This window comes from Poecilia reticulata, chromosome 22 (genome assembly GCF_904066995.2).
Source record: "Poecilia reticulata chromosome 22, P_reticulata-male-v2, whole genome shotgun sequence".
NCBI classification, from domain to species: domain Eukaryota; kingdom Metazoa; phylum Chordata; class Actinopteri; order Cyprinodontiformes; family Poeciliidae; genus Poecilia; species Poecilia reticulata.
In genome coordinates this window covers 4,266,870-4,510,662 of record NC_088851.1, presented here as the reverse complement: position 1 = coordinate 4,510,662, position 243,793 = coordinate 4,266,870, and the positions used below count along the sequence as shown (strand labels likewise).

At 38.4% G+C, this 243,793-nt stretch overlaps 6 protein-coding genes and 1 pseudogene across 14 annotated transcripts; 3 read left to right on the top strand and 4 right to left on the bottom strand.

Annotated features, from left to right (window-relative positions):
• Positions 1-203: 203 nt before the first annotated feature.
• slc4a11 (solute carrier family 4 member 11) lies at positions 204-150,203 on the bottom strand. 5 transcript variants are annotated; one of them, XM_008398802.3, is made up of 22 exons: positions 149,869-150,203; positions 100,799-100,849; positions 93,012-93,128; positions 82,861-82,904; positions 78,292-78,520; positions 63,398-63,430; positions 54,298-54,379; positions 50,372-50,495; positions 42,101-42,310; positions 33,313-33,397; positions 31,254-31,379; positions 29,445-29,558; positions 23,470-23,602; positions 21,176-21,249; positions 19,817-19,878; positions 19,650-19,735; positions 19,133-19,239; positions 14,436-14,601; positions 13,340-13,513; positions 10,868-11,063; positions 9,286-9,455; positions 204-3,741 (listed from the first exon to the last, which is right to left on the bottom strand). In XM_008398802.3, the coding sequence occupies exons 1-22, from the start codon at positions 149,927-149,929 to the stop codon at positions 3,675-3,677; spliced, it is 2,511 nt and encodes an 836-aa protein (XP_008397024.2). In that variant the 5' UTR covers positions 149,930-150,203; the 3' UTR covers positions 204-3,674. The 5 variants fall into 5 exon arrangements, with proteins under 5 accessions (XP_008397024.2, XP_008397020.2, XP_008397021.1 ...); XM_008398798.3 differs by having other exon boundaries at positions 19,650-19,878; positions 149,869-150,200; XM_008398799.3 differs by lacking the exon at positions 149,869-150,203 and adding an exon at positions 127,791-127,974 and having other exon boundaries at positions 19,650-19,878.
• A 16,945-nt stretch (positions 150,204-167,148) lies between these two features.
• On the top strand, positions 167,149-174,903 carry ky (kyphoscoliosis peptidase). Of its 3 annotated transcripts, none has more exons than XM_017302379.2 (8): positions 167,149-167,697; positions 168,771-168,820; positions 169,356-169,921; positions 170,260-170,374; positions 170,477-170,594; positions 171,869-172,060; positions 172,227-172,417; positions 172,538-174,903. In XM_017302379.2, exons 3-8 carry the CDS (start codon positions 169,376-169,378, stop codon positions 173,872-173,874), a joined length of 2,499 nt encoding a protein of 832 aa, XP_017157868.2. In that variant the 5' UTR covers positions 167,149-167,697; positions 168,771-168,820; positions 169,356-169,375; the 3' UTR covers positions 173,875-174,903. The 3 variants fall into 3 exon arrangements, 2 of the variants coding, with proteins under 2 accessions (XP_017157868.2, XP_017157867.2); XR_014085733.1 differs by lacking the exon at positions 168,771-168,820 and having other exon boundaries at positions 167,186-167,697; positions 172,538-174,406; positions 174,686-174,903; XM_017302378.2 differs by lacking the exon at positions 168,771-168,820 and having other exon boundaries at positions 167,186-167,697.
• A 2,850-nt stretch (positions 174,904-177,753) lies between these two features.
• dnaaf9 (dynein axonemal assembly factor 9) lies at positions 177,754-206,443 on the bottom strand. Of its 2 annotated transcripts, none has more exons than XM_081602887.1 (37): positions 206,259-206,443; positions 205,430-205,509; positions 205,196-205,321; positions 204,971-205,095; positions 203,145-203,241; positions 202,264-202,370; positions 202,087-202,164; positions 201,733-201,834; positions 200,951-201,006; positions 200,730-200,865; positions 200,042-200,123; positions 199,681-199,717; positions 199,478-199,562; positions 199,326-199,402; positions 199,201-199,245; positions 199,016-199,061; positions 198,370-198,481; positions 198,042-198,112; positions 197,852-197,899; positions 197,640-197,730; positions 197,436-197,539; positions 195,978-196,121; positions 194,802-194,887; positions 194,574-194,675; positions 192,918-193,035; positions 192,704-192,792; positions 192,472-192,588; positions 192,186-192,311; positions 189,249-189,286; positions 188,829-188,964; positions 187,649-187,735; positions 187,004-187,110; positions 186,638-186,712; positions 185,460-185,632; positions 185,303-185,368; positions 183,860-183,953; positions 177,754-183,600 (listed from the first exon to the last, which is right to left on the bottom strand). In XM_081602887.1, the coding sequence occupies exons 1-37, from the start codon at positions 206,312-206,314 to the stop codon at positions 183,494-183,496; spliced, it is 3,426 nt and encodes a 1,141-aa protein (XP_081459013.1). In that variant the 5' UTR covers positions 206,315-206,443; the 3' UTR covers positions 177,754-183,493. The 2 variants fall into 2 exon arrangements, with proteins under 2 accessions (XP_081459013.1, XP_081459014.1); XM_081602888.1 differs by lacking the exon at positions 177,754-183,600 and adding an exon at positions 183,728-183,753.
• Positions 206,444-206,533: 90 nt separating this feature from the next.
• Positions 206,534-213,623, top strand: LOC103458166 (GTPase IMAP family member 8-like). 2 transcript variants are annotated; one of them, XM_081602890.1, is made up of 3 exons: positions 206,534-207,860; positions 207,981-208,820; positions 211,466-213,623. In XM_081602890.1, exons 1-3 carry the CDS (start codon positions 207,851-207,853, stop codon positions 212,164-212,166), a joined length of 1,551 nt encoding a protein of 516 aa, XP_081459016.1. In that variant the 5' UTR covers positions 206,534-207,850; the 3' UTR covers positions 212,167-213,623. The 2 variants fall into 2 exon arrangements, with proteins under 2 accessions (XP_081459016.1, XP_081459015.1); XM_081602889.1 differs by having other exon boundaries at positions 206,534-208,820.
• Positions 213,624-213,745: 122 nt separating this feature from the next.
• Positions 213,746-216,128, bottom strand: cfd (complement factor D (adipsin)). The gene is made up of 5 exons (XM_008398794.3): positions 215,990-216,128; positions 215,738-215,894; positions 215,415-215,556; positions 214,234-214,524; positions 213,746-214,081 (listed from the first exon to the last, which is right to left on the bottom strand). Exons 1-5 carry the CDS (start codon positions 216,045-216,047, stop codon positions 213,902-213,904), a joined length of 828 nt encoding a protein of 275 aa, XP_008397016.2. The 5' UTR covers positions 216,048-216,128; the 3' UTR covers positions 213,746-213,901.
• A 1,706-nt stretch (positions 216,129-217,834) lies between these two features.
• On the bottom strand, positions 217,835-220,983 carry LOC145549930 (uncharacterized; annotated as a pseudogene).
• Positions 220,984-223,431: 2,448 nt separating this feature from the next.
• On the top strand, positions 223,432-228,471 carry LOC103458164 (uncharacterized). Its single transcript, XM_008398793.3, has 2 exons — positions 223,432-223,616; positions 225,797-228,471. Exons 1-2 carry the CDS (start codon positions 223,574-223,576, stop codon positions 227,035-227,037), a joined length of 1,284 nt encoding a protein of 427 aa, XP_008397015.1. The 5' UTR covers positions 223,432-223,573; the 3' UTR covers positions 227,038-228,471.
• The last annotated feature ends 15,322 nt before the right edge of the window (positions 228,472-243,793 follow it).

Here is a 243,793-nt window from a genome sequence, read left to right as displayed (position 1 = left end):
GAAGGAGAGTGAAAAGGGGGAAGAAATGAAAGAATAAAAGAAAGAGAAAAGGAAGTGAAACAGAAGGAAGGATGGAAAGATAAGGAAAGGAGGAGAAAGGAAGGAAAGAAAAAGAGAAAAAGGAAGAAACTGCTAATAACTTTATGTAGCAGTTTTAATGTTACCAAAAAGTTATGAGAAGAGTGACGACATCCATGGAAATATTAACATCACTACTACTTTTATTTGGCAAACAGCTTGAGTTTCTCTTTTTCGGTATACAGTTTATATATATTTATATATATATACTATAGTAAACCAACACATTCTGTTTGATAATCATTTTTTCTCAGTTTTATACATATTACAGCTTACAAATATAGCTGATCTTTTTGACAAAATTACAGATTCTGTTTCCAACACCTAAATTAGTATGCTATTATAAAAAAATCACACGTCACACATTCATGATTAGAAAAGGTAGGGCTATATGAAATCAGGAAAATGAACGAAAACGAAAAACAACCACAGTTTACGCCAAATTTTTTCCATCGAGACGACCGGGGCAGTCAAAGGTTTCCCACGAGTAGAATGTCTTTCGCTCCGAATTCGACCGGCCAGTCCTCTGAGAGGAGTCTGCTGCTACTCCGAAGAAAATCACCGGCACAGTGAGGATATCGAGGAACAACAACAATACCGCCACGTAGGGAGAAGAATAAGTAAATCTCTGCTCTCAGTCCGAACTTAGAAACTAACTAGGATGAACGTTTGATTAAAAACTAAACTTTGCATCGCAGTATTCCTTTCCAGCCCGGCATCTCCTTTTATTTCTCGCTCCGTCCATCGGCGCAGTCTTAAGGCTTAGTCTTATGCAAATGCATCCGAGACTTTCTTTCACGCCTCGCGATCTGCAGTGCGAGACGTCTGCTGAAGTTGGACATCTTTCTTACGTTTTGTAGGACAAAGTTGAACAGAACTGCATGAAGGGAGCTGCCGTTCAAAACCAATAAAACCAGAATAAAACCCAAAACTGTCGCCGCTGACGGGCAAAAAAATGTTTTTTTCTTTTTTGCTCCTCGATGTGTGAAATCACTGGACCAGCTGGGCGGGTCATACTGAAAAGGTGCTGCTTTTGTTAAAAAAAATTACAGCTGGCCTGTCATTGCTTCAATCCCAAAATTGCCCCCCCAACTTCAATGAATTTCCTGGTTTTTTTTATACAAAGTATTGCTGAATATCAAGCGTTGCATTTATATTCGTGTGTAGTTACCGTTTGTTCGACTTGCTACTTGTGTTTCTTACGCAGATTTTTAAAAACCCCGAAATGAGACATGCTTTAAGCAAACCAGTGCTCAGATTTTTTTGTATATATATATTTTTTATCATTTAATAACATATAGCTCTCCGTATTCCTGCATCACTATGTGAGAACATTTTCACGCACTGATCTACAAAAATAAAAATTAAAAATAAAAAACAAAAAAAAAAACAGGAGCAAGTTGTTCCAAATCTCGTATTTGAACACTTGCTAAAAAACAAAAGTAGAATAAAAAGATAGACTAGCTTAATCCGGATCTTTTATAGCTGTTTTGTCGCAAACTTTTTAACCGTAATCTCCTCCATAGCTTTGATGCTGATAACATGAAGCTGGACTGGACTTTGACATGTAAACACTGTAGCAGAGCTAAATGTACACTGTAAAAACACTAAATCTGAACTATTTCTGGTCTAGTTTCATGAGCCAATATCTCAGTGCACTTGAAATAATACAAAATATATAAATGGCTGTTTTAAGTCAATAATTCCTTAATATTGATGAGAAATCACTAGTTACAATTGACAGATTATTACATTTATCACATAGGGAAAATGTTTTAAGTGAAATAATCTGCCACATTTTCATCAATATTAAAGAATTATTGACTTAAAACAAGTTTCTACATCTTGCTGAAAAGTTAGTTGTAAGTCAGTTTTGTCTTATTTCAACTGTACTAAGATATTTGCAGTAGAAAAAGTACTTGGTGAGGTTTGGTGTTTTTGCAGTGTAAGACACACAGACAGTGGAATGGAAAGAAGCAAACAGGGTAACACACTGCTCTCAGTTCAGGGTAAACACACCTCATTTTCATTTTTAAAAGATAAACTATCATTATGATAAATAAATATTCTATTTAAAATTGACCGATAATATTTTAATATATTGCCGTCATATATTCGGATTTTTTCCCCCTTCTCATTAAGATAAAGATATCACTATATGTTTTTGGTTTGTGCTGTCATTCTAAATTATTACAAATAATTATATATACCCGTGGAATGTTTTTTTTTAAAATTATTATTATTTGTCTAAAGATGGATTCCACCTTTAAAAATACATTTTCTAAAGAGCTGGCAGATAACTAGATGGAGGATGGAGAGGTACTGTGTGTATGACCCAAACGCGCGCACACACACAAATATACCTTCTGATCTCCTCCTGGTACAAATGTGACACTTGTTGGAATGACTCCGAAAACTTAACATGTATGTGCGCAAGTGTCATCCATAGCAACCGCTAAAAGGTGCAGAAATGTAAAAGGCTGGAACGCTGCACAATGACGAGGAAAAGGCGGACTTTACAGTGGCCAAAATGCAGTGCTCTAAACTGACCCGTTCAAAGTATTTAGGTACTTTTAAACACAGTGTCTGTGGGTAAAACATTTACCCATACATAGGTGCATCTCGGTAAATCAGAACATTATCAGAAAATTGTATTATTTTGGTAATCCAATTCAATACCCACTCGAGAATTTTTTTTCCTTCCACTCAGCTTTCCATTGGCTGCAACACAGCAAGTTTCTGCTGGAAACCGTTAAATCAGCAAGATTCCTCATGCCTCAAAACATTTCTGTATTAAAAATATACCTCTTAATTGGTCTTATGTAAAAATTTTTACTTCTGAGAGGCTGAATTATAGGTTTCCATAACTAAAAGAAAAGAAAAATACGCACTTTTCGTATAGACTCGCATTTTAAACAGATTTACCAAAACAAAGGAACCTTTTCATGATCTCCGACGTATCGAGATGCACCTGTAACTGTGTAAAAACAACACAAGTGCAAAATGTCAAAAAGCGATCAGGTTCATTACTTACATTGTGCCATTAGCCCCTTTCTTGGTACAATTTAATGTACCCTTGCAGCATTTCTTTTATTTTCTTTTTTTTTTATTATTATTATTATTACTTCCACAGCATCAGAGAATACTTGAAGCACCTGCCCCCACACACTGCAAAAAGGATATTGTAAAGTGTAACCATAAAAAGGTTGAAGCTGTGAAACGAGAACATAGACTTGTTATGGCACCGCACGATCCGACGTGGTCAAACAGAGGCGAGACGGGAACAGTCACTTTTCTTGGAGAACGCTTGTTTCACAGAGAAATTTTCTGTTCGCTTTTTTGGAAAATGTCGGACCCAAACTCTCGGCTCTCTTCCTCTCTCGGCATCCCCGCGTTTCCAGTGCTTCAACGGACTTCTCGGATACAAAAAAATCTAAACAGTCCGTGTTTTTTTTTCTTCTTTTTTTCCCCCTGTTTGCGCCCATATAGTTTTGCATCAAAAAATATGTTTTTGTTAATCCTTTTTCCATTTTTTCTTTCTTTCTCGTTCGCTCCCATGGACTCTGTGAGGATCCAGAGCTTGAATCCTGGTGAAGCTACATGTGTTGGGCATCCATGATGTCCAGGTATTTGGCCTCAATGATATGAGGAAGCACGTTGTTCCTGGAAGCAGAACAGAGAATATTCGTGTCAGGTCTTATTTGTTACACTAGAACAAAGACTCAATGACGCTAAAAACAGAGTATGGCATAAAGATTGGTTAGATTGGGGCTAAATAAACAAAATAAACTGAGCAGATTCAATTACTGTCAATGAAAGGTAACCCAAACCACTGCTGCCTGAGCTGATCTTAAATCATTGTTTGTAAAGGAAGAGAGTCTAAAATTTCATTATTGGTCTTATGTACAAGGTTTCTATGTATACTGGGGGAAAAAAATAAGTAGATTTTTTTTATTTTCTTGATTTCTGGAAAAAAAAATCTAATAATACTTTAACAGTGCTGTATTGTTTACATTATTTATATTTGAATTACATGTTTAATCTTCAATTTGCCACATTACACTATTATTTTTTACATACCCAAAAGCTAATTGTTTTTGTACTGAATACACAAACATACAAATCAATAAAGGTGCAGTCCTTAAACTGGATCTGAATGCCAGGCGCCAAAATGGCTTCTTTTTTAATAAATGGAGAAAAATGTATCAAAATTCCCAACTTCTGCTTTAAAAACTCTTTATTGTAGAATACTCCCAATTCTTAGTTGGCAAAAATAATAGTTACAAATAGGTGAATATTTTTCAAAGTGAGGGCCTATAGGAAGAGTGAGGGGCGCTTCAGAAAGCTGAGAAAAAAATATCAATTGACATTTTTTAATCATAGATGTTTTAGTCATAATTGTTTTATCATAAAATGTAAGCTGTTTTTCAAAAGTTATAAACTATAGGTAAAAGTAGATTATTAAAATCAGATGTGGCATGCTCTTCTTTCTGATTGGCTGCCATTCAAATTCATCAAGCTGCTTTGTTCCTCAAGCTAGCATAGCTAACATAGCTAGCAAGCACAAAACGGACAAGAAAAAGACAGAAGCAACCCTGCTGCCACAAAAAACAAAGAACTCCTGGCTGACTAAACTCAGAAGCAGGAATGTGCAGAGGGGGGAGCTGGGGGTGCTTGAGCACCTGCCCTTTTTGCTCCTTGCCCCCAAGTGCCCTTTTGGTCAAATTTATTATTTTAAATCTTTTTGTATTATTTCCTAAGTCCTCTTCTGACACATAAAAACATATGCTAAAATTCTTTGCTTTTTTGTTTCTTTTTTGTACAACATAATAAGCCGGTCACCTTGTTACCTTTGACCTTTGCCCGTGACGCATGACGCAATTGCCTCTCGCGCAGTGAGATAAGGCGGCTAACTGCGGAGCTCAACGTAGTGAACGTTCCAGATTACAGAACAGTTTTTGGTGAAATATAAAAAAAAACGTTTTTGGTGAATAAAGTGGAGTAGACTTGCTACTTGTCAGATGACGGAAAACGTTGAAGTATCGTTTCTGCTTCAGCTCGGAGTCGCGGTTTAAGCAGAGAGGTAATGAAATACAACAGACACTAACAGGCCTCTGCGTCTGCGTTTCTCTGAAGAACTACTGAGCGGGAGGAGACAGACAGGTGAGGAAAAACTGTTCTTATCTATCGATTCACTATTTTTATCATACAGACATTAGGCTGTTGTTGTTGTGCTATTAGCTAGCTGATAGCTAACGACTTTGCTAGCAAAGCTAGATAACTAAAAAGCTTCTCCCCTGTATCTTTAATGATAGCAGTTATTCTTTAGTATTGCTTATGCAATAAGGGCACATCGCCCGTCCAAAACCGATCATCTCCATAATGGATATATGTCCGATCTTCAAATTTCCTTTGCTGAATAATGTACATTGCATTTATTCTGGCGTTAGGTAAATGTATCTTGAAGGAGAATAACACTTAAATAATAGCCCAAATAGGATATTCATTTAGAATTATAAATAACTCGCCCTGAACTACCATGATAAATATAATGAATGCAATAAAAGTGACATTAATGAAGGGGAAAAAAATTCAACCCAGACTTTTTAGGGTCTGGTTCACAAAGTACGAAGTTAGATTTGTTTCCCAATTATTCAATGGAAAAAAAAAAACCTAACCTCAGTTAAGTAAAATAAAATTGTAATGAAAACTTTTGGAATTGTAATGATTCTTTTTTTTAAAAAGTTTTGTTTAAAAGACTTTTTTAAATTAAATAACTCTTTACCAAACAAACATTTATTTTCACACATCAGAAATCTTTTGTTGTGATTTTAGGCCCTGCCCACGACGTCATGTGAGAATCACAAGAAAAACTTTGAGTCACAAACAAAAACTTAGAATAGCAAGAAAAGATTTCTGACAAGCGCAAATAACTTTGTTTTTAAATGTGTGATTTACATTTTTTTTTTTAAAGTTTTTTTTTAAGCCAAACTCAGTAGGCCTTTCTCATGGTGGCAAGCATCGACAATTCAATATTTGCTTTTGTTTTGTTTCTGCAGTTCCACGTTAAAGTTTGATGCAGCTCTGCTTTCCTGAATGGACCATCTTCATCTCCACTGCAAGTGTAGCAAACAGGCAGCTCTTTTTTAAAGATTACAGTACACTAAAAGGTTGCATTGTGCCCTTGTTTATATTTTTAATAGCGTAATTCTGTAAAGACAAAATATGTCTGGTCCAGCTCTGATATACATATCTTGCTAAATTGCGGGTTTGAATATTGCAATACTTTCCTATAACAAAGTACACCTGCAGAAAGAAATTACTAATAAAATATCTTACATAGGCATAGTGTTATGATCTATATGGAGATGTTCGTTAGCCTTGATTGTATATGTCACATTTTTGTAATTTATCATTGTTTATTAAACTCTGAAAGCTGTGTGGCTTTGTTAATATTCTGTCCTAGAATGAGGTTAGATGTGCCCTTTTTTTGTTGTTGAGCACCTGCCCCTTTAGTGGTCTCTGCACGGCCCTGCTCAGAAGGTATAATAAGGCAGCATTTATGCTAAATGAATATAATAATTTTTGAGTAGTGAATAAAAGTGAACAGAAACACTCTAAAAGTTGGAGTCTCTTTGCATATCTTGTAGCATTGTGTGTGGGTTTGTAAAGAGAATCCCCTGCAGAAGCTAATGCTGTTTGGGCAGCCATAGCATGGAAGAGTTTAGCAACCTCTGGTCTGAGTTATACCAAATCCCAAATCTGTAAAATTACACTGAAACACACTGAATATTGAAAGCTAGTTTCAGTGTTTTGTTAGTGATTTAGCTAAACTACACACAGGACTGCTATTCAAGCTGTGCAAGGTCAATGTTTGCACTCAAAATGTTCAAAATAAAAAAAAGAGAAATGTTAGCCTGCAATAAACAATTTTAAAATGAAAAAGCAATCATCAGGTGCTAAAAATTTAGACATAGCTTATGAATTAATGCTGATGACATTTCTATGCAACATAATTTGATCAACACATTAAATGTAGTGATTTAATTTGTAACGAAGCATTTAATCAGGAATGTGTGCTGCTTCGTATACAGGCAGTAACACTGTGACTAAACACATTTAGCAGATCACTCAGTAACATTTTATCATGTGCTAGCCAGAGGAATCAAAACCCCTTAGCAAACACAGATAACAGTTTCTGTCTCTGCACACTCTAAGATTGAGCTTCCATTTGAAGTGAGTGGAAAACATTTTTAATGATGAGAAAAATACAACTTTCAGAGCAAATGTTTTAAATAATGCACTGTTTACTTCTCTGCTAAAAACTCACCCAGCAAAGAATACTGAATCAATACTTTACAAGGGCTTTCACAGAGCTGTTTTTCTGTATTTCTCTTATCAGCTCCAGATCAGGTTTCTGATCTGCTTACAATTTGGCGACAGTAAAATAATGTGGAAAAGTTTGGGTACTTTCTTACGGAAGAGGATTAGGGCCAGTGGGAAAAAAATAAAACAGTTCTGACTTTTTTCTCAGAATCCTGAGATTAAAGTCAGAATTCTGACTTTTTTTTCCAGAACTGTTATTTCTTTTCCAGTGGCCCTAATCCTCTTCCGTACTTCCTTCATTTCATCAATCCAAATTATGTTAAGGGATTATGGAGTTGCTAGGGTGAAAATAGATCATCAAATGTTCCAGATAGTCTAATTAACTAATAGTAATCAAAATAAAAATATTTTTCACTAAACTGATACATTTCTTTCCTATAAGTTGATTCCTATCGACACTATTGCACATTTGCATTTTATCTCCATATTGAAAGATCTGCAGCTTTTACTAAATAACGCTCCAGCATCAACTTCCTTCACTTCTGATACTTTAAGCTACTTAAACTGATCACCAGCTATAACCCGTTACCGTGGATTTATGGACATGAAAAGAAATTCTGCCGCATAAACATCACTATTCTGAGACACGATGTAGATTGCTCCTATGCACCAGAGTAAACAAAGTAAGAGAACTTAGATGTTGCCACAGTGGCTCAACACTGACATTAATTAATCTCATGTTCTGATTCAACAGCAGAACCTGTTTTCATTTGATTTCATCAAATCATTTTCGGGCCACTCAGTTTAATCACAAAGTTTGATCTGTGCGAACGGTTGCCTGTTCAATAATGAATGCTACCGTCTACGGATCAATTTAAAGTTTCACAAATCTGGAACAATTGTAAAACAGCTGAAATACTGAGTTCCTTTAAATCTTGACTAAAAACCCACCTGTTTATTTGCTTTGGTACCATAATAAATGAAACTCTAAGCAACATTTTTGATGCAAAATGTAATGTTTCCATTGCTGAGTTTTGTGTTTTTATGATGCCAAACACTTTAAACTGCCTTGTTTCTGATAAGTGCTGTAAAGATAAACTTGATTGATTCACAAAATCATAAGATTAATAAAGAGAAAGCAAGACTAATAGAAAGGTTGTTTAGTGAATAATTGATTACAGCTTATGTAGAGAAGTCTGTTTGGATGGGTAGTCTGAGATAACAGTGCTGCGATTGTGACACAGACTTCTTAAGTTCTTAATTGTAATTTCCAGCCATTTTTACATCTGGATTTACTGCGTGTTGTGACACACGTCTCAGGTCCATATGATGTAAAATCTGGATAAAATGTGACATGAGGGTTCAGACTGCAGATCTTTGAAAACAGTCTGATACGTAACTGATTTAGCTTCACGTATGAAAATGGCTCAAATCGGATTTTTCTTGCTGGTGTGAAAAGATCAGATCAGACTGCGGTGAAAAGTTGTGTATGGACAGCATTCACCTGGTGTGTGAATGTAGCCTTAGAATCTCTGAACACACAATTTCAGATCTACCAAAGTATGGGGCAAGGTAAGCAGCGTGACTTCAGTTTGAGGAGTTCATGTCCTCAGAGGATCCAGAGATAACATTTCTTGGTTTAAAATTCAAACCTTAAAAAAAAAAAAAAAAAATCTAAAATGTTAGTTCTCAAAAAAATTATACAGTTAGATGAGAGATTTCGCTTTACACCAAAAAAATATTGTACAAGTTCGCCACACAGGTTACAATTCCACCAAGGTGCATAATTGCAGATGAACTGAAACGGTGTGAACGTCCTCACACACAAACACCTGAATGTCAAAATGGAGAAAATGGATTTCCAAGCTTCCCCATACGTACCTGATTGGGATTAGGAGGATCATGACCAGAGGGAAGATCATTTTCATGTACGGTATTGGGTACATGCCGAATGTGCACAGCACCAGCAGCTGCATCATCTGCAGGAAGGTGAAGTAGTGGATCTTCCTCTGGGGCACTTTGCGGATGTAGTGGGTAGGTGGGTAAGACGTCTGTGGGGGGTGAGAGGATAAAAGCTGATTAAAATACAATCTCCCCCTGTGGCTGTGTTTCTACTGCAGTCTTAAGGAAATGATTACAGGCAGTGGACAGCCTACGCACCTCTGAGATTTGCACTTTTAAGTTCCAGTTTCAGATGACAACTTCTGTTAGCTTTTGGTAGCGTGAACTTGCCTAAATTATGTTTGCAAACTTGTTTACTACTATGAAAAATGTAGGAAATTCTTATCACAAAACATAACCATGGATCATAAGTATTAAGAGCTTGTACTTAAAAATCTGTTTCAATGTCTGGATTTATTGGTTTTCAGGTGTTTGAGGTTGTTTTCATGCCCGACAGCCCTGTAAACTGTTTGGGGAGCAAAATCGCAACATTTGTTACATTTTCAGCTGCTGTTTATTTTTCTGCCATTGTCAGTATTACTGAGGTTTTTAAAATTAAGTCTGAAGAAAAAAGGACATGTAAGGTGCTGTTTTTTTTCTAGAAAACAGCATGAAATGTGTTTTTTCCAGCTGCAAGAAAGCGAAAGAGAGCAAGACGAGAGAGACTTGATATCAGAAAGACTGGGAGGAGTACAGCAAAGTTGCTCTGATGCATCTTTTTCAGTTTTCAACATTTGCTACATAGAAATGTCTTGAATATCTCACAGTTAAAGGAGAAGATCTTTTAAAGAAATACCCTCTCATCGCTCAGAAAGAGAAATCAGAAAAAGCAAAACTGGCATCAACTGGTCACAATTTGCGATGGCTGCATCTGGAATTAAAATATCCTGGTGTCTTAAACTGTAAAATAAGAATGAATAATATGGTAAATACACATCTAATGCACATATTTTTCATTACACACACCATCTTTACATCAGTAACTAAGTATTTTTAAAATGTAACTTTTACTGTCTGGGTGTTTTTAAGCTCCAGATTTTTCTACCAGGAGCATGCAGTTCCTGCTGCTACCATTTGGGGGCAGCAGCATGTAAAGCACGGATTGAAAGGGTAAGCCTTGCTTTATCTGTTGAAGAGGCAAGGTTAAACCGGACACTGGGGATAAGAGACACACGGAAAATAAAGGAGATTCCTGCAGGTTTCTTTAGACAGAACTATTTAGTGGATATAAAATTTAATATTTTCAACTGATTGTGCAGGATCTTTACTGCATTTTAATGAAGCCGAGATCAAACAAAAACATTAGTTTGGTTCCTTTTTAAATTTTATTTTGTAATTCCTTAAAAAAAACCCCTCAAAAACATCAAAAACAACAAATAAATAAAGATGTTACTGGATGAGAGGTGACTCTTGTGCTGGGCATCTAGTCAACTGTTTGATCTGCTGAGTCCCACAGCAAACATTTGGGTGCGCACACCAACACACACACGCATACACACTCTTGCCCAGCACCCTGGCTCACCTGCTCCTTCAGGAGGAGAGCCATGCGGTCGCACATCTGGTTTCCGTCGATGGAGGTGAGGGCGATGTAGAGGAAGAGGCCGTACAGGACGGGTTTGGGGATCCACTGCAGCGGAACGGGCAGCAGCAGCAGAGACACGCCGATGAAGATGTTGGCAGCCAGAGATGTCAGCCGGGTCTCCTTCACCTGGACGATGCTGAGGAGGAACAAGACGACACACTATGAAAGAACAAAGCGTTTCTGAAAAATCATCTCTAGCAAAACGACAGAATTTGTTTCTGGGGATTTTCCCAATCAGTTTTATTGCAGGTTTTGCAGCGGTACAATTCAGACTTTCCTAAACATCAGGATTTAATAAGCAGAGGATATGAATGATACTTTTTTGCTTTTGTTTGAAAAAGTAGATTTTGTTATGATGACAAAACAGGATCTTATAATTGATTAGAGATGCAAATCGTTCAGTAGCTGCGCTTCTGTTGACCACATAATTGTGCAATTTGACATGCTATAAATAAAATTTCTTAATAGAGCAGCAGAAAAAAAAAGATTTTTGACAAAAAGTTTTGACACTAGGATGAGGTGTTTCTTTTTTTTCATCTGAATCAAAATTGGTTTATTTAGCAAAACTGCAATGGAAACACTTTTTATTGCATAATGAGTCACATGATCAACAGCTGGATGCTGCCGCTGGCGCAAACCAAGAAGAAGAAAACGACAGGAAGTCGTTGGACGATAATCATGGGGTCACAAGTTTTTTAGTGACTTATTGCGTGAACAAACTTATTCACACGTGATTTTGTTTTGCACACATTTGTAATGGAAATGCAGCCAAGCGATTCGATTCAATTAAAATTTTTAGGGTCAAATTCGAAACCAATTTTTCTGTCTTGAGATTGGGTTTAAATAAAATGTATTTAAACAAAAAACTGGTTTATGCACAAAATTCTGTAATACCATTAATTGGTTAGCTTAGCTGCCTGGCTTATTCTTAAATATTAATAATAAAAAAAGCAATTATTTGAAATAATTAACAGTGGACGTGTAATGTGATATGTAGTTTGCTTGCAATTAGAAGCGGCAATAACGTACAACTACAATGCATTTTAAAATTGATTTTTGAGTATTTTGAATAAATTCCCTGTTCCCAGAAATTGGAAAGGTGATCAAATATTTTTCTGTTCAATACATAATGAACTAATGTGCTACTTTAAGTGATAGCAACTTTTCTAAATATATCATTACAAACAGGTATCATCTCTAATTTAAATGAATGCCAAAAATGACTGAAAACGCAAAAGCTATGTGAGGAAAAACTAATATTTTAAACGTACTTAGATTCTGTAAAATGTGAAACATTTGTTTTCATTGGATGACATTTTTATTCTTATCTCATATTCTTGAGGAGGAATTTTCTGTCTCTGGACCAATGTGATTACATTTTGAAAAGCTGCAACATGCTGCCATTTTCTCTTTTTGTTTTTGCTGAGAACAGGTTTCCTATTCAAAACGCATTTCTTTGCCATACCAATACCAATGAGAGCCCGGAGGAGGGGCTTAGTGCTGTCTATCATTCTCATGTACTTGCTGCTAAATGTACTAATGGGAAAAATCATTTACGTGCCTACATCAGCGGCCATGCCAACTAAAATGCTAACTAACATTAGCATAGTCTATCATTAGTATGACAGACTATGCTAGCTGCAGGGGAGAAGCAGCGCCACATGGAAGGTGATTGACAGTGCTAAGACCCGCCTCCTGGTTCTGATTGGTTGTTTCTAGACAGCAGAGGAGATAAATTTTTCACAGATTATTCGTTTCATCCCATACTTGACATGGTGACAGTTTCAGCAAATACGTAAAAAACATTTTTTTAAAAATAAAAGTTACACACTGCCACTTTAAATCATGCTAAAAACAACTGTCTTTAGCTTTTCCTAACATGTTTTCATTTGTTGTAAATTTGACAGATTGTTATTTTTCTTAGAACTGAAGATGATATAATTTCCATCCACCATGATAACTTAAATAAACTTTTCTAAACGGACTAGAAGCGACTTAACACATCCTCATAAATAGGGAGATTGGAGAATTTTACACACAGACATGCCATCAAAAATACCAAATTGCATACTCTGTCCACACAAAAAAAACTAAAACCCTTGATTACATCTTCTGTCCTCACACAAGAAGTCTTAATTTATCACACTCTGCTGCTTTATTAATCCTAATATGCAAAGTATAATCTCGCCTGGCTGTGGATGAAATGCTCAACTTAATCCTCTCATCTTTTAGAAACTCCCTCTCAGCTCATCCGTCCTCAAAGGAAAACTGTTAGTTCCATGCTAATCAAGCAATCAAGAGAGAGCCTGCCATAAAAAAAAAAAAAAAATCCCTGTCAGCACACGCTCTGAAGATGAACTTTCAATGCCTCCATTTGATCGCGGTTGGTGGCAAGAGGGCGGGCGAACTCACGTCTCGTAGAGGTGCCCCCCCTCCACACGCTGCTCCACGAAAGCCAGCTGGCGCACGTGGAGGGTGGAGTGGGGGAAGGCGGCATGCATCCAGGGCAACCCCAGCACCGACATCAGGATGTTAATGAGGCCAGAGAGCATCAGGTCCCAGTGATACGCCGTGCCCTTCAGCAACCTGGGGTTAAGGGGAGAGAGAGAGAGAGAGAGAGAGAGGCGACATGTCACGCTCAAACAGGAAACAAAGGAAACAGTGTGAACGCAGACAAAGAGGATATGTAATTAAAAGCAAAGAAAAATACACAAACGGAGCGAGCGTACTTCTCCATCTCATTCGTCATGCAAGCAAAAATACAAATCCATTATTTATATTCTTTCATACTGTCGCGGAAAGCAGCAAAGTAAATCAATAACGTTGACACGCTATAGGAAAGAGTGAGGCTGCGTGAAACATTGTGTACTCATGTCAGAGCTGCAACATTTAAGTAAGTGTGTGTTTTGGGGGGAACAGCAACAGGCTGAGCTGTATGAGGGAAGCCCTGTGAATGATGAACGCTGCAGACCATATCCATACGTCCTGTTGACGTGTCCTTCAGTAGGACCCAGTGGATGCATTGAATGAAGCAGGATGGGAACTTCAGAAGACAGCGATGAGCCTCACTTGGTGAATGAAAGCTTTATGACCAATAAGAAAATGAATATGTATAATTCTGGACCCAATCTTCCGATCCGAATTGGTGAAGTTAAGTTTACTGGCAGAGACTGGTCTTCTAGTTAAATTCCTTAAATTATCAATATGGTTGAGGTCACGACTGCTCCAAAAGCTGAGTGATTTCTCTAAATCAAATTAGAATAAAAACCTGACCTGGTTGAGGAAAATGGATGTCACTTTTGGATTCAGTGGCACAAAATAGTGCTAATTCATTTGAAAAAAAAAAAATAGACAACTTCCAAAACATATTTTTTTGAACCCAGGGTAATTATTATCGAAATTAATGTGCTACTTATCCACATGACAATATACACCCTTCGTTTGGATAAGAACTAGAGGTTCTTACGAAGAGATCTAGAGGTTCTTCCGTCAACGTGTTGGCACCCACCTGTTCTCTGGAGCATTGGTAAGCGAAACAACGATGTTCTGGTCGATGAAGATGAGGAGAGCCAGGAGGAAGCCGAGTCCCATGGCACTGACGACGTTCATGGCTGACAGCCGCTCGAACGGAGCCACGTTGAAAATCGGCCGATTGTGAACCTTAAACACTGGAACTGGACGAATCAGAAGGAGAAAAATGGCAGCAGATGATTGGAAATGATTCTCCATCCTCATATGAAGTGTTATACAAACATCATAAGTATCTCATAAAAAGCTTCCTTAATTTGCTAATATTGTGGTTTTGCTATGTTTTACTGATGTGATAATCCACATTTTCAATTGTTTTTAATTCTTTGAAAAGTTTCTGGATTTCATTTTTTAAATGCTTCGTATCCAATTTGGTGCGCCGCTCCGTCAAATACTGCTGGATTAAATGTAGCTGGTTAAATTTAGAAAATGACAAGACAATAATTGGTCTATTATGCTATGACTTATTGTCTCTGGAGGTACAGAACAGAAAATTGTCCGGGCACTTAAATTTAAATTCATTCGAGGTTTGGCAGTCATCTCTGTTCTGACCCCCAGAGAACAGCTGCTGCCTTGGCAACAATAGAGGCTAAAAATGATGCCAAACAACAGAGGATAAAAAAAACAAAAAAAAATGAAAATGGCCAATGTGTTTCGCACGGTGCCTTTATTAAAGAGCATAAAGCGATAATAAGGGCAGCAAATAAAAGGGTTCCGTCTCAAACAAGGCCGTTTCAGATAAAAAACAGGTTTTACCATTTAGCAGCTTTAGCTGAACTGGAATAAAAATGATCCCCGGTAACTGTATGCTGTATTTTAATAGTACAAGGTTTCAGAAACAATTGATGAATAAATTTGAAGAAATTAAAAAGAAAAATAAACATCTCCAAAGGATGTCAGATATATCTTAAGGGGGCAGTGTTATGTGTTTTCCAGGCACATAGGGCCATTTTACAACACAATCAGGTAACTATGTTGCCTGTTGTCGTTAGAAAATATATCAAATATGACCCAAAATAAATTTGTCCTCGATATTCAATGCCTTGAAATTGAACCTCTGTCTCTTTAAAAACTCCTGCTTTTTCCAAAACTCCGCCTTCAAGGTCATCACAATATGTCTCCTCTATGAACCCTTTAATGTGAACTTCTGAGAAGAAGCTCATATAATATGCTCAGCTGATGCTCAATCCCACCAGGTGGTTGCTAATTGCTGCTGGATAGTCTTAAGGAGCTGAGCGGAGGAACTGCTCTGTGATGCGGAAGCTTGGAAACCGCAGTTCCAAGGAGGAGCTTTGTCCTTGAAGGCGGGGCTATGTTCATCCAGGCGTTTTGCACAACTGAATGGTTGCCACAGAGATGAAAGGATTTCTCAAACATGCATCAGAAAATCAAAGCAACCCTCCATGATTGTTTTTAATGAAGGAATGTCATTATAACATGATTTACAGGTTGAAAAAGTCAATTTTACATAAAGCTGTTCCTTTAAAAGAAGGTTTAAATAATTTATTAATAAAATGTTAGAAATTAAAAATAAAATAAAATGGTAAAAATCAGCAAAAACTAACGTAGTTTATGAAATCCTTCATAAACTACAACAATTCCAGGTTTGTTAGTCAGTGGAAGGAATGAAAGTCTTCTTGTTGCGGCAGGTGAAGAACCGTATAGTCCGTTAGCCATAAATCGCAGGGATTACTGTTGACAGTGTTGATGGTAAAGTCCCTGACTACGCCTGTCGGAACATCCTTGACCAAGATGATGAACTCTGCTCAATGGAGGTCAACACCTTGGAAAGAGCCTTTCTAGTAACAATGTATTGATGTGTGTAACGGGGTGTGTGTGTCGCATATTAGTAACACACTTTAAATGACGAAAACTTTACACTGCAGCCGGCGTTCTGCCATCTACTGCAGATTCCACAGGATTTGGATTTGTCAGGGTAGGTAGCAGCCAGGTGTTGCCAATTAAAGCTCTTGATTAACTGAACTCAGCAGGTGGGAGCGCCGCTATACAAGCAGCAGATTTGGCAGTTTGCTGGCCTTGAGGAGAGGAACTTTTTTATGGCAAGAACCACTGTGGGTAAGCCATTAAAACAGAATCTTGATGTGTTGGTCGGATGACGATGATTGGCACAGGTGCATGTTTCTATTTACTTCCTGTTCTTTAGCTGGTAGTTTCCTGAGGGCCAATAGAAACAAATTACATGGGGGAAAAACAGTCATTGACGCTTTCTTCTTGCGTCGAGTATGTTCATGCCTTGCATTATGGCTTGTTTTGAACAACGAGCTCCAAAACACAGCAACTTTTTTTTTTTACATTCCAAACAGCTTTTCTGATTTCAAAATCCATACGTTCAGAGCTAAAGAGCTAACTCCTCAACTTTTATCCACTTGAATTACTTGAATGGCAAATGTACAATCAGAAAACTGATTACCTACAAGAAAGAAATCGTTTCCTTTTTGTACTTGAAAAGTTTAAGGTCCTCTGCAACACTTCTGATGGAAGGCCTGAGGAACCATGATAACGAATCTGCGGTTGATAAGGGAACGTTTAGGTACTTATTGGAGTTTTAAAAAAAATTGATTATTTTCTACCAGACCACAGAGATCAGAAATCTATAGACCTACCAACTAAGGTCAGTGGACACAGTGCATTGATTTTCTGTTGGCAGTGATGAAGTGACAGCTGGGATTAGGTTATCTAAAGTATAGGAATACCTTCCTCCACTGCAGGTGTGCTCACATGGAGTCACTCATCAATCAAACACTACGCTCTAACTGTGCATTGAAATCTGGGTTTCTGGAGGTTTAACCAATTCAGATTTATGACTTTTGGAGGTGAAATTTAAGACCCGTATGATGTCAGAATTGTAAAAAACAAACAGCCTTTACCACCGTAGTGCCAAGTTATTTCGCAGGTTTGAAACAGGAGTGATCCAATGGCGAAGATGAACGTTGTCCAGCTAACTGCTGATAAATTTGCACTTAAACCATAACAGACGAAAAAAATATAAAATCAAGCTTGCTAGATAGTTCGCATTTTTTTAAGCTAGTGTAACCCGCAATTAGTCAAAAGTCAAAAAGTTATTTTTGCGGGCTCACTTCCTGTTTTGCCCCAAACTTGCCAACTTATTTAAAGCCCCGCCTCCAGCGAAGTTTGAACTACATCACCTGTTCCACTGTGATTGTGGCTGGCTGTTTGGGATCTTCCTGGCAAATTCATCAAAATCTTTGCATCCACTGATTTGATCTATTGGTGAGTTTGTTTGTGTGATAGCACTATTGGTTTAGCATGACATTTCTGCTCGATTGCTCATTGGAGCGTTGTTTAATTAGAATTGTTGGCATTGTTACCTTGGCCGTCACGGGATTGCCACAGCTGATTGTGGTCTAGTACGCCCCACCTTCTTCACAAAGGTAACCTGATCGCGGATTTTGTGCAAGCTCTGGCACTTTTTGTTTTGAGTTTCAAATTAAATTGATTAAAATGGGATGTAGCAAATTAAATTGATTAAAATGGGATGTAGCTAATAATTTTTTTCTTTTCCCCACTCTGAGTATTTGAGTTAATTTATTTTCTTTTTCTTGATTGATATTTTGAAAGTGAACTTTGATTTCAACTTTAACTTTAAATTGATTAGTTTGAAATATGATTGATATTCTTTTTGTTTATTTAAATTATGGTTAATTTAACCTGATTGAAATGTTTAATTATTAGGCATTTAATAATTGCATTTGAATTTGATATTTATTGCATTTGTATGTTTGCACATAATTGTTTGTTAAAACACTTGATGGGTTTTCTGGCCTTTTAGGTCGGGTTTTTATTCCTGATGGATCAGATCCTCTTCTGAATCCAAGGATGGCAAGCTAGGAATAAGGACAAGAACTTTATGATCTTGGAATTGATTTATTTTGAGTTAATTTGTCTCTCATTGTACATTTGTAATTGTCTGTTGTTTTTTTCCCCAAATCACTAATATATACAGCAAAACTAAAACCATTGCTTCGTATCTTCATTCACACCTCAGGCTCCTTAAAGAACCATCTTCTGATGCTGCTCTTGTAGCCGCAGTTAGCTGCAAAGCCCATAACTGTTACACTAGCTTTCTTGTTTTTATTATTCCTCCATTTCCACTGCAGGAACCAGAACCAATGCTTCCTGCTAATTTATCTGCTAATATAGACCTTTGCCAGCTAGCAAGGGTACATTAGCAGCTAGTTACCAGTAGCATTACTTCCCTCATATTATGCAAGGATGAAGCGATTTAAAGGCAACTCAAATGTTTGCCTGACACAAAAATACCACAAGAAAAAAACTACAAAGGATATATAAGATTAAATAGTCCTGCCACGAAATGTATGACTTCTAAAGAACACATTTAAGGCCAACTTATATTTTTTAAATGGAATCAAGACATTCTAAATCCTTAATTTTACATACATGAATTTAAAACTTTTTAGGGATGCACAGATACTAGTAAATACTTTTTAATATAAACTTTGATCATTTATATTTCTGGGTGTCTTTCCAATTTTCTGGAACCTAGATCTATTTCTGCTTTACTGGAAACTACAAACAAACTTCCTGCGGCTGTTTTCTGTTCACATTGCACTGAACAGGCTATAGCTTCAGCCAGCCATTTGGAGCAAAACAAGAGGTAAGAAAAATGATACTAACGCTCGATGTCGCTAAAAATGTAGGAGCCGATGAAGGAGAACAGCAGCACTGAGATGGGCAGGGCGCAATCCGACAGCACTTCCCTCACTTTGGCATGCAGGAACGGACTGGGAGACGGAGACAGAGAGAGAAAGGACATTGGAGTGAGCAAGGAGAGACAAATAATGGAGGAATACAATTACTGTGGACAAGACAAGGACAATGGCTGCAATCCTGACACTGCTTAAGTACCTTACTCCGCCTCTTGCTTACACAATTGAATCCAGCTTTGAGGTTGATTTGATTACAGAGAGCAATCAGTAGTAGAATATTAATGCTTATTAAATCACAGGCTGGAACTGAAGTTCTGACAGAAAAGTGAGTTTAGCAAGTTCTGTCTGGAAAGTTACAATCCTTAGAGGCGAGGTCCTGCTCTGCAGCATCCATCCCAGCAAGGCAGCGGTCCCAGCCAAACGTGATTTAAAGTTCTCCAGTGATTAATCTTTCAGGTGCCTCGGAATATTAATGCAGAATGTACCTTCTTTTGAACTGGTAGAGGGTATAGCCCATCCATAATGTCCCGAGCATCAGCAGGAGGCAAAGGACGGGCCTCTCTCGAGTGCACTGGATGAAAGATTCAGGCAGAGCATTGAACACTGACCCGACCATCACCTCACTCCCGTTTCCTCCCTGCAGGTCTCCAACCTGAGGAAGGTCCGCTATGCTCCTGTTTTCCAGACCTGGAGCGTGGTAGTACCTCTGAAAGACTGAAACCAGAATCACAGTGGTCAAAACAAACCAACAAAAAATAAAACACACATTTTTGTACGTTTTTCTTTTTCTTAGGTAAATTGAAAAGCATTCAAACTCCGTTGAACCCTTTCCATTTTTATAATTGTACAACCAAAAGCTTTGGTTTATTTTATTGTGATTTTATGTGACAGACTGGATGGACAGCTTTGAGCATTTGAAATCCAAAATCCTTGTCGGCTCTGCCTAACTTTTTTATAACTCCACTGGGTTTTCCTGCCACCACAAGTTTCCCCAAAGTGATGGTGAGGTCAGGGTCTGTTTTCAGTGCCGAGAAGAATGTCGTCCAGCCACCTGCCGATAAACTTACACCGACTCATGATAAACGCAACAAGCTAGCAATTAAGGATATATTAGCAGCTTGTTACCGGTAGCCTCAACCACGTCACAGAAAGCAAGTATCCAATGTGTGAATCAAACTTTTGGCTGACAGAAAAGTCATGTGAAAAAAACAAAACAAAAAAAAAAACGTAAGTTTATTTAAGGCTAACATTATTACATATATATAATAAATACATTTAACACATTAATTTAACACATTAACAGCCTGACTTTAGATACATGAATTTGAGATTTTAAAGATGCAGAGACACCCTGCTCTGTGGTTTCAGTCTGAAAACCAGAAGGCAGCACAAAACTATAGTAATATCTAGAAGCAAGAGCATTAATGCAAAGTTAGAGAGCTGATTTTATTCATGCTCTTTTGTCTGTGAATTAGCCATAAATAGCGAGTGAATACAAATGTTTTTTGCATTAAATAGAAAACAAAATGCTAAGTAATACGCAGCAGATTTGTAAAGATCCATTTGCAGATGGCTGAAACAAAGAACAATGTCACTAGGAAAAAGGACTGGACAGGTTTTAATTAAAATGACTAATTGATTAGCTGAAGAGATCTTGGCACTCTCGGTCAACGAAGGATTCCTCAGGCATAATTAGAAAGTAGCTCCAGCAAATAACATTATTAAAAAGACACCAGTAACGTGTCACCAGTATGGAGAATATGTCGCAGTTATCTTTTAACGACTCCATTTGTGTTGGAAAACTTTTGCCTGCTTTAAATCGGAAATTTGCTTGTGATAACAGTAAAAGCTGAGATGGGTGCAGAGTCTTAATTATCACAAATAATAATAATAATAATAATAATAATAATAATAAAATACAAATAATATATCAAAATATGGAAGAAGTATAAGCAGTCACAGATTGAAGTGTTGCAGAAAAACAAAAAAAGTGACTGCTTCTGTTACTTACTTTTGACTGTTCCTTTGACAGCATCAACTACAAATGCAATGGAGATGAACAGGGCAATAACCTCTTCTGTTGACCTGGAAAACACATTGTACATTGTTGCTTAGCTACAAGCAGGGGTGAAAGTAGTTTTAAATTCTTGGGGGTACTATGACAAAAAAAACCCCATATATATAGCAATGTTGACACCTTGAGATGCCATGAGACCTAAATTCTGAACATCATGGCATGGAGTGCATCCCAGTTTTCCATGTCTGGCATATAGCCTCAGACCCTGAAGACGTATGGCATAGATCCACCTTATCTGGCAGTGCTACAGTGTCTTCCAGTGCTGGTCAAGACAAGACTATCAGGCTCCCACACACGACACAAAGTGTTTCCAGTGATGAAGAGGAAAATCCACCAGTTATAGTGGTGATGGATCTCGTGATCACTCATCACTGCCTAGTTCAGACTCCACAAGCCAGTCACCCTGCACATCCCTGAGGGTCTTTGGGCTTCATCACAACTCAAATCCAATTGACAAGTTCCAACCACCTCGATTACCAGACCAGCCTCTAAGCCTGAAAGACATCTTCCACCTAAAAAATGGGCACCCTGCCACCAGGAGCCAGCCTGTTAAAAACCAGACACTAGTCCTTCACACAGAACGTCTGGGCTCTTAACTAATGAAAAATGATTGTAAGCCAGCTACAGGCTAGCAATCATTTCTGGAGGCTAGCAATCGTTTCTCAATAGTCTTGCTAGCCTCCAACGGATTGGATAAAGTTTTAATCTTTACCCAATCACTAACGTTTCCCCATGATGTATACACTGTACCAGTTTGGTGCTATGAAGCTTACCAGAAATTGCCTGTGCTACAAACAACCATCCTCCACTGTGAAGAGGGAAGTGTTGATCTGAACAAGGCAGCGGTTAATATTTATTCAATATTTAGAAGCATGGCCAACACGGTCTGAATGGTTTTATTTACTTCCTCTTCTGCCATTTCTAGACAGACTACAATTCTAAAACAGCACAGAAAATTGACTTCATTTCTCACAACTTCTTCCTCTGTTCGCTGATTGAGCCGATAGAAATTCTACAGGAGGGAATCCAAGTGAAGAGGAGAAAACCCAACCTGTGCTGTAAGCGAGATTTTATTAGAGTAGAATAGCGCAGGAAGTCAAGAGCCAGATAAGCCAAAAGCCAAAACAAACCCCAAGCTGCCCAGAACCGTCCTACAGCAGGAGGATACAAGAACCAGAACTTCCCAGTCTCTTCCACTCCCACTGCCACTGACTGAGATCTGAAAACTTTGTGTTGTACTTTGTTCCCATTTATTTTGGTTGTGATCCCCATTTGAGCTTAAAAAACAGTAAAAGTAGAAAAAGTCATCCAGTAATAACCAAGTGACCTCCTGCTGATAGATATTGTTCAGTAGAGTCAGATAATTATATTTTCTAACAAGAATCTTCCTGCAGGGTGTGAATGGTGCAAAACAGCAGATGGTACTCTTTTATTGTAGAATCGCAGAGGCAGCAGCCAAAGCAGAGAGACCCAGACTTCCCTCTCCCCAGCCACTTGGACCAGCTCCAGTGGGGGAATCCCAAGGCATTCCCAGGCCAGCCGAGAAACACAGTCCCCCCAGCGTGTCCTGGGTTTTCCTCTGGATGTCCTCCGAGTAGGACGTGCCAAGAACACCTCACCCGGGAGAGCTCTACCCCTGAGTCCTTCCTGGATGACTGAACCTCTCACCCAGTCTCTAAGGGAGAGCCCTGACACCTTGCGGAGGAAACTCATTTCGGCTGCTTGTTTCTATGATCTAATTCTGTCTGTCGTTACCCAGAGCTCGAGATGAGAACAGAAACGTAGAACGACAGGCAAATCAAGAGCTATGGTTTTAGTAACCAAAATAAGACTCTAATAGGAAATAACCAAAACTGTAAAGGTAAAAATGGCAATGGAGCAACATAACCATCAAAGTTGGATGTTTTTAGCTGCAACTCAAGCATCTGAGAAATTCTAACAGAAACATTAGAATTTGCATTTCTTTTACTCACAAATAAAAACTTATGAGCCATTCCTGCTCACAGCATCCACATTTTTTTGCGAAATGATAATAGGTCTTTGAATTTGTAAAACCTAATGCTGACAAAAAAGAAAAAAAAAAACAATCCCAAAAACAAGAACAAGCTAGTTAGCAAGATCTGCCATGCTGTCGGCTTTTAATATTATAGATTTTGTCAGCAGCAGTTACAGGTCGGTGGAGTTGGAACCAATGTGACCCATTAGGAAAACGCAAATATAAGTGGTACCTTTTAAAGAGCTTCATCAGCAGACTGACATTGAAGATCCCTCCCAAGATTAGGAAGAGGCAGTTCCACAAACCGATGCAGGCATAGAAAGCTGGGAAATCCAAGTTGTAGTCATCACAGATTCCTCGGATCACTACAGTAAACAAGACAAAAAACATATATACTTGTATATAAATATAAAACATTTGAATGACACAATGGGAAATATTTAAGAGGGCAGTATTGTGTGTTGTCCAGCCACATAGAGCCATTTTATAGTGCAGTCAAATAACTATGTTAACTTCAATTGGTATAAAAATGCTGCATATGTCAAATATGACAAAATAAATTTTACTTTGTAATTGAAATTGGGCCTCTGTCTCTTTAAAAATTCCTGCTCTTTCTGAAACTCTGCCTTCAGGAAATTGTTACAACATGGCTCCTCCATTAACCCTTTAGGAACATTTTTACCAGTGTAACATGGAGAAGTAGTGGGGGAGAGCTGCTCTGTGAGGCAGAAGCTTGGAAACTGCAACTAAAAGGCGGAGCTTTGTCTCGAAGGCGGGGCTAGGTCCAGCCAGGCATTTTTCAATGGTTGAATGGTTGCCATGGAGATTCAAGGATTTCTCAAACATGCATGAAAGAATCCAAGCAACATTCTAGGTATGTTTTTTTAAGAGGGAATAACATTGTAACATAATACGAGACTCAAAAATATCAATTTTACACAATACTGACCCTTTAACGTGTGTGTATAAGGAATAAATGCTTACAGTGCCTTGCAAAAGTATTAATATCTCTTGAACCGTTTTACATGTTCTCATATTACAAACACACTTTTTGTTTTGTTGTACAAAGTAGTGTATAACTGTAAAGTGGAAGGAACAACATAAAGACGGTCTCGTATCCACACACGTCTAGTGAGAAACTTTATACAAGACTCCTAGAGCCTCTCTCTAAATGATGCCGTTTCTTCTCGATTTTCTTCTCCGAAACTCAGATTTGTAGAAGGCACACTTACAAGAAAATAAGCAATCAGATCAAACCTGTCGGTCTGACTAAAAAAAAACATGACATGCCGACGCCCCGATTGGAATATTTGGATCGGATTCGTCTCCATCGGAATGAATTTGTAATCGCGTCAGACCGTCATTTCCCAAAACCACTGCGGGAAGAAAAAAAAAAAAAGCCATAAAATCGCACATGGGGTCAGTCCAAGCCCTCAGAGACAGCAGGAGGCGTAATTAGGGAGTGCAGTAATTCCTGGAGCTTTATTAGAACCTGGTGCTGGTCCGTTCTGGAACCAACACACTACTGTTTGTTCGGTTTTACGTTTGGCAGAAACTGAGGAACAGCTTCTTCTTCTGTGTTTTTAGGGAAACTTTACAACTTTGTGCATGTCAGTACTTCTATTCTGAACTGGTGCACAATCATATTAAATAATTCAGTATCCATATAAACCATACATTCGGATTATTTAATCCCATCAGATCAAGGTATTTTGTATTTCCTACGTGGTTTTTCTTATTAATGTTCTGCTTGTTTGTTTTGGTGAACGGCTGTGTCTCTGCAGCGCTGCCGTAACGTTGCATCAAACGTTGCATCGAACAATGATCCCTAACATGTTTTAAGTTGGGTGACATCATAATTGCACCTTGCCTAAAACTTCTGCCCAGCTTTCTGCCTGAGCTGTCTGCGGTGTTCCTTGGTCTTCATTATGTTGTTTGTTTTCTAATGTTCTCTAACAAACCTCTGAGGCCTTCGCAGCGCAGCTGGCTCCATACCGAGAATAAATGAAAAACAAGTGAACTCAATTTACTAATTAGGCAACTTCTGAAGAGAAAATGAAAAAAAAGAAGAAAAAAAAAAGAGAGGGCTAAGTACAAATGCACAAAGTACTTTTCACTTTGTAGATATTTCTTCTACTTTGTTTGGTTGTTTGGTTGTTTGGTGTTCGACGTTGAATCTCAGTTAGAACCACTCAAATTTGTAGCATTACAAAATGTGGAAAATGCGGTGTGTTTATTTTTATTTTTGCAAGACACTGTATGGAGGGGTGTGCATAAATGTTTTTTGGGGATTTTTTTGTCTTCCTTAATAAATGAACTTCATTTAAAACCTGCAGTTTTAAATACCTGTGGTGTTTTTGACTAATATTTAAATTGGTTTAACATTCTCAAATGCTTTCGTGTGACAAACATGCAAAATAACAAAAAAGGACATCGGGAGAGGAGCAAACTCTTTTTTCAATTCAAAAACAATTTGAAAGAAAAATACCCAGATTCAATTGGTTAGAAGTGATTCCATCTCAGATATTTTCCAGACTCCAATAATGACAGCATTTATTACAGAAGCACTCGGTGGCTTCATTGATCTCAAACATGGACGCACAAAGAGTTAAAGAGAAACATGCATTTTAATTTATCTTGAAAAGGGAAAAAAAAAGAAAAAAAAAGAACTGTAATTAGTTTGTTAAAAACCATAATAATTTAGTTGTTATCTTGAGTCACAACTTTACAAACAAGCCTTTGTTCCGTTCAGAAAGCTGCTGGAAATATACTACAATTATCCCCATGAGAATGTTCCCTGCACAGTTCCAACCCATTTACTTCAAAGATCATCCCACCGCAAACCCGCCAAACAGCTTCGGTATTAAAACTAAATCTTGGCATCAAAGTCGCTGCTTTTCTTCATCTCTGCTCTCTTTCGGAGTTTCCACCATTCAAGTTCATTTACATTCCTACCAACAAAACAATCCTGTTGGGCAAAAAACCGTCCAGCGGTTTATGTGCTGCATTTTGTCTGAACTGAATAAAAGCTTTACTTGTTCCTTTTTTTTTCCTGAGAAAATCTGCGGACCTGCAGGCACCTGAAACCAGCTGTTACGTAACATGGGCAAAAAAAACCAACACATTTTGGTCTGTCCCTCTCTGTGGCGACTATTCAGCGTTTGGACTTTTTTTTTCTGGGGGAAATATATTCTAAATATTTCTTTTGACATCAAACTCAAACCAGATGTGAGCAACAACCACCAGTAATCCATACATACAAAACAAATGAGTCCAGAGATGGAATTAAACAACAAAACATTGGAATGACAAATGGAATAAGTTTCAAACACTTGAAAAAACGGGTGTGTGAAAAGACACAGAACACCAAGAAATCAGCTGAAACCGGTCAGTATTCAGAAAGCACTCTGTGCACAGAATGATTTGATTAGGAAACAAGAAATTCACAAAAAAAATGTTTTTAAGAGTTAAAAATACTGATAGTTGTTACAGCTGCATTTAAACTTTAAAATGTTCTAGCGAGTGAAACAGGCAATACAATCCAGATTAAGAAAGGATACCCGTCCATCATATGGTACAGAATGTCTTAAGATTTCTGACAGAGGAGTCAAGAGTGTATATCTGAAAAGACGCATAAGTGGCTTTTCTAACTTTCACTGCACAAGACTCCACTGCTAAAGGTATTGTGAAGCTTTATTAAAGTTTGCTGCAGAAGATTTAGACAAGTCAGTGAAATATTTGAGAGAGTACTCTGGTCAGATGCTGAACTCTTTGGATGTCATTACTCCCAGGGTTCTAAATGTTCTGGGTTTTTCTTTGTAGTTTAGTTTTATTTTGTTGTCATTTTTTGTTTGTCTTATTCAGTTAGTTTTACTTGGCTTGCAGAGTGTGTTTGCTAGTTTTTAGTAGTTATTACTGGTTAAATATTTAGATTAGCACAGTGTTTCTCAACCTTTTTTGGGCCAGCGCCCCCCTAGCCTTTATCCAGGTCCCTCACCGCCCCTCAACAAAGAATTTGCAGGCTACTTTGCACTGACCATTATTTTATCATTAATATTCCTATCGCTATTGTAGATGTTTTGATTTTTATGCTTGTTTCTGTATTTATCATCAAAAATAATTTCCCAGAAAACAAAAAAGCCATGGGAATAGAAATTATTTTCACAGGCGTCTATGAAAAATGCAATGAACATTCAACTTAAAATTGGTAGGCCTAACAGCAGCAAGTCAGAGTGGAAAAATTATTCTTATTTTGTGCCATTTTCTAGTTGTTAAATCTTGCACAAAATGACCAGATAAAAGATGTACAACAATGCCAGTTTAAACTTTGAACTATTTGCAAAACGACTGAGCTCTGCAACATTAAAACATGGATAGAACTGTAACTACATTAATCATAACTCTTCTTCTCTTTAGAGTTTTTGTCGGTTTCTGGTGGTGCAGCTCTGTGCTGCCTTCAGGAGAATGGGACATCAGAGTATCATCCATAAAACTTCACCCACATGGCATTTATTGTGCAAACCAGAGCTTTCAGTGGAAAAACTAAAGTTCCAGAACCTTTTAATACCAATCAAATATGAGACAGAAACATGGATTGTATCTTTATATAGACCTATCTATTGATTATAGATTAATAGTTTTACTGGACAGAAATTACATAGAACAAATCTGGTTCTTAATCAAATCCTAATGAGTCAAATTGAAAGTGTCATGGAGTCATCAGCCTCATGACATTAACACTGACATGAAAAATAATATTGAAGAAATAAATATATCAAATTTAATTAAAAACATAAATAAGTGATCAGTTATTTACTGTTATGGTCTGTAAGATATATTTATTCTCATTACTAGATATGGTCTCAACAAACACATGACATTTCAACATTATTTTACCTTTTATGTGGAAATAATGTCTGTTTATTCTTGCCATCCAGTCCTCTGTATTAATTATTGCTCAAAAGGTCTTGCCATACCAGTTTATTCCTTTGTATTTACTTTAGTTTCTTAGTTTATTCTTGCATTTTGTTCTTCATTCATTTCCATTTAGTTTCATTTGATTAGTATTATCCTCTCTTGGTTTATCACTATGTCCACTTTAGTTTCTTTCCTGTTGCTGGATTTATTTTATCGTTTATTGACGCTCACCATCAGTAATCTCATCGCCTGCTGCGCCGCCTAATCAACGCATGATGCGTTTCACATCATGTGTTGATTTTTTCACTGTTCAGTGTCAGATTTCTCCAAGGACATGTTTTTATGCCATAATTCACATATAGTTCGTCGCTCCGTTTTATGTCCCGCTTCTCCTGTTTCAGAGTTTTGCGCAATGTGAACATCTTTTTTTTAAGCCCCTAAGGTGCAGGGCGGTCGGGAAGAGTATTGATGGGGAAAAGGCAGACTGACATAAACCTTTTAAAACAACGGAAACAATTTCTGCATTCTGATTATTGAAATTTCAAAGCGCTGTGTTGTTCAATCACCCCTGTTTCATACCGGACCACTTACAGCACCGTGTTAACGCTATAAAATGAACGCTCTCTATCGTGGTATCACCCATGGAGGGATTTCTTGATTTCTTTATTTAAATGGGTTCATTTTTCAGAGGGACACACAGTGAGGGTGTTGTGATTTTAGCTACCAGTAGCAGGAGAACGGAGCTGCGCCAAGAAGCTAACAGAAGCTAACAAACACTGAATAGAAGAAGAGCTGCCATAGATACAGTTGCAGCCAAGCATGGTTTAATGCTACATAATACAGTTTTACCAAGTTGCTCAAAGTCTAAACTGGCATTGTTGTGCATTTAAGGTGTAAAGTTTACCTTCGTCCAAACGCCCCCCAAAGTCATCCCAGCGCCCCTTTTGTAAAAATGTCCGCCAGCGCCCCCTGCCGTCCTCTGAACGCCCCTGGGGGGGGGGGGGGGGGTACCGCACCCCCCCCCAGGGGAACCGCTAGCTTAGTAGTTAGTTTTGGAGCAGTTTTATTTTTTTAATACTTTTGTTAATTTTTAGGTGTAGCTTTCAGAAAGGACAAAGTATTGTATTGTGATTATCAATTGGGTAATGAATGCTCAACACTTTTACTCCACTTTTGATGCCATCTTTTTAGCGATTTGCCCAACGTCTAAGACTCATCTGCTGTGTAAAACTGTGAGAGACGACTGCCTTGTTTTTGAGACGAGCTGAAAGAAACTAAAGGAGAGCTTACCGCTGATGAAGATGGCGAGGGGAGCAGTGGTGAGAGGGATAACTAAAGGGGAACCAGCGAACAACGAGTAGATGACTCCGCCGATGCTCTGGCCAATGATAGTCTTCCGAACATCTGGGCAGAGAAGACACACACACGCACAAAGAAGACACAGGAAAAGGTTCTGATGAATAAACATGAATGGCCTTAAGGTTCTGCTGCACAGCTGAGCAGAAGCAGAAGGAAGCTCATAATTCACTTTCTGCACCAGGAATGTTATTAGGTGAATTATCTGTTATTTTTACCCACAAATTAACTTGAGATACTTGCTTCATGTTCTTCCCGCTACAATAATAATAAAAAAAGAAACTCTTTAAAAAACACACAATTCAATTTTAGGGGGATGATTAATGCAGGCTTTAGGTTTTTATAGTTAGAATACATCAAACAACAATACGTTCTCAACCAACAAAATCATGAAATGTGAGAAAGAAACAAAAAGCAAAAAAACCCAACACATTTTTCATTGACAGCACTAAAAAACATTACATATGATATTACTACGAGTTATTAGCAAGTTATGATACTTCATAAAACTCCTTGGCCTCTTTCACTTCTGATTCTGCTCCTGTATCAATCAATCAAATCAATTAATCAATCAATACAATTTTATTTGTATAGCACATTTCAACAGCAAGGCATTTCAAAGTGCTTTACATCTGCTTTACTGTAAAACATATTTCACTACTGAAGTTATGAACCATGTCTTAAAAAATGTTTTTAAGGTTGATGTTTTGGAAAGTTGGTTTAGAATCTAGAATAATAAACCAAAAATAAAATAAACAAGTAAAACCCTTTTTGTAAAATTCTCAAATTATTAAGTATGGCTCAAGAATAAAGCTTCCCATTTGAGATTTTTGATTTGGGAAAAATGACAAACCAAAAAAAAAAAAGAAAAGAAAAACCAAACAAAGCCAATCTGATCAACTATTGGTATGCGACCAGTTATTGGAGGTTGCTATGGGATCAGATATATGGCAGGGATGTGACTACTGATCCATGTATCAATCTGTGGTATGAACCAAAGTGTTTAATGTACATTGAAGGGGCAGAATTATGTAAAACTTTTTTGAGCTTTACATCATGTTGTAATAATATTCCCTAATCAAAAACATATTGCAAGTGTGCAAGTCTTCCCTTTATTATTATTATTATTATTATTATTATTAGTTTAACTTTAGCTTTCCATCTACCTCAGAGCCCATCGGATGTTGAAATGTCAGAATTTTGGGAAAAATATTTACAATGTTAAAATTTCACAGTAAGGTTTGTTAGCTAAAAACAGCTGAAAAATGTCACAGTCTCGTGTTTTTGGCCTCGTTTGACTAAAATGGGAAACTACTGTTATGTTCTGACGTCTGCTGTGCGCCTGTCCAGCACAGCTGCCAGTGTCTGTGTTATTTCATTATACTGCACAAACCTGCACAAAAGAAAAAGACTAGTTGTCATCTGTGTCAAGCAAATGAGCTAAAGTTGGTATTTGATTTATTTCATTTTTTTTTTTTTTATGGAATCAAGATTTTTTTATTGCAAAATTTTAAATTAAAAAAAAGGATGTCAAAGCTTTACTCTATTTGTGAGTCCAAAAATATTTTAAATATATTTTTTGTCATTAAAACTGTCTTAGATCAACACTGACCTGTTTGTACTATACATGAATGTTAGCCGTGTTATAGCCAGCTGGCCCTACTACTCCTCAGTGGGAACTTTACTTTGTGGACCCATGTTTGATAGAACATTAGAGTGTCTGCATGCTGGCTGCGCTCCTACCGATTTCGCCGCGGGTGCTCTCATCGTTGAGGGAGCCGAAAGCAATCGCAGGGAGGAGGATGGCGATGTAGAGGAAGATGGCTGTGGTCATGTACTTCAGCAGGGTTTTATTACTTCCAACTATACCTGAAGGGAGACAAACACAAACACATGAGTCATATGCATCTCATAATGAAGCGGAGGAGGCTCAGCACTTTAATTTAAAAACGACAGAAACGCTAGCAGAATCCATCGTTTAGATCCCCTGCAATAAGGAACCTCCAGAGAGTGTGTGTATGTGTGTGTGTGTGTGTGTCAGAATATTCTACTGTGGCTTACACAACCGACTGCCCCTTTGAAAACCGGAGTGATGCGTTTTGCGTTTGTGTAATCCATCTCGTTTTAGGAGCGGCCATATGAATGATGGATAACTCATGTTGGAATCAAACATTTTAATTGGCCTCTAATGTGATCGCTGCTTTCCGTGACCTTCGCAGGATGAACATTTGATCAAACTCACATTTCAGGAACGTGTTGCTTTCCGTTGCAGCTTAAATAAAACAGAAATGCGTTGAGAGAGTAAAGGGCTGAGCTGCTTGTTGTGACTAACGCATTATTTAACATGTGTGTGTGTGTGCGTGTGCGTGTGTGTGACCTGGACCGGAGCCGCTTTCTCACACGGTGGGTAAAGAGTCTGAGTTGATGACTCAGTGAAAGTACCTGCCTTCAGCGACTGCATCAGTAAGGTATAGGGAGATGCTGTGGTTGATGACCTGGGATATTATAATAATGTTGAACATAAAGAGGCATGTGGGAGACTTTAGAGTTATTTATACAAGATGCAAAACCCTGGATGAAACCCAAGGATAGCAAAGACATACCTAAAGAAAAAATAAAAAGCACACGTTGTACTAGAGCTAAGATTTTCAAATAGACACCACAGATTACTGTAGTGTTTAACTTACTCAAATATAATGCTGATAGTGTAGCAGATAATTGGATGTTTCAGCAAAAATCTTTCACATGTGGATCCTAATTTGGCATAGATGTTCCCAGGGCTTTCCTTTTTTGAAAATAAATAAATAAAATTAAATAAGATGAAAAAAATAAGACATTAGCCACTGAAAAATTCATGATGACCACCATGATCACACAGGATATTTATTGTGGCTCTAAAACTGAATACTGATCATTGATGAATACTTTTGGTATGAACTAATTAATAATTGGACCCAGAATAAACATTTTAATTATTAATCATTGTTTGGTGTTTAACTTATTTTTGTTGATGGACAATATGAGTGTGTTTGGTGTCAAATCATACATATTTATATTTTGAACCTTAGAAATAATATATATCACCTTCCTAAAAGAATGCTCTAGATTCCTTTTATGTCCTTTATTTTTCTCCCCAAAATCATGTTTTGGCATAAAATGACTTTGGCCATTATTTTGGGAACGAGGCGATATATTTTCTTGATCTTTTTTCCTTTATCTGGTGGTCATTTTTTAAATGGCTGCCATGGTTATAATGGAGCATATACATTTGCACTAATAATTAGCAGTTTATATTACTAGTGGTGGGCACGCTAAACTGTTAAACACATAAAAAAATGTGCAGAAACTAATGCTAACCATGAAGAGAACTGTAAAATGCTGCATATTATAACCTTAAGGTTGTTTGAATATGAAGACCAAAGGCGAAAACATATGATGTGACAGAGTTCCTGAAAGTTGTGAAAATAAAACATTTAGTTAGGTTTAAAAGGCTCACAGAGAGCAGCCATTTTGAAAAATAGGTGTCATCCTGAAATTTAAGTGGCTAATGTGAAAAACATACAGCCTGAAGGTTGAGCATGCAAATTTGTATGCTTGTTTCCACATTTGACAGATTTGTATAGTAATATGCTGCACTATGCATAAGAAACCTGAAACCCCAAGAAATGTACCAAATATGCAAAACATTTCAGTACTCAGTGAGGCATAGGGTGAAAGATAAATGAGGCGCTGCCAGCGGCACCCCGGTGGGGCAAAGCAACACAAATGACTCACTTTCACTACAAGTCCAGGTCCAGCTTACCATCTGTGAAGTCAGAAGGGTAGAAAGGCAGTCTGCGACGCAAGTCCTCATAAATCCCTCGGCCGGCTTTGAAGAAATCTTTACACTGTGGAGAGAAAGGAAAAGGTTAGGATTTCCTCAAGGAAACGTCACTCGCCGAGGAAAAGCCAGGACTGTGTCTTCAATTTTAAATTGAAAAACAGTAATGCAAGTTATAGTACCTCGCAAACATAATGCCCGTTAGTTTTTCATGTTTTATTATGCTATAACTACAAGCATGTTTGGGTTTTATTAGAATTGATGTTATAGGTCAGCACGGTAATTCATCATTGCCAAGAGGAAGTAAAGAAAATAAATAAATCAATACAAGTTTTCCAGCAGATTAAAATTTCAGCATTTCTGTTAAGCCCACTTTATACTAATACCCCCAAATAAATTCCAGCGCAAACAAAAGCCTTTGGAAGTTATCTAATTAATACATCAAGTCTCAGAGAGTGTTTATGCAGGGCCATTCTGTGAAGGCCTCAGAGGTTTGTTAGAGAACAAAGAGCAGGACAAAGACTGAATGTAGCATACAGGAATACAGGTGTGACGCTGTTAATGATGGACTACGTTGGAAAATAATATCCTGAACTTAGAACATCTCAGGGAACACTGTGAAATCTATCATACATATTCAAAGACTATGTCACTATGGAAACCTACAAATACTTTCTACTAGCCATTTGGCTAGTTCGGCAATAACAATAGCTATTGCTAACAACTTCTTATCAACAAAAATATGTCTGACAGAATGTTAATAATTTCACTGAACTCTGACCCAAAAAAACACGGCATTCTGGGGGTTGTAGGCAGAATAAAGGCTTTAGCCGCTCAACCATTCATAGCTCAACCTCCCAGCTATGAATGGTTGGTGGTGTGGTTAGCTAGCACGGTTGGTTGGTTAGCTAGCAACAACCTGTTGAGTAACATTCAGTAGCAGTCTCATGTTGCCCCTCAACGTACTCAGGTGTGCTTTACTCCTCGTAGGCCCACATGTACGTACATGACGAGTATTTCAGATGGACTCAATGCAGATGTTTGTTGTTTTTGGTGACACACAGATTCACGCGGTAAACTGCTAGACAGGAAACAGTGTTCACAATGAACTGTTGTGTTTGTGCGATAGAGATGATAATGTTGGGAGTCGGTGCAACCAGTCGCAAGAACGCCTAGCATGACTGCCTCTATGTGCAGCCCTGACAGTTGTATGGTGGAGAAAAAAAACACTAGGCTAGCCATCCAACTAGCTCATCAATTCATTCAGATTGTGAGAAATGAAGGAATATGCCACAAGGAATGTAGGCAATCTGTAGACTTGACTATGAAATCTCTATAGTCCACGGACAGAATACGTGCAGTGTATGTGACTATTTGGGAGAAGTTTCGTGTCAAACGAACAGGGAGGAGTGAAAGGAGGAAATGAGTTCAGCAGCTCCAGATGAAATTGCAGATAAAAGAGGAAAGATCAAGTCACCAGTTTGGCAGGATTTTAGATATTTAAAACAAAAAACAAATCAACAATTAGTTATTAGAGGCTGCAAAAAAAAGAGGTGAGTTTCATACAACTGGCTTCAAATTCTTGAAAGCATGAAGTATTTTCCTTCTACTTCACATTTATGGTGAATAACTGAAGTAAAAAAGTTGTAGATAAAATTTATCAAGTAAAATTCCAATAACATACACTGAGGTGATGTAAAAATCTAATTATGCTTCAATGTTGGCTTCCTTTAAGCATTTACTATTTGGTTTAGTGATGATGTTGCTCAGAGATCTACAAACAACTTTGTTCCACCATCGTCGTAATTCATTTAAAGGCATTTCTTAACTAAGTTATTTAAAATCTCAAGATATCTTTAAGACATTTAGCATCAGCTAAAATTACAGGAACTTTAAAATGTTTTCAAAGGGCAGTTATAAAATATAAAATAAAAAATCATCAAACACTGTGATAAAATGTGTCTCACGAGGAGCGCCCCAGGAGACAAAGTTTCTTCTACTGCAGAGGAGTAGTTCATTAGAGTTACAAGCCTCAGAAATGACCAATTAACAGCACCTCAGATTAGAGCCTTTAGGTACTTGATATGTCATAACATTAGCTCGAAGAAAACTCTTATTAAGTCTACATGGTGGGAAAAAAAGCAAAGAGGGAGACTTGGAAGAAAACTAGAAAGTTCTGGTGTGTTTGGACATCCACTCAACATCTTTTTATTTCTTTTTTGCTAAATGGAGGGTATCTAGATGTCGTTAACCAGGATAGAGCTTTAACAAGGCAGTGATGTAAACGTGCATTTGTTCACATGGGTTTCTGTGTGTGGTGGACTGTATGTGTGTATTCAACTTGGCTTCTCCAAGTATGTTGGCAACATTAAAAACAACCATGAAATTAAGTGCATTTTGGTGAACATTTCATCACGTCGTTTAAAAGTGCGTGCCACTTTGTATCCCCTCTTTTTCTAAGCAATTTAAGCGTTTTGGAATGATGGGAGTCAAATTCACATTGTTTTATTGCCTCAAGATGGGCTGTGTTAGGTTGACGTGTCTTGTTCATTTATTTTTTTCCCCCAAAATTCATGATTTGAACTTTAGGAAACTTCAGATCATCTATAGCTGATGGCCTTTAAATCATCTAAAGCTGCAAAATTTGACATTTCAAAAATTAATTTGCTTAACGTAAACACTCAAAAAAAAGTTTTGGCGCTAGGATGAGGTGGGTTTTTTGCCCTATCAAAATTGGTTTAGTTTGCAGAACTAAAATGGAAATACATTTTTGACCTCACACTAGTCGCAAGAGCAACAACTGGATCTTGCCACCGGTGAAAACCACAAAGAAGAAGACGACAGCTTATTAAGCAAATTATCCAATTAGCCAGTGTTTAATTTCCCTGTTAAGCATGACTTTACACAGTTAAGTGAAAGGAGGGGCAGAGAAGGGAATTTTTATTATTTTTTTAAATATATTTAATCAAATTATGTCATTTATATGACTTAGATGTGCATGAAACTGAAAGGGACTACTTTAGTATATCGGATGTACAGATTATTATCAAACTTAAAGATGAAAACTAACATAGTTGGACCAGGACTTTATGTTTGCTCCTTGTTTTGGGGGGTTTGTGTTTCAAAAGACAGAAAAGAAGATAAAAATTACATTTCCCCTAAATGTTTTGTTGAATGTTGTGGTTTAATTGCGTATTCAGTGGTTCAATAGACATTGAAAATCACAAATTCTAAGAAGGTGTCACAACAGGTAGTTTGTGACGCATGTCAAACTACATGTTAGCTTATGACACCTGTAGCCAATATGGCTGCTGTGTTTCAAAAGTTGTGAAAGCTCCAAAATATTTGACTTTTTAACTGACATCTCATTAAATCTTTTAGGCACCACATTGTACTAACTTTGTTTGCGAATATGTTCCTGGAGTATTTTAGAGGATGTTGTTTTCAGCCCATCCTGCGTTCACACCTCACAGTCAAATGGTAATGCAGCAGAAGCCCATCGTCTTCCAATCCACAGGATTCAGCCCAATCTCTTTGAAAATCAGTACAATGCGACTCTCCCATGTGACGCTGTGAGGAACCGTTTGTGATTTGCCACTAGATAGTATACCAATCCCCCGTTTGGGAAAAGGAGGGACACCTCTTTGTACTGCTATATGAGCTGTAATTCCTTAGAATAAATGAGAAATCTCTTGTGTGAGGTTTCTCCCTCTGCAGAGATGTTTTACAAATCAGTAAATCGGCTTGGGGCCAAAATTTTATGATCTTTGAGCAGGCCTTATTTTTGTTATTTTTAATATTGCAATTCCGTTTGGATTTGAAAACATAAAATGGAAATACACTAGCTTAGCTAAAGATAGTTAGCTAAAGTTAGTTAGCTTGTCATTATGAAGAGAGGTGACATGAGTGCTGCCAGCACTTTTGAAAACATGCTTCCACTTTCTTCACCTCTCAGTTGTCTCCAACAGGGACAATGTGTCAGAGAAGTCAGTATCAGAGGTCAGATAAGAACCCTTTCCTGGTTTTGTACTCGCCAAACAATGCATCAAAGAACGATGCTGGAAATGCTTCAGTTATGAGGTTTTTACAAGTTTTAGGGGATGGGGGAGAAGAAATTCACATATTTATTTCAACTAACTAAAATATTTGTCAGTTTCTTTGTGACTTACATGGGCAGAATTATGTATTCATAAAATGGATACCATTTTAAAGCACAATCAAGTACAACCTTCATTTGTTATAAAAATGCTTTATATGTCAAATATGACTTAAAACAAATTTGACTTTGTGATTTAATGCCTTGAAATTTTGTCTCTCTTTCTTTAAGAAACCTCTGCTCGTTTATTAACCCTTTAAACAAGGTTTTTACCAGTGTTTTACTGAGATGTAGCACTGAGCTCAGCAGATGGGTAGTTCCACCAGCTGTTGCCAATTGCTGTTGGCTAGTCTGAAGGAGCTGAGTGCAGGAGCTGCTCTGTGAGGCAGAAGCTTGGAAGCGTGGAGACCTTAGCTCTGGGGAGGAGCTTCATCCTCGAAGGCGGAGCTAGGTCCATCCAGGTGTTTTGTGCAGCTTAATGGTTGCCACGGGAGATTAAAGAATTACTCAATTATTTAATGGAGAAAGAATTGAGTACGAAAGAATCAAGGCAACACTCCAGGTTTGTTTGTGATGAAAGAATGACATAAGATTATGTAAAGTTCAAAAAAGTCGATTTTACATAACACTGCCCCCATAAAACAATTGTAAGAACACTGAAGGCCAGAGGCTGAATCTAACTCTGTATGTTTTTAGCATTCTGTGCCCTAAATGTGGACTGTGACGGATTTTGATTCAAACTACCCATTTTATGACTCAGAAAAGACACTGGTAACTCCAAATGAGGCTCTCTCAGAGATGATTTAAGCCCCCCAATCTGAGTCATCTGCTGTAATGAGGTAGCCCTCAAAAGTTCTGTAATCCACAACAAGGTGAAGTGGCATAGTCACATTAAGGCGCGCGTTCACCAGAAGATCTCTGTCCCCAGAACGATAAAGGATGACAGAGCGATGACGGCAGCAGTCCAGAATGGAGGACTTGGTGAATTTTTAGAGCGGTCAGAAAGGGAATTAGCTCGACGACAGCCACGTGATTTGACGGGGAGAGCGCTCCTTGAAAATATAAGCTTTCAGGTTGCACCAGCCATGGAGCAAATGTGAAGTCCTGATTGAGCTTATTAAGCAAATTATCCAATTAGCCAGTGTTTAATTTCCCTGTTAAGCATGACTTTACACAGTTAAGTGAAAGGAGGGGCGGAATTATGGGAGCAGGATAATCATTCCTGCCTCATTTGTCATCGTAAAAAGTTTTGATGGCATTTTGCAGAACGAAGCAATTTAGCTCGACGTGAAGAACATAAAAACAAACAGCATCAGCATTTTGCTCCCCTTTGTGTTTGCTGTTTTATAAGGCCACGCATACTTACATGTGTGAGTGTGTGTCTCCGTGTGGGGCGGGGGAGGGTGATGATCACCGGCTTTTGGCTCATGTGTGATAAACATAAAGTCTCAGAGAGGGAATTACTGTCCACCTGTTTACCATTCGCTCCGAACGGTCAAAAGTGTGAGGCAATGGAAAGGAAAAGCATCAACAATTTGGCATTTATTTATTTTTTAAGTATGAGGAAGTGGGGTTTGCTGTGGGTGGTCTGATGTGAAGGAATGAGAAGGCAGTTTTCTGCTGACTTATTTTTTAACTATCGCTTTGCTGTTGATTGTACCTGCTCCAACTGCTGCCCTGGCTCAAATTTCCTCCCCCCCAAACCTTTTTCTACCTTTATTTATTTAAAAAATCTCAGTGCCAATCTTTTTCTCTGAGTGGCACTGAGCCCTTTTAGACCTGGGATAAATACCTAGCAAAATCCTGAGTGACTAAAAAAGACAAGGAAGGACAAAAAACAAAAAAATGAGGGAAATGTCTAGGAGCCACTGCCTGTCAAGGTAACATTAGGAGGTGGTGTTGGTCCGTGGAATTGAATAAAGCCCCTCTGGCGTGCGTGAGTGCGTGAGTGCGTGCGTGCGGGCGTTTGTGTAGCTAAGGGGTGGAGTGGATTCTGACAGGACTGAGATGTAAGGTCATTTACCCAGTGAGGAGGCCTGACAGAAGTTGATGCTGATTGATTAGGAGGAGAGAAAAGACGAATGAGTAAAGCCAGTTGAGTGAGCAGGACAGGGTGACAGGTGGTATGAGAGGTTGAGGCGCCACTGGAAGAGCTTTAGGAAAAGTTGGAGCTGCTGTGGCTTGTAAAAGTGTTCACAGTGTTGCAGGCAGTGAACACTGGCTGCACTCATCTGTTCAGTCCGCAGACTCTGTCTAAAACATCCGGTTCATTTGAGGAACTTTGGTCCGCCTAAATATCTAGGTCTCAGTTCAATTGAAGTGAACTCTGGAACGGTTCGAATGATTTGTGAATGGTAAACACTCTAAAAGCAGGAAGAGGACTGTAGCGCAAAAAGAACGAGCAAGTCTAGGGCTAGCGGAAGAAATGACTCGAGAGAAATCCTTTTTCTGAAGATGTAAGTTGTGCTCAGTGTCTTCAGAGATTTCCCTGTTGTTTCCTTTAGTGGTTATGGTGCAGAAAGTGAGAGGGATAACAGCTTTGGCTTGTTTGACTCAGTGCAATGTGAAAGCAAACCACAGCAGCTGAAAATGTAATAAATGTTGCAACTTTGGTCCCAATCGAACAGATTCTACTGGACTATCAGGTGTGAAAACACCCTCAGAAGTCATCTCTACTTATTAATTAGGTGACTTCTGAAGTTAAAGAAAGGTTTGGGACCTCAGTGAGCACTGCTCAATCCATCATCTGAAAATGGAATGTGTGTGGCAAACCTACCAAGGCATGGCAGTCTACCTGAAACTGACAAGTAGGGCAAGGAAAACATTAATCAGGGAAGCAGCCAGGAGGCAGGTGGTAAGGCTGAGGGAACTGCAGAGATCCACAGTACAAGCGGGAGCATCCGCTGACAGGACGAGAATTACTAATGGACTCCACAAATCTGGCCTTTTTGTAAAAGTGTCAAATCACACAGAGGAGAAAGATACAAAGTACGCCGCACACAGTTTGGCACAAACGATGGAGGAAACAGCAAACATGGAAGAATGTGCTCTGATCAGATGAACTTAAACTTTTTGACCTGTGAGCAAAATCACAAAGTCATCAAAATCACCAAGTATTTTTTGTCTAGTTTCTATTGCAAATCTCTTTTGTGTAAATTTAAGTGTACTAACTTAAAATGAAATTTTCTGGAAGATATATGAGCTTGTTACAAGTCAATAATTCCTTAATATTAATAAAAAGTACAAGTTCCATTGGCAAATTCTTTCACTTAACACTGGAAAAATGTCTTGTTGTAAGTGAAATAATTTTCCAATGGAACTAGTACTTTATATTAATATTAAGGAATTCTTGACTTGAAACAAGCTCATATAATTCATGAATAACTTTTTAGTTATTTCGAGTCTAGAAACCAGACAAAAAAATTATTGGTAATATTTTGTGCTTTTGCAGTGTAAAAGCAAAAAATGAATGTCTGATGAAAAACGCCAACACTAATCCACACAAAACCGTCCCTGTGACAATGATAGTGGCTCTCAGGATGACCCGAAGCAGACATGGAGGACATATGTTAAATGCAAAAATAAGGTTAAATAAGTGAACACAAACTTGAAAAGAATGTGCCCACAGACGAAAGGCTAGAGAAAAATACACAAACAGAACACTACTGAACACAGTAATAACTCAAATACAAAGTCAGATGGGCAGAAAGAAATAAACAGATGAAAACAAGACATAAGAAGGACACAGAGCAGACAGAACCAAAATAAAACAGGATACTGAAAAATGAGAACAACTACTACTGAACTCACAAACTACTGAGTATTTTGAAGAATGCTTTATGCATTCAGATGCATAAAGCACTGAATGTTGTTTCTATAAAGTGTTCACTTTACTCTGGACTCACCTGAACATACTATTAATTGTCATTAATAATAGAAAATCAGAGGCGTCCATCACTTTGAGATGATGTATCATATAAAATCCCAACAAAATACAATGAAGACTGTGGCTGTTGTATGACAAAATGCTAAATAGTTTGTGGTGTCTAAACACTTTAGCTAAACATGCCTTAGGGATTCAAGTTGTTGAAGAGGAAGTTGAAAAATAATAAACTTAAAGCAAAGAAGCAAACTAAATGTAATGTTCATTTTGCTTGAAATAATTAATAATGATGGAAAACAATGCCACTACAAAATGTATAAATGCAACCCAAAATCCTATTTTCCCCCTATATGTTCTGCAAAAACAACCAGAACAAGATATAGCTGCCACAGCCACAGCTGTAAAATGTAACTATGATTAGTTACATTTTACATGTATTTCAGAATCTCTTCAAAATCTAAAGGAATCCAGCTTAATTTGTAAAAAACATGCTAATAGAAATGATATCTGTAGTTTCAAGAAATTCAGTGTCAAGTAACATTTTCTTTACTTGAGAATATTTTCCTTAAAATAAGATAATAGATCTTACTTGTACAAGTAAAATTGGATTGTTTTAAGTAAAAATACACTAATTTTAAGATATTTGCAGGTTCATTTTTTTTTCTCGTTTTGGAAATTCTTGACAAGATCAATTTTCTTTTTCTGTTGGCAAATAATTTTTCTTATTTTAAGAAAATTATATCCTATTTTTGTACTTTTTTCCCTTGTTTTTTAAAGGGGACTTTTTGCACCTTGAGAGGTTTGTGGCTGCGGGGGACCGTCTCCTTCTTCCCCAGAGCGATGGGCTGCTGGTTGGCCGCTGTGAGCTGGTGCCTCTGGAACACCAAAGCCTCCTTAAACTCCTCCTGCGTCTTTGTCTCTAACAGCTTCTGCCTGAAGGAGATGTCAGAGAAAAGGGTGCCAAACGTCCTGCCCAGCTCCATCGCAGTCTTGGTGCTTTTCTACAAGAGACAGAAAAATGACAAAAAAACTGATTGTGTCACACAGGTTATCATAGTGTTTTAAAGTCTGCTTCAATCATTATCAGAAAAAAAGGGATGTTTTTATGACAGTGATAGACTAAGAACATTTTTTTAAAATTATGTCATAATATTAGCACAAAGACAATATTGCCATTAGAAAATCATGGAATTAATAGAAAAAATTGTTTTAATTAGAGCAAAGTTTTCACAGTTATGACCAGTCTAGTCCGTGATTCTTTCTTCAAAATACTCAGTAGTTTGTGAAACTGTATCAAAATCCTACTACTGATGACAATTTGATGCTGATGTGTTAAAATATTATGTATACCGTATTTATGAAACTTTTAAGAAAATATAACTTTCACAATAGGCTCAACATTTTCCTTTTATTAAGTCAACTTTTTAAGCGCAGGAGTTATAAAATTACTACTTCATTCTCTTAGTGTTGCCACTTTATTCTGGTAGTATTTTTGAGTTTATTCCTGCATAATCAAGACTTTATTATCATATTATTACAACTTTAATCTCAAAGGTAATATTTTTTGTTAGTCTGGCACATAATTTTTGTCGTATATTTTGTCTTTGATCTCGGAAAGCTCCATTTAAACAACTTCACTGAAACATAAAACTACAAATGGTTTCATTAGAAATATATTTCATCTGATTCTTTTAAAGCTAAATAAGAAAATATATCTCCATCTTAAAAGCCACCTCATGCCTTTAGCTATGTTGCTCTAAGTACACGTTTCACACAGGAAGAAGACTGGTGGCCTCCATTTTCTGTGTCAGTAATGACCGACTTCTGTTCCAACGCAATGACATTTTAAGCATTACTCAAACATCATTCGAAATAAACTCAGATGTTTCTGGATTGGAATCACCTCCAATTAGTTAGCAAGTTTAGCCAAACGTAACTGAGTGCAGCGACTGCGGGAAACCAAAAAAGAAGCAACAACCTGAGCTGGCTTCGCAGCTCCAGCTTTTCCTTTATCCCTTCTGGAGGATAATGGGTCATGGGAGAATGAGGGAGGACTTGAGAGGCATCAACAGGAAACCAGAGACCATTTGTGCCCACATTTGTGCAGTGACCTGACTCCATCACAACTTGATGTGTGTGCCATGTTCCACACTGACAGGATACCAATGATGAATGGAGGACTCTGCATCGGTGATGCCTCATGCTCAGATGAGTCAAGGTGGACAGACGGCATTTGCCAGATGTCGACTTCTGTTTGATACTGGAGTTCTGAGATGTTATTTTTTGCCGTAGCATTTAGCAATGTCTTTCTTAAGACTATTTTTGATTCGTTTGGATGCAACGAATAGAACGGACCGTCTGAATGAGAGCCTTCAGCCGTCGCGTCTTACTTAATTTATGCTAAGGCAATTTAAGATCAGATGAGAAACAAAGTGACAGGAAAGGGTTAAAAGTCCTTTTGAATGTTTTGGCGCTTCATGTGAGATCAAATATCCAACAAAAGTGAAAATATGGAACCGTAGTGAGCCTCCCTGTGTGACCTTAAGTTCAGCCTTGGTTGGATTATGCAGCAGAGCAATGATAAAAACCAACTTGAAATGCTGTGGCGTAACCTTAAACAGACTGCTCTTGTTTCAAAACTCACAGTATGGCTGATATAAAATAATTCTGCAATTCCATCAACACAAATGTTTGATGGAAGGTTTTGCTCCCTGCAATAAAGGAAATCAACATTTATGTTATATTGTACTACATTTTGTATCTGAATGTGACAAAAACAAAAATCCAAAACAGAAGGAACCTGTATGGGGCAAACAGTTTCATTAAACTGTACCAGTAATTTTGATCTTTTGGGCTATTTGTTTTTGCATACAGTGAAAATCTCACATTTTGATAGAAAACTCTGCTACAGCCCAGAACCCGTTTCCAAATTTAAATCTAAATGTTGAATTTTGAAGTGAGCTAAAGGTAAGCTCAAATGAAACATTACTGGCATCCCTATTTGTGTACTTTTTGCTGAACAGCAGGAGAATAAACTGAGACTTCAAAGTCTGCAAAACCTTTCTGAAGGCTTTTGTGCATGTGTGTGCGTGCGTGTGTGTGTGTGTGGGGGGGGGTGCGCGGGTGTGTGTGTGCTTTCAGATGTTTTTTTTGGCTTCATGTTTTTTGCTTCCTTAATAATCCCTCAAAGTATTTTCAGAAGCTCTTGTTGTTTTGAAACCCAGCTTTACCAACACAAACTGTTTTAGATGCATTCTCTTAAAGAAATCTCCTTTATAGGCACAACTCCCTTTGAAAAACCTGAGCTGCATACTTGGGCCGGTAGTGTGGGGAAATTGGGAGATCCTATGAAAAAAGATTTTGGAGGAAAGGAGGCAACTCCTGCTGCACTGCATGTGTGTGGTTTTGTTCTGTAACAACCCCAGTCATTTTTATGTAAAGTTCAGCTCAAGACGAGAGTGTGTGGTCATTATTTTGAAACTACAGCTAACAGGGACAGATTGTTTATAAGTCATATAGAACAATTATACAAATCTAATCTGCCCTTTCACAGGGGCGTTAGTGTATCATGTCAGTGTAGGCCTGTGGCTTACACCCCAACTTGATATCATCTCTTGAGGCTAAAGATTGGATTGCTCTTTGCCAGCCATGTGGAGAAGTTATCAGTGCCATGACTGGGCGTGTGACCGAGTACATAAACCTCTGTGTGGACAACACCGTCCCAACCAGAACAGTGAAATTATTTCTTACTAACAACCTCTGTGTTACCAGTGAACTAAAGGAAGTGTCCAATGAGAAAAAAATTAGCCTTCAGGGATTGAGGAGAAAACAGAAGCAGCTCAAAGTCAAAATTAGGGACATTTAATTTCCCTTTGTGATCAATAATCAGAACATGAATAAAAATGAAATTTGGGACTTTTTTCAAGTTAGACTCGAGTTACCGTCTGTTACTTTTAGACCATGTGTAAAAAGAAAATTTGTGTGTGTTGTTTCAATCTGACCTATATGTTGCAGTTGAGTGATTTTGATGAGCACAAAAAACCAGTCATCGAGGAGACATTCTTAAAACATGGATTTCTACAACATATTTTGTTTCGTCTTGTTCTGCCTCTTGTGCTCTCTAGACAAAAGTAACCCTGCAAACCCTCTGTCACAGCTCTGACTGTGAGAGTGAATCCCCGGCACAGAGTCTTCCACTGTGAAGAAAAACAGAACAGCCTTATCGAAAAGCAACAGTGGAAAAGGTCCAGAAAAACTGTCACCATATTGCTGTGGGAATGTTCAGCAGTCGTGTGGTAAATGGCTTAAGACGACGCTGTATAAAAGAGGCTGGAATAAAAATTTTTGAGAGGTCGATTTTTAAGTTTCTCTGTGTATTTACCAATGTTTCACAGACATGTGACTGTCTACCATTTATTTTTATCCCCTCAAAACTGATTCTGACTAAATTGTAATTGAAGCTGCCTTCCTGAATCAAATGCTTACAAATCACCTTTGAGTTATTAAGCCAAACTATCTACAAATTTAGACACATTTTTTAAATATTAACACATGAAGATGAATGAAAATGTGGGGGAGTGGAGAATAAGCAACACTATTATCAACAGAACAAAAGCTTAAAAATATTTTATGAAAACAGTTCAAACCAGACATTTACGTACATTTAATAAAAAGACACAAGTGCCTTTTTTACTGCCGGCACCGTCGTTTCCGGTGAGAGTTGGACTCCGCCAAGGCTGCCCTTTGTCACCGATTCTGTTCATTACTTTCATGGACAGAATTTCTAGGCACAGCCGAGGTGTTGAGGGGATCCATTTTGATGGCCTTAGGATCGCATCCCTGCTTTTTGCGGATGATGTGGTCCTGTTGGCTAAATCAGATCGTGATCTGCAGCTCTCGCTGGAGCGGTTCGCGGCCGGGATGAGGCTCGGTGCCTCCAAATCCGAGGCCATGGTCTCGAGCCGGAAAAGGGTAGAGTGCCTTCTCCGGGTCAGGGGGGTCGTCCTGCCTCAAGTGGAGGAGTTTAAGTATCTGGGGATCTTGTTCACGAATGAGGGAAAAAGGGAGCGGGAGATTGACAGGCGGATTGGGGCAGCGTCTGCCATGAAGCGGGCGCTGTACCGGTCCGTCATGGTGAAGAGAGAGCTGAGTCAAAAAGCGAAGCTCTCGATTTACCGGTTGATCTACGTTCCCACCCTCATCTATGGTCATGAGCTTTGGATCATGACCGAAAGAACGAGATCACGGGTACAAGCGGCCGAAATGGGTTTCCTCCGCAGGGTGGCTGGGCTCTCCCTTAGAGATAGGGTGAGAAGCTCGGTCATCCAGGAGGGACTCAGAGTAGAGCCGCTGCTCCTCCATGTCGAGAGGAGCCAGTTGAGGTGGCTCGGGCATCTGGTAAGGATGCCTCCTGGACGCCTCCCTGGTGAGGTGTTTCGGGCACGTCCCACCGGGAGGAGGCCCAGGGGAAGACCCAGGACACGCTGGAGGGACTATGTCTCTCGGCTGGCCTGGGAACGCCTTGGGGTTCCCCCGAAGGAGCTGGAAGAAGTGGCTGGGGAGAGGGAAGTCTTGGCCTCCCTTCTGAAGCTGCTGCCCCGCGACCCGACCCCGGATATGCGGCAGAAAATGGATGGGTGGATGGATGGAAGTGCCCTTTTTCTCAATGTGAAGTTAAATTACACTAAACTTCTCTTGTTTAAGGTAATTTAAAAAGTCATTATTTTCTATTCACTAAATACATTAATAAGCGGATATAATTTTTTAAAATTGATATTCCTTTTATATCATTTTATTATCTTTTGACAGATGTCAATCTAATTTCCTCCGGTGTGGGTTTTGATGTTTTTATCTTTATTTTTTATTAACTTTTATTTTTTATTATTATTTTTTTTCATCTCTTTCTCTTTCTTAATGTTTATTCAATGTTACATGACTCTGTTTCTATTTTTAATTATGTAAAGCACTTTGAAATGCCTTGCTGCTGAAATGTTAAAATTTGATTTAATTTGATTCCTAACAAACTTCTGAGTTGAATTCTAAAAACTGAAAGTTGAATGTGAATACTTGGCCTTAACTTTTTATGCAAAGCTGTAATTGGGATGAAGGTGATTCTGCAGAGTATTGACTCAGGGGTGAAACAATATAAGTACTTGCCACACTTTTCAGTTTTTATTTGTACCATAATTAATTTTGAAAACCCTGCATCTTTTTCCTTGAGCTTCACTTTTATGATGGCCCCAAGATGCTATAAAATCATTAGATTTTACCCTAGAAAATATGTTGAAGGTTATGGTGGTAACACCTCAAAATGTTGATGTTTTTATAGGATATTTACACTGTTGTGAAACCATACACGAAACCAAGTAATGAAATTATAATAATTAAAAAAAAGTTCTTGCATGTTAAATATATTTACTGTGGGCAATTAAGCAAAAAAAAAAAAAGAAAAACAATTTTTCTAAGGTTTGTTGACTGACTCGTGATGGAAAATGCTCCACCAAGACGGATACAGATTAACATACTGTACATTCGCCAAGCAGAGGAATTCCCATTATTATCATCGTGCCCCTTCAAAGATGTTCTCTTGCAGAGGAAGTCACCATAAAGCATAATTGAGGCATAATAGGTCTTCGTGTTTACTTGGGGCTCAGAATAATGTCTCTCAGAATGCCATTAGTGGCTTTGATTGCTGCCTCTAAGACTGGCGAGGAGAGTGCTGCAGGAACTACAAAAAGGAACAAAAATAAATAAGGGTTGGTGTGGGAAAATGAGATAAAGACCAGAGACACAAACAAACTGAAAATATATTATAGTTAGCTGAGGCATCTCCGATTGCAGGCTAGCTCCTTCCCCCTCCCCCTCCATGCATGACCATACCGGTGAAACTGGTGTTCTTGTCGGTTTGGGCAAATAAAATACTCGAGGACAGAATGAGACAAAAAAATCCTGTTTTCTAGCAATAAAAGGCAGATATTGGGAGGTGGCTTTCTTGCTGGAATGGGGCAACACTCAGCCTTCTGACGACAGGAGAGTGATGTGTAACTGTGAATGCATTTATCCAGGTATGTATTTGTGCTAAAAGCTCGAGATGGAGCAGAAAGGAACAGAAAGGTTGAGCTGTTTTATGGCTGCCAGAAATACTTCACATTTTGATGGAACAAAAGGAGATTCTACAGTAAAAAAAATACTAAAATGTAAGAAACAATCGTTATCTAACCCCCCCAATAAATATTTAGATGAAAACTTTAATCATAATATCAAAATAAACTGTCACTTGTAATAAGCTGCAGATGGGACTTAGATTTTCTTTCACTAATGGCTTTCTTTCTACCACCCACATTTGTCGAGAGGTAGATGACCATGTCAGAACAGTGTTTGCGGTTTTGTCGTAGAATTTAAGCTTTTGAATGGCAGTGATTATGTTTAAAGGTTGGGATATCGTTTTAAATACTATCTCGGCTTTTAACTTCTCCAAAGCTTTCTCCCAGAACCTTCCGGCGTGTTCCTTGGTCTCCATGACGCTGTTTGAGCAAATATTGATAACAGCACTCACTTAAAGTGCATTCCTACCAGCACTGTTTAGTTTGCTTCGACTGAACTCTCGTTTGCTTGCCTAGAAAATCTGATTCGTTTGGTGAGGTGTGAAGTGAACTCCGCCTAAAACCTAGGTCTGGTTTGGTTGAACTATGGAGCATTTCGAAAGTATGATTGCATGCCAAACGGACCAGCGACCACTCCAAATAGGAAGTGGGCTAAAGCACAGGATATTCTGGGTAAATGCAACCAAACAAAACGTGTGAGTCTAGCACTAGCGGGAGAAACTGCTTGCGATCTTTTACCAAAGACAAAGCAGAAATCCTAAAACTGCTAAAATCTGACGCCACTCCATTTTTGTTTACATTTCATGAGGAATGAAGTTGCACTCGGTGTCTTCTTCAGAGGTTTTCATTTCATTTCCTTCAGTAGTTGTTGGTGCAGTGCCACCTCAGGCGAGGAGGGGAATAATTTAGCAATTTTGGTACCCAATCCATCATAGTCTGCCAATCTGTCGGGGGTGAAAACATCTCTAAACTTTAATGTGAGAAATTAAATGATCCAAAAATGTTGAGGATGGTTGAAATAGTCAGCACAACCAGGAAATATGACAAACTACTAACCTGCTTATTGGCAGAAATAGGAAGACTTCAAAAGCTGTGACCTGTGGTCTGGTCACTGGACAAAATTTGCCAATATTTGAGAACTTTTTTTTTTAGGTAATGGAGGGAAAGGAAAAGTAGTAGCCAATACAATGTTTGAGTTCTTGAAAGATAAACCAGGCTTGTTTAGGGGCTAACGTCTAACATATTAGGTAATCACTCTTAACTTCTATTTCGAAATGGATTATCCAAATCTTTAGCTTGTTTTAGATGTTTCCTTTTGGCTAATCTGCCACTGATAGGCTGAGCTGTTTTCTGGTATATACATTTAGTTCTCCAGTTGTAACACGTTCCTCTTTTCCACATTAAGAATAAACAAAGATACAAAGTGAGAGCTGTGTATTATACATTTTTGAATGTTCTCCTGAACCATCTTGTTGGTTGGTCTCTGGGGTTTTGCAGACTGACTTTCCTCTTTGAGATACATTCACATGTAGGTTGGATCTTTTTACTAATGAAATATTTTTGTGAAGCAATTGGTGCTGCTGTGTTAGGTTTGTCCAAATCAAGGCAGATGAATATGTTTACATGTAACAATTTTTTTCCTTTAGATTTTTTTGTTTTGCTTTTGTAGAAAAGCATTTTGCTTTCTCTTCACTATTATGTTTGAATATGTGTTGATCGATGATATAAAATCCCAGTGAACTTAAGTGGCATGAATATTTTTGCAAGTCACTGTAAATATCGACTACCTGATGTTGGCATTTTTAATTATTAATTTAAAAAAAATCACTGATAAAAATGGCTGGCATTACAAAACTGGGAAATCTTACACACAAATCACAATCATTAAATATAAATAACATGTAAAAAAAATAGACAATTGGGAATCAGGAACGATGTAAATCTTGCTGCAGATGTTACCATTTTGGATGGGGCGAGTATCAGGATGACATAGCGGACCTCGCAGCAGTTCTCCCCCCAGTTTTGCGGCCTTTCCAGACGAGAGATACACACATGACGCCTCTGGAGATGTTTGACGTTGCAGCTGCAGAGAGTGGAAGAAGGAGGTTTTTTTTTTTTTTTTTTTTTTTTTACAAATGTCAGTGCCTCAGCCCACCAGCAGTGCCCTTCATTTCCATAGATTAACCTCTTTCTGTGGAGCAACAGTTAGACAGCATTCAAATTTGCTGGCTAGACTTGTGTTCACTCACACACAACCTCACAAATGGAGGGAAGTAAAAAAAAGTATTCATCTGTCACTTTTCTCAGATCAGAAACCACAATAAAAACCAGCATAATAAACACAGAAGGTAGAATAATAAAAGGTAAAACAGCAAATATTTAACATCGTAGAGCACAGAACTGGTTACCAGCCTGTCGGGATGAATTTTCTTCAGCTTCTTTCTAAAAGAATCAACAGAATGAAGACATCAAAAAGATGAAGGCAGCCGGTAAAAAAGCAAGTTGTAACACATTGATGGACATTATTTCCCTGACGTTATTGACTTTCATAAAAAAGAAAGAAAGAGAGAAAGTCATCACTGTCCGTTTTAGAGGACACAGATAATGCAGGATCACTGGGGGAGCAAGAGAGCTTTTTGTTTCAAACAGCACCTTAGAAGTTTTCTTATGTAATTCCATTCATTAAATTTGTAGACATTTATAAGAGAATCAGAGTTTCTTAAGGTCGAGCCTATGCTGTTCCACCTTAACCCTTCCAGACTGAACGTAGCGGCGATGATCCAGCCAAATTTGCAGTGCCATTGTTCTGCTGAACTTTGCGCTATCTGGGAAATTCCACTGGTTTCTGAAAGGGGAAACGTTGCGCTTTCCAGACAATATCAGGTTATTACAGTACCGTATTTTCCGCACTATAAGGCGCACCTAAAAACCTTCAATTTCCTCAAAAGCCGACAGTGCGCTTTATAATCCAGTGCACCTTATATATGGACAAATATTGAGCCACAACAGGTCTAGCAACTACGGTAAGCAGCCGCCGACTTCATTTTCGCCCGTAGAAGAAGTACGCGGTGCATGCTGGGATAGTTGTCAGAACGCTGGTTTGTTAATAAAGTTTGACTGACCTATCTACCTACCGACCGTCTAGAATCAGGTCGTCTGCAGGTCATTTAGCGCCACGTTCTCCACTAACATGCTGTGCGCAAATGGAGAAGTGTAACCATCGTCCGGCCACGCCCTGGCCCAGTCGCGGAAGGTTTTCCTCACTGACCCGAGATGGACTGTTTTGTTGACATTCTTTATGTCAACAAAGTGGTTTTAGATATTCATCCAGGGTGCTTCGACTAGGGTTACCAAGGGACCAGCCCCTATACATTTAAAGCTGGGGGGGTGGCAGGGTGGGGAGAGACAGAGACTGCGGCAGCAGCGTGTCGGTTGGTCTGAGTAACCCAGAAAGCAGTTGGGCACAATATCACAACACCAACACCGTGAGTGAAACAATGACTGGGGCAGCCTACTTTATAAAGTACTCGGGGACCACTTCTTTATTATTACACACGGGATGGGTGGCAACCCTAACTGTAGCGTCTATTCTATGCGCCTTATATATGAAAAAAGTTTTAAAATAGGCCATTCATTGAAGGTGCATCTTATAATCCAGTGCGCCTTATAGTGCGGAAAATACGGTAATTTCATCCCCCACCGAAGCAGGGAGTGAAATTAATCTGAAGAGCTCTCTTTTAATAGATGATAAATTGCACAAATAACTTGCTAGATATTGAAAGTTCCAGTTGATATGGATAAATAGGCAAATATATATTTACTCACAGGACATTTAAAGAACTGCATATAATTAAAATAAGCAAGCATATCCAGGTGGACATTTGAAACTTATATCTTATTGGGTTAAGACAGTTCCTTTGGGATTTCCCAATTGATTCATTTATCCATGAAGAAACTTTTTTTAAAAGGCATTTCCAATGGTACCAGTATGCTAAGGATGTCCGAGTTATAATTACTAAAACGCCAAAGCAACATCAACATTAAAGCAATCCATCAGTAAAGACAAATCATCAAATCACAGAACATCTGAGCAAAATCCTGAATATTGAATACACAACACAGAACAAAAATGTAGGATTTAAAAAAATAAAAAATAAAAAAAAAATTATATATATATATATATCCCAGCTTTTCCATTTAACGAAATACATGAATTATTAGATTTGGGTTGAAAAAAAATCTTCCTGAATTCAACAAATCATTTGCGTTCCTGGTTTAAAAAAATAGAGACATGACCGTTAGTTGGAAACAGCCAACAAAAAGCGGCAGACATTAAAATCTGATGCTATGCTGATTCTCTCCCCCGTGTTGACCCTCTCCTGTGGTGGACTTTTAACACTATCAGCGTCGGCTAACTTCCTCCTTTGCTCTTATAATTACACAGGGAGAGAGAAAGCTCTGTGAGTTGAATATCAATGTGCTGTTTTGAGACACTTGTACAAATGACTGATGCTGTCCTACCAAGCATGAAACTCTTTATAGGGTATATTATCATTTGATAGATACTTTCCGGTCTTTAAAAAGCATAAAAAAAAAAAAGAAAAGAAGTGACACACACAAGGTAAATAAATAAAATCTGGTGCAACAGACTCCCTAAAGAAGTCGCCTAATTAGCAGATAGAATCCAACTACCAGGTTATTTAAAGCAACATAAGCACATTAAGCTAGTTTTCACTGAGCTCGGTTTAGTTCACCAGAACATTCCAATCCACCTGAAAAACCCAGAGAGCTAATCATAGGAGCAGCCAAGCTGACCGTCACCACTCTGAAGAACCTGCAAAGGTCCACCACCTGGAAGGGACAGTTTGTTAAGAAGTGAACTATTAGTTAAGCAAACATGTTCTTTATGCAAAAGCAACAGGACTGAGCTGGGCAGAAGTTTCAGGTCAGAAAAAGCTGATGGAGACACAAGTCTGAATTGTTGAAAAGTTGTTGCTCAACGACTCAGAGGAGCTAAACACAAATGCACACCACATATTTCAGATTTGAATCATTTCCCCCTAAAATAGTTATTATTGTAATGTTTCAGCATGTTTGAAAGGTCCAATAGCTTTGACACTTTTGCTCAGATATTCTCTCTTTGTGCAGTGGTTATTTAGTCAGAAATACAAAAAAAAAAAAAATCTGTTACAGATGCAAAATATTATTTTTCTTAATATGTTTCTTTTTTCTTTTTTTTACATATGAATTAAAGCTGAGACAAATAATGTGTGAAAAAAACCTCCAGTCTTTTCCCTATTGTCCTACTGCCTTCTGCAGAAATGCACTGCTGCCAGTCAGAAACAACCAATCAGAGCAAAAGGGGAGGGTCTTAGGGCTGTCAGTGAACCTCAACCTGCTGTGAATGCGCAAGCTAGTTAGCATGAACACTGATGGTGGCAGATAAAAAGTTTTCTGGTAACTGTAAGTTGTTTCTCCACCTTTAGCACAGCTGCTCCGCATACACAAGCCTGATTGACAGCGCCAAGACCCTACTTCTGGCTCTGATTGGTTGTTTTTTTGGTCGGGAACGGTGCATTATTCAGACAATAGTAGGTCAAGGAGGAAGATGAGGAGCTTGATTTTTTGATAGATTATCTGACTTTTGCTATACTGTCAGAAAATAGTGAAAGATTTTAAAAATATATAAAATGTACATACTGCAGCTTTAGATGTATGTAATTTCAGGTGCAATAAAAAGCAATAGCTTAAGAAACATGGTTTGTTTATCTTTTCATAAAATTGTGTCAAAATTAAAGTATTTCTTTCATGCTAATGTTTGAAAACAAACAAAAAAGTTTTGGCATCATGCATGAAAATACCCAGACAGAGGAACATATGCTTACAGGATGCAGAGCCAGGACTGCTGGTACTGGACCCCGGTGGCTGTTGCCGTCACGCCTTGGATTGTCTCAGACAGCAGATGAACTGTAGGTCAGATGTCAGACACAAGTTAGCTAAAGATAACATTCATTCTCATCGCCACACATTTTTTAGTTTGGACTCAAAATATCATTTTGAGTCCAATCAAAAATATCATTTTTCCAGTGCAACAAATACGGCTGCTTCATGGCAACTTAACCTCCTGAGACCCCGCATCCTCATATGAGGACATTACATTTTTGCTGTTCTGCCCCATGATACTTAATTTGTAAGAATTTTGACCAATTGTCCTCATCTGGGGACTTGCCTGCACCATCTAGTGGTCTCATAATGAAATTACACTCATTTGAAAAAAAACAGCATGGCGGGAATGACAGCGAACGTCTTCTACGGCAGCTCCCGACAGAAACATGGACAAGGTAAAAATCCTAATCTAATTTTATGATTGAAACTAGTTTTTTTATGCACAACAATGTCTCTAGCTTCACATAGCATGCTTATTTGATATATTTGAGTAATATTAGCAAGCTACAACGTCTGTAAACATGACGTACTTATTTGAGGACATCAGGTCTAGCTTCAGTGCAAAAACGTAAAATTTTTCCAAGAGCATTTGTGTTTACTTCTAGTCAAAATGTCTAATTTCTAGTCAAAATAAGTCTTATTACACTTAAAATAAGACTCATCCTCCAAAAAGTTACGTGTTTTTAGACAATCACCACTTGTTTCAAGCGAACTCTCACTAAAAAATAAGTAGAATAATTTGCCAGTGGAGCAAGTTTTTATTTCCTATTTCAAGGAAATAGATTGTGCATTTTTATCATTACAGGGAGAATGTCCTTTTCGACAACTGAACGATTGCTAAAAGCAATCGAAAATGACTCTGAGATTGAAGATTTGTCAGGTGGTGAAGAGGATGAAATCGCTCCATGTGAAGCAACTCTGGAGCAACCTGATAATTCTGATTCTGATTATCAACCTGATTCTGCTGACATAAGTGAAGATACTGACAGCGATGCGAGTGAGCCACAACATAAACAGCATCTTGAGAATGATGGTGAGACATAACCTAATTCCCATGTTTTTGCTCTGTAGCACTTTATTTCGTTCAAAATGTTGAGTATTTTGCAAATAAAATGTATTGTATTTTTATTATAAGAACCTGACCAGGATGTGCAAAGTAGCAGGCCAGGACCAAGAAATGGAAATAGAGAGTACTGGAAGTCTGCTCCATTCAACCCTGTCTTAGTCCCATTTCAAGGATCTGATGAACAACAAGACGAGAGAGCAGATATGTCGCCGGTGCAGTACATGGAACAGTACGTTGACATAGAACTGATGAAAGGCCTTGCCGACTGTACAAATTCTATGTCATTAGCTAAAAGTGGGAGATCTCTCTACACATCGGTTGAAGAGATGTACCACTTTTTTGGAGCATCCATCTTGATGTCTTGCATCCCTTACCCACAAATCCGCATGTTCTGGTCCACTAACCTAAAAATCCCTGCTATTAGTGACACAATGAGACGCGACCGATTCTTCAAGCTGAGGAGCCATCTGAAGGTGGTAATTGACAACGACATTCCTGAAGACAGGAAAAAAGACAAATTCTGGAAGGTGAGGCCTTTCATGAATCGCATACTCAAAGGCTGCCATGCTCAGGCCCGACCAGAATCCGTCTCAATAGATGAACAGATGATACCATTCACTGGAGCCTGTCCGTTCCGCCAGTATGTGCCGCTAAAGCCAAATCCAGTTGGCATGAAGAATTTTGTCCTGGCAACAGCAGATGGCGTCGTTCTCGACTTTGAAGTTTACCAAGGTTCAAAGGCACTGGCTGCACAGGTGCTGGACGCAGAAGGATTGGGTTTGGGAGCCCTGGTCCTCAAACGCCTGACAAAAACAGTACATCCTGGTACAAAGGTGTACTGCGATAGGTTCTTCACCACCACATCAGCTGCGGAATCCATGCTGGAGAAGCAGGTATATATTTTATATAGTTTCCCAAGCACTGTTCAGTTTGTTATTATTATTTTTTGCTTTTTCGGTTTCACAGCAGCAAATGATAACATTCATCAATCTGTGTCCATTTGTTGGTCAATTGTTGTGTCAGTCTGGTTCAGGGTGCAGGCTTACCCTGTTTTCTGTCAAGATGGCTGCCATAAAAAAAATTGTCCTTGCTACATCACTTTGAGATGATCTAATTGGTTTTGTTTTTAGGTGTACCTAACTGGTACAGTCATGAAGAACAGGATCCCAAAAGCAATGCAGAAGCTTCCTAGTGACAAGATCATGAAGCAGCAAGGCAGAGGTACCTCCGCATCAGTTGTCAGGGGAGATGGGAAACTGAATGTTGTGAAATGGTTTGACAACAAGCCGGTCCTGATGCTCTCTGCTGTCCACGCTAAGGAGCCAGAGGATACCTGCCAGCGGTGGTCCAAGAAGGACAAATGCTACTTAACCATCAGACGACCAAATATTGTACAGGAGTACAATGCAAAGATGGGTGGGGTCGACTTATCAGACAGAATGATGAGCTACTACAGGATGAGCGTGCGAACTAAGAAGTGGACAATTCGCATGCTTATGCACTTTATGGATCTTGCTCTGGCCAACAGCTGGCTGCTGTATCGCAGAGATCATCAAGAACATGGTACCCCAAGAAAGGCTATCTTGACGTTCCTCGCGTTCCGCATGGACGTGGCTCAGGTATTCCTCAACAAGTGTGATGTCACACATGCAGAGGAAGAGAGTGCATGCTGTCCACAACCTGGCCAAAGAGCCCTGGTCACGCCAATCCCCCACATCTCAGCGCGCACAACTTCTGCTGCTCATCTGCCGGAAGTTGCTGATCTCAAGAACCCGATGCGTTGCAGACAACAAGGCTGCGCTGGGAAATCCCGTGTACGCTGTCTGACATGCAATGTGTTCCTTTGCCTGCAAAGTCGGCGCAACTGCTATGAAGCCTTTCACGGAGGCCAGTAGGACTACTTGAATACTTGAATGTTTGTTTGAGTTTACTATGACACGTTCATAATGATGTTTATAAACGTTGCACTTTTCCATGCAAAGCCTTTCACAGAGGCAAGCAGAAATACTTGAATGTTTGTTTGAGTTTACTATGACATGTTCATAATGAAGTTCATAAACTTTGCACTTTTCCATGCAAAAGCTGCACTTTTATTTTCACTTTTGTGTTTGTTGGCAATATAAAATAAACTTTTGTACTTTATTAGCCAATGGTGTCTTCATTGTGAAAGTCTGGACAGAAAGCAGTGTAACTGTACATACTGTGAAACACAGATGTAAATAATAACATTGATTGAATGGTCTTATCATCACACAGATAGACCCAATGTCCTCATATGAGGACATTAGGTTTTGAGATAACCACTTATTGTAGAAAGCTAAAATTTCATTTTTAGGCTAATTGGGTCCTTATGATCCCAAATGCCAAGGAAAAAATGTATATGCAAAAACAGACCCACTGTCCTCATATGAGGGCATTGGTTTTGACATAGTTCAAGAACACATAGAAAGCTAAAATTTAATTTCAACTAAAATTAGGTCATACTAATCCCAAATAGTAAGGAGACATAAAAAATGCACATCAAACAAAAGCCCGGGTCTCAGGAGGTTAATGTTTACTTGGCAGAGCTGAGATATAAGTAGCTATATTTCTAGTTGACTTAGAGCATTGATTGACTTTGCAAAATGTCTAATTTCATCATACATTGGTTTAAAACAGAGTGTTGATAGGAAGGTATTGCCCAACATGCTGTGCTCAGACTCTCCATATAATGTCAACGTCAGACGTATCTAATGAGCTTCTGCTTTAGACAGTGACGCCTGACTGCACCGAGGAAACATCAGACCACGACAAGCTAATAAGGATGTCCATCCAACCTTAGGGAAACACCAGCACTCATTTTGAAAAACACATTTTAATAAGCTGACATATTTGTGCTGCAAAATGATTAAATGGGGAGCGCTGCTGAAGGCAGCACGTTGCTGCCGGATAACAGGAATCTCCAGGATGACTTCACATACGCTAAAAAATGATGAATTGCTGGGTTTTGAGGGATATTCTTTCGCGGGGACTGAATATACCGAGAACATTTGGCTTTTTCTTTTCTGTCTTGTGGCATCCTCTTTAGCTAATCAGCAATAGGAAAATGACAGGCTGGAAATGTTTTGTATCATAAGCAGCGGGGATGATCATTTCCATATCATTCTGATTTTCCCTGCCAGTGATTTCTTTCTTTCTGCGTGTCTTTGTCTTTCTCTCCATCACTCTTCTTTTCTCTCCCTCTGCCATGCCATCTCATCAATAAAGTATCCTCCATTCATGCCAGAAAATGATGGGCGTCACCATGACAACAGTATCACTGTGCTCAAGGAGCAAGAGCGCAGAGGATAATAAAGAGGTGTGTGTGTGCGCGCATGTGTGCGTGTAGCCAAAAATTAAGAAAGTAGAGTATAAAAGAGACGAGAAGGACAAGAGAAAAGAAGCGGTTGCATGGCGTGAAAGAGAGAGAGAGGAAATAGAGAAATAAATAGAAAAGGAAACAAGCAGGAAAGGAGAACAAGAGGTAGTGCACATGGGGAGAGGAAAAAATGGAAGCAGGGCCGATATGAGTAAAAGCATACAAAGAGGGGGGGAAGCATGAAAGTCAAAAAGAGAAAAAAAAAAAAACCAAAACAAAAAAACCCTCCCCACCAAAAAACAGACAAGATGAATAGCAAAAAAGGAAAAGGAAAGAGGGCAGAGAAATATAGGAGATGGACAGGGATTCAATTCAATTAATAGCAGTAAGCCTGACAGCCAAGTAGTAATCAAAAACCATCCAATTTCCCATTGACGTCAGGGACGAGATGAGGGGAGAGCGGGAAATGGAGACGGACAAAACGGCAGAGGAAGAAAAGATTAAAAGGAAAAGAGAAGGGGGATTAAGGATAAAAAAGAAAGTAGCAGAGGTTACAGGAGAGTGGAGGGAAATCACAGAGTGAGAGCAGCAAATGTGCTCACCAAGGTCACATGGTTCTCTAAGCCAACAAACTATCAGGCTAACGTCACACAAACAGAGAAGCTAACAGCTAATAATACAGTTAGCAGTGATAAACATGTCACTCGACATTTTTGCTATAATTGCTTTATATAATTCTCATGTCTACGTGTTGTACACACAAGTGACACAATCAGTTCACAACATGAACAAAGTACATCTACAAGGTTTACTCTCAACTCATAAAAAAAGAGAAACTATTTTTCAAGCTAGCATATTTTTAAATTCAAGCTAGCAGCACTTCCTGACTTACTAAAATACTTCTAATGCCTTTATCTGTGCGACTGTTGAGATTTATTTTAATGTAACACTAGTTTTAATAAAAAAAGAAATGACACTGAATAAATGTGAGGCTCTGACCAAGGGTTTTCACGCCTAGAGTTGGTTTCCTTTGGTTCGAATCAGCTGAAGAGTTTAACTTGGAACTTTTTTTCTCTGTGGTTTGGTTTCTTTTCAAAGAGAGTAAACTCCAAGCAATTAAAAACCTAAACAAACTAGGCCAGAACGTTTAGTTAGTTTATTAGTCAGATGGGTCCAGGGCATGCAGAAGAATCAAATGTTCCAACATCTGTTACATACAACAGCTAAAGCGCAGCAGACCTCTTGTGCAACAGTTAAGGATCTGTGTTTGTGATTCAACTATAGGAATGTTACAAAAAAATAAAAAATAAATAAAAAAATTGCATCTCCTGGAGAAAACCACTACTGACCAAAAACCCACTCCATTTTTTTACCCCCAAAAATCCTCTCAATGTCTATGATTTCTAACTCCTCCGCAAATAACGAAACAAATCTAGAACATTTTGGACAGTGTGCACCACATTAGATTTTTCGTAAAATTAACACATTTCAGAAAAACACACATTGCACCGACAATCACATGCGGTAGAGATACTGTGATGGGGCTGGTTAGAGGTTTTCAGACAGACAAGTCTTAAGCACAAGACGACACAAACCTGAGATGAAATGGGATTACACTGAGGTAGTTTTTCATGCTCAACAATTCCATCACAGTGATGCAAAAAGACTCAATAGAAGAGTACATTTTGTATTTTCTCAAGTAGTCTTTGATATTTAGAAATTTTGAATCGGAAATATCAAAGTGCGGAAAAAGTCACAGTCTGTTAGGAAACTGCACATAATGTGTATTTTACCACTACATATTTCATTAAAAGTGGAAAAAACCAACTTGATGTTTTCATGTAATATCTCATGTTACACCTGTGGCTTTTAGACGAGTGCAACAAAATTTGTAAGTTAGAGTGTTCGGCTTATGTCCAGGTATGGTTAGTAGTCTGGAAATTATGGTACTTATGCTCCATATGGCTGATTTAAAAAAAAAATCTAATTTAAAAGTAGGATTTGGCTAAAACTATCTCGAGGGTGTATGGATTGACTGCTGGTGTGATCGTGTAGGTGACTAATTGAGATTTCTTCAAATTTTGTCATTGAAGTGAAGATTTCCGCATGGTTTCGTCAGTATTTGCCATACAAACACTGCTGTTTCTACACACACACGCACACACGCACACACGCACACGCACGCACAAAAGATCACATATGCTTACACACAGCATATCAAACGTGACAAACTTCAATGGAAAATAATGAATAAATGTGAAGGAGGCAAGAATGGATGGCTGGATAGCCCACTTTGATCTCTGGGTTCTTGGTGGAATCATTTATTGTGTTATCCATGCAGTTTGGTTGTAGGGTAAAAAAAACCCAGATTGCCGTTCCCCCCCAAATCCCGTAAGGTAGTAAATAATTTGTGACTGACAGCGACAAATAAGAGCGAGATGAATTTATGAACACGCTAAACCAGGCCAATAATTCAAATGTTAATATTTCGTTTGGTCTGTGTGCCAGTTGAACATCAAAGAAAAGGAGAATGTCTACAGAGATGAGCTGCTACAAAAGAACACTGAGGTTATCAGTGTTTCTTTAAATGTATATAAAAAAAAAAAAGGAAAAGAAAATCCCCCTGGCCCTCCCATATAAAAACCTTTTCTATTATGCCCTGAGGTGTTCTTAATAAAGATCATGTGCTGCAAAAAAAGGGAAAGATCGACTGTGGTCTCGACCATTGTTCGACCTGTCAGTAAACACATGCGCACACTCATGAACACACACCACAGAGGAGGGAAAGAAAAAAAATGATTGGCTCCTTGTGAGTGTGGGGAGCTTTGAAGACGGTGATTAAACTAGGGGAGTGTTCCCTACTGAAGAAGCAGGTGAAACGTTTACAGTAATAATCCATCATAGCCAATCACCTTGCAGAGCACAAAGGCTATGATGTCAAATGGTGATGAGAGGGGCCACTGGGACTGGGTCAGAGGTCACACTTCATTGTCCCTGAGAGGCTTTGATGAAATTTAAATCATGCTTTATAAAACTCTGTTTCGTCATGTTACAACCACAAACATCAATCTGTTTTCATTAGAAGCTGAGACGACAGACCGATGCAATTTGTCTGTATTTGTGAAGTGGCAAGAGAAGGATATCGGGTTTGCAAAATAAATTAAAACTAGTTGTTTCTACTTTTTTAGGTAACAATATGACTGAGTGCATGTCACAGCGTCTCAAAAAACATTTGGAATGCCCTTCTTTGGGACAGTAGTCACATAAACAAGTGTGATTTGAACAACTAAACCACTCACAGTAACTGCATTTAATCCCATTTTTTTATTTGATGATATGTAATGATAATCTCATTGAATAAACAGTGGAGAAAACTAACAGTCCCCACAGCAGGGACAGTTTGGAGAGTTTTTAAACATCACCCATTGGAATTTATCACAGCGATAATTCAATAAGAAATGTATCATGATAAGTGATGAATGATGCGATAAATGCCCAACCCTACAGTCATCTCAGAAAGAGAATTTCGTATGTTATGTAGAATCATCACACAGAGCAGCATATTCCAAGCCTTTCTGTCTTGTAATTTTGATGTGAAAACCAAAAATTCAGCATCTCAGAAAACGAGAATGTTATGAAAAAGGTGTTAAATGGAAACTCTTTGCATCATCAGTTAATTAACTTAAAACACCTGCAAAGGTTTCCTGACCCTGTAAAGAGTCACTTGTCACAAAGTAGGGAAACCAGAAGGTCATTGCTTTAGAAGCTGGTTGTTCACAGAGTTCTGTATCCAACCATGTTCACAGAAAATTCAGTGGAAGGACAAATTGTGGCAGTAAAGCATGGAACAGCAACAGGGAGAATGACTTGGTACTTGCAATTTGACAAAATGCAATGTCATTTCTTGTTTCATAATTGGTGACTGTTGTATTTTAGTGCCTCATTGCTGAAATGTGCCCTGAAAATAAATCTGACTTTGACTGTAAAACGTGTCAGAGTGATCTAATGTGATTTCAGACTTTCTGAGACACTGAATTGTGGCTTTTCTTTACCTGTAAGCCATAATCATTAAAAATGTAAAAATAAAGTCATGAAATATTTTATTCTGTGTAATGAATTCCTATAAAATGACTGTTTCACTTTGAGGTAACTGGCAAAAATATGTAAATATATATGTGTACACCAAACAAGCCGTATTTCTTTCAGCAATGTTTTTTAAAAACCATGTATCCTGTTCCTTCCACTTCATAATTATGTGCTGGTTTGTAATGACTGCAGTTGTAACGTGATCAAAATTTAAAGCGTTTAATGAGTAGGAACCTGAGGGCTAAACAAGTAGCTGTCTCTTTCTTTTTTTTCCTTTTTCTTGTTGCACAAGAAAAGAACCAAAGTAACAGACTCTGCTGGATGGACCTGCGGCAGATTTAAGGGGCAGGTGAAGAGCCATATCTGTGACACTGAAATTTCCCTGGTGTCTGTAATCATTTGATGACTAGATAGATCAACCCAGTCCTGAGTGTGGAAGGAAAAAAAACCCACAAATGGCATACTGATGGTGATTGGTAGAGAAGTGAACGACTGATTGCAGCCTCACAGGGGCTGATGCTGACATTTTCATCCAATTAACACAGCTTACCGTCATCAAAGAAAACGAAACTTTGAGACTTCTCTGCATGTGCAGCAGGTGGGAGAAAAAAAACCAAGAGAAAAAAACAGTCAGTACAGTCACCAGTAAGCAGTTTCTTAGGTTTTATACATAAAAAAAAAAAAACAGACACACACATCGTTGAATCAATCCGGTCGCACACACACACATTTTCTGGTTAACAGACACGCACATAAATATCTCTGCTGAACAGAAGCTTCATTTCCTGCCCCCCTTTACCTCATGCATATTAAATATCCTTTTCTAAAGAAGATCCCTCAATGTCATATCGTTGTTGGCGGGACTGAGATCTCATCTTTATTACTATCTAAAGGCTATTACCAAAAATTGGATTTTATCACTGATAGCAGTTCTGCATTTGCTTGGTTCAAAGAAACCCCAAAGATGTCAAAGAAGAGATCAGGATGAAGAAGAAAATGACCAGCGTTTGAGCTGGTGCAGAGCTGGAATGAATGGTTTCAATTCAATGTTCTGATAACACCAGCAGAGGAAAAAAAAAAAAAATCTCACATCGCTGGACATAAGTTAGTGTTATTAATGTCTGACGGCAAGGAACTGCTGGTATTCAGAAAACATTTATTTCAATATGCAAACTAAAATTCATTTTTCTTTTGTCAATTTTTAAAAACAAATATGAGAAATAAAACAAGAAAATGCTGAAAGGTACTTTTAAAAGGTCCAACCATTCATTTGATTTGTATTATAACTCCCGTTGCAAAGCATCATTTGGAAAAGATAGACAAATACAAAAAGAATGAAAAACACAGGACAAGTTAAGTTTCTTAAAAAAATACGCGTGGGTCACTACAATAATATCACCTCGAGTTAAATTAAAGAATCTCAGACAAATTACAATTAATTTTAATCAAAGGAAAACAGAAAAAAAAACATTCTTACTGCTGCAAAAACAAACGTGCTGATATTGACAATAACTGTATCATAATCAATTATTGTTACTTTGATGTAAATACTAAGACAAAACTGAACCGTCAGAACTGATCTGTAATTTCTATCATATAATATTGCAGGGATATTTTCAAGCAGTTAAACTGAGGTGAAGTAACCATCATTCAGTCAGCTGACTGGCAGTGAGCAGCAACAGTGGGGGAGGGGCAACAACAGCATCCTTGTTTTGTGGTCAGTTCTGATTTTGATGCATCATACTTGGGTCTATTCAGTTAACTTTGAAAGCCTCTGGTTCAATCCTGACTATCATTTGAGACTTGTTGCCGTATCTGTTGGGTTCTGCAGGGGAGTGTTTTCTCTACATTTTCAGGGTGGCAAGCTGATGGGAACCAGCTGGTGCTCATCATCTCCAATCAGCAAGGGCATTAAATAAGAGCGGCTTCCCGGAAGAAGATGCCAGATGGTTCTGCTTCTACAGTGAACCAGCTCTGACCTCTCTCTGAGAGTCAGATCCACCTGGACTACCTGACCCTTGCTATTCTGCTAGGCCTAGCCTCTGGATTCCTCCACAACCACTGCCTGTCCACCCTCAGTTACCTGCTGGAACTCCTCCACCTGGAAACCCCTCACTGCCCCAACTGCTGTACCCTCCTCTGCTGATCTGAACCATCAAACCGTAAGCCTTCATCAGGTTACACCATCATTCCTGTCATTATTCCTCTATCTAACCGCTCACCCATTTCTCAGTTCTTCCTCTGGCCCGGTTCCTCCTTGCTGCCGCTGGTCTACACCTCTCCATCCTCCCCCCATTATTGTTCGATAAATCTGTTAAACGGAGTTTGGTGTCCGTAGTTGTTGCTTGCCTTAGAGTCCTGGTACCTCTCATTATGACAGTATCAGCTCATCCCGAACAGGAAATTATAGTTCATTGCTTCTGTTTCATCAAACAAAGCCCGGTTGCAAGTTGTTCAGAAGGTTGCTACCAGGCTTCTGAAATCAACATCCAGCCTCACATGTGCCTCCACTTCTGCAGCAGCTACATCTGGTTTGTTCCCGAGCGCATTTCAAAATTCCTGTTCCGACTTGGATAGATTTTCCTGTCCAGGCAGCGGGTTATATCAGAGGACTCCAGAGCATCCAGTAGTCCTCTGATACATCAGACTGGTGGAGGAAAGCCTCTGAGGTCATGTGATAAGGAGCTGCTGATAGTTCACCACACTAAGCTGGAAACAAAAGGAGACGGAGCTTTGCTTTAAGTGACTAAGACGACTCTGAAACTCTCCTCCTTGCTCCAAGTGAAAGGGCTTAAGGCTGCAGTATGTAACTTTTATATAAAAAATCTTTTTTACATATTTAATAAAACTGTCACTATGTTGTAATATGAGACAGATAAACTGTGAAAAGTCTCCTCCAAATCCTCCCGTTGCTGCCATTACAGTCTGAAGAAATGTACCAAAAACAACCAATCAGAGGCTGGAGGAGGAGCTTAGTGCTGTCAATCAACCTGTGAATGTGCTAAAGGTGGAGAAACAAGCTACCATTACATCAAAACTTGTTCATCTGCCATTATCGGTGGCGATGCAAACTTGCCTTAATATTCACGAAGCTGTATTGTAGCATAGACCAGTGTTTTTCAACCACTGTTCCGCGGCACACTAGTGTGCCGTGAGTGATCGTCAGGTGTGCCGTGGAAATTATTCAATTTCACTACGGTACCGTATTTTCCGGACTATAAGCTGCTACTTTTTTCCTAAACTTTGAACCATGCGGATTGTAGCCCGCTGTGGCTTTTCTGTGGATTTTTCTTCAACCACCAGGGGGCTCTCTAGCAGGAAGTGAATCATTAGAAGTCAAAATAGTAAATCAAAGAAGAACGGCTAATTTTCATTTAGAACAAGCACATGCTAGCAGCAGGCACGATGGAGAAATGTTTTCAAACTCATATCATGCAGCTTTTAAGTTGAGGGCTGTCAATCTGGCACTACAGGAGGGAAATAGAGCCGCTGCATTTAAGCTCGGTGTGAACGAAACCATGGTTCGGCTTTGGTGACGGAGTGCTGCGTCCAGCAGATTTATTAGAACGCCGCCCTCTGCTGGGTCCTAATGGAAAACCGAGAGCAGCTTCCAGTTTTTATTTTATTTTATTTAATTGAAGTTGCTAGTATGGTGCGCTCTATAGCCCGAAAAATACGGTAAGTGGTTTTAAAAGATTTTTTGAAACTGAATTGTCTGCAAATAATGCCATCTTCGAGTATCTGCTCTAGCAGTGACTAGCGGCGTAATCATGTAACGTTCTTACCACTAGATGGCAGCAGGTACAGAGCATTTTACATTAAAACGAGAATTAGTGATGTATGAATGTTACAGGTAGCGGTGAGAGCATTGAATCTAGAAAGACTGACGACAGTGATGGAAAAGACAGTGAAGCTCAGCAGTAGCTGGAAAGAGCATGAGTCCATTTCCCACAACATATCTGTGTGAAATTGAGCTTCTCTAGTCTGGTTACTATAAAAACTAAAACCAGAGAGACAGAGATGTTGAGGAAGAGCTTTGTCTTTCTTCAATTTCTGCCAGGAAATCAGATCTGTTTTCATCCAAACATGTACAGGTTTCATACTAGGTGGGTAAAATATACAGATATTGACGTTTTGTACATGCAACTCTTCATATTGTAACAGTGAATATGAAGTGAAATGTTTCCCAAATATTATTGCTTCTTTCAGAATAATAATTATTTTCTGTATTCTGGCTATAAGATGCTTGTGGATTAGTTTGTAAAACACTTTGAAGTTACAACTTCTTTAAATTTAACACCACAGTGTTGTGGCTGTACAGGTGTATTTTTAAAGTGGATGTGTTAAGTGCAATTTGAAATAAGAAATGTAAAATGTGATAAAAATGCATTTTTGTGTTTGATTCCTATTCAAGAGACTTTGATAAGAATGGCTATATATAGGCGGCTACAGAGTATCTTTATTTCCATTTTTAGTTGGTGGCGTGCCTCGGGATTTTTTCAATTAAATCAGTGTACCTTGACTCAAAAATGGTTGAAAAACACTGGCATAGACCAATAGGGTGTGCATGATGGACAGCGCTAAGACCCGCCTCCTGTCTCTGATTGGTTGTTTTTTGATAGCACAGAAAAGGCAAAGCAGCTTTCAACAGATTAACTGTCTTACACCATGCTGTCAGGACATGGTGTGTTTCAACAAATATCTAAAAAATATATATATATTTTTTTATAAAAGTCACATCCTGTAGCTTCAAATATGTAGGGATGTTGGAAGAGAAAATCTGATCAGTTTTAAACAAAACGTTTTGAAAACTTCGATATCAATAATTGGCCTGAGGTGAGAACCCATAAACTCCCCCTGCTGCTTTTTTCCCCCCCATTTCTTCATAAAAGCTCCACTTATGAAACCTCATTTCAACTTTTATGGTCTCTTTTTGATTTGGCACAACAGACCTGAGGAGCTGCATGTCACTGTGGCAGATGGTAAAGCTGTGCTGACACCGAGACGCAATGCATATGTTCACTCTGTGTGCAGCCAGCTCTAATGCAATTATGTTATCTTCTGTTTATGTAGAGAACTGTTCTAAATCCTTGCACAGTAAACTATGCGGAACACCAAGAGTTCAAGTTTTTTTTTCTGTAAACGTAGATTTATCATTTCTCTACACAGATATACAATCTGTGCCCACAGATGGGCCGTCAGATTTGCATGTTCTGATCACCGCACCAACAACTTGTGTGTAGAGCAGTTTATCCAAATATAAACAAATCGTCTCCCCAGAGAAACGCGAGTGCAAAACTTCTGCAATGCAGCAGACAGGTGAGAATTACCTGGGTCCAATCAGCCGTTGTTTTAGTTTATCCTCAGCTCAGTCTGCTGGAACTGCTGATGGATTCTGTTTTATTGAATAAATTGAAAAATCTGACAAAAAAACTCCATAAAAATATGCTGTGTAACTGTGTAAGAAAATAACAAATTGAAGAGTTCCTACCTATTTTCATGTCAAACTTACTCCCTTTTCTAGACTGACATTTTCAAGAATCCCCAATACTGTTTAGTTCATTTTTAAAAAACTATAAATCTAAAACTTTAATATGAATACAAGGTATGCATTTTACAGCAAAACTGAAAGGATTTCTATGTTCTCAAAACCTTGAATGGGTGAGCCAACCTTGTTAAGATATTACAACTGGATTATTGTCGGTGTTAGTCAGGTCAGCCTCTGTAGCCCATCCAGAATGCTGCAGTTTATTTTCTGACATGAACCAAAAGGCTTGAACATATTTCCCCAGTAGCCTACTTGCTTCTCCTCACTGACTTGCTGTTCATTTTGAAATTGATTTGAAATCTTTATTGTTGACTGTTGATTATAAGGTACTGAACAAACGGCCTCCTGAGAGTCTGCCTGGCTTCCTGCAGCCCTCCAGATCCCTCAGATCTAATGATCACAAGGTTCAGGCTTGTTCACCGAGCTGATCGAGCAGTTGTGGCTGAGGCCCCTATACTTTAGAATAAACTCACTCCACACATCGCACAAACTCCAGCTGTTGATAACTTTAAATCTCATTTGAAAACACCTCTGGACTCAGTTTTTTAGTACAGCATGAGAGATATGGGGAGCATTGGGAGGTGCGTCTTTATGTTCTCCTTTTGCACTTCCATACAACACTTTGGTCAACTTTGCAGTTGTGCTATATGAACGAGCTAGGACTGGAACAGTGGCCAAAAACAGAAATGAAGAAAGGATTCTGGAAATAACTATACACTTGGTTGTACTGGATCCCTTTCCTGCACACACACGAAACGAAATGGCCTCCCATTCCTATTACAGAGGGTTTGATATGGAATTGATTCTTCCTTTTTCAGCTAGAACATCTTTACTTCTCATGGGAAGGCTGTGTAAAAGTGTATTTAAAGGAAGATGGGATCTTTTCTGGAGAAGTCAGACAGTGATGTTGGACAATGTGCCCTGGATCAGAATCTCTGCTCCAATTCATCTCAGAAGTGGTCAACCAGGTTTAGTTCAAGACTCTGCAGACCAGTCAAGTTCCTCTACACCAAACTGGCACAAAGCCAGAGCAAAGTGGTCCATTCCCATTCCCACCAAATAAAACAAAATACCATAATCCTCCTTGCAGCAAACTTTATACTTGGCAGAAATGAGGCTTGAAAAGTACTGTTCTCTTGGCATTTACCAACTTCAGTCTGAAGGACTCTCCATGGTTGAGCCAAACTGCGGAAATCAGTTCTCATTGTCGCAGTTAAGTGACAAAAATCAGCCTCATGTCATCCGCCTCTTCTTGTCAACACCCTCCTGTCGAACCTTTTGCAATGGTCAGACATTTTTCGGATCACACAAGTCTTGTGATCAACAAACGGTGACAAGACAAAGAAGAAGACAGGAAGTGGTAGGGGGATGATGGCGCGGCATGTTTTTTAGCGTCTTCTCGCGTGAACAAACTTGTTCACATGGGATTTTAAATGCGTTTCTTATGTTAGGTAATTGTAAAATTGTGTTTTTTCGACATTGACTGAATTAATAAAGTTTTGCGCACATTTGACATGGAGACGCAGCTTCTGACCCAAGCTGGAATTCACTGAGCTCCTGAGTGTGACTCATTCTTTCACAGATGTTTATGGCAAATGTCAGTCGGCCGACTTTAGCTAACACACCTCCAGCCATTGAAGCTGACGAGGTCATATTAGTGAAATAATTTTTAAATGATTTCTAAAACATTTGAACCGCCACCTCCTGTGCTTTGTTCTGTTCACTTTTCCATGCAGCATAAACCAAAACAGTCCAGAAACGTGGAGCTCTTGCCATTTCCTTCCTGCAAGTAGTCTGGGATTTTTGGCGACCCGATGGGTACAAAATCCCACAGTAAACTTTAAAAGTCACTGAGCTTGAGCGCTCACATGCCTGACGGAGCTTTAGTCATAGTCTGAATGCACAGATCGACAAAAGGAATTTTTCAGAGGACAAAACAAAAGCTTACGGATACAAAGTAGATTGCAGATGTTTACACAAGTTTAGAAAGCTATGGTCTCCAATGTAAATCCATGCAGCTGTCAACACAGGAAAAAAAAAACCTTCTACCAAATGATTCGTTTTTACCTTTTCTTTGGAATCCAGCTTTTATTTTACTTGCTCAAATGCTCACAGTGCACCTTTACCCTCCAGTGTGAAACCTTCCTGTTGACTCACTAATTTATGCACAGAATATTTATAGCAGGGATGGAGGATGATGGGTTAGATCTGTCAAATCTGAGGATTTAAATCTGCTGTTTAGCTGTGTTTTTTTCTGTTCACACCTTCTCTTCTCAACACAGGTCTAACAAAGCCACGGTATAAGGTTACAATGTGATCCTCATTTGATCGCAGGAGTAATTAGGGACCAGAAATAGCTACAGAATTTTGTGGGTTAGTTTATAAATGTTGTGACAGGAGATTTATTAGTGTGTATGCAAAAGTATTCATGCTGATCACATTTTTCACCAATTACAACCACAAACATTGCTTTGTAAATTTTGGTGGTGGTGGAGATTTAGCTTTCCAGAACAGTGGCTACTTTAACGTGTTATTTTGGTTTATTTTTATACAATTTAGTTTAAGCCTTTTTTTTAAACCACATTTTTATTTTGTTCCAGGTGGAACTTTTACATTTGCGCGTTTCTGGTACACCCGTAAATCTGATTTACGCACAAGTGACAAATAACTGCGTGAGACATCAGTTTGGCCCATTGGTGGCTGATACGTCTATTTATTCAATAATTCATCAGTAAAAAGGGGTTTTGAAGTGAAAATGTTGCCTGTTATATCCACGTATAGTTTTCAAATAAAATGTTATTGATTACAGACCCTACCATTAACTTCACTAAAAGTTTTAATCGAGACCCACCACTACATTAAATACAGAGGAACACTTTAATGGTTCATTTCAAAGCATGTTGCTATGTTAGATGGGCCTAGTTAAAGTCCACAGCTTTAATTAAACCCTTGTCTTAGTAGAAATTAACAACTCAAGCAGTTTTACAAATCACATGATGGTTAAACTAAAAATAATAGTAATATATTTTGGCAACAGACTTGTTTTGAAAGAAGAAATTAGTTTTTTAAAATTTTACTACTAACAATTTTTTTTGTATCATAATTTGAAAAAGCAAAACCAAAAGAAGAAAAAACGGAAGATTATGTAAATACAGGTAAATTGAAGAGTCAGAAATAATATCTCCAGCATTTTCTGTTGAAATGATTGTACAGTAACCAGAACCAGAGCAATGTCACTGGTGCACCTAACAGAGAAAACTCCAGCTCCTTACAAAACCAAAGAGGAAGAGAGGAAAATGTAATTACACAATACACCATTAATCACAACAATACCTATTAGTCATTCAGCAGCCACTGTACCAGTACGTGCTCAGGCATATTTAGTCCCCAAATCATTCACTGCTTTAAATATTACATGTCAGAAGGTGATGCTAATTTCACTTAGAGGGTTTTCAAATGTCTAAAGTGAAAATCCTTATCCAAGCATTGCATCATTATAAGGATAGCTGGCATTATTCCTCAACACAATGCACACGCTCTTCCTTCCTTAATGCCGAATCCCAAGACAAAAGTGGAGCCAAAAACAGCATGCTGGCCTCCAAAACCAAACTCCTCTCTACATGTCGGAGCAGGACTAATTATCTCTCTGGGCTTTCATCTTTTTCATTTTATGTAATTCTCCCCTTTTTTCAGGGAACGCTATAATCTTCCCCTGTTCGCTTTATCTCACAGCTGTACAGTATTACAGCCGCAAATGAGCTGGCCCGCTCGCCAGCTGTAATACCCCACTGTGGCAGAGGGAGCCCAGATACGGCAGAAATTAATACCTCCAGAGATATGGCTTGTTGATAGCGTACTCGGGGTGTGATATAAACTTATTCCCACAGCAAGGGTCTTTGTTCCTCTCCAAGAATGTTCCCCCGACCCAAAAAAAAAAAAAAAGACGGCAACAGTCGGATTCAGGAATCTTTCCAGATATCTGGGAATTCAAACTGAAGGGAACAGACTCCAGAACAGGATATTAATGAGTGGGATCTTTATTAAATAATTAGTATGCTGAACTTAAAGATATCTGAAATCAGCAGACGTGTTGGAAGTTTTCAGTAACTGTGTCGTTTTGATGTCTTAACGGCATTTTAAAATGTAATTAAATGCATTTTGTAGCTTTTTCGCAGCTTAAATGTGATATTTTCTTGCTCCTTTTGCTAATGCATCCACCCAGCACGACAACTCACTCTGCAGCTGATTTAAACAGTGCATTATCATTTCCATTAGAGTGAAAATTTATGATGATCTCTTGTAAGGAGGTTTGACCAACACTAACTTATGAATTTTTGAAACACTTAAAAGTTTCAGATCATAAAATAATATTAATACAAATACAAAAAGCAGTTTAAATATAAAAAGGGGGGTAAATACTTTTTCGTAGCTGTGTATATACCTTTATTTGGGATAATGTTGAAAACAAGGTGCCACTCTGTTCCTCTTATTTTTTTCCCAATTGATTTAAGTTTGTAAAAAAATTAATATAGTATTTTATTATAAATGTTATTTTGGAAGACTTTAATCAATATTTGAGTAGGGATGTCAGTGGAACAGTTCAATACATTAATGAAATTCTCTAATTAAAAGTTTAGACAAATTATGACTTTTTTAATACAAACTGTTAACATAAAAACAGTTTTTTAGAATTACTTTAATCAAAGTATGAAGATGACTAAATATGCAATAGTTCACCGTTTTTATTTTCTTAAGTCATGAAACTTTCCATTCAGTGCATCCAGGGCAGAGGCCTTGAGGTTCTCTAAGCTCCAGGCACATAAAGCGGGTTTCTTTATGTAAACACTATGAATCACTTTAGGATTATTTAGTAGCTTTAATTATTCATTATGACTCATATTGACTTTGCTACGCTTTTGAAATGAAAATCTTTTTTTTGTTATGATTAGTAATGTCATGCCCAGAATGTTAACAGCATTGCATGTTTATGTTTTATGTGTGAGTGTAGTCTTGAGGTGTTATTGTTGAAATATTTCACGGACCTTTGAGAAATGTTCTGATGCCTGGTGTGGAACGTCTTCAATGTTACTGCTATTACAGGGGCAATATTATGTTTTCCAGGCATATGATACCATTTTATAGCACAATAAAAGTAACTATGTTAACTTAAGTCATTACAGAAATGCTGTATATATCAAATATGACTTATAAGAAATGTTACTTTGCAATTTAAAATTGAAATCGGGTCTCTGTCTCTTTAAGAAACTGCTACTCTTTCTGAAACTTCGCCTTCTGGAAGTCATCTCAACATGGCTCCTCCATTATCTCCTTAACATTTTTACCAGTGTTGCACTGAGAAGTAGCTCCTATAATGAGCTCAGCAGATGTGCAGTTCCATCACGTGTTTGCTAATTGCTGCTGGTTAGTCTGAAGGAGCTGAGTGGAGGAGGGCTGCTCTGTGGAAGCTCTGAAGCGTGGGAACTGTACTTAAGAGGAGGGGGAGCTTCATCCTCGAAGGCGGAACTAGATCTACCGAGGCATTTTGCACAGCTGAATGGTTGCCATAGAGATTAAAGGTTTCTCAAACATATGTGAAAGAATCAAAGCAAGCAGGTATGGTTTTGTTGAGGGAATATTATAACATGATGTAAAGCTCTAGAATGCTGATTTTACTTAATCCTGTCCCTTTAATGCTGTGATCAGGAATGTTTTTAATGTCCTCCTATAATACTTTCTAGAGTGGCGATAGCTCTAAGCATCCGACCAACAGATGTAGCAACCCCTTTTTCACTGACCCAAAAACAGGCTCCTTGTGGGGTATTCTGGGACAGAACAGGCCAGCAGCAGCTGCCGCCACAGCCTCAGAAAGCCATTTGAAAAGCTACGTGAGTGATCGATGACAGAAGTCAATTATCACCTTGTGAATGTGTGGCGGCCTGCGGTGCAGGGCGAGCATCGCACACAAACCACCTCAGACTAACGAACACATCTGTGGACACCAGAGCAGCCAGACCGGAAAAACTCTGGTCAAAGAGCAGGTTGCAGACTAATGTTACCGCCTGATGCTCATCAAGTACAGAATCACTGGACTGTAGCCGAAATTCTATGGACAAAAAAAAAAAAAAAAAAAAATATATATATATATATATATATATATATATATATATATATATATATATATTTATTTTATTTTATTTTTTTACTTCTTCCTCACATTAATTTCTTTTTTTTAAAGCAAACGTTTCCTTGACTTCTTTTATGATGGAAATGTATCAAAAATGGATCCATACCGTTATGCAGCAGGTTGTTTTTCGCTTGCTCTAATAGGCTGAGGAGATTTGTCCAAACGTGATGGTACCTTGCTTGCCTCCGAGTCGAAACCCCCCCCCAAAAAACAAAACAAAATAAACAGTGTTGAAGGAAATACACTAATGGTAAAGGGATTTAGAAGGGAAAGAGGGCAGCAAAGCAGGAGAAACTGTCGTGTCAATTTATTTTTCTAGCCAGAACTGTCAGCCTGCAGTAAAAGGCTTTGGCCTGGAATAGTTAAGTTGTACCACTGCAGACCCTGGAGGGTTAGGCACTGCTTCTTGGTTCAGTTGTTTGGAGACAATTTGTTTTATGACCAAAATTTTGTTTGGATGCAGTGGAACTAGTAAATAAAGAAAATGTTTCAAATCAATGCCAACGATATGATCCATACGTCTATTCCAGTTACAGTTTCAGGTTTGTTTCATACTGACGTGATCAAATATTTCAGTGCAGGTAACTCTTTTGTCCACATGTTGATGTTGTTTATGAGGTTGTTGTTCCTCCTTAAAACACTTCGACTGACACCACAATAAAGAAGGAAACAGTGATCGAGTTATTTAGTTTTTCTGCAAGTACATTTTCTAGGTTATGTTTTGTATTTTACATTTCCCTAGACATTATCAATTGAATAGAAATTCAACAGCGAGATAGAAAAACACAACAGGACCTTGAAAGTGCTTTATGCTTCTTTGTGCTTCAAGAGAGGCAGCGAAAATCAGCTGGCGACAGGAAATACTCCAACTGACAACTCAAAGTTAGACATTTTAAGTAACAGGGAAATGTTAAAGAAAAAGGAGGCAGGAGAAGCACAGAGATGGAAAGCAGTTTAAAGAAAACTAGTTTTTAATAACATGTCGAGCTCTATATGGAGTTTATTCAGGCTGTGAGAAAAAAACAAGACTTTCAGTAGGTAACAGGAAGGCTGAATGGAGAACAACAAAGTTGTCCCGATTCATTTGTTTCAGATTCTACTTTGAACTGAGGTTGCCTTGTATGAACTTGTATCGTGTACTTTTCAGTGATAGATTTGTTATTGTTATATATGCATTTTTTCCTCTCTCTCTTTCTGTAGGGGTAGAAGCAGACTTCAAGGGTGTTGACTTGTTTTATCTCCTCTACTCCTGTCTCTTTCTTTCCCTTTGAACATTTTCCCCCACCCGTCTCCCTTTATTTTCCATCTCTGTAGCCATAACATTTTATATAAGCAAAGCATTTTCCAAAAAAGTTTCATATATAATGATATATGTATCATTTTATACAATTATCAATTATTATACAATTATTTATACAATATATCATGGCGAAAGCTGTGATGCTCCAATTGTGAAAGTAAATCTGTTGAGCCTCACTTTGACATTTAGGTTACAGTTGTGTTAGCTGCCATACAGTAAAGTAAAAAATTTGCTCTGTTTTACCAGAGTTTTAAACATCTGTGTTGCCGTTTCTTTAATGCTAGCCATGCTAACAGTCATTTGTATGAGATGCTAACGTCAGTTTAAAATGTCAGCTATGAATGGCAATGTTGTCCTGTTCTCAAAATATTACTAGAATTCAGAGCAACTCCTCTCTCACACAGAACGACATGACCTTAATATTATGCAACTAGTCATGGAAATCAGGCTTAAAACACGTCTTAAACATTTTTCTTATTTCTGTTTGTATCACATGTACAGCTCAAAAATGATAATGTGAAAATATTTTGAGCATACTAATGATTTTTTCCAAAATGTAAGAAAAAAAATACTTCCATTTGTCTGAGCTCAAACATTTCCCTTGTCATTAGGCTTCTTTTTCTGCAATATTACAACACAACAAAATAGGTTTCACACAATATTATATTACATCAGACCGATAAAGAACTATTTTTTAACACACTGCTCAAAAAAATAAAGGGAACACTCAAATAACACATTCTAGATCTGAATGAATGAAATATTCTCATTGAATACTTTGTTCTGTACAAAGTTGAATGTGCTGACAACAAAATCACACAAAAATCATCAATGGAAATCAAATTTATTAACCAATGGAGGCCTGGATTTGGAGCCACACACAAAATTAAAGTGAAAAAACACTACAGGCTGATCCAACTTTAATGTAATGTCCTTAAAACAAGTCAAAATGAGGTTCAGTATTGTGTGTGGCCTCCATGCGCCTGTATGACCTCCCTACAATGCCTGGGCATGCTCCTGATAAGGTGGCGGATGGTCTCCTGAGGGATCTCCTCCCAGACCTGGACTAAAGCATCCGCCAACTCCTGGACAGTCTGTGGTGCAACGTGACGGTGGATGGAGCGAGACATGATGTCCCAGATGTGCTCAATCGGATTCAGATCTGGGGAACGGGCGGGCCAGTCCATAGCTTCAATGCCTTCATCTGCAGGAACTGCTGACACACTCCAGCCACATGAGGTCTAGAATTGTCCTGCATTAGGAGGAACCCAGGGCCAACCGCACCAGCATATGGTCTCACAAGGGGTCTGAAGATCTCATCTCGGTACCTAATGGCAGTCAGGCTACCTTTGGTGAGCACATGGAGGGCTGTGCGGCCCTCCAAAGAAACGCCACCCCACACCATTACTGACCCACTGCCAAACCGGTCATGCTGAAGGATGTTGCAGGCAGCAGACCGCTCTCCACGGCGTCTCCAGACTCCGTCATGTCTGTCACATGTGCTCAGTGTGAACCTGCTTTCATCTGTGAAGAGCACAAGGCTCCAGTGGCGAATTTGCCAATCCTGGTGTTCTCTGGCAAATGCCAAGTGTCCTGCACGGTGTTGGGCTGTGAGCACAACCCCCATCTGTGGACGTTGGGGCCTCATACTATCCTCATGGTGTCAGTTTCTAACCGTTTGTGCAGACACATGCACATTTGTGGCCTGCTGGAGGTCATTTTGCAGGGCTCTGGCAGTGCTCCTCCTGTTCCTTCTTGCACAAAGGCGGAGGTAGCGGTCCTGCTGCTGGGTTGTTGCCCTCCTATGGCCTCCTCCACGTCTCCTGGTGTACTGGCCTGTCTCCTGGTAGCGCCTCCAGCCTCTGGACACTACGCTGACAGACACAGCAAACCTTCTTGCCACAGCTCGCATTGATGTGCCATCCTGGATGAGCTGCACTACCTGAGCCACTTGTGTGGGTTGTAGAGTCCGTCTCATGCTACCACGAGTGTGAAAGCACCACCAACATTCAAAACTGACCAAAACATCAGCCAGACAGCATAGGTACTGAGAAGTGGTCTGTGGTCCCCACCTGCAGAACCACTCCTTTATTGAGTGTGTCTTGCTAATTGCCAATAATTTCCATCTGTTGTCTATTCCATTTGCACAACAGCAGGGGAAATTGATTGTCAATCAGTGTTGCTTCCTAAGTGGACAGTTTGATTTCACAGAAGTTTGATTTACTTGGAGTTATATTGTGTTGTTTAAGTGTTCCCTTTATTTTTTTGAGCAGTGTACAAAAAAGTATGGTCAAAAGCTTTTAATCTGACAAATGAGTCTCATCAGGACTTATATTCAAGTTCACTGACTTCTCCTTGCAGTTTGTGTTTTGTCTCGCATGGTTAACGCTCAAGTGTGGGGTTCTTGCTTACCATTGACCTCTTGAGCTCCTGCATCTGTGAAAAGCATGCTCATCACCTCTTCAAAGTTGCACCCGGGCTCGGACACGTGGCTGTCCTCGCCTACGTGGTGCAACATTCTCTTGAGGACGTCGTCCAGGGAGGCGGCTGTCTCATCCAACAATATGCTAGCCCTCGCCAAGAAGCCATCCAAGTCCCGGTGTGCCCGAACCTCCTCCTCGAAGTTCATGAGCTTCACATACTGTGGATGAGATTGTACTGTTTAAATGCTTTCTTAAAACCATGGTCAACGATTATGTGTTGAGTAAAACTCAACAGCAAAAAACAAAAGCAAAAAAAAAATAAAAATGACCTCATGAAAAATAAACTGATACTTTATTAAAATTTGGAATGATGTCAGAGCATCATAAATAAGATGTGAACATATTCTAGGAGTAGAAATACTACTGAGTACATATTATAAATGACAAACTATCTGTTAATGTAACTTCAGTATTCGACTCTCTAATATTGAAAAATGGAACATAAATGAATTTTATTTTCAATACACTGACTGTTGCATGACCCTCTTAACTGGATATTTGTCCTAACCGTTCTGCTGATGCAGTCTTTACAAAAATTTAAGGGCAAATTCAAAATTACATGAAACATTTCAGCTAACCTAGAAACAGAGGCAAGGAAGTGGTAAATTCATAAATTGTTCCCATCAAACATGGGATGCTCTTGATTAAGTCAGTTTATTCCACCTTTTGTTAAGAAAATTTTAATTTAAACAGGTAGAATTTGATCTCTTCATGGGTTACCTCAAAGTCACTCCCTCATTTACCTAAATCAGAAAATTGTTTGCTTAAATTAAATAATAGTTTAAGTCGAGTTAAAGTAATTCAATAGCAATTTTAAGTTGTTATTTTAACAGAATGACATTTTTTAGTCAAAATGTTAAACCTCCACAAAAAATGAAAAAAACAACAAAGCAAAAAAACTGTAAATGTCAGTTTATAGTAATAATCCACATCTTCCCACAAACCAGAAGAACATTGATAAGAATCACTTCATTCTTCTGGTGGATCCGGATTGTAGGAGTGCAGAATAACATGCAGATGGGTGAATGAACAGAAGGACGAGAGCAGCTCGATTAAAAGCCCAGACACTCTCAATTCTGTCTACCCCACAATCCATTGATTGTGGGGTAGACAGAAATTCTAAAGATAAGTGGAGCTCCTGCTGTTCTTTTTAAAATAAGACAAGCATGAAAAAGGAAAGTCTATAGTTTGTTTAGTTATTTCCGTAAAGAACTTTAAGAACAGAAATATGTTTTTTTACAGTGGCTGGGGCTTTGGTTATTTTTCAGGTCACTGAAGTGATTTAAGGCTTTAGGAATGAATTCACCTGAGTTTACCATTAGATCCTGTTTATGTCTGTTCGTCAATAGAATTATGTTAAAGCAGCAGTATGTAACTTTTATAAAAAATTTTTAAAAACATATTTGTTGAAACTGCTATGTCATGACAGTATGGTATCGGTAAAAAAATAAAATTAATAAATCGAGTTCCACTGCCTTCTCCCAGTCCTAACTAGAAACAACCAATCAGAGCCAGGAGATGGGTCTTAGCGCTGCCAATCAGCGCTGCCCATCAGCAGAGTTTGTTGTGAATGATAAGACTAGGTGGCATGGTCAGCGATGATGGCGAATAAACAGTTTTCCTGTAATGTCAAGTTATTTTTAGCAGCGCGTTCATGAGATTGATTGACAGAGTTAAGACTCTCCTCCTTGCTCTGATGGGTTGTTTTTGGACGGGAGCTGTGCAGATTGCAATAGCAGCACAGGGTAGAGGTGGAGAAAAACATTTTTTTCCCCCACTTCTGTCTCCTACCGTCTCAACATGGTGACAGTTTTAACAAATTTGTAAAAAACATTTTTTTTAAATATATCTCTAATTTTTTAAGACTGCTTACTGCAACTTTAAGCAAGATAGGAGCCATATTTTTGTACAAATCTACCCTTCCAGAAGATTTAAAGGTACAGTCCTATGTGTTCTCCAGGCACAACTTAACTATTTTACCTTCAATTGTTAAAAAAAAAGTCATACATTTCAAATGACTTAAAATGTGAAATTTTAATGAAGGACTAATATAACATAACATACAGCTAAAAAAAATTGCTTTAACATAACACTGCCACTTTAAGAAGTTCAATTTAATTTGATTTAATTTAAATCTTTGGTCCAACTGAACAAAGTCACACATTTCAAATCTGTTCGAATTCAAATTAGTCTTTGGACGTGAACATCCAAGTACATAAACGTGCAATTACCGAATTTATTCTGCTTTAAACTACTTTAAATGGGCCAATGTGTATCACAGTTCTAGAGGTAACGCGTGGTTGTTGCCATGTGAGGCTGATTAAAGGGGGGAAAACAGAAGGAGAGAGCAAACACACAGAACTGTGGCACAGAATGGAGGGATTAGTAAAAAGGACCAGGCAAGCTGTTGGCGCCACAAACTGAAATCACTGACAGCCTTGTAATGGAGAAGTATCATGACATGCTTGTTCGCCACTTTAAGCTGTATTTTGTCTGAAGTGTGACAATCAAACGTAGGTTTGCTACACTGCAAAGAAGTCTGCGATGTACTTGGGCGTGGCAACAAAACTAATCTGAAATTCATCCGTCTCAGGGGAAGAAAAGCAATGCATATTTTCATTCGTAGAATCAGAAGTGCATCTCGCGGCATGAATAAAACGCTGAAAAAAATCATAATGTGTCTACAGTTTTGGCACATCACACAGTGTAGGCCCACTGGAATGATTTGTTTTAGCAACCTTGAGGGATGAGAGCGGAGTAAAACACGAGACGAAGCGAGTCACGGAAGAGATCGAGAGAATACATTTTCCTCATCTTCCCAAAAAGTGAGGCAGCATATAGTTGTGGTAAAGGTCACGCCATGCCAGCGATAGAAAAGTGGCTTGAATTCAGCTGAAATGATGAGGAATCCATGTTTCAGTGCCCAGAGTAAATTCTTGGATAGACTGTGCATATATATTTAGCAATCCACTCACATATTCATCGAGCAATTATTTGAATTTTAAACAGCAATGCCTCCGAATGTTATGGAGCGTTATCGAGTGCAGCGAGGCAGCTTCTTGTTCCCACTGGACATTGAAAGTGATAATGCATAAACATACTCACTGTAGGTTTCCCAAATGATTCCATTTATTTATTTATTTTTTTTTAGCACTGACCATCACTGTGCCAATTTTGGTGAGTTCCAGTTCCTCTCTTTGGGCTTGATAGTTTAAAAAAGAGCTAACGTACAATAAAAAATACAAATATAGTCAGAAATGGGACATTTTGTTTTGCAGAGACTTAAAAAAATTATTTATGGCCTTGACCTTTTCAATTTTTTGACAGGATACCTAAGATGCATTTTATTTTGATTTTATGTGACAAAGTAATACAGCATGAAAGAGGGATGAAAATAACTTTTTGATTTCAACAAATTTTAAATAAACAGAGATCTGAACAGTATTGACCTGTATTCAGATCCAACCATTTGATGTCTACAAACATTGAAATGTTCTCTCATCTGACGGGAGCATCAATCGAAATTAATCAATTTCGATTAATTTAATGATCGTTTTATTGCAATTGATCACATTTTGCTCTTTCTTTTTACTTTTTATTTTTTTACATAGAAGATAACCAAGTCAGAGTCGTGTGTTTGTGGTACAGCCATAAATCTGGCACACAAGCTACATCCACAAACAGAGCTGCTTCTCTTGGCCCATTAATTTTTGCTTTAAAAATGATCTGATTGGATGCTGAAAAAGACCATTGTTGCGTTTATGTTGTGCTAAAAGGACATAGCCTATTAGTGAAGCTATTTAAGCCTATAGTAGTATCTCAAAGCTAAACATGCAGCAGCGCGACAGTCATCCAAAGCTAATATCAGCATTCAAAGCTGAATGGTAAAATAACTTTGCACCAAATATTGGTAAATAATAAATATCTTTGTTCAGCTCATATTTCTATTTATTCAATAATTAAGCCACAAAAAGGGTTTCTGAATTGAAAATGTTGCTCATTTTATCAATATATGTTTTTGATTAAATTGCATTTAATTGAGATTAATTATACATATCTCGCAATTATTTGATTAAGGATTTTAATCAAGTCCCACCACTTCTACAAATGCAAAAAGGAACTTTGCTCGACTTTCTTTCAACAAGAGCTTTAACAGCTTTTGGTAGATTCTCCAATCTAAGTTCTGGATATTATTTGAACATCATATATGATTTTTATTCCACAAAATTCCAATAAAACATATTAAATCTGTGACTGTAATGAGACAAAATGTGGAAAACTTTCTGAGATGTGAATACTTCACAAGGCACTGGATAGCGAGGATTTAAAATGCTTCAGTGTTTTGAAGTTTCATTGTTGAGCATGTAAATGGTTGTTCCTATTTCTTGTTCATCTCTGGTTTAAATAAAGTTGCTAAACATTTGTGGCTGCACTCCTCATCTGAATATTGTCAAAAAATTTTGATCCCCATATCAACTGCATAAATATGTTTGCTTACCCGTCTTGATGTGTTCAGTAACACACAGCCAGAATCGTCGGCATCTAAAGACAAAATGAAAAAAAAAACATTAAAAAAAAAGTATTTATTTCAAATTTTCTCAATTTCTCGACAATCAACAGGTGGTACTGGTTTAGTATAAATGACATTACCATAAAACCTCATTTAATCAGGATAAAAGTACTTGTTAAGCATTTAGCAGATTGGTTCATTTCTTGTTGACGTAGGGTTCGTTTTTTTTTTATCTCCAGGGGGAAAAAAAAACAAATAAAATAAAAAATAAATAAAATAACTGAAGTAATAGTAAGTCATAATAACATTTTGAGTTCTGTCAGAAACCCAAAAAATTCAGACAGGGTCTATTTTATTGCTTTACAAATCAAACTATATTTGACTTTTATATGAGGTGCTTTTAGTTTTATGTCACACAGCTGTGGTCATCCAACTCCTGGGTCTGTAGAAGAGTGGTAGCCAACTATTTATCACTGAAAATAAAACAGCTTTGTCTCCCCAGACACATGCCAGAGCTGCAAGACCAAAAAATTTTTTTAAAGCAATAAAAAACTTTTCCTATGACAGAGGAGCAAAGCAAATTTCGCAACTGCTTATAGCTCCTTTGCTTCCCTGGAGAGCCCTAGAGAAAGGTTAAGAAACATAAAATATGTGAATAGCTGCCACTGGAAAGGGGTCTGCATGTCTGAATGTAGAATGAAAAACTGTTTTCAATTAAAGAAACACCTTCAAAGATCAATAGACCACTTCACGCAATTGTTTAAACTGAAAATATTAAATATTAATGCAATTTTTCCTCTGAGCTCCTTGTGAATTTTTGTGACTGTTATTTAGCAGTAGCATTATAAAGAACATCCAACTCAGAGCTTTCCAACATCCATCTAAAGCTACACCTCTGCTGCCTGTTAGTCCCAATATGGAGCTAAATTGGGGCCATAAAGTTTGTTAAATAGAAAAATATTTGTAACTGAAGCATTCTTTTGAAACTGAAAAGAAAAAGACTTGAAACTAAATAAAAAGATCTGACTGAAATTATTTTGAAAGGGTAAAAAAAAAAAAAAAAAAAAAATGTAACTGGCCCCAATTTAGCTCCATGCATGTCCCACCTTGTCATTACCAGGCTCTAGATCAGAGGTGCCCAAAGTCAGTCCTGGAGGGCCGGCATCCGGCACGTTTTAGTTTTCTTCCTGGTGGTGGCAACAACCTTTTCAGCAAGTTAATGTTCCTCTTAGGCCTTTTAACGAGCCATCATATGATCCAGGTGCGTTAAACCAGGGAGAGAACTAAAACATGCAGGATGCCGGCCCTCGATAACCGACTTTGGGCACCCCTGGTCTAGATTATAAACATTTCCCCTCAAGTGGACAAAAGAACACAATAAAATCCACATTGTCATTATTTATTAAGCAAAGGTGACGCAGAAGTGGAAAGGCCATCTGTGAAAAATCAAGAGCAACCTATGATTCAGTAGTTTGTGGCAACATTTCCTTAAAGTAGTCATTATCTGCACAGCTTTAGTCTCTTATTTAATTGTGGAAGAATTTTGACCACCATTATTTATACATGGCTTCATCCAGTACCTGACCTAGTTTCAGCCAAAGTTTGCTCCCATTTGACAAGTGAAAATATTTGTGTACAGAGGAGTTCCTAGACTCCTGTCTCATCAACCACCAAGTCTTTTTTCTAAAAGTCTTGTGGTTGTTGGAATAACCACTAATAACGGTCTTTCACGGTTTCCACATGTGAATGCTCTTTCTCCCAGTAGAAGAAAGTGCTTCAGATTGTTTGGGAATGAATATTTTACAGAAGCAGGGGCAGCAGCATTTATGTCCTTAAAGTCATTGCTTGTGTCTTTGCTGCCTGGCTTTGCATCAACACGCTCCAGTTCAGGTGGGTCCAGTTAGTAGAATTGTTGCATTGCAGTCCTGAGTTTGAATCTGAGTCAGGGCTAATCAGCATGGAGTTCCCCCAATGAGTACCCAGTTTCCCCTCGGGGACTCTGGCCTCCTCCTGCAGGTCAAATCTTTGAGTGTTGATCTCTCCATATTTTCCAGAAGCAACATAGTGGATTTACATTTTTTTGCGTGACTAAGGCTAAGTTCACACAACACACAAAAGCAACCCCAAAACAATTTTTTGTGCAACGAATATCTGACATTTTCATGGCAGCCTGAACAGCCCAATTCCGATTTTTTCATCCCAAAAAAATCGGATCTGTGCCACTTCCATATGTTGGTTCAATAGTTCTCAAAGTGCCTACAGTCTGAATGGTCATGTCTACACCACATGGGTCATAATTCTGCACCAGAAGAAGCCAGACGCAGTAAATCCGGATGTAAACAATGGCTGAAAATGACAAAAATGAAATTATGAAAGATGTTGTGTCACTCAAGAGCATCACATCACAATCCCACCACTCTTAGCTCTGACTACACAGACTTCTCTACAGAAGTTGCTCCACAAAAAGTTGTTGCCATTAGTTGTGCTTTCTTTTTGTTAGCTTCCTTTTTCTTCTCATAATTTTGTGACAATACTGTTGGCTCTGAATAACTTTAAAATCGATCCATAGATGGTGGTTACTATAATTAGTAAAAGTGCAGTGTTGTATTAATCATCTTCTACACAATATGGCCGCTTTGGCATCTTAAATCTTTCACACAGAGTTCTGATTGCCGTAGAATTTAATTAGTCATTTCAGCAAAACAACTGTAATTGAGCATCTAGTTGTGCCATGTGAACGTAGCCTTAGTGTTGCTCTTTGATAGACTGGTAATCTGTCCAGGGCATGCCATCCCTGTAGAACGTAGACGGTGGATTAGATCCTTTCGTAAGCTTCCAGTCATTGAAAAAGTTAAAAGAAGTTATACTTTCATTTTATCCCCTAACTAAGAAATGAAATGGATATACAAATAGAACTTTTCCAGTCATTCCTACCCACTCAAAGAACTTCACATTTGAGTCAAGTTCCCCAAATTGCACTCTCAAACACACACACACAGACACACACACAATCATTCACAAATATGCAGAAAATGCACAGAGGTAGGCAACCTGGATTTAAGTGTCTTGCCATGCGGCACTTTGGCATGTAACAAGGGGAAGCAGGAATCGATTCCACAAACCCCTGGTTTTGTGGGATGGTTGAAGGACACCTACTCTACCCGCTGAGCCACAGTCATACCTAAAATCCAGAGATTTGTGTCGGAGAAAACAATGAAGACGACTTAAAAGATGACCTGAGTCACAGGGTTCCTAAAACTGCTCAACATAAGCTGAGTTTTTCTAAGCTGTTTTTTTTTTTTTTTTGGCTCAAGTTAACGTTTTATGCAAATCTACTAAAAAACCCCTTCTGCATTCGCATTAAAGAGCATTTCTCCTAAAATCAATGTTTAGTCATTCCAGTAATAAATCAAAAAGTACAAGAACCAACGAGTGAGCCAGCAAAGGAGAGGGAGAGACCCCTTTTCCTAATGGGGATGAAAATGTCAAGAGGCACGTTTCTAAACGCTCTCACTGAACAGAGATTGGACTTTCTCCGCTGATAAGGCTCTAATGCACATCTCTGTAGAGTCGAGGCAAGTCCAAAGATAAAGTACAAATGGCTTGATTTTTCCCAGTGTTAAAAAAAAAGAAAAAAAAACCTTTTATGTTGGAAAACAATACGGAGACAAAGCAAGGGAACGAGGTTTTTGGCATAATTCAAGTCACCTTAACTAGGCCACTGACTCTCATAAAGCAATCCTCCGTCACCATTACATAACGCAGTTACTGACATTTGTTGAGGGGAGGAAGTTATTGGATTACCATGGGTTTTCCTCCTTTACGCCATGTGATGCGGGCTCGACGTGGAAATCAATCGGAGAGAAACTCCTCCCGATTACCCCCCCGGCCCCCATCCAGATTAAACAGGGAAATAAACCTCAGCAAAGCCCGAGGATATATTATCAATAACCCAGGTGACAAGTGAACATGTTTGAGCTCAGGTTTAACAGAAAATGATAGCAGGCTGCGATAGTCACACCGAACACCTTGCCGAGATAAGACTGCAGGCAGTGGAGTGGGGGTGAAAAAGACAAACCCCAACCGTTGCCTTTCAGTGATGAAACAGTGGCAGGGGCCACGTGCTGTGTGCAGTGGATTTTGTTCATCAAAGCCTTACAATCAAAAAGAAAAAAAGAAAAAGAAAGCACACGGCAGGGCTGATCCTCTTCCAGTTGGGGGGAGTGCGGACGGGGGGGAAGTGAAGCTCTAATTGCCGTCAGGCGGCAGCCGCGGGGAGATATTCATATATTCATATAAGATTACCTCATCCAAATGATCACCTCCGTCTAATGGTTTCTGTAGGACTCCATGTACCGAGTGGCTTAAAGTAATCCAGGAGAGGTTTTCTGGGGGAGATGAGGGGTCCTGAGATCAGTGAGGGCAAAGTGCTAACATGCGGCACAGGTCGGTTTATTACTTGATCAAGGTGGCACTGAAACTGTTCGGTCACGGGTGCTGTGTAATCTTAGTGTGGAGTGTCGTGTAATTATCTTCACAGAGGCGCAGGGAGGTGACTAAGAAGTGCTGATAGGACGCTCCTAACAGAGAAGTGTTGTGTAAGATGTGTTGGGCAGCTGGCTGGAACAGAAAGATTGGAATATTTCAGATATTATAGTCCCTTTGATTATACATTATATATAGAGGTGTGTAAATAATGATGTTCTAATGGTTACATAATGAGGACTTTGGAAAGACATTAAAGGGGCAGTATCATGTGTTTTTCAGGAACATTGTGCCAAATTGTAGCGCAATCAAGTAACTATGTTACCTCCAGTCGTTACCTACATATCAATGGGGCTTATATACGAGCTTGATTGACAGCGCGCTAAGACCCTTCTCCTGGCTCTGATTGTTTCATACCGTAAATGGTGCATTTCTGCAGATGGCAGTCAGACCACAGGGAGGAGGCGGAATAGCTTGATTTTTTTTACAGACTCCATTTCATTTTATACTATCACAACATAGTGACAGTTTTAACAAATAAAAAAAAAGTTTATAAAAGCTAAATACTGCAGCTTTAATGTGCTTCTACACAAGAACTAAATAAAACTCGCTAAAAAACATTTTTAAAACTTTAGACTTTGCTTCTACTTACTCTTTTGCTCTCGACTAAAGAGTAACATTTGGATTCTTAGAGCTGTGAAAGCAAACATTAAACGTAACACGTTTGACAGCTAAACTAATAAAGGGATGTAAAAATAAGAAAAATAATCTCTAGAACACCTAACCAGAAAAACTTGTAAAAACAATATTTAAAAAAGACTATTAACTTCAACTTTTCCTAGATATTTCACTCATGTCCCGTCGACTCACTTTTAAATCATTCCCAGCCTACAAACAGAAATCATGTTTCATTGTTTGCAACTCAATATGGGATCATTGTTGTTAACCTTTTCCTTTCAAACTCAGCCTTCACATTCTCCGCTGGGTGCAGGTCAAGAGCCCCTGCAGGCCAGTCCAGTTCACAGCAGCAAATGCTGCATCAAACAGGGTGACAATAAGCAGGAACGTTCCTACTGCTTTATGCTTCGTCATTTTCAAAACCCTGTCGGCTCTCACAAACAATCCATTTACATTAAACATAATTTTCTCTGAAACTGTCTGTTGTGTTGCAGGGCGTTTAGTGGAAGCCAGTATTCTTCAGTGGTTATTAATCCTCACATAAACACAAACTGATATTATGCTTAGCAACTTTTATTGTCAGCGCAGGGCAGAATTATGTTATTTTGCGACGTCTTGCAGCCTGATCTACTCAACGTGCACAAACATAGGCTTGTCACAATAACAAATATTGTTGGACAATAAATTGTCCCAGAAGTTATTGTGATGAACAATAAAATTATTTCAAGATCAATTTCATTTAATCAGTAATATAGTTTTGATTGAAAAATGTTAATTAACTTTATTAATGTTAATAACTTTAAATTTTCTGGAAACAAAAAATGTTTTATTATAATTGGATTTTGTTTCATCAAACAGAAAGTAAACAATGACTGAAATAAAATACACATCTAACGTGAATGGTGTGCATTTGTGTTCAGTCACAACAAATCTGTCTTTATATTTACACTTTACACAAATTAATAGAAAAGAATTGATTATTGAAATTATTGTCAAGTAATTTAGAAATCGATCAATAGTTAACTTAAAGAATAAAAGTAAGAGCCGTAATTAAGCCTGGACATTTCAGACACATTATAGACAAAAAAAACTTTGTTTTACCTTTTCTCAGTTCAAATTTTGTTTTTTAAAAAAGAAGTATCTTAAGAACCTTTAGCTATCCAGTTATTAATCTGTTAATTCAAAAAAGGAGATCAGTTCTACGCCATATTGATATCCAGCAGAAAGGGATATTTTTTTTCATATGTTGAAGTTATAATTATTTCTTTCGCTGTTGTTTTTTCAAACTTACTCTGAAAATATACCATGCTACCTAGTATTTTAAGCAATGTAATGTTTATTTTCTTATTTAAAAAAGGAACTCAATTATATGTTTATTTGCATCTTTTGGTGTATTTACAATGTATAATAAAAACTTAAATGAAAAATATGCAGAATTCGCCAATTTCTTTATTTGATTAATTGGCAAATCGTCACAATATTTGATAGATTAATAACTAAAATAAGCAGTTGTGTGTGATTAGTTAATAATATTTGTGGTTGATTATTAATATAAAATAATATAATTTATTGTACAGTTTGAATAAAATAATATACTGGAAACCAGATTTGCAAAAATTTTATTTGAATAAAATTCAACACCAGCAGAAGGAAGAGTGGTAGAAAACAGAAAGATGTGCCTGAAGTTAGACTGAAGGATGAAATGGCATATTTTGTTCTCACTTAACTAAAGTATTTGATTTTCAACAATATTGCTTTTCTAACTAATCAGGACGTGAGAAAAAAGTTTTGCTCAAACACGCACGCACGCACGCATAGGAAACACATTCCAGGACTCGTTTGTTAATGCCGAATAATGAAATAGATTGGTACAAAAAAAAACCCCATAAAGGTATGCAAACAGCAGGGGGAAATCCAGAAACTCAAAACAAAGCCCACTAATCAGCATTCAGCCGCGCTGTCAGTGAATAACACTGTGAAAATCTACCAGCAGGCTGTGATGGGCATGACAAACATCCTGCACCTGCACTGGGGATGTTTTCCTCACAACTAACAACTCATTACAGTTACAAAGCCGACAAAGGGACGTGGTTTCAACCACTGGATTCAGTTTGCTTTTATTAGATGTGCTTAATGCACAGATTTAGTCTCATGCTGCCACTGATGCTAACTCTTAACAAGCATAACGAATACATCTAAATGCTCCACATGAGGTAAGTGCGATAACCACTGCACAAAAGATGCATGTTGCACAAATCTGTCTGTAGGGACAGCTGTCATAATTACTGTATTATATTAAAATGAGTTAAATTCAACCTGACATAAACAAACTGAGCTAATATGAAGGCAGAAGAACTATCCTGTCAAACTACATCGCTGTAGTTTCACTTCTTTTTTTGTTGTCACAAATGATTCAGATCAAACAAATTTCAAAATAAATGTAAAATTCAATACTGAAAGTAATTATTTCATTTATGAAGATAAAAAGCTTATGAGCGAAATTATTGTGCACTGTTAGGTCATGAATGAAGCATGATCTGCAACATGTTTTTGGAAATCGAATTACTGCAACACTAAAACATACTGAAATTATAGATGTGATATCCTTTGTTTTCGTGTTTGTGAATCTGTTTATTAGCTGTTCAAACTGATGTGAAATTGATTTTTATTTTCACACAAGCAGTTTACGTCAAACTATGATACTCCATGCTCCCTCAGTCTGCAAAATGGTGAGAAATGGGAGAAAACACCAGAGTCAGTGCAATAATAATTGAATCCATTTTTTAAAAATGTTATCCTCTGTTGAGCAATTGTTATCTAATGATCAGTATATATTTTGACCTTTTTGAATTCTTCACCTAAAAATTAACCAAAGCATGAAAAAAACTAAAACTGCTACTCATAAAAACTAAACTGAAACCAAACAATATTTAACTAATAATTACTATTAAAAACCAGCAAACACACTAAAAACAAACTAAAACTTACTGAATTAGACAAACAAAAAGTCCCAACAAAACAAAACTATAACAAAAAACCCAAAACTATTAGAACGCTGTTGCAGAATTTACTTATGAAATGTCTAACAGTCCAGCTCTGACAACATGAAGTTGTTAAAAGATCTGAAAAAGTAACAAATGTTCCCAATCTGAAGATATACAAGGTATGATGAGAAACAAAGTCACTGACATCTATCAGTCTGTAAATGTTTCCAGGCTCTGGGACTTGAGTGAACCAGTAGGATCCGACACAGAGGTGAACCTCCTCAGGAGTCACCCGCTGCTGATGACTCATCCAGGAGGTCACTAAAGGTCACACAACAACATCCAAAGCACTGCAGGCCTCCGAGTTTAATTCTGTTTTGGGATTAATAAAATAGTTTTTCAATTGAATTGAGAAGAAAAGAACTGACTCAGTTGTGGTCAGTGTTCATCATTCAAACATAAAAAAAGAAAAAAAAAGAAAAGGAAAAGACTTGGCAAATAGATCTCAATCATCTCCTAAGCCTTTAAGAAAATAGTTTGTGGAATGAAGAGAAAAAGTTGAACTTCTTGAGAAATGATGAAAATGTTTGGTGTACTTTCAGAAAAAGTACACCAAACATGGTGGTGGCAGAGTGATGATGTGGGCTGCTTTGCCTCTTTAGCACCTGGACAATGGGTTGTATTCGATGGAGCCATGAAATGTGTTTTCTGTGCTGAAGGAGAATGTCCCATCATCAGTTCATAAATTTAAGTTCAAGAGCTCATCATCTGAAGTTATGCTTTAAAAAAAATAAAAAATAAAAAAATAAATAAATAAATAAATAAATAAAACTAACTAAAGGTTTTGGATTAACCTGGTCACAGATTTGAATGTAAATTTCAACAGAGCATCAATGTCTGAACTCTGAACTAGAATCATTTAGGGAAGCTAAAATTATACCTTGGGGATGCCCAGTCCCCATCGGGCCTGAATTCACAAATGACATGTATCAGTGTTTAGATGACAAATGTGTTATCCCTATTATTATCTGTCTTTAACTAAAATGAAGCTCTAATTTCGATGTTTTTTTTTTTTTTCAAAATATTTTCAGTTGCTTTATTCTACAGGGAGCCAATTCATTCAACACTAGAAATAGATATATTTTCAACACAGAGCTAATTTGGTCAGTCACAGCGTTTTCTCCGTCTCCCTCCAGGTTGAACGATTAGATTTTGCAAAACCGATTTGCTCCACAGAAAAAACTCCGCCCCCTCATTTGAATTAAAAATACCCTGAAATAAAAACAATGGTAAATCCAAAGTCTACGAAATATGGAACAAAACTTTACAAAGTAAGTGTCACAAAATAAAACACTATTATGAGATAAAGAGTGAAATAAATACATAAATAAATCTTGAAAATTGTAAATCTTGAAATAAGCTACAAATTAAAATAATTTTTTTAGATTTATTTTTTAATTTTATGGGCTCATTTATTTGTTAGATTGAATATTTATTATCTATACATAACAGTATTTATTTATATATATGAAACAGCTTTCCATATTATTTAGCCTTTAAAAAAAAAGCTCAAGTACAGCACAGTAAAAATAAATTTATACTAAATCAACTAACATTTTTTGCTGTACAAACTGCTTTACTCCAAGTGGTTACCTCATCCTGAAAGGCTTTCCATGTTCTGTTTTCAGTATGTTAATTATATTCCATTTTCTGTAGAAATAACCATCAGATCCTATAAAACTAACTGACCGACATGCCAACATGTCAGCAACAGCAACAACATTAATTAATAGTTAAAGATCTGAGTTGTTTAAAAATCACAGAAGTGTGCCTTTGATCTTGATCGCTTCCATGGCAGCCATTAGCATCGAAAGCCCAACTAATCCGGATTTATATTACATGAAGATGCCAAGAGAGTCAGCTAAGATAGTAACTTCTACCATATTGATAAAACTCTGTTTTTAGGCGCAGTCCCCTCTCTGCAGCACTGACCTGGCCCAGGGCTGATCTGGTTGTCATAGAGGTGGATGTCTTCGCCGCAGGCGATCGGTAGGTCTTGTCCCTCCTCTCGGCACTCGCTGTCCTCCTCTTGCTCCGCCTCCCGCTGCTCTGGGGACACAACAGCAAAAGAGTTGTGGTTATCAAAATCATGCACATCATCATTCTCCATTAACTTTCAAAGTTAATATTTAACACCTTACTTGCACTACATAAAAATCATATACAATTATGGTCTTGAGAAAACCCCTATAGCTACAAATAAACTAGAGGGAAACTTTACTACTAAAGTTTTTAGAGAGAACTTAAAAGATTTTTGTAGGGTCTGTGTCCACCAGAGCCGGCCCATCTCATAAATGAACTAAGCTGATGCTAATGACATTAAAACTAACAACTGATAAGACAATGATCATCACTTTTAGAAAAGTCTTCCTCAAAGTCCACGGTCCAACTGGACCAAAGTAAAACTCAAAAGAGCAGGAATCTGCCAAAACAGGCAACAAAAAAAAGCATGTCATAATGTAGAATATGGTCATGCGTGCATAGAATATAATAAATGTAGAATCTGAGGTTATCCCACAATCTATGGCTTTGTGCACATGTAACCGGGTCTTTACAAAAGAATATATATCTTTGCCACATCATTTGAAATAATATTGTACACACAGGATCAGTGTTAGAAAATTGTTCATCCACACAAACCATCTGATTTACATCACCGAGAGTTGCTTTAAACATGCCAAAGCCATAGGGGGCAGTGTAGGCAAAAGCTAAAACAATCAGACTGCTTCTAAGCAACTGCAACTTCTTGTTTGGCTTTTGTTAGTTGTTTTCGGATTGGTTTGTATTTTAACCAGAGCATTTTTGAGGTTAAAAAATATATTTGCTTTGTAAAACTTGGGAGTTCTGGCAAATACATTTAGAAAAATCAGAACAAAATTAGAATAGAACTGTGGAATTGTTCCACACTGTATCTGTCATTTTTATCTCATCTTCATTTGTTGTACTTTAGGTTCAGCTTTCCTGTTTTGGATTTGAGAAATGAAGGTCATTTGCTGAAGTGTGAAGTTTCTGTGGTTCAAGTTAAAATTTGTTATAGAACTAAAACGCTTGACACTTTAACCATCTCAAAGAAAATGACATTTTCATCATATGAGTTGCCAACAAAATGAATGAATATTTGTTTATGATACAGAACTGGTCCAGACCTCAAACAAGCAGCATTTCATACTTGAACACTCCTGTCTAGATCCTGAGATTTTCAGCCATGTCCCCAGAAGCAGGAAGACACCAGATGTACAAAACACAGCATAACTGAAAGAGGAAGGTTGAACTCATTACTCTGTGCTTTTAGCTGTCATGTATGTACATGTTGTCACAGATATGTGTCCAAACTCTGCAGCAGGAGCTGAAGCTCCATTTAAACTAGAGGTTCTACAAGTTTAGTCAACACAAATATAAAAACTTTTAAAGACCATTATGAATTAAATTTAAGACCTGTATCGCGAGAGAAATGTACAAAAGAAAATTGCATATAAAAAATGTGTACGATTTGGCAACAGAAGTAAAGCAATTTATTGGCAATAAATTTTACACTCACCCATGATGGATTTAAAAAACTAGCTAGCCTACCTAAATAAGGGTAAGAAAAGTGTAAAGCTAGCTAGTTTTTTTAGTTTTTTTTACTCCCATAGAGTAAAGCTACCCTAACTAGCTAACCGTTTTGTTTTTTACATCCATGTGTAAGTGTAACATTTATATATCTAGCTGGCTAGATGTCTCTATATAGAATATATGAGATTAAATAGACCTGAAACAACAAAAGTAAAACTTGTGGTTCATTTATTTCAAGTCAGCTTAAATAAGAACTTAATTTTAGATGCATGAATTTAAGAAGTTTTAAGACGATGTGGACATCCTCTAAACAGCAAACTCTCCTCCCATCCACCCCAAAACCAAATCCAAATATAAAAAGAAGGAAGCTAAACATGCAGACTTGGTTGAGAAGCAGCACTTTCAATGCAAGTGTGCATTTTTAAACAATATTCAGCTTAGTGTGCTTTTAGTAAGACCAAGGAACACAGCAGATGGGTTAGGAGATGTTTATGATGGAGCTAGGTTATTAAATAATATACCAAGATTTGAATATTCATCCCTTTATGTGAAAATGGAAATACATAAAGAAACCAACTAAATCATGGCTATCCACCTAAACTTTCAGGAAGACAAGAAAACAAATATGGCCTTTATGGAAGAGGGTCTAAAAAAGTGGTAAGAACACACTGTGCTCACTGTGAAGCATGGTGGTGGCAGCATCATAATGTCGGGAATGTTTTTAAGCAGGGACAAGGAAACTGGTCAAAGATTATGGGAGGATGGATTAAGTTAATATGAAGGATAATTCTAGAGGGAAACATGTAAGACACTTTATAGGTCAACATTTCTATTAAAAAACAGCCTTTATATAAATTAGATACATGATTTCGAAGAACTGGAATAAATGTACTTTTTCTCACTGAAGCAAGGACAAGGACATATTTCTTTTAATCTACTCTTTTCTCTCTGAGGAAGATGTTTAGAATAATTTCCTGGCAACAAGTCAATTAATGTTTGATGTTTGGGTCTGAGCTGTGGGAATCTGGAGAGTACTTTGGAGGTGCGGATTACTTTTTTCTTCTGCATGGTAAATATTTGAGTATCTTCTGGTGTTAAATCCTGATATAGAGGAGCTGTTGTCAGTCGGTTGCTATGGCAACGGGTCTGTGTGTCGCATAGCCGACACAGAGTGCAAAGAAAAAAAAAATGCATACGAGTGTTTTTAAGTTGTTTTTCATTTTTCACTGGCTTTTATCTGGGTGCGCTGCACTAAATAATACCTTCACCTCCAGGTTCTTTTTCTGTCCTCCAGTGTTGTGCATGCACAAAATTTCTGGATGTAGAACAAAAATATAACATGTCTATAAGCTCCATCTGGATGTCTGTAGCTGCTCTCTTCATGTCAAAACCAAATGGTTTACAGTCCCAGGCAGTTTTTTTTTTTGCACTTCAAAGTAAGTGAAGCACTGTGTGAACTCACTGTGCTGTGTGCTCTGCTCATCACCAAAAGCTGGTAACTTGGTTTGCCACTGTTTGGCATGAAGTAGGTGTTGCGGTGCATTGTGGGATATGTAGTTTAATTGGTAAGGAAAGACCTAACAAGGCACTTTACTTGTAAAGCACATTTCAGGACTGATTCAAACTGCTTGACTGTAAAACAGCAAACAAGCAAAAACCATACATTGCAAAGTAAGCAAACTACAGTTTAATATTCTCTAAACAAGTAGGTTTTAGTTTTAAATTAACTTAGTGTTTCAGCATTATTGCATTTCTTTTGGATGTTTGTTCCAGATTAGAGGAGCATAAAAACTGAATCCTGTTTCTCACTGTTTGGTTCTGGTTCTGGGGATGTAGACAAGAGCCAGAACACTTGAGAGGTCTGGAAGGTTGATACAACATCAGGTCTTTAATGTATCGTGCCAAACCACTCAGTGATTTATAAACCAACAACAGCATTTTAAAGTCTGTTCTCTTAGAACACCAGCAGCAGCGGTCTGATTTTTTATTTTTATTTTTAGAAAACCTGTAAAGACACTGTTGCACTAATCAATGCAACTACACAGTGGCGCAACTACACATTATTCACATGATCAAGGAACGTCAGGGTGAAGGAGCGACGCTCACTCGCTCACAACCCCTTCCCCCCCCCAAAGGTGACGATACGCAAAGGGTAAAACTCGCTACATTTACCTCGTTATGTGCGCGAGGTGAAGGAGCAAAAGGCACGTGATGAAATGTATGGGAAAACATCGGCGCGCCGCCCCCTCCAGACGGGGTTTTGGCACCCCCTCTGGTGCTGCGCCCCTATGCGTTGCATACCCTGCATACCCACTTTTTGCGCCACTGCAACTACAGATAAACACAAAGATGAGTTTCTCTCATCTCCTGATGTTCTTCAGGAGAAGAACATCTCCAGAGGTAGGAGACTGACTCTGTAACTGTCTTTACGTGCCTCTGAAGGTTCAGGTCAGAGTTCATCACTACACCCAGATCTCTGGTTTTTAGCTGTAATAACTGAAGCTGTGCGTTGACTCGATTGATCCTCTTTTGGTCCAAACATAACTTCAGTTTGTTCAGTGCTTAAATTGATTCATGGTCACCTGGTGACACCGCAATGTACATCTGTGTATCATCTGCGTCGCCATAGCAACTAATCTTATTACTTGTTATAATATGAGCTAGCGGTGGCATGTAGATATTAAATAAGAGAAGCCCAGGATGGAACCCTGGGAGTCATCAACAACACACCTATGGAATCATCTTAGAAAATAAAACAATGCGTTTCAGCCTGGACGAGGCCCAGAGGATTTGAGCTTGACAAAACAAATCCAGTTGGGAAATTGTGTCAGCAATTGAAAATTGATGTTCAGAGATGGTCTCCATTCAGCCCGACTGAAAATTACGACAGAAAAAAATATTTCCATCTCCAGACGTGCAAAGCTGGAAAAACAATCTTACAGTTGTAGAAAGAAAAATACAAATCGAGATGTAAAGTCGACGTTCTTCAAAATCAGCTCTCAGTGATCAAGTAAGAAAAAAAATGACAAACTGTATTACAAAGATGCAGAAAAGAAATGTGAAAATGAAGTCAGCATACAGAAAAAATTAGACTTTTTGTTTTTAGATACGTCAGACAAAAAAATAAAATAAAATAAAGGTTTTTTTGGATGTCTAACATTCAGGTATTTCGTCCAGTGGAGAATTTCAGAGGACTTGCCCTGCAGCCGTTTTGTGTGAGTCATCCCAATATCTCCTCGTGACACAGGAGAGCCTTAAATCAAATCCTACAGTAACTACCCGTTTCCCAAATATCAGCCGGTCATCATCGTGATGTGACGGTAACAATCTCATACTTGTGCTCTTTATCTGCTGACCTCATCTGTGAGAAGGCACCAATTTCAGTGTATTTAGTTTGTCTTGCATCAGGGCGATCCCTCAGCGCTTGACATCAGCTGAACCTCGCCATGTTGTTGCCTTGCCTGCTTCCCCCCTCCGAGCCTCAGACCCACCGGCTGACTCTCCGACTTTCAAATCACCTTGTGTGGGAGCAGCTACAGCTCACCAGCAGGAACCCTGGGTTTGTTTCAAAATATAATGGCGTCAATTCAGCAGGTTTGTTATTTACTGGCATATTTTCTTACTTTAGGTAGGTAATTCTTTTAAATCTGGGTTTTGTCTTACAACCTTTTGGTCTGAACAGAATATTGAATGTGAACAAACTGCATGTCAGGCTAACTCCACTAACTGTGCTAACACAAAGCGTGCAATATGTGGAAGGAACGAGAGCCGAGGGCTTTGTTTCGTTTGATACAGTTCAAACATTTTGCAATGCTCCATGGCCGCCTTTGAGGTGAGCTCGGAGCGGTGACATTACACCGACTCCCACTCCGAAGCATTTTTGCATCATTAAAACGTTTTAAACTTCTGCGATTTGCGTTCCAAGAACAGAATTGGCTCCATATGCCGGAGAGCAGCTGCTCACATATGGTGTTTGGTATATTTAGGCTGCTATATGCGTTCTAAAGCTAGATATTTATACAAGTTGTATGTCCTGGTGTGTGTCGCAGTGACACACACTCTTACACTTTCACAAGATGTGTGCTGTAAAGAGGAAGTAGCACGTATAGAACTGGTCAGATGCTTACACATATCGCATTTTCTGGCTTTACTGATATGAGAAGTTTGTTTTTTAATCAGTGTTTCCCCAAACATTATTCAAGGAATGTTCTGTCAAATATGTAGACATTCAAGACAAGTATTTAATAACTGTTTAATGTATTTTGTTTTTATTAAAGGTCATTACCAATCTATTGTTCTACATACTGATTGTTAAGATGAAGTAAGGGTGCACAGTTTGCACATATTTAAAAAGCCTGATTGATTTTGGCGCATACTGATTTGTTTCTGTAGCAAAAAAGTTGCAAAGTTGGCAACAGTAGGCTGACTATAGTGAAACGCAACTCTCTCTCAGACCCTTGTGGTGGTAGAAAAGACTGCTGGATAAGTTTGGCTTCAACCGATTGTCGATCACCCGAAAGTAAAGAAATTGGGAATGATCAATCTGCGCAGTCCCACCAAAACATTTCCCTCTGCCCCAAGGCCAAGGCCCCCGAGGAAACACTGCTCACGGTGGACGAATGAAGGAACTTCCCAGTGAGCAACTCTGGATGTTTTCACTAGGCCTGTCACAATAACAAATTTTGCCAGATGATTAATTGTCCCAGAACTTACTGAGATAAATGTTAATATTAGAACTATAATTGTAATAATGGGAGAATAATATAAGAACAAACTTTAAATTCTGATGAACATTTAAACATGGAACTGGAAGACATTTTAAATATACAAAATAAATAAACAAAATAACAGAAAAAACAAATTAAATGAATTCTGAAGTCTCTGTAGACAAAATTATCTTTCCGTGCTAACACATAAAAGGGATAGTGTTGAGACCAAAACACCAGATTGAAGACCAGTTTTGGTAGAAAGAGAGAGAGAGAAAAAAAAAAGATAAATCAAGCAAATGACAATTATTGCATTTGTTTTAGTTTATCATGTGATTAATTGATTCATTGGTTATTGTGACAGGCCTAGTTTTCACACCCGATGGACTCTGTTCAACTGGGGGCCAACATTTATATTTCTTGTACAGTTTTGGCTTAATTACAGCTCTGAGTGAGTTGTTCTTTCAGCAAATGGCATGCTTTACCGACTGTATAATCCAGTTAATGATTAATAGATTACAAAATTCGTTAACTATCACTTCAACAATCGATTCAACGCGATTAATCATTTCAGCGTTAATGGCGTTCATGCCAATGATTAGTTTCTGTAAAGCACAGAACCCACTCTGCGAAGTCTTACATGGAACTGGAAGACTGGAAGCTTCTGCTGTAAGGTGGCCCACAGCAGAAACCTTTAACATGCTAACATGAGTCACCGTTTGGTCGTCGCATACGTTTGCTCAGAATTGAGCTTCAAGACCAGCCTCTGCTAATGATCCCCCACGACGACGACGGCGGGTAATGCTTACATACCAACAATAATGTAATTGCATTCATATTTTTGATAAAAGGTTGCCTAATAAAGACAGCCACGCTCATCTGCAGCAGGGGGCTTTCTGCGACTCTGCTGAGTGAATTGCTGTATTACAGGAAGGGGAATAATTGGCTGAGGGAGACAGGGAGATCCAACGCAAGTATATTCCATCTTGACTCCTATGGCTGCACATACTAATTGGGAGTCTCTCCTTGGCTTGAAGGTAATGAAACTGCTGTTATAGCAGACAGAAAAGTTCATTATTTATATCGGAAAACAGCGCGGCGTGAAAGCTGGGAGCGGGTTTTGTGTCTGCGCTGCAGTTTCAACGTCTTCTTTAAACGGGAAGATGCACATCTGTGGTAAAAGTTGTCTTGGAAATGCATTTTATTGCAATACATTGGAACATTTTAATCCTATTCAAACTTTAGCTCAATAGAATACAATATTATCATTGTAACAATGAAATTTGGGTGCAATGCTCCCAATTTTTTTAAAGTGAAAAACAATGTTTCACTTAAAAAGACTATTATAACTACATTTTTATCATATGTTTGCACTTATCTCTTGATGAAAAGATCATCATTCCCCCACCCCTTATTCTAATGCATTACTTTGAATTTCTGTTTTTGATGTATCAGGCTCACCCATTTCTTGAAAGAAGTATCCATTCTTGGACATCCCAGATGGAGGCGCCTCTGCAAGAGCAGCACAGGAAAAGAAAGAGTGTTTATGGAGGGAAATCTGATCAACAATAAAAAAGACCCAGGATGCAACACCATTTGTTGTAATTATGTGGTAATTGTTATTATGGGAAATGGTTCTAAATACAAATAGGCACCATTATGCTGTCTCTTTTGTGTGTGTGATTTGGTGCTGGTGTGTACTCAGAAACATTTTGTTTATTTGGAACAAAAACTTCCCACCTTTAAAAAAAAAAAAAGAAAAAAAAAAAATCACATTTTGTTCATTTAGTCAGAACTGTGAAACAATCTGCTTTCTGGAGGACAGTAACAACAAACACACTGAGCAGAATCTGCCAGAGTTGGTTGTTTACTAAGACAAATGTCACCCAAATCAGACTTATTTTTTTGGAGGGTTAAGTCTTTTTAGAATAAGTGTGAACACTCAGATATATCTGCTTTTTTTGTTTTGTTGAGTCACATTTGAGCTTCTTCCCAAATCTGACTCATATCCAATCTTTTTGAATGCGATTCCAGCGGGAACAACCAAAGCGATTTTGATTCGACTTTGATGTCACTTTCCTTCACAACTGCGGGCCAGCGGGAAGTGTTAGTAGTTAGCAAGATGGACGAAAGCTGCGACAATAATCTGCCCCCCAGTTTCCATCCAATATGACCCAACAGTCCCACTGCTTCTTTGCAAAGACTGTTCGCCTCAAAGTGATGGAATGCCAGAATGTCCCTATTTTTATTTGTGGGATTCCTCCTCAAAGCCTGTTGACACATTATTAATCAGTCCCATCAGCATCATCATCATAGTGGGAACATTCTCCAGAAATTGTTCAAATATAAATGGATGGAATTTGATACAGTATGTAGAAATGTTTTAAATAAATGTTCTATTTGTTAAAGTTGTTTTTTCCACGTCACTCACATGATTTACACAGAATCTCTAGATTGTGTTTCTGAATTAAAAATAGTTTCTGAATCAAATCATGACCCTGAAAATCGAAATCGAATCAATGCATACCGACAGATTTGCATCTGTAATTACTCGCTGAAGTTGAGAACTTATCAATGAAGCAATACTTTTGGTGATGAGCTTTACTAGCCTCACCATTTCCTTTTACCTGTGATAGCAAAGAACACGCATTCATATTTACATTTCAACTTTGAGCTTGTATTGGAGGCTTGTGACCCAGTCATGAAAACAAGTGGATGCGAAACAGAAAAAAACAAGGAATATCATTGAGGAAATAAATGTTTTTAATTTGTGTAAGTTAAAAAAAAAAAAGTGAAACTGTTATGCTGCGGTTTGGGGTGCAGTTCAGTTTGTGGTGAAGGCCGCCCATGAATCCATCAAATCAAATGTGCGTGGAAGTAATTGCTGGACCCAACGTGTTATGAACAGCTATGAGTGATTTCATACCGTCTTAGTTTAAGGTCACACTTTATCTTTGTAATATTTCAGCCGCACTCCATAAAAGTAAATAAATTAATTAAAGTAATTGATTTGTATCTCAACCCATTGTTCGGTGCATTGCAAATGTGAGCTAACATGTTGTGTGCTCCGAACAAAAGAGCAGTGAAGGAGAGTCAAACGCGGCAATAGGTCTGTCGCAATAAATCAATTAATAGCACGATAAATTAAAACAAGCTCAATTTCTATTCCTGTGATTTATTGTTGTTTTTTTTCCATCAAAAACTATATGACTAAAGTCTTCAGTCTGGTGTTTTGGTCTCAACTACATTTTTTTTTATCCTATCCTTTTTTGTAGGACAATTTTGTTTACAGAGATTTCATAATTCATGTTTGGCTTGTTTTATTTGTTTGGCTTGTTTTATTTGTTTTGGATATTTAAAATGTCTTCCAGCTGTAGTGTTAAATGTTCATTAGAATGTAAAGCTTTTTACAAGCCTTTGAAAGGAGAAGAATTGTAAATGTATCTTTCTATTTCACATAACCTAATGTTACTATACAGTAAAGCTAGGTGATGCATTTTAAGTTTTATCCATAAATCTAATTTTCTCTTTTTGAAGATTTAAGTTTTGGAAAATCTTGATTTCTTTTTCACCAGTGCACTTCTTGGGTTTCCATAGTGATGTTATCCCACCCAAGAACTATCATCCTGTTTTACCAGCATTTGTTACAGCTTCTATTTATTTTGACTTTGAAATCAGGCCAACTCAGATAAGGAATAGTTGAAATAAAAAACAACTTTTACAGATATTTAAAATCTTTTAAAGACAAAAAATGAGATTTTACTCTTATGCCCAGTGCTACTGTACACTAATTCATATTGTAATAAAAGTGAAGGTTTATGGATATTGCTTTAAGAAAATAAAGTGCAAATGCCCAAAGGTGAACCTTGTGCCGCATAGCAATGATTTTATCGACATTATAAAAAAAAACACTGCAGGGGGAAACTGGTCTACCAAAAACACTGCATCAGTGCTCCTCTAACCCGCTCTATCTCCAAATTCAAAACAAGAAGCAGCAGATAAAAAAAAATAAAATGAAATCCTTTATGAAAAACAGTCAACAGAAATCCAAGGACGTCAGTTTGTTGATATGAAAACCACAAAAGCAAAACATATACGACACACAAACACATTCTTTTCATCAGTAAAGGTCTCGACTCCAGGAAAATAGTCGGTGATAATCCACAGTGAGCTTTGCTTCCAGGCAAGCAATCATTTTTGCGAGTGTAGTGTGTTTTCAAAACGGTGTATATCTCGGTTTGGAATTAAACCTATAATCTGGCATAGCCCTTGATTACAAATGCAGGGAAGTAATTTAGAGTACAACATTTTGGAGTGTTCGCTGTGGATGTGTGCAGCATGTGGATGGCACAAGGAGGCGAGGCAGACAGCGGGGAAAGATTTGAAGGTTATTGAGATGTTGTGAGCATGTTGAGGGCAGAGAAAGTGACGGGACGTTTCACTGTCTTTTCTTACATGTTACAGCAGTGTGTTTGATCAAATGTTCCCAACAAAACAGATGTCCCGTCTTCTGACCTCTGAGGTCTGAGCCATGCCAGGCAAAATTACATCCCTTCGATACGATTTATTTGATTTGTATGAGAAAAAAAAACTTGCTGCAAGATAGGCCGACTAATCGTTTGGGATTCAAATTAGGCAAAGATAACGTTTGTAGCAAAAGAGAGTCAAATTGATTGCAGAAGTAATTCAAAAATCTTACGGCTGATATCACAGATTTACACAGAAATCGTGTCCAAATTTGTTGTGATAAGGGGAACACTATTCATTCTTTCACTACTTTCAGTATTGGTTAGCAGTTTTAAAATGAAGTTAGACGACAACTACAGCAGCGTTTTATCCTTCAAAGCTTTTAACCTATTTCTGTCATGAAACATGCTAGATTAAAAATGGAAATTTTTGGGTTAAAGGTTTAAATTCTCAAACATAATCACAGCAGAGGCAAAAACCTTAGACATGAATACTGTTGTGGGAAGAAATAGTAAAGTAGCAGTCACTGATGCAGTTTGCCCAGAAATACAATTTTCTGAGTAAATATTCAAGTAAGGGCAGAATCATTTATAGGGGCAAAATGATTATTATAGTGTCATTTTATGGCATGATCATGGAATTATATGTTATATTCAATTGTCATAAAAATGATCCATATATATATAATGACTCAAAAGAAACTTGACTTTATAATTTAACACCTTGATACTGGGCCTCCGTCTCTTTAAGAAACCCTGTAGTTGCTATGCAACAATGTAAATTATATAAATTCAGACTCTCAATAAAATAATTTGCCATGTTGAAAACTATCCCGTAATGATAAATTTTGTTGGATGATAAATCGTCCCAAGAACTTACTGCGATAAATGATAATGTTGTTTTGAAAACATTCTCCAGTAATAATGCAAGAACATATTCTCAAAGATCGATGCCCGTTAAATTCTAATTAACAAATATCCAAAATAAAACAAAATCAATTAAGTCTCTCTGAACAAAACTGTCCTTCATAAAAAAAAAGAGCTAGTTGAGACCAATACACCAGACTGAAGGCTTTTCTCATCCAGTTTTTGATAGAAAGAGAGAAAAGAGAAAATCAAAAATCGCGCAAATGAAAATGATTGAACTTGTTTTAATTCACCATGCGATTAATTGACTTATTGCAACAGGCCTTTAAAACATTAAGTGGTCTCTTTGGTGCATGTTTTGATTATACTGCTCAGCAACAGGTAAACCTAATCTACATGTCTTGGATGGATATTTTGTTACATCTGTCCACATACAGCTGTGTGTGTGAGTGCCCGTGTGTGTAAAGTTGCGGTAATCTGGCCTAGAGCACCAGCATGGCGAAAGGCGGCTCTGGATATATCGATAAACCTATCTTGTCATTCAATAAATGTTCTTATTATTCTTCTGTAGTAAGTGGTAACAGACGTAGCAAAAAGTGAAAGACAAAGCTGAGCAGATAAGAGAGCAAAATAGGAAGAAAATAAACACTATTTCAACAAACATAATTCATGACACAGAGATGGCAAAAACAGAGATGCCAAAAGCTACATCTTCACATATCTGTATCCGGTGTTTATTCCTGTGGATCTCTGTGCCAGTTTCCTCTGAATGCTTTGGCTCTTTGAACTGTGTCTCGAGTGTTGTGATCAGGAAGATTCATCTGTTTTAGTTGCATTAAGCTGTCTGGCACTGTTAGATGCAGGGAGAGATTTGGAAAGGATTTGAGGAGAATACATACTATCCCTGTGACTTACTTTGCCAGATCGATATAAATAGAGCAGTGACATTTCTGCTGTTTGACACAAGACTTTTTATAGGTTTTTTTTACTGTCATCAAATGAAGAGCTTTGTCTTAAATAGGAGCGTTCATGGGAATAAAACTAACCCAAATTTCATCAATATTTAAAGAGTAAAATATTTTTTTTTCTCTTGAGAAAAAAATACTGTTGAGTTAACATCAAATGCACAATAGCAAAGTTAAAGACGGTGCAACAAAATATTGGTGCAAAACCTTTACTTGAATAACCTCACTGCCCTTAATACCCAAACCTGACTGATATTTTAATGCCTGAGTCAGTAAAGCACAGGGATACTGGTGAAGACATTTTATGATGGTAAAAAAAAAAGCCAGAAAAATATCAGTTCTCTAATTATGTTTTGTAAATGATAAGATGCAATCTGAAAAGGAAACATTACCGTTTCACAACATAATGCAGTTTATATTTTCACTCATCCACCATTTTGCAATGGCTGAACGTGACAGAATATGTGCCTAAATGGCTAAACTGAATATCTGTTTTGCAGAATCTATTGAGGACGTTGAGAAAACCAGCTCAGGTGAAACCAATGTGTTTTATCTACACATACAACAAAACAACTTCATTTAAAGCCTGTTCTCTGTTTCAGTTTTCCCACGTGAGACAGTGGAACAAAAATACAAGCAGGGAAGCTTGTTTTGATACGTGAACTAAATGCATGAACATGTAATGCCGAACATCAAAGCAGACATGTTGCGGCAAACACTGCAAGGTTTGTGCCTTTGGTCTAAATTTAAAATTTGTATTTTTACATGATTAAGTACTTCCTTATGTCTTCAACTGAGGACAAATGCAGGTGTAAAGAAACCTCGACATTGACATGATTTACTAAATTATTTCCCCTACATACAATAAATGTCTATATAAAATGTGCTTTTTTATTCATATACTTATCTTTATCTTACTATAAGCTGCTAAACATCTAAAAATGCAGAAAAAGAAAAAAACTTAACATTTAGTGAGTTTGTCTTGAAAACTTATATTCTTTAAGTCACTACTCCTTGAGTGAACAACAAAAGAGGTGCATAAACATGATTATTAAACACGAGCGACCGACAAAACGACTCTTCCTGCAAGCAAAGCATCAGACCACTTCATGCAGAAAGATGCATGATAACATTTTCAAGAAAGAGGAAGCTGCTGATATGCAGGCAGGAAGTCAGAACTGGTTAGCTTAGTACATGTGTCTCTTTGCTTTCACAACATGTGGGGTGTGGGAAGTGCTTGTATCAAAACCAGCCCTTTCATGACTGCCATACATATGCAGAAGCAAGTCACAATTTGATCCAAACAAGTCTTGAAAGTGTGTCTTAACATCCAGAATTTAAAGCTTTTTATTTATTTTTTTCCTGGATCGATCTAAATATTAATTCAACCTAAAACAGGGAGAGGGAAAATATTGTTCTTGTTCTTGTTAGTTTTTTTTAAATTATTTTTTGAGTCTTTGCTTGGCATCCTAACACTGACTACATGAATCAAATGTTGTGGCACAAACATTTATACAAGTATTGCACCAACATGAGCGATTGAAACACCCAAATGTTTGTGGTTTTGCAGCAGCTTGAGTGTGCATCAGCCTGACAAGTGATGCAGTAAGCTGCTGGATGAAAAGAGACAGAGGTTTTCAGCAGGGAAAAGAAATTTGACTTAATATGTTTGCTCGCCAAAACATGCACGCATGTGAGGGTCATTTTGATTGGTTAGTCAGAAGTGGATAAACTTCAGGAGAATCGTGAGTCTTTGTTACATCAGAATAAAATAAACTCATTTTCTGCACAGACTGTGGACTCGTGTACATTTTCACATTCCAAAAATTGATGAATACTGCGTGAAAAGCTCTGACTGAATACACCAATTTAAGCTAGCAATAGGTAAAAGTAGTATGTACCAAAGGGGCACAGCTCCAATTCTTAAGGAAAAGCATTACATAAAATACCACAAATTCTGATATTTTGCAGAACAACTTTTGTTATCATACATGAATAACACAAGACCATGTTTCTCTTGAAACTCTGATTCTCTCCTTGGTAATATTTCAGGTTTTTCCACAGAGGCAACTTCATGAGTTTCATAACAATAGTGGTTTATTTGGGGTTATTTGAAGTAGTGCCAGCATTCTACTCCCAGTACATAGCAATGGGGAAAGCCGTTTTAGAGCGTCCTCTCTGGCTTTAAAGGGGATAGTCTGGATTTATTTTTTAATGTGAGGATTGGTGAAGTTAGCAATAGCAAAATGTGTCCAATACCTGTATTAGACAGGTATTGGTAGAAAGTGATAGAAATCACTTCGTATAAAAGTGAAGAAATCCTCAGCAGTCAGATAAACCAAGTGTTTCAACTGATTTAAAGAATTTATATCAACTCAAATAAGAGGCTCTTTCCATGGAATATTTGAAAATATCACCCGTGTACACTTCACACTAGACCATTTTTATCTCATCATTTTCTTGTCAGATGAACAATATGGGTGTTATAACATGAAATGATGTCATAATGTCTGCCATCTGTATATATCCGTCTGATAAATTTGTCAGTTTGCTGCAAAAATATTCTTAAAAGCATAAGAACATCCCATCCATGAGGCTGCAGCATACGAGTAAATAACATTCTGATACAAAATCAGGACGATTCATTCACTCTTGGCGGACTGGGAATGCCTTGAGGAATCCCACTTGATGGTGCAGATACTGGGGCTGGGACCAGAATACCACACATACTTTGATTAGGCCGTTTACTCAAAACAGAAGCCTGTTTGATTTGGGGTAACCGGAAAAAGATTCTTGTACTACAGTCGCTGTGTTTTGATTACAAATGTACACAAATCTTTGTTTAGCTCCTATGAACGGAGCTATGCAAATAAATGAGAAATTAAATTAAAATTGCACGTGAATAAGGTAGTTCACACGATAAGTCATTAAAAATCATTGCAGTTTAATGAGATATATTAATAATTCAGTCATGGTGCTAGCGTTCATCTATCAGATCATCAGCGTTTCATTAAGACGTTGCAGCGACAAGCCCCACCTACTTGGGAGCGGCTACGTATGCATTTTGGGGAAATTGTAGTCGATTTTACAGAAGAGCAATGAATTCAACTCTTTGGAATGTCACAACTTTATAAACTGTGATGCTGTGTATTGCACATTGTCTGAAAATAAAACAAGAACAACCCATCATCCTCCTACCACTTCCCATTATCTTCTTTGTGGTTTTTGTCAGTAGTAACATCCAACTTTTGATCACGTGACTTATGTGATGCAAAAAAAAATTTTCCATTGCAGTTCTGCGAAATACATTACAATATTCCTGAAAAAACAACTCAGCATAAACAGCTTTTATAAATAAAACTTGACTTTTTTCAAAATTGCCGTGTTTCCATTAAGAGAATTTATTTTAGTCATTTCAATTTGTGCAGTTCTATGGTCAATGGAAACACAGCTAATGCATTTATTTAATTGTCAGAATTGGGTAATAACTTGTTACATTTAGCTGAGCAACTTTTTGGGAAAAAAATACTTTTAGGGGTATTTTTATTTTGCCGTTATTTTATTATGAGGTATTGCTACTCCCGAGTAAAATGTCTGGACGCTCAGCCTGCTGTGAGTAACTTCATCGAATGAAGAACAAGCTTGTTTTAACCAAAACTCCGCCAGACCTGCAGTTTTTCCTAGTTTCATACATTTTAAATTACATGAAATTGATTTGGAAAAACAGATTGTTATTTTGTAATTATATTATTTATTTTCATTATTTTCATTTTGGTCCTTAAAATACCAAAATTTCCACATAAATTTATATTTTGATCCATTTGATGTAATTTTTAAATATTAAATGAATATTAAATGATTGACTTTCTTACTCTTACTTGAGTAACTTCTTCAACTTTTTACTTTGACTTTTTATGTTGTAGTACTGTTCTTACTTGAATACAATTGTTGGGTGCAGAACCCACCTCTTAATTTGACCATTTAAATATTGATTGGTATAAAACAATATTTCAGTACAGCATTCATACATACTGAACCATTTAACATTGTGATGTCACAGTCCTAAATGTCAATGTGATTGACACAAAGTAGAGTGACTGGATAGCTGTCAATTATTTTAAAAAACGCTAAGAATAATGTTGATGTGCATTTAACTCCTTTTAACTGGTTACCTACTGGTTGCCTGGCTTTCTGAAGTCAGGCAACTAGTTAAAAAATGAGTTTACCTCAGTATATGGTGACAGCATATTTGTGGCCCCCAAGCTGTTTTTCTTTCACTACATCTAAGTTTCCATACCAATGTGTTGTGGTATTGTGTGGTATGTGTTTCCACGATAACAGGACGACAGCCTGTCCTGGTGTCACTTGGAAATCACTGCTGTGGCGCGAGCGGCACGTTTTTACTTCCACTGTCGGAGTGGTCAGCTGATTGATGCTTTCTTGGCAGTGGGAGCCTAGATTGGGAGAAAATTACGTGTTTCAAAAGGAAAAGTGGACGGTGAGAATTCACAATCGAAAGACACAATTTGCATTCATTCTCCCTCCGACCAGCCTGAGACCAAGGTGCTTAATTTGCCAGGAGACCGTAGCTAATGACGGTGATAAAGGTTTCCAATTTGAGGCGGGTTGATGAGAGCATGCGTAGGAATTCTGAAGAAACATTTGCTGAAATAAATCCACTAAGATCGTCTTATCAAGTTGCAAGAGGGATGTTTGTTCAATCTATGACAACACCAGAAAGCAACAAAGTGCTCACTCAGGGTGCTATAAAATATTTTTTCATTTCATTTTGATTCCTGAGATCTTTGTACCGAAAAAAAGAGTTGAACTGTTTTGTGGAACTGAGAGGAACTTTTTAATTTATTTTAGCACTTTGTTTTATTGAGATGCTTCAATTATTTTGAATAATGGCGTAGGGCTTGACGGACATTTTTTGTCAAAAAATGTTGAAGAACAAGGAATAGATTAGAAGTTTTGTTTGCAGATAGCCACAAGCAACGCATGAGACATAGCAATGGCCGATATGGATTTTAAATGGTATTGATAATTTGCGGTAGTTAATGCGATGATAAATAAAAGTGATAATGAAAATTGGCTAAATGAAATATTTATGGCTGCACGCAGTTAGAGCCTAACAAACAAATAATGTTCTAGAAGTAAAACCTACCCATCAAATAGTCTGTTTACATACATAAAGCGGTTCAACTACACTAGACATCAACAATAAGTGTGTTAAGTCATATTTTCAATATTGACGTTGCTAATGCTCTAAGGAATACAATACTGTAAAAAAATGTTCTCCCAAAAAATCTGATTTTTTTTAACGACACTTGTTCTACAATCACAATAATTGCCTGTCTTTACATAGCAAATATGTGGAATTAGATTTTCTGATCACATGATACCAATGCAATAGGAACCAACAATTCACATTATAGATTAGAATCTATTAGTCCAGACCACTATCCAAAGGAAGATCTGTGATGGCACTTTTTTGCCACTAACGAAGAAAATGCCTTGAAATTGGGCCTGTGTCTCTTGAAGTCCTGGTCTTTCTCAACCTCCACCTTCACCACGTCATCACAACTTGGCTCCTCTATTTAACCCTGTAGCAACATTTCTACCAGTGTTTCACTGAGAAGTAGCTCCTATAATGAGCTCAGCAGACTGGCAGTTCCAACAGGTGTTCGCTAATTGCTGCTGGCTAGTCTGACGGAGCCGAGTGGAGGAGTCATGGGGAAAGGCTGTCCTGCAATACGGATTGGAAACTGCAGCTCTGAGGAAGAGCTTCATCCTCCCAGGCAGCGCTGTGTCCAACCAGGCATTTTGCACATCTGAATGGTTGCCATGGAGATTAACGGATTTCTCAAATATACATGAAAGAATCAAGGCAACACTCCAGGTATCTTTTTGATGAAGGAATGACATTAACGTTATGTAAAGCTCAAGTCCCTTTAACTGACAAATGGATACCACATTTTTCACATTTTCATTTGCAAAACATTTTGAAAACCACATGTCATTATCCTTCCATTTCACAACAATGCAATAATTAATAATGCTTTAGTTTGAATACAGAGCTGACAAATATGATGCCATCATAACTGCAGTATCAATTTGTGCGATATTCAAATTGCAAAGAACTGCTGTAATGGAAGATTTTGTTGTTTACAATACATCAAGAACCATACATTCAAGTTCTGCATAGCAGTAGTGTATCAGGCCTATAGGAGTAACACTTATGCCCTTCATACACGATTGTATATTTTTAGCATCTAAAATCCACATTAAGAGTGAAGGAGAAGAACGGAAGTCATGAATGTGGGTGAATCATAATCAATATCACAGTATTCAGCAAGAGTATCACAAGTAGATGTTTTCCAGATATGAGGAATAGCAAAACATGTCTACATAATTCAGGAAAATCCTCCAAATTAAAGTAAATATGCAGTCTGAGTAAAAAAAATAAAAAAATAAATAAACAGGGCAGCAAGAGACCTGCAGGTAAATTTTTATGTAGAAAAGTTTGAGAGTTATCTCTAATTATGAAAATTTATTCTGATGCTCCTCTATAGACGTATCCCTTCAAACAATTTTTAAAAAAGAAAATAAAAACCCCACATCATCATGGTTTAAAACTGACTGGACGGATCTAAAAAGCGCACATCTTTGATCCCCATTAATACCCAGCCCTGACCTCTGCCATGTCAGCGTGGAACAGAAAACAGAATGGCCTGTAATGAAGCCGGCACCGAGGGAACTCTGGACAGAAACAACATCTAATTGCTGCACCCTGACTCTTCGTTCCTGGACAACTTTCACTTCAGTCTCCTGCAACTTAGCTTCTGTTAAAAATACTCTAAGTTTCCAAGCTGGTTTATCACTGACCATATCCTAATCTACTGGTTTTGCTTTCCATACTGCATAGACGTATATTTAAAGGAAAAGCCAACTTCAGTTTTAAGATGAAAAAGAAACCCCACAATTTCATAATTCTGGTGTTTGCATTAAATAAGAAATTCAATTAAAATCACATGTGAATAAGATTGGTCAAATAAGTGAATAAAAAAAATAAAAATCATAGCGACAGCTACATAAGATATTTCATAAATCAACCATGGCGCCAATGTTCATAAATCTCTGACATATTCTTGCTATTGTTCTTGTGGAGTTTAGCAAATATAATTTTGGTAGTTGTGATCTAAAACAAGAAAAGTTTGATCTGATTTCACTTTAGAGAGTAAGAAAAGTTTGAAAAATGGAAAGAAATGACACTAAAAATAATATTCAGACTAACTCAGGTCATGACAAGTTGATGCCAGTAACTTGGGACCCTCTTATTGTTTGGATCATTAAAACATAACTTAATTTACGTTAGTTTTTTTAAAGAATATGTCAAATTCTAAAACTAAAAACGGGGAGATTTTAAAGCGACTAGCTGCAGAGAGATGTGAGACAGACGCTCAAATCCCCAGGAGGGACGAACCCTGGAATTTACTGGAGAGGTGAGGCTGAGAGTCTTAAGTGAAGAGGGCAAGAGATTAAAAGGTGGCCCCCGCTGTGTTTGTAGGATAATCTACAAGGGCTGGGCAAGCAAAGAGGAGGAGGCTGGGCCTTTTGTTAGCTAATTGTGCCTCCGGGCTCTCCTGGCACTCGTCCTCTAGAGCTGTGGTCGCTGAGAAAACCCAGGCGTGGAGGGAATTCCTTCCGTTCCTCAGCTCCGGGCTGCTCCGCTCGTATACACTTTTTAAGGAGCAGGCTCACATTTGGCCTTTATTTGTATTCTTTTTATTCCAAAGAAATTTTAAAGGACTTCAGTCAGCGTAGTAATTGCAGACACATTGTAAATGCCTCTGTACAGTATGCGCCGCACTGTACTTTCCGAAAGCAGCAGCGCCACAGGTTAAGCACGTCTGCGTTTTGTTGGCTGTGCATGCCGTCCTCAAACATTTACCTACATGGAGGTGAGTAAGCTGCAAGATTGGACCTAGACGTGGACGAAAAGGGCAGGCAAAAAATATGTCTCTTGTACCAAAAGATAATTTAAGCACACACAAAAAAAAAATCACTTTTGTTAAAAAATGGCATAAGCCAATATTTTAAAAATTGATATTGATATTCATCAAATTCCATCTTTTATATTTAAATACACAAAAAGGTTGGTCATCAAAGAAAGAAAATTATTTAATTGCTACAAATGAAACAATAATGGTTTAAAGATCATATGTTGATGGAGGACTGGTGCGGCTGAAATGGCATCAATGTTTTTCCTGATACTGTTATGGAAATCCAGTTTCTGGCAAATCATTTAGCGACACATTTTGTACCAACATGCTATGCATATTAGCAGACAATAGCAATTATACAAGTTAAAATTTCACATAGAAAGAGCTTAAAAAGGATCAAAAAGTGACGTTGCTGTGAAGGTTTGGCTGCCACTAGTCATTACATTTTTATAACATTGCTTGATTAAACCCCAAAGAAGTTTTTGTGCAATTTTCTAAAGTCTAACTTTTTAAGTTACCCATGTTAACGTACAAGATTTGAAAAAGTTTTGTTCAACAAATGTATAATTATCTCAAAGCATGATGTTAATCATCAGTCTTACATTATTAGCTTATCTAAAGTGGACTACCTGGGCGCCTTACCAGCAACCATGTTTGTTTCTTCAGCATCAGTTTGTCAGTAGAAATGCTTTGATATCACTAAGAAGTAGGTGTGGTGGATGCAATCATCTTTTTTCATCTAAGCAGCTAAAAAAAACTGGCAGATTTACAATCTAGAGTGAGACGCCAGCCTGGAGTTAGACAACCAGCATTAAAAAGATGAAATACCTACTGATGGTTTTAAAAAAGCATAACAAACCCCATGGAGTGACAGTTTTATCATAAGTCCATCGGGGCTAGTGTTTACGAGCCTCTTATTGGATCACACTTACACTGTCCGTGCATGTTTTTCAACATAAGCACTTTTATGCAGTACTTGTTGGTGTTAATTAGATCAGATTTTGAGAAAACAGAATCTGTAAACTGGGAAATTAAAATGCTAAATTTAACATGATAATTAGCAGAACTGTTAATTTGTATATTCTTATGTAGGCAAAACAAAAAAGACCTGCTAATACTTGCATTACACTGGAACATATAAATCCTAATTAGCTTATCCAGAGCAATAAACTCTGGATATTGAGAATTTTTTCTACTTTTTAATACCACATTCGGTTGGGTTGACTTACAAAACTAATTGGCAAACTTCCATAAAAAAAACTACATATATTAGCTCAGATTCGCAATAAAAAATGTACTTCAATTATAAGAAAATGTAGTATTTGCAAGAACTCATTCTAATTAATTTATATGTAGATTTTAAATTTATTTGGAGAAAAACAATCATGTTTTTTTTCTTTTACATGTAGTACTGTATGAGCACATTTCAATAAATGAAATAATGGAAAAAACATGACATTTCAGATTTGAATATTATATCAGACCAATAAAAATGCAGAAGCCTAGATTTTTGCATTTTTAATACAGAAATTTAGGCTTAATTTAAAGCATGTTTAACACCGGTTTTACAGTTGCCATTTTGAAAAACTACTTTTAATCTGAAAAACAAAATATTATTATTTATTATTAATTAGCCTCATCATAACTTGTTGATATGATGTCATATGAGCACATTTTTTAACAGTGTCTACATCGAGTTCCTCGGTTCATCTGGGGAATCTGTGTGGAACCAAACAGGTATTTTAAACAAACAGAGCTAACAGAGGCTTGACACAATGATGAAGGTTTAAGGTTGTATTTTGGACATGCTCTACCTAACAACAGGCATGCATAGATGTAAGAGTGGAATGCAAACTTCATTAATACACCTGATTTTCCCTGGCATTAAACTTAGTCTAAATATCTACAGTGATATCAGCAGCTGGTTTACTGCCGTTTCCACATTTCACTTTTGCCTCACTCCATTTCCACTAAGCCTTAAATGTAAGCTGGAAAAGCAAAAAACACAAAAAGAAAAATAAAATAACAGAATTATTAGGCCAACACAGGTAAATGGTTCTGCCAGCAATTTCAGCAATCATGTTAATTTTTGCACTAAACTCAGACAGATAAAACTATAATTCAGTAAGAGACACCAACACTGTGAATGCAGACTTGCATATTTGTAACAAAAACAGAAGAAAAAAAATTCATCCCGTGTCTGTCAACCAACATTTAAACAGTACATGAACATAGAAAACAGTATGCGTCTATGTGAAATGGCTGAAAAGTTAATATTAACTCTAGGGATGTTACGCCTCATGGGAGTAGATGTCACACCATCATCTAGAAGCTATATCCTGTCAAAGTGAAAGTCTGTCTTAGACAAATACAGTGTTATCCTGTTATTGTCAGCAGGTGACATCATCCGATGAAGTGCAGCAAATGTGACCTATTATTAAGAGCCACTGATATGAATGTGTGTATTAAGACCAACACGCCATGAGAAAAATGTTTGTTAATCTTTCTTTTAAGTAAAGTAACTCTTGAATCGGTAATGTACTTTTATGGTAGAGTTGACTTTATGGTAAACGCCATAAAGGTTGAAAAGTATTGATGACTTTCTAGACTGAATCTTGGACATTGTGTAGATTGAAAAGCTGCCAGAGATGAACAATCTGTTAAGTCTGGGAGAAAACTGTGACTCGAGGTTAGCTGCTAATGATGGTGAATCTGGCAACCAGTAAACTAAAGCTTTTAAAAGTTTTGACCGACTTTGATCATCTCTAGTTTGAAATCTAAAACTGATGCAACCTGAAATGGACAACACTATGTTCCTTGTCCTGTTGTCATCAGCCGTCTTGCGACTTGGATTCATTGTCACACCCTATGCCAACTTCCTGTCAATTCCTGTAAAAGTGAAGTTCTTTTAAACAACAAACGACGTGTCCAAAGACACTTCATGCAAATCTCTAAAGGACTACTGTGATGGTGATTTTTAGAACTAAGCAGCAGCAATGGGAGAAGAAAAACAAAGAACAAAGGCACATGAACACACCAGCCTAATCTTTTGTTCCCTCCTCAGATTCTGTATACGATTAAAGTTGGGTTTCTGGCTGAGCCACTTCAAAACATTAGTATTACTCTCAGTCTGAAGAGACACATTGGTAGAATTAGAAGAAAACTTTAAACCTAGATTTGGCAGGTCTTGGAAGAGGTTTCAAGAGATCACTAGACCTCGGACCAGGATTATAATGGTTCTGGGTTTTTCATTATAGTTTAGTTTTATTTCATTGTGTCTTTTTGTTTGTCTAGTTCAGTTGGTTTTAATTGGTACTCAGAGTGTGTTTGCTAGTTTTGATTAGGTATTAGTTAAATATCGTTTAGTTTTATTTTAGTTTTTACTAGTTATAGTAGTAGTTTTAGTTCCTTCATACTTTGGTAATTTTCAGGTGCATAATTCAAAAAGGTCAAAGTATTGTATTGTGGTTACAATACATTGATTGTGTAATGAATACTCAACAGAACTTACCATTTTCAAAAAGTTTATTCAAATATCAAAAAACCCATCTGACTCTGGTTGGAGAATGGAGCACCATAATTTCCCAACAACTCACTTAAACTTTTTGTGCAGAGAAAGGAATCAGTTCCAAAGGCTAATAAACAGATTTGTGAACTTGAAAATGAATGATAAGGTATTATGGTTTACAAACATATGATATAGTTCCAGTTAATTATTGTATTTCCCCATTATTTACCGTTAATGTTAAACGTTAATGCTAACGTAAATTAATGTTAACATTAATTTCAGTTTTTGTCAGTTTTATTTAGCTATAATAAACTCGCCTCGGACTCCTTCCTTCCTCTTAACTGTACTGTGCGTGCGCGTAATTTTCAATTTTCGCATCTTTCCATATTACTTTGTCTCCTGCTTGTTTTTTTCTGTCATCCACTATTTTCTCACAGCGCCACCAAGTTAAAGGATTATGCCTCCTCACTGCAGCAAATACAGTTTGTGCATTTGTTGCATTTATCGAGGCGGCAACTGCATTCAGACACACGCACAAGTATATCCACTCACTGCAGAAATTGACTGCCTTAATTTTCAAGGGAGAGGGGCAATGAGTTAAAAAAAAAAAAAAAAAAAGAGACTCCAGTGCTGGGGGATTCCTGCTAATTGCTTGCACCCCTCCACCTCCATCCCTTCCTCGCTACCCTCTTTTCTTTTGGCTCGATTAAAGCCAGGCCACTGTCTCTCTTTCAAGTCTGCTTTTCTCCACACAAACATTTACTGAAAGCTATTCCGTCCTCCCCGCCATCTGATGCACATCTCAGCGCTCTTCGTTTGTGGTGTCGCACCCCCCCAGCGGACCAACACGGGCATGGTTTCTAGGCAAAAGAAAATCGTGTTCTGTGCTGCATTAACTTGTGTTCCTCATCGTGTCTTGTCTTTGGGTTTTACAATGGGTATAAAGCTTGACATTTGAAAAAGGATATAAAACCAAGTGACTGTTTTAATCAAATGAACAGAGTACAGATGGAAATAACTACAAATCCGAGCGGTTTTAGGGGCCCCGTCCTACTTTGTTCTCCTCTGATGACGGCAGGTGAGACCCTTTTGCCCTAGTCACTCGCAGTGAACTGTTTTATGATGGCGTGCCTTTAATCCAGAGAAAAGCCATTAAGTCACTGTCGTTTACATCCATTATATAACCGCCAAACGGCTCCAGCAGCCTCTCTCCGCAGACATTATTACGCTGAACTACACCGAATGACAAAGAACATTGAAGCGATTTCGGCGGCTGCAGCAAATGGGCATAACTTGGTACCGCTTCAAGGACAAAGAGGGACGTTACGCATAGTTTCAGGGAACGGCATGAAAGGTCTCAGCTGTCAACAGCTGCATGAAAACAGAAGTACGCCATAATCAATACCAGCCTTAAGTGGCAGCAGCAACCTTGTCTGCAGCAATCGTTGTACTACATAGTGCAATTTGTTTCCACGAGGTGGATGTGTCTTGTTTAAGCGCTGTGAGACGTGGAGCATGTGCCTGCCAGCTCACATATGTTTTTCAGTGAGGTAACACAAACACGGTCGTGAGCGTTCTGTGCCAACATCTCGCCAAGTTTAGCTCCTTCCCGATGGGGAAAAAACCCCAAAAAACTGCAGTGCTTACTGGTATTTTTTGGCTCGTATAAATGAAAAAAGGGGAAGCTTTACATTAGTGGTTTGAGAATTCATCAACATGGGCAAAGTTCAACCATCTTGTAGCAATTATCGTTTTGGGGGGAAATGGAGCAGCAGAACTTTACGTCTACCTCTTCGCTGGGTTCTGTTTGTTGAGGTGAATTTTTGTTTGGTTTGGCTACAAATGACAGCGCTCCGGGCTGAGAGCACATTGTTCTGTGGAGGAGAGGCTGTGTCATCGCGCAAGTCATACGAGATCAATACTGAACAGGAAGTGAAACTAATACCTTACCCATGTTTAGTCCTGCTTCCTGTGCTCAGCAAAGTGAGCTTCAGGAAAGACAAGTTTTCCTGCGTTCGACAAATTAATGTTTTGCGACTGGTTTTTTAAAAGATGGATTGTGTCTGAAGTGGTTTGGTTTTATAACACCAAATATTTTCTAAAACTCCACTGAACTTAATTTTTTAAAATATTTATTTGTTCTACAGGAGTGTTCCCTTGATTATTTCATGCATGTTTGAGAAAACCTTTAATCGCCATGGCAACCACTCAGCTGTGTAATACACCTGGTTGGACCTAGCTCCACCTTCAAGGTGCAGTTCCACCTCAGAATTGCAGTTTCCAAGCTACTGAGTTTCCACCTCACAGAGCAGCTCTCCCCTGCGACGACCTCAGTCAGCTCCTTCAGACTAGCCAGCAGAAATGAGCAAACTCCTGGTGGAACTGCACATCTGCTGAGCTCATTATAGGAGCTACTTCTCATTGCAATGCTAGTAAAGACGCTATTAAAGGGAGAATAGAGGAGCCGTGTTGTGATCACTTTCTAAAGGCGGAGTTTCAGGAAGAGAAGGAGTTTAAAGAGACAGAGGCCCAATTTCAAGGCATCAAATATGACTTAAAAATACTTTTTAAGTCATATAAACAGCATTTTTTATAACAACTGAATATAACAGTTACTTGATTGTGCTATAAAATGGTACAATGTGCCTGGACAATACATAATACTGCCCCCTTTGAAAGTAATGTTCAATAATTAATTTCAAGCAATATTATTCTCATTTTGGTAGCATATCCTACCCACACATTTTGATTATAAACTGAAAAATGTTGCTCATGCCAACCTTTAATTCATAACTAAACCAGAAAGATCCCAAATCCAAAAAATTTTTGGTAAACCTACTTTAGTTCAAACTGCCAGTTTTACTGAAAACATTTTCACGGCAAAGAGTTTCAGACGATGAATATTTCTGAAAACTAACGTTTGAATGTTTTAAAACCCACAAGTGATTTGACTGGTAAATTATGTCAACTCCGTTTCATTTTGATCATTTTTGTGGAGAGGTCATTTATCTTTTCAAAGACGAAATTAAAATTCTCACCAAGGACATGCAGATGAAATACAGGGTTCTGAATAAACAGATGTGTACCACCTCCTTTAGTGCTATGAAGAAAAGGACAGGACTGCACACAGTTTGCAAAATGACCAAAAACATTTTCCAGTGGGAAAAACAAGTTTACATGTTAAAAACCACATCTTGATTTTTTTAAAAAAAGAAGCTTTCTATGTCATCTCAATTATACAGATACGATAGAACTGAAATGTGACTTTTCTATGTAGCACAGAAAAACAAGTTAGTTCTACAGGGTAAAAGTGATTGGTAACTCCTTACCAATGCCAGTGATAAAGTAAAGCAGAAAATGAATTCAGAAAGAAACAAAGTAAAAATGTTTAAGACCCATGAACAAACACTACAGACATACCGTTATTCATTTGTTGCTCCGTATCTGATTTAATGTATGACGGTATGGGGCAACACATACCAATTACGAAAACCAACACAAAGCCTTTGTGTGTGACAGAAAAGCAAGCTATGAGTTCTCTATAAATGCAAGAGAACATACTAGTAAATTGTTTATTCAAACATCTTTAAACTAAGGGATTTGGTTAATTTAAAAGTGCTATTAGTTGTGTTTAAAACTAGAAAGAAATTATTCATAGTAATTTACAAAATTACTTTGTCTTAAGCTCAAGCGACAGAAAGAACAGAAGGCAGTATGATTTCAAGAATAAAACTCTGCAGACTACTTTATAACAAATTGGCATTTCAGAGTATGGAGGACAGTTTGGAAGAGTTGAAAAAATGCTCTACGATAAATCAATTCAAAACAATTTATAAGAAAAAAAAATCAAGTCTTATACACGCCTGACTTAATATCGAGGAGAATGATATGTTTACAACTTGTATTGTTGATCTAATAAATATGGCCCTGAAAATGTATATCTTGAGAAATATTTTCTATATCTGTAAATATAGCAGATTTTACTTCGTTCAGCTTCCTTTTCACTCGTGAATAGTAAGAGAATGTGATTGTAAATCGAGTGAATAAACTCATTGATGAATTGATTGACTATTGCATAGCTGATATTTAAATATATATATATTTATTACCATTGTTGTAGAGTAAACTGGATTTTAAAAGTAGCTAACAAAAAGAACAGCATATACCAACATAGTTTAATTACTGAGGCATGTATGTGTCATACAGCAGAAACCTTTAGAGTCATGTCTGCCTGATTATGTTATGAAATGGGGGCGTTTTCTCTCAGTTTTAAACATAGGGGAGCAGTTCCTTCATTTGTTCTATTGTTCAGGCACCTAAAACACATGAGCCTGATAAGAGAAGCCTGAGGACAAATACAAGCAGTTTAGATACTGAGACACTGATCTGAGATTAAGGGAATAAAAGAAAAATAATTTCTATTGCCATTAATTAGTGGGAAAAAGTTGAGGTCTGGATTTACACTCATAATATACAATCGAAGCTGTGTTCTGCTTTTGCCTCTGCGTTACAACTACATTCACTTTCAGCATTTTTTTCATAATGTATGTCTTTCTACAAAATTCTCCTTACTAAGCCGAATATGTTTAAATTTATAAGCAGAGGGTAAAAACAAAACATGACAATTTTTATTATTTTGTATTTTTTCTAGTCATTTTATTTTGATGTGAATATGGGAAAAGTGTGAAGATGTTAAAGTTTTTACCTTCATTTAAATAATATATTTTTTAAAGTGAATCTGATATTGAAGTCACCGATTTCACACTTTAAGAAATGTGAAACATGACCAGTAAATGCTCTTCGTAGTAATTAACGAGCAGGCATTTTTCTGGACAGACCCACATTATGTCAAAGAAATTTGATCTTTGAAAAAAAAAAAAAATAATTTAAAGGCAACAATTTATCAGTAGAGTCTTGGCCGATTCTTCAAAAGTACACAGCAGGCTGTGGCACAGTGTGTCCCTTCTTCTTGTGTGTGATAAGGATTCAAACATGCAGATGAAAGAGTGTGCGTCTGTGTGGGGGAGAGAGAGGTGCAGGGGTGCTGCTTAAGCAATCTGAAAGCCAGAGTCAGTGTCAGAGTTTTCTGTACATGGATACATATAAGTGGTAATTAATGAATTTGTGGTGTTATTTTTTTATATTTTTGATTTTTTTACAAGATACCCTTTGGATTTGCTACATTAGAAACATGTGTCTTGAAACTGTCTAAAATTGCTTGTCAAGTATATAGAGCAAACATGTCCAAGGTGTATTTTAAAGTGACAACCATAAAAGCAGGGATGGGACAATTTTTCAGATTAGTTGTGAAGAATTGATCAATAAAATAATCGTCAACAAATTTAGTAATCGATTAACACAGAAAAAAAATGCCATTTTGCTGAAAGAACAACATATTAAAAGCACTAATTAAAACAAAAGTGATAAATATACCTTTTGCAGGTAAAATACATAAATCCATCTGTAAATATGTTCTACCAAAAACTCCTCAAGTGGCAGAGTTTTAACATCAGCTGGTTCAAACTCCATAAAAAAGCTGCAGATGCATCTTTTGCTACGAATGATCAAGTCTACAGTAAATTAATGCAATGTCATTGCATTTTAGGTAATTTTTTAAATGTATGTCTAGCATTGTATAAAAAAGGTTTAAGAAGTCAAAGAAAATCAGCAGGATGTGTCATTTTTTTAAAATCTGATTAATTGACTAATCAATTAACGGTTAGTTGAAGCCCTTTAGGTGTGATGTACTGAGACGCAGAATAAACAGTTCTAACACAGTATTGAGCCCTGCAGTGATTAGTGTTTGTGCTGACACATGACCGTAAATGTTACCTGTGTTTACGTTAACAAATGATTTCGGAAATGGGAATAATTTGGGAGAAGAAGTCTGAACGGTAAATGTCCGACGCAGGCGGTTTTTGTGAGGATTGTGTGAATGTGTGAGCATTCTCCTGCCTGTGAGACCAACTTGTCATGTCTTGCATGGAGGTGTTTTTGGGACATTTTGGCATTGATGTGAGCGTACGCGCACGTGTCCGGTACTGTACGGTGATTTGTATGTGTGTGTTGGCACGCGCCTCTCCTCTGCCCAGATGGCTGTGCTCAGAGGCTGGAGCTTCAGAGGTCTGTTTGCCAGCGGTGAATACTGATCAGAGATCACTGTCACATCTATAGTGCACACATGCACGCAGGAACTCGTCATCTATCTTGAAGCTTGCACACCTCCACTTTCCACATGGTCAAAGTACTAATTCCCACCGTCACTACATGTCGTCCATGCTGATGCCTTCGGGCTCTGCAGGTCATGGCTACAGCGCTGATCATTTGGTCTTCTGTCACGCCAGACCGTTGACACTTGGCTGTAACAGGGCAGCTTTATGTTGCATTTATGGTCGTTAAAACGAAAAAGATTACACTGCTGTGGACTTGGCTTGTGGGTTTAGGAACTAATACTTTGCCTTTTTATTTGACTAGCCGGGCCATTTTCGCTCCAGTCTTGACTCTAAAACTTATAAATCATCTTAACCTAAAAGGAATTACATGTCTACACATGAAACAACGAAAAAAAAAAGATACTACCATTTAGTGTCCAACCACGATTGTGTAGAAGATGATCTTGGATAGTAAAATGCCACTAAATTTTAGAATGTCAGCGGGTTTCCCTTAGTGTATTATCAGCTTGGCGGGCCACCAGGTTTTACTTGCCTCCCACCAGGCTGTTACTGTCACTGTAACAGCAGTAACAGTGACAGTAAAGACCAATTAGGCCAAGTTTATACTTGGCGTATTGAACTGGGCATGAGAGGGTGCGCACCGATTCCGACTGCCTGTCGGCCTCAAGCTATTCCAAATTACAATTTCTGCTTGTGCACCTCCAAATTTTTGTAACTTTTAAGATTCTTTAGCAGAAACAGTGGGCTGCTGGTGGTCTGCACTACAGCGCCCCCTTCCACCAGGCTTAGCAGGTTCTCTGGGGGAAAACCTGTGCCAGCGTATGACAACTAGTAAACTAAGTGTAATCTCTCTTGATGAACTCCAAGACGAAGATGTCTTTATAAAAATTAATATCTTCGCAAGATTGTTTAAAATATTATTGCACACACAGGATTGGTTTCAGAAAAGTTTTCATCCACACAAATCCAGCCCTGAGCGTAGCTCTAAACATGCCAGACCCATAGAGGGCAGTGCAGCGCAAAGCTAAAACCTATCAGCCAATCAGATTTCTCCCAAAGAACCACCAATTCCTGTTAGAAATGAAACATGGCACCAGGTTTCATTTGGACAGATTTAAAGGTTGTACTACTTTTAAATTGCGTTTTGGAATATAAAATTATTCACATAAGACAATGTTGATTGGAAATTGTCTCAAAGCAAGTATGTGAATATATTGCCCCATTAAATGTGCAGCATCCTAAATCTTTGCTTTCCCATGTACACATGCAAACACGAATACTGAGTTTTCTCAAATCTCAAATTTGAGTTTTTCTAAATGACCGTTTTTAGTGACATTAAACAGAGTTCACTGCATGAACGAAAGGCTGAAACGGGTAGAAATGCATTCAATTTCCCAGATATCCGGGTACATGTGGACAAAGCCTGATATTTTGACGTAAGACAGGCAGGAGTTCTTGAACTAGACTGACGTGTCGACAGAGTTGACTAATAAAGACAATTTGACAGGCTAGCTGGCAACGCTTTGATAAGAAGTCTCCACCCCTCTTAAATCCTTTGTGTTTGCATTTTGGTACTTGGCAGAAAAAAGTAACAGAGTGATAGACAACATACCCACAATTTTGAAACTGCATAGAGAAAACTGCAAATGGCTAACAATTACCTGCTAATGACTGTGACAGCTTCAATGCCTCTTACTGCCCACATTTCACTATTTTAATAAGTATGGACTGCATTTTCTCATATCAAATTAAAAAAAATAATTCAACTGGTGAAACCTGAAAAGGCACTGTAGGTTAATTGCACCTTTTTTCTGTTAGAAAAACAGAAATATCACTTTCTGAATGCATTTTTTTATTTTGGAATAAAACTGCCTTAAATCGCATAGTAGGCAGCAGTAGGCAGGTAGGTTGAGCCTGAACTGGATAATTCTACACCGATTATCATCTTAGAAACTTGTTTTGTGAAATTGTTTTTCTAATAATGAAAACAAAAAAAGGCTAATTTATTACAAAAAAAAAAGAAAAAAAAAAAGCATCCTTTGTTTTCCCAAAAGTATTCCAAAAATCTTGTCAGATATCGTCTCTTCTGATGAGCTGGATAAACTGTTGCATCTCCAGTTGTTGCATAAATACTGATAAATGTGAAAAACTTTTCTTCTTCAACATTCTTATGCGATTAAAATATTATTCACACCTGAAAAATGATCCAAGCATTTCTGTTTCTCATCAACTTATGTGGAGTTTTTCCAGTTATGCAAAGCAAAGTCATTTGAAGGTTACTTGTGTAAGTTAGTTATGGTTACCCAGAGAGAAAATATTTAAGAAAATTTGTAAGTAAATTTGTAAGTAAATATTTACATCAATGCTGCTAGGCAGAAATGAAAGAGTTGTTTAAAATAGAAATGATTGCACAGTTCTCCAAGGCACTGTCATAAGCAGGGGAAGTTTGTTGCTGGTTAATAGGAGCAAGAAAGCAAAAAACACAGATGAAACTCCACATCAGAGCAGTAGCGAAGCTGACTGCAGTGTCGCTACATGCAGAAGCCTTGTGGCAATTTTCAAATCCAGAAAGTGAAACTTACGTCTTCTGACCTTGCCACAAAAAAAAAAAAAGAAAATGCAAGTAGAAACCCGTTAGATAGCGGGTGAATAATGCAACATGATTATCTGTTTGCAAAATATGTCTCCATTTGCATAAACATCCGTCAGTTAAAGCTTTGCTTCATTTTCCAGGCCAGTGCGAGCTGTACCTTCAGTTGGACATCATGTTCCAATGCCATGGATCCTGAGATTCGTCGCACAGAGCAGCTTTCCCTGCTTTATTTCAAAAATCCAGAGGGCAGTAAATTGAGAGATGAAAAGAAAAGAAAATTTAATCCTTTGTAAAAGTAATTGTTGAGTCACCAGCGGTGATCAATAATGCCATCAAATTCCTGCAGATACACACGATTTCCTGTAAACAATATCAGCATTTTAAAACCAAGGTCAACTAAGACAGAACAGAATCATCATTAAATGGGCATCTAGCAATCCTCCTGTTTCTGAACGGTGTTTTTGGAGCCTTCAACCTTTCCTATGTGACAAGCCGTTTAGGAAACGGGACCAAATTGTTCTGCTGCAAGGATCCAACCTGTCACCTCCACCTAATCAGCTTGCAGGCAAATGAATGCAAATTACTCTTCAGAGGACAAGCCACGTCAGTGTCCATCACACCTCGACACCCTAACACTCTGATTTAGTTAGATCGCACAATGCATCTGCTGAAAACACACACCGAAAACACACAAACACGCAACTGAAGTCCAACAAATACCTATAGTATATGTACACACACACACACACACACACACACACACACACACACACACACACACACACACACACACACACACACAACCCGGTGCTCATTCACAAGCAGACATAGTATTTTTGCTGTCACAGAATTCCAAGTAATGTTCAAGTAAAACACACACACATGCACACACACAGAGAGGGAGGGAGAAAGAAAAACACCAGGAGTTGCAGTATTCTGTTCAGCCTTAGACAAAATGAAAGTGAGGAGGCAGCCGCATCACACCTCCAAATGGGCTTTGGGTTCTCTTAGGACTTTCATTGGAGGTTTGGGGGGGATTCGCTGCTCTCTTGTGGCCGTCAGCAACACTAATCTGTCTTCTCACACACACACACACACACACACACAAGTGTGAAGAAAAAAAAACCCAATAAAAAACCACAGGCACCGTTAAGGATCGACACGTTCTTAAGTCCTGTTTTTTGATGTAGGTAGACAGAAACATCCAGATAAGAGCAGATGCGCTTCTCTCCTTTGCATCTGAGCACAAACGCACTCTTCCATGCACGCTGTCGGTCTTTCTCTACTTATCATGCAGGAGCCCACCAATGCAACACATGCTCCCTCTGCATTCCGGCTGTGCACGGTCTCGACAGGTACACTCGCGTCGCTGCGAGGGTTTGCAATGCAACTGTTTCTCAAGGTTCAGTTCCTCAACTGCTGGAGAAAAAAAACGACACAGGAACCTCTGGTGCCGCATACCAGACATAAACAACAAGAGAATGCACACTTTTGCACACATGCGTGCACACGCACACACACAAATGTTTTCACAGGAAAAAAAAAAACTCAATTTCTACAAGCAGAACACAGCTGCCACAGCACTCTGTCTTCTCAAAAATGAAAAAGAATCAGTTTCCTGTCTGTGTCCGTTATAATGCCACATTCCTATGAGCACAAATTGATCAAACTCCCGATTTTCCAAGTATGTACAATGGAACGCATCCACGTAAACATCTGCCGTGCCTCAGAGTGGAAGTTGAAGTGGACTGCATATGTTTTGCACAAGGGGGGTTCTCAGGTTTCATGAGGAAGGGAACCCCAAGGTTCTCCCAGTGATTGCTGTGTCGTGCACAGCGGAGAAGCAGCTCTCAGGAGCTTTTGATATATACTCACCGGAAGGCACAAAATGAAGAACTTTGTTGGTCTCCATGGCTGAGCAAGTGGTGGCAAATGCACACTTCCAAACCCAACCGCCTCCCCAACCCCCAAAAATCAACCCATCATGGTTGTGTTATCCTGTGCTGATGAGACTAAGATCACCTCTGCTCTCCCTTGCTCTGCTCTGTTTCTGACTGCCTCTCAGACACATGCAGTGACTCAGCCCCACTCTGCCTGCCTACTCGCGCTCTTGCCACTGGGTCCTAGTGCCTTTTTTTTTTTTTTATTAGTCAGCTTCTTCACTCCACCGTCCTGTTTAACATCGCGGCGAAGCTCAGGTGGAGACGCACCTCATCGACGTTTGGGGAAGATGTCACTTTGTAAGCCTGGCTCTCCTGTTTGTCTTTGTTGAGTTGCAACTGACTCAAGCAGGTGAAAATGAATGCGAGTGCACCTCCTCTGCATTCCTCTCGTCCACTAACTGTGGCTCTGTCAGAATCCTAAGCTACAATTTGAAAACAAAGATCATAATGTTCAGGGTTTGCTCTCAAAACGCCAGCAGGCATACTTGATTTCAGATTTTTGTTGCCTCCGTGACAACATAACCCCAAGTGGCATAGAGATCCGATTTGTGCTGACACCTCTGCAAAAATTGCCAAAATATTTAGTCATGCGTGATAACATCTAAAAAGAAGGGAGATCTGGGAACATGTGACTGTTTCTCTTGATCATTGGTTTTAGTGTCTAAAAATGGAATTTCAGGCGACTCTTATTTGGAAAATATTCATAAACCTGGCAGATTGAGGTTTCAAGTAATCAAATTTACCAGATTATTCCTTCAGGCCAGTAGCAATATTAAAGTTTTGAAGTAGTCCAGCCAGAGAACCTACTAAAGCGGAGGGAGCAGAGGATTGAGGATCCCACAGACGTAATCCGAAGTGCTGAAAGCTTCTCTCTTTGACATAGACGTGTGACGAACATTGCATCATTTTGTTGGCAGAGAAGCTGCAGAACTTGACACCAGGCCCAGATTGAACTATTTCAACAGAGATCTGTGCGATTGGTCAGAAGTTTGTGTTTTATGCAGAAATGTGCTCAGACTTCAATGTTGATATTTCTCTTCAACTAGTCTGCTTTCTCTATCTGGTTTTTGTATTGATCTAGTGAACATTTATCTGATATGGTGAGGGATTGTGTACTTTTGTACACAATCCCTCATCATTGTGAGGGATTAGTAATCCCTCACAATGGACATTAGTAATAATGTTTTATTATTACTACTGTAATAATAAGACATGTGAAATGGCTAAAAACGTCTGCATGGAAATTGTAATGATGTTGTCCATTGAGGAAAAAGTGTGGTGCTTTCTCTGTGACTGTTTCGTAACCAAAAGAGAGGGAAGGAGGGAGGGGGAACCCTGGCGTAGCAGAGCGTGATGCATACTGAAGAGGGAGGGGTGCCTCCCTGGTGGTTTGTGAAGTTGTACGAAAGGTGTGTGCAAAAACCAAAGGTGCATAACCACGTGACCACACATTAACTGTTTAGCTTTGAGTTAAATATGTGGGAGCCTAGAGTGATGAAGAAGGGCTTCCAACCCTAATCACCTGCAAAAAGTAGGTGAGTAATTATAAAAACAGTTTGGTTTCTGCAATGCCAATGAAGTCTGCGTGGAAATATCCCAATGATTTTATTAAAAAACAAACACCCGTGAAACAAACCCGTTTTAGCTGCACAAGGTATAAATAAAAATTTTAGAGCATTTCTGTCCAAACTACTAAAATAAACTACCACAAAATGTAAATCTTTTTCACATAAAATTTTTTTCAGCCCTCTCTTACAGCTGAGCAAAAGGGTACAGTGGCTAATTTTCAGACCTTTGCAGCGGTAGCTAAGATTGGTGCATCACATTTACCACCTGTTTTTACAGACGAGGCTTACAGAACAGAAGTAACCCTTTTTATTGTAAGTGTGAGGAATCTGCCTGTATTGAATTCAGGCGCTACACGGTTCTCAAAGTTAAATGGTGAGAAACAGTGGACAACTCCAGGCACTGTCCATGGTGCTAGTTCAACCCCCAGGTCATATGCAGTGGATAGAGTTGCAGGAGGTCATTTCAGTCACAACAGTAGCCATCTTCTGCGTATATCAGACACAAACTGTTCATACAAACCAACAATTTATTGGTTTTGAATATGACCAAATGTACGCATATGTGTTTACAAGAGTTTAAATGTCAAAGCAACTGTTAACAGATCAATCCAGGTCTTTATCTTGTACGTTTGTGGTGAAATTCTGTATATGTGCGACAGCATTAAGTGTTGCTGTATAAGTTCTGATGTGAAATGTACCATGATAGGTGAGCACCATGATTTATGAGGTTGTTTTTTGTAACTTAATAAGAGTGTAAGGTCTGAGCGCGTTCCTGCTTTGTTAGATATCAGAAGACATCCCACAATACAGGTCCTTCTAAAAAAATTAGCATATTGTGATAAAGTTCATTATTTTTCATAATTAATGACAAAATTTAACTGTCATATTTTAGATTCATTGCACACCAACTGAAATATTTCAGGTCTTTTATTGTTTTAATGCTGATGATTTTGGCATACAGCTCATGAAAACTCCAAATCCCTGTCTCAAAAAATTAGCATTTCTCATCTGACCAATAAAATAAATGTGTTTTAATACCAAAAAAGTCAACCTTCAAATATTTATGTTCAGTTATGCACTCAATACTTGGTCAGAAATCCTTTTGCAGCCTTCAATACGGCGTGGCTTGGAGGCAATCAACCTGTGGCACTGCTGAGGTGTTATGGAGGCCCAGGATGCTTCGATAGCAGCCTTAAGCACATCCAGAGTTTTGGGTCTTGCGTCTCTCAACTTTCTCTTGACAATATCCCACAGATTCTCTATGGGGTTCAGGTCAGGAGAGTTGGCAGGCCAATTGAGCACAGTGATACCATGGTCAGTAATACCAGTGGTTTTGGCACTGTGAGCAGGTGCCAGGTTGTGCTGAAAAATGAAATCTTCATCTCCATAAAGCTTTTCAGCAGATGGAAGCATGAAGTGCTCCAAAACCTCCTGATAGCTGCTGCATTGACCCTGCCCTTGATAAAACACAGTGGACCAACACCAGCAGCTGACATGGCTGCCCAGACCATCACTGACTCTGGGTACTTGACACTGGACTTCTGGCATTTTGGCATTTCCTTCTCCCCAGTCTTCCTCCAGACTCTGGCACCTTGATTTCCGAATGACATGCAAAATTTGCTTTCATCCGAAAAAAGTACTTTGGACCACTGAGCAACAGTCCAGTGCTGCTTCTCTGTAGCCCAGGTCAGGCGCTTCTGCCGCCGTTTCTGGTTCAAAAGTGGCTTGACCTGGGGAATGCAGCACCTGTAGCCCATTTCCTGCACACGCCTATGCACGGTGGCTCTGGATGTTTCTACTCCAGACTCAGTCCACTGCTTCCGCAGGTCCCCCAAGGTCTGGAATCGGCCCTTCTCCACAATCTTTCTCAGGGTCCGGTCACCTCTTCTCGTTGTGCAGCGTTTCCTGCCACACTACTGAGGTGCCTTGATACAGCACTCTGGGAACAGCCTATTCGTTCAGAATTTTTTTTCTGTGTCTCACCCTCTTGCTTGTCTCATTGGTCCATCATTGGTCCAGAAGACCAATGATGGCCTTCTGGACAGCAGTCAGGTCCACAGTCTTACCCATTATTGCAGTTTTGAGTAATTAACAAGGCAGTTTTTAAAAGCCTCAGGAATCGTTTGCAGGTGTTTAGAGTTACTTTGTTGATTCAGATGATGAGGTTAACTGCTCGTTCAGAGGACCTTTTCATTATATGCTAATTTTTTGAGACATGAATTTTGGGTTTTCATGAGCTGTATGCCAAAATCATCAGTATTAAAACAATAAAAGACCTGGAATATTTCAGTTGGTGTGCAATGAATCTAAAATATGACAGTTTAATTTTTATCATTATATTATGGAAAATAATGAACTTTATCACAATATGCTATTTTTTTGAGAATAACCTGTATAAGGGAAATTACATATTTTTACACTTGAGAGGTTATACTAAATAATCGTTCAGTAGCTGTTTCCATTGACCATATAATTGCTTTATTTAACATTTAGAAAATAAAAATAAAAAAAACTTGCTTTTTAAGAAAATGCTTTGGTGCTGGCATGAAGTGGTTTTTTGGCTGTATTAAAAATGGTTTATTTCACAAACCTGCGATGGAAACACTTTACACATCACAAGTCACATGAACCAGTTGGTCAACCAGTTGTTGCCACTGCTGCAAACTACAAAGAAGAAAATGACAGGAAGTAGTTGGAGGATCATAGCGAAGCGTGTTTTATAATGACATATTGCGTGAACAAACTTATCTATATGATTTTAATTTAAATTCTTATTTAATGGAAACATCAAAATTGCAAAATTGTATTTTGTCAACATTAGAGGAATATTGACAGTTTTGCACACATTTGTAATGGAAACACAACCAATGTGTACATTTCTATAACAAGGAGACTAATTTTTGTGACTAAACTGCCTAACTTCTGAATGCAAATAGACCTAAAATTCCACTATGTTTGATTTAAGCTTTTCCATCAGGATTAGCTTTATGAAGCTGATGGTATTAATTTTTGTGACCAATTTAATTGAAACAGTACAGGTTTAATCCCCAGTTAAAGTATAAAATTGCTTGTCCTAACTGATGAGCTGAATTTTAGTTCCCATTTAGTTCAGATGATGGATAACTACCCCTTGTTTATAATAACTATGCAGATGACGGAAGAATCATTGAAATTATGTTACATGTCTTGCAGACAGTTGGTGGTTTTTCTCCTGCCCTTCCCCCCCTTTCCTAAATTTTGACATTTTAAGCTCTGAATGGATAGAGAATTTGAAAAGACCGACCAAGATTCAGGTCTACCCAATGAAAAAGCCTCACTTGTGGCTCTGGGCTGTCCTTCTGCTCCTAGTGGATGAATGCTGAGCACAGCAGTGCTGTTGCTCTGGAGCATTGTCTTTTGTTTTAAAGTTTGTTGTGGGAGTTTGAGGAGTAGGTACGTTTTTCACACGGAGGTTCGTTTCTGTTAGACACACTAGATAAGTAGGCTGGTGCCACAGATGTAATGTTTTTAGTCAGCCTTTTTGTTAGCCAACGATATCAGGGCTTTTTCTTTGTTTTTCCATTTAGAATAGATGTGAGATAAGCCATGTTTCATTTCTTTGATTTGGCACACTCCAACAATCCCTTTCTCCCCCACAGTTTGTGAAACCGTTTGAGACTCTTATTCCTTTTATGCACCACAGTACAAGATACCGAGCCACAATACATTAGCGAAAAGAGAAAAAAGAAAAAACTGTGCTGTGGATATATGAGTGAACGGGTGAGGTTTTTTTTTTCCACTTTTACAAGAACTCAGTCAATTTGTTGTGGTTGTTGTGTAACTCTCCCTCTGTCCAATCACTGGTCTTAATGGTATACATTGAAGGATAATAGAAATATAGCATTCAGTGACGTGGGGTAGCAGTGAGTCGACATTGTGGCTTTTAAATCTGGTCAGAACCAGAAGAATCTGCCCTCTCTGGGTGACACAAGCAGAAACAGGGAGTGTTGCCAGGGAAATAAACATGGACCAATCAGCAAAAGGCTGCAATAACAATCATTTGCTACAAGTTACCCAAGGAATTTGGGTGAAGAGCATAACTTCATCTAAGAAGTTTTTAAGACTTTGGTTTTAAGTTTTCCAATTTTTCTAGTTTCTTTCCAATAAAAGAACACAAAATGATTTTCAACTTTATAACTTTGTGTCACCACTTGACCGTACTCCACCGTTATTAACAAGTCATTATGTACAAGATATCCACAAGCGAATGGGTCTGAATCAGAAGGAGGGGAAGTAGTTATTTTTTTTGAAATAAATTTTTTCTTTATTTTTAATTTTTTTTGGATAAGCATTGTCACACATCATGACTGCAAATACAACACTCAGTGAACTAGAGGCTAATTCAAGTGTCCTCACCCAACTCATTAAACTCAGCTCAGGTGTAATGATAAATACTCTCTACTGAGACATCAAACAGCATATTGCAGGACACGATTTTTCACAAATATCAATGAGAGCCAACGATCAAATAAACTCGAGAAAAACAAGCCTGAAGTGTTGCTTACCAACCTGCCTGAAGGGCCAAAATGAGGTCTGGAGATTGAAGTTACATTTGTTTCCCTCACAAAACAAACAAAAAAGTCATGTCTCATTATTGCAGTGGCCTATGGGGGATTTTCAGGTGATTTTAGTGAGTTATACATTTAGCTGGCAAGAAAAGGAGGTTACCAGAAAAGAAGTAAAATCTGAAAAACTCCTAGGTGCCCTCATTTCTCCAAAGACTTCTTAAAGGTTTTAGATTTTTATTAAATTTTTTTGTTTAGGTTTTACTTCAATAGTGAAATGCAATCGGTTAGACTGGCCTACAGCCTACAGACGTTAAACCAGTTCTGACATGTTGCACACAATGTGCTGTTTGGTTGAAGTATTAAGGACATTAACTATTTAAGTACATGCAATTAAAAAAACATCAAAAACCATTACCTCTGTGTGTTTTGCCCTGTGTGATCCAACATGTACAAATATATTTAACTAGAACACAACATTCAATCATTGCTAAAAACTAACCAATGTTTTAGCTCGCAGAAAAGAAAACATGTCAGGCTTTCATCCGCCGTTTACCGTTTTAACACGCTTAAAGAACCAGGTAGTTTGTGATATCAACAGCCTCGATAGTCGGCAAATCTTCAGGTTCTTTCAAACTTTTTATGGCACAGATGTCATCATCATCAAAATCCTTGATTAAAACCTGCCTATTGGTTGCATTTTATTTAGGCGCAACAGTTTTGTATACCCATTTAGATTTTTATTGGTTGATCTTTGGAAAACAGATCTTCCTCTCCCTATCAACTAGAGATGTGCAGATCAGGTTTTTTCCGATTCCGATTTTTTCCGATTTCGATTCTGATCACCCATTATGTGATCGGTATCACCGATACCGATCAAGTAAAGACGACGATGTCTTCAAACACCTGCAATAACGATGCTAAAAAAAAAAAGCCGACAACAGATAAAGGGAGATACGGTTTCAAAGCAAAAAGGACGTGCAAGAGAGCAGCAAAGTAATAAAGACAAAACAGAAAGATACACAGAAAATGCACATATTTTTTTTTATTTTTTATCAAAAGCACTACCGGTTACATTATGTGGAAAAAGGAACCATGAATTCACCTTAATTTAGAAAAAAATTTGTTTTTAATAACTTTTTCCAAGAAAAAACACAGGCATTGTGCAAATTGTACTGCTATTGATAATACTATCTTTAACAGACTGAAAACATATGAAGGCTCTGAAGAGGCTAAATAATGCAAAGAGTCAAAATAAAACCTCTCAACATTGCTAAAAAATTCAAGTATAAAACTTAACATTCAAAGGCAAATACAGGATCCATTACAATAAACAATCCTGAGTTACTGAATGAAAACTTCCTGATAGCACTGCGGCTAGCTGATTACTGCTAGTTCTGATTGGCTGTTTCTGACTGAGCGGAGTAATTATGCAGAGCAGGGAGGAGATCGATTATTTTTTCAGAGATCTGTCTCATGTTAGGACAGCGAAAGTTTTAAAACGTAAGTAAAATGTATTTTTTTAGGTTAGATGCTGCAGCTTTAAGCAGAGGTTCGGTGTGAGAGTCACTACCAGGTGGAGCAGAAGCGGCGCTCCATCTGTGAAATATTACTACCTGTAGCGCGTAGCAGCGGTTCAACAGCGAGAGCAGAACCAGCGTCTTATCTCGCAGCTCGAAGACTTAAATAATTTTGCGGGTTATTTGTTTAGCTTTCTGACTGTCATGCTAATCCGGGTGAGTGTTTGTAGCTGTGCGCTGCTTTACCTGCTATCTGATCCTCCATATGTCTTTTTTACTGCAGTGAGCCTCGATGTAGCCAAACTCCTCAAGTATGGCATTGTTTTTTTTGCCATATTAGATTTGTCGTGTTGATGCATTTTGACGTGCTTCAATTTTCCGCCGCAACACGCAAACTTCCCCAGTCACTCAGTGCGTTATAGTTCCACATCGCTTAGAATTTGTTGCTGCGCGCTTGCGCAGTGTGAAAGAAAGAGGAGACCAGCTGCACAGGCAGGCTGAGAAATGAGATGCAGGTGATCAGTTTGTGTGATCGGCAACATGTGACCGTGATCGCCGATCACACTTTTTCACAGAAATCGGCCGATTATGATCGGTGGCAGATTGATCGGCACACCTCTACTATCAACCACATAAAATCTCTATAAAATAAATGTTTGTAGCTGTACTGTGACAATATACGAATACTTTGATAATGTGCTGTATGTGGATTTAATTCTGTGCTGTATGTGGATTTAATTCTTTTTGTCACAGTAGAGTGTTACCTTTGCTTCATTTTAAATATAATCCAACTATTTACCATCATCTTATTTACAAAAACTATTACAACTCTTCTCACAAGGTTGCCTTACAAAGTTTGATCTGTTTGCTGGAAACTATATTAAGTAAAATGCAGCCACGTTTAGAGCGGAGGAAATTATGTCATAACTGATTTGTAGTCTGGAACTGTACGGCGCGGTGCTGATGCTGCTGCAGTGTATGCGCTGTCCTTTTGTCCTTGTGCCAGATGTCAGGATGTGGTGTGTACAACTCATTAGGATGTCAAAATGCTCCTGTACTAGTAAGTCTTTTTATTTGGTGATTTGGATGCCAAACGACCCATCTGCTCAGGTAGCTGCATCTGCATAAGTTGAGGCATAATGGTGACACTGCGTAGACAATAATGATGCCCAAACAGCCATGGCTATTGCCTCAGTGAGTCATCAATCAGTGAGGGAATCCTGCTCGCTCCTTTTCACTAGGGACAACCTGTCTTAGAACTATGAGTGTGTGTATGCGCGGGCACGTTGTGTGTGCTTATGTTTCACCAAAACCTCGCTGTCTGAGTGTGTAGGCGGCTTTCTTGTCTTTCCATCTATGGGAAGATGTCTATTTAGTCTCTCCAAGTGTGTCTATTAGCAGATGTAGCTGTCAGCCTTCCTGTGCGTGTGTGTGTGTGTGTGTGCGCGCGCGTGCAAAAGGGTCTGTCTGTTTTTTTTTTTGTTCAGTGCAGTCTTTGTTGTGGTTTATGCTGTAGTCTGGCACAGGAAGAAAGAAAGGCACAGTGATAATCACAACACTTGGGAATAACCAATGGAGGAATGAGGAAGGAAACAAAGGAAGAATAAGGAAGGTGATGGTGGAGAGGAAGAGAAGGTCAAAGAGGAAGACGGGAGACGAGCAGAGGAATTGTTTCTAGTCAAGTTGCTGCATGAAGCCATCAGAACATAGCCTTCCAAGCTTCCCTTGCTGTGTGTGTGCGTGTGTGTGCGTGTGCGTGTGTGTCTGTACAAAATCCTTAATAGTGAGCTGAAAGTAATGCCATGGGGATGAGGGCATATTTCAGGTCACAAACTTTAATTTGGGGAAGAACAACTTGATTATGTTCTCTCAAGCAAAAACAGCTCAGGGAAATGTAACTTAGAAGACACAGGTACACACACACACTCACACACACATTAACATAGCGATGTAATGGCACCTGCATTTCAATGTACTACGCAGATGGCTGCTAAATAAGAGCGGACTCAGGTGTTATTTACAATCTATGGCAACACAAATTGTTACTAATCTAACTTTCTTCTTCAATATCACTTTACATCTAAACAAAGATTTTTAAACAACAGAAAAACCATGTATCAGTATTAAGTTTAGCTTCAATTTAGATTTGTGTATGGGAAAAATATGCTAATATTAGATAATGGATAATGGTTTCACCAAACATGCTTTCCAGAGTCATGTTTATCACCAAAGTCCTCGTATGCTCTGGCAATGCCTCATATAGGCTCATTTAATGATGAACTTTAGAGGAATGACCCACCCAATGTACATTTGTGCAATACAAACTTCAACTAAACTGTCCTGAATATTCAAATAAAATAAATGTCTGAATTTTAAGAAGCAAAATGGTCAAAAGCAAAAGCTTGAAGAAATGTTTTTTACTCGTGTTTTCTCACAGCACAAGCTCTGGCATGAAGGAGTTCTGAAGCATGAATTTTTCAAAATGTGTTCTTTTCCATGAAATCTACTTTCATCCCAGATTTGAAACAGCAATAAAATCCGTTCTTCTTCTGCCTGAAGAATAACAGCTGATTGATAATGGGCACTATAAAAAATTATTCCAAGTTTTGGGGCCAATTTTAATGACCTACTTTGTTAGGTATTGGGATCTAGCAATAAAGGTCTACAATCAATAACAAAAACTAGGATATATAATTTGAAAGTCAATCTTAAGAGGTTAGAAAAACAGATGGAAAAATACAATTGGATGAAAAAAAAGTCAAGTTAAAACACACTACAGACATGCAGCACATACTCTTAAAGGATTACTAACATTATGATTTTTTTATTTTATTTTAGATTTATATAGCTAGCACAAAGCAGGAAAACAAAACATGGTTTTGGAAGTTCCTCTATTCTATTCCTGGTGACAGAAATCATTCCCAGACCATGAAGCTACAGCCACCTTTCACAGTATGAAGGGTGTGTTCAATATTAGTTTTCTACCAGATGTAGCATTTCGCATGTAGGCCACAAGAAACTTTTTTTTTTTTTTTCTGTGAACCTATGAGGCTCAAGGTCAATTTTAAGCAATAATTCTCATGGTTTTCTTCCAGCAATGGTTTTCTGATGTGATGTGATTATACACACCACTTTTGTGGTGTGTATAACCAATAGTAGTGACTTGTGGGTCCTCTAGATTTAGCATGGGCCTTCTGCTTTCTACTCTGGTTAAAACAAATTTAGTTTTCTGAGCAAATTGGGGAAAAGACAACTGCAATCAATTCTTTTTAGATTTAAATGAGTAAAAATTTGAAAATTCTGTATCATTATGCCTTAGTTTTATAATTATGCTAAACTTTGTGATTGTAATGAGACAAAATGTTGCAAAGTTTGAATACATTTTCCAGTCAATACGTTCCAGATTCAGTTACAGTGATTCATCCATGTACACTCTAAAATTAAGATGAATGTTTTCTCCTCCAATGGCAACAACAGAAAAGAAAATGAATCGCATCCCCAATAGAGATATTCTAGCCAAATTATATTTAGCATAAGCATAATCTAAACAACATAAATATAATTGTCTTTTGAGATAGATATACAGTACAGACACACTGCCCTCTACTGGAACTGTAGTCACTCAGAACACAGACACTACTAAAGGTAACCATCTATATGATGTCTCTTAAAGTGTTCAGTTCAGCCAATTCTATGAAAATGAGGAGAAGGTTAAGACCGGAATCATCCCTAGAAGAAACACTAGCGATGGCAGGAGTGTTTCCCTTACTCGAGTCCGTCTTCAGTACAATACACTGCCTGACCACTTCAATCCACACGCGCGCACACACAGCACTCAGCCACACACGGGAAATGTTTTTTTAACATCTTCCTCTGTTTTGGAAATCACTTTCTCCCAGACGAAACATCAACAAACAGACAACAAAAACCAACCTGATCAAGACACTACATGGAAAACTTCATTCTTGGTTGGGTACAGATCTGGATGTTTGAAATAAAACAAAAAGTGGATGTACAGATAATTATATGTAAAAGAATTGAGAGTCGTTCTTATTGTTAATAACATTAATAATAGAGTGTGACAGTGTCATTAATCAGTGGTAGGGAGGAGCAGATTTTCTCCATCCTGACCAAAAAGATAAATTTATTATGCAGTTCAAGGGTCAAGGTAAATCCAATAACACCGCTTGTGCATTTAATGTTATCTGATGTGTTAAAAAATCTAATATTGAATTGAACCGACATACAATTTGGAGGAAAAATATAATTTCCTGATGATCGTTATTCAGGTCAAGAGGAGTTTTTCATTTTAAACAGCAAAAACTGCCAGCCCCCAGTGCAGGAGTTACTGTCACCATTATCAAAACAGATCAAACTGTCTCATTTTAAAAAAAAGTTAACCTTCCCTCCGCTTATCCAGGGTGACTTATGAAAACATGTCACTCTGAAGCGAGCTTTAAAATTCTGCGCACCTACAGGGAGCATTAACACAGCAATAAACTACAAAGGGCACCTTGCTGTATTGTGCTCCAAGCAGGAAGACAGCAAAGACACAGTTAGTGGACAAACACTGGGTGGGATTTCCTTTTCTCCTCACTGGCTCCTGCCTTCCATTGTCCATTTTCAGATGCTGGCTGAGTGCCGCTTTCCATGGAGAATAATAAAATGTGTCTGTCATCAAACTGTACCCTGCGACAACACACACCAGTGCACGCGCACGCACGCACGCACACGCACACACACACACACGCACACACACACAAAATGCCTGCGTGTTGGCAATAACACACCTAAAGTGGTGACAATTCACATCTGTACATTTTTCATATATAGAACCACAGTTAGTTGGTGATTTGCATGATTCTAATGCTAATGACACAGCCAAGTGTTTAGAGTTCAAATTTATAGTTCCAGTTAGAACCAAGTTATCAAATATTGTTGAACAATAATAATCAATCTAAAAAACAGCAGTTCAGCAAAGTCTTGTAAATATTATAGTACAATATTGCAGGATAAAGTATATTACTGTATTTTCCGCACTATAAGGGGCACCAGACTATAAGGCGCATCTTCAATGAATGGCCTATTTTAAAACTTTTTTCATACATAAGGCGCACCACATTACAAGGCGCATAGAATAGACGCTACAGTAGAGGCAGGAGTTACATTATGCATCCACTAGATGGACTAAATGGAATTTCAATAAAACAGTCCGACTCCGGTCAGCAAGGAGAGCCTTCCGCGAGTGGGCCGGGGCGTGGCCGGACGATGGTCACCCTTCTCCATTCGCGCACAGCATGTTAGTGGAGAACGTGGCGCTAAATGACCTGCAGACGACCTGATTCTAGATGGTCGGTAGGTATATAGGTCAGTCAAACTTTATTAACAAACCAGCGTTCTGACAACTATCCCAGCATGCACCGCGTACTTCTCCTTCTACGGACGAAAATGAAGTCGGCAGCTGCTTACCGTAGTTGCTAGACCTGTTGTGGCTCAATATTGGTCCATATATAAGGCGCACCGGATTATAAGGCGCACTGTCGGCTTTTGAGGAAATTGAAGGATTTTAGGTGCGCCTTATAGTGCGGAAAATACGGTAAATAAAAGGGGATAGCATTGCACATGACTATGAGTCAGCGTTTTTATCAACATTTTTTTGAGCATTTTGCAGGATGACATTAGAAAAGGTTGATGGAAACTACAACATTTAAAATTACTTCAATTTCAGCCCACTTGGGCTTCTGGCTCAAGTGGGACAAATTTTCTCCATTTTTCTGAGATATGTGGTTTCCTTACTAGCTTCCAACTGCTGCACTTTGTTTGTTACAGCAAGACGTAACGTATACATTGATTCACTCCAAACCAGTAAATAGAAGCATGCCTAATATGTATTCTCTTTTTAGAGACATTTTTAAAGTTCGCTCAAACTTAACATGACAACTGGGTGGAAACATTCAATATATGACATTTATTTTTATGGATTATGCTCAGAAATATGTTTTTCTATGATAGATATGGACTAGTTACTGGCACTGGGGTTTGCCAAGGTTTAAAAATAATTTTCAAAATTGATTACATTTTCCATCATCACCGGAACTAATTTTTTTTAATGAGTTGCCAGAGAAAGTGCTGAGGTGACCATAGTGAAACAAGAGTTATTTGTAGTAGTGGTGTAAAAACTAAAGGAGCGCCACTCATCACATAAGTTAACGCAGCTTTAAGAACCACAGTCAGCAATTTATAGGTTTCAAGAAAAAAGTAAATAGAAGCAATATTGTGTAATTTGCTTTGCTTTATTGTGTTTCTATTTAAAATTAATGTCATCACACAGGGAGAATCAGATAGCAACACGTTACAAAAAAAGAAGAAATAAATTACTTAAATTAGTAGAACAATCGGATCCTTTTTTATACAAAATAATAAAGGATACAGGGATTTTCCTAAAGGTGAAATGAAAAGAGAAGGTCACTGAAATCATTGTGCTAATATTTTAATCGGATTATTTACTAACGAACGTGGCAGATCCAGTTGCAATTAAGTTAAATAATTAACTGCAAAGCTTTAATTAAGCCTCCATTAATTTAACTCTGAACAAACATGTTCATTAGATTTCAGCAGATAAGGGTTTCTAAAGGCAAATAAATGAGCTGGAACTTAACTGACTGGCCAATGTTGGCGCATTTGAGCTGAGTGATTAATGACTTTGATAGTAGCTACTTACTTTCACCACACTCTCACCACACAGTTGTTAATGAATGACACTCTGACAACAATTAACATTATTATCAAGCTCATCCAATGCATTCATGAACATTAGAAACGCGCCACGGTTGTGGGAAAGAGTCAGAATAGTCTTTTTTGCCCCCTTTTCTTCAACTGCTAACAATAAAATGATAACCAAGTATACGTCTTGAACACTTTTCATTTGATTTACACCAATTGCAGAAGACAGCCTTGGTGGAACACATCGTTATTATCTCATTATGAAATTAGACAATAAAAAAGGGCCACTGTCGTATGAAAATCTAGTTGGTTTTTCTGGACCAACGTTTCAGGATCCTGGTTGTTAGCATTAGCAGCTGTAAACATTAGGATCATTTGTATTCTCTAGAGAATGTAGACTCAGTTCTTAATTCAGATTTTATTAAGACTGCCATTGTAAAGCCTTTTTATGTTTGGTTTCACTCAAACTCAAATGTAATCTGTCACACTTATTTAAAGAACTTCAAGAATACATTCTGGAGACAAAAACCAGCAGGAGCAGAGACCTAAAACAGATGTTCCTCCTGCTAACAGCACAAACAATAAGACACCGAGCTCAGAGCTGCCAGGTCTCACTGACAGTCTCCAACCCAAAAGCAACCTAAAACCCACCCAACAAATTCCAACCTTTAATGAACCAGATATATATATCTTGTGTCCCATGGGTCCTCAACTGCATTCAGAGTTGAGACAATTCATGACATTTTTAGTTGTTCTTTATTATATTCTGACCAGAACCAAATCCCATTGAGGCTCTTTGAACACAATGAGACTTGAGTTTTTTGTGGCGATATGTCATTTTTAATAATAATGTTGTCCTGGGATTTCTGTTTTACAATACGATTACATAGTAGTACTATTACACTTGATTAACCAATGACAAACCATTGATTAGGCCACGTTTGACAGATTCTAGACATTTCAAAATAAATCAACTAATAAGATAAGTGAAATAACACGGCATTTTAGTACGAGTTTTGTGTATTTCAGAAACCGGCCCAACCTGGCAACACTGATTCAGCTTTCCCTCACCTCTATCACTGCTAGCTAAATCCACATGCTAAACACAGCACATATTTGTGCAGTATAAAGTTGAGAAACAATTCAAAGTTTGACATATTGAAATTTGCAACATCATAAGACGCCATAGATTTTACTTTCTGCTGTGTTTTCTGTGGATGTCATGCTTATTTACGTACCAATGGATCAGTAGATGTAGCTGGTCAATGCGCTCCACAGGAAGAAAATTTCTACAAGGTAAATTAGTTCATCAGAATTCCAACTCATGCCTCTAACAGTTTCTGTAATTTGTGTTACTGGATTGAAGGAAGTTCATTACGCATGAAGGTAGACAGAATTTAAACTGAAGTTATATCAACACCGTGCAGCTCTGATGTATTGACAAGCATCTAAGTAGACAGTTTATCATAACAGCTGCACAGACAAAACTACATTTGTACAATATCAGGAGCACAGTCAGTGGAATGAAAGATTACTTAGCTCAATGTGAGATTCACAATGAAGGAATTGTGCACACGTGCTGGTCTGCGAAAAAGTCAAATTTGAGTGTTTCCCCCTCTTCACCAAGATTTGCGTATTCTGCATATTCCATGACATACCGTGGCTGTGTTTCCAATACAAATGTGTGCAAAACTTTGATATTCTGTCAATGTTGAAAAAACCGCAATTTTGCAATTGGAGTGTTTCCATTAAGTAAGAAATGCAATTAAAGTAATGCATGAATAAACTTGTTCATGTGATAATCATTAAAAATCATGGCAGCGACAGATGCTCACAGTTAAACAAATAAAAACTTAATGCATAATATTGCAGTTTAGTACTAGCCTTCATCATCTATCAGTCATCCGAGGAGAAGTTGGTGTCGTATTGAGGTGTTAGAGCGAGAAGCTTCTTATATTTGGGAGCGGCTACGTATGCAGGATTTTGGGGAAATAGTTGGTGATTTCACAAAAGAGCTATGGACTCAACATGACAAACTCAACTTTTGATGAACTGTTCAATGCTGCAAGACATCTACTGGAGCCAGCTGCTTATAAATCAGCACATTTCTGCTGTATGCAAACTGAAGTGTTGTGAAAAAAAGTCTTTCCATTACAGTTTTTGTTTTTAATTTCAATTTTGTTACGGCTGAAAAACCACCTCATCCTAATGTGAATACTTATTGAACAAAAGGATTTTTTTTTTCAAAGTTACCGTTTCCGTCAAGCAAATTTTGCGTAATTTCAAGATCAATGGAAACTCAGAGAGTGATTGAAAGCTTCCAAGTATAAGACTGAGCAACCTTGCTGTAATATTTCCAGCCTGGCCTTCTGCTATCTGATGAAGTTGACTCAGGGTCATTTTACAAACATTCCCAAGGCAAGAAAGAAAGAACTGGCGCCCTGTGGCAGATGGCTCCTTTTTGTACCCAAAAAAGTCAGGTGCAAATGATAAAACTGGCAGGGGAATGAGACGACCAGCTGCCGCCAGGTTTGAGTCTGCTGTTGTAGGTTAATTAAAAAGCTGAATTGCCTCTGTATAACATCTTTTTTGTAGATTCTTGTACTTTTTGAGTTCCGACTACATTATTAAACATTTCAACATTATTAAAAACACTTACTTTGAGCACACACTGTTGATTTTCTCAGCGGTGATAGCTTTTAGGTATGCTAACAAAATAAAGATATCAGATTCTGAGTTCCTAATTGCGTGATAACCAGTATGTCTACCTGGAAATCTCCAATAGTTGATGGGTTCATCTCTAGACTGTACAATTTCTAATTTGGCAGCTAGCATTTTAGAAATGAATTGTGTTGGATTTTGTTTTTACCCTTTAAAAAATATTAAGTACATAAAACCTTCCAATTGGAAGCAAAAAAGGGAGGATTTAATATGAGGCATATTTTGTATTTTTTGATGAAACTCTTAATTATTAAAACAATGATATTTGAGCTGAACACTTTTTTAATGCTAGCTGCACAGCATTAACAGGGTCATGGGTGGACTCTTTGGAGTAGGTCAACATGTACAGCACGGCGTTAACAGCAGAGGCTCAAATCCCAAAGGAAACAAAAACAACATGTATGCACTCTCAACTCCACAAGGAGCTCAGGATGAGAGTGCCAGCCAAATGGCATATATATATAAATAAAATGGTAATCCTACAAAGACAGGCAGTTACACAATATTCAATAGATGACGTTAAAAAAAAACTAAAAAAAACGTGCATTTAGGGGAAAATTCAAGGTCAAAAAGAAAGGAGAATTTAGAAAAAGGATCAGAACTTTGTGGCTCAACATTAGAGTATTACATGATGAGCTAAAGCAAATGGGAGGTGAAAAGGTTAATAGTTTGTGTCTCAGTGATTCGTTCAAATTATAAGCCCCAGAATGTTATATAAGAAGCTAAAAAAAAAAAAAAGAAAAGAAACAAAAAAAGAGACTGAAAACCAACAATTTGATTAACGGTTACTGCAAAATAGCTTTTAAAAAAAACAAGCCTGCACAATTAAGCTTATTTTATGTTTTATATATTATTGTCGATACCTGTATGTTCTAGTCAAAGGTTGTTAAGTTTAGGGGACAGCAGGTACAACCTTATGTATGATGACAAGCATAAACATCGGCTATAATTCACATGCTTTTTCACTGCAACACATTTCACTTTACAAGTGAAAGCTGCTCGTTTCAATCCATTTTGGACTGATGACACCGTTTGCTTTCCTTTGGTGTTCAATATTTGCTCCGCTGCGATCCGAGTTGTGTTGAAAATTTCCAAACACAAGTTTGTCTGGGATGAAAACCTGTGTGGATGCAAGAAATGTGCAGTCTCTCTCTGCTTGGGACCAATTCGTCCTGAAGCACAAACTAAATTGCAGAATATAGATCTTAAAGGGGCTGTATTATGTGTTTTCCAGAGACATGGTGCCGTTTTATTGCAAAATCAAGTAACTACGTTACTTTCAGTTGTTATAAAAATACATCAAATATGGCTCAAAAGAAATCTGACGGCTTCAAATTGGGTCTCTGTCTCTTTAAAAATACCTGCCCTTTCTGAAACTCTGCCTTCAGGGAGTCATAACAACATGGCTCCTCTATTAAAGGATTTCTTCAACATGCATGAAGGAATCAAAGCAACACTTCAGGTATGTTTCTGATGAGCGAATAAGATTATAACATGATGTAAAATACCCCCCCCCCAAAAAACAAAAAAACTATTTTACATAATTCCCCACCCTTCCTTCATTCAGCAATTCATATTTGTTAACATATTTATAAGCACTGAGCCTAGTTCAAAATTTTATCAGACATTTACTGAACAGAAAAGAAAGAATTCCTGACAGTTTTGAAGCCATTTTAAATAATAATAATAAAAAAGGTGAAAAGTGCCAATTTAAATGAAACGCAGGAAAATCCTAACAGTTTAATAACTATGTTAGCAGTCATAATATAACACGTGCAGCCTTTTTTTTTTAAAAAGTCTGTAAATGCAGACACGTGTTTGAAAACTTGCTAAGCCCGGTGGTTGTGTGCTAGGGCAGTCATTCATCCAGTGGATCGACATGTTTTTGAGTTAAAAAAAATGTTTCAAGTTGACAGGAAATTTGAAAATATCACTTGATAATCATGTGTTATTGAAAAACTGGACAATTAATAATTGAACACCAACAATAAAGTCTTAAAAATTGCAAACATTTTAAAAAGATCTAAGTAAATAAGCAACACTTAGCCCGGTGGGGGTACAAGTAAAGCCTGGTGGCCCGCCAGGCTTATAAAACACTGGGTGAAACCCAGAAATGTAGGAAATAAATTGTCATTTTCCCATGTTTATTTACAAGGTGCCCAGTTTAAACTTGACCTCTCCTTCCTGAATCTTTTGAGTTTGTTACACTACTGTACACAGGAGAGAAACTGATTAAAGAAGTCAAACAAAAATCTCTGTGTGCACTATTAATTTAAACCGTCATATCCCAAACACCGATCATGTTATCGTCCACTGGAGATAGTGGACCTTAATTATTACACATGATAATAAGAATAAACCACAATAACATAAACCATCCTCCAAAAAATTTCACTTTAATGTAATTAATGCACAATGCAATTAATAATCTGCTGATGAAAAAAAATACAGCCAAGACCAGAATTATTAAACCCCTGATAAAATCACACAAAATGTTAAAATGTGAGTTTATATATATATATATTATAGCACTGCCAAAATATTCATGATGTCACATCCTAACATATTTTATTTTGTTTTGCATTTTAAATTTATAAAAAGGTGATTTAATTAAAATTTGAGACCAAAATGTTCTCACTTCCTTTGTAAAATCCATGAGCACAACTTTCTTCTGCATAAACTATATTTTACTTGAGTACGTTATTTTTGGACTCTTTCCACATCAGAGCCTCAGAAGGAGGATAGCAGCCAAAAATAAAGGCTACACTGCAATTTGCAAACATTTCATGGTGATCATATACTTATTTTATGCATTAAAACGTGAAATAATTATTATAAAGTCATATAATGCGATTTCTCTGGATTTGTTTTTAGATCACATCTTTAACAATTGAAATGTACCTGTAATTAAGCCAGTCATGATAACAAATTTTGCTAAAATTTGCTGTCCCAGTAAATACTGCCATAATATTAGGTCCAAGTAATATATTGGTAATGGCATAACAATCCAAGTTCTCCCAAAGACCAGTAAACTTTATTTTTTGTAAAGAACACTTAGTATTAGAACTGGAAGATATTTTAAATAACCAAGACAAAACATGACAACCAAAAACAATAAATGAAATGAAAATATGAACCACTTACAATCAAAACCATAAAATGAATTATTATGTCTCTCCAATTAAAGTTACCCCTCAGAAAATATTACAATTATTACCCCTCAATAAATGTACATTTTTTGAGGTCTAATTATGGAGCTCATTTTAATTCAGCATTTGACAGAGTAACTGTGACAGGCTTATCGATATTGAAAACTAGAGATATTTCCATTCTTTACTGGGAATACTTGAAAATTGGTGCATCGAATATTTATTGTCCCCAACTGTACATCATGGCACACTGAATACAGTAATCAGTCACAGGAGAAAATATGTGGTAATATGGACAACAATAAATACTGGACATTACTTCCAAATAGACGGCAAGACAAATTGGTCAGGGAATCTGCCAAGAGGCTGACAGCAACACTAAAGGACAAATCTCTGCCAACTACATACAACAACAGTCTCCTGTATTCTTCACTGGCCTGGACTGAGGCAAAGGTATGCAGAAAGAAAACTCTTCATTTAAAAAAAAAAAAAGATAACATCCAGACCTGGCTAAAATCTCTCAAAACCTTGTCAGAGATTGGATTATGGCTGATGAAACCAAACATTTGGGCTGCAATTCAAAAATGTGTCTGGCTCCAAAAGAACAGACTAAAAGCATTCCATACCACCTGTAAAAACATGGTGGACGCTTTGTGTTGTGGGGTTACTTTTCTTAAGATCATTTTTTTGTTTTGTTTTAAATCATAATGAATGAAACTGGTCATTGCTTCAAAGTGATGCATCACAAACATCATAGACAAATCTGAAAATGTTCAGTTGCTCAATCCATATGGATTCCTACGGCTCTGAGATTTAACAATCTTAGGTTTTCAAATTTCACATATTTGATACATGAGCTAATGCTAAATTAGCATTTACAAGTGCCAGCTTCAACCATTGTGTGAAAACTTAGCCAACTCTTTACTCTAAAAAGGGATGAGAACCTTTATGCTTCAAGGCAGAATATTCTATATTGCCGTTTAATGATTAAATGTCTTGCAGTAAAGACTGTCCTTTTGGCTGAAGAAGGGGTTGTTACGTGTCAATTAACTGACATTCATCTTTTTTTTTTTAAATCAAGCAAGTGAGTCACAACTTCTCACAGATTTCAAGGTATTCTGAAGGACATCAATTACCCAGCAGTTAATCTTATAAAATGTTTATGCAATCTCACTACCAACATACTTGAACGTTGCATCATTTGAAAGTTCAATTGTGGGTATTTCAAAGATCAACATGTTTTTTTCATCATCAATTATAAATGTATATATATACACACAAGTCAAACATAAAGAAACTCACTTACCCAAACATTAATGTACAAAACACAACTAATCAAACTTTGATTAGTTGTGGAAAATGTTGTGGTGACTGATGTAAATTAGCTCTAGGAAATCACATCACAAATTGGGCCCCTCATAATCTTATACTGACTCTGGGTATCTCATACTTCAACTGAATATAACTATTTTCATCCAGTCAGCAAAACTTAAGTCAAATTAAATGTCATATTTGCCCTGAGAAACACACTTTATAAAAGGAGTAGCATGTATTCTTCTAAATACATTACATGAAAAAAGTTCCGTTTTAACGAGGTAAATTTGACGCTTTAACTCAGGTGAATTTACTTACTTGCATTCGGCAACACAACGATACATTTTGCAAGTAATTAAGAGGAAATGCGATGGTTTCAATATATACAAATATACAGAGATAGTCGAAGGGTTGTTCACAGACCAAAATAGGTAAACAAAAGAAAAAAACTGACAAAGGTGACTACCTTACCTACTATAAATCGATTTATCGTCACTCCCCCCACCTCGCCATCTTCCTTCGCAGTTTTCATGATGTCCCCGTCTTCCAAAAAAAACGGCAAAAATAACAAAATAAAAAATATGTCCTTTTCGCTCTTTTTATTTTCCAGTATGTGACTAAACAGACGCTCCACTTCAATTCTGCCGGTACTTCAAAGTGAAAGTAACGGGCGCGTGCTCAAATTAATCACCGGTCATCTCCAGGTGTGGGTGACAGCACGCGCCCTAACGGTGCCAGGACTGTACAGTGACCACGCCCCACGAGCACTTCGAGTGTCCACCCAGCCTGTCGCCACAACAGGAAAAGTTGCCTCTAACTTTTCATTAGACGGGACTCTTTAGACCAGCTGGACGTCTGAATGTTTTACCACAGGAGCAGGGCCGGTCCCAGGTTTTATGCTACCACGGGCTAAAGGTTACTCCAATACACTGAATAAATTATATATATATATATATATATATATATATATATATATATATATATATATATATATATATATATATATATATATATATATATATATATGCTGCTCGATTGACAACGGGGACCCGACGAGGGTCCCCGTTGTCAATCAGTGTTGCTTCCTAAGTGGACAGTGGACAGTTTGATTTCACAGAAGTTTGATTTACTTGGAGTTATATTGTGTTGTTTAAGTGTTCCCTTTTTTTTTGAGCAGTATATATATATATATATATATATATATATATATATATATATATATATATATATGGGTATGAAAAACTGGACAGCACCAGGACCTGACATGATCCATGCCTACTGGCTTAAGAAACTCACTGCCCTCCATGAGCGACTGGCAGCTCAACTGAACCAGCTGCTACAAAATGGGACTCACCCTGAATGGTTAACTGAAGGGCGCACAATCCTGATACAGAAGGAACCCTCGAAGGGTTCAGTCCCATCCAACTATCGGCCAATAACCTGTCTCTCTACAACATGGAAGCTCATGTCAGGCATCATAGCGGCTAAGATAAGCGGGCACATGGATAAATACATGAGCAAGGCACAGAAGGGCATAGGCATAAATAGCAGAGGAGCCAAACACCAACTCCTTGTAGACCACACAGTTGCCCGAGACTGCAAAACCCGACACACCAACCTGTGTACCGCTTGGATTGATTACAAGAAAGCCTATGACTCAATGCCACACACTTGGATCATTGAATGCTTAGAGATGTACAACATCAATAGGACTCTAAGAGCCTTCATTGCAAACTCGATGGGGCTGTGGAAAACCACCCTTGAAGCCAACTGCAAACCACTTGCACAAGTGTCCATCAAATGTGGCATATACCAAGGAGATGCTCTGTCCCCACTGCTGTTCTGCATAGGCCTGAACCCTCTCAGCCAAATCATCAACAAGACTGGCTACGGATACCGACTCAAGAATGGGGCCACGATCAGTCACCTCCTCTACATGGATGACATCAAGCTGTACGCCAAGAGCGAGCGAGACATCGACTCACTGATCCACACCAACAGGATCTACAGCACTGACATTGGGATGTCATTCGGACCAGAGAAGTGTGGTCGGATGGTTACAAAGAGAGGGAAGGTCGCCCACACAGAAGGGGTCTCACTCCCAGAAGGAACAATAGCAGACATAGAACACAGCTACAAGTACCTGGGAATACCACAAGCAAATGGCAACCTCGATGAGATCACAAGGAAAGGAGCCACAGCCAAATACCTCCAACGAATAAGGCAAGTCCTGAGAAGCCAGCTCAATGGCAAGAACAAGATCCGTGCAATAAACAGCTATGCCTTACCAGTAATCAGATACCCTGCCGGAATAATTAGCTGGCCAATGGAAGAGATGAAGGCCACGGATGTTAAGACTAGGAAGCTACTAACCATGCATGGAGGATTCCACCCCAAATCCAGCACCCTGAGACTGTACACGAGCCGTAAGGAAGGAGGCAGAGGACTAGTGAGTGTGAGAGCCACTGTCCAGGATGAAACATCCAAGATCCATAAATACATCAAGGACAAAGCCTCAACAGACGATGTGCTCAGCGAATGTCTCAGGCAATGGGGAACAGAAGACAAGGTGCTGGAAGTACCATCATGGGAGGACAAGCCCCTACATGGGATGTACCACCGACAAATAACTGAAGTGGCTGATGTCAGGAAAACCTACCAATGGCTGGAGAAAGCTGGACTCAAGGACAGCACAGAGGCTCTCATCCTGGCCGCCCAGGAACAGGCCCTAAACACCAGAGCATTAGAGGCTCAGATCTACCACACCAGACAAGACCCAAGGTGTAGGTTGTGCAAGGAGGCCCCTGAGACAGTCCAGCACATAATAGCAGGGTGCAAGATGCTGGCAGGAAAAGCATACATGGAACGACATAACCAAGTGGCGGGCATAGTGTACAGGAACATCTGTGCAGAATATGGACTGGAAGCCCCAAGATCAAAGTGGGAAACACCCCCAAAAGTGGTGGAGAATGACCGAGCTAAGATCCTGTGGGACTTCCAGATCCAGACAGACAAGATGGTAATGGCGAACCAACCGGACATTGTGGTGGTGGATAAAGAACAGAGGAAAGCCGTTGTGGTGGATGTAGCAATACCAAGTGACTACAACATCAGGAAAAAGGAGCATGAGAAATTGGAGAAATACCAGGGCCTCAGGGAGGAACTGGAAAAGACCTGGAAGGTGAAGACCACAGTGGTGCCTGTAGTCATCGGGGCCCTCGGGGCAGTCACCCCCAAACTGGAGCAGTGGCTCAAACAGATCCCAGGAACAACATCAGACATCTCAGTCCAGAAATGTGCAGTTCTAGGCACAGCCAAGATACTGCGCAGAACCCTCAAGCTCCCAGGCCTCTGGTAGAGGACCCGAGCATATATATATATATATATATATATATATATATATATATATATATATATATATAGTATACTATATACAGTATACTATACCAGAGGTGATAACTTGAGTAAATGGCCATTTACTCAAGTTATAGAAATAGAATATAAAATGTATCTATAAATATTTAAATGTGAAAAATTTATACAACATTAAATATTGTTTTCACAAGTCTTTTCCTCAATATTTAGTTGACACACATTTGGCAGAGTTTACAGCCTTGAGTCTTTTTGAATTTACCACCAGCTTAGCTTACCTATTTTTAGGCAGCTTCATCCATTCTCCTTAGCAGTTCTTCTCCAGCTCCAACAGGTTGGATGGGAGACATCTACGCTGCCATTTTCAGATCGCTCCAGAGACGTTCAATCAGACTCAAGTGTGGACTCCAGGAAGTTCGCACAGTGGTTCTGAAGCCACTCCTTTGAGATTTTGGTTTTAGGGTTTCCCTGCTGAAAAAATAAAATAAAGTAAAACAAAAAACATTGCCTAAGTCTGGAGTTATGAGCGCTCTGAAGTGTGTGTCTTTCCAAATCAAGTCCAATCAGCTGAATTTCCCACAGGCAAACTCACCATAAGCTGCAGAAACATCTCAATGATGACAGGTGGAAACAGCTCAGTTTTTTTTGGTTTTCTATTGTTAAATAAATGTGCAATTCACTCAAAAAGAAATTCCACATTGTCATGATGGAGCATTTGTGTGTATAAGATTGAGAAGAGTGACTAATTCAATGCAATTTGAAATAACGATGCAACATAAAATGTGGAAAAAGTGAAGTGCTTTCTGGATGCACTGTACGTTGTTCAGGTCCGGAGAGTAGTTTCAAAGTACTTAAGTGTAGTTTTTAACAAATACTTTTTAACCCTCACTTTAATTGTAATAACATTCAAATTGTTCAAATTAAATCCCTTCTGGGTTATATATTTTTAAATAGGTTAAGGTTGAAATGTTGAACATTATACCCTCAACAGCTAAAATGCCAAATAAGGACAGACTACATAAGATGTGTTATATGAATATTGCATACATTTTTGGGTGATGTAGAGGAAATCTAAGTTACTGATGGCCCCTGATGGCCCCACGATTAATCCAGGTTAGGACCCCATGCAACTTTAAATCGGCTCCCATTCATTTTCTTTTCCCCACATAATTTAACAATGTCAGTGACTCATCATAATGTTTGTGCTTGCCTTTATTCCAGCAGGACTGGCTTACATAAAAGTTTTTCACAATGTACTCTCATTGTTCAAAATTAAAATTAAAATACATAATCAGATCATTGAAATGGTTCTTTTGGGGGGGCAGCTGTCCAAACTGCAGTGGTTTCTGCTGCTTGTTAAAAGCTAGACACAGCGCTCTCAGTGCTGGGAGTTCTTTGCATAAGTTGGGATGACAACAGCTATTAGATTGATTCATGCTAAGAGGCCTCAGGTAGCCGTCCTATATTTAGCACAACCCTATCAGAACACATTAACAATAGCATAAACCTCACTGTCTGTGATGAAGCCTTTAGTTGTTGTAAAAGGAGTTGTGATAAACTCTGTATGCACCCAGCGTTTGCATAATCTTTGACTTCAAATTGAACAGGAAGTACTCAGCTTTGGAAAGAGCTCATAACCCGGGAACTGTCATAATTCTATCCTGGTGTTAGAACCATACATTCAGTGTATTGTGATTTTATCTGATGTACAATAACAATAGTTCTAAAAAAATGCAGTAGAAGTTGTAAAATAGAGAGAAAGGTATCTTTAAAAATGACATTAAAAATCTGAAAAGTGTGGCATGTATTTGGATTAAGCCTCCTTTTGTCCAATTTCCCTAAATATGATCCCGTAGACTCAGTTTGACTGTGGACCAAAACGGCAACATTTCCTGTATTTTCACCCAGTATGGTTCACTTTCACACTCTACTGTCAGACGAACCAAACCCTTTGAGCAACTTGTTCCCCTTCTCGTCTGTGATGGTGCTTCACCAAGAACCACTGAAGAAAACGACACTAAAACCTCTGAAGAAGCAACTGAATGTGGCGTTCTCCACTCTGAACAGCCTTCACATATTCATTTGGAACCAAGCCGGAGTTCAAGTTTTCGCTCCACATCAAGGTACGACTGCCCATTCACACCTCCTCAAACAAATCGGATTTTCTAGGCAAACAAACAAAAGTTTGATTTAAAGCGGACTAAACATGGCTGGAGTGAACAGGTCCTTATTCTCAGTACAGCCCCAGTGGTTGGTTAGTGATCAATGCTGTGGAGAAATTTAAAGCAGGGTTAGGTTACACAACAACGTCACAATCTTTACACATCTGAAAGAACTCTATTCCCTCCAGAAAATGAAATTACAGAGTAAACGGCTGTGCAACACACTAACAAGGAGTGAAGGATGGGTATGCAGAGCATTGATCAATCAATCGATCGATCGATCAATCAATCAAGTTTACTTGTATAGCACATTTCAGCAAGAAGTGCTTTACATCATAAAAACTCAGAAACTTTATAGTCACCAATTGCAGAAAAAAACATTATGAATTATCTATAGAGTGCCATCATCAAAACAGTTAATACACATCATATTTGTTGGCCAGTGTTCCATTATTTATGGTTCAGAATCAATTCTAAACAGGTTTTGGTCAGTAACTCAGTCTGTACAACACCGCTAGAAACAGTCCGTGATAAAGGGGATCAATCTACGGCTAAACTATCTTCTTTTTGACGGATTTCAAATTTCAGACATGGGAAAAAGAGACTTTTCACCCCATTACAACTGGACCAGCTTTGATCATCAAACAGAGCATATACCCGAGCTCTGCCGTCCTCGTGAAAATCAGAGGAACTCATTGGGTCTTTGTCACCAGCGGGGTGCAACGCTCTCTTCCTTCTTGATCTTGCCAAAAAGGACAACTCATGGCATAAACATACAACACAAACCCACTTCATCCGCTCTGTTACGGAACAGATTAAAAAAAGGCTTTCTGCTGATAAACAGACCGCCGCTTGAACGCTGCGCAACACAGCCGAAGTGTTTGGAGAATAATTACTCCGAAAAGTTGTTTGTGTGCCTCTGGTCACAAACGGGATGGGGATGTACAATAATTGGCCTCGGCGCTGCACACACCCAGGACTGGTTATGATGCAACGCGGCTTCAGCCACTTTCAAGTTAGAATTAATTATTTTCCATGTCTTTTCATTAATTCCCTCCGTATACCGTGTATTTGCAAATGCGTTATCCCCCGAAACGTTTCAAAACTATTGGAGTTATAGAGTAGGATTTCATGGATTTGCCCCCCTCCCCCAAACTGTATCCCGCATCCATACTTTCTCTTTTTGAGGAAAGTCATCAGAGCATGGGAAGCTGATCAACATCTCTCCTCTTTCAGCCTGCAGTAATTTCCTTTTTCCTGGTTCTGTGCCACTCTGGTGCCTCGTGTCCTCCCTCTACCTCTCTTTGAGCTGCAGAGAACACCCCTCCTGTTCCTCTGCTCCCTCTAATAAGCCTGAAAGAGATTCCTTGGCTGACAGCTGCTCCAGATGGCATCATCACTCTGTGGTTTCACACTCATCTGGCTCTGGATCAAGATCCACAACCAGCAAAGGTGGCTGTCCCCTTTATGCCCCTGCTGCGGTGGCCACGCATCAACATCAACACGGGCATATGGCGGGGTTACGCAACGCCGTATCCGCCAGGGTTGAGATGTTCACGACGATCGCCCAATGAGATCTCGCTTTTATTCTTGTTGGGAAGGCGAGAGGGGGTGGGGGCAATGTAGGTTTGATAATCTCTGCGTTTGAGGGCTGGTTCTTTTTCTTCTTCTTTCCTGTAGGATTGTATTAGCATGCAGAAATGCACTGCAGATGACTGACTACTGAGTTGAAGGCAGTGGTGGGAAGTAACGAAGTACAAGTACTTTGTTACTGTACTTAAGTACAGTTTTCGTGTATCTGTACTTTACTTAAGTAGATTTAATAATGGGGACTTTCTACTTTTACTCCACTACATTTTACAGTAAGTATCTGTACTTTCTACTTCACTACATTTCTACAAAAGTGTCGCGTTACTCGTTACATCCAAGTCGCGTTGCTCTTTTTTTCTGTTAAAATGTGAAGTTCAGGGTCTTAAGGTGGCGCCTTAAAATCCGAGCAATATCGTAACTTACGTGTCTGTTGTCACCCATCGCCTCCACCTTTACTCGCACGCGGAGCTCCAGACATGCGCAGTGGTTTCCTCTGAGCGAGTCTAATCATCAGTAATATAATAGCGCTGCATAAATCATAAGATATGGCGACATGTAAAATCAGCAGCGCTTCGCTTTCACAGATGGTGGGGACTTCATCCAACTTTTAGCGTCATTTGGAAGGAAAGCTTAAAGAAAGATAAGATCTGTGGACGTGATGCTAGCAAAGCTAGCTGTACTGACGTAGACACACATGTTGCATCTGCGATGAAAAAAAGTTGTCACTCATGCTCTGAATTATTGTGTGGAGGTTTTGACTGAGGTGTCGCACATATGGGACAACGCTGGTACATTCAGGAACGATCCGATTCTTCTGGACGGATCTTTACTGATTGCATTTATTTAAGCTCTACGTATTTAATAACTATTTTTTTTATGGGAAAGTGGATCTTTCAGATCAATTTGAGAAGCAATTTTGATAAGTAAAAGTTAATTTTTTTGTGTCACGTAGCGCGGGGTGCTGGTCTTGACTTGGTCTTGGGTCGGTGACCTTGACTACAACTCTGCTACTGGCTCCTTGGTTGCCTGTCCTCTCCCACCCACCTTCTTTCCATCCCCTTTCTGTTGGATTTCTTTAAAAAATAAAAGCTACTAGTAGCAAAAAAAAGTGAAGTTCATGTTATGTTAGGACAGGAGACAAGATGTTTCCGTCCCTGAAATTATGATGCATAGAATCACATATCTAAGTCTAAACTATGTTACAGAGAGTAAACATAATAAAAATATGCTTTATCTGTGGCATTGTTCATTAAAATGGCACATTTCTAATGTATTAAGAGCAACTGGCAGCTCAGAGTTCCCATGCACCACATACCGGTGAAACAGCGTTACTGCACCCATCGTCTTTAACCCCTGTTAACAAGTAAATTATTATTATTATTATTATTATTATTATTATTATTATTATTATTATTATTATTATTATTATCCCATAGACATTTAAATGCTCCTTTTTCACTTTTTTTTCACACACCAGTGGGCATCACAAGAGGTTTGTTTGACTCATAGACCGGCCCAGGTCATGTTGTGGTTCCACTGACATTTGCTCTTTGCCTGTTAGGAGATGGAACCCAAATAACAAATAAAAATGGGTGGGCGGTAAGTGGAGGGGCCAATGGTTCCCTGGCCCCTCCTGTTAAGCTGCACAAATCACTGCCAGTTCAGACTTGCAGGAATAATGCATCTAGTGCCCACAGATTAAGTTTTTTTTTCACAGCGCATGCTCACTGCGTGCTATTTTTACCCTTAGCAACAGTTGCCATGCTGCTTACAATGACGTCATCAGCATGACTTCAAATGATGTATGTGTCATGAGGCCCTTCTGAGGATGACTTTATGATGTCATAGAGTCCATGACATCACCAACTGATCAGTTAATTCTCTGATCAGTTACCACAAATCGGTTAACAAGTCAGTCAACTCGAGATTCATTTGGACGTTTTAGCTCAGCACAATAAAGATGAACGACGAAAGCCCAGAGAGAGAAATGGATGTGAAACCTAAGGTTTCTTTTTGGACGAAAGTGAAAAAGACATTGTCCAGCAAAGTTCATCCTGGTCAAAGAAGCCCAGATTACAAAAAGAGAAACTTTCTCAGTGAACTTCTGTGGGAAGTGATAGAAAAGGCTGCAGATGGACCAACTCTGCATCTTGTCCGACAAGTCTTTGAGGAACAACATAGCAAAATTTTGAAATTGCTTTTGAGAAAAACTGGAGATATAAATGTGAACGTACTCTCGGAGATTTCAGAAGAACTTGGTGAAAGGATTTTCCAGAGTCTTGCGAGAGATGCATTCCACTTTGCCAGTGGACTGCATTTAATCGCACTAGTGGAACACCCAGAAGGACACCAAGTCATCGTGGAAAATTCAAAAAGCATCTGGAGAATCCTGTTCCTAAAGAGAAAATGTTCACGTCTACCAAAAGAAAGATCCGAAAGACTTTTTTTCCAACTGAAGACTTGTACGCAGATGAAAACTGCCTGAGTGAAGATTATACTCAGGCAACCATGGACCCTGAACAATTTTTGAGGGACGCAAACAGGATGGGATTCAGACGTGGAACAGAAGATGAAAGGAGAATTATGGTTCAAAATATTCTATGGAGATTGATTTATAAGTCCAGTTACAGATCTAGCTATGGGCATTACAAAAGGAAGCACACCGAACCGGTCCAGAGAAAGCTTGCTCCAAAAATATGGAAAGAAGTCAAGGATATAGATTTTGTCTTTTATGACAAAATGGAAAAAAAAGCCTGCCGAGACATCCTGCAACTTCTGTGGGGCAATGAAGACGCAGTTAGAGAACTGCTCTTCAAAATGATTAAAAGCAACAACCCAATAGTGATTCACAAGGTTGTGGAATGCTTTAAAAGAACCCTTGCACGACCGAGAAAAATCAATCTCAAAGACACCTTTCTCCAAAAGGCATGGGACCTCATCAAAAAGGCTGCGGGTTGTGGAGACAATCCAGATGAAGAAGAGAGGCAAGAGCCCACCAAGAATGGATCAAATGTTGTGTTTAGTCCACACTTAGCTGGGCCTCTAAATTTGGTCAACTCAGAGGTTGGTACTGACTTGGAGGAGTCAGGGCCGAACTCAGAGTCAGGGCCCGCCTCAGAGTCAGATCCCGTCACCGAGTCAGGACAGACGTCTGAGACGGGACCCGTCTCAGAGTCAGGACCCATCCCCGAGTCAGGACCCGTCCCCATCTCCGAGTTAGGATCTGTCTCAGAGTCTGGACCCGCCTCAGCGTCTGGACCCGCCTCAGCGTCAGGACCTGCCTCAGAGTTAGGACCCGCCCCAGAGTCAGGACCCGCCCCAGAGTCTGGACCCGCCCCAGAGTCTGGACCCGCCTCAGAGTCTGGACCCGCCTCAGCGTCTGGACCCGCCTCAGAGTCTGGACCCGCCTCAGCGTCTGGACCCGCCTCAGAGTCTGGACCCGCCTCAGAGTCGTGGCCTGTCACCGAGTCAGGACAGAACTCTGAGACGGGACCGACCTCTGAGACAGGACCGACCTCTGAGACGGGACCGACCTCTGAGACGGGACCGACCTCTGAGACAGGACCTGCCTCTGAGATGGGACCTGCCTCTGAGATGGGACCCGTCTCCGAGTCAGGACCCGTCCCTGGACCCGTCTCCGAGTCAGGATCCGCCTCAGAGTCAGGACCCGCCTCAGCGTCAGGACAGACCTCTGAGACGGGACCTGCCTCTGAGACGGGACCGACCTCTGAGACGGGACCGACCTCTGAGACGGGACCTACCTCTGAGACGGGACCTGCCTCTGAGACGGGACCTGCCTCTGAGACGGGACCTGCCTCTGAGACGGGACCTGCCTCAGAGTCGGGACCCGTCCCCAAGTCAGGACCCGCCTCAGAGACGGGACCTGCCTCAGAGTCGGGACCTGCCACAGAGTTATGACCTGTCTCTGAGTCAGGACCTGTCTCCGACTCACGACAGACCTCTGAGTCCTCATGCCTAATCTCACCAACCTAGTGACACCTTGTCAGAAGTATCAAAACTGTTCCTCAGAAGAACTTCGCATCTTACCAGAGCGGATGATTATGGCCTTAAAGATTGCTTACAAGTTTCAACCTGAGAATACCGGAAACCATTAGTCATCTGTTGTTACAGTGAGAGAAAGACGGGTAGATTAACCCGAAGAACCAGAATTGGAGGCCGAGGGAACGATGGCCCACTAGGAGGCTAGAAGGGGTTCGAAGAAGAAGGAGAGAAGGTGGGGGCTGACGTATCGTTAGAGAGGAGGGGGAAGCGAAGGATTGAACGAAGGAGAGACATTGTGGGGGGGCTAGTGTACGATGAGAGGTACACTAGCCCCCCTCAATGTAGAGGTAGATGTGAGTGGTCAAAGAGGGTGGTGCCGGTCTAGCGTACCGTTGAGTGCTGGGGGGCGGATGGACGGCGAATTGCAAGAAGGGGGAGGAGGTTTGGCTGCAGAAGGAGGGGGCGAAGGAGAGACATTGGGGGCTAGTGTACCATGAGAGGTGCACTAGCCCCCTTCAATGTACAGGTAGATGTGAGGGGTCGTAGAGGGTGGGGCCAGTCTATCATACCATTGAGTGCTGGGGGGGCGGCCGGACGGAGAATTGCAAGAAGGGGAGGAGGTTTGGCTGCAGAAGGAGGGGGCGAAGGAGAGACATTGGGGGGCTAGTGTACCATGAGAGGTGCACTAGCCCCCCTCAATGCAGAGGTAGATGTGAGGAGTCGAAGAGGGTGGGGCCCGTCAAGCATACCATCTAGTGCTGGGAGGGAGGGGGTGGGGGGGAGGCCGGACGGCGAATTGCAAGAAGGGGGAGGAGGTCTGGCTGTAGAAGGGGGGGTGAAGGAGAGACATTGGGGGGCTAGTGTACCATGAGAGGTGCACTAGCCCCCTTCAATGTAGAGGTAGATGTGAGGGGTCAAAGAGGGTGGGGCCGGTCAAGCGTACCGTTGAGTGCTGGGTGGGGGGCGGCCGGACAGCAAATTGCAAGAAGGGGGAGGAGGTCTGGCTGTAGAAGGAGGGGGCGAAGGAGAGAATTAATCCTCCCGATCCACCTATAAATCCTATTTTATTTATATAATTAGGGCTTTTGTAAACAAATATTTTAGTAATCACGTAATCTATCGATTATTCTTACGATTAATCGAGTAATCATATAAAATAAAATTGACAAAATAAAGTTTTGGTTAATCTGGCATAACAGCAGTGTTACTATCGGATATCAATATCAGTCCAATTTTTCATTTTTGAGCTTCCCTAGCAGTTACTTTTTTGTTGTTTAGAAAACTAACCTGTAATAATAACAACTCGTTTTCTAAGTTAATCTGAGAAAAAGTCATACAAAAATCTAAAATTAATTTCAATTTAATAAAAAGAGGCAGGCTCACAAATACGCTTATTAAAAATATCTATGATTCAGCTTTTAGTTTATGTAGTCAGTCAGTAGATGAACTATCACGTTGCCCCATACATGTCAAGCTTTGAGTTTGAGAATATGGGAAATGTCACCTGAAGTGGTGGTGGGCCATAATTTAACAGTTTGTTCATGTAAAATTATTGGGGAAAAAACTGTTAAATTATGGAAAAATTCTGCTGAAATTCCATAAAAAACAAGAAAGTGTACTGGCAGAAATTACCAGGATATTTCCCTATTTTTTCATGGAAAACTTTGAAATAAAATACTGTTAAATTACGGGAAACTTCTGATGGAAATTCTGTAAAAAACACTGAAAATATCATGGCAGAGAATTAACAGGACATTTTCTGTATTTTTTTTTTTTCAGAATTTCCATCAAAATATTTTCCTTATTTTAACAGTTTTTTTTATGTCAAATTTACCAATATTTTGTTAACCCAAAACTGAAATTCTCTCTTTTTACTCTGTTTTGTGATGCATTCCCAAACTTTTTAAAAAACCTTGGACATTTCCAAATACCATTGAAGTCTGTATTCTATACCACATGTTAATTATAGTGTAAAATATATTACAGTTAATGTATTTAATATATTATTAACATAATTTTGAAACAAAATTAAATTCTAAGTCCACAGTAAATGTAGTTGTAGAACACAAAACACTTAGTTTGAAAGTATCTCATGCAAAGTGATGTAAAATGAAACCATTCTACAATCAATTTGCAGACTTTATTTTGCAATTTAAGACCATAAATTGACGTCATCTAGTCTTTATAACTAACATTTACTATTATGTATTAAGAGCTAAACATATTCTTGAGCTTGCTAATGTTTATCTTCTGTACATCACAACTAATTTATTGCATTTTACTATACAAATTTTCAATGTATAAATTAAATGTAAAGCAATCTCGACTCTAGTCTTTGAAGTCAAATAAACAGTTTTGTTAAGTTATTACTATAAGATGGAACATAAAAAAATTGCTTTTGAACATGAAAATCATAGTTGTAAACAGGATCAACATACTTCAAAATAAATGCAGAAAGTCAACCATTATTTTTATGAAATACAGGTATAAATATTTTGTTAAAAATCAAATGCTACATAAACCTAGCCGGTAACACTTTATTTGAAGGCAGGTGAATAAGACTGACATGACACCGTCATAAACATCTGTCATGGACATGAATAAGTCTTCATAAATATTTATGACTGTTGTCATAAAGCGTCATTCAGTAAATCATGACACTTTTAATACAAAGTTGACATTATTGAAAATGTCTTTGTTTTGACAACTTGACATTAATCTAGACAAAATGATTAATGATTGATTAATAGTATTCAGCAGGTTGTTTTCCAATGTATTAAAATTAAATACGATCGGGACACTTAATGATATTAGCAATTAGGTAATCCATTCAGCAAGCACTTTTACTTTTAATACTTAAGTATTTTTAAAAGCCAGTACTTTTTTACTTTTACTTAAGTACAAATGCTAATGTGGTAGTTTTACTTTTACTTGAGTACATTTGTGTCTGTGTATTTGTACTTTTACTTAAGTACATTTTTTGAGTACTTTCTCCACCACTGGTTGAAGGCAGAGGTGAGAAAACCTTAATGGTCTCATCTCCCTCTGCACGAAAACAGCCCGGAGACATGCTCTCGCAAGGCATAAAATTGGTTAAACCCAAGAGTTCAAATGCCGGACTGAGCTTTGATTACTGCAAAGTTAGGACTGTGTCAGTGTTTCTTCTCCAGATCAGGTCCCGGTGCATCACTCTGTTTTGCTCGGTCTGCACTACGTTCAGTAATGAACTCTGTGTGTTTGAAAAGGTTTCCTTCTCAACTGTGGCACTCAAAGATAGGGATGTCTTATTGATTAGTTTTTCGTTAGATGTTTGTCTCCATTTAAAGTCTGTTTTTCTCCGTCCTCAGCGGTTTAGTATTTTGACACTGTGACATAAATAAGTTGATTTTCACCCCCATTTGTTTCCATGTTCAGGGCAGTTTATGGACCAGAAACATACGCCAGATTATTGCATAACATGAAGTAGAATCTTAGCAGTTTTTGAAGGAAGTTTGGGGCAGTTTTATTTTTACAGTGTTTTTTATGTATTAGGATTTGGCGCGTTAGACCAACACAATGTAGTGCATAGTTGTGAAAGTGGAAGAAAAAAGGACTCATGGTTTTCAAAAATATTTCACAAATAAAAATGTGGAAGCTACAACGGAGGGTTAGGGCCAGACTAGTAATATCACAAGAATAAAGTGCTAACATTATGATAAAGTCATAATAGTAGAATGCAACTTTTTTTCCTCATAACTTTACGACTTTCTTCTGGTAAAAAGAAGAAAGTCGTAAAATTACGAGAAAAAAGTTGTTACTCATGTCGTCACGGAAACATAAAGTATTTTTCGTGTAGTTTCTAGAACAAATACCTTGGAATACTTGTAATAAAACCAAATTAACATACAAGTAACTTTTCAACACGCTTGTTTCAAGTCAATAATTCCTTAATATTGATGAAAAACTACTAATTATAGGTGAAATAATCTACCACTGTAACAAATATATTTTAGCTTAGGGAAATATGTCTTGTTCCACTTGCAGATTATTTCACTTATAACTTATTTCTTGCTGAAAGGTTACTGGTGAGTTAATTTTGTCTTATTTCAAGTGAACTAAAATATTTCCATAAGAAAGTAGATTAAGAATACTTTGTCAGATTTGTGTTTTGCAACTTCTCATATTATTACAACTTTTTTCTCGTATTATCATGCCTTTATAATAATAAAGGTATAATAATACCTTCATTATTATGAATTACGAGAAATTCATTCTAGTAATGAATTTCTTTTTAGCCTGGACCTTATATGTCTTTGTAGAACTCTTTCCTCTTGTACTACCATAATAAAATGTAACACAATCCAGAACCTCCAGAACGCATCTAAATAGTACATTTAATCTCCGTTTATCTAGGCAGGTGTTCTATGAAGGCCTCAGATGTTTGATAGAGGACATCAGAGAGCAAACAGAATTACGAAGTCCAAAGAACACAACAGGCAGGCCAAGGGTAAAGTTCAACAGAAGAAGCGGGGCTTGGTTATAAAACAATACTCCAAGCTTTGAGGGTCTAAAGGAGCACAATCCAATCCATGATTGTAAACAGAAAGAACATCGCACAAGTGTAAAGCTTGGCTTGGCTGTTCACTTAAATTAACAGGGCAAGCAAAGACAAGGTCAGGATTATTCATAAAAGCAGCCAAGAGGGCCACAGTAAGTGTGGAACACCTCAGGTGGCAACTATTAGCTGGGGTCAGGGGTGGCAAAAATAAATCCGTTGCTAGAAGCATTTTATAAGAAGTCCTTGTGCAGTTTGCTACAAGCCATGTTTGTATAGCAAATGGAGGTAAGCTGGGTAGAGTTGATAGGAAGACAGATGAAGCTAAAAACAGGTCAACCAGCAAGAAAACCTGTTAGAGGCGACCTGAGACTGGGGTGAAATGAGAATAAACTGGACAGACATCCTAAATGTACAGCCACAATACACTGGAATAGTCAAAGTCCAGACCTTGATCTAGTTGAGATTCAGTGCACTCGAACAAATAGGCATGGAGTTAAAGACGGTTCTACTGAGACCAAGTCCAAACCCTCCACGGCCAAAACCAAGACCAGACCTTCCAAAACCAAGACTGAGACCCAATCTTTAGATTTCGACTAATATATATCTCAGCACTCCACAAAGTTAAAAAAATGTATGGAAAACCAATAAATTTCTCAAACAAAATCTTCTTATTGTTATTAAACTAATAGACATATTAAACAAATATTAAAGTTATTAAATATAACCACACATCAAAACACAATCTCTAAATTGAATTCATCAACTTCAATTTCATACTAGCTGCAAGGTAAACAAAAAAAAAAAATAGAGTAAGAATGATTTGTCATATCAAGCAAGACTAAGATTGCCCACTCCAAAGCCAAGAGCGAGTCCAGGACTAGGAGAGACTAGGACTAGAGACTATACCAGTCTTGAGCTCTCCTCTCTCCATGCACTCTTCTTGAGCTTGAACTATTCTCCAATGGAGAATGGACAAAAACTTCTAGATGCTAGATTTCTAGATTCTCAAAGTTGGTAGAAATATACCTCAAAATACTTGCACTGAAAAGTGGGTAGCATCTAAACAGTACATTTAATCTCCATTTATCTAGGCAGTTGTTCTATGAACAACAGTTTGTGCAGTCACAAACTGCTAGTGTGCAGTTTGTGACTGCACAGTAGCTTTCTAAGGTTTTTAATTGGTGAAAAACATTGATAACCGTAATGTTCCTCCCACTTCTCAAATATATGCCCAAAGTCACAGTCACATGCCTTGTCTAACCAAAGTCTGACCCACGCCTTCATGAATCTGGATGTCTCAGATTCAGTTGCAGTGAATGTGTGTGTTTGTATTTTAGTCTTTGCTATCTTCGCCCGTTTGTTTAGGTCCTGTAAAGATTTGGTTTGGTTTCCATCCAAACCTCCACCTTAGTGACATTTCCTAAAACATTTATTTTCTTCATATAACCTGGTTCTGCATCAGATGTGAGGAACCTCTTGGAACGTACTCAAGTCAAAACCAACAGACTATTTGGCCGAGTGACTTTACTGGACAGAGAGAACTGCTGATGGAGCCAAAGCTGCTGGTCTACCCCCCCACCAACCCCGACTCCCCAGCAGAGAGAGGGATGAAGGTAATGAAAACCAGCAACAGCTAGTTCCAAGAAAATAAAACAGCCATCTGAGCCACAAAGTGGGCACTCTCTTGTCCTACTCTTTCCTGGCGCTTCTGGTGTGAGAAACTGATCTGTCCAAGTCGTTTCAATTTTAAGTTGCTACGTTCTTTTTTTTTCTCCACCTCTTCCAAACTTTCCTAACATAAATTAATGTAAAGTTTTAGTCTCAGAACTCCAGTCCACCAAACCTTTCCATTAAACTCCTGAGAGAACAGTAAACCTTTAATAAATGCTGAACCAGAAATGATATTATGTAATAGTTATGACAAAATTTCTTATTTAAAATACATTTCGTTGTCCATACTATACTGGTTTACTTGTTTTGATAGAGGATGTTGATAGAACATTAGCCTGATTATGATGTATGATTGTTTATATACATCAATAGAGTCCAACATAGCTGAATAAGCATTTCAGTTTGAAAAATCACAGCTCGCATTGCAGAAATGAAAGCAATTTTACCTTTATATTGACTATGTAGACGGGGGAGATGTGAGACCACTTACCACTCACTGATTGATATTTTGCTCAGATACCCCGAGGGCTCTAAACAGAAAAATCACTCTTTCACACTTCTTACAAAATACACACCGACTTACATAATGTTTGTGACTGCGACACCCACACAATCACTATTTCACACTCACTTGAGTCCTAAGCTCTGTTGTGCATGCACTGACCAGATGATCCATGTAAAGCATACCCACAGCAAGTCACGGCGTACATCATGAGAGCGCGTTCATGCTTGCAAATACACACATCGACACACTCCTCGGCCGGGGCTTGTTTTTTATTGGCTGGTCTTAACTGCTTTGTAGTATTTTTAGGCCTGTTATTCTGGGGCCTGTCCTGGCAGGCCACTTGTACAGTATTTAAGCCTCCCCACCAACGACTAGGGACCAGTGAGAACACACAGTGGAAACATCATCAGCCGACAGACCGGCAGGCATCTACCAGACATAAAGCATTCTGAAAAGAAAGGGTAAGTCGAGGCCTCGACAACATGTAGCAACAAAAATAATTTTTTGTGTAGTTAAGGGTTTTTATGGAGTTGCCATAATGAACGTGACATGAACTCAATCATGCTTTTTATTTATTTATTCATTTTTTTGCTAGTTGGCATTCAATTTACCCCAACATGAAGGTTGATGCACAGTTTGGGACTTTTTATTGCACTCCAAGAAATGTTGAGGTCAGGGTTAGCTGCGGTCCATTGGCCACCGCGACACCATTTAATGATCTGCAGAGGGACACTTGAGCAGGACAGACGCTAGCCAACACAGGCCTTTAGCCTGGGTCACGGCAGAAGGACGGTCACTGTGCCAATGGCTTTCCCTTTGAAATAATAAGTTGTTGTTCACCAGATGAATGTATTCCCATATGTGGCTTATTTTTATCTCACAATGAACATGTTCATCGGCTAGCAGGAAGTGTCACAAGGCTTCTTTGTGCTGGAGCTGTGACACTGACTAATGGTTCTAATCTTAGGTTTCATTTATGGTTATGAATAGACTTTATCTAATTGGAGATTCATCACTGTCTTTAATGGAATGTGCTGTAAGAATAATCTCTCCGCATGCGGCATGCATTATGAGGATTAAGAGTCTTATGTGGACGGATACCTCAGAAATGATGTTTCACATCCGTTTTGTTGCCATAAACAAAATATTTGACGCTCATGAACGGTTGTGTGTCAGTTGATTTTTGTTGTAGCTTAGCTTTGTCAGAAATAATGGAAGATTAACAATCAGGAAATCTGAAAGCTTGGCATTAAACCTAGCCTGACCATTGCCTTCTCATGGAATTCCATTCACACCACAGTCTGGGCTTTCTCCCATTCACTTGGATTATTCCTGTAGAATTTCTACTCGGCCAATCAGCAAACAGAGAGAGTAGTTGTGAACAATGACGGTGATTTTGTTGTGCTTTAAAATTGTAGTCTGTGTGTAGTTTTAGCAATGGCAGCAGAGCAAGTGAACAAAGTTGTTAAATTTATTTTGGCTACACTTCCAAATAATGATTTCATATTAACAACTGCCTCGTTCGGCTCCACAGTTCTCTCTTTGCAGTGGAAGATGGTTGTTAAACACCACAAGCAGTTTCTGGTAAGATTCATAGCGCTGAACTCATCACAGACAAGCGTTAGCGACTGGGTAAAGTTTCAAACCTGAACAGAGTCCACGCCTGCAGGAAGCAATTGTTTCTCAACAGCTGAGAGCCTAAACACTTTGTATAAAACAAATACTGTACAACAAAGAGCTGTTTTTTTTACCAGGCTACATTACACCCAATTTTCATTAATTTTACTTCTGATACTCGTTTGGGCTAGTTGACTACTAGAAAATACGAGAGATTATGGCTCCTAATCAAAATGAGTGACTTCCTGCTGGTAGGAACTATTCACTCAAGTTATATAACCATTTAAAGCTGGCTATGAACAGGTTTATAGAAAATTCAGAGAGAGAAAAAGGTTCCTCTGGCAGCATAATTTGCCACATGGTCGGCTTTGATAACACAGCAGCAGACAAGTCCAGGTTTGTCAAAAAGTTGTGCATGAAACATCCAAAGTAAAGGTACAGAGTTGAAGTACCACAGGGACCAGCACCTGCTTTAAATCCCACCTCCCTTCTCTCTTCACAGAACGCCATGCCCCCAGCGTAATGTCTGCCGAAGTTTCGTTGCACAAGTTCTCTTTTCCATTGGCCTGCTCTGTAAGCCTTTCTTCTCAAGACAAGGTGACCCAGAAGGTACCTGTACTTGTAAAGAACCTAGAAGTTCACAAACCTAAAGAGAACCAAACGTTAGGAGAGGAGAACCGCATTACAGTTGTACAAGCATTTGTGAACAATGAGGACCGAGCTTTGGAGAGCACAAAGCCTGCTGACGGGGGTGACACAGTTGCCGCCCGGCCCTGTGTCAATCCAGAAGCCTCCCAGAATGCCGTGGTTGCCAGGCAGAGCGTGGCTGAAAATCTGCGAGTGGAGGGTGAGGATCAACGTCCGGCAGCGAAGAGGCAGCTGTCCTCAGAGAGCGCAGCCAAGTCCATCACAGCTGTGAAAAAAAGTGCACTGAGGAAGGAGCCAAATGAACAGAAAGGGGGAGTAAAGGCCGCTCTGCCAGGCAAAAGAAAGCGTCGAAAGGACCTGTTCAAGAGCCCAGAGGTCTTCCTCAGGCTGGACTCCCATGTCATCAGGGCCGGAGAAGAGGTGAGGACACACCCTACTGTATCGTTACACCTGAAGAACGCCTCCCTTGTGTCCTATCCGGTTCATTATCCTTAGCAGTGCCTGGCTGTTCTCTTTCACCAGTAAATGTAAACAGTATTACCAATTTAAAACTAGCCATTCAATAATTTAGTCCAAAGCAGATCTGAGGGTAGCCTTCTTCATTCAAAATACATGATCCTCAGCTGTTTTGAAAAAAACAAAAAAAAAAAAAACCTTTTTGATGTTAGATTAGATCTGGCGCTATTGGCTCGTAGAAACTAGCTTATATGTGTGTGTGTGTGTGTGTGTGTGTGTGTGTGTGTGTGTGTGTTGTCCAGCTGAAACTAAAGCGTGTGTATGACGTGAAGACAATTGTACAAAGAGTCACACAAGGATGCAGAAACGAGCTGGAGCAACTGCGCGCCATCTGGGTGTGGCTGTGTAACAACATTGGTGAGTTTGCTGAACTGCACAACCCTAACCTGCATCAGTCTATTAAGTACCAATACTTTGTGAGCGATCCGTTCTACAAGCAGGTGTCAAATCTCTTCACAGAGTATGATGTGAGCGGGTATCTTGGCCACACAGAAAAGCTGAGCTCCCCAGAGGAGGTGATAGCTGCTGGCCGCGGGGTTTGCTGTGGCTACTCCAATCTTTGTACAGAGATGTGCAGGTAATCGCAATCACTCTTGATGCCCAAAATGTTATTTCACTGATACGAGAAAAACACATATAAAGCAGCAGCTATTTTTAAATTGACGGTGTCTGTCAAAAGTGCGGAGTGTGGAAACCTTTGACTCAATTGGTTTACTTAGTTACCTGTACTTTATACAGGAGAAGCAGCACTCAGCTACTATGCACCACAGATTTGGAACAAACTTCCAGAAAACTGTAAAACAGCTGAAACACTGGGTGCCTTTAAATCTCAACTTAAAACCCACCTGTTTAGAGTTGCTTATGGCTAAGTTAGGGTTAGAGTGCGGGTTTTGATGTCTTCCATGTTTTTATGTCTTTAATGTTTTTAATTTCTTTTCTACGTTTTAATGATGTAAAGCCCCCTGGAAAACGTCCCAGTTAAACGACGTTTAACTAAAGTTCTACAGGGTTTAGAGTCCCAGTTGACGGCGTTCAACTAAAAACCTATAGGTTGGAGTCCTTGTCAAACGGTGTTTTTGACTAAAGTCCCTGAGGGTTAGAATCCCAGTTAAACTTAACTGAAGTCCTAAAGGGGTGCAGGTTTTAATGTTTTTATCTTTTTTAAATCTCTTTCTCACTGTTTATTTAATGTCACATGATGTATTTATTTTAATTATGTAAAGCACTTTGAAATATCTTGCTGCTGAAATGTGCTATACAAATAAAATTTGATTGATTGTTTTTGAGAAACAAGTAATCTAACAAGCTACTATTTCCAAACCAATAATCTGATTAAAGTTATTTCCTTGGGCGTCGTAGGCGGCCAAAGAAACAGGCTACCTCATTTTGTTTATGGTCATCTCCATAGCAATGCATCTGAATCCAGCTGGAAGTACCACCAGCCCTGGCAGATAACGTACATTTATGAGAAAGTGGTGGTTCTACTATGAGATATGATGATAAAGGTCCTTTCTGAGTCAACTATAATGGAAATGTTCAACACTACCACCACCCACTAGCCAGGTCAACTATTGGCTACCTTGGAGACTGAATGGAGACTAGTGGATGTTAGGCAAGTCCTTAGACATCAAGAGATGTTAAAGTGTTCCTCACCTTGAGTGCTGCTGATTCTCCTAAAATCGAGAGGCATAATACTTCATTATATCCTCTGGACATGACAAATGTACACTTTTATCTCGCAGCAGAATTTATTTTGAAACAATTCTTTAGCATACAGCAAACCTAAAGGATATTAGGTCATAATGAACAAAAGACAAGTGAAAACATGCTGTGCTTGGTCTTTGTTTACAGAGAAGTGGGCATCGAGTGCCAAGAAGTGCCAGGCCACAGTAAGGGCATCGGTTACCGTCAAGGTCATAGTTTAAAGAATGTGAAGTCGGACCATCTATGGAACGCTGTGCTTCTGGGGGAGGAGTGGTTCCTCCTTGATGCCTGTTGGGGAGCTGGACAAGTAGATATGCAACATGAAAGCTTTGTCAAAAGGTGCAGAAAGGAAATGATCCTAAAATGAATCCATCATTGTTTAGCTTCAAACAGTACAAGTGCAGAGGAGTAGTCACTAACGTTTCCCAGCTTGTAGTATGTTTCTTTCTTATTGGATTTGGAGTTGAGTGCCAGACCAACATGGTGTTTGTCCTTTTTAATCAAGGTTTGATGACTTCTATTTCCTAACTGACCCAGAGGAATTCATCGATTCACACTTCCCAGATGAGGAGAAATGGCAGCTCTTGGATAAGCCCATCTCCATTGAGGAATTTGAACAAAGGGTCTTCAAGACCTCAGCCTTCTTCACCATGGGGCTCAGTCTGATAAGTCCTCTTCACCATCATATAGTCACAGGTCTACTTTTTTTTTATTTTACAGAAGAACTTTACGCTGAATGTATGAAAGTTTTTATAGTTAAAATGTACTTCTTCTGTACTCTTCCAAAACATACTCTTCCTTTGACTTCTTACTCAGATGACGGGGAAGCAACCATATCCCTTGGTTTCTCCAAGCTGACAACGTTCACCTATGAGATCACACAGCATCAAGATCTCCTCCACTGTGGAGCTTTAGAGCAGAAAGAGTCAATCAATTCCTCCTTTGGCCTTCTAACTGTCTCTGACAGGAGTATGAAGTTGCAGCTACTGCCACCTGAAAGTGACACGTACGATATCAAATTGTTTGCCAGATCTGGAAATGCTACAACTCCTCTGGTTTGGGTTTGCTCCTTCACTGTTGAGTGTCCAAACCCAAGGGCCACTGAGGACATACCAGAGAACCCTTTCCTGTCCTGGGGCCTACAGCCTTTTGCAGGATCCTTGGGTGTCATAGGCAGTTCCCAGAACAGTGAGGTTGCCGAAGTGGAAGATGGGGTCTTTGACTTAGTGTTGAAGACTTGCCAGCCTCTAATGGTGTTGTGTGAACTCGTCCACCCACAAATGGAAGGTGCTGTAGCCAGGTGCTGCCTGGCAACTCAGATTCAACCAGATAACCTCACATGTCATGTCTTGTGCCCATTTCATGGTTTCTACCGACTTTCATTGTTTGTGCGGGACTATGAGAAGACAGAAGATAAGTTCCAGAATGCTGCGAATTACCTATTGCACTGCAAAGAGAAGGTTGTTGGATTAGAAGAGTTGTTTCCTCCCAATCTGGGTTCAGCATGTGGGCCAGGAACCCGAACGGTAAAGGCAGGGCTATCAAGATTCAGCCACAACTCAGCCATTGTGAGTACCCAGCAAGGCAAGTGTAACCTCACCTTCCACAATCAGCAGGACCTTGAACTTCACTATGTTCTCAGAAAAGAGAACATAAGCTCAAATTTTCCACTTTCACGTTACGTGTTCTGCACCTACACAGACCGCAAGGTGACTGTGAGCCTCAGTCTACCCGAGGCTGGGGTGTATCGGCTAGGACTCTATGCCCGGATCACCGCCGGAGGAGATTTCAGCCCAATGTGTGATTTTGTTTTAAGGAACAACTCTCCTCAGATAAGACCTCCATTCCCCTGTGTCTACTCTGCCTGGGGGAAAGGATGCGTGCTGTTTGAGCCCCGTGTGGGCCTGCTAGAGCCGCTCTCCTGGGTCCTTTTCAGGGTTCGGGTCCCTGGAGCCCTCCGGGTAAGTGTGGTGGGAGAGAGTCGGACAGACCTAAAACTGAACAAGAGCAGAGTCTGGGAGGGGGACGTTTTTAGCGGAAACAGTCTTCAGCAACTGAAACTGGCAGCTTCTTTGGGCGACTCCAGTGAGATGTCCGTTTTGATGATGTTTGATGTAAAGCAGCTTCAGACTGAAGATGCTAATAAGGACTGACAAACCTCAGAGTCAAGAGAAACAAGTTAAAACTGTGAGCTGTAGTCTTTCAGGTTTAAGAGTCAGTTTTAGAAATAAATCTTCACAATGGAAATTATGACTCGACTTTAAAGTGTGAAAAGGTGTGTAAGCTACGTTCCAGTGAAGCTCTACGAGACAGTGACTGACTCAAGATTATTATGGAGGTTCACTTTAGATTTATACAAGATTTCTCCAACAGCTCTAGTGCTGGTCATAAAAAACTTGAAGAACCATTAGCAGTAATATTTATCTTCTAAATAACATCAACTTGTCTCATGATTTGTGTTTATGTTTTACCTTTTGTTCTTTTCCAATCTGCTTCAGTTTATTGGGAACATTTTTGTGCAGTTTGCTAGAGTCCACTGGAGTACCTCAGTCAGATTGAGGGCTGGGCTTTTATTAGACCGTTACACCAGTTTTCTTTTTTCCTTTCATGAGCCAATCAGCTGTGGATTTTCTGCTGTTCCGACTTACTGTCGTCATCAGATAACCCAATTTTAAATAAGCTTAGGCAGTTGGTCAAATAACCCCTATTGACTCAGGAAGCCTGTGATATTCAGTTCTCATGGTTGATTCAATGAGAACAAGATGCAAAGGCCCAGCTTCTTCAGAGGAAGCAAACATACAGATCTCTACTGTTGTGCTTGACTTTCAGTATGAGGTACTTCTTGTAAGATGCTTTTTTAAAATTGTTTTACTAAACATCTCCGCTTCTCTCTCATCTGTCCAATGTGCGTCTCACTGACCATGCCTTTGTTAAAAATAAAAAAATACTGAACCAGTGTAGTAGGTGATGAATGTCGTTCATCTGGCATTAACCTAACTTTTTGACTGAGTGAAAACCAGATGCATCTCATTGTCATTATCTGCCTAAATGCATATGTATTTAAAAATGGTGCTAAGTGATGTAGTCACATCAATCAAGAATGCAGTGGTGTATAGTCAGTGTGGTATGAAATGCCAAACTGCTGTTAAAAGGTATGCAATAAAAATGCATCGTGAAAATAACAGGTTTATGCAGATTTTTATTCACAGTATTCAAAGTGATGTCTATTTAGATCATTTTATTATTTTTTTAAATGCTCACCTCTAAAAAGAGGCAGTAATTGGTTTATCAATCTGTGCCACCTCAACTCTTTTCTGTGCTTCCTTAACCAGAATAAATGTTTTTGGAGTAGGTTTGACCAATAACATTTGATATTAAAATATGTGGTCTAGATCCTTTTAAAAAAAACACAAAACATTGAATGAGCCCTTTACTTTACCATCAAATTGGAAGGTATGAGTCAGAGCTCGACTTGGGAGCGACAAGCCCGAGGTGTACTAGCATATGTTCTTACAGTGCTAACACCTTATTGGAAGATCACACCTTATTCACTTAACAAGGTGTGAGATCATGTTCAGCATTAATGCATGATTTGTTGCCAGAACATTGAGTTCCCTTTTCATATTCATGTACATTTAGTAAATAAACTCTGCAGTGAGCAGATAAGACACCGTCCAAGCTGCCAGAAATAGACGAAGTGAAGCTAGGTTCAAGGCTGCTGATCCCACTCTGTCCACAGCACATCAATACACAGCAGAACACAAGTAAGCAAGTCGGTAAATAAAATTTGATAGTGCTTTTTACAGACACACAGTAGTAAAGTACTGTGCAGAAGGAGAAATAAATTAGATTAAATTAAGTTGTAACGGTAGATCACTGGTACCAAGAAGGAAAGAAACTCCAATTTTAATTTTGTACAGGGAAAATGTCAGAGATTCAGAGAATCAATGAGCAGTAGAGAAGAGAGAGGGCAGTTTTAGCTTGGCCATTTACAGCTTTGTAGTTCAGAAAAAGAAAAATAATTGTCATCTAGGAGACTGTAAAGAAAAGAAAATAGGAGTAATACCAACATGCTCCCTATGTTGTGTTACTGGGCAGCAGAATTATAAATGGCTTGGAGTTGTGAAAGATGGCTTATGTAGTCTAATAAAAAGCTCATTGCTGTATTCTGGGCATGATGACTAAAATGATTGAATGGTTTTCTTCATCATAACTTAGAAAGGCTACTTAAATGGAAGGAGCATGAATATTGATTTGATATGCACTGGAACTGTAAAAGGGAAGAAGAGCCTGACTAATTCAAGTCATACTGACATTTAAGACAAAACTATGTACAGCTATTAGAGCCATTGTAGATAGAAAGTAAAGTAGTGAATTAGAAAAATTCGGGGGGGAAAAGAGAAAGAAAACAAGGAAGTTTCTTAAGTCGAAAATGTGCTAAAAGAACTCAGAAATTTTCTACAGAAAAAAAAAACACTTTTTTTTTTACTTTTAAATTTGCTTGTTTTTTTTGTAGAAAATCTTCAACTTTGGGAGCTCAGAAATTTCCCAGTTTTTCTAGAAAACTTTTTAGATTAATCTTAAGATATCCAAGGTTTTTGGGCAGAAATTGACTCCTTTTTTCTTTCTATACTGGCATAGCTCTATTATTGACACAAAGGTGAAATTAAGTAAAATAAATAAATAAAATGGAATACTGAAAATGAAATTGGGCCCAGCGCTGAAACTTGTGGCACTCCAAAATTAGCCTTAAAAGTAGATTTGGACAAATGGTTAAAGTACAAATGGTTTGCCCTGACTGAATAAATCCTGTCAGATCAGAAGAAAATCTAAAAAGCACATATAGATTAAAAAAAGAAAAAAAAAAAAAAAACAAACATTGTCTCCATCTGTGTGAAAGTGAATAAATCCAGCACACTGATCCAATGTTGTAATGACCTGGGCTCACTCAGCAGGCTTTGGCAGACGCTAGTGGAAGTGATGAGTGTTTACATGTTGCTGTCATATAATAGCCCACAAATAGCCTCGGCTCAGCGGCTCGGTAAAACTACAACAATAGAGGGGTGGGCAGGAGAAAAAGGGGAACGGTGGAGATACGGCGAGTGTTTTAAGTGGGCTAAAAGTGTAAAGGGTGGGTAGCCTTGCGCTTAGTCGCTGGGGAGTAACTGGCGGCGTGGTGGTGGCAGGAGAGGGGCGAGGAAACACTGATGTCAGAGGTCAGACATGTGGAGGACTGGATCTGCCTGGCAACAATGCAAGGACACGCAAAGGGCCCCATCTTCCTTTCTCTTTCTCACAAACACACGCACACACATGCAGGGCTCACGAAGCATTAGGAAATTGAAGGATATGTAGGGCACCATCCTCAATTTCTCTCAGCAGAATTTGGGCCGCTGCTTTCACTTAAAAAAAAAAAAAAAAAAAAAAAAAAAGCATGTTATGAAAACACGCACATAAAAGCTCTTACGTACACTGCTGATCTGTTTAACCCAACTTTCCCAATCCCTCTCTGCCACAGATGGTGCAGATACAAGCTTTCAAAGGCAGGAAGGACTCATGTTCTCTCACCAGGTGACAAATCCACAGCCGCGCTGAGCTGTCTGGGAACAACCTGTAGGCTTTCAAATTGAGTCCACCACATGCCGCGATGAGGGATAAGAAAAGACTTTCTGCCATATAAATATCTTTATTAGTTATGTGGTGCAATAAATACAACAGTCAATTTAGAAAAGCATCAGTCACAGGAGAAAAAACTGAAGTTACAGTAGTTTTGTGCAAACGCAAGTCGCTTTAGCTCATTTTCCTCGCAAACTCTTCGAATAAAATCTGGAAGTCAGTTTGGCACTTTTAAAAGTTACTTTGCTTCTCATCACAATAGAGAACAAGAAATTGATATTTTTTTAGTCTTAGCAGCTTGTAAAAGTTGAAAAAGAACTTAGCCCTTTTTTTGTATATAGATATAATCCTGCCATCATGAAATCAAATAACCGCCGACTTCAATCATGACTGTCCTTAAAATCTATAACAGCATGTTCTTTTTTTCTTTTTGCAACCAGTCTGTGTGTGGCTACACATCAAATACTCCAAGCACAATTTCACCTCCGTAAGCCTCAGTAATGCTTAAGTTTGGTCATTCAAATATGGAACCTTGGGTAAGTTAATCACATTACACCTGAGCAAAGTCCTTTCATTTCCTGGGAGGACTGTAAGGACGTGAAGCCTGTGATTTTCTCTTAACCTTACCAGGACAGAACAGTCTAAACAATTAGCATCAATGTTCCCTTTAGGCTACTAAAATATTCCGGGAGGTAAAATCCATTTTCAAGCTGCCTTTTCCCAAAACGCACAAAAATACCATAAAAAATATCCATCTTGTGAACAAGTGGGCACATGCCAAACTGCTGTAGAGTTTTAAAGGGATAGTTCAGATTTTCTGAAGTGACGTTTCATGAAGTAACTTTCAGTTACAGAGGCGGTTCTGGCATTAATGGTGCCCTGGGAGGTGAGATTTTACCAATTCCTCCCCACAGAAAATTATTTCTGTTTTAAATGATAAATTATGAAATGGTAAAAAATGTGGGCACATTAAAAAGTAATATAAAAGACATGCAATCAGTGTAGAACATATCCTAAATTTGACCAATTTTATATACATTTTCATACTTAATTTATGTTAGTTCTAATGCCAAAAATAATCTTAGGTTTTGTCAAACCTAGAGAAAAAGCATTAAAGAATCTAATTGTTTTAAATACTTGAGTGTAGGATAACACAGTTCAAGTTTGGGCAGTTCAAGTATTTTTTTCCATGATAAGCCAGAGGGGACAAAATACGATTCAGTGTCCTTACAGACAATGAAATTTAGTGCCTATATAAGGTTTTCAATCAAATACTTATTTATTTTTAGTATATATATATATATATAGGTTGGAGATAACTGGGCAGATTGCTACATTAGCCTGACATTAGCTTAATTACATCAATGTTGTCGAGCTGAGAAACCTGGATAAATTAAATAATGGCCTCTAGTGAAAAAGTAGAAGGTTAATAATGGGTAGTGTTATATTCCACATGTAAAAACAGTTTGAGTTGCCAAAATGAGCTAAAACAGGGGTCCTTCAGATTAGCTACATCCGGAAGCCAACACTGATAACTTCTCAGATCTCACTTAAAAATCTTAACCATCCCTCTAAAGCCAATCTTTAAAAGTAGAAAATAAATGAAAGAAAAACCATTTTCTCAAACTGTAGTTACAAGAATATCACAATTCCTCCCACCTTATAGAACCAATTGACACCAAACTTCGTTTTTGTCCTATAACTTCAGCTGCAACACACAAGACAAAAACAAAGGAGCGCTCAGTTTGCCGAAGAGCTGTGAAGCAGTCACCCGTTGGAGGCTTGTGGAGGGCTCAGTTGGGCTCCCAATTCACAATAAACAGGGATCACCCGATTTTTTATTGTCTTTATTTTATTTATTTGTTTTCTTTTCTTGGAGGTTTTCGCAAGTTCGAAAAGAACACCTGATTTTACCCCGAGCCTGCCAGCAGCCTCGCTGTGTGACTTCGCCCACTTTCGCCCTGCGGCTTTGTAAATAAAACACACTGCTTTAAAGAGCGACTCCATGGATTCCTTTCACCAACACTGTTGAAGGACAGATCCTTGCCTGACAGCACCTCCTTTCCCTGTCACGGGGAGAAGGATGAAGCTCTGAAAGCAGCTTTAATCTCTGCTTTTCTTAGCCGTAGCCAAGGCACCGCTGGATCAGAGAAACCTGACATCTCGCAACTGATCAGATTCTCGTCGGTTTTTTTTTACTTCTTCTTTTTCCGTTTTTGTGCGCGCGCGCGAGCTTTTCTACAAAAGATTTGCATCTGCCTTTACTTTTGCTGAAGCTTGTGCGTGAGGAAACCTTTATGTTCAATTCACAGTCTTACAAAAATACTATATGTTGCCATTTGAGGTAAATTCAAATTCTTCGCAGATATGTAAAATAAACCTGATTTTTCTTTGCTTCATTGTACCAGTTTGGTGAAAGGCATTAAAAAAAAAAAAAAAAAAAATCTGAATACATGTATTGTAATATTCAAATAACATCTCGACACATGCAAATCTACACACAAGAGTTGTGATAGTACTTGTGTATAAATGAGTCTATATATCCGTTAGTGGAAACTTTGTTTAAATATCACTAACGTGTAGCAGAACCCCCATCTCTTTGAGGACTGGCTGGGGTCTCGGGCTCCCTAATGTTTGATCCACAGCCGGGTTCAAAGGTCTGCCAACAGTTTCCCAGCCATCTGCCTCCCAACCGCCTCGCTGTCAATCAAGGTAACTCTGCAGTATTACATAAGCGCACAACTATGACAACTGTTGCTCAAAACAGAGAGCCTCACGGAGTGCATCGTTGAAATGTTCAAGCAGGGATCCAGCTTAAACGCAAGTTATCCTTTTGTCACCAAAGGATTAAGGTTCTATATAATCCTGTACTATTTCTGAAAAAGCTCCGTAATCTGTTGGAATTTTGTCCCATCCGTTGTGAGCTGAGGTAATACTTTTTCTTTTTTTTTCCCCCAGTGGTATTTAATTGCAACAAAGCCCTCGATTTTGCCAAGCGAGCAGTGGTGGCAGCAAAGAACAGAAAACCAGCCGCGGGAGCCGGAGAATTCAGCATCTCATTTGTTTCATCTTCGTCCTTAAAGAGGCATCCGAGGAGGACTGTAACATATAAAAACACACTGAGGAATTGCACTTTTATCAAGGATAGTTAAGAGAAGAAATATGAAACGAGCTCCTCTCCATGTGAATTTTTGGTAGATAATGATGAAGTTTAGTTGCTTTTCTGTGGTCTACATAACTTGACAAAAGGACTGCAGCACCACTAGAATGAATGGATATGGCTTCTACAGACCAGAGTGCACTTTAAGAAGAGAAAGCATGGGGCCAGCAGTGTCACGTTGACTTTTAGCTTGCGATATTATGTTTTGCTCATTTGACAGGCTTACATACGCATTTGTATGAAAACTTCACCAAATGAGATCATTTCACAGTGAAAGACGTAATCTGATCTAACTCGACATCCCAAGGCTGTTTTTATTAGCCACCTGACTAAAATGTGCAGTCTGCTCATTACATTGCTGACCCCATTTCGAATGTATGCCTTTAAATCTCCCAATACTATCGGAAGCAGAGATGCACCGAGAAATCGGTTGTTGATCGTGATCTGTTAGACTCAAGAATCTCAGTTAGTTATAGTTGTACTTTTAGTACTGCTCAGTGTGGATGCTGTTACTGAGTGGAGAAGGGCTAAAGTTACCAATTTTCCCAAACTGTGAAGTCTTAAAGTCAAATTAATGTAAAAAATGTTAAAGGGACTGTATTTCTTATAGCTTGCTAACATTTGGGTTGTTTGTTCAGTCTGTGAGAGAGCAAGAGGCTCAACAGGTAACAGGAAGGCTGAGCAGAATACCAAAGAACTTTTGTGCTTTAAAACTGTTTAAATGTTGATAGACTTATCAATAGAAATGTTCGGCTTAAGGTCAGAATCTGAAGGAAATCAACGGCGCTTGCCGTTTTCACAATGTTAGTCGTGTAATTCACACTAATCGCCAAAATAACCAAGGTTAAAATGTCAACGCAATCATTATTTTGTGTTGGTTCTGATATATTTATAAAGGCTGCTTATGTGAGGAAAGCCAACAGTTACAGCTTTTTTATATTGTACTACCATCTCATATCATCGCGGTTAAAGAGAAATTGTTATTAGACCTGCCGTATCAGCAGGTCAAAGTTTTCCAAAACCCGGAGAACAAAAAAACAGTTGAATTCTTGAATGGTGCATCTTTACTCGGAAGATTCCTACTGGATATATTTAAAAATGGGTCTGGAAATTGAGTTTTAGAGTTTATCATTCAAGAGTGTCTACACTACCTTACTATGCGGCCACACAAATACCAGTACATGTTTACGAGTTAAATCTGCGCTTATTATATCCATTTTCTCAAAAGTTGTAGAATCCCAAAGCCTGTGCAGGACCAGCAAATCACGGGTTTGGAAATTCTTCAATTTCAAAGACGTGCATGTAACATTAATGTGGTATTCAATCACAGAGCAAACAGCAACTCACTTAAAAGGACGTCAGGTCCAAATCTTTGTGACTAAGCCTTTAACTATGTGCTCCACTAATGTGTATCTAACACTAACCATTCATGAACATAAATCAATGTTTTGCCCAAATATGTTGACACCAATGTAATGTGAAGACAATTTTTGCAGTATTTTCGTTTTAGAGATGGTATATATTTGTTTACATATTTGTGAAAACAGTCACCATGACAGCATAACATAAGACAGAAAATCTCTGGGGGGCAAAAATTAAAGCTCCTCTGTCTTCACCCTGTGGTCCTACTGCCATCTGCTGAAATAAGCTGCTTGGCCAAAAACAACCAGTCAAAACCAGGAGGGTCTTACCGCTGTCAATCATCCTTTTAAATGCGCTACTCACACCTTCTTCCTTGCTCTTTGCTATGCTACAGCTAGTTCCCACGCAACTCAGCCTCGCGTGAATGCTAAGACTAGCTAGCATTCACTGTTTTCCTGTAAAGTTTAGTTGTTTTTCCGCCATTAGTACACAGGCATGATTGACTGCGTGAAGCCCCTCCTCCTTGCTTTGATTGGTTGCTTCTGACCTAGAGCAGTTTATTTCTGCAGATGGCAGAAGAACCACAGGAAGACGGCAGAGGAGCTCAGGTTTTTCTGTCTCATTTTATACTGTCACAACATGTTGACATATAACAAATATGTAAAAAAACAAAACAAAAAAAAACATATTGTTTTTAAAAGTTACATACTGCATCTTTAGGAAGAATTCTGAAAAAGCACCACTGATCTGTCTCTCCTATTTGAAAGAACGCTTTAATTAACTGGCTGAAGTGTTTACAGAATAAATATGTCAAGTGGAAACTTCATCTGTGTGACTTCATGTGTTTTTGACAGCTTACAGCTGGTATAAAATGACTAAACCTCGTTTTAGACTCTTAATTCATTTAAAGTACTGTACAATTAGAATCTCCTCGAGGGGTATTTTTCTTTTTCTTTTTTTAAATAAAGCTGGGGATGGCTTGTGGAGACGTGACAAACAGCGGCGTTGAGCCGTCGGGCTTTCTAATGTTTACCACTCCGCGACCAAACGCTCCCTCTGCTCCAGTGTGGCTCGCAAACAAGCTAACAGGTGGACGGCGGATTGGGTGACAACAGAGGAGGAGCAATTCTTGAGAAACCCCACCAGGGAGCCTACCAGGATCACACGGCTATTCAAGCCAGCCCAGAAATAGACGCATTAATTCGCCGACTGTGACAAACAGAAATGCTCAAGCTGTGAGAGTGTGTGATTGGAAATCCCCCTTTGGTTGTGAAAGTGCCGTAGCTCGCAGGCTTTGTGCTGTAATGATGTCGAGTTTAAGGTCGTGTTTTGGTTTCGGATCAGTCTGTATTTCGATTCGAATGAAAACAACTTGCCGTTTCGTTCAGAGCTCAACACGAGGCAGGCGATCACTGCGTCACATGACGGACTGGAGGCCGCTCGAAGACAAGCCTCGGCTTATTCAGAAAAGAAAAAAAGCGACGATGTTAACAGACAAATGGAACGAATCCGACGAAGTGGCACCTTCTGAAGACGCGCATGGTGGGATTACTGATTGAAAACTGTTTAACTGGTGCTGTGTGTCTGCCCCGCCCAACCCACCAACAGGCGAAGCGATCAAACACAGACTCTTATCACGGATCAAACAAGTCAGGCTCCTCTTGCAGCTCCAGCTGATGGTTGAACTGCTCAATCTCTCCGTTGGCCTCTGAGACGTATTCTTTAATGAACTCTTCCATGTCTGCAGAAACAGAAATGTAAGGAAAAAAAATAAATCAATAAATAGAGCAGGATATCCGTCTGCGGAGTGAATTATGAGTTGTTGTTCTCAGCTCTTCTTGCTCCATCTCAACTTACATTTACCAGACTGTAATAACACTAGGTCAGGCTGACGCTGTGTTTTTATTAAGGGTGTCTGCTTGTGGTTACTAAGACTGAGTGACGTATTAGGATCAACAGGGAATAAGCGGCAGAGTGAAGGCGCCCATTGCAAAGGATACTGGGATGGAAGCTTCTTTTTTCTCCAAAGATGTCGACGTATTGATAGCCGTTGTAGAAATAACCTGGTGGCAGTGGATCCAAGTGTCGGGCCACCTGACGAGAAACCATAAACTATTTTAATTTATTTTTTTAAACACACACCATTGTTACTCACTGAAATAAAGCCAACGATAAAACAAAAACACAATATGAAACAACTTTAAAAAAAAGCCATATGTGTTATTAATACAGATGATTACTATGAACATGCAAATCAGCTGTCATGAAATGTTATTATTTACTTAATGTTCTGCCTGAGGTGCAAAGATTCTTTGAATTCAAATATGATGGGTGACATGTTTTTACATTTACAAAACAAGCAGATTTTTCTGTTGTCGGAATTAGATTACAGAATAATGAATAATACAAGCATGGGCTGATGAGCCTGTGCCCTGTTATGGGTTTTCAAATAAAAATTTGAAGAAAAACAAAATATTTGAGGGTTACATGTGTGGATAACTACGTTATTGTATTTAATTTTTTTTTTTTTTTTTTTGCTTTGGATTTTTTTTGGTATGTCCACCATGGTGATTGTCTTATAATTTCTTTTTTTTTTTTTTTTAAACCCATAACAGGATACACGTTCATCAGTCCATGCTTGTATTATTCTGTGAGTTCCGTTATTTTCAAAGAAAAAAAATTATAGGAAAAAATATATATATATTTGGGGGTTACATGTGTGTATAACAATGTTATTGTATCTAGTTTTTTGTTTCTGAATTTTTATTTTGTATATTTGCCATGGCGATTTCCATCAGGCAGCTGCGACAATGAGAATTGATTTCGGCAGTTCGGCCCGACCATATGCCAACAAAATATATGAAGTTCGTGGTGGTATTGTGATAAATATAAAGAAGTTAACGGACTGATTTTGCTTTATTAAACTGAAATATAAAAGGAAGGAATAATATAAATAATTCAACTGAGTGATAGAATTATAAAAGAGCAAAGCTTTTTAAAAAAAATCAAACAAGAAGCTACAAAAGAACCAGTATGAATCAAAAAGAAGTATTGGTAAGGTTTTTTTTTTCCACCAAAATAATTCAGTTTCAAGAAGAGCACAATACAATAAAGCATCTAGCTGTCAGAGAATCACAACATCAGGACAGTTGAACTGTAATACCCATACTAACCAGACCAACAACTGTGTATTACTCTCCCGTCAGAGCGCTTAAAGCAGCACAGTGACCTGTAATTTTCTGTCACAAACATCACATCTGGGCTTTTGTTTCCTCTCTGGTCTCTCCCTATTTTCATGAAAGCAATAATGTAATTGTTCTAAAACAGGAGTGTAAAAAACAGTCTGGTGATTATCTGGGAGCAGGAAGGTGGGTGGAGCGTTTTGATTCAAGTGGTCAAGGACAAAAGGCTGGGAACCACAAAAAGCTATACAATACACTCACGTGTATGCTCTGGATTTCTTGTGTCGACAGGGTGTTTGGAGTCTTCTTTGTTTTCTTGGCCTGCTTCTGTAAACATCAAAGAAAACAAAAAAAAAAAACAGCTTTCACTCTCTTTTTGTCCCCAACCTTAGGCTGTGTGTTGGCAGTCGTAACTGACCTGTTTGGTACAGAGTCTCAACCAGGTCTTCAGCTCGTCCTGGATGAGACCAACCCCGTCGAAGGTCAGGTAGCAGGAGGGGCTGGTCTCTTTGTGGAGTGGGGTCTTGTCCGGGATGATGGTCAGGCTCCCGCTAACCGTATTGAAGCGCACAGCCATCCATCCATCTGAGTCTGCAGGTTTTAGAGACGACTTGAGTTCATATTCAAGTCTCACATTAAGCTGACACCTTGTGTAACACCTGCTCCACCAGCTTTTTACAGCCCCAGCATGATGTTATTGGAGTGTTAATGCTTTAGCATTCATAAAGTATTTTATTGTGACCTGCACTTATATTAGTATATACGCATAGAGGCTTCATATATATATATACACATCAACACAGGGGTGCAACTATGTACTTTCTCACGTGTATGTACACATAATAATGTGTGGTGTATCAATGCTCAAGTGTATACATCTCAGTTATGGTTTTATAAATTTAAATACACAAAAAACACTTGATTTTTATTTTATATTACATATTACAGAAGGTGACCAATTCAATCAAAAACAAAAAAAAAAGTGTCATTTATTTAGCTTAATATTTAATTCACATTTTGTTAAATCACAATGAACAAGCTGCAGAGTAAATACACTGCAACTATTAGTCAAGGCAAATTCATTTGTACAAAATTTTGTGTACATGACTACTCAAAATGCTTCAAACAAAAATGTAAAGAGTTTAAATATAAAAGTTAACGTGTTAACGCATTAATCTAAAAGGTTTAACACGTTAATATTACATAATCCAGATTAATCGCATTACCTATTTTGGCCTAAATACTTCTCTTCCCCAGGGCTTGGTTTAACACAATTACTTTTTTTTTTTTAAGTTCATATTTACATTTCAAGTTTACAAAGTTGAGCATGGTGAATAATCGTGATTAATCACAGCGCAAGAGTGTGATTAATCTGATTGCATTTTTTAAATTGATTGATGGCACTAATATAAATCAGACCAGTCTCTACCAGTCTTGGTATCTCTGGCAATAGCTACCAAAAGTGGAAAAGAAGCAAAGTCTCTATTAAGCAAGGATTTCAGGATCCAGAATCTGGTCTGGATCTGTTCCAAGTTAGCAAAATATGCAACGCATTTAATAATGCCAATTGTTTATAGCAAAATGTAAAACTCCCACCTGAAAATTTGACTTTCCCCCAAATGTTGTAAACATTTCCTCTGAATGGACTCGACTTTAATGACGACTTGATTGCTGCAGAACAAACAAGACAAGCAATTCATCAAAAACGACACCTAAAAAATATAAATGAACAATTTGCTAAGAAACTGCCAGGCATTCTGTAGCAATAAAAACCATTTTTACAACAAAGCCTCAGATTGCACTGCCATCTCAGGTGCTTCCATACATGGAGGAAAAGGCAGCTTATGTAATAACGAAGCCCTGCCAGCTCATATCTGGAACTTCTGTCACATGTAAGAATGTAAAAAGGAGGGAGGGGATTAGAGGGTGGAAGGAGAGAGGTTTTTTTTTTTTCCATCTCACCTTTACAGCGGATGACAAACAGAGGCCTCTCTAGGGGCCGGCTGAAAGCCACACGCTCCTGGGCGACGCTCACAGTCCCCGAGCCAGAGAAGAAGCGTCCTTTGCACCTGGAACGCACGACAGCAAGTGCATGTTACACAAACAGTGAGAATTCGAAGGCCGGAGCGGCGTGGTCGTCTGCGGGTTAAACTGCAGCAGCTCCGTCCTCTATTTCTCGTGCGTCGGCCATGAAAAAAAAAAAGTTTCCCGTGTGACTTTTACGAGCTCTGGAGCGGCGTGACTCATCCCCTCGCGTGCACGAACACGACCAAATTACACAAATTACTGCCTGCAGATAAGCACATTAAAAGGCTCCGGCCAGATAGTGTGTGTGTGATCTGACGGGAGGATTTAGCAGAGGTTCATATTAGGCTGACCACTGAGGCATGAAGGCTGACTGGCCCTAGTCCAAAGAAAGAGACCCCCCCCTCCGTGTGTACATGGCAACGGCACAGCCAACTGCCTGTTGCCGTGCGGCCGGCAGGCTGCTGGTGAGAGAACATGAGACGCCCTGAGGACCTTTTTCAGCAATCAGTGGATGACGGCCCCCACCGCCGCTGACGAGCGCCAATTAAACCGACAGCGCGGCGACGCACGGGGCCTTACCATCCAGGGTAGAGGACGTAGCGCGCTCTCAGCATCTGCGGCTCGCCGAAGCTGCTCTCAGACAGTATCAGGCTCACATCTTCGTCCCTGATTGAGGAGGAAACGATACGGATCAGCCGCTTCACACTTCCTTCACACAATTACAGCACAAATCGTGTCAGCAATGCATAAAAAACTATAAGTAAACGGGACTTGCAGAGATATTTGTGCCGCTTGAACTTTTAAGGCTGTCATGCTACAAACTACAATGTGTTTAACAAGGATTTTATGTGACAGATAAACACAAAATTGTGCATAATTGGAGAGAAATTTTTCGCAAAAAAACCCAACAAAAAACAAAAAAACCTGAATAGTGTGATGTGCATTTCTTTCTAAATGACTGTCAATTGTATGCTGGTATATCACAGGTGTAGGGCTAAACAATAAGACTGAAAAACATTTCACGATATCAGCATTTCATATCAAGGGATATCGGGAATTACTGATTTTTTTTTTTGCGTTAAACACGTGAAATACTCCCAAATTGGTGGTTCCTCTTTTATCCAAAGTTTTCATTTCACACCATTATTTATTTTTAAGAAGTTATGAGGCAAAGTGGCAAAGGCACTGATGCTGTACAAGTTACTCAACAGATTGTTGCTAGGCAACCAAAGAGTGAAGTAGTTTTGCTTAGCTAGCCTTGAGAAATTGAGCAGCTAAAGTCTTTTCTCTGCCTACATTCCCCAGAATGCTTCACACTTCCTTCACCCCTTTTTTTTTTTTTTCAAAATGTGAATTAGGGAAAAGGTCACTTTTGGCAAGATATGACTTAATCCAAATTATCTATTGATACTGATCACGTGTCTATCGCAATATAGTCATAAAAGTTATGTGAAATAAATTTGCTAATTTTTTTTCTATATGTGCCACAAAGGAAAATCAGAAAATTCTGATAAAACGTATTCCAGCTTGTAATGGTAATGCGACAAAACGTGAAACAAGAAAAGCTTCTGCAAGGCTCCGTGCATCTAAACTAAGCTGGAAACTGATTAAAAAGCGTATTTCAGTGCCAAATGAGCAGCGCTCTGACCCCGCCGGATTTAAAAATAGACGTTACAAAGCCGGATAGAATATTTTAGGCGAAGATAAAAGAAGTCAAACGACTGTTTGCAGCATTGATCACGATTCTGTGGGCGCCTACCTGGTGACAGCTCCTCTCTCCGCCGGTATGAAGGCAGCGGTGGGGTTAGCGGAGCGTACCAACTGCTGAAAATGCTGCATGAGAGGGTGCTTCTGCTCTGCTGTCAGCCCTGTGAACACCACTGTACTCACAATACCTGGCAACACAAACACAGCACAACGGAAAGTAAAAAAAATATTTTAAAAATTGCGGAACTCAAGAAGAATACGGATTTCATTCCCGCAAAATACAAAAACACCTTATTTTTACACTAGGTTTGATTTTACTGCTTTGTTCTTTTTTAAAATCTAAATCTTAAGTGGCGTTTGTATTCCTTTCGGTGACTGGGGAGGAGGGGAAAAAAAAAAAAAAACATTGTAGCAATTTTAAAGGAGGTGTTTGATGGAGTATTTTTACTGCTGTGAACACAGCGGGACTAACCTTGACTGCACTGTTCCAACAGCTTGGGAAAAGCAAACCTGAAGTGAAAGACAAGAGACAGAAGAACTCAAGTTAAATTTACAAGACGCTTGAGAATAAGGCTTGGCCGACTGCCAGACATACTAATGCATCTCTAAGACGGACGCATGCAGGCCACGGCGGTGCAGCAACAAAGTAATTCTTCATTACCGACTTGAAAAAAAAAATCCATCACAAAGATTTGTTTTTCACGGCATGACATCGATATTTTGATGGACAATTAGAATCACATATTTTGTTCTAAGGTTAGTCTCCGTTTCTAGTTCTGAGCCAAGTGTCCCGGCTAACATGGCTAAAAGCTTGTAGGGGCAGTAATTAAGAGGGCATTTATCTTTTCCCGTCTGCGTGTGATGAGCTGCTCGAACCCAGCAAAAAGAAGAGGTTACGTCTGACTGGGGAGCTTCATTCAGACAAGTGCCGTGGTTACAAACGTGGATCTAGGAGGGGATTATAGATCTATGCTGATTCTAGGCCAGGCTGGGATAGCCTCACACAATTAGCACAACGGTTGAGGTTTACGGCTTTCAACGGCGACGCAAAGCGTGATGAGCTTCTGTTAAAATTTTTTAATCTTTCTCCAGTTCTGGTTTTGTCATTTTTTTCTGGCTCCACTCATTTTTGCCTCTTTCAGTGAGAGACAGCTGCATCCTAAGTGCACAAAGGAGCGTTATCAGAGGTCCTTCCTCTCCTCCCAGCAGCTGTTACACTAGAGGCCTTGCTGCTTATTAAAAAAAACTCAAAAAGTGTTTACAGCCTTGCTTGTATTTGCACAGTTTTACTCATTTTTAAAAACGCTGAAACAATTATTGAATTACTAGTCAACTGATTTAGTAATCGAATATTCGTTAAGTGGAGCATACAGATTCAAATATGCCATCTTCTAAAAAGACAACACGGTCAGAGTAACACAGGACAAACCTGAACAAAAACAGACATTTTGCATTTAAGATGAAAAACTCTTCTTTGTGTAAAAATGTTCGACCCAGAACTCATATAGAGGACTAATTTTAGTTTTATCTGGTTCAAATTCTGAAAAGAAAAGAAACTTATATTAATCACCTTTTGTTTTCCAATTATTAATTGTTTAATTGAAAAAAAAACAATCAATAGAACTGACTTTGCTGCAGATATTTCTGTTGTGACACATTTAGGCAATAAAATATTTATTTTCTTATTTAAAAAACAAATTCAATTGTTTGTTTATTTGCATTTTTGTGTAACTGATAGATAATTTAAAGAGCATTTCTCCACAGGGTTTTTATCACTTATTGCCAACAGTCTGTTCTCCATTTCTGCTCCAGTAAACATGGACATTTTGGAAATTTTTTTAAACTGCCCCAGTTTACGCTATTTTGTAAAAACTGCAAAGTATTTATGTTGGAAGTTATTAAGGTTTTAGTTATTTTATATTCTTATTTTTGTGTGAACCTACCTGCTTTGGTTGTCTGTTACTTTGTACCAGAATTTCCCAACTGTGGGGAAAAAAAAAACACAAAACAAAAAAAACATCTAATTTTCCTACTTGTGTAAAGAAAATCTGCCCCTAACACTGAAAGGGAACCAGACCAACCATGTTTCTTAAGCTTTCAGAACAGGCCATCAAAAAAAAATCTAATCTAATTCTTTATGTTAAATATAGTGGCCAGCTCATCTTGGCCTTGCAGTCAAAAGCACCCTAATAATCAGAGTGCAATGTCATATTGAGTACAGCAGCGAGAAGCTCTATAAGCTGCATCTAAAGCCAGCGACAATAGCAGAGTGAGATTAAATGCAGGGATGATCCTCTCTGATAAAAAGAAAAAAGAAAAAAAAAAGCTCAGCCTTTAGCTTTAATAGCTGAAAGTGTCATGTAACCCTGTTCTGGAAACATCCTGTGATCTCACAAATTTATCAGCATACAGTCCTATTTTTAATCTTCTTGTCTCACCACATGTTACTTGAAAGCACAAATAATGCACATTCACTTCAGCTCAACGAGAAAATGGACAACAGCGATGTTCCAAAGTATGCACACACTTTGAAATGTTTCTGAATCTGTGACGTTACGGCCGCAAAGGTCAATTTATTCGAGATCTAATGTGATGTAAAATAGCACGTATTTATTATGATGATGATGTTTCCAACAGATTTTTTTACAAGTAAAATTTAAAGGTGTGCCGTGCATTTGTATTCAGGACTCTTTACCTTTAACTGAAATCTAGTAAAACCAGGAAGGACAAGTAGAGTCCTTCTATGTGTGAAAAAAAGCCATTACTGAAAGAAAACCATTCAAAAAGACCGACTTACAGCAACATTCCCACAGAGAAAGACGGTGGTGGCAGCATCATGTTGTGGGGATGCTTTTCTTTAGGAGTGGAGGGGAAACAGCGGTGGACCGCTATGGACTTAATGTTATATTTAGAGCTGCACCGATTGTAGTTTTCTGGCCAATTGATGATCCTTAAAAAGCCTGACCTACCAATTCAGATTTTTTTTTGTCTGAAATGTCGCTGAATATAGCAAGAAAGTCACTGAGTTAACAACAGTGGGGTCACTATTGTTAACTGCAAACATGCAGACATGACCTGGTGGGCCGGTCTATCAGTCAAACCTCTCACAGCAGAGCAGAAGGGGACAATGGCTGATTTTTAAACCTTTGCCGAGGTAGATAAGATCGGGGAATAAGATCGGCTTCATTGGTCGATCATAAATCTCACAAAATTAAGGAAATCAGCGCTGATAAATTGGCTGGCCAATAAATTGGTGCACTCCGAGTTTTATCATAATATTTCAAGGTACTTTTGTAATAAAGTCTGCAAAAAAAAAAAGAAGTGCTAAATGAAAAATGAGGTCCACCACGATTGTATTAGAGGAAGTGCGGACGTTACTGGCAGCAAAGCTGAGTTCCTGAAACCTCACCAGTGTTCCATACAAGACGCCAGCGGGTTCACACAGGCCGTGACGGCACCGACGGCGAAACGAACCCGGACGGCCGCATCTGGGTGGAACAGCACAGCCTGGACCACATCCAGGACGTCAGTGTATCTGAACGAGAGAAAATTAAATCAATCGACTCAATGAATTTAAAAAACTCTCAACAATAAAATACTACACCCGATTCTGTAACAGAAAATGAAATGATAGGAGTCTGTTTTTTTGCTTGATGTTTACTCCCGCTCAGATGATTTTTTTCTTTCCTTCCTACCCGGGTGTGAGTAGCAACAAGCGAGGCTTGCCTCGTCCTCTTCGGCTCTCCAGGAAGCTCGACAAATACTGCTGGAGGTGTGAGGCTGAGAAGCTGTCAGGTTCATACACCACCCACCTGTGTGTGTAATGAACAGAGACGTTTGTTTTGTCCTGTTTGTTTTGGTTGGAAGTGTCAGATCTGTTGTGGCCATTTATTTCTGAAGAAAAAATAAAAATAAAAAAAGGCTTACTTTCCATCTTCTTTGGTTTGGTCCACTAAGAAGTAAGAAAGGATGTTCTTATGGCTTCCTGGCAGTCCAGTGATGATGTTAATGATAACCTTAAAGTATATTTAAAAAGATATTTTAATTGGGTTAGCTTTATCATCATTACAAACAGAAAGTAAGAGAGGAAATAATAATAATATAAAAAAAAAAATAAAAAAAAAAGATGACATTTTCTGACCTTGTCTCCCTTCTCATGGGCTTGGTTTGTAAGCTCTGCAGAGGGGAACAGCGCCTCCAGGTGGTCGTACAGAATGGGCTCCTGACCAATGCTGCTCAAAGCAAAGTGCTGAAGAAACCTGGTAGAGGTCAAACACACATGCACAGTCCACATCAGAGCAAGCAGATAAGCCGAGGGACAGTGCCGCTTTCGTGCATTTTTAACGCCGACGCTTTTATTTTTTGATCAATTTTGCTCAAGCAAGTTCTGCAGCATGATATAGATCTGATCCAGCTTTTAGATATGAACGTAGACATGGAGGTGATAAAGCTTTTTCATTACTGCCAACTGGGAAGATCATTTAAAGCTCAATTATGCAAAGGAGGGTGATTAACTTCTCACTGCGAAACACAGGGGATCCAGGTGGACATTTTGGGTGAGAAGTGCCATGCAAGAGAGAGATTCACTTGAAAAGTAATTCTGATTTATTTTTTTTTGGTGGGGGAATTTTATTTGACATACTAGCAGAAAGTAGAGCATAAATGTGAGGTGAAAGGTGTAAAATGATACAAAGGTAGTTTTTTAAATTTCATGAATGGAGAAGGTGCTCGAAGAAAAGCTGCATAAACTTGTAGCTATAAGCCCGTTTAAGAACAAAAGATATTCATGTTGGAATTTAACCTGAGAATGTGTGAAGATTTTCCAGCTACATATTATGATTTTATGGCACAATCAAGTAACTATGTTACATCCAGTTGTAAAAATGTTAGATATATCAAATATGACTTAAAAGAAATTTGATTTCAAAATTGAACATCTTAAAATTGGGCCTCTGTCTCTTTAAGAACCTCCTGCTCTTTTTGAAACTCCTCCTTCAGGAAGTCAACGTGGCTTCTTAATCTATTCTTCTTTTACCAGCGTTTCACTGAGAAGTAGCTTGTATAATGAGCTCAACAGATGTACAATTCCACTAAGTGTTTGCTAATTGCTGTTGGCTAGTCTGAAGGAGGAGCTTTGTCCTTGAAGGCGGAGCTAGGTCCCACCAGTCATTTTGCACACTCCTAATAAAGGCAACACTCCCAACTCTGCGACAGACTGGCGACCTGTCCAGGGTGAACCCCGCCTCTCGCCCGGAACGTTAGCTGGAGATGGGCACCAGCAACTCTCCCGACCCCACTGAGGGACAAGGGTGTAAGAAAATGGATGGATGAAAGATTGGAAGAAATTTTAGTTACAAGGTGTGTAAAACGTGCAAAGCTGTAGTTACAGAAAAGGTCATTCTTCAAGCTGTCAGTACGTTAATGCAATCCAGCCAGACTTTTTAGATTTTTACTGTTATAAAAACTTGAAAACCATGAAGACTTTTTCTTCTTCACTTCTTTAGGCCCCTTACATAAAAATTCTACCAATTACACTGAACATTGTGGCTGTAATGTGGCAAAACTCATTTCAATATGCTCGCCTTCTTGATTAAGCTACACATTTTATACATGCCCTGGAGTAAATAATCACCTTCTAAATGCACACGGTCAGCACTGTCAAAAGAAATAAACTAGATTTTAACGCTATTTAAAGAAAACTTATTCATAGCTGAGCAATCCCAGCATCAGATTTTACTACTTGCAGCGTCCATGTCAGAGCCACTCTAATGCAGTTTGGCAATCTGTGAGTACTAACATTTCCTGCTGTGGCAGCTTGGAGTGTGAAGTCTTGAGGTTGTCTCTGCGCTTAGCAACGGGCGGCTCCTGGCTGTCATGCAGCTTCTGAACTCTGGTGTGCCTGGGAAAAAAACAAAAATTTAAATGCTACATTGCAACTTTTAGACAGAAATAAATCATTTTAAAGTTATTTTTAAACAATTACATTTTTATATTGGTTATAACTGGAAAACAGAAACCTTCATACATGTTTCTCTGGTTCAAGGACAGCTGTTCTTGGTCCAACAGCTGCAAGCCGAATCCAGCTTCTGGATCTTTCCACACTGGCAAAACCTACAAGAGGGAAAAAGGTTTATTGAAATTGATCTGTGTCTATGTTTTGAATAAGCATACGAGGAAAAGGTTCCAAACATTTTCCTGTAAGTGGACTAAGCTAAAAGCTACAAATGTAGATTTACATTGTAAATTACTAACTGATTATAACATCATGGTGATGAGACTAATCAGAATCAATTCCAATTTTGTCTATTATTGTGGAGCACCAAAATGGACTTCATCACACTGCAATGTACAAAGTTCAGTTTTTATTTTTGGTTAATGTGTGTTGCTATAGCAATTTGGTTATTAAAATAAAACAAAAATTTTTAAGTAAACCCAGTCAGTAACAAAAGTATATCTAAAAGTTTGGGTATCAAGTGATTTGCTTTCTCTGATATAGGAAAATATCACAACGAACATAACTACAGAGTGTATGCCAACAAATCTCAGAATAGGGATACTGATTATTTTAGTTACAGATTAATCTATTGATTATTTTGATGATTAATCAGATGAAAAACAGTGGCACACTGCAGATTTTTCAATTAAGACTTTTTTGTAGAGTATTATACATATATTAAAAGACAGCACAATTTATTTTTTAAATAAGAAAATAAACATTTTATTGCCCAAAATAGAATAATGCAGCATTCCTTTAGTGAACATTTGATCATTTACAGCAAAAGATACATCTGGAGTTTAAGAAAAAAAGCTCCTGCCAACATTAAAAAAGCTCAGTCCGTTCTGTGCGACTTAATATCAATATATAACAATCTGGAGATTAAATTTGGATTACCGAATAATTATTGACTAGCAAAAGGTGCTTAAATTGTTAATTTGTAAAACATATCTTAAATGCAAAATGTATTTTTTTTTTGTCCACTTAATGATTAATCGATTACTCAATGAGTTGGTGATTACTTCAATGATCGATTCATCATGATTAATCATTTCAGATAACATCTCTAAAGTGATATTCCTGTCTTTGATAATTCCGGTTTCCTTTAGAGGTTGTGCATTTGAAGTTTTTCATTAAAAATGAACCACGTCCCAACTTCTCCAGGGCCGGCAAACGGCTGTAGAGGTTCTCGACTCGATGTCTCACCTTGGCAAAAAAGGCCTTGTAGCTCTTAGATCTAGGCTGAAGAGCAAAGAGCAGACACTGATCAGAGCTGTGCAGAGGGAACGGAAGGTGTGGGAACAGGCTGCTCTCGTACTCTACAAACAAAGAGCCCACACTGCAGGAGTCCTGGCAAAAAAGATGACACACACACTTAATGTAACAGAGAATAGGAATTTGTGAGGTATTTGTTCCCTTGTAGAGCAAATACTTCATGATGACACCTTTAAGTGTGACAAAACAGGAAAAACAGACAAAACTTATAAGTGTGCTACTGCTTTTTTCACAGCAACTTTTTTGTACCTCCAGCATTGAAATCAATAAGCTTTAAGTCAATAATGAACAGCAAACTTTTAAAAAATGTATATAAGCATACAGCGCCTTACAAAAAAAAAAAGTCTTCATGCCCTTTGAAGTCTTAATACTTTTGCCACGTCTCAGCCACAAAATTCTGTTCTTTTTTGAGGATTTTTTGTGATTGGATGAAAAACAAATTAATTTTTTCCCCAAGTAAATATGATTAAAACTGTATTTTGTTTTCTTCCACTTTACAGTTTGGCACCATTTGTCTCGGGCTGCCATATAAAACTAAATAATATACAAATTGTAAAAGTCCCAAGGGTTGGACAAACCAACATCTAATATAACATCTAACATAACATTAAAACAATTCTCAGTTACAAAACCAAACAATTTTGTTTACAGTGGCAAAGTTGGGTAGACTATGTGAAACTTTGTTTACTTTTTGTGACCAAGCTTGATAAAACCGCCTTCTTTTAATCCACTTTCTTTTAATAGACACTTTATCATTATTTAATACTATGTCGTAGTTGGTGCATTTTTATTTCTTTGTATTTGCGATTCAATTGTTTTCTTTTGCATTATCTTGTTTGTCATTCCAATTGTTGCAATCTTTCTCTGGAAAATGAAGTTGTAACTAGATGCACCGATCAGTCCCGATATCTAATTTACATTATATTTAGAATTCATAATTGCACTTTTTTAACAATTTTAAAGGTTTGTTTCAGTTTACCAAGATAGTCAACCTATTGTTTTTGTCAGTTTCAGTTTCTTTACTATTTATTTTACATTGGTTGTTTTACTTCTAATTTAACTGACTGAACAAATGACAGTTGTTTTTACATGTTTGCCCAATCTTGTGAAGCTATTGGTGTAGTGAAGTGTGCTGCACTGGTGCAGAGTTATCAAATGAATTTGTAATTCCGTACAATTATGTATGTGTTTTTTTTTTTTAAAAAGGAGCTTTTATGTATCGGTATCGGTCGATACTAAACTGTATCAGTATCGGAAGTGAAAAAAATGTATTGGAGCATCCCTAGTTTTTGTTAATCAACAAAGGTAAAAAAAAAATTCAAAATGTTGAAAGGGGTAAGTAATGACAGTTTGGAATGTAACGGAGAGGTCAATAATAAAAATGCATACCAGGAGATAAAAGATGATTTTACGAATGTGATCCTTCGAGAGAGTGATGCAACCAAACTGAGAGTGGATGAACAGGAGTCCCTCAGAGAAAAACCTGATTTTACCTGCAGTTACAAATATAACAGACATTTAGCTTAACTGTTTAAAACTACCTGGACAGAAATGTAAAACAAAAAGAAAGAAAGTCTTCCATAAGAGGTTCACCTTCCTCAGGTGAGCAGAGCTGGCCACCAGAGAACACATAAGCAGGATCTGCTTCAGTCAGAGAATCTCCCAGATAACTGCCACCCTCTTTCTGTTTGCAAAACAGAACAAAGCATTTTTTGTTTGATTTTTATCTCTTGTACATTGGTTCACATAGTAAAAACGGGCTGGGGGTAAAAAACAGAAGTAACCTAAGAAAGTAGTCTAGTTACCATAGCGAGATGCAGGGCTTGTTCTGAGTGCTTGACGTCAGATTCCATCTAAAAAACCAACACAATAAAACAATAAAAAGCCTTTTTTTTAAATATATTAACACACAAGTGAAAAACAAGTCACTGCCAATTTTTTATTTTTTAGATTATACAGGGATGTATGTTCATCAAAACACACAAACACACACACCAGCCAGCAGGCGTAGCGGGGAACATTTGCAGTCAGGATGGCGTAGCAGCTGTCTGAGGACACAGTGCCATCTACAGAAGCATAATCAGCAAAGCAAGAGAGAAGAAAGGAAAAGATGAATGACAAACCCAACGCTTGATGCAGGAAACACAGCTATTTTTAGACTAGACTCTGCTGTTCCACCGAGACTTTTGTCTTTTTCTGCTAACTCTGGGCCTCTGGATTCATATTGCTTATTTCATAAATCTAATTTGCTTTGTGGATTCAATCAGTAATCTATTCTAATAAGACACAATCTAATCTAGTGTAATCTAATCTAATATTGTACCTCTCTGCTGAATGTTGATGCTGGACTCCAGAAAAGATTCAGAGTAGAGCACGGTGCCAAACTCTCCCCTGTTCTCCTGCAGGTCTGGGATGTCTCTGACGATCAGGGAAGCCTTTAACAAAGCGCAATTAGTAACAAACACAGAGGCGAAGAATACAGGTGGAAAAACACAATATGATTTTTGGGGTCACAATTTGATTCATTATGATTTCTGCTTCAATCTGTAGTTGTGCAAAGGATCAGCACGAAGTTGCTATTTACATTCAGACGTTTTTAGCCATTTTTTGTAGTTATCTTGGGCTTTCCGTAAAAAAAAAAAAAAAAATTCCAAATGTTTACCATCGACAAAGACGGGCCAGCTGAATCTCATTCATTTTTGTAGTTTCTTCTTTATCGTGGTGCCAACCGAACACACATATGTTCCAGTACCGGCTGCCATGGTGTAGTTACAAAACAGGGGCCAATTGACGGCAGATTTGTTTTATTTATTTTTTTCCATTTAATCTGTTCGGACATTTTAAATCAATTCCAAATCTTAGTAAATGAGAATCCAGATTCTTATGTGAATTGATTTTGTTTTTGGCACATCCCTAACAGACAAGCTGTTTTGCTGAAAGCCTAAAAAAAAGATGATTCTCTAACTTACCATTTTGACTAGATAACGGCTGCTTTGGTCAGTCAGAGGAATTCCACTGAAAATTGAAGAAAATGAGCTTTTTAGATTCTATGGTATATATTCCTAAACAGGTTATTGTAAAAACAATCAACTGATAGAAAAAAAAATTGAAACGAAATATCTGGACATGACGAGTTAAAAGAGATAAAACCTACACTCCTCGATTATTTGTGGCTTGAATGCTGAATTCACACTTTGACCTTTAAAAACACATGGTAAGAATTTTAGCATGGAGGCTTGTATTTGTCACACTGCAGCAACCATGTTAGTATATTTCTACCTGAGAAGAGTGCAATAGTGGCCTAAATCCATCGAGTCCAACGCCAGAAGAAACGAGTTCACCGCATCATCTTTAGCCTACAACAGATTTCCTGATGAGAAATCGGCTCGTCTTATAGCGAACGGTGGAAAACCAGGGCGATCGCTACCAACCTTGGCAAAACTGGAAGTACTGGAGTAGCATTTTATTCCAGACAAGACCCCTTGAACCACAGCAGAGTAAATCTGTGACGCTACTCTGAAAACAAGACAAGAAACGGAACAAAACTCAACTTTTTGACATTCAGAAATATTCAACAGAAGACAGCATGAAGATCTAAAGAGAGAAACTGAGCATGAAAGATGAAAACACTTACAAGACGTCGGTCTTCTTTTGCTCTGTCATCTGAATCCCTGCGAGAGAAATACAGGTTCATGAATAAAAACACCAGAAATGCTAAAAATAATTACTACTGCTCTCATATCATAATATGCCACATTTAACTGGTTTCTTTAAGCTCGCATTGAATTCACTTTTCACCATAATATTTGGGATTTTATCCGACTAATCAAGTTTTTACAAAAAAAAAAAATTAAAAATTAAAACTGTGATTTTGCACCACCGCTTTTATAGCCAAAAAAAAAAAAATCACTTTTGGCAAAAAAATAAAAAAACAGATTCCAAAATTTCATCAATATTGAATAAGAGATTTGTTTATTTCATTCAGTTAATCTCACCAAGATACGGGGTATGAGTAGTCCCAAAGAAATATGTTCGTGAACAGGACAAAGGGCCTTTGGGGGCCACACACTGTAGAATCTGAGACAGACACAAACAGAAACAGAACGACCTCATTTGGGGAAAACTCAGAGGTGTGCAACACCACTTGTTGTTCTGCATTACATCACCAGATAGCGCCGCAGTCTTAAACTTGACTTGGACAGATGGCAGACTAGTGTGGTTATGGACCTTACCACAGGGGCCGAGTTTCATTGGCTAATGCCCATTTTACGTCACAGCGCAGCTACCATGTGCGTGACCGTCTCACAAACACAAGCTACAGTAGTAAACACATGCTAATGTACATTGTGGACTAGCAGACCGGCATAGAGTTTTTGCTTCGGGACTCGAAAAAGAATGGTTATCCACCGTCAGTGGGGAAAAAAAGATGACATAAACTTGTTGGTTCCCCCGTCCATTGTCGTGACTGATATTTTTTGAAAATCTGGCAGAAATGCTACACTAATCGACTCAGAAATACTCTGCAGAGAGTCAGTCGAAATGAAAGACGCCATGTTTACACATAGAAAATAAGCTCCGCGAGGCTTTGTTTGTGAGACATGCAGCCATGTGGGACTTTCGAGGGGTGTTTCTGGGCGGAGCTTGGTAAGGTCCATTGGTGTGCAGAGTGTCGCTGCCTCTCACCATGTGTCTGGCAGCAAAGCCCTGAGGTCCAGTGTTGCGGACCTGATGACTCTCTGAGGGAAAGTTGAAGGAAATGTTCTCCAGGTCCTCAGAGGAGGAGTGCTTTCCAAACAGCACGAAGGGCTGTCGACTTTTACTGAAACGCAGTCAAAATGATCAATCGATGGTATGTTTTTTTTAATCACAAAACATTTAGTATTTATAAAATGTTATAAAGATACCTTTTATCTGAGATGTTGTTTGAAATCAGCCCGTGACAGTAGAAAGTGCGGAAAGCCTGAGAAAGAATGACAATGCACTTTACGTCATACAAATATATGGAGTTAGAATTCAGAAATTATTGTTAAGGAACAATACTAAAGCCTAAAGCTACAACATCCACAGCTGGATGTGTTTAGAGATGCACTGATCCGATAATATCTGTTTCGGTCCCGATATTGAAAAAAACTCTACATTGGGTATCATGACAATGTGCCTGATCCATAAGGGCAGATCTAGTCAGTCTAATTCTATGCGTTGTGCTCTCTGAGCAACGCCAAGCTTTATTATTTATTTTACATTACACTTATAATTCATAACTAAACTTTCTGAACCATATGAAAGAAGATTTGTTGCAGTTTATTTTTACATGTTCGACCAAGTAAATTAGTAAATTTATAATTCAGTACATTTATGTCTGTGTTTAAAAAAAAACATTTTAAGTCAACCCAGCACCGTCTTTTGGTATCGTATCGGCTGATACTAAACCTTAGATATTGGTATCAGAAGTGAAAGAAGTGGATTGGACCACAGTTGTGTTCCAATTTTTGCCTTTAAAAATACAGTGTGACTTCATAGATATTATAATACAACAAGGGAAAAAGTGTTTTCAGTAGATTAAAATTTTTTCTCAACTCAACTGCAAACCAACATTTCTATCTGAAACTTATTAATAAAAGGCTAAAAAGGAGGTTTACTGTTATTTGAAGACTGATTTTGCAGCATGAAGTGGTCGTTAACACACCTCTCCTGCCTGAGCCTCAGACAGATCCAAGATGGAGAGATGACTCTCCAGGTCGATGCGGGAGAAGAAGTTGCTCCACTGCTTCTCAAAGATTCCCAGGTCCTTAAATCCAACATGCAAGGTGTTAATCTCACTGCATAAAATTAAACTGATGTTCTTCTCTTCTTCACATCCTTAAGGTGACAGTTGACACACCAAAAAAACAACAAAAGTCTTAGTTCGACTAAAACAATTATTGCTAAACTGAAATATCAAAAATTAACAAGTTTTGATATTTTCTGGAGCTGGGATGTGATTTATATTTTTCTTAGGTAGCGTTAAAGAATGCCTTGTTTAGAAGCTGAATTGTTTTACCTCTGTTAAGAGATGATCCAGGGACACTGGGTCGAGTCTGGTGTAAACCTGCCATAGCTTCTCACTCATATCCACAATCTATAATTACATAAAACATGGAATAAGCTACAAAACATCACATTTTCTGCCTTTTTTTTTTTGGAAACTATAAGAATTCTGACTTTGATATGAGCGTACCTTGTATTTGATGGTAAAAAAGCTTCCACCACCTATCCCTTCAAGGGCAAACGCTTGAATCAGGGGCCACTTCTCCACCATAAACACATCAAACTTCTGGATGTGCCCTAAAATATAAATAAAAACCAATAACAGTTAATGTACAGTTGTTTGTACTTCTTTTGTAATCAGATGGAACCAAACTGCTGACCCATTACGTCATCAAAACAAAACTTCCCAGCCATAAACGCATCACACTCGCCTTCTCGCGTTATACGTGTATGCAGTTGAGGACACTTTCCTAGACTTCAGTTCAATTCACAAACACTTTATTGATCCCAAAGGGGAATTAAATTTAATGAAAATTACTTTTATCTTTGCCCTTGACCCGAGGTATGTTATGCCCAGCAGCAAGTTGCAAAAATATGTTTTTCTGCTCAACAACTTTAAACAATAGTGCACTGGTACAATGTTAAAAATTTAGTACATTTCAGTAATGTTGGGGAAAATCAAAACAAAACAAAACAAAAAACAAAAAAACGATGTTATTTGATACAAATATATCGATGCATTAAAATATCTTTTTTCTCATTTCTGACAGTTTGGTTCAAAAACTTTTCAAGAGAAAGTTGGAAAAAGTAAGCAGTGATATTTTATTTTGCTTTATCAGATTTTTCAAAGAATGACTGAAAACTTAATTGTGGTATAACATAACCATGATATATATCATCGTTGTGACATAAAATAGTCCATATCATGATAGGCAATACATTTTCCTCACCTTTGATATGATGCGTTACATAAAGTACATACAAATTTGGCACTTTGGGCTGCGATCATGTTATCTCTTTGAGCATGTGTGTCATTGATGAACGTGGGGATTAAAATGTGAAGCTGCGTACCCTGGGAGCTGTAGGCAACTCCGATACGGTGGCAGTCCTGCACCATCGTGACAAAGCTGGAGATTTTGAATTCCTCCGCTGCTTCTTCGTCTTCATACTGTCAGGGGAGGTGGGAAAGTTACAGCACATTAATTTAGAGGACACAGAATGGATTAGATATCAGCTTTTTTGGAGTAAAACTCCCATGACTAATGTTCATGTCCTTATCAGGGTCTGACTGTGAGGAAACTTTGTTCTGCCTCCTCTAAGGTTTGATATTATTCAGCACCCAGTTCAACCATTGGTCACTGAAAGATGAAACTCTACATGTTTATGCATTTCTGATCCAAGAATAGGTTTTGACACTAGTTTGGGCACACTGGTCGAAAAAGAAAGAAATATATGACAGATATGGAAAGAGTCAAATACTTCACAGTAAGCAGCTGAATGCCTGATGGACCCAGACTGCTACTGTATGTTCTGACAATTTGTCGTTTTGGGAATTATGTGAGTTGAGTTCAATGTTTTGCGGGTCTTTAGAGGAAAATACATTTTTATGGTGTCTTTATTGCTTCTGATTTCAATATTACTTTTAAATTGTCCATTTGTTCCCATGCATGCTGAGGTAAACAAACAGAATAGGATGTTCCAGATGTGAATATTTAAAGCTCAAAAACTGTTTTATGACGACAAATCCGACACAATCGGCCTGACTGTGAACATTTTTCTTTGTCGTTTATTATGATAAGAGTGAAGCAATTGTAAACAAATTTACTGGCTAACATAACTGTTAGCGAGGGCAATTAAGAGCACAGGATGATAGCATTACTCTTTTCAGTTCATGAAAACTTCCTGGTCTATTCCTGCTTGAACAGCTTTAAGATGTGACTTTTTTTTTTTTACAAATATTTATGCTAATTTGTTTGGATTTGAGTCTTGTGGGGGGTTCTTTTGTTTTTTATTTAATTCTTTTTAAAATTCCTGTCAGTCTGTCTGGCGTGCCAGAGGCCATTTTCCATTCTACTGGGAAATAAATATTTATCCTATTCTGTTAAAACCAGAATAAAAACTGAAAGGAAATGGGGTTGCTGCTTCAGTGACTGGCTCATGTATTTTCACGCCAGTCTTTAACCGTCCCACAATCTCAGCAGCTAAACGTTTTGCCATTTTTCCAACAAAACAAAAAGGCCAGAAAAATGAAAACACACTTTTCTTATGGATAGTAGTGACCAAAAGACACCATAATGCACTGGCAACGTAGCAACATTCTCATTTATGCTAGGGATGATGTAAACAATGCAAAACATAGACTATGTACCTCTATGTGCAGATATTTCACATTAACTGGCATGTGCAAAAATGAGTAGTGAAATAGTGATCATACGGATCACTATTTCATGCATATGTTTGCATTATGTAGAAGGGAGGTCTTGAGCTAGATCCACCCTGGCGTTTTGCACAGCTGAATGGTTGCCACGGAGATTAAAGGATTTCTCAAATATACATGAAAGAATCCAGGTATGTTTTTGATGAGGGAATAGCATTATAACATGATGCAAAACTCAACAAAGTCAATTTTACATAATACTGCCTCCTTAAAGAACGGCTCTCTGAAATGCTTATCTTTCTATAAATTCATCCGGAATTTTTGATATGACCTCATTTTATTTGTTAAGAGTTCATTTATACCTACTTCTGCAAACTATTATTCATACTAATAAACCTTTGAAGAATTATGAGGAAGTCTTAAAACTTCTATTAAGGTTCATCTGTGCCCACGTTAAGGACGCAGGAAGTAGAAAACTTTCACAAATGCCAGATCTCTCAAGGAACAAAACAGTTGTTACCTCAGCCTCCGTCATGCAGTAGAGCTGCAGGTTCCTCCAGTGTGACACATAAGGCAACAGGTAACTGTAGTTCAGCGGGTTGCAGTAGAGTTGGACGCACTCTGCCTTTATCAGTAGAATCACGTCTGACAAGTCAAGACAACGGATGAGTTAAAGGCAGATTTAAATCAAGAACAAGCAAAACAAGACTGGGGGGGGGAGGAAGAAAAAAAAAAAAAACCTCACCGTCCAGCATTTCCTCAGGAAAGTCATCAAAGGCATGCTCCAGGTTTGGCTGATTCCGTTCATACAGCCCATAGAAAAGGTATTTTGCCAGCTCTGTGCATCCCTCGTTATATCTGCTGTCTATTCCTGTTTTTGTCAAAAACATGTTACAATTTGTTAGCCTTTTTTTTCTTGCAAAATCAGACATGGAGCCAATATAACCTTGGACCAGAATGTATGTATATGTTTACATACCAAGAGAGCACAAAATGCCATCAGGGGTGACTGAGTCTCCTTCGCAGAGCAGGGCTTGAACTTGACGCAGGCGAGAGCAACTGTAAAAAAGAATACAAAAGCTATTAATTATGCAGAAATTGCCGACAACCACGAACATTCTCTTTGTGAGACTCTTAGACGAACAGCTGGTCTTGAGTCAGAAGCTTCTGCAGGTACACTGTAATGCAGATGGCTACAGAAGATCCTTGCTACCTGTAGCCATCAGCATGTACTACAAATTAATAAAGTTATTCTGAACTGGACTGAAGATGGTTCTAAAAAGCATTGACACAGGGAAGCTGAATACAAATGCAAACTGCACTTTCCAGATTGTATTTGTAAATAAAATTATATATATATATATATATATATATATATATATATATATATATTCAGAAATATTATCTATATTTTATTGGTCTATCACATAAAATCTTAATAAAATACATGTAAAAAAGTTTAAGTCTATGACCATTTTTCTTTTTTACAAGACGTAGTTCTCAGTGTCGTTTTGGATTAATACTTATTATTTACAATTCTACATTTACTTAAAATACATTTTTATCACTATACAAACAAGTAAATATTCTTATGTTACTGTTAGGTGCCTTTACTTGTACGTTTAAAGCATCATTGGGTTTAGAGAATGCTAGCCAAGCATTTTATACACACATAAGCGTTTACAGTAATTAACATCAATGCTAATGGAGTTCCAACGGACAGCGGTTGGAGCTAACGTTAGCCTGACTAGCTTGACAGCTGTAGCGAGGCTTTTTTTTCCGTCAACACAACTCGATATAAACTGTACCTGACAGCGGGGTTAACTCCGGACAATTTCCCGTTTACTCTGCGTATACCGGCCATAGCTGTGCCTTGTCACAGAGCACAAAAATCAAGCGAACACTGTTGGGTTTTAACGTTTTCAGGCCGACTTAATACATATTTCTCTCCATCACCCTGGAGAAAGTCCACACAAGATGGCATAGCAACGGAGCGAACCATTCGAAGCACGGGGGTGTAGACGGAGGAAATGGGTTTATTTCTTGGTGTTTCGTGTTCAAAAAAGCTAATTATTATTATTAATATTCACACTTTCATAATTACTTTACAAATGGTTCCAAATTAACCCTAAATTTTAATTCTAAAAGAGCATTGTTGATTAACTTAAACATAAATTTCCCCGTTTTTATTTTGTGGTATGTTCCTTCAAGGGGCCCTTTTGCCAGCTGCAGGCATCAGCTGCGGATGATGGTGCAATCCCACAGTAATGTGCAACAATTGCTGATATCATTCGTTGGCAAAGAAACAAAAGTTCTCGTGTTATGCAGACATAGCTGATTATATCTGCTATTAGATTTAGCCTATGTTTTGTAATGGCTTGTAGGAATTTAGAAGAAAAAATTACTGTCTTTGCTCGATTTTCTTCTTTCACATGTCTAATGCAGAAAATCTCAATAAAATCCCTCGAATGTTATCAATTTAAGTTTATTTGTATAGCATATTTTAGAGACGAGGCAGTTCAAATTGCTTTACATAATAAAGACATCATACAGCCATCAATTATGAAACAACTAAACACTACATTTTGTCAAATGCCATCATCAAAATATTCAAACAAATGCACATCAAATATTACTTATTACTAATCAGAGGCAACTCTGAGATGGTGGGGTTTTAGCTTTGATTTGAACAAATTCAGTGTTTTGGCTGTTTTGCAGTTTTCTGGAAGTTTGCTCCATATTTGTGGCACATAGAAGCTGAATGCTGCTTCTCCACTTTTGGTTCTGTTTCTGGGGATGCAGAGCAGAACCAGAAGACCTGAGAGGTCTAGAAGGTTGATACAACAACAGCGGATCTTTAATTGTATTGTGGTGTTAAACCGTTCAGTGATTCTATTCTCTGAGCTACCGGGAACCAGTGTAGGGACTTTGGGACTGCGGTGATGTGCTGTACCTTCCTGATTTTAGTGAGAACGTGAGCAGCAGCGTTCTGGATCAACTGCAGATTGATATTTTTAGGCAGACCAGTGTGGACACTGTTGCAGAAATCATTACACCTAAAGATAAACGCATGGATGAGTTTCTCTAGATCTTGCTAGGATATAACTCCTCCAATCCTAGAAAAAAGACTGACTTTATAACTGTCTTTATGTGTCTTTTTACAAGTCAAAAGGTTTGAGGAGTATGAATACCTTTGCAAAGCAATGTAACAAGTAGAAAGATTTGTCCTGGGCTAAAATGGAAGTTCTTTTGTGTTCACAGGCACGAGGAAGAGCCACACTCTGTGGAACACGCATGCTTGGTATGCACTTCCTTACGAGCAGGTGGAATCAGGAAGACTGCTTGCAACGGAGCCAGTGTATCTAGTTTCAGCACTCAGGTAGGCTCATATGGAAAAGACATGTCTCAAGGTGAGTTGATATTCTCTGATTTCTAATTTCAAAACACGTAATTTAGTAATAACCCTTTTGAAATGTGGTTACTTGGTGTCACTTCCACTGACTGACAAGTTGCTATGCTTTGCTTGACAGACGGATTAAGCAACACAAAGCATGTGATGGCAGTCATTGCCATGGGGGAGGAATGGAAGTCCTTGAAATCTTTGCTCCAGAACAACTCCGGAGATAAATGTTTCCAGTCTACCTTTAGCTCTCCGGGATCCAAACAAGTCTGTGACTTGGTGATGGATTCGCTTTCAATCAGCTTGCACTACAAGGACTTCAAAGAAGACATGCCAGATGAGGCCATTGGTCAGATCATTGATGGCTGCTTCAAGTCTTGCTCAGGTGGAATCAGCGCATTCCTACTGTTGATCCAAGGCGGCTATTACACAAAGAAAGAGAGAAGGATGGTTGAGATCCTGCAGTCGCACTTCGGAGCGGAGGCTTTGAGATTCCTGGTCATCCTCTCTGTGGAAGATGGGAAAGTCACCGACACGCTGGACGACACCCTGCTGGACTTGATAAACGTGTGCGACGGCAGATACTGTCGCATCACGTCGTCCACAGCAAGCGGCGGTCTGCATGCATTGGTCGAGATGGTGAACAACGTGCGCAGCGAAAACAGCGAAGCCGGTTACACGGAAGCCATGCTGGAGAAATCAAAGAGACGGTGTGTGGAGGACTCGGCCATGAACATGCTAAAGCAGAAGGCGCAAGAGGCGGAGGAGAAAGAACAGGTTTTTATGGAGAAGGTGAGAAAAGAGGAGGAGAGAAGAGCCAAGGAATTGGAGGACCTGAAGGGAAGACATGCAGAGGAAAGAAGGAAGGAGGCAGAGGAAAAAAAACAACATGAAACAGACAGAGAGAATATTCAGGAGGCAATGATGAGCCACAGATCCATGCTGCAGCTGCAGGCAAAAGCACCTGATGGTAAGAGTCATCCCTCAGGTTCCTATACGTTTCTAAAAACAAAAAAAATGTATGAATATTATGAGACGTAGCTAAAATAAACTCATATTATTTAATTTCCAAAATACTTGGAAAGTTGTGATATTAACTGCTACTTTTAATTTTTGTTATGACATTGAATATAATTTTAGATTTTTGTGTATATTTTGTCCAGGTTGACTTAAAATGTGAGCTATTATTGTTACAGGTTAATTTTCTAAGCTACAGAAGAGAAATTATGAGTGATGCAGTAGTTTGAAAATTTGAGCCGATATCGATATCCGATATTAATACTGCTGTTCTGGCATTATTTACCGATATCATCTTTATCATATCTATTTCCCTACACTTTTGACGCTGTGAAAAAGCTTCCAACAGTTTCTTGTCGTTTTCTTCTTCGTGGTTTGCACCAGTGGGAACATCCGGTGGTTGATGATGTCACTCGTGGGATGCGAAAAAAGTATTTACACTACCATTTTGCGAAACAGAGTGACCAAATATGGTCGCTCTATGTGAGATAGTTCGACAGGCAAGAGATGCCAAAGAGCAAAACCACAGAAAAGTACATTATTATTTTTTATCGGCTATAAGTCAATACAAAAAAAGGTGAAATCATGGAGTGAGAAACTTTCTGTCTTGGGAAACTCCCTGTTGGATTTTGGATCCTCAAGCTGCAAAAGCACAAGCAGCCACTTAGGGTTGTAGAAGTCTCAGGTGGGACAGGAAGCAGTGTCTCCTGCCATGTTTTCAAATGACTTTGGCTCCTCTTTCCCTCCTGCCTAATGACCTCTCCTCTAGAAGGCATCAGGCTTAGGGAGCCCTCCCTAAATGTTTCAACATTCCCTTTCGGCTTTTTTTTATCCTAACAACTTTCACAGGATGTTTTCCAGACAGAGATTGGATCCTGAATTGATGTTCGTGTTGTCATTACGGTGTTGTTACGGAACTAGTTCACCAAGGGGTAATTTAAAAAAAGGTTGGCAAATCTTGCATTGCATAGCTCAGCAACTAGAGGGTGTTAACACTGAATTTCTTTTCAGGCTTCTGTGTGAGGCTACAGTTAGAAACCTAAAGAAAAAAAAAAGACTGTCACTGGGATTTAAAAGGGGCTACTTGCAGGGTCTCTTAGCCAAATTGAAAAATATGATCTACTCTTAAATGACAGGGTGTGTTAGTGTCAGTAATTATCAAGAAGCTGTAAAATAAACACGGAACCCAATGTGATTTCTAGTCAAAGTACTTCCTTGTTCCAAGGAGGCTCAGGAGGTGGGTAGAGTTTTTGGAGCATTGGCAATACTGACTTCAGTTTCATAGAATGTATCATCTATGTAAATACAAATGTAGATTTCATACCAATGCATTTCTGTTACAGTTTGTTCAAATAAGTGAAAAATCTAGGTAAGTCCATAGTAACACTTTTGAACGTAGGCTTAGTTAACATGTTGCATGTAGCTAATATGTAACCTAATATGTAGCTAATATGTAGCCTGCAGTAGCTAACTCTCGGTATCTTTGCTTAGAGTAATGCAGATTTGTTGGACCTGGAGGTTGAAGCTAATAGATAACAGCTAAATAAAACCATCTAAAAAAAAAAAAAACAACTCCAATCGCTAAAATGTCATAGCAATTTTTGTAAATACTATGTTATAAACATTTAGACTGTCCTTAATTTGCTTTGGGCTATTTAGAGAAAAGCCAAGAATTATTTACATTCTGAAGTTACAGTACACCAACAAAGATTTTCCTGTGTAAAATGTGTGCAGTAAAAGCATTCCTTGTCAGGGTAACTCTCTGATAAAAATGTAAAGCAGTGTAAGATCACTGCTGTTCAAGTTAATTTGTTTCATTTTTACAATGCCTGACATTTTCGTTAGGGTTCTTAATCTAACCAGAGATATTTTACAGGTGCTGATGAGCCTTAGGCCTTCAAAGAGTTTATAGAGTGGGTTGATTGATCTTTCTAAGGGTGTTTTCACAGTCTGATATATTCGGTTCAGTTGGGGATGAGCCATTTCTCCCGCTAACGCTAGACACCAGCGTTTATTTTGGTTGTATTTACCCACAATGCCCTGTGCTACAGTCCGCTTCCTGCTTCTGGAGTGATCTCCAGTCCACTTTGCTTTCATATTTGCATTGGAACTCCGCTACACTTCACTTAAATCAAACCAGAACCTATAGGTTTGTAGGCGGATCAGAGTTCGACTGCAAGTTCCCACCTCCCTAAACGAACCTGACCTTCTAGGCAAACGAACTAGAGTTGGATTAAAGTAAACTAATCAAGTCTGGTGTGAATGCACCCTAAGTTATCATTAGGTAAGAGTGTGTGCCTGTTAGCTTGTTCTGTGTGTTGCCCTGAAATTGACAGTTGGCTTGTCCATTGCAGGTACAAGCGTCATCGGGTATACCCCGCTTGTCACCCAATGACCGCTAGAGATAGGCACTAGCCTCTTCGTGACCTTGCAAGAATAAGTGGATGTCTCTTAATGTTTTTGTGATGCTTAATAATTGTCTCTTACTTTTCACTGCAATTGTTGGTTCAATGGGATTTTTTTCCCCTTTATCTCTATTCTCTCATCAGATTCTTAGCATTTCTTTTGACAGTAACATTTTTCTGTTTTATCTTTGAGGTGATAAGACAAAGAAGATATCTGTCGTTCTGTTGGGCCTCACCGGCAGTGGGAAGTCCTCTGCTCTCCAGCTGATCCTAAACAGAGGAGCCAATCTATACTCGCTCATTAGCTCCAGTCACGACCAGACCCAGCCAACCGTATCCTGCGAGAAAAAGGAGATCTTCACAGGTGGGAAGCAGTTTGTTCTAGTGGACACCCCTGAACTCTGGGATGAAGACGGGGTTGAGAACATGGAGCTGGTGAAAGACTGCCTGGCACTGGCCTTACCTGGACCCCACGTCTTCCTGCTGGTGCTCCAGGTGGGCCGCTTCACCCAGGGAGAGAGCGAAATGCTCGGACACGTCCAGAGGATCTTTGGACGGGAGGTGGCAGAGCACATCATCGTCTTGTTCGTTCATTTCAACAGCAACCAGCCCAAGCCTCTGAGGATCAACGACTACGTGACCAGAGCCCACCCGACCCTGCAGGGTCTTGTTCGGAAGTGTGGAAGCCGATTTTACGAGCTGAACGTCACAAGGTCTCAGAGTGCTTTGAGTTACTCCCAGACAAGGGAGCTGCTCTCGGGGATTGACAAGCTGGTGGCGTCGCACGGGGACCGAGCGTACACGGTGAAGAGGTTTTCCTTACAAGAGCTCCAGGAAAGAAACAATGTGACTGCAGAGAGGAAAGAAGGAGCGTATTTATTAAGAGATAGTTAATTTCCCCCATGTATTGAAGTGGGGAAAAAAAGCTGTGCATTAGAAATTTGGAGTAAAGTTCCAAAAAAAATGGTCCATCTACCAATAGAAATATATATTAGTTCAAAGCTGTGCATAGATAAAGCTTTATTTCTGACCTTATAAGAAACCCAATAGCATTGGAAAATGCAAAGGGAAGATCAATTAAATTGCATGAATTCTTTAAAGGAACAATATTAGGTAAAATCAACTTTTTTTAACTTTACAATGTTATTTCCTCATCAAAAACATACCTGGTGTGTTGCTTTGATTCTTTCGTGAATGACTTCAGAAATTCTTTAATATCCATGGCAACCAATCAACTGTGCAAAACCCTTGGTTGTGGACCTAGCACCGCGTTTCAGAAAGAGCAGGAGTTTTTAAAGATACGGAGACCTAATTTCAAGGCTTTAAACTATAAAGTCAAATTTCATCATATTTGACAAATACATAATATTTTATAACAACTAAAGGTAACAGTAACTTGATTGTGCTATAAAATGGTGATGTGGCTGGAAAATACATGTCCATTAATTGAGTTTATTTGTACAGCACATTTCAGCAACAAGGCACTTCAAAGTGCTTTACATCATAATATCGCCCTTTTGACTTTCTAGCTGCTACCGGTTTCCAACAGGTTTTCAAAAGTTGGATAAGCAACAGAAATGTATCTTTAAATGAGGAAATGTCACCAAAATCAACTTTAAATAGTTTTTTTTAAATGTCAGTTACCTGTAATGACAGAAGAAATGTGGAAACATGTAATGGTGGTGGTTTGTTTGGTTTGTCTAAGTAAGAAAACTCACATTATTGGTGTGCATGTCTACTGAGCCAGGAAGGGAGTGAATGATAAAGTACATCTGCTCCTCATTTACGTCTGCTTTGCTTGGAAGGGTTTTTTTTTCTGCTTTCTCTCAAGACTCTGAGATTGTGTTGTTGACATCTGGGTTGTTAAGAAACATAATTCTTGCTTAAGAGGCATTCCTCAAAAACATCTGCAGAAAAAGAAGAGTTATCTGGTGTACTTTTTATTGCTTTTTTGATTTTTTTCTTAATCCATTGTACAGCAAACAATAAAAACATATCATTCCGAATGTAAATCACTTGTCCTGTTTTGGTGCTTTCCTCCATAACTGCAAACTCACATTACTCTTTTTCTGTGGTTTAGGGAATCTTTCATGTTGATCAACTCATTTTATGTGTTCCTTCTCATCACGGGGTTTAACACACAGTACTTGGCAAAAAAAAAGAATTCTGATTCTTTGATATTTTTTAATATTTTGCACTGTAAAGGAAAGACTTTAGATTTTTGTCTTTTTTGGTGTCTATCAACTTTGACTAGGACATGCCAGTCTTAAGTCTCTGTCTCTGACAGGTTTTCTTTTACTTTGTCTACTGCTTTAAACCAAAGAAGTGACTCATCATATAACAAAAATAGAAATCCGTCCTCAAAGTATCATGTTGCCAGCAGAGCAATTTGAACGTTATTTAAAATTTCACCTCTGTTTTCATCTGTACGCAAAAAAAAGTTGAATGGACATGCATATCTTTGCAACAAACATGAAACGGTGACAAAACTTTATTCTTTGTTTTTAAAAAAAGTGAGATACACAGGTGAAATTCATGAGATTATACATGTTTGCAGTATATTCACAGTGCTAGAGTCAGAATTCATAACCTCGTGGCTCAACACTGTTTCTTTGTGTGAAGTTTCCCTTTAACTTGCTTCCTGTGGAGCTGCAGCCGGCTGAGTGCCCATGGTGTTGTCTATCCACTCGGTGAAGTGGGAGATGATGGTGTAAATCCCGGGCTTTTTAATTTGGCCGCACTTTTTCCCTCCATTGGAGGTGATGCCAACCGCGATGCCGTTGTAAAGCAGAGGACCGCCAGAGTCACCCTAAAGAAATGAAAATGAGCAGGTAAGAGTGGCTAAATGTATTTTTTTTTAATTTTGGGAGATCATGGGGTTGTTAAAATTGTGTAACTGAAGAAATCTTAAATGTTTTTGTTTTGATTTAAGGGGGAGGGAGGGTAAAAACTACAACTCACATCACAGCTGTCTTCCATTGCATGAGAGTGAACACAGTCCTCTCGACAGACTTTGTGGGCACATATCATGTTGTTGGTGAACTTTCTGCCAAAGTAGTCGGTGCGCCTGCATTTAGCTCGGTTGATCACTTCGATGACCACCTCTTTGAGTTTGTCCGGCCTTGATCCCAGGTTGTCCAGCGACCCCCAGCCAGCCGTCTCAACCACCGCGCCCGTGTCGGGGTTTGTGCCTCCCACTCGCAGCAGTTCGACGGCCCTGATGGCATTGGAGGCGTTGAACGGTCGGTCCAACTGTGAAAATATCGCAAAACATTTAGATGTTTTTATTTGACATAGTGAGATTAAATTATGTTTTCAAAATGCGTTTTTTGGTTTAATGTTACATTTATTTACATTTTGGACAAGTGTTGCACAAAAAATTAAGTACGTCAGCCAGAAAAAAAAATTATTTAAAAAAAATGCATTTGTAATGGTTGTTTAAAATTATTTTAAATAGATGTTTTGTAATATTACAACACAGAGATTTACTAGTTGTTCTGAGTACAACTAGAATGTGAGGATTTATTGAATCGCTGTATTTATATGTCAAAGCATAAATTTATAATGGCATATTAGGGCCATTCTAAACAGAGATAAAAGGAGGAAATGATTGCCAAAAAGCTCAGGAATCTGGAGTTTCAACTCAAAGATTTTCTAGAAAAATAACTTAGAAATTTCTGAGTTTCAAAAGTTTAAAATTTGCCAGAAAAAAAATATAATTTTGAGATTAATCTCAGAAATTTTCTAAAAAAAAATTAAGAAAATTTATGATTTCCAAAGTTGAAAAATTGTCCACTTCAGGAAATCTACTGTTCAACTTTTGAAAATCAGAGTTTTTTCTAGAAAATTTATGAGATCAATCTGCCAAAAAACTCAGAAATTAACTTTTTTTTTTTTACTTTTTTTTTGCCATCTACAATGGCTCTAACATGTCATCACATGTATTGAACTCATGGAAGTGCGTCAAAAAATGCTGTAGGTTGATGTTATTACTGACCAAAAAACATAAATGGGAGTTCTTAGTTATATGTTTCTAATAATATCAAAAAATAAATGTTTCTGTATTTGACCTGATGAATGTAAAAAAAATTTATTGATTCTAGTCTATATCAAACAAAACTGATGCTAAATTTTAGGTTTACCTTGATTAAAGCAATGTCATTATCATAATTTTCTATGCTGAAGTCGGGATGGTTGTGTAGCTCCATGATGTCAAAGGTTTGCTTTGTATCTTCAGCTTCACTCAGAGAATGGACGCCCAGCACCACTCTCCTTCCATTTGCACTGTACAAAGACAAAGATATTGAGAAAGAAAATGAACAAATATTCAAAATAATTGTAATTGCTAAAAATTGCAGAGCAAATTCCTCCACAAGAAGAAAAAAACCCGCAAATGACAGTAAACATTTACAAAGAAATGCTCGTCTTCCATGCTCGTCTGGTGGTTAGAAGAAAGTTCCCTCACCCGTTCGGCATACAGTGTACTGCAGTCATCACCCACTGATCTGCAACCACAAATCCCCCACATTCATGCTTCAGCGTGTTGCCCTCTGGTACCTGGATGGAGGCCATGTAGGGTCGAGAGTGTGGCACTGCCTCTCTGCCACCGATTATACCCTCACCTGATGGGATTTACAAGCATATTTCATAGCTTTTAAAATTATTCAAAATACAACAATAACTCAAACGTAAATCTGTAAAAAGTCTTGAAACTCACCATGGGGAATGAGGGCAATTAGAAAAAGAGCAACCCCAACAGCTAGTTGTTTCTCCATGGTACTGTTGTAACTAACCCCCAAAACCAGAAACGACTCTTTTAAAGCCTTCCTCCCGAAAGAAAGGAAACATAAATTAGCAGGATGTTGTGCAAGAGAGAAGTGGAGGGGGGTGCAGAATTCCTTCTCTTCTCTTCTGTTTTTTTTTTTTTTTTTGGAACAGCAGGAAAACATGAAAAGCTGATGAAATGTTCTGTTTCTTCTCAGTGAGGAAAAACCTCAAAGTTGTGTAAGATACAAGCATAGCAAAAATCCCATTAGTGGAACATGAAGAACTGTGGACACGATATCTTGTTTTGGAGTCAATTTATTAAGCTGTGTATAAAATAAAAAGAAGATTTTGTTCTGGATTTCTTCCAGTAAATACAGCAGAATACAAACAAGGAGCAAGACTACGTTTTTTTTTGCTCCTTAAATATCCACACAAACTCATGTGTGGATATCTCTAACTCTAATTTTTGCAGTTAAGTCTGTCTCTCCAAGTCTGAAACACTGGGAATATTACTACTATCCATTGTGCACCGACAGGAAAGCTACAATTTGAACTCTGGAAGCTCTAAAATGCCGCTAGCATCTAAATCAGTGTTTCTCAACCTTTTTTGGGCCAGCGCCCCCCTAGCCTTTATCCAGGTCCCTCAGCGCCCCCCACCAAAGAATTTGCAGGCTACTTTGCACTGACCATTATTTTATCATTAATATTACTATCACTATTGTAGATGTTTTGATTTTTATGCTTGTTTCTGTATTTATCATCAAAAATAATTTCCCAGAGAACAAAAAAGCCATGGGAATAGAAATTATTTTCACAGGCGTCTACGAAAAATGTAATGAACATTCAAGTTAAAATTGGTAGGCCTAACAGCAGCCAGTCAGAGTGGAAAAAATATTATTCTTTTCCATTTTCTAGTTGTTAAATATTCCACAAAATGACCAGATAAAAGATGAACAACATGCCAGTTTAAACTTTGAACTATTTGCAAAACGACTGAGCTCTGCAACATTAAAACATGGATAGAACTGTAACTACATTAATCATAGCTCTTCTTCTCTTCAGTGTTTCTGTCGGTTTCTGGTGGTGCAGCTCTGTGCTGCCTTCAGGAGAATGGGACATCAGAGTATCATCCATAAAACTTCACCCACATGGCATTTATTGTGCAAACCAGAGCTTTCAGTGGAAAAACAAAAGTTCCAGATCCTTTTAATGCCATACAAATATGAGACAGAAACATGGATTATATCTTTATATAGACCTGTCTATTGATTATAGATTTATAGTTTTACTGGACAGAAATTACAAAGAACAAATCTGGTTCTTAATCAAATCCTAATGAGTCAAATTGAAAGTGTCATGGAGTCATCAGCCTCATGACATTAACACTGACATGAAAAATAATATTGAAGAAATAAATATATCAAATTTAATTAAAAACATAAATAAGTGATCAGTTCTTTACTGTTATGGTCTGTAATATATATTTATTCTCATTACTAGATATAGTCTCAACAAACCCATAACATTTCAACAATATTATTTTACCTTTTATCTGGAAATAGTGTCTGTTTATTCTTGCCATACAGTCCTCTGTATTAATTATTGCTCTAAAGGTCTTGCCATACCAGTTTATTCCTCTGTATTTACTTTAATTTCTTAGTTTATTCTTGCACTTTGTTCTTCATTCATTTCCATTTAGCTTATTTTGATTAGTATTATCATCTCTTGGTTTATTGCTATGTCCACTTTAGTTTCTTTCCTGTTGCTGGATTTATTTTATCATTTATCCAAGACGAATAATATTCACTCATCACCTGCTGCGCCGCCTAATAAACAGTGTTGATTTTTCACTGTTCAGCATCAGATTGTCTCTTTTTATGCCATAATTCACATCTAGTTCGTCGCTCCGTTTTATGTCCTGCTTCTCCTGTTTCAAAGTTTTGCGCAATGTGCGCGTCTTTTTTTTAACCCCCTAAGGTGCAGGGCGGTCGGAAAGAGTATCGATGGAGAAAAGGCAGACTGACATAAACCTTTTAAAACAATGGAAACAATTTCTGCATTCTGGTTATTGAAATTTAAAAGTGCTGTGTTGTTCTATCACCCCCGTTTCATACCGGACCACTTACAGCACCGTGTTAACGCTATAAAATGAACGCTCTCTATCGAGGTATCACCCATGGAGGGATTTTCTTTATTTCTTTATTTAAATGGGTTCATTTTTCAGAGGGATACTCAGTGAGGGTATCGTGATTTTAGCTACCAGTAGCAGGAGAACGGAGCTGCGCCAAGAAGCTAACAGAAGCTAACAAACACTGAATAGAAGAAGAGCTGCCATAGATACAGTTGCAGCCAAGAATGGTTTAATGTTACACAATACAGTTTTACCAAGTTGCTCAAAGTCTAAACTGGCATTGTTGTGCATTTAAGGTGTAAAGTTTACCTTTGACCAAACGCCCCCCAAAGGCATCCCAGCGCCCCCCTTTTGTAAAAATGTCAGCCAGCGCCCCCTGCCGTCCTCTGAACGCCCACAGGTGGGCGGTACCACGTTGAGAACTGCTAATCTAGAGCTACCTGTAGCTTAGCTTGAAACTCTGAGACCACACTCATACTACAGTTCAAACAATAAACGAACTGAACAAATCTTAAAATTCAAAGGGACATAATACAAAAATTACCCGCAAGAAAAATGCCAAAACACACAGACTGTTGCATTTAACAACATAGAAATATAGATTTGATTTACTGTCATTGTACAGTAAATTGTACAACGTAGTACCGCTGTTTTAGGACACTTACAAGCACTCTAAACAGATAAAACTGTTGTGATATGGGAGGGGAAAATGTCTCTGTGGTGGGCAGGATGATGGCAATAAGGCGATGGTGATTCAATGCTGAATTATGGTCATAAAGGTTGATTTTTGGTTAAGCCAGTCAACTAACGTTGAAAGGATGCCATTGAATCAATGTTGCTTTATAGTCAAATTCTAATGATCAACACTAAACTGCACATGCAGTACGCCAACTGGTGTGTTTATTTAGTTCCTGTGTAGTCCGTCTACCCCTTGATTGTTCCCAGCTCTGCCTTGCTTCCCTGTATATTTATACCCATCTGTGTCTCTTGTTCCCTGTTGGGTCCTTGTCTATTGTCATTAGTCTTTCGTCAGTTCCAGTTGCTACCAGTATCAGAGTTATTGCCGTTACTCACCTGTGCTGCCTGGATTTTTGTGAATCGCTACTAAATCATCATTGTCAGATGAAGCCAAAAAATGAGAGACCAAGTACAACACAACTATGTGTCCAAATTCTGAAATAGAATCTGAGCATGAAAGAGATGTCTGCCAGAAAAGAACATCCAGGTACAGTGTTCACTTTGGTAAAGTGCTAACTTTCTCTAGGGTGTCCACAAAGATCACAACAGAACTGTTTCTGTCCAGTGTGGATTCTCATGTGTATGTTTAAACTAGATTTTACGGTGAATTGTTGTCCACAGATTTCACAACAGAAAAGTTTCTGTCCTGTGTGAAATTTCATGTTTGGTCAAACTAGATTTTTCAGTAAATTTATGTCCACAGAGATCACAAAACAAAGGCTTCTCTCCTGTATGAATTCTTGTGTGTGTGATTTTCCGCTAAACCCACGTCTGCAAAGTTCACAACAGAAAGGCTTCTCTCCTGTGTGAATTCTCATGTGTGTGTTTACATGCGATTTTCGGCCAAATCTTTGTCCACAAACATCACAACAGAAGGGTTTCTCTCCTGTGTGAATTCTCATGTGTCTGTTTAAACGTGATTTTTCGACAAATCTATTACCACAGATGTCACAGCAGAAAGGTTTCTCTCCAGTGTGGTTTCTCGTGTGTGTTTAAATGTGACTTCTGGTTACATCGGTGTCCACAAAGTTCACAACAGAATGGTTTCTGTCCTGTGTGGATTCTCACATGTGCGTTTAAATATGATTTGCAGCTGAATCTTATTCTGCAAAGGTCACAATGAAGATCTTTGTCCTGTGTAGATCTTCTTATGTCTGGTTAAAGCTTGTTTTCTGTTGAATGTTTTACCGCAGTCTTCAGTTAAGCTTTTCTTCTCCTTCTGTCGTGAGTCAACATTGTTCTTTCGTGAGTCAACATTGTTCTTCTCAGTCAAAAATGTCTTATTCTCCAGCGAGGTTAAACCCATTTCTGAATCTGTGTGTTTCTGGAGAGAAGATGAACAAATTCTTCAGCACCGTCAGAGGAGCTAAAAGGCTTGTTAAAGTTTTTATTTGACTCAGGAGCTCTGCTCTCCTTCCATTCACTGCCCATGTTTTTAGTTTTCAATCCAGAGTCTGACAAGTGTGCCAGCTCAGAGGCAGGTGCTTTGCTTCATCATAATCTTCATCCTTCTCAGTGTCTTCAGGCTCTAAGGAGTTGAAACCATCTCCATGATCTTCTATCATGATTGATTCTCTGCTATTGTTCTCTCCTGGAAGCTCTCTGTGTTTAATTTGGTCTTGATAAAGCTGTGAGAGCAAAGGGGAATGTTCATCATCCTCATTTTTATGGCAGTAGCAGTGACTGAAAACTTGAAGGCGTGAATCTCCTCGTTCCTACAGAGCTGCTCTCCTCCCAGACTGATGAAGACTCCCTCCCGTTCCTCCTTTATCTTCATGTAGAGGAGCTTTGGGTCATGCAGGTCAGCACAAGGTGTGGGGTCTTCAGGAGCTTCTTCATTAACCATCACCTGCACAAAACATTATGCATATTAGAAAGTATTTACACTGCAGCCTGAACTGAGTGATTTTATTGACTCTGTAAGCTTTTTCTCAGTTTAACCATTTCTTATAGCCTTCAAGAAATGGCTATTGATGTGATGTGTTGATCAGTCCAACAGAAGGTATTTTTTTGAGCAAGCTGCGTTCTATCAACCTTGCTTGTACAAGCAGTTCAGCCAAGGATATCCGCCTTACTATTCATGTTAGCATTTTTAAAATTGTTTTCAATCTTGATGTCTTGGAGAATCAGGTGGACAGCTTAAAAAAGGTATGAGAGTTGAGAAAAGCCAGGTGTGTGGTGTCTAGGACAGCAGCTGGACCAGGTCTGATGTGGTCTAACAAGGTCCAGAAAGTGGTAGAGCCAGAATGGACCAGAGATCATTTTTGGGGTGGTAGACATGCCTCATTAGGGTGTCTTAGTGATGCAAGACACCAAAAACACACCTCATATTATAATGGCCAAAAGGAACAATCAAGGTCCCTTGTGTTGCAGTTGGTATACCTGAAGGTCCACTTGGGCCACTAGTCACAGCTTCAGTCATGGCAGGATGGGTGGATGAGTTCTTGATTTAGAGGTTTCTGTTTAAAACATAAAACGTTGTCAATCTTACAGAAAGAAAACATACAATTTGCACAAAGTTTGAAATGCAATAATAAAATATAGGTGTGCAAATGCACATGTACACCTTTTTCTTGTTACACCTTAACTTGAACAAACAACTTCAAAATCACATTCAGAATTGCTGCTATACGTCACCACATTCGATTACTGGTTATCTGACCACATTTACTCTGGCACCATATTAACAAATAATAGTTTTCTTAAATTTATACAAATTATGTGACTATTTTTATAAGATTTGTTAATGCTAAACTCTCACGATGACTAGAAAACGCCTTAAACATGAATTCAGTCCTTGGTAATGCTGCTGGTATCCTATCCGGCGTCGCTTACTTCCAGTCTATTCCGAACCCTTCTTATTCCTTTGTGGAATAATAAAATACTTTGTGGTATTCTGATTTAGTAATGTAATAATATTAGTTGTGTAACCACCCCCACACCACTAGAGGCAGTAGCAACCCCGAAAAGATGCGACTAAGGAGCAGATTTAGACTATAGAATTTGGTAAAAACTATGAGCTTTGCTGAAGTAATTAAAGACACAAGTTCAAATCCATGCTGAGAGTGGAACTCCTTCAATCAGGGCTCCTCCGCAGCTCTGATTGGCTAAGCAATGTAACGTGATCATTTGCAGCAAGTGATGGCAAAGCGGGGCGTCATCACGACTTTACACAAGTGTGTCTTTACCTCCGCGGCAGAGGCTCCGCCGAACCCCTGAGACCGACTCACCGAACCCAGGTTAAGAACCGCTGGTTTTAGAGTGTGAGATTAGACGGTACAACTAAATAAGGAGTAATATTGGCAGTAATGTTTGATACTGAGAGAGCATAAATGATGTTTAGAGAATTATGCCATTCAAAATAAAAATGGAGTGGTGGCTCGGAGGTCTTGCATTTTACCGGAAAGGTTCAACACTCATGAGTCAAAGCAGTGGCACCCACCCAGCTCATCATAGCCCCAGAACCATGAAGTTTGATCATTTGCAATTGTGCAGCAGCAGAACACCAGCAGAGGTCCGACCTCAAGTAGCTGCAGCACCTGGCTCCCGTGCGCCCTCTGGTGGAAATTACAAGGAAGAGCGTAGGAGAAAAATGAGCACACAGATCAATGCTCCCAGAACCTGGCAACAGGTACAGGAAAAAAAAACTAATATTTAAAAAAAAAAATGAAAAGAAACAAAGTAATTAAAAATTAACGAGTGATGAGTTGACATGCTTACTGGCTTCTTTCATTTCACGGTGACAGAGGAAACCCTAGTGATGACACGCAGCAAATGCCATTCCGATCTGATGTAGAATTGCAATTGTAGATTGTTTTACTGACGTCTGATCCTCTTGATGGAAAATATGTGGCCAAATCTAATGTAATTTTTACTACTATGAGCATTTTATTATTTCATAAGTCACAATAGTTTTATGTGTTATAATCACGGTTCATATCAAGCCTCAAAGCTGTATTAAAGGAAATAACGGAGTATCTCTGTTAATTGGAAACCAAAATCTGAGCTCTCAATTAAATCATTGGATGTTATACTCCTTATTTAGCAGAATACAACCGCAAAGTTAATATAGGGGGAGGAAAAATAATAAAATATTGCTAAAAATGTCTTAACATGATTCCCATGTTAAAACTATACATCAGATGTATGTAAATTTTTTAGCAATAAGAACAGCAACTCAGGGATATAATTCCACATCAGATCAGTTTTAAATTGTAAAGCGGAGGACTATTTAATTTCCCTTTTAAGATCAATAAAGTATTTTTGAATGGAATTTGTATTGTCTCAGCATGACCTGGGATTAGAAAGATTCTGAATAATCAAATGTCAAGCATCACCAAAATGGACTTGAAGATATTGTATATCTTTATAGATACATTAGCTTTTAAAAACAATTTATTGATTCACATTCATATGCATAAATTCCATTTCCAACCACTAATACACGAACAGAAAGTATTTTACTTTGAAAGTCACTCTTAAACGTCCTTTCTTACTGCCACTCTGGAATCAACCGGGAACCGGAAGTGTACTTTTATTTTGAAAGGCATTTGTAAACGAAGGCACCGTTAACGCTTTTGTTTTGCCGTCTCGCGGGTCAAAACCACCCGAAAGGCTGGCTTGAACACAGTGAATTACCCCAACGTAGCGACCTTGAAAGCCACCATGGAGGCTCGTTTCAACCCCAAGGTTCTGCTACACAGATTAGGTTTGTATATTTTTTTTATGTATGTGTCAGCTGTTGCCTAGAAACGATTTTAAGGTGGATTAGCTTCTTGAATATTGTGCAACCATAGGTGGCTACTTCTTTCTCGCAGGAGGCTATATACGTTTATATTCTGAAGCCAGGGATCTGATTTGTGATAGGCCGGTACCTGTAACTGAGCAACCGGTAACTAGCTTTGGGCAGGCTGGTGACTAGCATGCCTAGTCTGGTCACCCACTGGATTACCTACTTCCTCTGTTGCCCATTAGCACCGATCGGCTGGTGTTGGCTTCGGATAGACTGACCACATAGGCCGCTGGTCTCCTGCGACTCGTACTAAATTCTTTAAAGAAAGAAATTGTCAAGTTCGCATACAGTATCTTCAACGACATGTATAAAATGTATTGATGTGTTTTTTTTGACATGGGTTGTTCGAAACCAAGCAGTATAAATAAAGTGTTTTATTGAGGGATTATCAGTTGACGTCACTCTACGTCAGCATCTACTGTACTGCGCATGTCGCCTGCAGGAAAAAGTGAAAATATTATTCATTGATCGTGGTATTTTATTAGCCTTTTACAATTAGGCTAATCAAATTGGAGACCCCTAACGCACAAACACACACTTGGACTTTTTTCCCCCTTTTTGCTGGACCAGTTCTAGTGTGATGCAAATGAAAAACAAAACAAAAAACAGAAGCATTAATATTGCCTTTGATTGAAGTTTCACAAATGGAAAAAGTTAATATATAGTAAACACTATGTTCTCACTGGCACTATATTGGCCTGTTCTAACATGTGCACTTTACTTGTGGCAAGGATTAATTTTCTGTAAAGTTCAGTATTAAAAAGTGTTTATTCTGAGGCTCAGGTTAAGCTCAGTTGTCCCAGGAATTAAAAAAAAATAAATAAATCGGTCCGAATGTTTGTCTTCAACAAAGATGGGGCTGGTTGAATCTTTCTTCATTTTATTTGTGCAGTTTCCTCCTTGTTTTGGTGCCTTCCACACATTTACTTTCTAGTATCGTCTGCCAGAATGTCAGACGGTACAGGTAAAAAAACCAAAACAATAGTTAGTTAAAAAATGGAGGCTGACATACAGCTGATTTATTTTATTTTTTAAAATCGTGGTATTGAGAATCAGATTTCTTATGTAATTTTTTTTGCCACACCAATATCAAGCAAACTCTGCTCATCCTGACCTCAAATATAGATTTTAAAGCCACATCTCCGGTTATTACCTTTAGCACTCTGTAATAACCTTTTCCCTTTCCTTCATTAAAATGTCTGGAGCAGCCATAAACTGTACAAATAGTTTTTTTTTTTTTTTTCTTCAAACGGTAGATCCTTAGCTACTTCACTGCCTGCTCTCCATGTGGATTCCTCCCTTGTGTAAAATAAATGTGGCATCACGTTAAAGTTACACATTTTAACTATGCCACATTGCTGAACAGGAAATGTAAAAAAGAGAAAAAAAATCCCATACACAAGCTCTATCAGTTTCTTTGTGTCAACACAAACCAGCACACAACACATTCACATTCCACTTTCTTGTAAAGATTACACCAAAAAATATGCGAACATTACCCACACAAAGAACAGAATATTCAGTTTGTTACAATATTATGTTTTGAAGCTTGATGGTTATTTTGCAGTTATTAATAAATGACCATCTGAACACATCTGTGTTTGATTAGCTAATTTAAACGCTTGATGAAATGATATGTCAGAAAGTAGGTTCATTGTTATTTTTTTAAACTGAACTGAAACACTGAATTCTGCACCACATGTAAAGGTTGTCAAAGTCAAGCTAGCACCTACCTTCCTCTCCCTTTATCCTCTTAAGTTTTAATTGACAAAAAAATAAAAAATAATTTCTGACTCATGTATGTGATACTCATGTACTTTTTGTAGTTGCCACAGTGTTGACAATTAGTAGCAAATCACTGTGTTAAACAGGAACTGACCATAGCTCTTGTCTACATGGTCAGAGAGGCACTCGACTGCGAGAGCTGCTCAGTGCTGCTTGCAGCTTTAATTTTCTTTTATAATTTTTTGTTTGAGGATTATTTAATAGTTGCCAATGTTAAAAAATGTTTGTTTAGTGACTCACCTTATGTGACGGTCTGTGGTGCAGTCTAAATACTTTCTAAAATGTGTAATGTGCTTCAATGTTTCTTGCAGATGTTCAACAGCTAATGATAGTTAAAGAAGAAGCTCCTGATGACCACAAACCTTGTGTTGACCTGTATGACCCAAAGCCCCACCACGTAAAAGAGGAACAGGAGGGAATCTGCATCAGTTTGTGGGGAGGGCAGTTCAGTGGGAAGGAGAAGATTGATGCCTTCAAGTTTCCAATCACTGCTATTGCCATAAAGACTGAAGATGATGAACATCCCCCTTTGCTCTCGCAGTTTTATCAAGACCAAATTAAATACAGAGAGTTTCCAGAAGAGAACGACGATTGGGAATCCATCAAGATAGAAGATCATGGAGATGGTTCCAACTCCTTAGAGCTTGAAGACACTGAGAAGGATGAAGAGGACGATGATGATGTAAAGTACCCTGTCTCTGAGCTGGCACACTTGTCAGACTCTGGACTGAAAACTAAAAACATGGGCAGTGAATGGAAGGAGAGTAGAGCTCCTGAGTCAGAGGAAGACCTTGTTGACCGAGTTTTAAGCGTGTCTGAAATTACTGAACAACTTTTTCGTTGTTATTCTTTCCAGAGACATATGACAGAGTCAGAAACAGGGCATTTAAGCTCTTTGGATGACAGTGGATTGAAAGAGAAGGAAATTGTGGACTTAGAAGTCCAGACAGGAGAAAAGTTTCACTGTGAAGACTGTGGAAAGATGTTTAGTCATGAACGAACTTTAAACGCACACATGAGAATCCACAGGGAACCTAAACCTTACTGTTGCGTTCTCTGTGGAAATGGATTTAGCACAAAATCAAGTCTAAACAGACACATCAGAGTCCACACAGGACAGAAACCTTACTGTTGTGATCTCTGTGGCCGTAAATTCTCTCAAAAGGGACATTTAGCGCAACACGTGGTGCTCCACACTGGCCAGAAACCCTTCTGTTGTGATGTCTGTGGACAAAGATTTAGCCTGAAAACATGTTTAACCAGACACATGAGAGTCCACACAGGAGAGAAATCTTACTGTTGTAGCATCTGTGGATATAGATCTTCTCAAAAAGGACATTTAGCACAACACATGGTCGTCCACACTGGAGAGAGACCTTTCCATTGTAATCTCTGTGGACAGAGATTTACAGGGAAATCGAGTTTAAAGAAACACACGAGAATCCACACAGGTCAAAAACCTTTCTGTTGTTATCTCTGTGGACATAGGTTTACACAAAAATCTAACTTAAATGCACACATGAAAATCCACGCTAAAGGGGAAGTTGCTTAGTTATGAATAAACAAGCTGCAAAGCTGCAGTTGACTGTAAAATATTTGATGTTGGTTTTAGCGTTTCTCTTGTGATACATTTTTGTATATTTCAGAAATTATAGAAATATGACTTTACTTCACACAGCCCTATCCTGGCGCCTTGATATTCACCTGTGTCTCTAAGAAACTGCGGCCCTTTTTGACACCCCCTCCCCTTTCAGCATGTCATCACAATGCTCCCCCATGATTCCCTTTACAACTGAGAAGTTGTTTGTAAAAACTCATAACTTTTTGAATTTTGAGAAAAATGTCAGAATTTTTAAAAGAGTTAGATTTTTTTTCTCAGTAGTCCTAATCCTTTTCCGCAGGTTACTGCCCCCATTTTAGATATGATTAATTTCTCCTTTATTCCAGACAAGTCCCACAGACTCTTGAGGTGGCTGCAGTTAAACTGCAACTAAACTCTTGATCAAGATGAGTTCATAAATTAGACCTTCAGTGGTGTGAAAAAGTTTTGTCCCCTTCCTGGTTTCCTGTTTTTGGCCTGTTGGTCACACATCAGTGTTTCAGAACATCAAACCTAACTTGTTTTGGTTTGAAGAGTTCGTTTTGAAGCTGGGCCAGTCCTAAAGTGGCCCAGGTGCTAAAAAGAAAAAAACAAAACAAAACATGAAAATCAGCCATTGTTGAAGTTTCACAAATCACACACTTAGTTTCAAATATTGTCCAATTGATATATTAGTGTTTTAGTTTTTAAACTAGAGCAGGTAAAAGATACTTTAGGTTGTGAAAAATTTATTTCTGCATTTTTAATTACGTCGGGATTGGTCCTCCAAAGTACTATAGCTTAGCTTATTATTTGGTAGGGTTCTTTTTATGACAAAAGATGCATTAAAACGATTGTAGCGTGTAGTGTCTCTTACATGGCAGCAGATGTCAGTACTAGGTTGACTTCGTTCATGCAGGAATTCACTACGAATTGAAATCTGAATGTTGGAAGTCAATTTTTAAACATCTGTGTATCAGTCATTTTGGTTAGGATCATCAGTGATCAGTTTTAATATTTTGAAAATGCAAACAGTCACTTAAAGTAAACTCAGCTTAGTAACTCAAATACTGAGGCCAATGCATCTGTTAAAACTAATCTTATATATATATATTTTTTATGTTGTATTTCAGTTTTGCATGTTGTAAAAATACCTGTTGGAAAAACACTACTGCTTGACTTTTGCACATTTTGGATAGTGACAATGAGTTTCAACTCATTTTCAAAATGAGTTGAAAAGGAGATGAGTTAACCTATGTGCTAAACATCCTTTTAATTCCACATTTCTGTATATTTTTTTTCATTTTAAAAACCTGACAATGTTCTAATCTAAATATGTTGTATTTTGATTCGCTTTAAATGGAAAATCATAATTAACTGAAATAAATGCTTAACATCACTGTGTAATTAATCTGTCTGTGAATTATTATTGAAAAATGAACTTTTTCATATTTACTGAATACATCTATTCAGTAAATATTGAATATAAATAAATCTATCTACTGAATATATTTTGTCTCTAAAAAGATAAAGGGATGATGTCAATGAGATTTAGCAGAAAACGGTATGTAATTATTGCAGAAGTTCTAAGTGTGCAACATCCATACATGAATTGAAATGTACATTTCCCTCAACTCACCAACAGAAAGATACTGAAACAAAACATTTTTTCTCATGCCTCCCCCGTCCCGAAAACCAGGACAGAAAGAAGTGTGGTGGGTTTTTGATAACTTTAGTCCCTTAATTCATACCCCTGGAACTTGTTCACATTTTTCAAATGTTACAAGAACAAATTTAATTGTATTTTGTTGGTGGTTCGGGTGGAAAAGTAGCTCAAAATTAGGAAGAGGAAAGGAAATTATCCAGTTTTCAAATTTGTTATGAATAAAATTCTGAAAATGTTGCATGTATTTTTATTCAGATCTTGTAATTTAGTAGTTTATGGAATAATTGGAGCCGAAAGTATTTGTACGCCTAGAGGCTGAAAGGTTTGACCCTTCTTTTTCTTTTTTTTTTTTTTTGGCAAGCAAGACATTCTCAGTCATATTTGATGGAGAGCACTGGTTAGCATCAATTTCAAAGTGTTAGCACTGGACCATTCCTGCACTTTGATATATGCTATCCCACTGTAGTTCTGGCTGTATTTTTAGGGCTGCTGTCCTGCGGTAAATCGAATCTCTGTCCTAATCTGAAGTCTCGTGAAACCTCAGATTGTTTTTTTTCCCCCTCTTTTACCCTGTGTGTAGCTACATCATACTTTCTTGTTTTTAGGTAGTTTGTATTTCTCGACTGAATTTGGACACTAAAGTTGATTTCAACCATGTTTTGTATAATCTTTTGTATAACATTACTCTAGCGACAATTGATAAAAAAATTGCCAATTGGCTTATTCTTGCGCATTTACAGCAAGGTTTATTAATGTGCGTTGCTCCTGCCAAATAAATGAATCAATTCTCAAACAGCAGGATGCTGCCACCACCATTTTCCACCAGATGCATGATGTGTTGAGGGAAGTGTGGAGTTACGTTTCATCTCACCAGTCTCCTACATGGCTTGTGGTAAAATTTAATTCCCACTTCTTTTGTCCTTCTTTCAACAATGACTTTATTCTTGCTGTTCTTCCATAAAGGTAAGATTTGTGGAGTGGGAAAGTGTCATCAGATCAGACTCATCTTCACGATGCTGTTTGCTAATGTTACCGAGCAAACCTGTGAAATTGTCACAGAACAGCTGGGTGCACAAGTTGTTCTAGCTGTAATCCATAAATTAGGTTGTTGTAGACATATTTGACATCAATTTGTTATCAAATTACTCAAAGTTGCAATAAAACTTCTCTTTTACAACAGTGCAGAATTTCACTATTATCAATTCACTTTTTGTAAATTGCAAAATGATTTTTCCCAAAAGGATATGAAAAAAGTATCAAGAACACAGTTAAGGTTTAATAATTCAGATGAATTCAGATGATTATTTAGCATTGAAAACAATGCTAAATAAAATAAAAAGCGACGTGAAAAGCACAGAATATGTTGAACGTTCTCAACACGACACGACGGGGACAACAGTATGGTGACTCAGTCAGAACATGAGTGCCAATAGATAATGTAACAAGGTATGTTTTTTTTTTACGCTTTAGCTACAGTAATATGACATTTCACAATGAAAAATGTAAATTTGGGCACTACCTTCAGTTGAAAGCAGAGCGACGAACTTTCAGGAAACTAACAAATAAGAGCTAATGAGGGTAGCAAAGTAGTTCCAACATTGCTCTTTAAAGTCGGCAGAAAATTGAAACTCTAGTCTGTTTACTCACTCCAGCTGCGTCCAGCTAAAAAGTCAGCTGATAAACAGCAAAGCTATCTTTCATAGACTCTCACGCATAGACATAAGAATAGACGCCTCATGGCCCGCTCTCGCCTATTGTTGACGAGATTTAGGGCGGCCATCTTGGAGCGGTCCACCACTCCACTCAGCGTTATGTGTTTAGCAGCACAATGACGTATCAACGCATTTAATAGATCATAACACGCTTTTTGTTACTGGAAACCATATTCAAACATCTATCAAAGCTACATTTATAAACAATTGTATTTTTTAAGTATGTTTTTAATACATAGTTCAGCATATTTAAATATGCTTAGTGGCAATAACAATAGAATAGGAATGGAATATTCTGATATTGATGTATGATGAGCATATTACAAAGCACACAGCTGTTCATAATTTATTCAATAAATTATTTAGTAATATCAATACATATTTATACAACTAAACAAACAAATAATGATTAATAATGGCACAAATAAATAATGATTAGTACTGAATAATATATATTGGATACATGTTTATATGTATATGTATCAATGTATATACATACATATATATAGATATATGTATATGTTTTTCAGCTGACGAGTTCTAGCTTCAGAGTGATTCAGCAGCTGAGATTGTCCAAAATCCGATGCGAGATTCATTCGTGATGCAGTGAATCCGTCTCTCTTTATAGATTCTCCCTCTTCTTCCTCACATCGTGTCTTTAGAAAACCTTCAAAGCAAAAACGGAAGATTTGGGATGTATCTTACTTTTGACAGAGTGAAAGAATTACATGTAAATAATAGTCTTTACCACCTGTGTAAACTTTGCTGGTGAATGTTATAACACATAATATAAGTTTTATAATATGTGTTACATTGTTTCATTTCTAATATAGGCTCTTGTGTCAGATAATCTAAGTCAATGTTATAAAATAATAAATTTTTTAGATTTACAGAATCTCCGTAAACCTTCATAGCGGGGCTGAACCCGGTATTACACCAAGCACTGTAGCTAATATTAGCTGGTATCTCACCGGTGGACATAAATACAGTAAAGTAATATTCTAATCACAAAATATACACAATGATATGTCCATCTTACTTGTGAAATGTTGTTTGTGGAGCCCTCACATCAATAGTCCATCGATCCAAACAACAATATCCCTCAGTGCTGAGGCATCTTCTATTGTTTTGGTTGAGCAAAGTAGGAGGGACGACCGCTCCAAGATGGCCGCCGTATTTCCTGCGCCGGAGCAGCCAATGCTGGGTCTACTCTTATATTATGTCTATGCTCTCACGCTTAGCAGGCTTCTTCTTCTTTTTTATGGCGGTTGGGAAGCAACATTTAGATGTGCATTACTGCCATCTACTGGAATGGAGTGTGGATCTGCTTTTCTTTTTTACAATACAACAATGCTGCAAACACGGAGAAGAAAGGCGGCACCCACAGCGACAGTCTGCATTCTGATTGGGTGAAACACGCTGGACTCTAACTATTTTGATTGGTTATGCAGGCTATCCAGCTTTCCTAACCTCGGCTTTATTAAAGAGACACCCTCGTTTTATGTTGGTTACATTTAATTAGATAGAATAAAAGATTTTCTTAAACATATTTAAGACTACGTTTATTTTTACATCTCAAGCTTATGTGACTAATCACAGCGCTAGTGTGTGATTAATCTGATTTAAAAATATATATATAAGCAATTGACAGCACAAATATTTACTGATGTTTAGCATAAAATTATGTCATAAAGTTCTAATGTCCAGTCTAAATGAGCATGAGCAACGTATTACTGCATTAGCACAGAGGCTGTCTTCTGTTGCTATTTCTAGATTTGATAGCCTGCAGCATATGAAAGCTACAGAATAAAATCCTTTCAGCGCAAACCCCACACCCAGGCTGACAGGGAGCTGGCCACTCTTATAAAGTGGGAATACAGAGGCTCTGTGTGTAAATAATGATGGTGTTTCCTGTTTGACATGCATGTAAATTATGTGGTATAAAATAAAAACTGCACACCAGCTCACGGCAGGTGAGACATCAAAACAAAATCTGGGCTACTGGTATCTCATAACAAAAAATGTTTGGAAGTCAGTCAGTAACGGTATGAATCAGTTAACAGGTAGAAATAAAAGGTTTGACAACAGGATCATGATTTGCTCAATTTTAGACTTGCACTGCCCTCTGCTGACATAAAAACAGAACTACAAGAGTATGTAAAAAAAAAAAAATCCTTTCAATCAAGTCAATCAAATTTTACTTGTATAGCACATTTCAGCAGCAAGGCATTTCAAGGTGCTTTACATAATTAAAGTAAAAATAAAAACAGCATGTGACATTGAATAAACAGTAAGAAAGAGAGATAAAAAAAAAAGATTATAAAAGATTAAAAAAGATAAAAACATACTTTTGTTACAGAATTCAAGCGCCTGTCGTCGCCGGACTCTGCCATCCGTTTAACACGGGTATTATCCAGGCCCCGTCGCCTGACAGGACGGAATTTATTCCTTTGTTGACCATTAACAGTGTATTACTTAACTCTATCACTCAGTGTTTTTCAGTATGTTTTCAGGAAGTTTCTGCTGTTTTTGAAATTGAATTGAATTGCAAAACAATTCCAACCATTTGAAGTTTTTCACTCTTTACAACCACAAGGTAATTTTTTATATTGGGGTTTTATTTAACAGACCAACACAAAGAAGTGGAACATTTGGTTCTTTTTTTGTTTGTTTTTACAAATGCAAATCTGAAAATATGTATTTATATTTAGTCCTGATGAGGAAATACTTTGTAGAACCACCTCTCCAGGCCCTTGTTGATCTCTGCGATGCTATTTGTTCACTGATGCTCTCTAACAAACCTTTGAAGTCTTCACAGTACAATGAGCTTTGATAGCACAGGTTGACTCTTTTTACCAAGTCTTCGCGTTTCCATTGACTATGTAATTGGACAATTGGTTTGTTAATGGAAACACACCGATTTTGAAAAAACTGATTTTTTGATTAAAATTTTTGCCACTTGGATCAGTTTTTTTTTTTTTTGGCTGTATCAAAATGAGTGTATTTCACAAAACTGCAATGGAAACACTTTTTACGTCGCATCATCAATGGTCGGCTCTTACTGCTGGCGAGAAGAAGACGACAGGAAGTGTTAGGGGGGATCATGGCCCAGCATATTCTTAAATTACTTATCAGGTGAACAGACTTATTCAGTGATTTTAATTGTGTTTCTTATCTAAACAGAAACATCGCAATTGCAAAATTGTGGAGTTTTTTTTTTTTGACATTAGCAGAATATCTACAAAGTTTTGTGCACATTTTTAATGGAAACACAGCCAGTCACTTTTGAAGGGAACTGGTTGTTCCGGATTTTATTTTGTGGTGTCAGGGCAAAGAGTGCTAATTATGAATTATGAAGTGTTATCAGATTTGTAATCTGATAACACTTCCAGTTCCTCACATTAAGGGAGGTTATGAATCGAAGTTGTACCGACGCGTCTGGACGTCTAACGGATCATTTAGAAGGTCATCTTCAGCAGGATGTTTTTTTATCCTAAATGAATAAAAGTTATTTGAGCAATTCACAATATTTTCATGACTGTTTACTGATTGGTCAATGTATTTCCCAACACTATGAATGGATAAAGTATTCCTTTAAGTCCTAGCCTATGGGGTTCCTTCACTGAGGCGTTGTTGCTTGGACTTTCCATTGTCAAGTACATATCGTTGTAGTCAACAATGAGACGAATTACAACTACAACTACGGCCCTGAGCAACCAAGCCCACCCAGGTAGGCGTGTGTATGTTCATCTATTCCATTTTTATGTGTGTGTGTTTGTGCAGACATCCATATCTGATCATCCCTGTGTGTGGTCTGGAACCGAACCAGCTATCAGAGATGAGTTAAAGTCATTTTCTACTTGTTTTTTTCCCCTACAGGTTTCATTCCTCTTTCGTCCCCATTCTTTCTCTCCCTCTTTCCTCCCCCGTTCGCTCATTCCGCCACCTCTTCCTCTCATTCTCAGACACTGAGTCAGCGGCCTGTCAGTGCGTCTGTCAGTCAGTCAGTCAGCTCCACTCTGTTTACGTCTTTGATCTCTCCTTGCCATTGGCTCGGCGGAGTGCCGGCTTGCTGTGTCGTCTTTCCTCGTTTTAATCTAAACTCAACAGGACACCTTGAGCACTGAAAATCCAAATTCTGAAAACATGAAATAAAACCAGCCACTGCTAGATAGTTTTGTTTTTGGGGAAAGACACATTCATGAACTTCTTTCAAACTGATTGTTTGATCAGTTAAAAATAGTTTGAAATGTTGTACTATGTGCTGTCTGAGACGACACATTCATTGTGACTTTCGCCTCGCAAAGGTTTTTATATCGATCTTTTCATATTATGTGCAATCATGAACTTAAGTTGCATTAATGAGATTTCATGAGACTGAAAAACACAAAAAATGTCCATAAAAGGGAAGAGGAAGATTGTTATTCTTTACAAAGAATAAAAAAGTCTGGAGTGCATCACCCCGACACCCCTAAATAAAATCCTGTACAGCAAATTTCCTACTGAAATTACTACAAATGAAGCATGTGTATTATTAGTCTCAGTCTTACATTAAGTATTTTCCAGACACATAGTGCCAAAGGAAACAGTGAAATAATCTGCCAGCACACAGGTGCCTTTGCTTAGACAATATTTAGGAATTATTCACTTAAAACAGACTTCTATATCTTGCTGAAGAGTTACTTGTAAGTTAGTTTTGTCTTATTTCACTAGATATTTGCACTAGAAAATAGACCAGAAATACTTTTGTATTTTTGCAGTGAGGACAAAGAGATTGGTCAGAGTTGTCCTGAAGATAGAGGTTAATTCAGGGTGATTCTGATTCGGCTGTAAAAAATAAATAAAGAAAAAAAAATCTTTCACTGGTGTGAAATATGAGCCCCAGTAGGATGATACTAAATCAAATCTACAGTTAGAATGACTTAAGTTCAGATCCAAATTCAACTGAGAATTTGTGTGAGGTCTTAGAAATGCTTTATATCTTTAAGTTTGGGTTATTTAGCAAAGAGGGCAAATCAAAACAAAACAAACAAAAAAAAAACAGTTTCTTGAAACACCTGCCCTTATTTGCTTTTAAATACAATATGAGAAATGAGGGGAAAAAAGGGCGTGGTCAGGGAGGTCTTCATATTGTACTTTTGTACATCTGTACAGCACTTTGGCGTAGTTTGCTTTATTTTTTTTTAATGTGCTACATAAAACAAAAAACGTAATTTATTGTGCAAACCTGGGAAATACATCCCACAAATGCAGCGATTACGGCCTTGAAGCGGAACTACTACCAACTACTGAAAGGAACGTAAGAAAAGATAAGAGTGATGCTTAAAGCACATGTTTGTTTACAAAAAAATATCTATGAAGGTACTCAGAATAAGCTGGAGGTTTTTCTCTTTTCTGCGAATGCATTGCTGGGCCTGGACAGTGACCGTATCAAAAATAAGGAATAAAACTAGTAAATCTCAGAAGACATTCTGAATAAAAGAAACCTCTCTACGTTTTACCACATTGCGGTAATAAACTCTATAGGTGTTTGGGTTTTTGGGTTGTCGCTTGTGAATTAGCATATTGTTCATTTTGAGGCCGTTTATTATTGCCGTTAATGTTTTGCCATACTTAGCACTGTTTTCTTATTTCTTGCTTTTTGGTCTCTGTGCTTTTAGACTTTCAGATGTTGTCTTAGTTCTTTTTGTCTTGTAATGTTTCTTCAGCTCCCTGTTTTCACTCTGCAACATTAATCCCATATCAAAAAGAAAAAGCAAAATGCAATCAAAATTCATTTGTTTCTCTGTCATATTGTATTTAAATTATAACTCAAAAACTTTTTTTTTTAATTGCAGACCAGTAAACAAGCAGACTACAACTGAAGGCATAAAACAAAAACAAATATAGCCAATCACACTGCAAAAACACAAAATCCTACCAAGTATTTTTGGTCTGGTTTCTGGTTGCAAATATTTGAAATAAGACAAAACAAACTTACAAGTAACAAACTGCACAAGTTTGTTTTAAGTCAATAATTTCTTGATATTGATGAAAATGTTCTAGTCAGACTTTTTCAGTTGTAGGAAAAAAAATTTAATAACTGAAATAAGTGGAACAAGGAGTTAAAAAAACACAAACAATAAAAACAATATTAAGAAATGATTGACTTAAAACGAGCTGCTATGTCTTGATGTGAAGTGACTTGTAAATTAGTTTGGTCTTATTTCAGGTCTACTAAAATATTTGCCTTAGTAGTTACACCAAAAATATTTAGTAAGATTTTGTTTTTGCAGTGTCTCATTCAACATTTACGATCAAAAAAAAAAAAAAAAGAATAAGGAAATACAAACAAAAGAACAATCAAATAAAGTACATCTTTAAAATATTTTGGGGAATAAAAGAAAAGCACAGAAGTTGTTTTAATGTTTCATTTAGTCATTATGCAATAATGGAGCTTATCGGTAAACTTTAGAATGAATCTCAAACTCAGTTTTTTTTAATAATTTTTTTTCTCCTTCTTTTTAATAGAGCTGTTGTTCTGTTGCTCTCTGGTGGAGCGGTGGTCGCCTGCTCCGCCCTGGCACTGCTCCAGAACAAAGGGATTACTGCTGAACAGGTATAATCTGGGCTGTTTCCTCCATCAGTGTAGGCCTATTTGATGGGAGCTGGTGTTTAGAAGAGGCTCCACAGGATGAGATGCTCTTTAGCTCTAATCTCTATAAGCCCTTTACTTACTGCAGGCCGGGGTCCCACAGACGTTCCCTTGTCACGTTTTGCAGCTCACTGCTGCAAGTCTTCTGAAGACAGTTGACAGCATATAGTTTTATAGAACATAATGTAAAGTTTCCCCTTTTTTTAAATCTTTCTTAGACACATGATTCTGTTTGTGGGTCATGTGCAGTGCTTTCATCATCTTTGAGGGAATAACCATCTTGTTATGAATCACAACTTCTTATTTTGACTTAAAAATTCTTACTTTGTTGTTTGTATTTCAACATTATATGAATATTTGCCTTGTCTTTGTAATGATTTTCCTTTTTAATAAGAATCAATAAATGGTTAAAAGTAAACCATAATGCATTGCCTGTTAATTTAAAAGGGACATTGCTCATAAATAATTTAAAGTGGTTTTTCAACAGTAATCTGAACTTTTGTCACAACATTCAAAACTCTGTCTGAAGTTAAAAAAGCCAAACAAAAAAACGCCACTATTTATCACTCTGAGCACACAATCACGACCCTGAAACATGGTAGTGGCAGCAACATGCTGCGGGGTGTTTCTGCAGCAAAGAAATTTCAGATTTCTTATCAGAAATTTCAACAATCAAGCAGTTCAAAGTGCTTTACATCATAAAAACATAACACAGTCACCAGTTATGAAACAAGAGGTGAACATCGCATTTTGTCAAATACCATCATCAAAATCACGCAGAATAATAATCATTAAATATATTCATCAATGCTCCAGTTGTTATTAATTAAAGCCAACTAAGCAGGTGGCTGGCAGGTTAGCCCTGATTTAAAGGATCTCAGTGTTTCAGCAGCTTTTTTTTTTTTTTTCTGGAAGTTTGTCGAGATTAGTGGAGCGTAAAAGCTTCATGCATCATGCTGTGGGGATGCTCTCAACACTTTTCAGACTTTTATTTTATCGGGTTTAGGTTTTACAACCTCTGCGAAAACAGTAATGCTTGAAAACCCATTTAAAATCTTATAACTTTCTGTTTGGCAGTTGAAATACTAAATGTACTTTAAAGGGACAGTGTCGTGTATTTTAGAGGCACATGGCGCCATTTTAGATCACAATCAAGTACAATGAGCTGTTATAAAATGTAATATACATCAAATATGACATAAAAGAAATTTAGCTTCATATTTTATTGCCTTTAAATTGTGTCTGTCTCTTTAAGAAACTCCTGCTCTTTCTGAAGCTCCGCCTTTAGGAAGTCATCACAACATGGCTCCTCTATTAACCCTTTAACGGTTGTCGTTTTAGTTTTTTTTTTACCAGCGCTGCGATGAGAAGTAGCTTGTATAACGAGCTCAACAGACATACAATCCCACCAAAGGTTTGGCAATTGCTGCTGGCTAGTCTGAAGGAGCTGAGTGGGGGAATAGCAGTGGAGGGTTGCTCTGTGAGGTGGAAGCTTGGAAACTGCAGCTCATAGGAGGAGCTCTGTCCTCGAAGGCGCCGGTTGCCATGGAGATTAAATGATTTCTCAAACATGCTTGAAAGAATCAAGGCAAAGCTCCAGTTATGTTTTTGATGAGGGGACAACGTCATAACATGATGTAATACTCAAAAAAGTAGATTTTACATAACACCATCCATTTAGTCTGGATTCATGTTCACTGTGGAAACCATGTTAGCAGGAGCTAATATCTACAGTCTTCCTTATTTCCTGTCTTTGGGATACAGCCAATCACCGCCAACGGAAACAAATTGTGCTACTGGATTGGCTGCTTTGCAAACACTGGCCTATAGCAGGTCAAGTAGCATTGTGCTAAAGTTTTCAGCTTACCATGCTGTATTTTCCTTCAAATGTTTATTATATGCCCTATAGAGGGAAAAAAATCTGATTTTCCACACATAATTTGGAGTCATGTTCCACAGAAACTCTGAAGGAGTTTCTGTGGAACTCCTTCCACAGAAGGAGTTCCACAGAACTCCTTCTGTGGAGTTCTGTGGAACTCCACAGAATATTGAACTGAATATTCAGTTCAATATTCAATATTGAACTGAAATATTGAATATTTCAGTTCAATATTATGCACATTGTCACAAAAAAAATACTATTATGGTACATTCAAGTTTATGGATGTAATTTGACAAAAAGAGAGCTTCGGGTGTATGGATACTTTTCAAGGCTCTGTGAACCAATAATCTTCTAATATTTAAATATATCCAGAAAATATAGGCATCTTCAAATATCTACATGTGTGAATGTGCTCACAAACAATTTCCCATGTTGGGATTTATCTTTTTCTTTTGTTGTTTATGTATATATATCTGTGTGCGTGTGTGTTTATTACTGTGCCTATATAATCATCCGCCTGCAGCTCATCAGCTGTTCTGGTCAAATCTTCCGAGAACGGGACCGATATGTGCTTCGCTGCGCCTGCTGGTACGTGTGAAGCCCCCCAGCTCGCTTTCTCAGGAGCGGCAAAAACGTGCCGAGGTTATTTGCTTTTCCACCAGCCGTCAGCGTTTTCCCAGTCGAAAACTGTGTGTGAAAGCAAAGCTCCATATACCGTATGCAAGTGCGTCAAAACCTGCATGTTTCCCAGGAGAAACTCTGAATCCCGCAAATCTTGGCATCTCCATTCCCGGTGTGGGTCCCAGGAGGATCAGCGGGAGATTCCACCTTTCCCACATTGCTTCTTGATCCACCTGACTCCTCCTCGCCTCGCCCCATAAGCCTACCTTTGTGCGCAGAACCTGGGTTTGTTTGAACATCCAGACAAATGTGGTGAGAATGTGCCACAAAATGGAAATCGGGATCCTCGCATTCCCACAATGAAAGAAAGCACATCTTGAAAGACTTTGATGGAGAACAAGATACATGTGTAATTTCCTTGACGGACTTAATATTAATCCCTCAATAAGCAATTTGCCTCGGAAAATAACTGGGAAGAGGCATCTGCGATATCCCAGGATTCCACATTTGCTAAAATCACACGTTTGGTACGACTGAATTTGGTTAAACCGTTTTAGTTTCAGTAATTCTGTAGGGAATACATTTTGTTGCAAATTATTGGCAGGGACTCTTTGCTTAAAGTTTTGTTCTCAGATCGATCTGATTTATGTTTTTGAGACGAGCTTTGCGTTTGCTGCTAGATAATGACACTTTTAAACACAGGATGTCATAATGTCAGCTTTATAAAATGACTTAATTACAGGTTATCATGAAGAACTGGAGATTTAACAAAGGAGGACACTTGACTCATGATGTGAATTATTTGTTTGTATTTTTGTACGTGTAATTTAATTAGCTGGCCTGTGTTTGCTTTCCTCAGGTATCGCTGTAACTTGTTACAATGTGTAAAATTACATTTTATTAAGCCGTATCACATTTTGGACAATAAAACCGAGCACTCCTAGGTTTGTATTTGTGAAGAGAAGATCTAACTCAAAGGACAACACAGCAGATGTTCAAAAGAAAAAAATTGTCAAAGGTTTTGGGAAAATAAAGAATCCTTTTTTTTTCTTTTACAAATTGAATAAAAGTTTCACGACTTACAAATTGTGTTTGAACCTGTAATCAGTCTAAAATAACCACACCCAGGACTGACTACCCTTATGTTTTTTAATTATATATGGCTGCCTTAATGCCAAAAAGCTGTGAGAATTAAATCTCTGTGTTTTAACAAAAACAAAACATGTTTCATGAATCTTTTTGTTTCAAATATTCTGTTCATAATAATACATTTTAGCTTTGGTTCATCTAAGCATCTTAGATTTTGAACGAGAGGTAATCAAGTTGTCTTTGACTAAAAATAATGGGAAAAAACCCTCATGGCTTATTGTTGAAAAGGAACTAATGCAAAGTTTAGCCTTTTTAGGAACTAGTTAAAAAGGCTAAATACGGCTAGCTAGTCATAGTTTCACAGTCTCCTCTGGATGTGAGGTTTAGGCCCTGTCTACACAAAGACGAGATTTGTCGTATCCGTAATTCTTTTTCTTTTGTCTTTTAAGACATGCATTCACATGAATCCACTGTTTTTCGAAGACCATTTTTGATCATTTCTGAAAATGTCTCAGTGAAAAAATTTCGAAACAGCGATTTCCTGTTTCCATATTCATGTGAGCCGCGACTTTTCCAAAACAATGACGTCGAAGCTGTATCTTTCTCTGCAACCCACATTGTTGCTGCAATGCCTGAATAAGACTGTTTGGTTTACTGTTGACAGGGAGCTAACGCAAACGTTAGCCGTATTAGCGGCTAGCTAGGGGCATTTTCAGATACTAATAGACGATGAGCGCCAGCGCTGTGGCTGAATTAAGTAAGTCATATAACTGTTTACATTTGTTGCTGCCATGATTTTAATGACACATGTAATTTAAATTTAAAGAGCGGAATAGAGTTTTAAATTTTTTTTTACATTAGCAGAATATAGACGCAGCAACAGGTACAAGCTTAAAGCACCAGATTCATACCAAACAAAGCTGAACAACCAGATTGGACTTCACGAGACATAATTGTGAGTAAAAACATCTCAGCCTTTTCATCTCATGAGATCTCGTGCTACGAGATCTTGTTGCTATTTATGTTGTTTAAAGCTAGCAGACAGCATAGTGACCATTGTGTTGTGGAGCTAGTTAAAATGTGTCTTCTTTTTTTTTTTTGCAATAAGAAAGAAAACCAAAATGTCTCAGATATGTAACATTATTCAAAAACGTCACCCAAAAATAAAATCTCAGGAAGGGAAACAGGAACGGAGAATGCAAAGAGATACAGAGAGAGAGAGAGAGAGAGAGAGAGAGAGAGAGAGAGAGAGAGAGAGAGAGAGAGAGAGAGAGAGAGAGAGAAAGAGAGAGAGAGACTGAGAATGATCTGTAACCGTGTGCCTCGTCTGAACATGTTGTGAAAGTGAGGTTTTCAGACGCTGTAATTTACACAGATTCACATCACTTTGGCACAATATCGGACCACCTGCACTTCGGTTCATGTGAGAGACTCCCAAACCCCTGAGAGCTGGGAACAAGAACCAGTTTCATCCAAAAAGCCTGAGATCTGAGGTCAGCGGCAGCCCCCAGAGCTCTTGTGACAGTCTGACACCTCCGGTGTGTTTGGGTGTACACGTGTGCCTCTCAGCCTGAAGCTATTCTGAAGGTTTAATACAACTGTCAGTTTTAAAGATTAATTAAAATTAAAAACTGTCGGTGCTTTAATTACCTGGATCAAGTGTCTGCTTCTGACCCCATTTGCTCTCCTGGGCTCATGTGTCCTAGTCTCTCTTCTTTTTTTTCAATTAAAATCACTTTTTCCTACTCTTGGAACTGTTTCTATAAAAAGTTAGGGAATGGATTAGACTGAGATTTATTTAGAGATGGCTGAAAATAAATGCAGCAGCCAGATTTATGTGACTTTTTGAAAATAGATATTTTTTCTTCCAATTCAATTGTACTCAGCTTTCTTCATCAGTGAATTCAAGTTTGTAATTTTAACTTGAAGTGCAAAAATGTAAAAGGCTGAGTGTGTTAATTCATAGGGATTTTTGTTGTTACAGATGTCAGTCTTATCCATAAAACATAGCGTACTACATTTTGAGTATTTACTTTAAGAACCACTGAGGTTCTCCTGCTGTTTTACACAAGAAATAAGACATTCTGGCACTGAGGAAAAAAGTCAAAAACAAATATTTACCGGTCTTCGGGCTTGAAGTGGAGCTACACGGTTCTGTGGCTGAAATGATCGCATGAGCTTAGACGCACTTCAGAAAATCCTTCTCAGCAAACACAATCTGCCTCAGCAAATCTGCGACGCAAAGAAGACTGTATGTAAAGAACAGCTGATTCAAGAGGGAATTAGACAATATGGAGTCGAGTCTTTTACTGGCATCTAATGTGTTTTAAAATATAACATTGATTGCTTTTGTCAGAATACAAACTTTAATGTGTTTTTTTGGGGTGGGGGGATCTATTTGACAAACCCAATATAGCAGACAGCTGTGAAGAGTATGGAAAATGAAATCATTGCACACTCTTCCTTTCAAAATAGCTAAAGCTACATCAGACCGGATGAAGAGAATCTTCCGACAGTCTTGCCACACATTTTTGGTTGCATTTAGACGTGGACTTTGAATGGGACATTCTAACGAACCTTTGATCAAATCTGTTCCCTTGTAGCAGGGCCGTGCAGAGACCAGTAAGGGGGCAGGTGCTCAAAAAAAGGGCACATCTAACTGCATTTTAAGACAGAATATTAAGAAAACAGATACAGTATAGTAGCCTAGGATAGCTACGCTGACCAGTGGCGCAACCACACATTATTTAGGTGGATGTGAAAACATAGATCGGCGCCCCCCCCCCCTCGAGGTGACGATACATGAAGGGTAAAACTCGCTACATTTACCTTGTTATGTGCTCGAGGTGAAGGAGCAAGTGTATGGGAAAACATCATCGGGGTTTTGGCGCCCCCTCTGGTGCTGCGCCCCTATGCGTTGCATACCCTGCATACCCACTTTTTGCGCCACTGACGCTGACAACACGCTTTAACGATTTAACGAAGAAAATTTAACTCAGGTTCCTGATAATCAGCAAGTAAAGCAAAGTGTACATGTCTTGCCAAATTTAAGGAGTCTGAATTGGAGTATATCAGAGTCCAGAAATATTTAATGAATCATTCTGATTCAGTACAAATGGACATGG

Bases quoted from the DNA above. Each gene is read 5' to 3' on its own strand.
- cfd (XM_008398794.3), bottom strand. From the start codon at position 216,047: ATGGAGAAACAACTAGCTGTTGGGGTTGCTCTTTTTCTAATTGCCCTC. The intron at 215,557-215,737 runs GTGAGGGAACTT...GTCTTTGTACAG, and splicing joins GTACACTGTATGCCGAACGG to TGCAAATGGAAGGAGAGTGG. The intron at 214,525-215,414 runs GTAAACCTAAAA...ATATTTTCACAG, and splicing joins ATGACATTGCTTTAATCAAG to TTGGACCGACCGTTCAACGC.
- dnaaf9 (XM_081602887.1), bottom strand. From the start codon at position 206,314: ATGGCCGGTATACGCAGAGTAAACGGGAAATTGTCCGGAGTTAACCCC. The intron at 194,676-194,801 runs GTATGAAGGTTT...TTTTTTTCCCAG, and splicing joins TCCTTGAACCAGAGAAACAT to GCACACCAGAGTTCAGAAGC. The intron at 187,736-188,828 runs GTAGGCGCCCAC...CTCCTCAATCAG, and splicing joins GAGAGAGGAGCTGTCACCAG to GGACGAAGATGTGAGCCTGA.
- slc4a11 (XM_008398798.3), bottom strand. From the start codon at position 149,929: ATGAAAACTGCGAAGGAAGATGGCGAGGTGGGGGGAGTGACGATAAAT. The intron at 33,398-42,100 runs GTGCAAAAAGTC...TTCTCTCCACAG, and splicing joins GCAGCCACAAACCTCTCAAG to TGTAAAGATTTCTTCAAAGC. The intron at 29,559-31,253 runs GTAGGAGCGCAG...TTCTCTGCCCAG, and splicing joins GAGCACCCGCGGCGAAATCG to ATGTTCGGAAGACTATCATT.
- LOC103458164 (XM_008398793.3), top strand. From the start codon at position 223,574: ATGGAGGCTCGTTTCAACCCCAAGGTTCTGCTACACAGATTAG. The intron at 223,617-225,796 runs GTTTGTATATTT...TGTTTCTTGCAG, and splicing joins GGTTCTGCTACACAGATTAG to ATGTTCAACAGCTAATGATA.
- LOC103458166 (XM_081602889.1), top strand. From the start codon at position 207,965: ATGCTTTGCTTGACAGACGGATTAAGCAACACAAAGCATGTGATGGCA. The intron at 208,821-211,465 runs GTAAGAGTCATC...TTTATCTTTGAG, and splicing joins GCAGGCAAAAGCACCTGATG to GTGATAAGACAAAGAAGATA.
- ky (XM_017302379.2), top strand. From the start codon at position 169,376: ATGTCTGCCGAAGTTTCGTTGCACAAGTTCTCTTTTCCATTGGCCTGC. The intron at 169,922-170,259 runs GTGAGGACACAC...TGTGTTGTCCAG, and splicing joins TCATCAGGGCCGGAGAAGAG to CTGAAACTAAAGCGTGTGTA. The intron at 170,375-170,476 runs GTGAGTTTGCTG...ATCTCTTCACAG, and splicing joins GTGGCTGTGTAACAACATTG to AGTATGATGTGAGCGGGTAT.